The sequence below is a fragment of the Gopherus flavomarginatus genome, chromosome 19 (genome assembly GCF_025201925.1).
Source record: "Gopherus flavomarginatus isolate rGopFla2 chromosome 19, rGopFla2.mat.asm, whole genome shotgun sequence".
Taxonomy (NCBI): domain Eukaryota; kingdom Metazoa; phylum Chordata; order Testudines; family Testudinidae; genus Gopherus; species Gopherus flavomarginatus.
The window spans coordinates 5,766,413-5,977,555 of NC_066635.1; the positions used below are offsets into that span (position 1 = coordinate 5,766,413).

General features: G+C 48.2%; 6 protein-coding genes across 17 annotated transcripts; 3 read left to right on the plus strand and 3 right to left on the minus strand.

Moving 5' to 3' along the window:
- The first annotated feature begins 6,046 nt into the window (after positions 1-6,046).
- RASL10B (RAS like family 10 member B) lies at positions 6,047-29,834 on the plus strand. Of its 5 annotated transcripts, none has more exons than XM_050928966.1 (5): positions 6,047-6,223; positions 11,798-11,862; positions 14,660-15,031; positions 27,773-27,897; positions 28,676-29,834. In XM_050928966.1, the coding sequence occupies exons 3-5, from the start codon at positions 14,816-14,818 to the stop codon at positions 28,944-28,946; spliced, it is 612 nt and encodes a 203-aa protein (XP_050784923.1). In that variant the 5' UTR covers positions 6,047-6,223; positions 11,798-11,862; positions 14,660-14,815; the 3' UTR covers positions 28,947-29,834. The 5 variants fall into 5 exon arrangements, with proteins under 5 accessions (XP_050784923.1, XP_050784927.1, XP_050784925.1 ...); XM_050928970.1 differs by having other exon boundaries at positions 14,666-15,031; XM_050928969.1 differs by lacking the exon at positions 6,047-6,223 and adding an exon at positions 8,650-8,668.
- An 11,840-nt stretch (positions 29,835-41,674) lies between these two features.
- GAS2L2 (growth arrest specific 2 like 2) lies at positions 41,675-68,204 on the minus strand. 4 transcript variants are annotated; one of them, XM_050929637.1, is made up of 10 exons: positions 68,163-68,204; positions 61,525-61,573; positions 60,332-60,641; positions 53,432-53,548; positions 52,972-53,348; positions 49,997-50,235; positions 49,059-49,166; positions 46,694-46,790; positions 45,441-45,741; positions 41,675-44,496 (listed from the first exon to the last, which is right to left on the minus strand). In XM_050929637.1, the coding sequence occupies exons 5-10, from the start codon at positions 53,327-53,329 to the stop codon at positions 42,477-42,479; spliced, it is 3,123 nt and encodes a 1,040-aa protein (XP_050785594.1). In that variant the 5' UTR covers positions 53,330-53,348; positions 53,432-53,548; positions 60,332-60,641; positions 61,525-61,573; positions 68,163-68,204; the 3' UTR covers positions 41,675-42,476. The 4 variants fall into 4 exon arrangements, with proteins under 4 accessions (XP_050785594.1, XP_050785595.1, XP_050785593.1 ...); XM_050929638.1 differs by lacking the exons at positions 60,332-60,641; positions 61,525-61,573 and having other exon boundaries at positions 68,167-68,200; XM_050929636.1 differs by lacking the exons at positions 60,332-60,641; positions 61,525-61,573; positions 68,163-68,204 and adding an exon at positions 53,861-54,045.
- Positions 57,140-60,882, plus strand: C19H17orf50 (chromosome 19 C17orf50 homolog). Its single transcript, XM_050929646.1, is given in 3 exon segments — positions 57,140-57,378; positions 59,820-60,028; positions 60,815-60,882. Coding segments are annotated over 3 exon segments (510 nt in total). The 3' UTR covers positions 60,877-60,882.
- A 1,984-nt stretch (positions 68,205-70,188) lies between the features above and the next one.
- On the minus strand, positions 70,189-116,142 carry MMP28 (matrix metallopeptidase 28). Its single transcript, XM_050929639.1, has 8 exons — positions 116,047-116,142; positions 102,971-103,050; positions 100,180-100,367; positions 83,567-83,788; positions 80,234-80,479; positions 78,568-78,717; positions 77,159-77,326; positions 70,189-73,682 (listed from the first exon to the last, which is right to left on the minus strand). Exons 1-8 carry the CDS (start codon positions 116,140-116,142, stop codon positions 73,288-73,290), a joined length of 1,545 nt encoding a protein of 514 aa, XP_050785596.1. The 3' UTR covers positions 70,189-73,287.
- An 11,709-nt stretch (positions 116,143-127,851) lies between these two features.
- On the minus strand, positions 127,852-162,342 carry TAF15 (TATA-box binding protein associated factor 15). Of its 5 annotated transcripts, none has more exons than XM_050929643.1 (16): positions 162,125-162,342; positions 151,767-151,806; positions 149,602-149,644; positions 149,296-149,386; positions 149,095-149,215; positions 146,055-146,251; positions 144,215-144,329; positions 135,544-135,578; positions 134,947-134,979; positions 133,067-133,176; positions 132,343-132,472; positions 130,431-130,526; positions 128,982-129,066; positions 128,803-128,891; positions 128,588-128,690; positions 127,852-128,234 (listed from the first exon to the last, which is right to left on the minus strand). In XM_050929643.1, exons 1-16 carry the CDS (start codon positions 162,129-162,131, stop codon positions 128,195-128,197), a joined length of 1,335 nt encoding a protein of 444 aa, XP_050785600.1. In that variant the 5' UTR covers positions 162,132-162,342; the 3' UTR covers positions 127,852-128,194. The 5 variants fall into 5 exon arrangements, with proteins under 5 accessions (XP_050785600.1, XP_050785602.1, XP_050785601.1 ...); XM_050929645.1 differs by lacking the exon at positions 162,125-162,342 and adding an exon at positions 156,835-156,950 and having other exon boundaries at positions 130,434-130,526; positions 149,095-149,191; XM_050929644.1 differs by lacking the exon at positions 162,125-162,342 and adding an exon at positions 156,835-156,950 and having other exon boundaries at positions 149,095-149,191.
- A 4,720-nt stretch (positions 162,343-167,062) lies between these two features.
- RHBDD2 (rhomboid domain containing 2) lies at positions 167,063-174,097 on the plus strand. Its single transcript, XM_050929728.1, has 4 exons — positions 167,063-167,280; positions 168,778-169,179; positions 169,833-169,983; positions 172,182-174,097. Exons 1-4 carry the CDS (start codon positions 167,094-167,096, stop codon positions 172,546-172,548), a joined length of 1,107 nt encoding a protein of 368 aa, XP_050785685.1. The 5' UTR covers positions 167,063-167,093; the 3' UTR covers positions 172,549-174,097.
- The last annotated feature ends 37,046 nt before the right edge of the window (positions 174,098-211,143 follow it).

Here is a 211,143-nt window from a genome sequence, read left to right on the forward strand (position 1 = left end):
TAGTAAGACTTTTGATACGGTCTCACATGATCTTCTCATACGCAAACTAGGGAATTACAACCTAGATGGAGCTACTATCAGGTGCGTATATAACTGATAGGAAAACTGTTCCCAGAGAGTAATCATCAGTGGGTCACAATCATGCTGGAAGGGCATAACGAGTGGGGTCCCACAGGGATCAGTTCTGAGTCCGGTGCTGTCCAATATCTTCATCAGTGATTTAGATAACGGCATAGAAAGTTCACTTACAAAGTTTGCAGACAATACCAAGCTGGGAGAGTTTGCAAGTGCTTTGGAGGATAGGATTAAAATTCAAAATGATCTGGACAAACTGGAGAAATGGTCTGAAGTAACGAGGATGAAATTCAATAAGGACAAATACAAAGTACTTCACTTAGGCAGGAACAATCAGTTGCACACATACAAAATGAGAATTGACTGCCTAGGAAGGAGTATGGCAGAAATAGAGTTGGGGGTCATAGTGGACCACAAGCTAAATATGAGTCAACAGTGTAACGCTTGCCAAAAAAAGCAAACATCATTCTGGGCTGTATTAGCAGGAGTGTTGTAAGCAAGACACGAGAAGTCATTCTTCTACTCAGCACTAATTAGGCCTCAACTGGAGTATTGTGTCTGGTTCTGGGCACCACATTTCAGGAAAGATGTGGACAAATTGGAGCCAGTCCAGAGGAGAGCAACAAAAATGATTAAAGGTCTAGAAAACATGAGGAAAGATTGGAAAAACTGGGTTTATTTAGCCTTGGGAAGAGAAGACTGAGAGGGGACATAAATCTTCAGGTACGTAAAAGGTTGTTATAAAGAGGAAGGTGACAAATTGTTCTCCACTGAGGACAGGACAAGAAGTAATGAGTTTAAATTGCAGCAAAGGAGATTTAAGTTAGACATTAGGGTAGTTAAGCAAGTTAACCAAGGGAGGCTGTGGATTCTTCATCACTGGACGTTTTTAAGAGCAGGTTAGACAAACACCTGTCAGGGGTGGTCTAGAAGATAATGCTTCATCTTGACTCAGTGCAGGGGGCTGGTCTAGATGACCTCTCAAGGTCCCTTCCAGTCCTACATTTCTATGATTCTATAATTCCACCCTTCTGCACTGGCTGCCAGCTGCACCCAGATGTACAAGCTGAAGGGAAAACGAAAGAGAAGCAGAAATCCAAGCCAGCCCATCTGTTGGCTCCTTCCCCACCGCCTGGCACCGAAGGCTGGCTTTTGCTGCGAGCAGGGGGGAAGCAGGTGTGCGTGGCTGCCCCGCACGGCTGGTTGCTGAGGGACAGTGCTTCTATTTTGAGCTCTGCTGTGAGATGGTGCCTCTGGGTTTTTCAGACACAGACGCAGGAAGTGGGAGGGGCCAGAGAGGCTGATTCCTAGGCAAGGGAGCATTTTAGCTGAACAAAAACAAGCAGCCCAGTTCTTAGAGGGGCCGAGTGGTGGTTGCTCCCACTGAAGTCAATTGGGGCTGCGGCTGCTAGACACTGATAGAGATGACCCTCCCATAAAGTTTTAGCACTTATGCAAGTCTCTATGCCTCAGCTCCTTCTCTATCCCCTACCTCACAGGGACGCTGGGTGTGTGATGCGCACTAGGGGTCCCATACCTGCCTAGATGGATAAAAGGAAAGACTTTTATACACAGCATGTGTTTAGCCGGTGGAACTCACTGCTCCAAGATGTCCTAGAAGCAAGGCATAGCAGGATTGTAAAAAAAAGGCTTGGACATTTCTCTGGAGAACACAAAGGCCCACGGTGACGAGACAAATGAAAAGGTGTATAAGAGATGTAAATCCTCACACTTCAACCTCTAACTGCCTGGGGTTAGGGAGAGACTGGCCAGGTGACCCCATAACTGTCCAAAGGGTTTCTGGCACTGTTCCCTGAAGCCACTGGCACTGCCTAGTGTCTGAGAGGGGAGGGTGGACTAGATGAGCCGGTCTGGTAGTACCTGTGTGCCATTCCCTCTCTGAGGCCATGCACCATGCAAGCTCCCTCTCCCTCAGATCCCAGCTTGATCCAAACAGTGAGTTAGCCTGTCCCAGCCTGGTGACTCGATTCTGTGACTTCCTTCCTGTAGCTGCCTGGCCTGACCTCCCCAGTGTGTCAGAGCAGATTGTAAGCTCCCGGGGGCAGGGACTGTATCTTTACTTGCAGTGCCAAGGGCTACACGCACGCTGTACACAGGCTAATTGTTTTTGGGATGCTCTCAAACGATGGAAAATACGCAGCACACTTGCAAAAAGACACCGGCAGGCCTGGAGGAAGCTCAGGACTCTGGGGGCTGCGTTTTTAGGCACCACTGGGACTGAACTTCCCTTAGAAGAGAGTTTAGAGCAGTGTTCAGTGCAGGTCTAGCACTGATTGTTGCAGACCTCTGTGCTTCCTTCTCACGGGCTGGGTTTCCAGAAAGGCTCGGAGAAGGGAGCTGGCAATGGGATGGGGAGTCCCCGTGCTGACCCTGCTTAGAATTCCAGCGGCCACAGGCAGCGCGTGGTAGGAAAGCAGAGCCTGAGTACGCCAGATGATCGCGGGAGAAAGACAAACTGTTTCCTTGTGCAGAAGCCCTCAGGGAAGCATGATGGAAAATCAGAAGGCTGGTGTCTGGAGCTTGCATCCCTGCTTCGCTCACACGCCACAACAAAGCGAACGTGGCTGTGCGGGACGGGATTTACAGTGGTGAAGCACTGCGGGGAGGAAATTGGCAATGGATGCTGATGAGATAAAGCTCCAGGTGCTAATCAGGGCGCTCGCAAGGGGAGAGTCTGAGCCCTAAGGCAAGTGTGATGTGCCACCCCTGGCTCTGGGAAAGGCTTTTCTATCCTGGCTAGCTGGGCTGCTCTCACTTGGTTTGCAGAGGGTGGACCCAAAGGCAGCTCTGACTCTCCATAGGCCTATCGCAAGCTTGTCCCTGTGGGGAGGAAGAGACCTTCTGCATGGGACAGGCAGCTTCACAGTAATTCCCACCTAGCTGCTGCTTCCCTCATGGTCCTGTTCCCGTTTGACTCATCCGCTCGGAAGGCCAATTCTTCCCGCCTCCGTCTTCCTCCGCCCCAAAGTTACGGGGCTCGGGGCAGGGCCAGCGCGATGACTGACTAGCAAGTTCATGGGGTAAACTGGCCCCATGCTAGGCAAGACAAGGGTCTCCTTGCCATGGGGCTGGGGCAGATCATCCCATTGCTGAAGAAACAGCTGGTTTCCAGAGGTGCTGAGCACCAGAACTCTCACTCCTCTGTGCCTGGAAGGAAGAGGAGCCTTGGGGCGAGGAAGGGGCAAGGTGAGGCCATGTAGGTCCATTGCAGTTGGGTGGCCTATGACCAGGCCTCCCCCTTTCCAGCTGGCAGCCCTAACAGAGCATGCTCCGAGAGGTGGGCACATGCCAGCTCTGTGGAGCAAGGCCCAGCTGTTAGTTCTGTTTGTACAGCAGCTAGCACAGCAGGGTCCTGGCCCACAGCTGAGGCTCTGAGGTGCTGTGATATTACTAAGGCCCAGTGCCTCTGTCCCCAGGGGGGCATGAAGAGCTGTCACCCACATGGCAAGCGTGACACAGCTGGGTAAGGGCTCTGCTGGCCATGGTGGGCGGTGGGGAGGGGCGGTGACACACTAATGGCAGGTGCAGGCAGCATGGGCCTGTGGGTGGGGTATGGGGCTGGAGGTCAGGAGACCTGGGGGTCTAAGCAGCTCTGCTGGTGACCTGGGACAAGACACCTCCCTTCCCTGTACCTCTGTTCCTCCTCCCACCCTTTATTCAGAGGGTGTGTTCTTCAGGGCAGGGCCCATCTCTTGCTACGTGTGTGTACAGCACCAAGCACACTAATCCCTCGTTCTGCTTCGGAGCCTCCTGGAGCTACAGCAACACACACTGAAATGAAAGCACCAGGCCCACGATAGGGCCCTTAATGCAACTGCTTTCCTGCTGTGCTTCTGCGAAGCTATTTCATGTAGGCAGGAAATGAGCTTAGAGGAGTCTGTCTGGCACCTGGCAGTGGGTGTGAGATGCCCTTGCAGCTGTTAAAGTCAGCACTCTCCCTTCCTTTCCATCCCTTGTGCTCAGGCAGCAACTTCTAGCTCTGCCCCATCTCTCCCTCTTGTTCCCTCCTTCTCGTGGAATCTAACTTTTCTAGCCAAGCTTTTATAACCTCCCTTGAAATTTTGCCCTGTGCCCACAATAGAAACAGGAATCTGGGCAGAGTACCAGCCCCCTGCTGAAATGGTCGGGTCTGATGCAGAGAGATTAAATGACTTGCCCAAGGAGTCTGTGGCAAAGCCAAAAGCTGAGTCCAAGGCCAGGGCCATCCCTTTTCTTTCTGGAGAAGACCCGGCACCAGGAGTTCCTGAGATCCTTGTTTGTAAGTGTCTTGTTTTAGTGGGGTTAGGAAGAGGATTCCCAAGCAACTGGAAATAAGGGGAATCCGAGTCTTTTCTCCCCTGTGTTAAAATTTCTTTTATAAAGAAAACTGCTGCAAGTGGCCAACCTCTCTGTGGGTATTATTAAAGCCTCCAGAAATAGACACGGATCCCCAGTGCAAACACGAATGGAGCCTGAATTTTCCTGGAAAGCATCAGAAAGGTTTATACGAGCTAGCATGCAAAGATAGTCACTGACTGGCCGCGTCCCACTCATACTGCAGGGCACTGACACCGGGGACGGTGTTTGATTTACTGTGGAAGCTGTGCTTAGGCAATATATAAGAATAACAGAGTATACAAGATGCAGGAGAACGGCTACTGTACGCGGCTAGGGCCAGGCCAGCCCCTACACATGTCAGCCAGCACTGGATTAGACCTCTCCAGAGCTGTCAGCTGAGGAACTTGCCCTGATTAATTAAGCTTCATAACAGCTTTGGGAATTAGCCAAATGTTAACTCAGAGTCTCTGACAGTCTAGATATGATGTGGGACAAAGGTGCCTTTTCCATCACCTTTCACAGCTCCGATCCCAGGATGAGTGCCGCCTGGTCCCAGCCGTAACGTTAAGCAACATGATTCTGCTCTATGTTCCACAAAGGCTGTGGGCAGCTGGGCACAGGGAGGTCCCAACCCCACCCCCTTTCCCTGGCTACACCCCAATGCAGAAGACAGGCTGGGATAGCAATTACCGGAGGTTTGGATGTACACATGTAGTTGTGAAATTGTGTGATTCACCTGGTGCGTTGGCTCCGCACTCCTTTGAAAATGTGGCTTTCAAGGCCTGATTTCGAGCCCTCCCTCCTCACGACTCCATATGTGCACCCACAACTTTGCACCTGTGCCCCTCATTGGATACGCACGCCTTCGGGGCATTAACCCCCTCACCCGCTCGTCCTACCGCTTGTCAGCGCCAAATGTATTTGTGTACAGATGCAAACACCTGCAGCATTGCATGCGCCATAGCGCGTGCCGTGCACAGCACGCACCAGCAAAGCCCGGCGTGAGCCCTTCCCCGAAAATCAGGCCCAAACCATCTCATGCCACTAAGAAATAAATGAAGGGTCCCGGTTCTTTCCCCAGAACCATGCCCAATTCAGCATCAGGGAGAAACAGTGATCCATGGCACGGCCGGGATTGTACGGGGGGAGAACCGAGGCACAACTTCTCCAAAGGTATTGAATTCAATGGACGTGAGGACGCTAAGTCCCTTGGAGGATCTGGCCCTGAGACATTACGTGATTTGCCTGTGGTCACACAGACTGGCACTCAGTGCCCCCCAGGCCCGAGAGGGGCCAGGCTCCAGCAGCTCCATCCCTGTTGCTGGTGCTCGGGGAGCCAAAGGCAGCAGGGTGGGCCATGCAGCTGGGCCTGGTGGGGCCCCGCTGGCTGCTTGTGGGGGCTCCTCGTGGCCATCCGTCCCCAGAGCCCAGCGAAGAGCTGAGCAGGCCCCTCTCCCCGGCTGCAGGCTCCTGGCGCTGCTGACGCGCGTGCCCGGCCTGGAGCAGCTGCAGCTGCTGCTAAAAATCCCCCCGTGACTGCGGGAACATGGCAGGCGCTGTGACCCAGCGGATCAGCTGCAAGCCGAGGCGGGGGCCCTGCACGCAGGGAGCCCGGAGGAGCGAGCCAGCGAGCTCCCCCCGCCGGCCCCCCGGCAGCCCCAGCTGCCTGGCCGGAGCGGAGTCCCCGGGAGCTGGGGCTGCTGGATGGAAAAGCGACCCTCCCCCGCCGCAGCCCCGCTTCCAGGGGATCCGGGCAGAGCAGGTGCCTGGGCTGGGGGCAGCGCGCCCTTGGGATTCGCACCGCGGCGAGGTAAGGACCCCGGGGACGAGCTCCGGTCCCATAGACACCTTGGGGCAAGGCAGAAAGCCGGGGGGGGGCTCCGGGGCTGCTGCGCCCAGCCCGATGCAATAAAGTTCCAGGTGGCTTGCGGGGGGGATTGTGTTTTTCCAGGTAAGGAACAAATCAGGAACCAAAGTTGACATTGGGCAGCCTAGGCACCTGGGGGGCAGAAGCAGCCGGGCCGGCTGAGTCCAGGATCCCACCAGGACAGGGGCAGGGGAAGAATTCAGCACGTCCCCCCCCCCCCCCGCCCGGCACAGCTCTGCTCTGGGAGGGCTACAGGGCAAACCACTGCCAGTGCAGCGCTCCCCCCAAGTGGTGGGGTTGGGCCGCTGCAGCCAGAAGTGGGGCAGACAGCCGGGGGGAGAGGGATCGGCCTGGCAGCAAAGGGCTGGGTCCAGGGAAAAGCTTGCTGGAGCCTGTCGAACCGTTTCAGGGGGTCCAGGGGTGCTGGCAGGAAAGGGGCAGACAGGATGGATTGGGAAGGTCCTGGAAAGAGCAGGTGAGATTCCCACGCTGGGGAGAAGGGAAGGGATGCTGCCTCTGTGCTGAGGAAGAAGTTTAACCTCGGTCTGAGTCCCTGGGCCCCATCCGGCTCCCCAGACACTGGACTGCTGAGCCCCCCAGCACCCACTCCCTCCTGCTGAGCCCCGCACCCCCAGCAGTGCACCCTCTCCCTCCTGCCGCTGATTGGTCTGTAATTCAAGAGAGAGCTTGTCAGCTTGGAACTGGGGAGATGCTGAAATCTGAACCGGGAGCTTCTCCCAGACCCTGTCCCTGACACACTGGGGAATCCTCCCTCCAGGCTTCAGGGCTGGTCAGTTTCACAGGAGACCCAGGGTCCATCCAGGCTCTCCCTGGCCTCCATATTACACTGAGCTAGTTGCTAAGGTTCCATCTGGGTGGCACTGACTTTCCCTACAGCATATTGTGGTGTGTGCAGGTGGGCGTAGCAGCTTATTTTTCTTCCAGCACCGCCATACAAACTCTCATGCATATTCCCACGCCGACACCCTGACACATGCTCCCCGGCTACGTGCTGAAGGGGACACGCGGTCTGCCTGTGCTCCCCTGCGCATGTGTGCGTGCGCTCGCTCCATGGGCACTGGGCACACGCTAAAGTGCACGCGCTCTCTGCACAGGCCCAGGCGCTCACTTGCATGTGCCTGATGTGCACGTGCTCGCTGCAAAGGCTGACCCGCTGATGTCACCGTGCCCATCCCTCTGCGGATGCGCCCATGGGCCGATGTGCACAAGTTCACTGCATACATGCACTATTTATGTGCAAGTTCTAACTGCCAAACTACCCGGGGATGTGGTACTTTCACTCGGAGTGTGAACCTGTAGCCAAAACCTTTGGCTACAAGGGGCAGTAAGAGGGTATCCAACTATGGTGGGAATTTGGCTGATATAAAAGTCTCGGCTGGATTGAGCTAGTCGCTACTTTAGCTCAGGGCACGGCAGTCTTTGAGGTCCCACCTTAGAGTGCACTGTTAGGGACACTGTGAAGAGGAGGGAGCTTTGCCTAGTGGTTAAAGCCACAGGGTAGTCAGGAGACCTACATTCTGTTCTCAGCTCTGCCATTGGCCTGCTGGGTGACCTTGGACAAGACACTTCCCCTCCATGCCTCAGTTTCCTCCTCTGTTGGGCAGGGCTAACAGTCAAAGGAGACTGGTGAGCCTTGACTGGTTACGAAGCACTGGAGGAATGGAAGGCCCCATGGAAATGTAGGGGGCTAGGAGAGTTCAGGTTATTTCATTACAATTCCAGTTTCGCTCTGCCTGTAGAAATGCTCTTGTTTCACAGCAATAACCTGGCTGTTTCCTTTGCTGGGAGAGCAGGAGATTGGCCTAGTAATGAGAGTGAGAGCTGATTTCACCTTGTTGCCGCTGTGAAGGGAGAAGGAGAGGTATGCTTTGGGCCTTTCAGATTCCCAGAGCTCAGAAACTGCTGGCCTTGTCCTTGTCGGCAACTCAGGGCCCAGTCTCCCTCTTGAGACAGGGACCAACTGGGGAAGGAATCACCCCACTGCCAAGCTCCCTTGCCATCTCCGAAAGCAGAACCTCAAGGGAAGGCAATTCCTGGCATGGTCCTCCATCCCCCACTCCTTCCTCCAACAGCCTGGGGACCCATCCCAAACTCTGGCCAGGGGGGCTACATATCTGGGAAGGAGGAGCAAAGGAGGCTGGGCCTGGCATTGCCACACATCCTCTGCCATTCTCCCCACCCGCAAACACATCAAAGGCCCCTCTCAGAAGCGAGTGGGACATTGTCTGAGGAGAAACCACACAATGGAACGCGGTTACCAGTGCTGGCCAGAACCATGGCCCTCCAGCCCAGCTCCCTAGAAGAGGATCTCCCTGCCTCTCGTATGGAATTGGCTTGGTGGCTCGTGAGCTGCCTGCTCATGAACTGGTGATTATGTTGCCCTCTTGTGGGAGAGACCTACAAAAAGGATAAAAGCTTTAATACTGCTGCTAGCTAAGGGAGATTCTCCTGCAGCATTAAAAGCCACAGGCCTGTGGTTTTGAGTGGGGGAGAAATCCAGCGGAGCAGGTGTGCTACCAATGCTGAGGCCTGGTCTACACATAAAACTGAGGCTGATGTACCTTCATCGCTCAGGGGAGTGAAAAGTCTGACCTAGTGTAGACACAGCCAGGGCAGCAGAAGAACCTTTCCATTGACCTGGGGAAATGGCGTTCCTACAGTGAGGGAAAACCCCCTTCTCTCTGCATCTACACACCGTATACCAGCATAGCTCCAGTTGCTTGGACTCTGGAGTCCCAGCCAGCTCCCCATTCCAAGCCCCCCTGATTCTCCTGTTAACATAAAGCCCCCTATTTTCTCTGCTTCCCCTCCATTAGTCCTGCATCTCAACCACACCTTTGCAGCAAAGGAAGAGAGTGAGCCTGTTGATAGGGTTGCTGTCGGGCCAAGTGAGACTCAACCTTCCCAGGGGTTCAGCGCCCTGTCTTCCATCCAGCCCGAGTCCGGGCTAGCCTCTGTTGTTCTGGCTATTGCTAAGCTGCCTCCCTGGTCACAGGCTTACAGCAGTGTTGTAAAAGATACAGTCTTGGCTTAGAGAGAGGAAAGAGAAGATGTAAGGTGGGGAGGGACAAGGACACACACTTGGAAAGGTGATGTGACAGTTTCACATCCCAAGCAGTGGTAGGGATTTATCTGGTGGAGCTGCTGCAGGTGGCAGTGTCATTGGGCTCCCTGTGTCTGGCCTGGTCTGGTCAGGACGTCTCTCAGGATCAGAGCAACGAAAGCACAGCACTATCGTAGTGTATCTCAGGGTGCCAGGGGATGGTGTGGGTGGCAGCTGTGACATTGGTGAAGTTCGCTCCTTCCCCCTCTCTTGTGTTTCACGCAGCCAGCATTCACATCTGTCCATCTGTTTATTTTCTCTTCTAAGGCTTTTTTATGAGCTGGACAGAACAACCCATCCCCCTCATTGCTTTGTTCACCAGTTAGGCCGAATTTCTGACACACCAATTTTGGTTCATTGATTTCCAGTCCCTCACTTTTCTTGCTTACCAGGTGTGATTTTTAACACTCTTTGAGGAGGCCTTTGTGTTTGGACTAGTTCAATCTGTCTCCCTTTTGCGTTCTTTTTCCCATCAACATTTATTGTTGTAGGCTATTGTGATACTTCATCAACTTTGCTCCACTTTTCCCAGTGGCGCTCACAATCAGGGCAAAGTCATAGACCCATGCGGGTCCCCAGATCTGTACCTCAGAGTGTGGGGCGGGGGGAGCTGACATGATGTCAGCGGTGGGATTTTATGCTACTGCATACATAAAGGTTGCTAACCTTCTCCTATATTCGTGACACAGTTATTACCACATAATTGAAGATGGTGCTGTTAGCCACAGCTGGTCAACACTGCACTGTCACGGGGACTGAGTCAGGGCTTGCCAGCAGGCAGAACTGGGCTCACCCTGAGGTCCCTGTTTATTTCTATTCTGAATCCTCTGCTTCCCCTAGACTTAAAGAAACCCCTTTTCTTTCTTAGCTGCCTGTGCCTGATGGGAAACCTTGGGCTAAAACCAGGCCTCTGCAGACAATGGCCCCATTGAAGTCAATGGAAGTTTGATCATTGACTTCAGAGCAGCCAGGATTTCAGCCATGATGCAGCCACATGAACATATCTCCATATGCATCTGTCTGGTTGTGTGTGCATTGTTGTTTGCCTATCCATGTGAATGTGGCCAGGTGCATTTGTCTGTAGGCAGTGTTGTTGATGCATGTGTTTGGGCTGGCGTGTGTGGATAAACATCTATGTGTGCCACGTTCTGTGTGCGTGAATGTGTTGTGAATGTGTAGCCACGTCTCCATGAGTCCCAGAGTGTGCCTGTGTGTTCACGTGCACATCCCTGAGAGCGCATCCACATTTGTCTCCAGACATGAGCATGCGTCTCTCCATGTGTATCCACATCTGTAGTACTCGGCGGATCTGCCTGCTCAGAAATTAGCCTCCGTCAAGTTAATCACATAACTAATCAAACCCTGAAATGAAACATTAAGCCGTTCATGCAGCAGAGTGATGGCCCCAGCTAAATAAGATTCCACTTGTCCAAGCGAACACAAGATGGATTTCCCAGCTCTGGGAGGTGTCAATTTAGAAATGTCCTAAGCTGTGGCTGGTGAATTCCATCTCTTCATCATCCCCAGTAGCCTGTACTAATTTATCCTAGTCACTTATCTAGAGCTGAGATGATAACTGATTTTGTTTGGTTTGGGTGCCAAACTGAAAACTTTGGGGTGGGGCTAGAGGCAAGAGGAGAGAATAATTTCAGTTCAAACCAAAGCAAAGTATTTTGGTGGGGTTTTTTCCCCCCCCTTGCTGAAACAAACCTAAAAAAACACTTTGTTAGGCGCAAACCAATTTTTTTTGTTTTCCTTCTGGGTTGTTGTTGGGTGTTTTTCACCTTTATTTAGTTTGCTAAATTTCCAAATGAAATGTCAAAATGCTCTAAAATTCTCTCATTCCTGGTCTACGCTTGATTCTCAGGGGGGACTGCTACCAGGTCACTTGGGCCCTGATGGAGAAACAGAGACAGATCCCTCCGGATATGCAGCTATCAAACACTCTCACCTTTGGGCTGCCCCATTTTGGTCTGCTTGCCCCCAGCACAAGGCCCAGGTTCAGCGCTTGTCTACATGGGAACACTCAGGAAGTTAATCAGAATAAATGTTTTAAGTGGATTAGTTAAAAATTGCAGAAAGTAAATGTGAATTAAGCTAAACTGCATTCAGAATAAGAGCATGCAAACAGGGGTTTAATATGGTTAACTAGTCTACTTTATCTTCACACCCTTAGCTAATTCAGATTAATATTGCTGAGTAGTACCTAGCCTCATGTGGACGTGCCCGTACACAGTTTAGTAGGAAGGCCTTGAATTAACTTGCAAGAAATTGATCCAATGACTCAGACATTGGTTTAGGGCTCAGGACACCTGGGTTCTGTTCCTAACTCTGCTGTTGGGTGGTGTTGGGCTAATCATGTCCCCTCTCTTTCCTTTATTTTGGCTGTTTAGATTGTAAGCTATTTGGGGCAGCGACCATCTCTCCCTATTCTTGGACAGGGTTACTGGCTTAGCAGGTAGGTGTAAGCAGTAGATTGGTCTGTTTTGATTTTAGTGAGGCTTTTGACGCACTCCCACATGACGTTCTCATAAGCAAACTAGGGAAATGTGGCCTAGGTGAGCTTACTATAAGGTGGGTGCAAAACTGGTTGAAAGACTCTACTCAGAGAGTCGTTATCAGTGGTTCTCTGTCAGACAGGGAGGGTGTGTCTAGTGGAGTCCTACGCCGATCAGGGTTGGCTCTAGTACTACTCAATATCTTCGTTAATGACTTGGATAATGGGGTTGAGAGGATGCTTATCAAATTTGTGTCTGGCACCAGGCTGGGTGGGGTTGCACTAAAGATAGATACGAAATACTCCGCTTAGGACGGAAAAATCAAAGGCACAGCTACAAAGTGGGGAATAACTGTCTAGGAAGTTGTATTTCTGAAAAGGGATCCAGGGGTGAGAGTGGAGCACAAATTGAATGCGAGATAACGAACGCGATGCAGTTGCAAAAACGCCTAATATCATTCTGAGGTGTATTAACAGGAGTGCCATATACAAGGGGTAACTGTCCTGCTCTGCTCAGCATGGGAGAGCCCTCAGCTGGAGTACTATGTCCAGTTCTGGGCACCACACCAGGAAAGAGGTGAACAAATTGGGGAGACTCCAGAGGAGAGCGACAAACACGATGAAAGGTTTAGAAAGCCTGACTTATGAGGGAAGGTTAAAAACTGTGCATGTTTAGTCTAGAGAAGAGAAGACTGAGGGAGGCCCTGATAAGTCTTCAAATATCTTCAAGGCTGCTATAAGCAGGATGGTGATCAGTTCTCCAAGTCCATTGAAGGCAGGACAAGAAGTAATGGGCTTATTCTACAGCAAGGGAGATTTGGGTTTGATTGTCGGAAAAGCTTTCTAACTATTAGGGTGGTGAAGCTCTGCAACAGCTCTGGAATTCCCCTCGCTGGAGGGTTTTAAGAACAGGTTGGACAAACCCCTGTCAGGCCTGGTCTAGGTTTCCTTGGTCCTGCCTCAGAAGAGTGGGCAGGACTTCATGACTTCTTGAGGTCCCTCCCAGGCCTCCATTTCACTGATCCTATGTATCTATGCACAGCACCTAGCGCAATGGGGCCCTGATCTAGGTTGGAGAGTCTAGATGCTACAGTAATACAAACTCTGTTCCTTCCCTTTGGCTGGAATTGATGTGTGGCAGCCTCTTCTGACTTATCGCCTGTAGCTGGGGAAGGGATAGGTGGAGGGGGAAAGCTGAGGTGAGGTTCCCTCTGGACAGGGGAGGAAGGCCCGGTGAGAGGCGTGATCCTGAGACCTGCTGCTCCTCTTTGTTCCTGTTTTCTGCCTGGTTTTTTGGGGGTCATTTGAGGCTAGATCTGCCTCCCTTCCTTTATCAGGAGCTGTGCATGAGCTATTCTGTCAGGCAAGTCAAGATGCTGCTAACTTAGTGTTGGAAAGGCGCTGTCAGAACATGTGTACTTAGCACCGTTTTGCCCGCCCTGGCCATGACTTCCAGTGCAGCCTTTATGAAGTCAGGCTAATCAAGTCTCATGCTTCATGGCAGAAGCTGGTTGCCTGCAGGGGTCAGGAAGGAATGAGGCCCCCACCATGTGTAGCATTGCGCAATTGGCCATGGGAATAGTGGAGGACCTAGTGGGATAATGTGCCTGCATCCAGAAGCCAAATATTGGACTGGGTAGACCTATGATATCATCCAGTATGGGAACAAGGAGGGCAGGAGTCTGGATTAGATGGGCCTCTGGACTGATCCAGCAGAGGAGGGCGCAGGATAGCAGGCCTCATGGACCTACAGAGTGATCTGGTATGGGAGAGAGGTAGGATACTGGTCTCTGGATCAGTCCAGTATTGTCTGGGTCTGTTACAATCGGCGTGTCTTCTATGTGCAGTACTAGGGTGGTTGCTACATATCTGCTGAGGAGTTGCAGCCTGGCACAAGAGTTGCACTGTTGCCCTTTGATGAAAGTGTTCCATTCTCAGCCCCACCACCCCCAACCTGTTGTGCAATGCATTATGTGCCTGGCTGCTTCCTCCACCCTAGAGGTGGCTGCATTTCCATGCGGCTGAATGTAGTGAGTTTGTCCAGTTGGATCAGTTAAAGCACCTTGCAACGCATCATTACTGTCTCCCTTTTGTTTAAAAAAGGGGGGTTGTGACTTAATTTCCTGTCTCATTTCCCTTCAGTGGAGCCAGTTACTAACTCTCTGGCTCATTCTGCTCCCTTTTGAGCTACTAGGGCTGCAGAAATGTCACTAAGTCCTCTGCTGGGGGTACAGCCAAGCCTGGAGCCCTTTCCTCAACCTCGCTCCCTGCAGCCCCCTGCACCGGGGCAAGGAGAGTGATGGAAACGTGATCCCTAGGGGACCAGGGCCAGCTGGTGTCATTTAAAACAGCCCCCAATGGGGCTGTTAAGAATCTGCTACAGAGGTGGCAGTGATGGGGGAGAGCCGGGCTTTGTCAGCACAGGTGATGGAAAGGGGCAGAGGTAGGAGGAAAGATGGCCCAGTGGTCGGAGCACTTATCTAGCATTTGGGAGACCTGGGTTCCATTCCCTGTTCTGGACCAGTCACTGAGTCTGTGGCTCAGTTTCCCACCTGTAAAATGGGCATAACAGCCCACTGGGGCTGGGATGATGAATACATTAAAAGGCTGTGAGGTGCTCAGATACTGTGGGGCCAGGTACGAGCTGTAGCTAGCTAGGCAGGGCTCTGTTTGTTCGTTTATTTTGTTTGGTGTGAGGCTGCCTGGGACACTTTGGGAGGAGGTGTCTTGTTTGACTGGGTCGCTCTTGGTCTTGCAGTGACAGGCTGGGCGGAGGAGGAAATGCTTCCTGAATGGGGCTGAAACTGCAGCCGCTGGAATATGCAGCCCGGGGGCCTTCCTGGCAGTGCAAACGCAGTGGCCTGCGCCAAGGAGCCGATCGCCACGTCGCGTGGGAGGGCCACGGCCGGGAGGCATGGTGACAACTTTCAAGGTCGCCGTGCTTGGAGCTCAAGGGGTCGGGAAGAGCGCCATCGTCCGCCAGTTCCTCTACAACGAGTTCAGCGAGGCGTGCGCGCCCACCAAGATGCGACGTGTCTACCTGCCAGCCGTGGTCATGAACGGCCACGTGCACGACCTACAGATCATGGACTTCCCACCCATCACATCTTTCCCAGTTAACACGCTGCAGGTATGTGTGCCAGGCGCTGACCCGGTAACACGAGCCAGAAGCAGATGGGCCTGTTGGTAACAAAGGGAGTCAGTTCTGAGTCTCCCCTGAGGTCACATGTGCTCTGACTCATCAACAGAAGAGACCCGATGCCATTTGACTCGGTATATGATGGGTTTCCGTTAAGGACACTAATCCACAGCCCTGCAAAGATGCAGCCCAGGGATATTTTTGCAGTAGTTTTCCTCTTAGGATCAGGTTGTGTCTTACATGTCAGGGGCAAGATTTGCCTGATAAACAAATGTGTTAGAAGGGGGCTGCTCGGGGAAGGTTTGTTCTAGTGTTCTGAGCCTAGGATTGGGAATCAGGACACCTGGGTTCTAATCCCTAAATCGCATCATGGCCTTGGTGAGTCGCCTCCACTCTTGGTGCCTCCGTTTCATGAATTGCTTTGAGACTCTTGACTGGAAGGCGCTAAACCAGGGAAGTTGTCGTCCCTTTGAATGTTAACATATTGCAATCTGGCTGATTCTCATGGTAGTTACAATATACAGCAGGGCACGATCTGCAGTGTCATGGGAACTGACGCCTTTCAGCGCTGGAGAGATTAGGTCTCAGTGAGAATTGCGGTGAACTTTAGGAATCACAAAAACATGCAGAAAATGCATTGTGACCCCCGCATTATCCAAACCCCAAATAACCAACCTGCCCTTCTGCGGCTCCATGCTTAGCCCCTTCTCCTGTCAGGATATGTGCCCCTCTCCCACAGCCCTGAACCCCCATTTAGAGCTGAACGTTTTTGATGGCCCAGGAACGTTTTGGATACTGTACATAGTTCCAGAGGAGAAAGTAGGAAGATAGAGCACTGGCCTGGCTTCTATTCCCGGTTTCGCCACTGGCCTACTGGGTGACCTTGAGCAAGTCACTTCCCCTCTCCATGCCTCAGTTTCCCCATCTGTACATTGATATAATGATACTGACCTCTTTCGGCAAAGCACTTCGAGATCTATATAAGAGCTAAGTATTATTATTATTATTATTATTTATCATTAAAAGGATGGTGTCTTCTTAGCTCAGCCTAGGCATTTGAGTGACCGTAGGAATTGTGGCCCTGTTCAGCGAATCACTGCAGCATGTGCTTTCCGTTAGACACCTGGATATGTCCACCCTGCAGCGTGGAGGTGTAATTTCCAGCATGGGCAGAGGAACACGCACTGGCTTGGATCGAGCTAGCACACTAAAAGTAGCAGTGTAGCCGCAGTGGCATGGGCTAGTACAATCCTGTCTATGAGCCTAGGTACGTACTCCTGTGACTAGCTCCTCCTGCCGCCCCCCAGGCTGTGCTATTGGTTTTACTGTGCTAGCTCGATCAGAGGTCTTGGATATCCACTAGAGCTGGAAATTCCACCTCCAGCTGCAGCGTACATGAAGCCACTGACTTAAATGGGCATTAAGCATGAGCTGAAATGCTTTGCTGACACGGGGCCTAGGAGAGTGACGCCCCTGCACTAAGCGACAAAGAGTCCTGTGACACCTTACAGACTAGCAGGCATATTGGAGCATGAGCTTTCGTGGATGAATACCCACTTTGTCAGATGCATGTAGTGGAAATTTCCAGAGGCAGGTATAAATATGCAGGCCAGAATCAGTCTGGAGATAATAAGTTTAGTTCAATCAGGGAGGATGAGGCCCTCTTCTAGCAGCTGAGGTGTGAACACCAAGGAAGGAAAAACTGCTTTTGTAGTTGGCTAGCCAGTCACAGTCTTTGTTTAATCTTGAGCTGGTGGTGTCAAATTTGCAGATGAACTGAAGCTCAGCAGTTTCTCTTTGAAGTCTGGTCCTGAAATTTTTTTTGCTGCAGGATGGCTCCTGCCCTAGTTCAGATTCCTCCTCGAGTGGAATAAAAACAGCTCAATAACATGTGACGTTTGGCCAGGCTTGGATCTCTGAGGTCAGGCTCCTGAACAAATAGGTTTGATTTTCCCAGGCGCCTAACTCCCTGTGTGAATCTGGACCTGCGGCTCAGTCCCTTGCTGTCCCTTCCTACCTTCCCTAATGATCTGCCGGGTATGGTGCGTTTCTCTTGCCGTTCTTCACATAAAACAAACCTGGCATCTTTTGAGGATGCTTGGCTGCTGTAACAGAAACAGGCAGTTCTGTTGAAAATTAATCCAAAGTGGGATATTCTGCCCTCCAACATCAGCCGGCGAAATCAAAGGCTGTAACGGACGACATCCCAACCCACAGTCTGAGGGAGCGATAGAATTCGTAGTGTACCAGGGCATCGTGCTGAAACAGTGCAGTACAATTTCATTGATCTCCCAGCAGATGCAGAATGTAAAGTCGCCGCTAATGTCTGACTTGTTTGTTGAGACATTAACTTTTATGCCTTCTGTCTGGGGAAGTCAGTACATTTTCTTGGGCGATCAATCAGGGTGCGAGGGTGATTTCAGAATCTGTAGGGGACCGGTGATGGTTATGGAGTTAGTCAGGGTAGTGGCTCCATAGTTAAGGTGGCAGAACAGAATCCATGCTCTGATTCTCATCTCCAATGTAGATACTATGGGGATGGATGCTTTATAATCGGCTAAATGCGTATCGATTACCCAAGGGTATAACTGGCCCAAAAATGCTCTTTGAGGCTGATATTTCATGTGCTTAATTTCAGCCCAAAGCTGAATCCTCACAATGTCCCTTCTTGCAGATTGGTAAAGCATAGTCCCAGAGAAGTGTAATAACATAAAAACAGAACGGCAATACTGGGTCAGACCAATGGTCCGTCTAGCCCAATATCCTCTCTCTGACAGAGGCCAGTGCTAGATACTTCACAGGGAATGAACAGAACAGGGCAATTTTGAAAGATCCATCCCACTGTCCAGTCCTGTATTGACTCTTCCCAACCTATCATGTTCATCTGTGTCTGATAATTTTGTTCTTTACTATAGTTACTACCAATTTGCCTGGTACTGAAGTTAGGTTTACTGGTCTCTAATTGCCAGGATCACCTCAAGAGCCTTTTTAAAAAATCGGCATTACGTTAGCTATCCTCCAGTCATCTGGTACAGAGGCTGATTTACACAATAGATTACGTACCACAGTTATGCAATTTCATCTCTGAGTTCCCTCACAAATGTTGGGAGAATCCAATCTGGTCCTGGTGACTTATTACTGTTTAATTTATCAATTTGTTTCAACACTTCCTCTACTGATACCTCAGTTTGAGACAATTCCTCAGATTTGTCACCTAAAAAGAATGGCTCAGGTGTGGGGAATCTCCCCCACATCCTGTGAAGTGAAGACTGATGCAAAGAATTCATTTAGCCTCTCCACAATCGCCTTGTCTTTCCTGAGTGCTCATTTAGCATCTTGACGATCCAGTGGTTCTGCTGACTATTTGGCAGACTTCCTATTTCTGATGTATTTTAAAAGTTTTGCTGTTAGTTTTTGTGATCTTACCTAGTTGCTCTTCAAATTCATTCTTGGCCTGCCTTATACTTTGACATTTGACTTGCCAGAGTTTGTGTGCCTTTCTATTTTCCTCAGTAGGATTTGACTTCTAGTTTTTAAACTATGCCTTTTTGTCTCTAACTACTTCTCCTAGTCTGTTTTTTAGCCATGGAGGCATTTTTTTGTCCTCTTACTGTTTTTTTTTATTTGGAGTATACATTTAGTTTGAGACTCTATGGTATTTTTAAATAGTCTCCATGCAGTTTGCAGGCATTTCACCCTTATGACTGTTCCTGTTAATTTCTGTTGAACTAGCTTCCTCATTTTAATGTAATTCCCTTTCTTGACGTTAAATGCTACTGTGGTGGTTTTTTTGCCATTCCTTTTCCCCTCTGCCCCCCAGAGGATGTTAAATTGAATTACATTATGGTTGCTATTACTGAGCAGAACAAGCTATATTCACCTCTAGGACCAGATCTTATGCCCCGCTTAGGACTAAATCAAGAATTGCCTTACTCCTTCTAGGTTACAGGACAAGCTTCTCCAAGAAGCATCCATTTATGGTGTCTAGAAATTTTAACTCTGCGTCTCGTCCTGAGGGATACTTGCCCAAGGGAGTGGATAGCAAGGGCCCTGTGTAGGAGGAGGAGCCGTTCTTGACTTAGTTTTGTGTAACACCTCAGAGTTGGTGGAGATCTCTGGCTGTGGGGAGGAAGCATCTCAGCATGAGTGACCAGAATCTCATTCAGGTTGTGAAAGCCACAAAATGGGATCAAAATAGAGATAATTAAAGGCTGCTCAATTTCAGATGAGCTGCTGTTTGAGGATGTGGGCCATGCTGTGCAGAATCTAATGGAGGGGTGGGTATGAAAGGAACATATGCCTAAGGATTCCACACGAGGTTCTCTGCTGTTAAGATACAAGATAGTAATTTTTCATGGGGAAACAGCCAGGGTAGAATCCAAACACTCCCCTCCCCAAACTTGAACTGAATCTGTTCTGAGTTGTGAAAAAACATCATGTGACCCTTTTCTTTATTTCCCACTGGCTCCAGCTCCAGTTAGTCCCAGGATAGGAATTGCTGGCTTTTTATTTATTCCAAGCATTTATCTAGAGCTCATCCCCATAATATCTGCTCATGACGTAGATTAGAGCAAAAACAATTTCCAAATTTAAGGCCTGATATAGTTTTGGACCAGAATAATTGTTTCAAGCAGAAACGTCATGTCTACATTGCAATCACGGGGCATAAGACCATAAGAACGGCTGCACTGGGTCAGACCAAAGGTCCATCTAGCCCAGTATCTGTCTACTGACAGTGGTCAATGCCATGTGCTCCAAAGGGAGTGAACCTAACAGGTAATGATCAAGTGATCTCTCTCCTGCCATCCATCTCCACCCTCTGACAAACACAGGCTAGGGACACCATTCCTTACCCATCCTGGCTAATAGCCATTAATGGATTTAACCTCCATGAATTTATCCAGTTCTCTTTTAAATGCTATTATAGTCCTAGCTTTCACAACCTCCTCAGGTAAGGAGTTCCACGGGTTGACTTTGCGCTGTGTGAAGAAGAACTTCCTTTTATTTGTTTTAAACCTGCTGCCCATGATTCCAGGTCATATAGTCATACCCAAGTTAGCTTTAATCTAGCTAGCTTGAGCACCAGAATGACACAATAGCATGGACTTCAGCAGGGCTAGTCACCTGAGTAAGTATCCAGGGTCCTGGCTTGGGCTTTTACAGCCTATGTTTCTGCAGCTTCCTTGCTATTGTTAGCCCTGGTCTACACTGAGCTGGGGGGGGATCGACCTAAGATACGCAACTTCAGCCACAAGAATAGTGTAGCTGAAGTTGACCTATTTAGGTCTACTTACTGCGGCCTCTTCACTTACTTTCTTACTTACTGCTGCCGCTCCCGTCAACTCCGCTTGCACCTCTCGCGGCAGTGGAGTCGACAGGAGAGTGCTCGGGGATTGATTTATTGCATCTAGTCTAGATGCAATAAATTGACCCCGATAGATAGATCATTACCTGCCGATCTGGTGGGTGGTGTAGACCTGCCCGGGTAGAGCTAGCTCGGGTATGTCTACCCATGCTGCAGCTACACCTCTGATTTCAGTGTAGTACAGGCCTAGATTTTTAAAGGTCTTTATTGCAATGCCTAACTGATTTAGGAGCTCGTCTCATTTCCACCCAAGAGCCCAATTCCCTTTTGAAAATTAGACTTTGGCTCCTAAATCAGTTAGGTGTTGCAATGCTGAGCGCAGCAGCTCCTAAATAGCTTTAAAAATCTGAGGTGGTATGTCTACCTGTAGTGATGCTGGTACAATCCCTGGAGTGAAGGCATTATTGCTTTATACCAGGATAGCTTATATCCCTTCGTACATGAGAATAAGCTGTGTCTGCATGAACACCATTATACAGATAGAATTATGTTCACGCTAGGGAGTTGTTCCACTTTGACTATACCAGCATATTTAAAGAGGTATAAATGTGTATAGATGAGGCTAAGGAGCTAATACACCATGAACAGTCCTACCCCTAGCCAGGGGGAGAGGAAAACAGAGAGCGATCTAACTCGGTGTTTCTCCATGACTGGTCTGTGGAGCAATGCCAGTCCCTGACACAGTAGCAAGCTGGTCCCTGGTTCAAAAGCGTTGAGAAACATTGGCCTAAAGGATGGAAGAGGGAAGAGGTCCTAAAAGGTGCCTTTCACTGCACTGAGAGTGAAACAGCTGGTTGAAAAAATGCCAGTTATTTTTTTAAGGGGCATTTAGGAAAAAAATGAGAGGGGGTGTTTTGTTTTTTGTTTCTCCTCAAATTTCCCACAAAACAGTTTTGGTTTTCAAAATCTGGTTTTGGTTTAAAAAAAATCAGTTCTCACAAAAAGGTTTCTATTTGCGGAAACCTAGTGGCCTCTGCCCCCCCCCCCCCCAATTTTGTAGAGACTAACAAAAGTGTTAACCAAAAATTGTTTGGTTTTTAGTTTCAGTTGGAAAAAACTGGAAAATGTTGACCAACATGGAAAAACTTCTGCTTTAATTGGGTGGTAAAACCATTTTGCTGAAAAATTTGGGGCAGCTCTGAGGAGAAATTGGGAGTGGATGTTTTACTGAAAGAGGGGTTCTAGTTCGAGCAGGAATTAATTGAAGGCAGTTCTCTGGCCTGTGTTATATTGGAGGTCAGAGTAGATGATTACTGTGGTCCCCGCTGACCTTAGACTCTGTGCACTTCAAGCGTATGCCAAGAGACAAGCACAATGCCAGTGCCCCAGTTCAATCCCCTTTGAGCCCTAAATCAACCCTCGGTGCCCTGCACCCAGCCAGATATAAAGGGGGTTCAGCTGGGTGGTTCTGGGGGAGTTGCATTCAGCCCCCCTCAGCTGGACAGGTTCAGAGAGGAGCATTGCTGTGATGCAAGGAGGTCAATAGAGTAAAGGAATAAAAATGGAAGGATTTCCCCAGAGCTGCATAAGAGAACAAAAGGTCAGTGCAAGAGACAGACAGAAAAAGCAATGGGTAATTTATTGACATGACGGATGATGCCTAACGTACTCCCTGTCTTGGCGTGCACCACAGAGGGCGGATGGTGCAAACGGATGGAGATTTCTGGGGAAGGAAGAATGGGCCCTGGAGTGATCTCAAAGGAGTGAAGGGAGGTGGGAAACACAGGGGCTTGGCTCACCCTAGCTGCACTACAGCCGATGCTGTGGAGGAGGGATCAATGTAGAGAGGGGTAGGAGTGCATCACCTGAATGGGAAAAAGAGGAGGCCTGGCTGTTGGAAGGGGAATGGATGGCTCAGAAGATTGGTCATTGGTTACAAAGGCTTTTCCTTCTAGATCACCCTGTTGGTCCAGTTCGGTACTGACTTGCTTGGGGACTATCAGTAGAATGTGGTGTGGGTTAGAACCGTTCCAGAGGAACAGATGCCCCCATCAGAACTGGCACCTTTCCTGGTAGTCTCAGAAGAGAGGCAGAGGACTAAGTGAGGTGGGGTCCCTCCAGGGCAGGGTTGAGGGGCATGAATAGCTTGGTGTGGGTTCTGGGGATAAAGAATACATGCTTTTCAGCAGGCCGTGTCCATCGGCCCAGAGAGCTCTGATTATGTGTGCTTCTGAAATGGGTTGCTCCAGCCCTCCAGGAACTGTGGGAAAGTTTAGACCTGGAGACAAATGTCATGGCTTGGGCTCATCTCTGGTCAGAGGCTGAAATGCCAAAACGTGGAGCGAGGGGCTCTGCCCTGTATTCCTCTGACTGAAAAGACCAAGTCCTGGAGAGGCCATGAGAGAGGCTGTCCTTCAGGGATTCCTAGCCCAGCTAGGCAGACTCCTTATCTCCCATGGTGGCCGCTTTTTCATATCACAACCCACCACCACATTCCCATCGTGCCACCAGGGCCTGTGTGGTTGCCGCTAGTGCAAAAGGTTATTTGTGTAGTGCGGAGCCAATGGATTGGCAAGTGAATCTGAACCTTCTCTGGAGGCCAGGCCTTTCTAAGAGAGGTACCCTTAGATCACAGCACCATAGGCAGCCACATAAGGGCTTGCTTTTCCATCAGTCCCATGTCATGCTCTCCTATCTGCTGGTGAGACCAGCATCCCTGCCTATGGTCCCATGTGGCCTTCCTGGCTCCTTGCTTGGAACACTGCACTTCAGCTTCACCTCCTAGCTTCCCAGTCTGCGCTGGGGTTAGCTAGACATTACAGATGTTTATATACAGGTGAAGGAGGGGGTCACCCCAGCTGTAGGAAGCACATAGGCAGGAGATTGCCCAGGATTCATTTGGGGCATAAAGGGGGCAAACCTCAATCCCAAGAAAGGAGGACAGTGGATGGGCTCCACACACAGTACCTCACATGGGGGCCAGCACTGCAAATAGAATTAGCTCCAAGCCACCGTACACCAGGCATGGATCCTGTCACCCTCTCCTGGTTGCTTTAAATAGCTTCACTTGCCTCTCTGAAGCAGAACTTGGGAGCACCAGGGCCAAGGCTGCTACATCACCAAGCGGAAAGCGATGCTCAGCAGTCTATAAATATGCCGTGTTTATAATCACACAAAATATAGGGCTTCTGGCAATGCATAATTCAGCAGGGCTGAGGCTGCATGGGGAGCAAGCAAGCAGGAGATAAGCACCTCTCACTGGGCATCCTCCGACAAAAGGAACAGCCTCTTATCCACTAATGCCCTAGGCAGGGGATGGCAACGGCTTCTCCCAGAACGGCCTTATTGTTGCATGAACAAGGCACAATTGTGAGAAGAATGTACCCCCCCCCCTCTCTCTCTCTTGCTCTCTCTGTGTTGGAGGAACATGGATTCAGCAGCTGAGAGCACACAGCTCTGCGCTGCCTTCTGGCTGATCAATCCCCGCCCCTTTGGAATGCTCGCTGATGGATTCCCACCTCTTTGGAATGCTGAGCAGCCTATCAGGATGATTCCATCCATCCACTAGGCTTTATAGCCTTGGGTGACACTTCACTTGGAGGTAGCGAGGAAGGGATGGCCTGCATGCTCCTCTTTCACAGGCGTTTCGTGAAGGGACTGACAGGCAGCCAGTCCTGACAGTCGCACACTTTTTGGGAGGTGCTTTTGAACAGAGCAGCGTGGAGCTAATTCATAGCAAACTTTCTTACACTCATGCCACAAGGGAAAACAACAGGAAAGCAGCAGCCTGACCCATCGAGGTGTCCAGACTCAGTTTCACATGTGCGTCATAAGGGGAGCACAATCTGGACACTAATGCTCTGACAATTGGTGAGAACCTACTTTCTGGAATATCCTCTTGGGGAGAAAGAACTGGCCAGCCTGGCACCTGCACTGACAGACCCTTGCTCCGAGTTCACTCAGCTCCCTTTCAGAAACAAGGACCCTTCCAACGGTCAAGATACTAAGAATATGTAACGGCCTAGTCCTCCTGTCACTTACACCAGAGTAAATCCATTGTCTTCAGTGGCGTTACTTATAGAAATTGTCCTGCTGGCTCAGACCCAAGTCCATCCACTCCAGTGTCCTATCTCCAGTAATGGTCAGTACCAGATGTTTCAGAGGAACCCTGTAGCAGGCAGGTTTACTCTACGGTAGTGGAGAATCAAGCTCAAAGATTCAAGTTTATCCTTAGTAGGACCTAACTGACAGAAGTGAAGTTACACCATTTATATATTTGACTCCCCTGTCAGAGAAACCAGTTTAACCTTTAGAAACTGGCATCAACTTTGCATAATCCACATCAGCCCAACTGCTCCTGTGTCCTGAGTGTTTTCTCTAGTTCTTTGTCTCTGAGAGTTGGAGCTTTTAACTTCCCTGCCAGCATTCCCTTTTCTAGTGTCATGAGGCAAAGCAACTTTAAGTGAAATCTAGATAAGATAATAACACCCTAGTGAAATCATGATGGACAATGCTGAAAATGACTCGAGTGATGGCATTCAAGCAAATTGCATTCCAGTCTCAATGTAATAAGCTGTAATATACTGATCTCCCAGACATATTGGAACTCTTCCATAAAGATATTAACCCACAGATAATAAGCTGCCACTATAATAGTCTTTATCGCTTTGGTAACAGTCACTGAAAAGTCACCCTGTCATTTTCATGCACTGACCAGAGGGCATGGGGGTGGCACCATGAATGAATAGGTTTCTTTCATCACTAATTCCAGTGATTCATTCAAACCTTTGTGGCCTGCAAGCAGCGATCCAAAAAAAGTGTCCTTTGCCATTTCTTCCATTCCTAGCTCCTTTTGTTTGCTTTATTCCCAAATATCATCACCGTGAGAGGGGATGATTCATTGTTCGAAAATGTCTCACTACAGGAAGAATTACAATAGTTTCTTCTAACTGTATTTTTATACTCTACAGTCAAGATTTTGCAATTTCTCCTGCATAGAGTGCTGTCCCAATCTATCAGTCATAACAGAGTCCATATTGTATGGAATCCTAAATCTCTACCCATTTCCATAGTGTCCGGGACTCCTCAGTCCATTAGAGCAGCTGCCATGTAAAGATGGGTGATCCCTGTTTTGTTAAGAATTGTGGGTTGCAGCCATGTGCAGTGAGAAAGGTGCCCGATGGTGCCAGTTTGTATGGCTCACAAGAGGAGCCCAGGCTGCCAGTGATCAGAGCGCTATAGCTTTGTGGTTCTGCCATGGATTGGATTCTTGTGTACTGCACAAGGTCAGCAGGCACAGATGGAATGTCTCCTATGTTTGTTTCCTGGGACTTGCGTCTTTCTGATCCTTTGACAGCAATTGTATTTCTAGAGTCACCTTTGAGCTGCGCTTGTGTACAGTATAACAGCAGTCTGGAAGCCCCGATGCAACCTTTACACGGGGTTGGATTGGGCACTGGGAATTAGTATTTCTTTCTGTTTTTTTTCTTGAACAAATGCAGTGTTAGCGGCTTCTGAATGGTGGCATTTAAGGAGGTAAAAGCAGGGCATATTTTCACTCGTGCATCATGCACAAAACACTGACTGTTCTGTATGGGAAGCTCTTGAAAAGCCCCAGCTGTTCAACAAATGTCTTTTTTTTATTAACATTTTCTAGCCCTAAACTGTATATGTAGCATGCCTCACCCCCCCGAACTAGTCCCCTGCAGCCCTAGGCAATGCAGGGAGGAGCACAAAGCCATGGAATGAGGGCCTGACTTTGTGGGGGCTGCCGTTGTGCTAGGTTTGCCAGCATGGCTGTGCCAGGGCATCTCAATCCTAACTTGCAGCATCCCCTTCTGTTAGCATCCTGGGCCACCCCCAGCTCTGCCAATGCATCCAATGCTGATCTATGGCATGCCCTGCTACTCTAGGCTTGGGAGCACCCCACAACAACCACCACCAGCTCCTTCTGCCATTGCAGTCCTGACCTCTGCACCCTGCACAAACTCAGCTCGGCCAATGACTCTCAGTTCTAACGTGAAATACCACTGGATCTTTCAGTTCTGAGCTCTTCTGACCTCGGGCCTTTTGGTTAGCAAAACCTAGTATCCTAGTCTTTGCCTTTCCTGAGCAAAGAGCTGTCCTGGCCCAGCCATTCTGTGATGTGGATGAATGGCCACTCCAGACCAGAAAAGGAAATGTACTTGATCTCTCTCTAATTCAAACAAAATGTGTACAGTCTAGATTGCCAGAGGTGAACACTTAATATGTTCACTGACAATAACATTCAGTGAGTTCATTAGGCTGAGGCAAGCTCTATAAATCTAGCAACAAGCTAATTCAGAACCATGGACAGATCATGCGCTCATAGTGCCATCAAGTATCTAGCAATGAACATGAAATTAGTGCTGTTGGAAAGTACCTAATTAACAGACCTGGAGACCGGGGTCCTTCACGTGCATGCTTTCCCTACATTGCCCTGCCAATGTGGATATAAAGGGGAACAAACTTTTAGGAACTAGGCTTCTCCCCTCCAACATCAGTCGCCAATCATATAGCCCATCAAACAGCCCATGAACATAAGTAACGTTGAGTGCTTTTCCCCGAGTCAGCTTTGAACCCATCCTCTAAGGGGGAAAGAGAACTTAACCCCGCGCTGGTTCCTGATCCTGAACTTTACCCAGGGTGAGGTAGCTGGAGATGCTGGTGAGAGGAGCTTTGTTGATGTGATTAGTCTGACCTCGTGCATAAGAACAGGCCATAGAACTTCCTGGAATTAATTCCTGTTTATTTGCCAGGGAGCAAGCCAGAGAAGACCAAGAGGTAAAGAAGGAGAGGAGAGGAGGGCTGTGGTGGGGGGTGTTGAGGAAGGTTAGTAACCAGAATGGGATGAGCTTGAGGGGGCAGGTGGAGGAGAAACACTGTCACAGAGCAGGGAGATGACTACCCCTTGTCACACTGTGAGTCAGCAGCAGAACCAGGAATAAATCCCAGATCGCTTGAGTCCCAGTCCTGGGCATTAATGCTAGAGCATGTGCCTGCTATAATTATCTGCTACTTATTCCACCAGGGTGCAGTGAGGCTGCTATTGGGAAAACCTCCATTATGCCTGTAATATCACCCATCCCAAAGCAACGGTAACCGCAGCTTTGGACTCGCGTTAACTTGTACAGCTGGTCCTAGGGAGGCTCGAAATAGAAGAGTACGATGGTGCTTGGGTTTTGTGCCACCAGCCGCGTTTGCAGAAGCAGGCGTGGTATTGCGTTAGGAGCAGTGCCCAAGTCCAGCAAAGCATAGGCATAGACCCCAGTAGCAGAAGGCCTGGCATGGTCCCAGTAGTGCCCTTGCACATGAGATGGCACAAAGGCTGGAGAGATACCCCTAGGGCCGTGCCAAGGGGGACGTCTGTGCCTGAGCTTTGACCGATTCCTGTGTGCCTGTTGCAGGAGTGGGCGGACACGTGCTGCAGGGGGCTCCGGAGCGTCCACGCCTACATCCTAGTCTATGACATCTGTTGCTTTGACAGCTTTGAGTACATCAAAACTATTCGACAACAGATCCTAGAAACGAGGTAAGTGCCTGCTTGCCTTACTCCTGGAAAGGGCCCAGTTCACAAAGCTAAAGTCACCTCTCAACTGTGCATCCTCTCCAGGACTATACTGGGGGCAGGGAGAAGGATGGAGGGTAAGCAGGAGCTCCCTGGCTGAGCCCAGCACTCTCAACGAGTCTCCTGGTTCCCTTCACTGCTGATAGCCCTAGGGACTGAAATCTTCTAACAGGTGCAGGCTAGATCCAGACACCTTCCACCTGCACTAAATTCACTCAAGCATCAAACAGCTCAGAAGGGAGCTCTCCAAGCTGCCAATGAGATATTAAGAGCCACAGCGGGCCAAGTCTAGTCATTGGCAAAGCAGCTTTGAGTTTCTTACCAGTATTTGTAAGCTGCGCTTGCTGTGACAAGAGAGGTGAGTGACTTGGCAGTTTGCTACAGCAAGATCTGCCATACCCCTCCATGCAGAACAAAGTTCCCTGCTGACAGCAGCCCCCAGTCTGTTCCTCCCTTCCCCCCACATTGCACAAGGGAGGCTCCGGATTGCCATCCTCTGCCACTGGGACAGGCCCAGCCAGGACCTGGGGATGGGAAGGGATCCCCAGGGGACAGAAATGTTAGTAGGAAGATAAAATAGCAAGCAGCAGAAGCACTATCGTAGGAAATTGGAAGGGGGTAACAGGTTGGAGGTTAAGGGACTGTGGCCTTCATCCCAATAAAAAAAAATTGATGTGTTTCTTCTCTTCTGTTACCAATTCCCCCCACTACTCTACTCTGTGTCTGCCCTGCCTCTCTGCAGGGTCATCGGCACCACCGAGACCCCCATCATCATTGTGGGCAACAAGCGGGATCTGCAGAGGGGCCGGGTGATTCCCCGCTGGAACGTCTCCAACCTGGTGAAGAAGACGTGGAAGTGCGGCTACATCGAGTGCTCGGCCAAGTACAACTGGCACATCCTGCTGCTCTTCAGCGAGCTGCTCAAGAGCGTGGGCTGCGCCCGCTGCAAGCACGTCCACACCACCATCCGCTTCCAGGGGGCCCTGCGCAGGAACCGATGCACCATCATGTGAAGCCCTGCTCACCACCCCCTGCTCCCATGACCGTCCCCAGAGACCTTTTTGTAAAACGGAGGGGTGGGCGCAGGAGGACATGACAAAGGAAGCAGTGTCAGGGAAGGTGCCCAGGTCTCCTGGATGAAGCCTTGGAGTGAGCCACCCTCAGCCCTTCCCGTCCCCAGCGCATAGATGGCACAGCCTGTCAATTCAGGGAGGCGGCGTCATGCTCCAAAGTGCAAAAGGCTGTTAGACGCCTTCCTCTCCTCCCGCCTCTGCATTGGATCATGGACTGGATGATGCGGTGTCCAGCGAAGAAGGGAGAGGGGCACCTTGGAGAGAGCAGGGATGGGTGAAGTATCGCTGGTTATCGCGCAGTTAGGGGCAGGGCCGGTCTCCTGCTGTCCCAGAGCAAGGCAAGGCTGCTATAAAGCTGCCGCTTGGTTATTACCTGAGGATGACCTTGTCTTGACAAGTGGCAGATTTGTATGGCTACACATCTGTAATGCCAGCGGCCTACCACGAGGCATAGCGTGGCATCTCCTGGTAACCAGAGATGTTTTCACTGCAAACAGGGATACAAAGACCCAGTCAGCCTTAAGTCAACAGGTCCTTCACCCTTGTGCCAAGAGAGTAGCATGGCATCAGGGAAGCTGAATCCTCCCTTCTTTTGCCCATTGGATCTGGAGCTTCTTCTCTCCAGGGACAGAGCAGCCTGACAGCAAGAGGCATGGCTGAAATGGATTTTTTTATTTCGGGACAGAATTTTCAGATGGTTCAACACCCCCTACCCACCCCCCTACACACACACAAATCTCCCTCCAAAACTGATCCATCCTGTTTCCTTCCTGTGTTGAGTTTCTACAAGCGCCAAACCTTTTTTTAAATATCTCAACAGCGTGAGCGCATGTCTGAGGCTTGCCTTTCTTGGCATGTGCATGTTGGGGTGTTCATTCTCACGTGTGTGCACGAATAGCCCCTTCCCACTGACAAGACACCCAGGTTTGGCAGTTAGCTCTAACATTTTTCTTTCCTTTACATGAATTTTTTGCCCCCAGCTGGCATTTTGGCACTAGGTTTAAAGCAAAATGATCCTGAAATTCTAGCGTTAGTTCCCCTGTCCCTGCCAGACTCCTGTCTGACTGTACCAGATGTGCTGGATGGGTGCTGGAGTTCTACCTCTTGTTGCTGGAGCTGACCACTGTCAGTTTTGTACAGATTTAAAAATCATCAACATAATGAAACCAAACTAGACAATGATCTCCTTGAAGGATGATAAAAGTACTCTGTAGACACATAGCTAGTGTTTGAGAAACATCCTATAGCTAATATAAACACGCTGGTTTTAATGCTCATTTACATCAAGGATCTTTTGTGCTCCTCTGTGTAAAGGGGCATAAGCATAAATAAGTATCAGGACTGATCGTTTATAAACTGAGCGGACTCAAACCCACCTACATCTTACTGTCATGGCAGGAGAGATCAATGAAAACTGAACTTCAGTTAGAAACGCCTGTTTTCCCACAGTTGTTTTACCATAATTGACCTGCTAAATTCACCCCAACTTAAGGCTACTTTGCAAAGATTGACTGACATTTCAGATGTCAACATCTCAGTTTATATGCAAGTATATACAGTTTCCTAATAGGCAAGGCTATCTCCTTAAACTGTTTAAAAGGGCTGATCAGTAGCTGCAGTGGATCTCAGCTTCATTCCTTCCCACTGAAAGCAGCTTAGTTCTCATACACACAGACACACATACATACGTCTCCCCCAGGATAGCCAGGGGCTGTTGTAATAGAATAAATGAAACCTGAGAGGGAAAGTTCTGTGTTCAGGCTTTACTAGAAGGAGATGCTATGATACTTTATACGCTGTTACACTTTCTGGATTTCTATTATTTTTATCCTAGACAATCTTTTCCCTAAACATGACCCTTGCCAGAAGCCCTGGTGCCATCCAATGTCAGACTCCTGAATTACATTATAGCAAGGCAGTCAAGTTGTTTAAAGATGACCTACAAAGAAATGAAAAATTGGATTTGTGCCTCCCCTCACTCACATTTATCAATCATAAATTAGTCAAAAAGAGGTCTGCCTTTTTTTAAAAAAAATTTCTGCTTGTATTTTATATTTTAGAAATATAGGTCTTGTCTACCCTGTTTTTCCCCTCTTTAACTTGCTCAAACACACGAGAAACACTTGGGAGAAAAGATTTCTTGGTTAAAGTTTAAGGGAGGAGGAGGAAGCTCCCACTCCATACCTGAGACAAACAAGTTCTCCAGTAAAATCAGACCTGCAGTTTCTAAGATAAAAAAAAATGTTTAAGACTTCCTTTTCTATAATAAAACAAAAAGCCCAATATTTTCCCATTGGTAGGTCCCATTTCACAATGATGCTATTACTATCTTGGTAACACTTTTTATTAAGACAACATTTCTAAAAAAAATGAACTCTAACTAAAGTTTAATTTTTATGACCAAATCCCTGGAATCTTGCTGTCATGATCACCAAAGTCACTTGCTGGAATACAAACTATATTGAGAGCACTTTTGCAATGTGATAGGCTGTGATTTAGCTGTCTAATTACCATTACCACTAAAGAGAGGAGCATTGCTAAGTCATTATCCGCTGTGCTGAAATTGTATGCCATGTACAGTTAGGTTTGCAAAATGGAATGCCATGTAACATGTAGAGAGAGAACGGAAACAAATCTACAGCTACCTAGGTACTTACACCATAGCCACTTGGAACTTCACAGTAACAATGGGTAATAGATCCTCCTGCTCCAAAAACACAGGCCTCCATCACTTGAGCTAAAGGCAAATCTCTAGTATCAATATGGAGTCTAGGGGACACAGCTGAGTCCAGCCAGTAAAGAGCAGGAGTACATATTCACAGCAATCAATACATTACTCTATGAATAGTCAGTTGTAAATTCTAGGCTTATGATTCTACTGAGACTTTGGAGGACTTGGTCATGGTTTGTGACATCAGCAGAACCTTCTGCTGGAATTGTAATTCTAGAATTAACTTGCGTGTTATTTATCCTGTACGCTGCATGTACTACAATGTAATAACATGCTTTGCTACAGGTGGTTCTAATGTCATCTGTTTGGTACATCGTACTTATTAACACATTATGTCCCTTAGCCAGCTTTATCCCTTAAACTTTTTTAATAAGACTCATTTGTAAGTGCTAATAATAAAGCATTTATAAATATGCTGTCATGTAAAAATATCACGTATTAAACCAATACATAGATTACTATAACCCTGTATCCTGCAGTTGATAACAGAAATTGGGCTAATAAAAGATATTACCCCATCCTCCTTATTTTTCTAATAACCTGAGACCAACACAGCTACAACAAGACTGCAAACAGTTTATAACACACTTAGTTATAGGTTTTATAGCACTGATTAAGTATTTTGAAAAATGTTATAAATGTAATTATTATATTCTACAATGACTCAGAGAAAATTATATTAGTAATAATAATACTTAGCATTTATATAGCATTTTTCAGCTTCAGAGTGAACTGGAGTTACAAACACTGAATCCTCACAATAGTCCGGTGGGGTGTAGTTATTTTACAGGTGGGGAAATCAGGTAGAAAGCTCAAGTGATTTGCCTAAAGCAACAGAAAGAGCTAGTGTCAGAGCTGGAACATGAATTGAGGAATTCCAGGCTTCCAAGCCCATGCTCAGACCCCCAGGTAATATTGGTTGGTGTCAGTGTTGGGCTGTGAAGCCACAAAACAGGAGGGAGAAGATGACAAGCGCAATAGCATTTTTAACGACGCTCTTAATAAATATTGTAATAACTAATCACATAATTATTTATGAATTAACCTATTTCTAAAAATACCCTTAATACAAAGTGTTACCGTTCCCTCTCTTTAAACAAGGTTTAAAGAAGGAACATTTCACCATATACATTCTTACACACACAATTGTGCTTCCTTGGCAGGAAAATTGTTCCCAAATTTTCCTGGTGAGTGTCTTCCCTGGGAGGTCTCAGGTGAGAGCCACATTTCTCTCTGCACTGTGCATCTATTATTTGGTCTACATTGGAGGAAATGTACAGATGATGTGATGTGATGTGAAAGCCTCTAATTAGGAGTATCTCTCTCTCTCTCTATTCCCTCCCATCCCTGCCCCCAGATGTTCTTCATCTGACCTGTTAGGTTGAAGGTTTCTTGGATTTGGTTTTCCACTTCCCTTTGGGTTTCTTGTTGGAGATTCCCAATGTGTCTGTAAAGCCTGCAACACACTACACCCGTTATGGGAAATCAGATTAAAATCAGGTGCATTTCCCCTTCTTCTGTACCTATGTCTCTGTCATTTTCCTGCAATGTCTGATTGGTTCTGATCGAGTCTGGCAATTCCTATCCTTCTAGAAGCAGAGCTGTTCATGCTGGTCACTTGGTGATGGTGAGGAGTGTGGCTATAAGAACAAAGTCCAGCTTTTCTAGTATCCTGTCTCTTGCATGGCCAGCACCAGTTGTTTCAGCAGAAGAGGCAAAACCCCGCAGTAGCAGATGTGGGAAAATCTGCCTCTCCTCCCACTTTGCATTAGATCTGCTCCTGGTCTCTACTGGTTGAGGTTGGCTTAAGCCCTGATACATGAGGTTTAATATCCCTCTCCACATTTTTTGTGTCATTAATTACATTAATTCTGCTAGTTTGATACCCTATCAAATTCTCATGAGCTTTCCAAAACCCAGCAACTTCCTACAGTTTTGTTTTTCTTTTAAAGAATCTCATTCCAGCTCCTCAATCTCAGCAAATTTCTTACTAAGGCAAATTAAGTATATTGGTTTTTTTTCCCCTTTGACCAGAAATCAATCTAATGTTGAATCCACCAGGTTACATTTAAAGCATAGATCTTTCAGCTGGTTACATTGAAACTGCAGTGGTTTGAAATCCAACCAAAAGGCATTGCAATTTACAGCTAACACGCGGCTTTTAACTCAGGTTGGCAGCTCCGATTCAACCACAGACACGCCTACAGCCTTTAAACGTGTACTGTTAACCTGAGTTTGAAGCCATGCTGCCATATCATCACTGCTACTTTAACATGAACTAGCTAACCCAAGTTAAGAACAGTTCTTTTTTTTTTTTTTTTTTTTTTTGTACTGTAGACATACCCTGTGTGGAGGAGGAACTGATTTTAAAGAATAGTTTTACATTGAATGAAGACTGTACCTTTTTTTACTCAGCAGAAATTATTTCTGTCTGGTTTCGGTCATACCCAAGAGGAAGGCTAGTGGGGGTTTGCCTGGTAAAGCACAGCTGGCTTGACACCCTGACATTTATCTCATGCTCGCTCGCTCTCTTAAAAAGGTCAGTTTTACAAAGCTGAAAACAATTATGAGCCAGATCAGCTAGGGGGACGAATTCAATCAGAAAAATGTGAATGATAATTGGGCTTTAAGAACACTTTACGAGCTGCCCCAAAAGACATAAACCTAAAATCAAATAAGGTGGCGGTATAGGCTGTGAGGGTCATGTTGAGATGTGCAGCACTAAAATCACACCTTGTATGTAAAGGCAGAAGCACTGGCTGAGCCTGATTCTCCATTGCTACAGCCAGCCAGGACCACCCAAAGGATTCAGCTGGGCCTGAGGCAAAGCAATTTCAGGGGGCCCCTTCCATTAAAAAAAAAATTGCAATACTAGAGAATACTATATCTCGTGGGGGCCCCTGCGGGGCCTGGGGCAAATTGCCCCACTTGCTCCCCCCACCCCACCCCACCCCACCCCAACCAGGCAGCCCTGCAGCCAGCTTGGATGCTCATTTGCAGCCAGATAAGGAGATGTTGGTGTTTTACAGCAACTCTGCAGAGCTGCAAATGGGATGAGACGGGAGAAATCAGACCCACTGGTTTTTGTCTTGAACTGATTTCCAGCTGGCTGTGAAGGGACCTTTGCCGTGTGATGGCCCCTCCACACCACAGGGCGTGACCTTGCGAGAATTTGAAAACACTAGCTATGTAACAACCCCCAGCCTGGTGTCAATGATCCCATAGGCCTAAGTGAGCACACAGCTCAGCTCTGGAGAATTGAGAGCAGATGGTTCCTGAAGAGAATTTTAAAATGAGGCTAGGGAACCCTAAGGGGACAAAATTTCCCAGGTTCAGGCTGCAGTCTGGCTGATCTCCTTAACCCAACCAGGAGCCTGGAGCCTGTGACTGACAGCCTGGTTAATAGTAGCAGTTGTTAGATGCATTACAAATTGGGTATAACTAGCGCTAATTGAGGCAGAGGTTCCCTGGGCCATTGCCAGCCCAGCCTTTCACCTACATGAAACACGCACTCACCATCTGAGCTGACTGAAGACCCTGTTGTATTGAAGACTCCATTGTGAGGCCCTTACAAGCTTGGAACACTAGCGTAGGGTGACGGCACATCAATGATGTCTCTGTAATCCCTCCCGTGTTGCTAGTTAGGGACGAGTCCTCTAGAATGTAAAATAAAATGAGTGTCTTTCTGTAGGTTTTTAATGAACCATCCCATAGAATTTAATAGAGAATTCTATCCTCCAGTGTTCAGAAAAAAATTGCATTTGGTTTTAGATTTTTTTTTAAGAGTACTTTCTGAAGGATCTTCTTAATTTTCTGGGTGATGTAAGGCCTAGTTGCCAATTTAGGAAAGGCCAATTTAGGAGAGTCCACTATGGCTCTGCTCCAAAGGCAATGGAAAGACTTCCATCCACTTTATTGGGTTTTGGCTCAAGCTGTAGATGCTGGAGCTCAGAACACAGTGATGCCCAATCCCTTTCCTACTCACTCTAATCACCTCACTTAATTGAACTGCTCAACTGTCATTCCTAACTGCCATGGAACCTTCAGGGGCCCCACATTCCACCTAACAACTTCTCCCCCATCTCCCCAGCGTCACTGCCACCAACTGCCATGGAACCTTCAGGGGTCCCACATTCCACCTGACAACTTCTCCTTCACCTCCCCATTGTCACTACCACCAACTGCCATGGAACCTTCAGGGGCCCCACATTCCAGCTGACAACTTCTCCCCCACCTCCCCAGCGTCACTGCCACCAACTGCCATGGAACCTTCAAGGGTCCCACATTCCACCTGACAACTTCTCCCCCACCACCAACTGCCATGGAACCTTCAAGGGTCCCACATTCCACCTGACAACATCTCCCCCACCTCCACAGCGTCACTGCCACCAACTGTCATGGAACCTTCAGGGGTCCCACATTCCACCTGACAACTTCTCCCCCACCTCCCGAGCGTCTCTGCCACCAACTGCCACGGAACCTTCAGGGGCCCCACATTCCACCTGACAACTTCTCCTTCACCTCCCCAGCGTCTCTGCCACCAACTGCCATGGAACCTTCAGGGGCCCCACATTCCACCTGACAATTTCTCCCCCACCTCCCCAGCGTCACTACCACCAACTGCCACAGAACCTTCAGGGGCCCCACATTCCACCTGACAACTTCTCCCCCGCTACCATTGCCAGATGTCTGGTTTCAACCAGAACAGCTGGTCTAGAAGGGAACCTGGCAGTCTTCAGTCAGAAAAGTCCAGTTGGCCACAGCAGGCAGCAGTGCCCACCCTTTGGCAGGGGATTGCACCAGGGCCAGGGTACCCCTCCTTGGCAGGGCAGGAGGAATAATCATGTATCCCCTGCAGCGGGAGGTACCCTGGGGTGGGGATTCCCCATGGCACATGGATGGCTGGGGAGCCTGGAGCAACGCCAAGCACCCAGCGTCTTGTTCTGGCTAACTTGGGTGGCACTGCCACTGGAGTGAGGGGAGGAGAGAGGTTCTGGGCCACAGTAGGGGGGGGCAGAATGGGGCAGGGCCACAGGGGAAAGGGGCAGAACAGTGTGGGGCCATGGATGGGGCTGTAGGTAGAAGGGGTGGAATGGGAGGTGGGATCGCAGGCGGAAGGTGTGGCCCAGGGCCCCATGAAACCTTTATCCATCTCTGCTTCCATTCATGTCATTGCCCAGTGCAGTGCTGCATGCACCATGGCTATGCCTGCAAGTAGGAAAAATACCCAGCATGATGTTGGGGGAGGCCGCCATTCTGTCCTTGTTAACACTCATGGCCTCTGCGTCCAGGGGGTGGGAAGAGCAGCAGCTGCGGTTGGAGCCACATGGAGGAGCTGTTTTCTGCTCAGCTGCTGATGCCTGACAGAGAGCAGTGGCTGGCTTCCAGACCAGGCTCTGAGAGGCAGGTGCCGCCACCCGGGGGGGAATCCTGCCTGCCCCCCACTTCTGCCCTGATTACCATGGCCCCTCACTACGGGGACTGACCCCCCCCCTGGTTCTGGGGACCAACCTCCACTATGCCCCGATTGCCCCAGTCCTAGCTCCTTGCTATGGGGACAATCCCTCCCTGCCCTGGCCCCTTGCTCCGGGGACTGATCCCTGCTGTACCCTAATTGGCAGGTGGGAAGGTTCCGTGTCAGCTCCACCCAGCCTGGCTCTGCAGGTAGCAGGTGAGTCCCGGGAGAAAGGGGAGTGAGCGGGATGGGGGGAGTGGAGAGCGAAGAGGAGTGAGCAGGGGGCGGGACCTTGGGGGCGGGGCAGAGTTGTATGGTTTTCAGCAATTACAAAATTGGCAATCCTATCTCTCCCTCTCCCCCCTCCATCATCACTACCACCAACTGCCACGGAAATGTCAGAGCCATCAGGCTCCACCTGACAACTTATCCTCTGCCCTCCCCTCATCACTACCACCAACTGCAATGGAAACTTCAGGGCCATCAGGTACCACCTGATAGCTCGGTTACCTCCCCCTCAACGGCCACGGGACCATCAGGGCAAGAACATTCCTGCAGGCAGCTCACCATCTCTTTCTAGCAGCACCTGAGCAGATGAGAGAACATGGCAAAGAATTGTCATCTCATGTTTGTCTATTCGTCCTTTCAGGTTTTGCACTTACCTGGCCCTCCCTATTCACAGATGGCCTTCCTGCTGTATAGAGGGCTATATCTCTGTTCATAAGGGTCTCTTTAGCTGCACACAGCCGCCACTGAATGCATGGAGGCTTATGAACACAGAGCAGGTCTGAGCTCCTTTAAGGCTCTCTTCAGCTGGGAACAAGTGGGACCTGACAATGGTGCTGTGTATTTCCTGATAACTGCCACATTAACCCACCTTCCCGGATCCATGCCCCCTCCAGCTAGCCTGTCAGATACAGAGCCCTGAAGAAGGACTCTCCTCATATCATGGGAAGCTTGTCTTCAAGCTTTAAATCCAGAAAAATGAGTTTCCAACAGGTATAAGACATAAATCTCCAACCCTTTCTCCAGACATCTGCTTCCAACTCGGTTCCTAATCTCCGACTGCCTCATTCTCATGCCACTTGAAACAATCACTAAATTGCCTCCTGATAATGAACCCTGCAGAGAGAACTGTTTTACCCTTCCTGAAAGAGGAGGAGGGACGTGACTGGTGATGAGTCATGGAGGAGAATTACTGTTAAAAGTTTCAAACCCATGTTTCTAAAGACATTACAGAAGCTACAGCAACACTAAGAAAAGGCCCTTTCAGAGAGGGTTGCGTGAAAAATTTCCACAAACTGTTTTTCAACAGAAAATTGGCTTTTCAACTAAATGAAATTGTTTGCAGAGAGTATTGGCTTTCCACAGAAAATTTTGATTTGCCCAAATGCCCCAAAACTGGAATATTTAATCTAAAAGCCGAAATATGCCATGCCATGGTGCCTGTGGGAGTTGTAATTCAGGTGTCTAAAATGCCTATTCTCTAGAGGCCAGGCTCCCCAGTCAGACTCATGTCCCATGATGCATCTCCAACATGTGACTTCCAGGATGTGCCAACTACCCTCTCCAAGAAGGGAGACTGTGGTGTCTCATGGGAGATGCATTTCGCAATCAAAATGTCTTGGGTCTCAGCAGAAATATTTTACCAAAGCCTCAACATTTTCTGTTAAAACAACTCTGACTTTTCCACCCAGCTCTACTTTCAGACCATTTATCAAGGAACTTGCAGTTCTGAACAAAGGAAATTAAGCTGTATCCAATACATTTAAATTAAATACAAGTCTGTGATGGCTCTTCTCCATTTTTGTTGGTTCTGTATATTTACAAGACTGATCCAACATGGTTATGTTTGTGAAGGTATTCAACTGACCTATCTGGTGAGGCCTGGTCATAAACTAACAGAACCACTCCAAGTGAATGTTTAGCTGATCAGATAAATAATTTCATTTCATTCTTAAAAGATTCTTCTTGCCAAGTAGTCTTGTTCCATGAAAACAATGAGTAGCCCAGTGGCACCTTAAAGACTAACTGATTTATTTGGGCATAAGCTTTTGTGGGTAAAAAACCCCCACTTCTTCAGATGCGTGGAGTGAAAATTACTCAGTTCCTATCCCAGGGACAAATATAGCCCTGGCATTAAGCTGATACAATTCTCAGTGCCTTCCCATTGTACCTGCTCACACCAGGACTTAATCTGGTTCTTGTCTCCATTATTACACTTTAAAGTGGGAGGGGCTTGGTTTTAGCTGTAGGTTGCTAAGGGGTGACATACGCTTGATGAGATATGCAGTGAAAACACTGATCCTGCAAATTCATCCTATTTCCTGACGGTTGGGGAAAGAACATTTTCATGGGCCTGGTAGCATTTTTCATGTTCAGAGAGATCACCTCCGTGATGCCTTTTCCTCTCTTCCATATTCTTTGTTTTCACTAGGCTGCCACCCATATTCCTTCCCCTTGTTCTGAGACCCACCATCTAGCGGGGAACCGATGAGTTGGGCAATCAAGCAACATAACCTAGGGCTGTAATTCTCAGAATCAGCGATCTCGTACCACATCTCATACCCACAATGGGGTTGTTAATGTGTTTCTAATGACAGCAACGGAACATAATGAAAACGGAACACGTGGCAACTGTGTGGGAAATGGAAAGTGTAAAATATCCCAATGCCGACTCATTGCACTTAGGGTGGAAGACGGTGCCCCCGACACATGTCTCAAGTCAGTATCAGCCCTGCAGCCTTAAGACTCTTGTAGAGGGTGTATTGAAATTCTCACTGAATCGCTAGTCCATTTAGATTAGGGCGACCAGACAGCAAGTGTGAAAAATTGAGATGGGGGTAGGGGTAATAGGAGCCTATATAAGAAAAAGACCCAAAAATCAGGACTGTCCCTATAAAATCCAGACATCTGGTCACCCTAGTTGACATGGAAGCATTGCTCCACCTAGTATTACCTGCACAAAGGGTATGTTCCTTTCACCCTCACTGAATACAGTTCAGATCTAGATCTTGCTGAGGCCACCTGAAAAAACAACATGGGTGAGCTGTCCAATCAAATCACTCAGCACATGGTTGTACAGCGTCCCTGGCCTCATTTGCCATTCTTCCCCCGCACCCCCACATCCACAATCTTAAATATGGAGCAGGCCACATCTGGACCTGACTTGTCCTACTGCCTGGACCTGACTGTCCTATTTCCTGCTGCCTCCATTAATGAACAGACATTTAAAAATCCAGAACATTTTTTTTTGCAAAAAAAATCCAAATTTTTGTAAATCAGCATTCTAAAAATGGGAAAAATTCCCACCTGCTCTAATTAACAGAGCCCATGCAAACGCTTGTCTTTATGAACTCATGTTTCTTATTTAATCCTCTCATGGAAGACCTTTAGCCATAAGTCCAAAGTTAGGGATTTCTAATGACCCAAAGGAAAAATAGATTGTTTGGAAAAAATTTATCCCATGTAAAGCGCAACAAAGGGTTCACCTAGTAAGCTATATGATACCTGGGTTATAGGCATCATTGCTATCAATGGGTCAATCTTTGCATATCCCCATTGAAACAGAAGATAGTGAACCAGAAGAAGAGTTTTAGGAATGTCTCTATCGCACAAACACTGAGAGTTATACAGTGATCAAAGGTTTAGGAATACAATGGCTAACTGGAACAAGCAGCATTACTAATAATCACCTCAAATACTATTTCCAAGAGTTATAACAATAAAAGACAATTCACACATAAATTACACAGAACATTCATGGGTATCAAGACACTATGAGTGGTCTCTATAGGTCTCTGTCCTGATATCACAGGGCATCTCTAGCGCCGGCATGTTGGTTAAAAACAAGCCCACCATCTGAATCTATTATTATATTTCTTTCAATTCTTGTCATTTCAAGTAATTTCCTATTTCAAATGCATTGATGGCTATTGGTTTAACAATAATAATGACAAGCTTAAAATACGTGCAGGCAACTATGGCCCAGATCCTGAGCTGAAATCAATCAAATTTACATCAGCTGAGTGTTTGGCCTCGGTAACTTCATGAAAAAAGGGGGAAATGGTCTGATTAGGGACTTTGACACAATTCATGATCTATGCCACTTCCAGCGTTTTAGCAAACTCCCTTTGAATTCAACAAGAATTTTGTGAACAGAATGAGGGTGGCATGTTGCCCATTGCATATAAAAGGTAGCGCAATCTTGGGGGAACAGTTCCAAAAGCAGTGCTCTATACTTCCTTACAAGTGCACTTGGGATTTCCACTGGGATCAATACAAGATTCACCCACGGATCTAGGACAATAATAATAATATTTTGCCTTCCTCTTGTGCCTTTCACCTGAGGATCTCAAAGTGCTTTACAAATATTCACTAAAATTCTTGGCACCTTAAGAGGTAAGCATTATTGGCCCCATTTTACAGATGGGGAAACTGAGGCACGGACAGGTTTTTTGTTTGTTTGTTTGTTTGTTTTAATTATTTGAACCCAATAGTCCTGCTCTAACAATGAGACCATGCTCTTTCTCCTCTTTGCATGCCTAAATTGGCCTCTGTATTTGCAATTTATGGGCCAAATTCTCCTCTCAATTGCACAAATACACCATCCCTGGAATTCCACCAGATTAACTGAGATGGGAATTTGGAAGTACATCTGTCAAAGAAAAATATTACAATGGATTTGGGGTGGGTCTCAGGGGCAAGGAGAAAATGATCGCACATATCACTGGCATCTCCCCCTGCTGATAGTACTTTCACAATAAAAGTATTTACATTTCCATCTGCTGGTAAAATAACAAAATTAGCTTTCGTTGTACCACACTAATAGAGCTTTTCTTTGGTTAGCAGTTTCTGCCCTTTGTTCTAAGTTCTGTTCTTAGTTCCAGACTTGGGACCAAGTTTTCAAAAGATGCCTCATGCCAAATTGCAGGCTCAATTTTCCACTTTGAAGTGTTAGTGCATGTTCAAACCCAGGAGAGAGCACAAAATTGTACCTGCAGTTTTTGAGGGTCATGTCAAGGCCTTTCTGAAAATCTGCCTTCTCATCCTTCAAAATAAATGTCAAATTTCTTTGGCCCAAATGATCAGGTCACTTTTTTGAGCCACTCAGCTGAGAACTTGGGAGAACTTCAACTTCATCAGTTCACTGGCTTCGCATCTGTTGGGCCAGAGTCTCCTCTCTAACCCTGTTTCTCCAATGGTGTTGGAGGAGAATGTGACTCCCTGTATAGCTACAAACCCTGACAACTGGGAGGCAAAATTGACGCCAGCAGGCAAGACATCAGACCCAGGATTCCTCATCTTCTTCTGTGAGCCACACTTTGGTATCTGCTAGGACTGTCTTCTTCCCAGCTTGTGGGGAGTCACTGTGTTCCGAAAGCCAAGCCTCTTCCTCGGACCCAGCATTTCCTGTGCTGTTCTGCCTTGTGCTATCCAGGCTGTCCTGAGTTGGCTGGGTCTGATGCTTTGAGCTGTGGGCCTTCTCCTGGGCTTTGATGCTGGCCGCTTTCTGTGCCTGTCGATACGTCACTGGAGTGGGGATTTTGGATGGTCGTTTCTCAGGTCTGTTGTCCCTGCGTGGACGGATTTTGGGGCGTAGCTTTAACTTGTAGATGGATGGCACCCGTTCGGGCTTCTTCAGGGACCTTTTGGGCTTACCTTGAGGCAGTTTGGACTTTTCAAGGTGATCTGCAGAGGTTGGAGAATTGATAGATGCCTTGGGGGCATCAGAGGCTGCCTGAGGAGCTTTCCTATTTCTACTGACTGCAGCAGACCCTGCATGGCTTGTGTGAGATGGCTGCCTCCTTGACCAGTTGCCTTTGGTTTCATTGGACACGTTCTCCTGGAGCAAAGCCCCTTCTGGCTCCAGAAGCTTCTTTTTCACCTGGTTTCCATTCACCAGAGGCGAACTTGGCTGAGAGGAAACCCTCACAGCCCCCTTGGGTGGGATCTTGGTGATCCAGTTCTCCATGTCCACTGGGAGGAGCGTCTTGTGCCCCTGGGAGAGTTCGTCGATCACATCACCATAGCGGAATCCAGCCGGATGCCATTTTGCCTTTCCACTGGGCACATAGACACCACTCCGAGGCACACCCTCACCACATGGCAAGGTCTGCCTGGCACTTGTAAAGGAAGACAGGGAGGGAGTGGAGGACCTGAGCCCACTTATGTCACTGGCAGCGGTGACGCTCGCTGTGCTGCAGTCCAGAGTGAAGTCGTTCAGCTGGTTCCCCTCAAGGCAGTGGTTTTCATCAGAATCAGCCTCTAGAACTTTTATGTTGGATAAGATCTCATCTTCTAGGCTCCTGTACAGCGCCTGCTCCTGGGCTGGGTTGATGGGCAAAGGTGTATACACCCGTTCCCTCTCCTCTGTGCAGCCTATTGGATCTCCACCACTCTTGCTGATGTCTTTGGTGTTTTCTGGCTCTACCTCCTGCACCAGTCTGGTGTTTGGACCCTTGTCCTTCCCTGCTGGAGCTGACTGGCCAAGTCTGTCTTTTGGGCTAGTAGGAAGGTTGGTCATCAATGTCTCTTGCTTGACTGCCCCATCGCACTGTCTGTGCCCCTGAGAGTCAGCCTCGGCCCTGGACACGACTTTGCTCTTTGAGAGAGCTGGGGCTTTTGCCATTTCACCAGCAGGGACTTTCCACCCATTTCGGAGGCGGGGCTCCCCCTGGTAGCTGTGAACAGGGGTTGGGGGCCTGCTGAATGCGGGGCCGGTTTTGACTGGGATCTTAGTGCTACTTTCCTGTTTTGGAGTCTGGCCTATGTGTTTGACTGGGGAGGATGGCCACCCAACCCCAGCATCCCCCCAGCCATGAGCAGCGTTCTGGCTCTGTGCAGCTCCCTTGGAATCCCGTTGTGGGGAGAGGTGAAGGGGTTTCATGGGGCTGGAGGAACGGACCATCCCAGGAAAGGTCTTGACCCCTGATTCCTGAGGCTTGTGAGCCTGTGGAAAGGGTTTTACTCCATATTGGGCGCTCCTTGGTGGCTGAGCTGTCCTGTCCTTTGGCACTGTCATCTGTGGCCTGGACTCTGTACACCTGGCTTGCACAAACCTAGCTGGGTCCTTCTGATTCATCCCAAGGATTCTACTAGTCTGTCGCCCTCTCTGGGGCTCTGGGAGAGCTTCCGAGGCGACAGAACCATCCTCCTCGCTTCCAGTCAGCTGCGATGTCAGGGAGGACATAGAAACGCACAGCTTATCCCTCCCTCTCTCGGTGGAGGAGTTCTGGTGGGTAGCAGATCTTTCTTCAGCAAACAGCTGCCTCCGTGAAGGAGTAGCAGACCGCTCTGTTGCCCTATAACAGAGACAAAGCATCAGATCGGCGTGTCAGTCGCCTCTAGCCCGAGGGAGGCGGGTACCTGCGTTGCTTTGGGCGTGAAACTGGTTCTGTGCTGACAAGCAGTGGGAGGGCGTATACATCCCACATTAGCAGCTGTAACCATTTGCCTTGTGAGGCACTCACAAGCTGGCACAAAGGCCAGTGCAAGCCACCACCCCTGGGAGGTGCTGACAAGCTCAAAGTCAGCAAAACAGGGCCCTGTAATGTCATCAACTCCACTAAAAAACACAGGCATGGGGGTTTAGCTAGTTACATTTTGGTGCTGCTGAGAGCAAGAGGTTGAGTGTGCTGCCTGAAGTCAGAGTTAGCACAGGCAGCTCTGCCAGCACATCCTTAGCCTGACCTACCACCCACCCTATCAACACGGAGACATCACCCAGACAGCCAATAAACCACCCGCATCTGGAAACAGCCTTCCCTCTACCTCTTCCAGTTCCGGGCCCTGTCCTCCAGCTCTGCCAGTGCCTCTCAATCCTGACCTACAGTACCCTTTGCTGTTCCTAGCACGCACAAGCACTGCCAATGACCCTCAAGCCAGTCCTGGGGCCTCACTTGAGCAGAAACCCTATAGCAGTTAAGTGACTCCCTCCAGCTGATCCTGAGATGACCCTGATGAGCACTGAAGGCAGCCATGGCCAACTATGCTCAAGCTTGAAACAGCTCCTTTGAGGTGGGAACCAAACAGGAACAACGGGGGGACTGGGAATCCTGGAAGGCACCACAAAAGAGGCCTGGCTAGCACTAAAATGCACCATTCACTGTGTAATTCTCCAGCTTTGTCCAATGCCAGCCCCTCTTCAGTGACTGTGTCAGTGACTATACCGACTGCTCAGCACAGCATCCGTGGGAGTCATCCGGGAAACCAAGCCCAAGGCCTTTCACAAACTTCTTTTCATTACCTGGCCGAAGGGACCCTCCTGGGTTCTGACTGCTCCCGCGGGGGCCTGAGCCGGGAATCCTTTTTGGTGGTGCTCTCTGGCGATGCAGATGAACGAAGCTTCCGGCTGGCGCTGAAGCTCTGTGGGGTGTAGGTCCTCCACTCCACTGGGGGCAGTGGGCTTTGGGACCTGCTCACGATCAGGGTGGGCTGAGGCTTCTTTGGGTTGTCCGTCCTGGGTGTCGGGCAGACCTTGATCTCATGCTGCACCTGTACTGCCTGCAGCCTTTGAGGGCTTGTCAGCTTGACAGCCTGTTTGTGAGCTGTGAAGAGATTCAGGGATCTCTGGTCACCGCACGCCGGTGGATTAACCTTTCGGGGTAGCTGTACCGGTGTGCCAGACCTAAGCAGTGCCAGATATTACCAACCACTTCTGCTTCAACTGTGCATGTTCTAACTCACCATGGAGACTGGGGTAGACCAGAATTGATGCCAGTCCTCTCCAAGCCACATGGTGATAATCCCTTGTGAATACTCACAATGGATGGAAAGTTGGCACTGTGGCACACCTAGGAATTTCACATGGGTCTTTAACCTCCAGAAATAATTTATTCAGCTGGAATAGAGCAAGATCTCATTGTCTTATGACATTTCTACCATCCAGGTGCTGAAATGCAGTGAGATCCGATCTCACATTATTCTGCCGCCATAATTGGTTTCCTGAGGCATTTAAAACCTTGTGAAATATACAAAAAAACACCCCCCTAAATACAATAGTCCCAAAGGGCAATTCCTACACACACCCCTAGGCAGGACTGAGGTGTTGTAGGTCCCTCTCCCGTCTGAAGTGCTAGCCTGACCTCTAGTGGTGCTATGTGAGACAAATGGCTTCCCAGGAGCCTTCTCCATGCTGTAAGGAGTCATCTGCCTCCTGCTACAAGAACCTAGAAAGAAATGACTCCTACCAAAAAGTTCATGTGACCCTGTCAGAATAGATAAAGGCTGAACTGCTTTCCACCCAGCACAGCAACCATGGGAGAGCCTAGGGAATTGTTCAGATTGGATGTACTTCTTCTGTCTGTCTATGCTTCTTTGCTGTTCTTCGCTGTGACCCACAGAGTCTTCTACTACTGAGGACCTGTAGCCTGATGACGGCATGGAACACCCACCCACCAGATTTGAACCTCATCCAAGGCAAAGGGTCACCTCCCATAGGGCCCTCTCCAAGGCTGCACACATGGAACCTGCTGACTGAAGCAGAACAAGGAGACTTACACAGCGAGGTGCACCGGCAGGGATCATGCTTATCCAGATAATGTTCCAGCGTGTCCCAGCCACCTCCAACCCGCACCATCACATGATTCCGGAGGATCTGGAACAAACAGAGCACCCATGAACGAAGGGCTCACCTGGGTCTGCAGCGTCCTGGGCTACAAATGAGTGAAAGCTCAACAGATGGATGTCACCATCCTGTTGGTTTTATTCCAGTGAGGTATATACAGTATTTCACATGCACATGACTGTGGGTGCACACAGGGTTACATGCACACATACATGTGATGCATATAATAATACTTCCAGATGCCACAGAATACAGTGGTTTTCATGGTCATAGGTGGGGAGAGAACCCAGGACCTTCGTCTTCCAAAACAGCCTCTACCCCTTGAATGAATGGAGAACCTCATATTCTCTGTGAGCCAGCTAAGAGATAACATCCTCAAACAGATGTGTGGCCAGGTTTTCCAAAGAGATCAGGGCCAGATTTTGCAGTGCTTGGTGCCCCAGATTTTCCAAAGAGCTCAGCACCTGTTGTGTTAATACAGCACAGCCAGTGCACACTCTTCTGGAAATCCCAACGCTATGGAGTGACCCTGATTGGTGCAGAATATCCTAGTCTTCCACTGACTTCATTGCTCAGCCCATCTCAGGAGCAGCGTTTACCTCGTACACTACAATATATGCATGCAAACACATGCACACATTTGGTTTACATGCCTGCCTATGCATGCATACTTAGCCACACATATGGTTGCATACATGTGCATGCACACACCTGCATGTCCGCTCTTACCCGGCTACATGTGACCAATGTGTAAAAAAATCATGTAGTCCAAAGGGGATTTGAATACACTCAGATGAACCGGAAGGGGTGGAGGACCTGCAGCCTGGAGTACAGTAGCATATGCCTCCTGCCATGGAAAAGATGCAGGTTCTCACACACAACACAATACAGAGCTTGCTACTACCATGTCTTACTACAGCAGGATGCCTCAGGGACCCACTGATTATTCAGGTAATTGAGAGATGTACATGCAGGTCACACCATGATGGCATCTCTGACGGCAGGAGAGGGGTTTCAGGGTTAATATGGGTGGCCACCCCAACAAAGAGAAGAAAAATCAAGGGTCCTCTCCAGTCAATCATAACCTACAGGGCACTTGACTTTCACTGAAATCACTGATTTGTAGATTCTAGGACTGGAAGGGTCCTCAAGAGGTCATGGAATTCAGTCCCCTGCTGTCATGGCAGGACCAAATACTGTCTAGACCATTTCTGATAGACATCTATCTAATCTACTCTTAAATATCTCCAGAGATGGAGATTCCACAACCTCCCTAGGCAGTTTATTCCAGTGTTTAACTACCCTGACAGTTAGGAACTTTTTCCTAATGTCCAACCTAAACCTCCCTTGCTGCAGTTTAAGCCCATTGCTTCTTGTTCTATCCTTAGAGGCTAAGGTGAACAAGTTTTCTCCCTCCTCCTTATGACACCCTTTTATATACCTGAAAACTGCTATCATGTCCCCTCTCAGTCTTCTCTTTTCCAAACCAAGGCTATCAGCCAGGGAAGTTAATGAAGGGGCTTAGAGACCTGAAAGATACCCACTGAACAGAATACAGAGGGGGATGGAGATGGGAGGGACAACCCTACGTGCAGCCCATGTTTCCCCCTACAGTGAATGCAGTGCTGGTGAAAGGCACCAGACTGACAGCTCTGGAGATTGGAGCCCTGTACTCATCCACTGGACAGCTGGTATGGCACTGACAGCATCAAGGGGAGCTTCCCTCACGCAGCCCCATTCAGCTCAGACCCAGAAAGAGCACTTCTAGGGAGAAAGGGGAACTCACTTTCCATGGCCCAGCCAGTCCAACCAACAGGCTGGCTGGAGCAGTGGAGTTTTGAGACGTCGTCCCCTGTCCCACTAGGGAACGGAGTGACATCAGAGGGCTTCAGTGTTAGGTCCCCACTGAGCTGTCCCATCCTTCTTAAGGTGAAGACATGCAGATCCCGTTACTAATCCTCACTGCCATTCAGCCACTTTCCCTGAATACGTTTTGCGGTGTGCTAACGCACCATGTTATGAAATCTCTGCCTTGCTAACGGTCACGATGCTGCTACTCTGACTCTGACAGCCTCGCTCGCCATACTGACACATGTCATCTTTTGGGATGGGACCAGGCAGAACCAGAGGTGAAGAGCTTGTGTTTGGTGAGTCCCACCCCAAAGATCCACCATCCCAGCCCCAGGTGGTAGCAGCAGTGCAGGTGCCCCTCCTACCCCCAGAGTAGATTAGAAGTTCCTGGTATTATTATATAGACTAACATAACAGCGCCTGGAAAGCACACCCTCCTGGACTTACCCTGACAAAAATAAGTGTGTTGGAATCGCCTACACGGTATTTTCCTTCAGACACCTTGATCATGGAGAACTGGACTGGGCACGTGCACCGGCTCACCAGGTGCTGGACCTGCAGAGTCCAAGGCAAACCATTCATGGTCAACATGAGGAAAGTGCTACTCCCTGTGCATCCTGGATACCATTGTAGCCTTGGGGAGGGGCGTGCTAGGCTCCTTGGGCCTATTCTCCGTCAGAGAGACTGGGTGCCAGGGCTTATCCAAATCTCATCAATGCCACTCGATCCTGTAAAAACAGCCTGGAAATCCCACATGAAAAGATTTCTGCTGCTGTCTTCTTGTGATTGGGCCCTGAAAAACAGGCTTCTGGCCCTGGCTGTATTTGGAAACTGGAAGCACAGAAGCCACCACAAAATAAAAAAAAAAATCAACAGAGGTCAGGGAGGAAATTAACTGAACATTCTTGAACCTCTAACAAGGTCAGGATCACCTAGCACTCGATGTCGAGATCCAGGAAGTTGAAGCCATGCTAATCTGGGCCTTTGGAGTTCTAACTGGGGCCAGCTGATGACTGAAGAAACCGGTGCCCTTTGCCCTATTCCATTCAGTAATTTCACCCTTATTATCTTCTAACCCCAGTTAGTGCCACTAACCACCAGGGAGTCTGACCGGCTGGAAACAGAGGCGCAGAACTCCTGCTAACTCTGTCAGATTTTAAATACCCAGGTGCACTGAGCAGAGAAGAAGAATCTCTCACATTCAGGTAGCATCTTCCTCCCTGAAAGGTCCCAAAGTAGACTGCATATACAGAGGACCTCCCACAACATTGAGATAGGCCCCCAGTCATGTCTTCCTGAAGTTCATATCTGGACAGAACAATGAGTATCAGAGAACTCAGACCTCCAGTGCCTGCTTGTGCCTTACAGTGTCCCCTCTCCCTTACCATCTGGTCCAGATTCTTGAAGTCACAAGGCTTCCTCTGGGGCTTGGGAAGTGGGGTATCCTCAGGGGGGAGGTCCATCTCCTCTCGGATCTCCTCCTCAATCTCCTCCTCCATTTGGATCAGGGTGGGAGCACTCATCCCAAAGCGAGAGGCCCGGCGGGCCACCTCCAGCAGGCACAGCACAAAGTTCTTTTCGTTCTTCCTCAGTACCAGGTCCTCTGTCTCAAACATCAGCACCTCTGGGGCACAGCGAACGAGCAAAACGTGGGAAGAAGGAATGGAAGGATGGAGAGAAGGAATGAGAGACAAGGGCAGAGCTAGTGAGAGCAGCAGCGCTGCTCTGGCAGGGGTAGTGAATTGTCCCACCGATGCAGCATGTATGCAATGATGTGTGTTCAATCACATGGCCACAGATCTCTGCAACAGGGACTGTCTGACGCAGGAAGAGCTAAGCAAGGCCTGGTGTGGTGAGACAGTATGAGTGAGAGCCAGGGAGCTGACTGTGCAGACATGGGTGCAGATTTACCCTCAGTGTTTAACCTCTTCAGGCCTAAGGGGGTACAGTAAGTGGTGGGACACATATTGGATGTGCCCTGCCCTGAAAGGCCAAGTGAAGGGATGCTTGCATGGAACATTCTTGATATGCCAAGCAAATGTGTAGGTACATATGAGGTGTTAGTATCCTTGCATGAACATACACCAGGAGTTCTTTAGGTATAAATATCCTGCTCATGAGATGCCAGGCAAGTGTGCATTCAGCCCCACCTTACAGTGGGAGAGTGAAGGACCTCACTCTGCTTAGTGTAGCAAAAGGAAGACCCAGAGGTGACTCAAGCATGGTTATAAGTATCTCTGTGGGGAGAGAATGCTGAGTCTTTAATTTCACCTAAGGGAGAAAAGTAGAATAAAAGCCAATGGCTGGTAAAAACAACAAGGAGTCTGGTGGCACCTTAAAGACCAACGGATTTATTTGGGCATAACCTTTGTGGGTAAAAAACCCACTTCTTCAGATACAATTGGCTGTAGTCAGACAAATTCAAGCTAGAAATAAAGCACAATTTTGAATAGGGAGGGTGATTAACCATAGGCGCTAACTCCCAAGAGAAGGGGTGGATTCTCAATCTCTTGACATCTCCAAATAGGCCTTTCTGGAAGAGGTGCTTGGACCAAACACCAACCACTGGGCTCAACTCAGGAGTAACTGGGAGAAGGTCTCTGGCCTGGGTTATACAGGAGGTCAGACTAGAATGATCTAATGGTCCCTTCTGGCCTCCTGATCTATGAATCACTAGCATGCTCAGCTCCTTTCTGGAAGTGGACACTAATGTGATAAATTGAGGTCTTGAGCACAGACACTGCTTTGGCTGGGGAAAGGTTAAACAGAATCTGAGCTCCCCCTGACTTCAGCTGTTCAAGGACCTGAGGACCAGAGGCCGGGTTCTGTGTAAGAGAACCAAGGCCTGGATTACCCCAGCCGTAGCCAGCAGAAATGCTGCCAGTTTGACCAAGAAACTAAAACCACCACGTGGGCACAACCTCAGCCAGTCAATGAGGCAGAGATTCACACGCTGCTAGAGCACCCTCCCTCCCTGACCCTAGCTGCCAGTGCGATCAGAGGGGAAATAAGGAACTACAGAAAGGCAGTGCTGTGTTAAAGACATTCACGGCCACTGCTGCACTGGGCTCTAGCGCAGGCTGCCAAAGATGATGTTCAAGGAGCAATGCAAATAAATCCAACCTACTGGTCGCCTCTGACACACAGCGCTCTTACGTCCCTTTGCCAGCTCCCATCCCTACTGCAGTTTGTTGTTATTGTAGGGTTGCCAGTGCTAACTTTAAATCAGATTTGCAATTCTCTTTTTAGGGGGTGGGGAAAGTGTCCCGACTCCCAATGCGTTGTTATTGTTATTCATTATTTGTAGTGTGGTAGCACCTGGAGGTCCCAGTTGAGAGTGGGGCCCCTTTGCACTGGGTGCTGCACGTACACACAGCGAGAGACCAGCCCTGCTCCAAGGCACTGACAAGCGAAATAGACAAGACACAGAAGAAGGTGGGCAAAACAAAGGATATCAGCCCCCTTTGCAGATGGGGAAGTGAAACCCAAAGAGATTAACTGAATTGCTCGAGCTCATGTGGCTGCTCAGTGGCAGAGTCAGGAACAGAATCCAGGCCAGTGCCTTAGGACAATACTAGACAACATGCCCTCCCTTAAGATGCTTTCACTAGGAGGGTGGTGAAGCACTGGAATGGGTTCCCTAGGGAGGTGGTGGAATCTCCTTCCTTAGAGGTTTTTTAAGGCCTAGCTTGACAAAGCCCTGGCTGGGATGATTTAGTTGGGGTTGGTCCTGCTTTGAGCAGGGGGTTGGCCTAGATGCCCTCCTGAGCTCCCTTCCAACCCTGAGATTCTGTGATTCTGTGATTCATCTCAGAGTTGAAGTCTCAGACAGCTACTCAGTTTGGGCGAAGTTTAATGAGAAGGGAGGAAGAAAGCTCTTGTGATCGAGGCTCAGGATGGGTCAGGACACCTGGGGCCTCCCTAACTGGACCACTTTGTGACCTTGAGCAAGCGGCTTCCCTCCAGTTTTTCCTGTCTATAAATCGAGGATAAAGATGGGGGTGGCAGGGCTAAGTGAATGTTTGCCCAGTGCTTTGAGATCCTCAGTGAGAAGGTGTTAGGAAAGTGCAAAGTATATTAGACTGTCACCTTTTGGGGGGGCAAGAGCCATCTTTTTGTTCTGTGTTTGTACATATCAGGCACAGCAGGGTCTGGTCTATGGCTGGGGCTCCTGCAGGCTACCTTAATACACCTAATAAATAACGCACAACGCCCAGCACAAGGGGGTCCTGGTGCCTGGTCCTAGGCACCAAAGCAAGACAAATAAATAATGAGAAGAAAAAGCATTGCAATGGGGTGAGGGAGCAGGAAATAAAGAGAAATGAAAGAAACTGGAGGGAAAGATCAGAATCCTGTTTACCTTTAATATCCATCTCCTTCCTGCACCACTGGATGAAGTTAGACACGTTATCCCTGGCCTGGAAGGTCCCTGGCTGGGCAGAGTCATTACAAGTCACCCCATATCTGGGCAGCTGGAGCTTGTGGGCCAGGCCCGGATAGTCCCGGGAGAACTCTCTGGCCACGTGGGTGATGTTGTTGGCATGGTAGCACAGCAAGGAGCCCGTCTCCAGCACCTCCAGGAGGGACCCAACGTTGATGTCCAAGTCATAGAGCTCCTTGAGCCACTCGGCCAGGTCCTCCTTCATGGCGTAGAGATACTGCTCGCTGGACTTGTAGGGCCGGATGCTCTGCACCGTGGCCCCCTGAATCCCAGCCATCTTGCCATGAGACGCGGGGCTAAAGGGGGACAGAAAAGGGGCATTGAAGACTTCCATGCAGGACACTGAACCATCAAACCCTTGGTTTGGTTCCAGACTTACCCAGATATGGTGAGTTTCCACGTCTCCGTCACCAAAGAGGGTTCTCACGGGCCTGTCCCTGGGCCCCCCATCACCACGACTCTTGCCAAACTGCAGTGTGCAAAGGACACTCCTGATCTAGACGGAAAAAGTCACAATATTTCTCCCCTCCTGAGCAGCGGCAAGTTCACCGGTGGCAAAGCTCCATTGGTCCCCTAGTCGTGGGTAAGATCTCCCAGCCATTGCAATTGCATTCCTTCAGGGAGAGCAAGTTCCTCCATCCATCCCACATGCAGACGCTCTGCTCCTCCGAGCCCTCCACCGGAAGGTGCTGTCCTCACACCTCATTCCTGCACCCACGGAGCCCTTGCTGTCCCAGCCCCCTGGGGGAACCTGCCTGCAGTCTCGCCCCATTGCAAGGGGACACACATTCCTATGCTGTGAACTGACCTTTCCCACTGAACGCTCTCCCTCTTTCTTCAACAAGGAGCTGGGGTGTTTTGCCTTCACCCAGAGCTCCTGCTGCATGCCCCTTACCCCCCCTGGGAATGTCAGAAGCCTCTCTCCTTCCCCCGAGGGGTTCCTTGGAGCGGGAGTCGATTTAAATGAGAAATCACCCCTCCTGGACAGCCCAGTGTTTTGTTTCCTTTCCCCAAGTGCTGTTCTCTTCTCCTTGGTGACAGAGACTTGCTACAAACACTCCCTGTTAACCCTGTAGGCTCCTGCTTTCCCAACCAATGTGCCTAGTTCCTCTTTTTTTTTTTTTTAAGCAACAATCATCCCAAGCCAGATTTTAATACAAATCTGAACTCCCCCAAACTTTGGGAGCATTTGGGTCTGGAGCATTGGTTTGGGCCAGCTATTCAGCAATAGCATAGGACACTGGGCCATGTTTCCTCCAAGGATCTTAAAGCACTTTACAACCATTAATGAACCGATCCTCAGTTCCTCCTCCCCCCTGCCCAACACCCTTTATGCAGTACTGTAGGTCAGTCCCATCTTCCCCATTTTACAGATTGGCAAACTGAGGCACTGTGAGAGGGAAATGGTTTGGTCAGGGTCATATAGCGAGTCAGTGGGAGAGCCCCAGGAGTCCCAGTCTCCTGCTCGAAATGCTAAACACACCAGGACAAATCCCATTCCACCCATGCAGCCCTGCTGAAGTTAGTCCAAGTGGATAGCCATAACTGAGGTTAAAATGAAAACCAGAGTGCCAGAGCATCAGCTGGGGTGTAAATCAAAACATGTCCACTAGAGCCATGGTTCATTCACACCAGCTGAGGATATGTGCCCAGAGTGAGGCTGCGCTGGCAGAGTAGCCATGTCACCATCAGACCCCAAGTGCAGCCACTTCTTGCCACACCTTATGCCTCTCTGAACAGAAATGCTGCAAATGTGGCAGCCCACGTCATTCCCTGCACCAGTCTGGGCCCTGTACCAATGAGCTCCTAAGTGCCCGGATGAAACTGGGCACCTCTCTAGAGGTTTACATGAATGATTCCTGGGCAGCAGCAAAACACATGGGGACAGCGCTACCCCACCCTCCTGTGGAGTGCGTGTGTCAGTGGACATTCAAAGAGAAGAGCTGAGGAGAGGATGCAGATATATTGATGAGGCCCGTCCAAGTAAATGAACTACATTTCCCTGACTGAGGCCTGAAGAAATATGTGGTCACACCACAGGGGGGGAGGGAGGGGGAGAGGGGTCACAGAACCAGAGAAGAGGAGGGAACGCTGCTGTAGGGTGTGGTTAGAGATTATATCAACGAGAGGTTCTTCAGCGGGAGCTATGGGAGGTAGAACGGATCCCAGCAGGGACAAAGAGAGCTGGGAGTATGCACAGGTGGGTGGACAGATATTCTTGGCCTGCTGCTCCCACTGAAATCCACTCTCGCTGGTTTCAAAAGAAGCAAGGCCAGGCCCTTAGGGTTAGACCTGCTGCAAAGCTGGGCCCTCATGCCCAATGACACAGCATGGGATGACCCACCAAGGCACTCCTTTCCACTGGCCCGTGTGTAGAACCTGCCTGGAGAACCCCCAGGTGTCACAATGAGCCACGGCCCAGCGGCTGGCAGCTAGGGAGCTGACAGTGGCTTCGCAGCGAGTGGCAGGGAGGCCTTGGCAGGTGAGACTCGGCTAAGAGGCTTTCTCCTGAAATCCCTTGAAAGTTAATCTACAGGAGGAATTAAAAATGTTAAAGCTGAGTGAGCAGGAGGACAGCTGGGGGCTTGTGATACTTAATCCTGCCTCAGCATAGGGGGCTAGATTAGGTGACCTCTCGAGGTCCCTTCCACCCCTCCATCACCCTGGTGTAATATGACAAGGGCCCAGACAAGGAGGGCAGGTCTTTTGTGATCTTATTTAAAACCCAGCAATAGATTCCGTCTAATTCCCTAACCCTGCCCAATATTGGGAAAAACTATTTTATATTCCCCTGGGAGTGTATTACCTTAACGAGGACTCCCTGGGCTGCTTGATGCCAGGGAGATCAGATGGACAGACCCAGCAGACGCATGGGCTGCCTTGGCTCCAGCCATCATGGATTTCATAGGAGCACAGGGCTAAAAGGCACTTCTTGGATCACTGTGGCTGGTCCCCTTAATGCCTCATACAATCCCATGCTCCATTCCTCTTGGACCTGTGCACTGGCAGTGATGTCAGTATGCAGGACGCTGTCACACTGCCCCCGGGCTCAGCGATGGTTCCCGCATGAGTTTGGTTTCAAAGACTGAACTGTATCAGGCTTTATCTGGGGTGTCTCATAGTTACCGGCACTCTAGCTGCATTCACACAAGGCAAATGCTGCAAGACATGATTTTGCACCATTCCGAAGTTCAGTGCTCCCTCTGGGAGTGTGGCATTGCCACGTGCATGGAGAGAAGGGCCAGTTCCTGTGGTCCTCTTTCCCATACCCTGCTGGAAGGAAGGGGGCGGCTCCAGGCAATGGTTTGATCACTCATTGCTCCCTGCATTGATTGGCCATCTCCAGGCAGTATTCTGAGATTGGCATGCCACTCACTCAGACTAGAGCAAGGTGGGCGGAGCCCTGATAAGACCCACCAAGTCCAGACCCACACGGCTTGAGCGGCAGAGGTGGAGCGTGGCTGGATTTTGGTGGCACACACATATGTGTTAATGTGATTTGTTGCATTGTCCCTGGTGCTGGGCAATACCACATAACATTATGCAAAGACCAATCAGCTAATGACAAACTCCCCCACAGTGGTTTGTTTGATGGCTTAGAGAGCACTGCAAGGATTTTACTTCAAAGCTTATAGACACAACAGGTCCCTCCCCAAACCACACCCACCATTAACTATGGCCTAGCACAGCTGGTTACAGCTTGAGAGATGAGATGAGCCCCACATCATGCTTTGGAAGGCAACAGGCTGTGGGACCAGATAACTGAGTCCAGAGCTGGGGGCTTCTCACTGGTAATGCCCAGTCCCAAGGCATCTGGATCCAGCAACCACCAGCCAAAGCACCCCTCGTGCTATGGAGGCAAAAGGCAATTTTGTTCTGTGGTTTCACATAAGTGCCCAGAGACCTTTGGCCACATGGTCAACCCAGAGAATGACCATCACATGAGTCAGGCAAGAGAGGGCCTTGGCTGGTCAGCAGGGTCCCTGGTCATAGCAGCAGGTAAAGGATATAAACATACCAGGAGCCTTGGCCCGAACTTCATTTTATGCTGCTGTTTTCCCCTCCCCCAACATTTTGATAGCTTACCATGTCTTAGTGGAGAAAAGAAGAGGAGGAGGAGAAGGAGATGGCAGAGGAGGAGGCTGAAGAGCTGAAAGTGGTAGAAGAGGACACAGAGAAAGAGAGCATAGTCTCCTACTCCCCCCTTTCTCCTCAGACATCAAGCACAGAGCAGGTCCAAGAGCTGAACAATGCAGAGCAGAACTGGTTCTGGGGCTGGTTCTCGCCTTTCTCCCTCTTCTCTGGGTTGACCACGCTGGCAGACAGGTACGGCACTGGGAACCTGGGAGCAGGCCATGCTCTGCAGAGGGCGACTATCTGGCGGTAACATCCCCCATACCATAGGTGTGAGGGCCTCACACCTATGGTATGGGGGATGTTACTACAATGGCATGACAGCATGGGAGGTGTCCCTCCAAGTCCTCTAGTGAACCCGGAAGGTCACTCCAATCTGCCACCATTTTCTTCCTAATTTCTAAATTCCTTGGAGGCTGAAGCCCTCTTGTCTCCAGCTCATGTGCAGTTAACCAGTGGAAGCATCCCACACACTGGGCCATCAGTTGTGGCCAGGTTGGTCTAGAGGAACTGTTTGCGTGACCTACTCCATCCTTGGCCTCTCCACTGGGACAGAGCATTATCAATGCCTGTTCTCTGAAACGACAGGGAGCTCTATGTGGATGAACTAGAGCTCTGCAAAGAACTGATTTTTCAGTTCAGTGGCTGAACCAAAACACTGGAAACCAGTTTGTTTTAGGGCAACCCAAAAAAGTAGTTTCATTTCATTTTGGGGCTTTTTAAAAAGAACTTGTTAAAAATAAAATTGCAGTAAAATGTTTTTAAAAAGGCATTTTGCATTAAAAAAATCTAACTGTTCTAGCTCAAAAATGTCAAAATAAAATGTTTTGATTTGGGGGGAATTTTTCTCCCTTTTTTTCTTTTCTTTTTTTAATTGAAACAATTTGACAAATGTAACCCAAATTCATAGAATGTTTTGACTGTCCCAAATCTGCATTTTTTGACAAAGAAATTTTGGGCAGAAAAATGGTGTCGAACTGTTGTTACTTTGGAATACCGGGGTGATAGTTTTCATGTTATGGACAATTATCCACTACAAGTGGGCCTGAGACTGGCAATAACTCATTTCATTTAGACCATATCACGACCATCACATGGGTAATGACTTTCAATCACTGCTAGCATGGACTGGATTGAAAATGGTGACCTAGAGATGAAACAGGCAACCTCCAGTTACCTCAATACTGATCCCTAAAGCCTTCCAGTGTTATGTGTGCACTAATGTATATAAAGAGCAACACTATACTTTCAGCCTGAATTAGTTATCTTAAAGGAAACAACAAATCAAGAAAGAATAAAAGAAAAGTCTCCATATGAGAGCACCATCTGTGCATCTCCTCTGGAATCTGCTGCTTCATTTCTGGCTCCCAAAATGTCAGCAGAAAGAATCAGTGCACAGAAAACCAAGTCCGAGCTGGATTCCAAACTGGCACTGGTGCGACTGCTGCTGGAATACCGTGTCCAGTTCTGGTGGCCACAATTCAGAAAGGATGTTGATAAATTGGAGATGGTTCAGAGAAGAGCTATGAGAATGATTAAAGGATGAGCAAACATGCCCTACAGTGATAGACTCAAAGAGCTCAATCTATTTAGCATAGCAAAGAGAAAGTTAAGGAGAGACTTGATTCCGGTCTATTAGTAGCTACGTGGGGAGCTGATATTTAATAGTGGGCTCTTCAGTGTAGCAGAGAAAGGTCTGACATGACTGGAAGTTGAAGCTAGATAGTGAGGGTAATTTATGACTGGAACAATTTAACAAGGATCCTCCTGGTGGATTCTCCATCACTGACAATTTTTAAATCGAGAGGGGATGGTTTTCTGAAAGCTCTGCTCTAGGAATTATTTCGGGCAGCTCTCTCGCTTGTGTCATACAGGAGGTCAGACTAGGTGATCACAATGGCCCCTTTTGGCCTTTGAATCTATGTACCAAAGCCAGTCCCCTAGTTTGTCCCCCAGTTACTCCTATGCCCCTCCAGACACAATTCTTCCTGAGGAGAAAGGATGGGTAGGACCTCCTTCCCAGCTTATCAATGGCATTCCTTCATCAGCAGACAGGGTTAGCTGTTGGGCTGGCGAGGCTTGTTATGAAGGCATCTGTTTCTTAACATCAGAGCAGGAGCTTGGTTCAGAGGGTAAGAATTTAGCAAGCAGGTCAAAATGTGGGTTCAGAAACCTAACCTAGGAACATGAGAATTGCCAGATCCCTGTCCCAGATAGCTCTGCTTTTCTGCTGGATTGATTAGACACTTGATCTATCTCCACCTAATCTAGTACCCTGTCCCCAAGTGTCCACTACCGGCTGCTTCAAAGGAAGGTGATCATCTGTACCATGCTGTCCAAAGGAGACATTTCTTCCTTAGTCTTGTAGGTCAGCAGCTGTCACCCCTGAAGTAGGAGATTTGATGTTTTATTTTCTTAGCTTGCATAATGAATGTGATTAGTCATCTGAAAACTAGCCAGCCATTTAAACACCTGTCATTTCATCACCTTGAAATTGACGTCTCCTAAACTTGCCACACAAGAAACACATGGTCTGCTGCTATAATCAGTGTCATCCCACAGGGCTGGGGAAAGAGACTTGTCACAGAGCAGAAGCCATGATGACTTCCTCTCATCTCCCTTTTCCTTCCTAGGAAGAGCTCTCTGCAGGAGCCCATCTGTTGCCTGCTGGACAAGAAGAGGCCCCCAGGCAACACATGCTCCGAGTGCGAGATCCTGTTCTGCAGGAAGTGTGAGGGGCTGCACTACAACCCGGGTTTCATAGAGCACTGCATCCTGGGCCATGGCAAGGAGGAGCCAGTGGGCAGGGGCTCGGGCCTTATCAGCCCCATTCTGAGCGCAGGTGGGTTCAACAAACAGCCGATAGGCTGGGATTTGACAGTTGTGAACCACCAGGTGCATGGGCTCCAACCTGCCTCTTGTGCCACAGGCATGGCACCGGGCGGGGCCAGCCTTAGGTATGTCAGGGCCTTGTGCAGAGGATCCTTGTGCTTCCCCTTCACCCCCATCTCAAAGCAGATCCCCCTCTCCTGCACTCCCCACTTCCCGTCCCTTTGCCCCCATTCTCCCCTTCCTCTTGCTAAGGAGTGGAACCCATGCCAGCCTCCATGTGCAGAATCCGAGAAACTCAGTATGAATTGCATACCCTTCTCTGGGGCTGCCTCCGAACCAGCCTGTCTCTTCCTGCTCCCAGAGCCCTGCACTCTTCCAGCCGGCTGGCTTCCTCCTGCAGTAGAGCTCTTCCCAGAATCATGGCATCCCTCAAACGGTAAAGCCCTCGCTAGCCACCTCTCCAGCGCCAGTGCTGGTTGGAAGCTCAGCCTGCATGGGGCGTAACATCAGCACCGAGGACACACAGCTGATGCCAGCATTGCACAGGGTTAGGGCCACAGTAGATTCCCAAGCTGGTGCAGCTGGCTGGGGGTTGGCACCTGCCCTGTGGCAGGGAGCAGCGTCTAGAGAAGAGGCAAAAGGAGATGGGATATTATGAGAAAGCGAGAGGCCACTAGACCACTGACAATTAAACACCGAGAGGTGATTGAAAGTCAGAGCATTCATCATTCAGGCTGTCAAACCCTTCCAACCCCACCCCTCTGCAATCATAACGTGTGATCGTCCCTTATTCCAGATTCCATCAACCTGGCTGTCGCTCCAGGGGGAACAGAAGATGAAGAAATAAAGAGAAAATGAAGTGGCGACTGTAATCGTTCTCCTTTATTCCCCCATAAATCGCCTGACACCACAGACAGGCAGAGGCTGCATTGGCATCAGTATACTTGCTCCTAAAAGAAGGTGAGGGGCTGCCTGCATGACGACTTCTCTACCTGGCCCGTGTGCTCATGGTTCTTCTCTGAACCATCTCCCTGATTTCCACAGCACACAAGAGACTTTCCAATAGGACTGGTTGAAAATTAGCCATTGGGACTTTTTCCTTCATGGAAAATGGCGGGTTTTCAATTAAACAAAAATTTCTGAAGAAAGCGTCTGTTTTTACTCAAAACAATTTGGTGTGTCACTGCAAACATGAAAATCTGAACACTTGGGGCCAACCAACAATTTATTTATTTTTAATTTCTACAGGCTATGGTAAAAAAAAAAAAAAAAGTTTGGTTTGCAGCATTTTCAGCCAAAAGTTTATGGGGTTTGGTTGCCAAAAATTGAGAATTTTTTCAGTGTGGGGCTTTTTGTCAAAAATTAAATAAAATAAAATAAAGGGCAAAAATTTCCACCCAAAAACTCTCCCAACAAACCCAAACATTTCCCAACCAGCTCTCCCCTTGCCCGCCCCCGCCCCCCACCAATGGAAGAGAAAAACAATACAGAAGGTTTCTTACACACCTCAGACCAATATCTCCACCGTCTCCTCTTCCATGCTGGCATCTGAGTGCTACACATAAAAATAAGGGTGTTATACAGATTGCATTAGCAACCCAAAAAAGTGACTGGCACTTTCCAACCAGAGACAGAGACAGTCCCTGGACGGGAAGCATGTTAAAAAAATCCCAAGGATGCAGAAGGATTAGTTAGGGTGATAAAAAGGGCTACACCTAAGAGTAATGGGTTGCAAGAGGCTATGGTAGAGTCTGTTGGCGGAGGAAGGCATTTGACAGTGGCCGGAGATATAGACATCCTGCACAGTCAGCGCTGGGAATGGAAAAGAGCTTTGGAGCCGAACAAGCGTCTTTCCATTGGCTGCAGTGGACTTTGGATCTCGCTCCAGGGCTTGATCATGCCTGTCTTCTGTGATTGTCACCTCTTCAACTGCCACTCGCTGATAATTCCCCCTCATCAGTCCCGTTTCCACTGACCGGCCACCAGCATGGGTCATGTCTATACGGGGAAGCTGCTGAAATTCTCCCACCATGAGTCTAGTGCTGATGCAAGCTCTCCCAGGGCTAGCAGGGAGGGGAGCATAGCCTTTGTTGCCTGTTGGTGTTCCAGACAGTGCTGACACCAGTGCTGGCAGGCAATAGCTCGGCCACCGTTGCTAACACAGGTAGCACTGCACTGCTGACAGATCATTGGCGGAAGATTTCAGAACATTCTTTGCATAGAAGCACCCTGACTTGGAGAGGGGAGCTTCATTAGAGCCACTCATCAGCAGGTCAGGGAGGCTGAAATTCGCCCGTGGAGAAGGCCTACACACCCCTTAAATCACAGCTAAGCCCTCAAAACAGGGTAGTGCATAGGCCTTGTGCTTGTTGTGACAGATGCTATTTTGTCAGTGTTCAGGGATTGAAACAATTGTCACGCAGTCCCCAGGCGATGCCCTGGAACTGCTCCCCACAAAGCCAGTCAGGACTTTGGGGAGCCTCCTCTCCCTCGGAGTAGACTGTCTTCAGGGCAAGATGCTCACACAGCTTCACCTCCTGGGTCTCTCCTTGGAGCATTAAGCATGTGCCCCTCCATGCGTTTCCCACAGCGAGTCTGCCCAGGCGGGGTCCTGGTGAAGCCACAGGGTCCTGCACCCCCATTTCACAGCCAGTGGTGACTCTGAGCCAGCCAGTAAAACAGAGGCTTATTAGATGACAAACAACACAAACAACACAGGAATGCAGGGGCAAGATTAGAAAGGCAAAGGCACAAAATGAGCTCAAACTAGCTATGGGAATAAAGGGAAACAAGAAGACTTTTTATCAATACATTAGAAGCAAGACAAAGACCAAGGACAGGTTAGGCCCACTGCTCAGTGAGGAGGGAGAAACAGTAACAGGAAACTTGGAAATGGCAGAGATGCTTAATGACTTCTTTGTTTCAGTCTTCACTGAGAAGTCTGAAGGAATGTCTAACAAAGTGAATGCTTATGGGAAGGGGGTAGGTTTAGAAGATAAAATAAAAAAAGAGCAAGTTAAAAATCACTTAGAAAAGTTAGATGCCTGCAAGTCACCAGGGCCTGATGAAATGCATCCTAGAATACTCAAGGAGTTAATAGAGGAGGTATCTGAGCCTCTAGCTATTATCTTTGTAAAGTCATGGGAGACGGGAGAGATTCCAGAAGACTGGAAAAGGGCAAATATAATGCCCATATATAAAAAGGGAAATAAAAACAACCCAGGAAACTACAGACCAGTTAGTTTAACTTCTGTGCCAGGGAAGATAATGGAGCAAGTAATTAAAGAAATCATCTGCAAACACTCGGAAGGTGGTAAGGTGATAGGGAATAGCCAGCATGGATTTGTAAAGAACAAATCGTGTCAAACCAATCTGATAGCTTTCTTTGATAGGATAACGAGTCTTGTGGATAAGGGAGAAGCGGTGGATGTGGTATACCTAGACTTTAGTAAGGCACTTGGTATGGTCTCGCATGATATCCTTATCAATAAACTAGGCAAATACAATTTAGATGGGGCTACTATAAGGTGGGTGCATAACTGGCTGGATAACCGTACTCAGAGAGTAGTTATTAATGGTTCCCAATCCTGCTGGAAAGGTATAACAAGTGGGGTTGCGCAGGGGTCTGTTTTGGGACCGGCTCTGTTCAATATCTTCATCAACAACTTAGATGTTGGCATAGAAAGGACGCTTATTAAGTTTGCAGACGATACCAAACTGGGAGGGATTGCAACTGCTTTGGAGGACAGGGTCAAAATTCAAAATGATCTGGACAAATTGGAGAAATGGTCTGAGGTAAACTGGATGAAGTTCAATAAAGACAAATGCAAAGTGCTCCACTTAGGAAGGAACAATCAGTTTCACACATACAGAATGGGAAGAGACTGTCTAGGAAGGAGTATGGCAGAAAGAGATATAGGGGTCATAGTGGGCCACAAGCTAAATATGAGTCAACAGTGTGATACTGTTGCAAAAAAAGCAAACGTGATTCTGGGATGCATTAACAGGTATGTTGTAAAAAGACACAAGAAGTCATTCTTCCGCTCTACTCTGCACTGGTTAGGCCTCAGCTGGAGTATTGTGTCCAGTTCTGGGCACCGCATTTCAAGAAAGATGTGGAGAAATTGGAGAGGGTCCAGAGAAGAGCAACAAGAATGATTAAAGGTCTTGAGAACATGACCTATGAAGGAAGGCTGAAAGAATTGGGTTTATTTAGTTTGGAAAAGAGAAGACTGAGAGGGGACATGATAGCAGTTTTCAGGTATCTAAAAGGGTGTCATCAGGAGGAGGGAGAAAACTTGTTCACCTTAGCCTCTAAGGATAGAACAAGAAGCAATGGGCTTAAACTGCAGCAAGGGAGATTTAGGTTGGACATTAGGAAAAAGTTCCTAACTGTCAGGGTAGTTAAACACTGGAATAGATTGCCTAGGGAGATTGTGGAATCTCCATCTCTGGAGATATTTAAGAGTAGGTTAGAGAAATGTCTATTAGGGATGGTCTAGACAGTATTTGGTCCTGCCATGAGGGCAGGGGACTGGACTTGATGACCTCTCGAGGTCCCTTCCAGTCCTAGAGTCCTAGAGTCTATGACAGGAACACGGAGCTTGTAGGTACAGAGAACTGGACCCCTCAGCCGGGTCCATTCTGGGGCCCAGCGAGCCAGACAACCCCATCTGCACTCACCCCTCGTCCCCAGCCAGCTCCAAACTGAAACCCCCTCCAGCCCCTCCTTTCTGGCCTTTGTCTCTTTGTTTGCCTTCTGGTGTTTGAGCCTCTAGGATGCACTTGCTTCATCTCTTTAAGCTTTTCTCTGCCATCACAAGGACTAGACACTTAATTTCTTTTAATTTCTTCTGACCTTTTTCTATAAAAGACATGGCTCCAGGAGAACACCATTAATTGTGAAAGTTGGCAACACCAGAACATGAATAGTTCCCCAGACACTTGCTTTCCTTCCCTGTAACAAAGGCTTGCAGGATTACAGCGTCTAGTTTGGATCATTTGTTCAAAACCTCCAGAGAGAGAGAGAGAGAGAGAGAGAGAATGGACATTTTATGGGCCAGAGATTTAGCCTCGCATATTTTGGCTGCATCAGTGTAACCCCGCCCCCAAGAGCAAGCGCGCAAGGAGTTTGTGACTTGACACAGAATTGAACTCTGCCGGCCAACACCACATTGCGGAAGGAGGTCCAAGTGGCCCAAGAATCTCAAATATTCCCGCAGGCTTAGGAATGCTGCATGCCTGGCATACTCTGAGAAGCAAGGTCGCAGAGGAGAAAAGACCCATTGTAAAACGGGATCTGAGACAGGGCTGCCTCGTGGCTTGGACCTTGCCGTATTACATGAAGTAGGAACTCCATCACACCCAGCCCAAGAAGCTAAGATGGGAGGATCTCAGCATAGACAGCTGGGGCAGTGCTAATTAGCCCGTGCCCTGGGTCTATTTGTTCTGGCCTGTCCCAGAAGGGAGGTCAGGAGAAGCAGCTCCTTCTATTTTCCCTACTACTTCTTGGACTTCGTTGGAGAATCCTCCTCGTTCCATTTCTGCTTCCCCAGCTCACGTGATCCACTTACTGCTCAGGATCAACCCTACAATAACAAACCAGCCTGCTGCTTTTGCGTAGCCCTACAATAACAAATCAACGTGTGCTGCCCTGCACTCCAGCAATAACAAACCAGTCAGCATGCAGCCCAGCGCTTCTGAGCAACCCTACGATAACAAAGCAGGGTGTGTAACCCAGCACTCTTGCATAACCATACAACAACAAATCATTACATGCAATGGAGAAAAAATATTTCAGCTCGGGAAGAGATTTCCATTTTAAGCTCCAGGAAGTTATTGTGACACTGAGTAGAAAAATGGGATTTAACATATTCTGACCAAACAGCTCAGCTGTGTCTTTTGTGGCTCATCCTGCACTGCCAGAAACCCTGCTTTCATCAGAGTCACATACTCTGAATTAGAGCCCCCCCCCCCCACATCCCCCAGCAATCTCTTAATTCCTCAGCAACTGTTCGGGGCATTTCACAATGCTTGTTCTTGAGATGATTTTACAAATAAGGATGTGTATAGCTGCAAACAACGTGCTGCCATGAGAACAATCCCAGAATGCACTAAGCCTGATGACTGACCATTGCACCATGGGATGCCTTCCCAGAAAGCGGTCTGGTCTGTAACCGGGCCCAGTCCTATTCAACATATTCATAAATAATCTGGAAAAAGGGTAAACAGTGAGGTGGCAAAATTTGCAGATGATACAAAACTACTCAAGATAGTTAAGTCCCAAGCAGACTGCGAAGAGCTACAAAAGGATCTCACAAAACTGGGTGACTGGGCAACAAAATGGTAGATGAAATTCAATGTTGATAAGTGCAAAGTAATGCACATTGGAAAACATAATCCCAACTATACATATAAAATGATGGGGTCTAAATTAGCTGTTACCACGCAAGAAAGAGGTCTGGGAGTCATTGTGGATAGTTCTCTGAAAACATCCACTCAATGTGCAGCGGCTGTCAAAAAAGTTAACAATGTTGGGAATCATTAAGAAAGGGATAGATAATAAAACAGAAAATATCATGTTGCCTCTGTATAAATCCATGATACACCCACATCTTGAATATTGCGTGCAGATGTGGTTGCCCCAGCTCAAAAAAATTATATTGGAATTGGAAAAGGTTCAGAAAAGGGCAACAAAAATGATTAGGGGTATGGAACAGCTTCTGTATGAGGAGAGATTAATAAGACCGAGACTTTTCAGCTTGGAAAAGAGACGACTACAGGGGGGATATGACAGAGGTCTAGAAAATCATGACTGGTGTGGAGAAAGTAAATAAGGAAGTGTTATTTACTCCGTCTCATAACACAAGAACTAGGGGTCACCAAATGAAATTAATAGGCAGCAGGTTTAAAACCAACGAGAGGAAGTATTTTTCCACACAACACCCAGTCAGCCTGTGGAACTCCTTGCCACAGGATGTTGTGAAGGCCAAGACTATAACAGGGTTCAAAAAAGAACTAGATAAATTCATGGAGAATAGGTCCATCAATAGCTATTAGCCAGGATGGGCAGGGATGGTGTCCCTAGCCTCTGTTTGCCAGAAGCTGGGAAAGGGCAATGGAATAGATCACTTGATGATTCCCTGCTCTGTTTATTCCCTCTGGGGCACCTGGCATTGGCCACTGTCGGAAGACAGGACACTGGGCTAGATGGACCTTTGTTCTGACCCAGTGTGGCCACTCTTATGGTTATCTGGAAAAGCACAGTGCTTTGTGGATGCCTGATTCACAGGGAAGTGCCTTAAACCAGCATCACCAAAGCATGTGGCAGAACCCTTTGGCTGTGGTTATTCTGCTTTAGTTATAGTGGAAGAACATGCTCTGAAACATTTTCCCCATGTAGAGAAGATCTTATATAGCTCAGCAGCTAGTGAGATCCGATTCAGCCTTGACCCTGGATGTTTATCTAGCACCATCTTGCTCGAATTCCAACACCCTGAAGCGCGCCCTGGCAAAGGAATTGGTCCAGGCTGTAAAAGCAAGTGACAGGTGAGAAACAGCGAGTTCTACTCATTGGACCTCCTGCATTAACGCAATTGGAGCCCATCTATGGAAAAGGATAAGCACGTTTCTCACTAGACAGCGGGACCTGCATGGAGGTGAATGGCAGAGCCTGAGCACAGGGTCATAGATACAGTCACAGATCTAGTTCTAGGAAAAACCCCTTCACAAACGACCCCCCCCTCCTCCAAGTGTCAGCCCTTATAGAAGCGGTTAAGAGCCTGGCAGTGCCTTGCATTTGTACAGCGCCTTGCACAAAGGGGTTGTGGTCCATGATGGAGGCTCCCAGGTGCTAAGATAATACAAATAAATCATCAGAACTCCTGAAACATACAGCAAGGGGCAGGCTCACCTCTGACTGGGGCTGCAGTCAGCACCCTTTACCATCAACATCTTGTCTCCGGCCACGCGAAGCACCTCCCACGACCGGAGAAGAGGCCACATTGTTCAGTCGTTAGCGCAGGGCTTGGGTTTTGGTTCTACTCCCGGTTCTGCCACGGACTTGCTGCGTGGCCTTGGTCAGGCCCCATTACCTTTGGGTGCTCTTGTTTCCCCGTTTGTAGAATGCGCCAAGTGATACCCACCAACCTCATGGGATTGGGGTGCGTTGGTGAGTTCAGTCACTTAGATAAGGAGGGTGCTCTGCGACGGGGAATGTAACTATTAGCAAACTATAGTTCAAGCTTTGGCCTAATTCCAACACTGCGTGAGATCCTCTTTGTCCTTCATCAAATGAGGCGCTTCTGTGCCGCCTCCAGGAACATGCCCGTTCATTAGCAATTCCACGTCCGATTTCCCTGAAGTCCAGGGAGCTGCCATCCTTTCTGATTAACATGCTTGGCCTTTCTTCCCAGCCCCTTATCTGAAGAAGAAATTCCTTCCCAGCCCTTTCATAGACCTGTGTTTCTGTCCCTTCCCCCTACCTATCTCCCCCCACTGCCACTGAACACTGGGAGCTGGTGGAGGTTGGGCTAGGGGGCCAGATCCCTAAGTGGGGTAAGTTGTTTGAGGGCTGTGGAGTTGGAGCAGGGATGAATTCGGCCCGTCCTGCCCTCCGCACGTATTGCGACACCTTCCACATTGTTCTGCGCTTTATATGGCCAACATACCTGGGTGTCAATAGGCAGCAAACAAAAAACACCCCTGGCCTGTTACAACATGAAGAAAAACAAACAGGGAAAATGCCCCTTTGTCTTTTCAGAAAGGGAGGAGGAGTAACTCCTCAGCCAGAGCTGGTGTGGGCTAGGAAGTGGTCAATATCGTGTCTCACCGGCTCATCCCCAAACAGAACCGGCATCACCGGTGCTCTGCTGCTAGGGACGGCCATGAGTTAATCCTCCATGCTCCTCATTTCAGCTCCGGAGGAAAATGAAATTAACAAATCACAATGCCAGAAAAAATCCTCACTAATCAGGGGCCTGCTCCTGTGAGGTGAGGCCCTTTAATCCCCACTGATGGATCGCATCCCAAGGCAGGACCAGGCCCTTACGTAGTATAATGCCCTTCATACACACTGTAGCCCTAAATACTTTGCAGAGTTAAACCAGCTCTTCACTGCAGGAACTGGGGTTTAGTACAGGGAAGAGGCAGCTGAGCAGGCAGTGGCTAGGGCAAAAAAGAGCCCTTGGGAAATCTGCATGTGCTGTTGTTGTGCCAGTTGCAATTTGAACAATCAAAGCTGTTGTGGACAGGTACAGATGAAAAGCTTCTGACAGGTGCCTGCGACAATCAGATCAGAAGGAAACTTTTCCCTGGCCCTGGAAAATAACCCACTTAGTGCCTTTATTGTGAAAACTGAATTTCACTATTTTGGTCCAAAACAATATGTCTCCAGGATTCCACTAACAAAGCCAGACCACTCCACTCCCTTGCTGGCAGCTAAACTGCCAAAATAAACTCAGCAATGCCAACCACAAACATTCAAAAGAAACCAACAACCCAGACGCCTCCCCCCAAAAATCTCGAGAATGGCTTAAAAATCATGAGATTCCTTTTATTTGCATTCTGGGTTTTAAGCCTTTTAGAGTTGACTGCGGTCACATGCTCAAGCTTTTCTCTGCAGCAAGGAAGGCTAGAAACTTGCAGTTGTTTTAAATGAAAGCTGAATTTCTCACAAAAATCACATGCCTCCAGGAGCAGGGGGTTTTAAGAAAAAACAGCAGCTGTCGTGAGAGCTGGCAATATTGTGAGCTAAGGGTGAGATGCCCAGAGCTGCTTAAGGGGTTGGATACCCAGATCCCATTCATTGCAATAGTCCCTCTGATTGAGGGAGTACAGTCATTATCAGTTAGCAGGGTTTGCAACAGAGGATCTACCTGAGGTATCATCTTGTTCCCTACGCTTCAGCAGAGGGCTCAAGCTGGTATGATAAACATGAAGGAGCAGCTGGTACAGCCAGGGCTGGCTTTACGCAGATTCCCTGGAATTGGGCCCCATGCCAAAGAGGGCCCCGCGCCTAAGGGGGCCCTGCTCCGGGGTCTTTGGCAGCATTTCAGTGGCAGGGAGACCGCTTCGGGGGTCTCTGGCAGCATTTCGGTGTGTGGGGGGGTGTCCTTCAGTGCCGCGGAAGACCCAGAGCAGATACCCCTGCCGCTGTAGGCTTATTGGAAACCCGGGGGGGCGGGCGGGCAGAAGCCTGCCCACTTCTAGAGGCCCCTCCCCCAGCCTAGCGGCAAGGACCACTGGATCCAGGGACCAAAGGAATGCAGGGAACAACAAATGAGGAAAACAGGGACTGAGGCGAAGGTCATAGGTTCAAAACGAGGGTTCCGGATGGGGACACCGAGCAGAGAACCCCGGACAGCACCCGCTGCTCCTCAAAGGTGTCGAGGGAGCCAGCGGACGCTGCCCAGTGGAACTCTGCCCAGACGCGTGAAACTAGGGAGGAACGGCAATAGGCCCCACAGTGCAAAGCACCCACTCGTCCAGCATACTCCTCCTGGCAGTGTAGATGGAGAGTTTGGCCAGGGCCAGGAGAAGATCGACAAGGTCTCAAGACTTTGTGGGGCCACAGATGGGGTGTGCAAAAAGGAACAGGTGAGGGGAAAAGTGCAGCCAGAACCTCTACAAGAGGTTCTGGAGAAGCCGGAATAGGGGCTGCAACCTGGCGCATTCAAGATAGGCATGTGCCAGGTTCTCTCTCACGCCTCAAAAGGGGCAGGCCTCGGGTACGGGTGTGAACCGCGCGAGGTACACGCCTGTGCTCACGGCTCCGTGAAGGAGCCGCCAACCAATGTCCCCGGTGGGCTGTGGGACCAGGTGGAATAAAGGCTGCCCCACCGGGGCTCCTCACCCTCTTTAAGTGGAAGACAGTCCTGCCATTTGGTGTCGGGGCGGGATGCGAGGGTGAGGAAATGCAGTGTGTGGAGCACGAGCGTGTACAGTTGGTACCTAGGCGCGGTTTGGAACTGGACCGGCTCCAAGGTGTGCAGCTGGCTCGGGGTGTTGGAATGGGGAGGCCAGGGGCGATCACACAACAGGGGCCGAATAAAAATGTCTGGAGGGCCTGGGGTGAGGGGTGGGTGGGGAGCGCCTCTCGCAGGGCCCGCTGCAGGAAGACGAGAGAAACAGGTGACAAAGCAGCCTCCGCCTCCTGGAGTACACGTAGGGGAGTCGAAAGGATGGAGAGCCCCATGCACCGACCGAGCTTGTGGGGATCTACCCAGTCCCCCCGTCGTAGTCCAGGAGGTCTCTGACCCTAGTGGTGCCACCAAAGCCCCGAACCGCTGCCGAGGATTCCAATCGGGCCCCGCAGGTCATAAAGCCGGCCCTGGGTACAGCATTCTCTGCGAAGGCTAGAGGACTCTGGAAATTGCTCTTCTACCAGAGTCAAACCAGCCCAATTCGGTGACCTTTTGGGCATGCTGTGGTTTGATAAGCTTTGGGGAGAGGGCCAAGGAACTGGGATTTGGTTTTTATATGGGAAAGGCTGCCTTACCCTACATTGTTATAAAATCCCTTAATTCCTGCCCAGGAGTGCCCTCTGCTGGATCAAACCAGGATGCCAGGCAAACCCAGAGAGGCTTAAATCAACAAAACTGGAGAGCCACAAACTGCAAGTGAAAACTGGAGAGGCTGGAAGCCAGGTCACCTCCAAAGAGGGTGTGAGCCAGGACAGCCGCTGGTGAGGAGGCAGCTTTAGACAAGAATTGAAATGCTTTTGATGGCAGACTCCAGCAAAACATGTGTCCCCCTCTGCCTCCTCTGAGACATTCACTCCCCCTCCCGGGGGCTTAGGAGTTGAGAGTCCAAAGTCTTCTTGAAAGAAAACAGGGCAACATCTCGGCAGGCCCCTCTCCCAGCACAGGAACAAACCCTGCTGTGCAACTTCTGCAGCGTGCGCAGGATGCAAGCCTAGGGTTACCATTCTGTTTCTTGATTTCCTGGGCTACCCGGGCCAGCTCCCGCTTAGGCATCCAGAAGTGACACATCTCCAAGAAGATGGAGAGAATGTCATCAATACAACCCCCAGAGACCAGGCAGAGAAATTCCCTAGCTGAGTCATCTGTGTAATGTGGCCCCACCACTGAGCACCACATCCCAGCGTTACTTGGGAAATCGCTGAATCAGCCAGGAGCCAGAGATGGAGCAGACCTATTATGTTCCACGTAATCCAAACCTCCCTCAACCCCCGCCATTATGTCTATTTTCCCAGTCTAGATTTTGGTTTCCAGGAGCGTAACTTTCACCGGTGCCCTCAGGAGACGATTCTTCTCTTTGGATGCTCCCAGCTAATTCAGAAGCACAAGCTGATGCCATTTCAAAGGGTTTTAATAGGCATGTACAGTGCTTTGTGTTTACATAGGATACTCTCACAGCTATGCAGACGACCTTCTCCACTAAGCAAATGGATGCCAGTCTAAACTGCTGTAATTTACAACTTCTTCCGGATCGCGCAGAGAGTTACACTAGCTTATGTTAACCCCTGAATTTGGCCCAGAGAATTATCAGAGTTGTTCTCATGTGTCACCCAATGAACATGGCAAGATTGGAGCCGCTGGAAAAACGGAAGAAAAAAAAATCACCAATCATTCGGAAATTCTGTTCTGTTTCGCAGGTTCAACATGGGCCCATTTATCCGATCAACGGTCTAGTGAAAAACCCAGTTTGGGGTAAACGAAAAATGTCAATAGTGGTTTTGATAAAAATTCCCATTAAAAATATTGTGAAAAACAACATGAAAAAAACCAAAAAGATATGGAAAAAGTCAACAGGGTTTTATTTTGTACGGTCTCCCTCTCCCTCGCCAGGCTAAAGGGCCAGTCTCCTCCTGTTCGCAAGCGGAGATGTCTTTGAACTGAGAAGCTGGTCTCGTCTTCTCTAGAGCTCTGTAAAATACCCATTTTAGCCCTTCTGTTTAGGGGGGACATTGACTAAACCACTGAAGAACAGTCTGGCCAGAGAGATCTGTCCACTGTTCACCTCAAGGCCGGGACTATCCCTGCTCGCCTGTGGCAGTCATTGGGATGGCTCCTGAGATGGGAGTTCAAGTAGATCATTGACAAGAGGTACCTGGGTGAAGGACCAACGTGGGAAGCGAAAGGTTTATCTGAATAAAAGCCCTCCTGGTAAAGAGCAGGGCAGGAGATGGGGATCAGCCGCCATCTTTTCGATGCCAAGTTCAGGGCTGGATTGTGCCCTTGTCATCAATGCGTGGAGGGGGGTGGAAGGCACAGCATGGCCCCTGGTTACATCCAAGTGTGTGGGAGATCAGAAGAGAGTCTGACTGGAATTCCTGCCCCAGCAGCCAATCCATGGCAGCTGGGCAGCCCACTTCCCCGTCGCCAACACCTGTAGCTTGGCCTGGTCGAACTTCCAGTACTGGTCCTCCCTGAAGAAGTACACGAAGCCATCCTGCTGTGTCAGGGCCCCATCCACCCCGGCCGGGACTCCGTTCCAGTCCCTCAGGCTCCGGGGGTAGTAGGGCTCCACCTGCAGGGACTCCTCGCTCACCACGTAGTACTTGGGGCCCTTGAAGAGCACCAGGTGGCGGAGCTGCTGGAAATAGAGGGCCGCGTCGGGGTGGCGAGGAAGGTTGCTGGTGCTGCACTTCTGGGGGAATCCCGCCTCCAAGGCAGACCCTTTGTATCGCCAGCATCGGCCGCCTGGGGAGAAGCCAGAGACAAAGCTGGTTAGGATCGCTGAGGGGGGAGGCTGTGTAGGGGCCAGGACACACGGCATGGAAGTCAGGCCATGATCTATCAACAGCATTTTGACAATGGGAGCCTGTTTCTCAAAGGTGTGTAGTTAATAAATAATAGAGAGCCCGTTTCATCAGTAGATCTCAAAGCGCTTTACAAAGGAGCGTAGCACCATTCCTGATGGGGAAACTGAGGCACAGAAAGGCAATGTGATTTGCTCACAGTCACCTAGCATGCCAGTAGCAGAGCTGGGTCTAGAACCCAGATCTCCGAAGCCCAAGTCCAGTGCTCCAGGCACTAGGCCACATGGGCAGGTCAAACAGGCATTTGGAGGAGGACAGATGATGTTGTAGTTCAAATGTAACACTGCACCCCAAGTGGGCTTCTGGCAGGAGGGGCCTCTGGATCTAAAAGCAGGAGCCTTTCCTGTCAAGCTAAATGACCCAAGGCTCCATGAAGCAGGCTCATCTCTGGCCCAGCACCACGATGTGGGGGGTCCCACGCCTTGGGCTGGGATTCAGATCTGGGGCCGGCTCCCCCGTGGTGAACTGCACAGAACCCAGATAATCTGCCTCGAAAGGATGAACACCTTGTGGGTGGTGCCCACATCCAGCACTGCCCACCTTCTCTTGCAAACAATAGCTACGAGAGGTCAGACCTGCCTGCCCTCATTCACCTCCGTGGGCATGGACCCTGAATCCTAACGCCTGCATTTGGTAGTGGACTAGTTCCGAGGACAAACCCAGCCGCTCTGAGATCATGGGCAGGGCTGGGGAAGATGCTTTCCACGGGAATATTATTAGTTCCCGTAGCCAGCTGCTGCAGAGTCCCTGTGTCCTGGGACCATCAATCTATACATGCCCCGCAGTGCACACATGCCGGCTGCACCGTTGATGGCTGTCAATCAAATGAAAACAAACGAGGGGAAGGAGGAATCAAGGGCATGGCTACAAGAGACTGACGCAAAGGGAGGAAGGAGGTGGGTGTAGATTTCTTAATGACAAACAACCAGCAGGTGTCAGTGCTGTCCAATTTATGACAGGTTGCTCAGTCCTTCATCAGAATACCTGAGCGATTCCCTGCGCTCACAAAACCTGTGATCAAACCCAGCTCTGGGCTCACAAGGAAGAATGCACCTGCTCAGGATATCCTACCCAAAGTGACCAGCACAGTAATACCTGAGCGCCTCACAATTTATTTCATGTGTTTCTCCTCCCAACACCCTGGTGAGGCAGGGCAGAGTAGGGCTGTTATCTCCATGGTACAGCTGGGGAACTGAGGTGCAGAGAGGCTAACTGACTTGCCCAAGGTCTCTCAGGAAGTCTGTAGCAGAGCAGAGTATTGAATCCAGGTCTCTCAAGTCTGAGGCTACAAACACCTGTCTTATTCCCATTATATTCACTTGGTGCCAAAGTACGCGTGTCACTTGCCAGACACACAGCAGATAGGGCAGCCATCCTGACAGGCCAACCAGCTCAATAAACTCTAGGTCTTCCATTCCCATGGCCCTATTCCTGAACAGAAGGGGGCAGAGAGGCTGGCTGAAGAGGCTGGCAATGGGATACAGGGCCATTCACCTCTTCCAGGGCACGGCCCGAAACCCATGTGAGAAAAGCCTGCAGTTTGTGCTACCCAGCAGACAGAGGAGTGCAAAGTCCCTCTCCCAAAGGGCATGCCGCCTAAATGAGGCAGGCACTAATGGACGAATGCAGCGAAACTGGCCTCCTTAGAGATGGACTGAATGGGCTGCTGGCTAATCTCCTCTCTCAGCCACTGTGAGGAGATCCCTCCAGGGCAGGGGTGAGGCAAGATCACCCTGTTCTTCCTGTTCCTGCTGCCAGAGGCCCCAGGCCTGCCATGTTGTGCAAAAACCAACACAATACACAATCAGGTGGGCATTTGCTATTCCCACTGCTTCCCGTAGGGGCCGCTGGTGCACAGCAGCTCAATGCCAAACCAATCACTCCAGAGCAAAACCAAGGATCTCAGGGATGGTCGGACTGATGCAACCAGCGAGCCCTTCCTGGGATCCTCCACCCAGAGTGAACCCTCCATTGCCACTTAAGTGCACCTCCGGCTAAGGAGCCCCGAGCGGTGCCGTGCACTGAAATCCCGGGGATTCTGGAGATCAAAGAGAAATGGCCCCCGTCGGCGTTTTGGCTGTAAACTGAGATCTCTGCACCTGTTGGCTAAAGGCACTGGACTCTGACTGTCTACTATGGACCCGTTACCAGAGCGTCCAAGCGCCCCACAATCTCCAATGCATTTCCCCTCCCCACACCTCTCTGAGGTCAGGCTGGGACAGGCTGTTAGCCTCATGGTACAGATAAGGATCTAGGCACAGAGAGGTTAAGTGATTTGTCCTGGGTCATGAAAGAAATCTGTGGCAGAGCAGGAATTGAACGCAGCTCTTCCACCACCCGCTCTAACCGCTAGACCATCCTTCCTTGCCAGGGTGCTCATGCACAGGGAGAACCTCCCGCACAATCCTTGTAGCCAGGGCCTGCCTGCAAAGCGCTATCAGCTGCCAGCGGCTGGTGGGTTATCGTTATTCATTTGTATTATGGTTGGGGCCCCTTGTGCTCAGCACGGTACAGCTACATCGGCAGACAGAGGTGGGGTCTTGATCCCTCCCTGGTGGTTACGGTAATGCAAATAAACAGTAAGAACCGCAGCAACTGCAACCGCAGGCTGATTTCCCACTGTCCCATCCCATCAGCCTCAGCGCCGGCTGGCTGGCTGGGCACTCGGTTATTGGACTATGGGTTATGGCAAGGGAAGAAAAACAAAAACTCTTTTCAAAGAGACTGCCCTGCTCCCAGGCTCTTTCTGATCCTAGCCCTGCAAGGAACGGAGGGAAGGAAGAGGGACTGCTGGGCCCCACCCTGCAGTAGGAACAAAGCCCCCATTCTGAAAAGCCTCCAAGCTATTACAATTACAAGCCAATGTCACACTGGCATCCATTCTCCTTTGCAGCCGAGTGCCTGGGCCAGCACTAACGACCCTGAGCTGCCCCTTTAAATGTCCAGTAAGTCAGCTTGCTGCAGCAGTTCACAGTCAGATGGGGGACTACATTGTCTTAGCCACTTGGGTCCCTAACACCATGGCCAGAGCCCCTGTAACACTCGGGGCTCAGAGCTCTGCACTGGCCTCTTCCTAATCAACAATGCCTAGCGCTGGCAAAGTGCTTTCCACCCCTACATCTCAAAGAGTTTCACAAATGAGGGTGTCATTCTCCCCATTTTACAGATGGGGAAACTGAGGTGCAACAAAGCAAAGGGGACTTGCCCAAGGTCAGCGGTGAAGGCAAGAACAGAGCCCAGAGTGCCGACTTCCAGTCTAGAGCCCCGTGCACCAGGCCATGCTCTGGACGGACAGACAGATCAAGGACACAGCCACAAAGGGGAGATTTTTGCTCCTCCTCCTCTGGGTCTGGCTACCTTTGAAGAAGTAGAATTTCCCGTCTGCCTCTGACACAGCAGCCGCGTCAATGCCAGCTGGAAGCTCTGCCCACCGGGTCCGGAGCAGCTGTGGTTCGGTGGCATTGCCTCCCTTCGACACAACCCAGTAGTGGTGGCCTTTGAAGATGTAAAGGTTGTGATCTGCGTCTGTGCAGAAGAGGGAAGCAAGTTAGAGGGAGTGTGGCCTTGCGAACCTGAGCGGAGGGTCCTATCTCTGCAAGCCAACGGGCCCCGCTTTGTGCCCCACCCAGAACAGAAAGCAGCATGTGCAAAGCCACTACAGCAAAGGCCTCTCTCCTGCCTTTCCAACGTATCTGCCTCTTCTCCCAGAGATCCACACTCAGGCTCCTCACTCACCCTGGGGAAGCTCATCTTCTCCAGGGCCAGCCCATCCCCATATGTGCCAGCTCCACCTCTCTGCTCTGACGTCTCCACCTGGGTGCCCTGCAGGCACCTTGAACATGCTATGGCAAACCCACCACTTCCTCCCAAGCCCTCTGCTCCCCGGTCACCTGCCCATCTCCTCACCTCTCCTCTCCCTGCATTCAGGCTCTGAGCAAGGCCTGCTGGCTCCTCTGCTACGTCATTCTAACCCCCATCCCTACCCAACAGCACCGACCCTTCGGTCTTCTCTCCCCCTGATCCCTGCAGCCACCCGCCCCTCCATGGCCCCCAGCTTCTGCTCTCAATCCACAGACACTGCTACTGGGGAAGGTGTCCTCCCCTCCTGTCGCTCCGTCTAGGCTACTCCCCTTCCTCGCCTGCCTTTCACCAACAGAAGTCAGCCCAATAAAAGATACCACCTCTCCCACCTCGTCTCTCTCCTCCTGCATAAAGTTCATTCTTCTGGCCCTCACCATCAAGGCTCTGCATCACTGAGATAATTTCCTACTACATCCGCTCTGCCGTCCCTCTGTACTCCTCCCTCATGCCTCCTCGCACCTTCTTCCTTGCTACCACGTGTACTTAGGTACCCCACTGGGGAGCATGCTGCAGGGCTACCCCTCTGTGCCTGATCTGCAGAGGATCGGAGTCTGTCACAGTCCCACCCTTGGCTCCTGCTTTTAGTTCTGGAGGTCCCCGGTTCGACCCTTGGTGTGTTGGCTAACACAGCAGCTCTCCCACTTGGCACATCTCTCTCTTTCCCTGCGCACCTCTCCTCAGGACACACATGTGCTACGTCCTCAACCCTTTCAGTGGGACCCTAGACTTGATCCCCCCAGGGGGTTACTAACACTGCCTCCTCCAGCACCAGCTGGAGGGGAAACAGGCCAGTGGGTCTAATAAGTTTGTCTGTTCCATCTCAAACACCTACAACAAGGGAGGGCGGGCTGGACGGAGCAGCAGGGAGAGGGCTCCAGCTGCGTGTCGGCGTCCGAGAGACTCACCGATGGTGATAGCATCGAAGAAGGACTGGCAGTAATAAGAGCCGAGGCTCCCCTGCAGCTGATCATTGCCTGGAAAATCAGGGCTCCAGTCCTGGAAATGAGCAAATAACTTCCCAGGAAGCCGCACAGCTGAGCCCTTGGAAGGCTTTCCTGCAATTGAAAGAGAAACCTTGAGATGTGTAGAGTGGCTGCACAGGGGATGCTTCCATAAAAGTGGCCACACTGGGTCAGACCAAAGGTCCATCTAGTCCTGTATCCTGTCTACCGACAGTGGCAAATGCCAGGTGCCCCAGAGGGAATGAACAGATTATCATCAAGTGATCCATCCCCTGTCGCCCATTCCCAGCTTCTGGCAAACAGAGGCTAGGGACAGCATCCCTGCCCATCATGGCTAATAGCCATTGATGGACCTGTCCTCCATGAACTTATCTAGTTCTTTTTGAACCCTGTTATGGTTTTGGCCTTCACAACATCCTCTGGCAAAGAGTTCCCCCAGGGCTTCGGCAAACCCAGAAAAAGGGGTGGTCTTCAGATGCACTTAGACATCACACAAGCCTTTTATCTGGATGTGAGGTTACGAACAAGGAACTAGACCAAGGAGCTAGAGCTGGGTAAACCTTTTCAGCTGAAACATTTTTTTTGGCTAAAGATGCAAATATGACTATCCTGAAACAGTTTGGAAATTCACGTCAATTTCATTTAATTGTTTAAAAACAAAGTCCACAAATCCTGAAACATTTTGATTTTCCAGTTTGAAGCAACTTTTTGTTCCAAAATTTCCTTTAACTTTGTTTTCTTTTTTTTAAATGATCACAAATGTTTTCAAGTGGTCAAAATCTAAATGAAACTTTTCAATGTTGCTGAAACAATTTTTTTTGTTACTTTTCAATTCACCTGAAATTCTGACAGTTTTTGTTTTTGATCAGACGACAATTCCCAGCTCCCATCCGTCCCTGACTTTTCAGAATTGCCAGAGAACCAGAAGATCCATCATTCACCCGGTTCTAGCTGAAACAAGAGGGTGTAACAGAGAGCGAGTCTGGTGCAAGATCTGAGGCCTGAACCAGAGACTGTGAACCAAAGTCAGGCCATGTATTAAACCAGATGCTCACAAGTTCATTGTGCAGCACGTGCACTTGGCAAAGTTGTTGTTAGTTTACTAGGCAATAGATATTTACATAAAGATATTCCAGCTGGTACAGATACACCCCAGTCTAGTACAAGAGAAGTTGCTTTGACAAAACAATTAATAGGGATGTTTTGTCCAAGATATAAGGAACAAGAGGCGGTAACAAATAGATGTCATGAAACACGTCAGGTGGTATGTAAATTGTTAATCTCAGTCTACTGACGTCAGAGTACCTTGTCTTAACCCTTTCTACTGCCCCCTAGGCTGGACAAAGTCCTGCTGCTGACTGAGCCGGTCGATTGTAATGGGCATACATGTGTCAGTGTACCTGCAGAATCTAGAGGGCACTAGTACCGTACTTTGTTGAAAAGAAACCTGGCTGAGCGCCTTCGCCACCAAATCGCATCTGTGGTCTTTCTGGGTAGCACTATCGATGCCTGAGGGGTCAGCTACCCGTGCAGAGCTTGGGCGGCACATGGAGAGGACACACACGCAAGCCAAAAGATGACAGAGGGGATCCAGGAGATCCAGGCTCACCGTACAGGTTCTGGACAGCAAGGATGTCATCCCAGCTCAGCACAAAGTCCTTGCCCAGCTTCTTATAATAGGGAGACATCAGGGCGCTCCTGACGGGCGAGTGCTCCAGCCCCAGCGTGTGCCCGATCTCGTGTGCTACCACCACAAACAGGTTGCGACCCTTGCCGCTGTGCAGGGACCACCGCTCATCGCTGTCGAAGTGCGCCTCCCCACGGCGGGGGAAGAACGCGTGCGCCAGGGCGCCCCCTGGTGGAAAGAGGAGCGGAGGCGGTTACAACTGATGCACAGGTCACATGCATGTGCTGAGCCTGTTCTACAATTGGCCAGGGATGTCTGGGCACAAAAGAGCAAAGGATGCAGTCCGTGGTGGCACTAGGAATACGTAGACAATATCAATCATCCTATTTAACATGGACTTTTTAACATGTATATTAGTACAGGCTCTGCTGGTAAACTTTCTGGGTTGTGGAAATAACGCAATTAGTATTTTTAGGGGGTGAGCGAGGTATAAGGGGGACAAAAACTTTCCTGTTTGGGGCCCTCCAATGGGCTAACACCACCTCTGGATACAGTGGCAGCTAGTGAGAGAACACTGGTGGGAGACAGACAGCCCCAAAGGTAGAAGTCCTGTAGCTATTCCCAGATCAGGGAGTGTATGAGGCAGGGAAAATTTGCATTCTCGGTGATGGGGAGAAGCTACCTATAGAAGCAATTCACGCCAAACCTCCTGTTCTGTCCTTGACCTCTCCACTGAGTCTGCCAGCAAGAGTCAATTGTGGGTTTGGGAAATGGAAATCAGCCCAAGAGGAACTGGCATCCAATCCCAGCTAACGTGACATTTTGGTTACAGCTGGATTTGAACCATTCACCTTTGGGTAAATCCTCGCTGTCTCCCTTTCACTAGCTAGTCATTTCCTTTCATGCGCCGCAAACATTCCTGGGGGAATCACTACAAAACTAAATTTCCCCCTGCTGATCCTCACACCTTCACGCCAGCTGTTTGAAATGGGCCACCTTGATTACATTGGCCTCGTTTGCACTACAAACGTGATTTCCACCCCTTCTTGTCAACTGTTGAGGATACCCCACTTTCACTGAAATGGCTCGTTAGCACTGACCCCCTACTTGGTGAGGCAACTCCCAGCTTTTCCTGGGCTGTGTATTTATACCTGCTCCTGTATTTTCCACTCCACGCACCTGATGAAGTGGGTTTCAGTCCATGAAAGCTTATGCCCAAATACATTTGTTAGTCTCTAGGGTGCCACAAGGCCTCCTCGCTGGTTTTGCAGATACAGACTAACACGGCTGCAGGGCCGGCTTTATGACCCGCGGGGCCCAATTAAAATACTCGGCGGTGGGGCGTCCACTCCAGGTTTTCCGTGGCACTGAAGGACCTCCACTGTTGAAATGCCGCCAAAGACCCCCGGAGAAGACCCCCAGCCGCCAAAGACCCCCACCGCTGAAATGCCACCGAAGAAGCCCAGAGCAGAGCCCCCTTAGGCGCCGGCGCAGGGCCCTCTTCGGCACGGGGCCCAATTCCAGGGAATCGGGTGAATCGGCTTAAAGCCGGCCCTGCACGGCTGTTAGTCTGAAACGTGGAATCTAAGGCACCAAGAAGTGATGTCTGTATCAGGGTCATTACGGGTCTGACAGCATTTAAATCGAATCCCTTATTTGCAGGCATAATAAAAGAAAGGGCTCAGCCCAAAAGCAGCCGTTCTTTTAAAACCAAATTCACTGGTCATTTGGATAGTTTGAATTAATTGTCCCCAAAATACATTTTAAAATGCAAATTAAAACCAGGCCTTTAAAAAAAGGCTGATGGTTGGATATTGTGGACTAATCTCTTTAGCATTAGTGAGATAAAAATTATTTCTGTTATTCACTTCTAAATACAGGCCATTTTATCTGTAGAATGTGTAGTTCCATCGAAATCGGCATGAAGATCTTTATCACATGGGTTAATCACTTGGGCGTGGGAGCAGGCATGCTCCAGTCACTCCGAACGAGCTATTCTGCTGCATTGGCTGAAGGCTACGGGGGTTGAAATGCCCCTGACATAGCAGAGCGGAATGGCTTAGCAAGGGATGTGATGGACTTGGGAGGAAATAGCCCAAGCTGTGAAAAGTCTGTGGTCCCGGATTTGAATGAAAGTCCACAGTACAGTTTAATAACTGACATCGCAAATTCATCACACAAGAACATAAGAACAGTCATAGTAGGTCAGATCGATGGCCCATTTAGCCCAGTATTCTGGCTCTGAGAGAGGCCGGTGTCAGATGCTTAAAGCAGTTGGAGGTTTAGGGACACCCAGAGCATGGGGTTGCATCCCTAACCATCTTGGCTAATAGCCATTCATGGACCTATCCTCCAGGAATTTAGCTAATCCTTTTTTGAATCTTGTTATACTTTTGGCCTTCACAACATACCCTGGCAAGGAGTTCCACAGGTTGATGGTGCATTGCATGAAGAAGTACTTCCTTGTGTTTGTTTTAAACCTGCTGCCTGTTAATAACAAATTCTAAGGAATCACTAATTCCTTAAAGCCAGGACATTAGGAATAAATACCTGCGGCTAACCTCATGTTTCGAAGGCATGGAATTTGTAGCCATCACCCCGGAAATGAGAGGCCCACACCTTACCACTAACTAGCTTTGGAGAAGAAATAAAAAGTAGGGCACAGATCTATGCCTGGGGTATATTAACCTAGATCCGTCAAAGTCAAGGGAGCTACATTGATTTACACCATTTGAGGATCTGTCCCAAGTCTTTGAGAGCCTGCGTCCATGAAAGATCTCACAGCATGCTTTGCAGGACAAATGTTGTTCAGTACTTAGACAGGAGTGAGACAGAAGCATTTGCGTAGTTAGTCCCAGTTTCTCAGCCAAACTCTAGCTAAATAAAGATAACATTCTCCCGCACTAAATCCCTGTCTCCGTTTCCACTGGACAACATGACCCCAATTCTGCTCTCACTCCTATGTAAACCAGGAGGAACTCCATCCAAGCCAGTGGAGCATGCACCAGAGTGAGATCAGAGACACAGAATCATAAACGCTCCAGCTGAGGCCTCACCAGTGCCAAGCAGAGAAGAACAATGACACCCCCGCCAATATCTTACATAGGACAGCCAGAATGATATGTGTCAGGCCCATCCTTCTCCTTCAGCCATCGCACGCTAGTCCTGGCCAGAGACACTAAGCCGATCTTCTCATAGGGGAGGCACTGGAGGATCACAACCCTCTTCCCCTTCCCACCCCTCCCTCCCTCACTTGCTGCCTCGTAAGAGCCCCCGGTGTAAAAGAGAAGCTTACGATGAGGGAGCGATTAGCACCTGGCCCATCGAAGGCGTTGCTGAGTCCATCGTTGTGGTCGCCGTGGAAGAAAGCCAGGCGGATGTCAGCAGGGCTGTCCAGCACCTCCCAGAACGCCAAGGATGAGACATTGCTCCAGAGATCGAAAGCCGCTTTCACCGCCAGCCGCACCTGGTGCTGGGGCAGATACCAAGGCCAGTTCACAATCCGGTAGGTTAAGTGCCGCTTGTACCACTTTCCACCTGCAAGAAGGAGAGTTTTCTTTTATGTCTCCATCGTGCTTCCCATCCACAGATCTCACTGCATCTTCCAAAGGAAGAGTGGGATCATTATACCCATTTTACACATGGGAAAATTGAGGCACTGAGAAGAAAAGTGATCTGCCCATGTTAGAGCTAGGAATAGAAGCAAGTGTCCTGTCTCCTGACCCTGCACCCTATCCACCCTAACCCACCCTATACTTGACCTCCACTGAACAGTGCATTCAAGAAACCTACAGATCCTGATCTCAGGTACAACAGACTTAATCTGGAGTAGGTTCCTTTAATGGAGTGACTCTGGTTTTGCATTGGTGTAAATGAGATCACAAGCCAGCTCTGTTGATCTGAAGTTTCTTTCAGCTCAACACACCTCCTCCAGTTCACACACCAGGCAAAATTCAGATCTCAAGGACGAGAGGCTACATCTGGAATAATTCCACTGCCTTGAATGAGGTTACTTTGAATTTACACCAGTAAAACTGACAGCAGGATTTGGCCCCACTGAATCTCTTCTCAGCAGCAAGGATCTCCATTGCCTACAATCCCCAAAGGTTTGCCAGACAAGAGAACAATCCTGGGAAATGCAATGGAGCACCCCAGGGCAGCGAGGAGATGAAAAGGACCATGCACTTCAATCTCATACCTAGTCTGTCCCTTAGCCAGCGTATTGTAAACATAATGGAGCAGATCATCCCTGCAATGGGACTCCAACCAAAGGATAAAGGAGCCCAAGTAAGGGATGATGCCTGTGACACTACTTGGCCTAGACATGAGTGTTAGTGGGCGTGATTTTCCTCTCACCAATCAGGAGCAGCTCCACCAGCGAGAGGAGCAGTCTGATACTTTGACTGCAAGCTCTGTGGGGCAGGGACCTTCTCCTGGTGATGTGTTGGCAGAGAGTCTAGCACCATGAGCCTCCCAGGTGCTACCGTAATACAAACAACAATAAAGAGAAAGATAAAGCCCAAGAGTATGTAGAGCCCATGGAGTCCACTAGGGGCTTTGCAGTTGCTACTAATTTTACGTGCAAGGCGGGCAAATACCACAGCGTAGGGAGGCAGTCTGGACAAAACAGCTGACAGAAGGGCATGAGATAAAGCCACCAGCTCAGTCTGGGCCATATGCTGAATCCCGTTGCATTGAGGCACATCCAGAAGAACTCCACTGGCTTTAACAGAGTGACTCCAGATTTACACCAAGATCAGAATCTGTCTCTGTCACACGCCCTCTTCTTGCTTTTCTAGCCGGCTGGTCACCCTTCTTCTGAGAGCCCAAGAATTGGAGCAAGTCACATCACCACTGGCACATGCGCATCCCAATGTGTAACGCTCACCTCCATTTATACTACCCCTGACTCAGACCCCGGGCTCTCTCACCAGGGAGCTGCGCTCCTGGATTGCTGAGCATTTTGAAGCCAAGGGGTGTTTTGATCAAGTTAGGAAAGGAAGTGGGACACCCAGCCAGAACGAGAGCATTTGCCCCCCAAAGCCAAGCATAGTAAGTGCACGTAGAGGGCCAGATCCTCAGCTGGTGTGGATGAGTGCAGATCTATTGAAGTCAATGGATCTATACCGGTTCACACGAGCTGCCGATCTCACCCAATAACTAGCTTTACCACCTGTGGGTTTCAGTGAATGAAAACAAGGCTGCTGTTGAAAACAGCTGCCCTGCAGGTGGAACGAAATAGCAATGATGCGGGAAGGGGAATGACCTCAAACACATGGGAGAGGCTGGGGGTGTGGCCGGTAAGGCAGCCCAAAAGGAATGCAAGATTTCAGGCACATGTCACTTACCTGTACACATGGAAAGTCAGGTTTCGGTCACAAAGCTCCGACTCCTGGACAACATATGGGTGGGTCTGAAATGTGTTCCCAGGAAGGAACAGGATTAAAATGTGTAACAGAGGCCACTGAGCTAAGGTCACGCAGGCGGCAGCACCGGGTATGGGAGTGGCAGCTCTTGGTATTGGCCAGTAGAGGTGAAACCCAATTCTGCAGAGCAGGTTTCTCCTTGCACACCCTGCTTGGCCAAGGGGCTAAAATCAGCTATGGTGTCATTAGGCAACAAGGCTGCTTTTCAAACCCAGCAGGCTGGCGAGGCTGAGAAGCAACACCAGAGCGTTTACACTCATCCACCACCAGTGCACTAGCACTTGTGTAACATGTTTTTAATCCACGGATCCAACAGCGCTTTCCAAGACAGGTAAGAATCACTGCCCGGACCCTTTTCAAATGGGGAAACCAGGCAGAGAGTGGTCTGACCACTGCCCTGTTATATCAAACAGGATCCTTTCACTGTCCCCTGGCCTTCCCCATCTCTTCTGTCTTTACCTTTTGTCCCTTGATACATGCTTAGATTGTAAACTCCTTGTTGCAGAGACTATCTTTTCATTATACGCCTGTGTCATAACTTTAGTCCCAGATTTGGACCTTAGCGTCCAAAATATGGGGGTTAGCATGAAAACCTCCAAGCTTAGTTACCAGCTTGGACCTGGTACTTGCTGCCACCACCCAAAAAATTAGAGTGTTTTGGGGCACTCTGGTCCCCCTGAAAAACCTTCCCTGGGGACCCCCAAGACCCAAATCCCTTGAGTCTCACAACAAAGGGAAATAATCCTTTTTCCCTTCCCCCCTCCAGGTGCTCCTGGAGAGATACACAGACACAAGCTCTGTGAATCCAAACAGAGTGACTCCCCCTCTCCGTTCCCAGTCCTGGAAACAAAAGCACTTTCCTCTTCACCCAGAGGGAATGCAAAATCAGGCTAGCAAATCCAACACACACAGATCTCTCCCTGATTTCTTCCTCCCACCAATTCCCTGGTGAGTACAGACTCAATTTCCCTGAAATTTCCCAGAAAAAAAACTTCAACAGGTTTTAAAAAGAAAGCTTTATATAAAAAAGAAAGAAAAATACATACAAATGGTCTCTCTGTATTAAGGTGACAAATACAGGGTTAATTGCTTAAAAGAAAATGAATAAACAGCCTTATTCAAAAAGAATACAAATCAAAGCACTCCAGAACTTATATTCATGCAAATACCAAAGAAAAGAAACCATATAACTTACTATCTGATCTCTTTGTCCTTACACTTAGAAACAGAAGATTAGAAAGCAGAAACTACTTCTCCAAAGCTCAGAGAAAGCAGGCAGACAGACAAAAGACTCAGACACAAACTTCCCTCCACCCAGAGTTGAAAAAATCCGGTTTCCCGATTGGTCCTCTGGTCAGGTGCTTCAGGTGAAAGAGACATTAACCCTTAGCTATCTGTTTATGACAGCCTGTGCAGCACACTTGGGCCCTGATCCCTGACCAAGACCTCCCCGAGCTGCCCTCGTACAAATGATAAGTTACAGCTGGTATCTGTACTGTGGGAACAATGAGACTCACCTCCTTGGTGAAGCCCTTTGAGATCTACTGGTGCAAAGCACTCAATAAGAGCTACGGATTGCTATTCTTTCAAAAGTCAACGGGCTTTGGTTTCTAGGTGTCCAACTTAAAGCACTCGGCCACTTCCGTGCTTCCACTCAATTGTGAGGAAAGCTGAGCCGTTTCCAAGAGACTTTCTCCATTGGATCATATGAACTGGAACCATAAACTCCCTGAACATTAAATCTCACCAAATGAGGGTCCATCCATCCTCATCATCATATCCATTCATTATACTACACACCTGAACATAGCCATTATACGAACATCATACCCTCATATCTCAACGTCTGTACTTCGCCCCATCAACCCTTTACCCCCAATCGGGGATACTGCAGATTATGTATTCCTTACGCCACCCGATCTTAAACCGAACTTCGCACCCCTCAATAATCTGTACGTTATTCCCTGATAACCAGAAACTTCTATGCTTAAGTTCTGTACCGCTCACTTTTTTTTAAAAAACATCATCTTAATAAAATGTTTAAATCTGAACCACCAGCTGTAGAGACCAGAATATCTGGGGGGAAATTTGCATTGGAGAGGGGGAGTCCTACCAGGGTTCAGACTGCCTGATGTTTTGTTCAGTCTCATGAACATTCCTCAGTCCTCCCACTCTGAGTTTCAACCTTTGTTTTTCTAAAGGATTTTTTTTTTAATTACTTTTCTAACATAGTGAAACTGTGCTAAGTAAACTAGATTGTAGAGGAGCTGCACTGATTTACAGCAACAGAGGATCTGCCCCAAAGAGGCCTAGGTGAATGCATTTTCCTTGCCCTATTACAATACTAGGATGGCAGGGATAAGAACTAGCTAAAACATTCAGTAGTATCAAACTTGCATTTTGCCGGCACCAAGTGGACCTGGAACCTCAGAGGTTTCACGTTCTCATTATACTTAGAACTACACTTCTTGAGCTTGTCAACCGAGCAGAGAAAGGTACAAAACTATCCAACGGCTGGAAGTTGAAGCTAGACAAATTTGGACTGGAAATAAGGCGTACATTTTTAACAGTGAGGTGAATTAACCACAGGATCAATTTACCCAAGGTTGTGGTGGATTCTCCATCATGGCCATTTTTAAATCAAGATTGGACATTTTTCTAGGAGATCTGCTCTAGGAATAATTCTGGGGCCGTTTTCTGGCTTGAGCTAGACAGGAAGTCAGACTAGATGATCACAATGATCCTTTCTGGCCTGGGAATCTATGAGCATGTTCTAAATTTGGCATCATGAGTTCTTTCGGTTCTATTACAAGACACTTTGCGTTATCCATTGCAACGTAGTTTCATAGCGTTTTAGCCACATACTTAGCTACATCCTCAGCTAGTGTCCATCTAGCCAGCCACCCCTTACTGTGGTAGCTGAGCATCTCACAATACATTTATCTTCACAACCCCCCATGAGGGAAAGCAGTGCTAGAATCTCCATTTTATCCATGGGGAACTGACACAGAGAGGCTAAATGTTCGACCCAAGGCCACACAGGAAGTCTGTAGCAGGGTAGGGAACTGAACCTATGTCTCCCAAATTCTAGGTAGTTCCCTAACCACTAAGCCATCCTTCCTCTCAGAAGCACAGTGTAGCGCCATTGAGTAAATGGATCTATGAACATCAATGGACTGAATCTGTTCTGCACCAGCTGTGGGGCTGCCTCATGACTCCCAAGCAACCGAGGAATTCTATACAGACACATGCAAAAGCCAAAGGACGAGAAGCACTTACTGTCAGTTATGGTGGGGGGGAGGGAATTCCTAGTTCCACATGTGATTTACATAAGGGCTGAGTGGCCTAGGCTATGACATGTGCCAGCATTAATAACCAGCTGGATGCAGGACGTGGGAACTGCGCATTCGGAAATGCTTCACATAACTCTGCCTTATGGGGCATCGCCCAGGAGAATGTCTGCACCTCTACTGGTTGGAAAGCGGCCACAGGCGCGAAGCATTCCACACCTGGTATAAACTGTCAGATGAAATTGAGAGCAAGGGATTTTTAAACACCGAAGTGGACTTTCCTGAGCCTTCTGATGCCAGCATCACTTGGGCTGAGAACAAACATAATGCATGACCCCGACGGCACGGGGTCTCTTTAAGATTCCGAGTCCAACTGTTCACTCCCCAGCCCTGCAGGGTGGAGGCAGCTGGTTCAGGCTGCGGTGGGGGAATACGTCCCTCTCATCCCTTAGCATCAGCCCCTTCCAACCGAGCAGACACCAGGCACATCACTGCGGCCACCGCTTGCCCCTAAAGGCTGCCGGCAGGATTTGGATCTCACGTGTGCTGGTGCGAATCTGGAGTATCTCCAGTGAAGCCAGTGGGTTCCAGTGGAATAAAACCTGGACCAGGCCCTGCATCTGCGCTTTCCGGGAAAGCCAGGCCAGAGCAGCCCGCAGCTAAAGCAGAGCGAGCAATGGGGTCTAGGAAAAGGCAACTGCAGCCTGCACAGATGGGTTTTCCGCTGGTGGGATGCCCATTTCCTCCTGTTTATCTCAGCTGGGCTTGTGCAGGGCTTTTTCGCAGCTAATCCCCTTTGACGGGCCAGCACTTCCAAAGCCTGCCTATGCAGTTTCAGAGCTTCATTGCAGATACCTCCAGACACACTCTTCTCCTGTCACGGGCACAGCCAAATAAACGTCTGGGGCTGGCACCGAGGCGATTAAAGCGGGTGACAGGATGCGCTTTTCTAACAAGCCCAGTCCCCTATTGCAAAGGCAAACCAGGGCTGGGGCTTAAAACATCAGCGAACACTATGGGGAGGTGCCCAGAAGATGGGGCCCTGTTCTCACTCCAGCAGCCAAGCCAGGACCTCCAGATGCTGCTGTGTGAAGTGAACAGTGGCTCAGTTACACGTTTCCCCCACTCGGTAGGGTAGGATTCTATAGGGATGGAGGGAGGGCGGATAAAGGCAGGGAAGGATTCAGGGAGCGGGTGCAGTCTGCGGTGTGCTCTCCTTTATGGGCGTCCGGTGCCTAAATTAGCATGGCCACAGACTTGTCCCCTGCCAGGCCAAACATGGCTCTATCTTGCTGCATAGAACCAGCCCCGGTCTGACCACAGTTTGGAATGGGGTAAAAAACATGGTTAGGTCCAGTCTACACTACATGATGCAACAGCGTTTTATCCACAGCATGTTGTAATCGGGAGCTGGCATTGCAGAGCACACGGGTGAGACCGTCACCTAACAGAAGATCCCATCCCTACTGTTCCCCTTTCTCCAACAAACCTCACCCCAGGCTCAGACAGACTGCTTCCTGTTGAAAGCAGGATAAACAATGAGCTCCGCAGAACGCTTCTGGAGGGTCTGGCTTCCCAGCCACCCGGCCTAATCACTCTTTGTCCTGCCACAGCCACTCTCTGCAGTTCCCCCGGGAGGATCACATGGCAGGGCTGTGCGGCTTCTCTTCCCCTTCCCTGCCCACACATCAGCACAATTCATAGATTCTAACACCAGAAGGGACCACTTGACCATCGGGTCTGACCTCCAGTATAACACAGGCCAGGAGAATTGCCCCAAACTAATTCCTGTTGGAACTAGAGCAGATCTTTTCGAAAGACAGCTGATCTCGATTTAAAAATTGCCAGTGATGGAGAATGAACCGAGCAATCAGCTGTCCGCGCACGCAGAAGAACTGGTTGTGAGGGGAGGAGTGGGGAGAAACACCAGTTTATGTGCTGCCGAGTACCAATGCAGCTAGCAGTAAGACTACTTATGGTTTCAACAGGCTTGGAAAATGCAGCTGGACTGGCCAGGAGAGTCAGTCAAAATTTTTATGTCTAGAGTTTTCCTTAGGGAAAAGCCATTTCCTCTCAGTTGTAAGGACATTCAGTGGGAGGTGGGAGGGGAAACATGGGGAAAATGTTTTAAGAATGTCCAAAAGGGACATTGTATGAATGGAACCATTTTGGTTTTTCGTTCCAGCGGTGTAGCGAGGACTGTGATGGAATTGCAAGCTATCCCTTTAAGGACACATCTATGCAGCACATGTAGACAGCCGCGCTAGCTCTGCTCAAGCTAGAAATAGCAGCGTAGCTGGGGTAGCGCAGACAGCAGCTCAGGCTTCCTGCCTGAGTGCAAATCCAGCCGGCCCACTTTGGTATGTACGCGGGCAGCTAGCCAGAGCTGCCACTGCTGCTACCCCGGCTACGCGGCTATTTTTAATGCACTAGCTCAAACAAATTGAGCATATCTCTGTCTACCCACAACTGGCAAACATGCTCCCAGCAATCCCTTAGGACAGGGGTCACCAAACTTTTTACTTCGTGCCCCTCCTTACCCCTGTCCGCACCCTCCCCAACCCCAGAGCTGGGGCCGGGGAGTGGGGCCACGGCTTTGGGAGGGGGGATGTGGACAGGGGTAAGGAGGGCGAAGCTGGGGCCACAGCTGGGGATGAGTGCGGAGCCCCGGGCACAGGGCCAGCAGCAGAGCCCTGGGCACAGAGCCAGCAGCTGGGGCCAGGAGCAGAGCTGGGTGGCACTCCCTGCCCACCTCACCATGGGGGCTGTCTCTGGCCCCATCTGTGCCCCCCTGAATGGTTCTCTGTGACCTCCTAGCGGAGCACACTCCACAGACTGGGAACTCTGCCCTAGGAGTGCTTGGGGAGGTTGTTCCTGACCCTGCTACAGGTTAGGGTGCTTGGGAGAGACGCATGCAACCAGATAGTCTGGTCAGAGCCAGCAGAAAGCAAGGTAGCGTGAGCAGTGCCACTGTTTCTGGGCCCAGCCTGCTCTCTCTCTCTAGGTTCTGGGGATCTTGTGTGTCATGGTTCTGAATTCTGAGAAATAAAGTGGTGTCAGGTTGCAAGCTTCCAGCACAAGTGTTTCTGTTTGTGCATGTGCTGTGAACTTTGCCCTGAGTGCCACCCTGGTGCATCAGTTCACCTCTGTCACCAGCCTCCAGTACACACCAGTCTCCAACAACCCTGCCACGTTCCTTGGCAGGGGACAAAGTTTGCCATTTCTGCCTCTATTTCCTCCTGCCCGTCGCCCCACATACTTCCTGGGACGCTCTGTCCAGACTCACTGAACGCAGACTCCCTGTCCACTCGATACATTGGTACTCAAATGAGAACCCTCCTAGGTTCAGAAAGCAATAACCCCAACCCACTTAAGAGCAGCCACACTGGGTTAGACTAAAGGTCCATCTAGCCCAGTGTCCTGTCTTCTGACAGTGGCCAATGCCAGGTGCCCCAGAGGGAATGAACAGAACAGGGAATCATCAAGTCATCTATCCCCTGTCGCCCATTCCCAGTTCTGGTAAACAGAGGCCAGGGACACCATCCCTGCCCATCCTGGCTAATAGCCATTGATGGACCTGTCCTCCATGAACTTATCTAGTTCTTTTTTGAACCCTGTTATAGTCTTTGCCTTCACAACATCCCCTAACAGGCTGGAAAGGCTCAGCAGAGGCTTGCAGTTGTAATGGGATTAGACTGTAAGATCTATGGGGCAGGGATCCTCTCTTTGCTGTGTCTGTACAGCACCTAACACAATGGGGCCCAAGGCACAATCACAACAGAAATAAATAATGGCGATAACAAAGGAAGAGGAAAAGGAAGGATCACCAGGGATCAGACAGGGAACATCTGGCAGGGCTTCCTTGATGGTTCTGTTTTCTACTCTGATCCCTTAGCATCCTCCCTGGCTTTGGTCCATTCCACCCGCGAGGAAGCTGGTCTGATAGGACGTGAAGAGCCAGCTGAGGAATCCGTGTCTTCCCTCGCCCACTTTCTCCACTCTAGCCATGCTGGAAGCTTCGCCCCCTCACTTGGGTTTCCCTGCTTAGGGACTCTTCCTCCCCAGCTCCCTCCCCTTGGAATGACTCATACAGGGGTGGGAAGGGAAGACTGTTTATGGCTCTAGAGAGATGATTTCTCCCGCGCTGCATTTCTCTTCTCTTGTGGGTTTAGTCTCAGTTGTGCCCTTAGACGTCCATGGGCAAGTCCATCCCCGAGTGATGCCACTGGCTTCAGTGGACGGATTGGACCCAGCGGTCAGACTCTGGTCTCAGATGCACACAACCATTGATTCCATGTGCATCACCAAGGGCAGAATTTGATCCTCGGGGCCACCACTAAAGCAGGGGTTAGATTAAGTGGGAGCAGGGGGAGGCCCAGCTAACAGCAGTGGCCTCTCCCCGGCTTGGGGTTAGCAGTGACCCCCTCCTCTTTCCTTCTGCTTTCACCACTGCAAAGTCCCTGGGGTGGCCAGCATCAGGCAGGATCAGGCCCCAAGTTTCTGGGGGCACTCAGGGAACCCAGCAGGATACGTGGTGTTTGCACAATTCACCCCCCGGCCTGCTGGCATCGCCCAGCTGTCCCCAGACACCAAGAAACACAGCTCCCAGTGACCAAAAAGCCTCTTCATTTACATTGCCACCGCCAGGCTAACCAGGTTCACACACCCTTTGGCAAGGGAAGAACACGCCTCTCTGTGCCAGGTTTTCCTCTCAAGGCGCCATGGATTCCACAGCATTCCAATTCCCGATCCACCTCGGGGCTTAGCGCCAAATATGAAATGCCTAGAGCCCTGCAAGGCAGACACACTGGGAATCCCTGCAGCTCCCTGCGCATGGGTCTGTCAGATAAGGGCCTCTCTAGTCTCCATGTACACTGAAGATCTCATACGTGTAAGGGTTCCCTGCCAATCCTTCCTCTCCCTCCACACCATGATGGCTGCTGCCCTCCACCCCAGAGGTGGCTGCATTTCAGTGAAGAATGGAAAGATTGTTATACATGATCTGTAAAGTGTCCCAAGACTCGATTTAAAGGGCCCGGGGATTTAAAGTCCCCATCTGTTCCAGTCAAGGCCCCGCTCCTTTCAACTGAGGCCCCGCCCCTTCTCAGGACCCCAGCCCTGCGTATCAGTAAGTCCTTTAAGTTACTTTCACCCCTGCCCGTGGATCTCGATTCATTCCAGGATCCTGTTCCAAATCACCCCCCTTGACTGCATGGACCTGCTCTTGTCCATCTCCTGGTCTCTCTTCTTTAGTGTTCTCTGCCCAGCACCTTCTCCTCTGCAGCCCACTCCCTCTCCGTGTCCCTGCCTGCCTCGGTCTCCTCTGCAAACCTGCCTTGCCTAAATCCTGTTCGCTTCCCCGCCCCCTGCCTACAAATGCTTTGTCCTATCTCCATGGAGCCCTGCCAAGATAGTTCGTAGGAAAGATGAGAAGAAGAGTCACGATTTATTGTAGGGAAACCAGCTGCGTGTAACAATCCTGCCCGGCCGGGAGGGAAAGTGCTGCCTCTGGGGAACATTCCCCACCTCACCATCAACATCAGCCACTAAAACAGATGCAGACATGTCACTGGCACTTATCTAATCTCTCATTAACTTTTCCCATGTCCCAGGCACAGCTGCGCCCAGCCTGCTCTCCCCACAAAGCATGTTACTGACGGGCGTATTTGGAAGGCAGCTGACGGGAGATGAGGGGCCGGGTAAATGGGTGTGACGGTGCTGACTCGCCTGGCGCTAGGCGTGCCCAGCTCAGAGGCAAATCCGGCCCTGTAGCCACGAATCTATGACCAGATGGTCTGATGCCATTAACTCAGCAGACAGACATACACCCAGACTGCTAACAGTGCTTTCCTCCTCGCAAGGCACTTTGAGAGTCTCCGATGGAAGCACAAACCCCTGTGTTCAAACACAGGCACTCGGGCAAAGCATCCTGATTTTCAGAGGCAATGCAAATCTGGAACGCCCGCTGATTTCAATGGGAGCTGCAGTTGCTCAGGGACTTTGAAAATCGAGGCACTCTGATTTAGGTACCCTTAAGCATCCCCCTTTGCCAATTGTGCCCATTGTTATTACTGGTAGGGGCACAGGTCCAGTTTTAAGGACTGTGGTTTTGTTGGAAGCCGCCCTAAAAGACAGCCTCCAAACCTGGCCTAAGCAGCCATCAGTCCCAGAGATGTGCCAAGCCTGCCTTAATTTCCCCTCCTCCAGGCAGTCTTCCCTGAGTGAGCTAGAAACAATGAGAGGTCTTGGTCCTTATCTTCAAGGCACTCAATGGCCTGGATCCAGGAGCGGTGTCTTCCCTGACAGAAAAGATGTTTATTTTATAGTGAGATAAATAGGCTGCCATAATCCTAATGCAGATAAGGCCATTGTGATGTAGCCCAGCAAGGTCACCTCTGGGTGGGAGAACCGTGTTGATCTCAAACAGCTACACTGTAGGAAAATCTACCTGTGCCTTATCTCCACTTGGATTTCACAATGAGATGGCATGAGTGCATTAGTTATCTTGCTTAAAAGAAAAAAAGAATCATCAGACTTCAGAATGGGGTCCAGAGTTGACCTCATGCCTCAGGCACTGAGGAACTTTCTGTTATAAGGGTCACACTCATCTGTGCAGGAGACAGAGCATCCTCAGGGGCCAGTCTGAGACTATATCCCCAGAACCGACAGTCAACTGCGACCGGACATCATCGTCACCAACGCAGACCGGAAGAAGATCATCATGGTGGATGTCAGAGTGCCCTTCGAGAACAGGACCCCGGCCTTCCACCATGCCCGAGCTCAAAAGGTAGAGAAATATGCCCCGCTGGCCGACACCTTGAGAGCTAAGGGCAGGGCCGGCTCTAGCAATTTTGCCGCCCCAAGCACGGCGGCACGCCGCGAGGGGCACTCTGCTGCTCGCCGGTCCCGCGGCTCCGGTGGACCTCCCGCAGGCTTCCCTCCACCGGAGCCGCGGGACCAGCGGACCCTCCGCAGCGAAGCCTGCGGGAAGTCCACTGGAGCCGCCTGCCGCCCTCCCGACAACCGCCAGAGCGGCCCCCCACGGCATGCCGCCCCAAGCATGCGCTTGTCACGCTGTGGCCTGGAGCCGGCCCTGGCTAAGGGTTACCAGGTCCAGACACATGGACTGATTGTTGGAGCCTAAGGCGCATGGAACCCCAGTAACAAGCAAGTGCTGAGAGAATGCGGAATAGTTCAACGCTACGCTCAGCTGACGCAGCAACTCGTGGTGTTGGGTGCCATCAGGTGGTCGAGGGAGATCTACATAGAACACATCACCGGACATCGACAATACCAGGAGGGACGAGGGCAGTCAGGAAAGTAACAAATACTTTCCTTGTGGATTGTATTTTCTAAATGGACAACCAACCTAATTCTCATATTACTGAGGGACAATCTCCACTCATTGATATATTTTGCTTTGCACAACCAAATCTCCATACAACTTTTCATGAGTCATGTACCCGAGTATTCGGATTCTAATATCCAAACTGTATTGTTAAATCTAGTCAGCTAAATTTGGGTTATTGTTCATTATGTAGCATATGACATTTAAAAAACTGACTTTGAATTCGTGGATAATCTAAGCACTACACCCAGATGTACAGACACTCTTTTCCCAACCTATGTACTATATCATTTTTTTAACATTAGCTTTAATAAAAATTTTAAATCTTAACTCCCACCGGACCCTCACAAACTTTACCCGCTTCCACTCCAAGTGCCGGAGGCATTTCTCTGACCTGCCTTCTCAGATACAAACACATTTGCTTGGACATTTAAAGCAAAACCAAACCCTATCCAAACAAGCCACTCCACAGCACACACACCGCTCCCCCCAGGCAGGAATGAACTACGCATGCCAGAGGTTATCCATGTTACTTAATGCACAGCTGGAAGATGCTCAGATACGACAGTAAAAGAGATCGAACAGAACCTGCCCGACATGAACTTGCAATATGGAGAACAATGCCAAATAAGAGTCATTTACAGCAGTGTCTTTGTAAGCTATTGTCTATGGAGAGAAACTTGGGACAATTTTCAGAATGAATGTTTAGTGCAATTCCTTCCAAACAATCCTAGTGACGGGATCAACTCAGCACTGGCTCAGTCATTAACCTCCAAAAGGCTGGAACAGGCAGATACATGTTTTCCAAAAGTTCTTCTCACTAACAAGCCTGGATCTCAGTCGCACAATTTTAATTTTGGGCAGCTATTTCCTTGATGTTGATCAGGGATTTTATGGTCCAATAGGTGTAATTATACTTAGCAGACAGATGTGTTCAAATGTCCTTGAAAGGGAGAAAAGATCATTCTATCTTCTTGCCCCCTCTTCTCCAAGTGTTAAATTACGGCAGTACAGCCAGGATAAGAATCAAATAAAAGATACATCCAACTACCTCAGCCAAGCCTAGAGCTGGACGCTTGTAGAGGCTGCCAGAGTAATTTAAAACAGACATCGCGGGACGTGCGGAGATGATAAATAACAAGATCTCAGGGTTTGCTAGACCTGCTCAAAAATTTTCCGAGAGGAGAATTTTCTATTGGAAAATGCAACTTTGTCAAAATCAAAATATTTCATGGGACCACGTCAATTTCAATAAGGAATATGTTGAAACAAATCGCCATGGGCTTTCATTTCGAGAAAGTCAAAATGTTGCATTTTGATAAGATGCAAATGTTTCATTTCAGATTTATCATTTCGATTTGTTTAGACATTTATATTGCATTAAATATTCTTTTAGTATTATAATATATATTATATTTATTATAATACTTTTAATTACATTCTAATGTTTTGACATTACCAAAATGAAGTGTTTCAACATCAGCAAAACGGAACAATTTGATGCTCTCAAACAGAGTTTTTTTGGAATTTTTGTTCCACGGGGAAGTTTGGCTTTTCCTTATGATTCAGGACAAGGAAAAAAAAAGAATTAGGGCTGTTGATTAATCGCAGTTAAGGCACATGATTAACTCAAAAAAGTTAATCGTGATTACAAAATCAATTGCGATTAATCACACTGTTAAACAATAGAATACCAATTAAAATTTAGTAAATATTTTGGATGTTTTTCTACATTTTCAAATATATTGATTTCTATTACAACACAGAATACAAAGTGTACAGTGCTCATTTTACATGAGTTTTATTATAAATATTTGAACTGGAAAAATGATGAACAAAAGAAATAGTATTTTTCAATTCACCTCATACAAGTACCGTAGTGCAATCTCTTTATCTTTAAACTCAAAAACAAAATAAAGTCCACTCAGGTCTACTTCCTGTTCAGCTAATCACTAAGGCCATGTCCAGACTAGGGTATTAAAATCGATTTTAGATACGCAACTTCAGCTACGTGAATAACGTAGCTGAAGTTGAATTTCTAAAATCGAGGTACTCACCGGTCTGGACGGCGCGGCATCGATGTCCGCGGCTCTCCGTGTCGATTCCGGAACTCCGTTCGGGTTGATGGAGTTCCGGAATCGATGTAAGCGCGCTCGGGGATCGATACATCGCGTCCAGACTAGACGCGATATATCGATCCCCGAGCAATCGATTTTAACCCGCCGATGCTGCGGGTTAGTCTGGACGTGGACTAAGACAAACAAGTTAGTTTACATTTACAGGAGATACTGCTGCCTGCTTCTTATTTACATTGTCACCTGAAAGTGAGAACAGGCATTCGCACAGCACTTTTGTAGCTGGCGTTGCAAGGTATTTACGTGCCAGATCTGCTAAACATTCATATGCCCCTCCATGCTTCAGGACCATTCCAGAGGACATGCTTCCACGCTGATGATGCTCATTAAAAAAAAAATGTGTTAATTAAATTTGTGACTGAACTCCTTGGGGGAGACTTGTATGTTCCCTGCTCTGTTTTATCTGCATTCTGCCATATATTTCACGTTAGAGCAGTCTCAGATGATGACCCAGCCCATGTTCGTTTTAAGAATACTTTCACAGCAGATTTGACAAAATGCAAAGAAGGTACCACTGTGAGATTTCTAAAAACAGCTACAGCTCTCAATCCAAGGTTTAAGAATCTGAAGTGCGGTCCAAAATCTGAGAGGGACGAGATGTAGACCATGCTTCCAGAAGTCTTAAAAGAGCAACACTCAGATGCGGAAACTGCAGAACCCGAATCACCAAAGAAGAAAATTAACCTTCTGCTGGTGGCATCTGACTCAGATGATAAAAATGAACATGTGTCGGTCGGCACTGCTTTGGATCGTTATCGAGAAGAACCTACCATCAGCATGGATGCATGTCCTCTGGAATGGTGATTGAAGCATGAAGAGACATATGAATCTTTAGCATGTCTGGCATGTAAATATCTTGCGATGCCAGCTACAACAGTGCCGTGTGAACACCTGTTCTCACTTTCAGGTGACATTGTAAACAAGAAGTGGGAAGCATTATCTTCTGCAAATTGTAACCAACCTTGTTTGTCTGAGCGACTGTCTGAAGTAGGACTGAATGGACTTGTAGGTTCTAAAGTTTTACGTTGTTTTATTTTTGAATGCAGTTTTTTTTGTACATAATTCTACATTTGTAAGTTCAACTTTCATAATAAAGAGATTACAGTACTTGTACACGACAGTACTTGTATGAGATGAACTGAAAAACACTATTTCTTTTGTTTTTTACGATGCAAATATTTGTAATAAAAAATAAATATAGTGAGCTCTGTACACTTTCTATTCTGTGTTGTAATTGAAATCAATATATTTGTAAATGTAGAAAACATTCAAAAATATTTAAACAAATGCTATTCTGTTATTGTTTAACAGCGCGATTAATCACGATTACTTTTTTTAATTGCTTGACAGCCCTAAAAAGAATCTAAATTTCAGAATTTCCCATGGAACAGAAATTTCAGTTTCCAATCAGCTCTAATTGTTGCTGAAGTCAGATGTGCAAAAGAATGGGTAAAATTCAGCAGAAAGGCCCATCTTCAGGCAGCTTCTAGGAACAACCCATACTAGGCAGCAGCAGGACGAGGTAACTTACTAGGTCTTCTCCTGCTCTTGTTTTGCTAGGAGAGGCTACCAGCACCTCAGCCAAGTTACAGGTGCTCTGGGAATCAAGTCACAGTATGTAAAAGTTCAATCACATGTAGCTTGGGCAAGCACCCAGGTTTTATTGGCCAGCAGCCTGCATTATTGCACTTGGCCCATGACAATCTCAGTGAACAGCGAAAGCACCTACCCTGCTGCGCATAGCGCTTCCCGCGTCTCGTCTTGGCCCATCTGCCAGAAAGCAGAGCGCGCACCCGCTCGGCCCAGGCAGCGTGGCTTTCTGCATCACTCACACCACATCGTGGCAGGTTCATCTGGTGGAGCGTGGAAGTATCCAGGACCCCGCTGAGCGGCAGGTGGGTCACCCACTGGAACTCCCTGAGAAAGAAGGGGAAGACATGTCAGAGACAGCAGGGAACTGAAGGGCCACACAGAATGATAGCAAGACCTGGAGCCGCCCAGCCCTCAATCACTGGTTCACACAGGGAGCCGCTGGCATTGGTGCATGATGGGAAATGATAGTGCTCGACACCTATAGGACCAGATCCCAGGCCCACTGAGTCCTATGGCAAAGCTTTCATTGTGCTGGGAGCAGGATGCAGCACTTGTCATCCACATATCTGAAAGCTGTTTATACATGTGGTTACCCACACTGCACAGAGGGGAAACTGAGGCACAGAGCAGGGACTACGACAGCAGAGCCTGGGCTAAAACCCAGGCCTCCTGATGCTCAGGCCTTTGCTCTAACCACTGCACCACACTGCCTGCCATGCTAAAATGAGTCGACGCATCCCAGTTCCATTTCTCACAGGCAGATATCCACATTCAGCTCCTAGCAGACAGGTGAGAAGCACAGTTGGCTCCGGCTGGCAGACTTAGCAGGGGAGGCCCAGGATTGAATGGATTTTAATCAGACTGGGGCATATGCACTGAAGTCAATGCAATAACCCGAGGGCACACAGGCATCTCTGAGATCAGAGCATGGCCCAGGAGAGCTGGAAGAGGAGTCAGCACACACTGATGCTTGCCACGTGACAGCATATTAACCTTTGGTAACCCTGTCCCCGGCCTGTCAGGGGATTGAGCCCAGGCAAATAAAATCAGCCAGCTCCCAGCACTCCTGGGTGCCACATGTTTCTTGCTGCATCTGCTGCACTACAGGCTCCTGGGGCTGTTAACGCAATACAGCCAGAGTTCGGTACAGCTTTTGCATTGGCAGCTGGTGCCATTTTACAAGCGTGAAACTCCCCTCTCGCTCACGTTCATATGCTTGGCACCTGGGGAAGGGAGGGAAAACTCTCTGGAGCCAGGCTCTCTCGGAAAGGGCAATCTCCTCCATGGCACCTAACACAATCCACAAGGATGTGCTGAGGTGGGAGGCCCGCCCCTGGCATTAATCAGCTAACGAAAGCCCCAGGAAGAGCACAGCTCCCAGGAGACAACCTGTCCTGCAATCACAATGGACCCTTCTGGCCTCGGAATCTATGGCCCCTCTACGCCAGCATATGAGAGAACAGAGAAAGTGCGTCCTAGCGAACACAGCACCTGACTAGAGCTCAGGAGATGTGGGTTCTACTCCTGGCCCGCTGGGTGACCTTGGGAAACTCATGTCTTGTGCCTCAGTTTATCCATCTGCAAAATGGGGGAGATGATACTGGCCTCCTTTGTAATGTGCTTTGAGATCTATTGCTGAAAAGCACCATTAACAGACCAGGTGGTGGTGTTGTTATAAGTGCACCTGTCATCCCAGACAGTCATGAAATCTTCCAGCCACTCACGAACTGCAGCATTGCTGCAGATATTATTCTAACCAGGCCATAAAAGGCAAACAAATCTGTGCAGTAAGATACTGGGCTGAATGGTGCAGGTCAGCGCATCGCTGCTGGGAGCTGGGCATGCGGCTGTGTATTTTACAACAACCAGCTTGCTTTTGCCTGCTTAGAAGATAGACAGGGCACAGGAAAAGACCTTTGCTGGGAAGAGACTTTAAGGTTAAGGTGCCCAGGTGTCCGGTTTTCAACCAGAATGCCCGGTCGAAAAGGGATCCCGGCAGCTCCGGTCAGCGCCACTGACTGTCCGGTTGGCGGTGCTGCGCAGCGGGGCTGACAGGCTCCCTGCTAGCCTCTACGCCACGCAGCTCCTGGGAAGCAGCTGCCATGTCGTCTCCCGAATGGGAGCTGCAGGGGTGGCACCTGCGGACGGGTAGGAGCCGGGAGTGGGGGGACGTGGTGGCTGCTTGAGGTAAGCGGCGCCTGGAGCCTGCATGCCTGACACATGCATCCCCGTGCCCCAATCCTCTGCCCCGGCCCTCTTCCCCCTCCTGCCCTCTGAACCCCCCAGCTCCATTTCAGAGCTCCTCCCTGCACTCCAAACTCTTCATCCCCAGCCCCATCCCAGAGTCTGCACCCCCAGCTGGAGCCCACACCCCCCACACAAATCCCAGCCCCCTGCTCCAGCCCAGAGTCCCCTCCCACCCTCTGAACCTCTCAGCCCCAGCCCGGAGCCTGAACCCCCAGCCGGAGCCCTCAACCCCTCCCTGCACCCCAAACCCCTCATCCGCAGCCCCACCCCAGAGTCTGCACCCCCAGCTGGAGCCCTCTCACCCCCTGCCCATGTCCCAAGCCCCTGCCTCAGCCTGGAGCCCCCTCCCTCACTCTGAACTCATTTCTGGCTCCACCCCGGAGCCTGCACCCCAGCGGGAGCCTGCACTCCCTCCCACACCCCAGCCCCCTGAGCCAGCCCAGTGAAAATGAGCAAGTGAGGGAGGGTGGGGAGAGTGAGCGACAGGAGGGCAGGGGTGTTGAGTGGGCGGGGTGGGGCCTTGGCAAAGGGGCGGGGCAAGGGTGTTCAGTTTTCTGTGAGTAGAAAGTTAACAACCCTACCTAAAGTTAGGGTACAGCTCACACAACCCAGAAGCCAGGGACTGGATGGGGATTTTGGTTTGTTGCATTTGAAATTTCTACAGAAAGGAAGATTCTTACCTCACTGCTTCTGCGAACTGCTCAGAAGTGGGTCCATTAGGAGCTGGCTCATCAAAGTAGCCATACTTCTCCAGGAACATCTGCCATCAAAGGAAAAATAGGAATACAGAAAAGTAAGTTGTAGCTGAAGCACAACTGGGGGAAAAAAAGCCTGAGAATATTAACAGTCATTCATCTGCACTTGATTGCTTGGGATACAATGTTCACGTCTGGAAATAGTGCAGCAAAACCAGGCCCACCTAGGAGCACACAGATGTGTGGATGTTGCTTACTGTGGGGATAGAAGTCACAGAACTGATCTTCCTGTCCCAAAAGCACCAGCCCCACTACTTGAGCTAAAAGGGACTCTTCTTTCTCTGCTGGCAGTATAGGGCGTATGACATTATTGGGCCATTCTGATTCCAGCCAGCAGAGGGAGGTAGTTTGGAAATACTGAAACATGCCTCTCAAACAGAGAGCTCTGGGCACAACCTGCCGACCACACAGCCCGTAGCCAAAGTTCATCATGCGTACTGAAATGGTTCTAAACCATTGAGGGACGAGGAAGGTGCCGGATGTTGATTAGCTCCATCCTGCTCCCTACAAAGTCAATGGCAAGACTCCCATGGACTTCAGTGCGGGAAAGGATTGAGCCCAGGTGAGATCTGTGGCCACAGTAAAGCTGTGTGCACTGTCTTCTGCTGCAAAGAAACCAGATGTATCCCTGGAGAGGGAACATGCTCTCATGGCATTCTCTGCCCTGCAACCAGGGAGTTCTGTTTTCACGGTTGTTCTTTAATTATTCATTATTTTAAATAAAGGGATCTTGTCAGTTCAGACTTGGTCCAACATATAATATGCATAGAAAAGTTCCTAGGAAATTGTCTCCCATCCCAGTGGAAACAGTTTCATTAGACAACCAACCTTCCCTGCTAGCAGGTGAGAACCAGAGAGCATAACTGATGGGAAACCAAAGTGAGACTGACTGGCTGTTTTCATGATCCGAGGCAAGAGAAATGTCAAAAAAGTGTAAACTGCACCAATGACGAGGAGAACATTTGAGGCCAAATCATCACCTGGTGTAAATCAGTGCAGCTCCTTTGACTTCAATGGCGCTACAACGACTATGCTTACTGAGAGGCCCTTGGTCTTTAAAACCCCTTCAGCTATAATCAGCCCTGGTGTCAGCAATACATTTGTGTGGGTGGGTGAATCAGGGTGGATGTGGATATTTTCATTTAAACTATATATTTGTGGTGTCCTGAGGACCATGTCGGATTTGCAAGCTATCATTTTAAGGGGAGAAGGGGCTCCTGGTCTTGCTGGCAGGCTAGAGGGCTCTGGAGCGAAGCTTGTGATGAGAGTCAGGCTGGAAAATTATGCCTCCCTGCCCCTAGGGAGCAGCCTGTTTTGTCTCTCCTGTTTTGGGGTTCTTGTGTCAAAGAGTATTTATGTTTTTATCTAACTTCTTTGTGTGTGTGTTGTAAGACATAACAAGGGCCTTCTAAATACTATTTACCTTACACCTCCCCAGTTCCTGGACACGTAAGTTACACTCTGTCACATTAACATCCCATCCTCTTTGGTGTCTGCCATGACAGGCCGTAACCCTGCACCCATGGGGGACAATGGGAGCTTTGTCACTGAATTCAGCGTGAGCAGGATCAGGGCCCAGCTGTCTCAACTCCCTTTGGCAAGTCCATCCCAACCTCCAGTTGCTATGGCTACGAGCATTAGTCTTGCTATCATCTCAGATTTCTCCCTCCATCACATTTAGCCTGCTGCTCCTACTATTCTGTGAGACGAACGGTTCCCTTCCGTCACTCCTTGGAAGTGTTTATAGCTGCCTTCCTTCAATCTTCTCCTTCCCAGGCTATAATCTCAGCTCTCTCAGACTCTCTCTTCTGAGGCCTTCTTCTCCAACACTGTCCTTCGCTACAGCTTGTCTAAGACAGGCTAAAGCCTTCGCCACAAGATCTGGGTCCAATTTCTAGCTCCGCCACCGACTTCCAGGGTGGCCTTGGACAAGTCACTTAGGCCCAGTTGACACTCAAAGCTTTAGCAGCACAGCCATGTTGATTGCGGAGGTGATTTTTGCAGACAGAGTTACATTCCTAAAAGTCTTTGCACAGACCCAGTTATACCAGTATTGCTCATTTTGCTCCGCTGAATCAGAAAAAGCTATACTGATACAAATGCTTTTATACCACAACTGCATCTACACTGGGGGGTTTTGCCCCTTTAACTATACCAACATAGTCAAAACAGCAACCTTTTTTTCAGTGGAGACAAGACTATGATGTCTCTGTGCCTCAATTCCCCATCTGTGCAATGGGGATCCTGCCCTGCCTCCCAGGGAGGTGGTGAGGATGAATCTATCAATGGTAGCGAGGAGCACAGGTCCTAAGGTTTCCAATGATTGTTCCTAGATGCTTGATTTTAAATTCGTTAGCACTGAAGCTCATCTCACTGCATGCAGCCCTCATGTTTCTGACCCGTTGGGTGACTTTGCGGTTTGGCTCGGTCTTTGTGAGCAATCGGTCTCAGGGAAAGCCAAACCATTTCCATTACACGCTATCCTAGCATGCTACAGAGACAGCACATTTCTCATTAATCCAGCTTCTAGCCAAGACTCAGCAGAGACCAGAAGACCCTCAGAGGCACTGCGCTGTTCCATCTCTGTTCTCTCCAGTACTCCCCTTTCCTTATCAGCATTCTGGGGTGGGGGAAGCAGGCAGACCACAGTTTTCATCATATAGCCCTGCCAGAGACTGGTCTTAAATCAGAAAAGCCAATGTCTTTCTAGCTGTGATATACAGCACCTGGTATAGCCAACACACACAAAACGTTAGAGACACCGGGGGGTGGAGGGGGGAGGTAATATCTTTTATTGGCCCAACTTCTGTTGGTGAGAGAGACAAGCTACCAGAAGAGTTCTGTGTAGCTTGAAAGCTTCTCTCTCTCAGCAACAGAAATTGGTCCAATGAAAAGTATCACCTCGCTGACCTTGTCTCTCTAAGATCCTAGGACTGACAACGGCTACAACCACACACCGTGGAAAAAAAAATGTCTGAGGAATAGATGGTTTCTTGCACACACTCCTTTTCTTTTCTTTTTTTTTTTCTTTTCTTTTTTTTTTTAACACCTATACCTTTGTGTTTGTTATTCTGCAGATTCATTGCAAAATTGTTTCATTGCATAAAAAGGCACTATGCAGCACAAATGGAAAACTAATGTCCCTGATACAAAAAGCGTATGGTCTTATTACAGTCCTGTTTTGCCACAGCATATTTTTAATCAGAGAGTCTAAAAGCCCTTTATAAACATTAAAAGGGATACTTGTGCTTAAAACATGACTTTTAAAAAAACCAAACATTTCCACACGTGTGTTTTAATAATACCTCAAATTCTTAAAACACGGGCAAATCTAATTTATTTCTCTCTACAGAGAAAGCTGTCTGCATGTCTATAATTGAAAGTTAACTATGATTTAAGCAGGGTGTGAATTTAAAGCACAGTAGCGATTCTGGAGTAATTTTTGTGTGTCAACAAGGTCTCATGCTGTTTGTGAGGCTCTTGTCTACATGGAGGGTTACTCCGGAATAGCTATTTCTGATTAACTCTCCATTTGGAGGCTTTTATTCCAGAGTGCCATATTCCAAATCAGTTTAATCCACACAGTGGGGTGAATCAGGAATGGCTATGCTGCTTCAAATTCACACCAGGCCTACTCTGAATTAACTTCCCAGCATATACAAGCCCTTAAAACTTCCTGGATTTCACTCAGCTTTGAATGATACAAAATGATTATTCCTTGTGGGCAGGGCTGGTGCTACCATTAAGGTGAACTAGGCGGTTGCCTAGGGCTCCAAGATTTGGGGGCGCCAAAAAGCAGTGCCCCCAATTTTTTTACAGCATTCCTCCCCGAGCGCGTTGTCGCTACTCCACTTCTCCCACCTCCCAGGCTTGCAGCACCAATCAGCTGTTTGGCGCCGCAAGCCTGGGGGGAGAATTAGAGTGGGGGCGGCATGCTCGGGGAGGAGGCGGAGCAGAGGTGAGCTGGGATGAGGAAGTGCCGCACTGCTCCCCAGAGCGGGGGCAGGAACTGCCGCAGGGGGACACCTCAGGGCAGGGGAGGAGCTGCCACAGGGGGGGCGCTTCAGGGTGGAGGGGGGGCAGGGAGCTGCCGCAGGGCTGGGGGGGGCGCAGGGCGCAAAACTTCCTTGCACCAGCCCTGCTTGTGGGTGACATTAACTCCTGCACTGAGAGGTAGTGAACAGAGCCCTGCGAATCCACAGATATCCACGGACCTTTTTTGCTGCTCACGGATTGGATGCAGATACAAACTTCTAGTAGTGAAGTGGATGCACAGGTTTCATGCTGGCCTATGAACAAAGGGGTGAGTTCTGCTCTGTGTGTGTGCAGTTCTCTGGTTCTCTGATAATGGCAATTATCAGACACTGAACTCGACAAAGGTCCAGGTCCTCAAAGGTATTTAGGCACCTAATTCCTACTGACATCAGTGGAAGGCAGGTGCCTAAATACCTTTGAGGATCAGAGCCTAGGTCCCTCCACCAGAGACCTTTGACTATAACAGTGCAACCCAGGAGTCCTGACTCTCAGCCAACTCTGCTCTAATCAATAGACAACACAGCCTCTAGAATTGTAACAGCTCTGAACCCCCACCCCGGAAAATACAAATAAGGGGATTTTATGTAATTTGATCAAAACAAGACGATTAAATATCATTTGAACTATAGTTTAAAGTTACTGTGCAGAGCTGGAAGATGCTAGGCAAGTTTTAGCTCCCTCCCCCTGCCTTCTCTTCTTCGCCACCGCAGAAGGGGAAAATCTATTTTCCATGCAATATAAAAAGCAGCAGGAAATGAATAGCTGAGCATTAAAGGAAAATATGCCCAGCACTCCCTCCGCACTGGAGAACAGAGCAAAACAAGAGGGAAATTCTTCTGGGTGGTTGGAAGCCAGCAGGCGCCCCAGGGAGCAGGTCATGCCAGGTCAGGAGGGACTTGCTATGCACAGGGTTGAGGATGCTGCAGGGGAGGGGATTTATGGGGTGAAAGTGGCGAAGGTATTTGAACCCTTTCGGGCCCTGACGTGGATGCTCACTGACAAAGGAGCACAGCCCCTAAAAGGTGGCGTATTGACCCATTTTGCAGACAGGGAAACTGAGGCAGGGAAGTGACATGGTGTAGCCTCTCTGTGCCTCGGTTCCTTATCTGTATGACAAGAACAACTCTGCCCTGCCCTACAGGGGTGCTGTGAAGATAAATACAGCAAAGAGCCTGGATCCTCGAAGGTACATAGGCACCTAACGTCCATTGATTTCAACGGGAGCTCAGCAGTCGGCACCTTCATGCCTTTGAGGATCTGGGGACTCAGATACTAAGACAATGGAGGCCTTGTAAGTACCTATGATACAGATCCTGCTTTCCTGGTCAGGGCCTGACCCACAGCCCACTGAACCCAATTAGGGTTCAGCCCTGAAGCATACAGCCCAGCCACCGCTGTTCCCATGAATGACTTGCATGAAGCTTGGCCCTGGGTGCCTGTAGCTGGAAGGGAACACAAAGCTGCAACATCCTGGCCTCGCCTCGGATAACACTCCACGGGAGCAAGAGTTACCGCCGGAGAAAACATCCCTATGGACACTTCAGGACGAGGGCAAGGTGTTTCCTCACTTTAAAGTGTCCATAAGCAAGAAGCAAATACAATTCGAATTTCCTCCCCTTGGAAATCACAATTAGAAGCAGCAGATTTTAGTTGCAGGTTGAATCCTTAACCCCAAGACAGCGGGATTTCAGGCAGATTGTAAATGTCTTAGATCAGAAACTCTCTGAAAGCCCTCCTCCCTCGTCTGAATGGCTGCCACCTCCTTTGGCCCTGAGCCTCTCCTTGGCTATCGGTCCCAGAAATCTCCAAGGAACCCTTTTTTGTATTTCCCTTTTTTCCAAATTCAGGTATCAGCATTGGAATCAAGTCAATTCTATGAGCCCCTGATAAGTAGTTGTGTTGGGGGTTATACATTTTGGAACAGGAAGTGCCTCAGTTTCCCCAGATTTAAAATGGGGATAATGCCCCTGAGCTCCTTTGCAAAGTGCTCTGAGATCTACTAATGCAAAGCGCTGTCAAAGAGCCAGCTGTTGTTATATGGATAAAATGATTGCCATGCAAGTGAAAACATGTGCCGTCCAATTTGGTAGTTAAACCAATGAGTTCCTTACTGCAAGATCAGCATTACCAATGGTCAGCACAATACACAGCACCCTGACTTCCAGCACCTATGCTTAGGGGCAGCTAAGACATGCAGAGGGCCAATAGCTTCACTGAAAGTCAACGGGAGCTGCAGGTCCTCAGCACCTCTGAAAAGAAGGCCCTTAACTCCCGTGCCTCAGTTTCCCTCCAACAGGGACAACGGTACTTACCTACTTCAGAGGACGGATAAGGATTGAATTAGCATTGACAAAGCATGGTGAGAGGCTTGGGTGAAAAGTGCTACAGGAGGATAAGCGCTACGGTAGTAGGATCCATGCTAACCGCATCACCCTAATTTGTTCACTGCTTTGTAAACATGTGGTTTAGATGGCTGAGAAGACTTCTTGTTTGTTTACTTCCCACACTCCAAAGCTGCATTCCTGATGGCTTGGAGTGAGTCCTCAGGGATCTTTTTTTAAACACACATTCGATACTTCAAGTACAGCTCCAGTGTCCTCCATCGTCGAACAGGTACACAAACCAAGTTCAGCAGAAAACGAGGACTGAGACTGGTTAAACCAACACCCTGCTTTACTCTTCCACCCCTGCACGTGAAATTCCTCCGCTCTCTCCTGCATGTCCCTCAAGACCCACTCCAACATGAAATTAACCAACAGGCAGAGAACGGTTGGAATGAAGACAGAACACATAAGCTGTGTATGTTTTGACTGTATATTTTAAGCCTTTCCCAAGCTCTTCATACTTTGTCTTCTTGACCTGCCTTTTCTGGGGCAGGGACTTTGGGCTGGATCTTCAGCTGGTGTAAATCGAGTATCTTCATCAATGTCAATGGACCGGACCTGCAACGGCTCTATACCAACCTGGCCCACTGGCTTCCGGCCTGTTTGGAAAACATCAAGCAGATCACAGATGGTACTGGAACAGTAATAATAGTATAACCCTATACATTTTTTTTTTAAATATAGCCACCACGAGGAGGTTAAAATGTGCACAGTTTCAGGCCTTTGGGTCATCTGTGACGTGTTATTTTCCGCTGAGCTATCAAAGATTCTTCTCAGTTGTTTTAATATTAAATAAATAAATTTCACATCAGCGTGAACAAGAATTTCCCCTTTGCTCGTGAACTATATGCCTCCCCCCTCCTTTCATCTTCCGGCCTCCATGCTCTGGCTACTGTGCACTCCCCTCACTCAGCACGGACCCTGGGAACATAACAGCCATTGTCAGTGAAAGCAGCCTTCTCAGCTTTGCACCAAGCGACTGCAACTACTTGGGACAGAGCCTGCATTCCCCACTCGGGGGCCCAATGGTCATCTCAAACGCAGGAGAGGCAGAAGTTATTGTGGTGCAAGTGACATCAGATGATGCTTTAAGACGCTTGGGGGAGTTTTGCCAGAGTGCAGAATAAGGCCCTGACCCTACAAACACCCAAATATCTGCCAAACCAGTTTGCACAGGTTGCTCTTTTTTAAAAAAAATTAATCTTTGCGGGGAGGGGGTTGTTTTTGTTTTTAAAGGTATATCAAGAGAGGGGAAAATAGAATCTGTCACCATTCATCAATATAAAAGTAAAAGTAAATATAAAGCGGAAATCTGACTGGTCCCAGAAGCTTTCAAACATTTGACTCCAGGGTGTTATTTTCAGGAACAAGCAAGGATTGTTTTATGAACCAGCTGTAAAGAAAGTTTGATTGTTCGCACTGCACAGTCACATCTGTGACTCACATAATTATGCCACAATTATTTGTGTGGAGGTTCACGTTGAAATTTTTGAACTGTTTGACAGCTTGGTGCTGTCACTAGCCATTGTTAGCAGCTATGATCTAATGAGCCTTTTATTCCTCCTTAGATTACTGGATCAATTAAATGATGACTGTTATTCCTCACAGGAAATTGACTAATTACCACTCCCTCCACGCCCAGGCTACTTTTCCTACTGTTAAGGTAGGAAATATACTGCTGCCAAATTGAAAGAATTATTCCAGCAGCAGAATTTTTTTAAAACATTTGAATTTAAATCCTTCACAAAGAAAGTTTGTGGGGGTGTCACTCTTAGTAGAAATACAATAGCACCTACAGACCAGCCTCCCATTGGGCGAGACACTGCATAGATGCTTGGCAAGAGATAGTCCCTGTCCCAGAGAGTTCAGGCTACGTCTATGGGCATGTCTACGCTACAGCTGCCATAGCAGGACAGTTACGGCGCTGCAGCTGGGCTGCCATGGCGTAGATGCCTCCTACAGTGACAGAAGGGGGTTTTCCGTCGAGGTAGTTAATCCACCACTACAAAGCGGCAGCTAGGTTTACGGAAGAATTCTTCCATTGACCTAGTTGTGTCTTCCCTGTGGGTTAGGACTCAGGGTGTGGAATTTCTCACAGACCTGAGCCACGCAGCTAAATGGATCTAATTTTTAAATGGAGAGCAGGCCTAAGTGATCTGCACATGGACTGTCTGTGGCCAAGCTGGGTGTGTAGACTAATCGATCCAAGTCCAGTGCTTTCCTCATAAGGTCTGTTCTATATAGCAGGGGTAGGCAACCTATGGCACGGGGTGCCGAAGACGGCACACGAGCTGATTTTCAGCGGCACTCACGCTGCCCGGGTCCAGGGGGCTCTGCATTTTAATTTAATTTTAAATGACGCTTCTTAAACATTTTAAAAACCTTATTTACTTTACATCCAACAATAGTTTAGTTATATATTATAGACTTATAGAAAGAGACCTTCTAAAAAGGTTAAAATGTATCACTGGCACACGAAACCTTAAATTAGAGTGAATCAATGAAGACTCGGCACACCACGTCTGAAAGGTTGCCGACCCCTGCAATATAGGTTCTTATATCACACTCATCACCATCTCTGAGTCGCCGTTATTCACAACATTGGCGGAATTTGATTTTTTTTAAAACTTCAACAGATAATAGGGATATTTATTTTTAAGCATTTTTCTCAAGTTATCACAGTTGTGCAAAAGTATGCACTTTAAGCACTTTTCCTCCAATTTAAATGTTCACAGTTGCATGAAATTATGAGCAGGTCTCACAGTGGAGGGGTCAGCCAATAATTATTTAATGACAGTAGACTTTGAAATTCAAAAAGTCAAAGCTTTACAGCCATTCCCACACAAATTGTCACCATCACCCATCAAAAAGAGAAAGCAAACAGCCTTAAATCAACCTGGAATTAAGTTTTCAAGCAGCATTTTTCTCTCTTTGCCTATCTGTAAATTTTAATTATTATCCAAACACTTTTTCCTCCCTTTGTGTATATATGCTGAAATTGACATTTATCGGCATGTGCTGATAAAACCTAATCCTTCCAAGGCTTGCTCTGACGAAAAGCCTGTGATGTGGCCAATGTGATAGATACACGGTTCAGTAAAGCGAAACATATTTGGTTTCTGCCACTCTAGCATCCTCTGTTTCCTACGGTGGTAGGAGTACGAGGTTACCCCCACAAGAGTGAGGTTTTTGGTAGGGTTGCCAAATGATTAAAAAAAATAAGCACAATTAATGCTGAGTTTAAAAAAATAGACATGATTAATTGCAGTTTTAAACAACAACAGAATACCAATTTCAATTTATTGGATGCTTTTCTACATTTTCAAATAAATTGATTACAACGCAGAATGCAAAGTGTGCAGTGTTCACTTTATATTATTATTATTGATTACAAATATTTGCACTGTAAAAAAAGAAACTAAAGAAATAATATTTTTCAATTCACCTCATATAAGCACTGTAGTGCAATCTCTTTACCACGAAAGTGCAACTTACCAATGTATTGTTTTACATAACTGCACTCAAAAACAAAACAATGTAAAACTTTAGAGCCTACCAGTCCACTCAGTCCTACTTCTTGTTCAGCCAATCGCTCAGACAAACAAGTTTGTTTACATTTATGGGAGATACAGCCTGCTTCTTATTTACAATGTCATCTGAAAAAGAGAACAGGCATTCACATGGCACTATGGTAGCCAGCACTGCAAGGTGATATGCTAAACATTCACATGCCCCTTCATGCTTCAACCACCATTTCAGAGGACATGCTTCCATGCTGATGACTCTGGTTAAAAAATAATGAGTTAATTTATGTTGGTGGCATCTGAGTCAGATGATGAAAATGAAGGCGTGTCGGTTCACAGTGAAAATATTTGTAATAAAAAATAATAATATATAGTTAGGGTGACCAGATGTCCCGTTTTTAAAGAGACAGTCCAGGTTTTTGGGACTTTTTCTTATATAAGCGTCTATTACCCGTTTTTTCACAGTTGCTGTCTGGTCACCCTATATAAAGTGAACACTGTCCACTTTTATTCTGTGTTGTAACTGAAATCAATATATTTGAAAAGGTAGAAAAACATCCAAACACTTATAATACACATAAACTGGTATTCTATTACTCTTTAACAGTGTGATTAAAACTGTGATTAATCGCGACTTTTTTTTTAATCTAGTTAATTTGTTTTGCGTTAATCACTGGCGTTAACTGCGATTAATCGACAGCCCCAGCGTTTAGTTCCTTTAAAAGCAGCACCAGTTGCACTGAAGCCGCAGGATACAACAAGGGAGGGGAATGCACACCGCAGCACAACAGGCTAATCCCAACACTCAATAACAAACAAAAACACGAAATCCACTCCTGCCCGTGCTGGCACGATCAGTTTTACACACACGGACAAAGCGGCTACGTTGCAGAAGCTACTATACCAAGTGAAGGCAGATTTAGGAATATTTTGGAGGATTTCTCAGCCCATATAAATACACCTCGGGAAGTACATTCAATTTGTGCTCAAGTCTGCGCACGTGAAGGGGGAGAGAAATGGGAGCCAGACAACACAGCGATATTGGGGGAGGAGGTATAAAAAATTCCTCAGTGAGAAGATTTCAGCTGTGCCTTACATTCCTTCTCACTTCTCCGCCAACCTTTTCTCTGTCTTTCTTTTCTAAACCATCTTTCTGTCTATTTCCAATGGTGTTTCCTTCGTCAAGCTTCAGGGATTTTGTCCTTTATTGCATTGTTCATAGAGAGCCAGATTACGAAAAACACTTCCACATGTGCTTAACTTTAAGCATGTGATTAACTTTAATTGATGCCTATAGGACCAAAGCACACATACCACGGTTTTAAGAAAGTCCCGCTGACTGCAAGGAGAATTGGCAAAGAGCGTTCCTGAATCAGCTAAATATTGGCATGGGACGGGGACCGAACTCTCCCAAATTCAAATCCGATCTGAATCCACACCCTCCTTTTCTCCATGTGCATACAGGGGATAATAATGGTTCAACATTCAGATATTTCAGATGTAGCTTTTAACTTTATTTTTTATTGTCATTGCAGTCACTACTGACACAAATTAAAACAAAGGCCAAGCCAGGAAATAAAGCGATTAACAATTTGCACACAAACTTGCGCGCCTAGTTTATATAGTCCAGTGTTACCAACTCCTGTGGTTTTAATGGCAAATCTGGCCAGATTAGATGTTTTTTCTTAAAGCCTCAGCTTCTGGAGTCATGTGATTAACTGAGGATTATTATTAACACCACCACCACCACCACACTCTTAGATAACACATTCATCAGCAGATCTCAGAGCACTCCTCTCCGCTTTCATGTAGAAACAAAAATAAACGTTGGAGGTACTTACGTGGCCTGCAGGACTGTAGTATCTGAGCATGTCACACTCTAATGGATTCATCCTTCCAACCCGCTGTGACGCAGTGCTATTGTCCTCATTTTACAGATGCGGAACTGAGACAGACTATGTGCCCAAGGCCACATAGGAAGTCAGTGGCAGAGCAGGGATTTGAATATAGGATTCCCAAGTCCCAGGCCCTAAACACTGGCCCATCCTTTCTGTTTTCTAACCTTCAGGACTGAGGAGAGGTGCTTAAAAATGTGACACACACACACAAGCTCAAAACCCAGATGGGAATAAAAATAATTCCTTAAAAAAAAAAATCTCATGCTTTTATGCCAGTCTCACAGTTCTAGGAGCTGGGCTCATGGTTCTGGAGCAGTTGGGGGTTGGCAATGCCGATAATCACCCCCGGGCGCAGGGGGCGAGAGCTTCTCCCAGATCTTGTAGGTTATACATTAAAACCAGGATCCTGCATGATTGTATGCACGTGCCTAACTTTAAGAAGATGCTTAATTTTAAACCCATGAGCAACCCCAGTTAATCCAATAGGGCTACCCACGGTTTTAAAAATTAAGCATCTGTGTCAATCTTCGCTGAATCAGAGCCCAGACGTGAAGAACCTCAAATCCCTAAAGGCTCTCTCTGTTCTGTGCCAAAATCTGACACCTAAATTCTCCACAACGACCAGGCGAGGACACACTCAGTGACATAAAGACAAAAAATAAACTTAAACCCAAATACAATTGCAAATGGACCCAGATAAAGGAATTCCCCGATTTGCTTCGAGCCAGTTTCAGTTTGTCTCTCAAGTAGCCCAGTTTTGATAGCAGGATATCCCCATGACTCCCCATGACTCCCCAGGATCCCCACAGCCCCTCAGATCCCTCTGCCCCCTCCCCTGGCTCCGCAGGATCCCCACAGCCCCCCCAGATCCCTCTGCCCCCTCCCCTGGCTCTGCAGGATCCCTAGAGCCCTCTGGTCCCACCCCTTTCCCCCCAGGATACCCACAGCCCCCCAGATCCCTTTGGCCCCTCCCCATCCCCCCGGGATCCCTACAGCCCTCTGGCCCCTCCCCACAGCCCCCCGGGATCCCCTTACCCCCTGGGATCCCCACAGCCCTCTGGCCCCTCCCCACAGCCCCCCGGGATCCCCTTACCCCCTGGGATCCCCACAGCCCTCTGGCCCCTCCCCTTGCCCCCCGGGATCCCCCCCGCGCCCCTCACCTTGGCGGCCCCCCGCCCCACGCTGGCCCCCGGGCCGGGCCGCGCCAGCAGCAGGACCCCCAGCGCCAGGGCTGCCAGAGCCGCAGCCGCCTCCATCCCCGTGCGCTCCGCCGGCCGCTCTGGCGCCTCGCCCGGCTCGCCGGCTGGGGCAGGGCTCGGCACGCCCGGCGGAGGCTCGCTGCCCGGGCGGGGCGGGGCTCGCTTCGCCGCCCCCTGGGGCTGGTCCCGGCCCGGCGCCCAGCGCCCGCCGGGGCTCCGGCAGCTCCAGCAGCAGCAGCGTGCGGGGAACAGCTGGGAACCGCCGCTGGCCGCGATCGTGCTGGGTCTGGGACCAGACAGCAAGTGTGAAAAATCAGGACAGGGAGGGGGGGGCGAGAGGCGCCTGTATAAGACAAAGCCCCGACTAGCTGGACGGTCCCTGTAAAACTGGGACATCTGGTCACCCTCATCTGTGACCCCACAAACAAACTTTGGCCAAGTTCCCCTCTGGCTCCAGCCGTCACTCTGCTGTGGGTGCCCCAAGATGCCACCTCGCTAAGGACCTGTCCTGGCTGCCCTGTGCTCCTCAGGGCTACCACAGTAGTTAGCTCCGGGCAGGCGCGGCCCTGCTGAGCTCAACTGGACTGAAGGGGATGAGATGCACCCTTTGGAAAGTGGCAGGGCCCCACATGGCCCCCACTGGCCAATGCACCCAGCTCCTCTGTAAAGGACTCGCCCTCAAGCAGCCGGTTAGTTCGGGCAACCCAGATTCCCAGTCTTTTCTAGACCCGAAGAAGAGCTCTGTGTACTAGGATGACCAGACAGCAAGTGTGAAAAATCAGGATGGGGTGTGGGGGGGAATAGGAGCCTATATAAGGAAAAGACCCCAAAATCAGGACTGTCTCTGTAAAATCAGGACATCTGGTCACCCTACAGTGTACGCTGGCAAGCTTGTCCCTGTCTCACCCCAGGTCCAATCAAAGATGTTACCTCACCCGCCTGGTCTCTGGGGGAGCAACGGAGATGTGATGGGCTGAGAACAATGGTTTGGGGTCAAGTCCAAGCGGGGATATTTTTTAATCAAAAAGTTGAAACATGTTGTTTGAGATCAACTGGGCTGTTGCTGGTGACTTTTGATCATGATCCTTTCACAAATTTAAAGGAAATTTTGAAACAGCAGGTCATTTTGAATGGCAAAAATCACCCCCTTAAGGCAGTTTTCTTTTCTGTTCATCATTTATTTATTTTAAAGATTCAGGGGAGGCGGCTCCCAAAACAATTGGGCACCGTGGACACAGATTCACAACACACTGTGGGACAGGTGAATCTGCAAAAAGCTTTGGCTAAAAATGTGGGCCCGCTCTACTCTGGTGAAACAGGGCCCTGCCACGGCACTGCAGACAGCCATGGGCTTTAGTATCTCGGCTGCAGACGTGTTCATTTAAGCCAGGCTTGGCTCCAACCCCTTCCATCTTATTAATGAAGACGTTACATAAGACCAGCCCAATCCCGGCCCCTCTGCACCTGGCGGCACTGCAGAGAGTTAGCAGCAAGCCACCAGAATTCGCACCACACTCCAGCCTTACATTATTGTTTATGTGTTTTTATTACTACAGCAGCTAGAATCTCTGAATTTGAGCCCCCTTTGCTGCACACACATATAGTAGGAGACAATCCTGATGAGTTTACAGTATGAGGAAGTTTTATCAGCCCCTTTTACAGGTGGGGAAACTGAGGCACAGGGAGATTTTTTTTTTTTTTAAATGGCCAGTCCAAGGAGGTCAGAGCTGAGAGTTGAGTGTAGTCCATTGAGTCCCTTACCCATGAGACCATCCTTCATCTCAACGAATTCCTAACCTGCCTTCATGACTTCACCCACCTTTTATCCACCATGGCCTAGTAACCCGGGAACAACAGCGACAGGGGATTAAGAAGCCCTGATCAAAAATCTGACTCTGTGTGTCTTTTGCAATTCAGGGTATGTCTACACTGCAGCTGAAGGTGTCACTTCCCCCTTGGGGAGACATACCAGCATTAGGTCTGATTGAGCCAGCATGCTAAAAATCACAGTGTAGCAACAGCTAACCACAGAGGGGCTAACCACCCCGGGGTTGAAACCCTAGGTCTGTCCTGGGAGCAGTTTACTTATTCGTCCCCCTGTGCCCAGCTGCAGTGTGGATGTACTGACTCAATTGAATTTCTCCCTTTTCCCCCTGCTCTAGGCCTCTCCTCTATGACTCCCTCTGAACCTGTCCTGCTCCCATCTACCCATCCCTCCCTGCAGCCGGTGGGCTCTCTTGCCAAGCATTCTGCCCAACTGCAGCTCCTAGAAATCTCAGGTGGATGGAGAATACACAGACATCTAGCTCAGTTTAATCAGTCTGCCTCAGGAGTATTCAGAGTGTTGGGCCACCGAGGGTTGATGCCACAGTAGCACCGGTTGATAATGGCCACATCAATGCCCATCCCAATTGTAAACAATAGCCAGCCTCTGATTCTCCCAGTGCGCCTCGTCTGATGTTTATCTGTCGTACAGACGGCAGACTTGCAGGCCACAGAAGTGATTTAAAGGAAGATAAAGGGGAGACCCAGGTGCTGTGGGATAGAGGGATGTTTTTCCAGCCAGAAGAGGCTGAGTGATATCTGGCCCAAAGACAAGAAATGAAGGGAGTGTTGAGGCTGGAATTCGGGTAGATGCACAGATACTGTGGCAATGAGCCTAGAGGGGTGATATCATCAGGCACAAGGGCTGAGATGTGGGTGTACAATGGGAATATTTGGTGTCAGTTTAGAATCACAGAACATCAGGGTTGGAAGGGACCTCAGGAGGTATCTAGTCCAACCCCCTGCTCAAAGCAGGACTAATCCCCAGACAGATTTTTGCCCCAGATCCCTAAATGGCCTCGCTTAAGGACTGAACTCACAACCTTGAGTTTAGCAGGCCAATGCTGAAACCACTGAGCAACCCCTCTCCCCAAGTACAGCCAAGCAGATACAAGATCCGAATGTTCCTCAGAGCAATTCTAAGGCACAGGCCCTGGGGGGAGGGATAGCTCAGTGGTTTGAGCATTGGCCTGCTAATCCCTGGGTTGTGAGTTTCAATCCTGGAGGGGGCCACTTAAGGATCTGGGGCAAAATTAGTACTTGGTCCTGCTAGTGAAGGCAGGGGGCTGGAGGAGCAGCAGCAAGAAGAGAGTCTAGTCTGCCTGCATATGCATCCACGTTTGAGACAGCTCAAGGAAGTAACTGTCCATCTGCTGTTTTGCTTGGGAATACAACTACGGGAAAGTGACTGGCTTAGATCCAAACAAAGCAGGAAACTCCATCCTCACATTACCCCACTGCACAGAGGTGTCTGGAAAAGCACCTGCACCAGGGCCCCCTAATGACTCAAGAAATGTTTGAACCTTCTAACTGAATTTCCTGGGTTTCCTTTTTGTGATTTTGAGGAAGCTGGTGTCTGACCCAGGCCAGAGCTGGGTCAAGGAGCCAGCCTTGAGCTCAAGGCTGAGTCAGGGGCCCGCGTTCTAGTCTGGACTCTAGAAAGCCCAGGTCTGAAAAGCTGCTGCTCAAGAGATTTTGGCTCCTAAAAACAGAAATGTGAGTTCAGGTGCTCCTGTGAGAGCAATTGTTCTTTCGATAATTTGGACACAGCTGAACCTGCCCTAAAGGATCAAACTCAGAACTGCAGTGCAGGGTGGGAGTTTACATCCAGGAATTTGAACTTCTCCCCCAAACTTAAAGAGACTCGGGTTCAAAGCTTCAAACAGTTTTGCAATATTCTTTGGGATCGTGTATGATGAAATTACCTACACCCAGGAATCATTTAACCTAGAATGGAAATGCAGCCACCTCTTGGAACAGCAGCTAGGCAACCAACACACTATACAGCAGCAGTGGGAGGGGAAGTTTGGCTACAGACAGCAGTACAGCAGCACCACGGCTTCTTGAACATCCATACAGGGCCTTGTTTCTGTAAGATGTTAACTGCAGGGAATTCAAATTCTCTTCTTCTCCCCCCAACAAGTGATGGGACTTCCAGGATTTGAACCTCTGATTCTAAGGTGACTCACATCCCAATGCTTAGTCTGAACCACGGCCTCTAGCATTGTAATTGTAGCCTAAAAATATAATGGAGGGTAAAATACATTGCTACAGCAGCAGCTCTGCAGCCATGAAGGTTTATGAAACTATAGGGCGTGTGATGGAGCAGCAGTTTAGCGATGCAGACCCGCAAATAAATCGTCGTCTGTTTCCGGTGGAGGTGAGTGCAGGAAAAGTTTATAAACCAACATTATGAATCACTGTTGGCCAAACATTCCAGTCTCCCTGAATGGCCTCTGTTTGTTATCTCGATAACAAAACAACAACAAGAATTACTCTTTGCTGTGCCTTCTGGCTGCCGGAATTGATGCACAGGGATTAGATACATAACTTCCCATTGCATTGCGATAACGTTTTTTCCATCGGTCTCAGGCAACTAAGAAAAATTATATGAAAAGTAGCTCCTCCAAGCTTTTCAAAGTTGGCCTTTCTCCCATCCACCAATAGAACGGCTAACAGCAGTTTAGCAATAGGAAGGGTAAAATGCATGCCAAATTTAATGCAGTGTAAGAAAATATCAAGTGGAAGGTGTTGCTTTGACAGACTGAAATCTACTGCGCAAAGCTCCACTGGCAGTGGAAATGTTAATTTCTCCCAGGCCGCCCCATAAATACGCCTCACTCCTGAACTGGAGGGATAAGTAGCAGGCATAAGAAGAGTGGGGAAATCTGGTCTGTGCAGGAGACAGCTTTCTCAGGGGTCTGTCCTAGACTGGAAATAAGGACCATCCATCCCAAGCGCCAGGCACGCTTCTCTGAGCTGCTTTCACTGACACATATACAGAGCCGCACGTGCCCTTTTAAAATCAACCCAAAAACGAAACCTCTCCACTATGTGCACAAGTCCTCCCATGGTGGAGGGGAAGACATGGGAGAGGACAAACCACACATGAGAGAGGTTTGTCATGTCACTTAATGCCTGCCTGGAAGGTGCCTTGGTGGTGATGGAGGTATATAGAATAGTATTTGGTCCTTGATCACTGAGCTGAGCTACCAAATTAGGATGGGAGGTGATGGGCATTGGGTTTTATCAGATCACCCCCACCTAGCTCTTAGCTAGAGCTTTTCATCAGTCGATTTTGAAGCCGTTTGCAAAAGAGGTCCGCCTCATTTATCTCCATTTTGCAGATGGAGAAACTGAGGCAAAGAGCAGGGAAGTAACTTGCCCAAGGCCACCCAGCAGGTCAGTGGCAGAGCCAGGAGTAGAATATAAGCCAAGACTCCTGAGTCCCAGTCCAATGCTTTATCCACTAGACAACTCTGCCTCCCTACTAGGAACTGGACTGAGAACCCCCAGCTCATTTCCCAGAGGCAAGGCCCTTCAATTTTCAGATGGGTTTTTTGCTTAAAATTTCCCAGGAATTTATCAGTGTTTATTATAAAAAAAAATTTTAAAAGGCCAAAATTAACTGCACAGTTCTCAGGATAAATATCAGGATTAACACTGGGGGCTTGGAGGACAGAAGAAAAACAACAACAAATAGAGAAAAGTGGGCCCAGAGGCAGAAAAACTGGAGGAGGCGAAGGTGTCATCTCCACATGCTACCTCCTCCGCCTCTTCCGTTACTGAGCTGCCATCTCTCCCTCCACAGCGGGGAGCTGGCTCTGGGGAGTTACAGAACGTCTGTTTTTAACACTCAAGTACTCATCTGCATACGTGCGTATCTTCCACTACCGTGCCTTTCTTTAACAGACCACCTCACATTTGCCCTTCGACTAATTTACTAACAGAAACACACCTACCTAATGTCATGGGTTGGATTTCCTTAATGTGAGCAATATTTTCATGTACTTGAGTGGCCAACATTCAGGGGGCAACCAGTACGACCGAATAGCAGGATTTGTAAAACTCGAGGTAAAAATTGGTAACACAAAAACAAGGGGCCTTAGCCATAACTCAATGTTGTCACCATTGGGTATTACTGACACGGTTTGATTTGAACCATCAAGCGGAGTGGGAAAGGCCGTGTATCTTCCATCTCCTGAACCTCCCAGTTCCCAGAAGACTATTTTTAAATTAAAGCTATTTGAGTTCTGGGTGCGTAAAGACAACTAGAACACATCGCAAGCTTAGGCCTCCAATCCTGCAAGGGTTTATACACAGGCTTCACTTTATGCGCTGTAAGTCACTTCATTGGAGCCAAAGGGACTTGTCAGCGGGCCTACAGTTAAGCAGGCACACAACCTCTTTGCAGGGTCAGGGCCCCATTTGAATTACCGACCGTCAGAACTAAAAACCGATGAGTTGTTTTGTGAAGAAGAAAAAAAAAAAACCCTCACACCCGAGAGTGAATTTGGACAGTTGTGTTACTGCCAAGTTTGCATAAGGAAACTGAGGGAACCAGAATTAGAGCAGGAGCAGATGCCATCTGCTGGTGGAAACTTGATAGATACCTGTGTCTTGTCTAATCTAGGTGTTTCTAATGCAAGGATTCTCAAACTTTTGTACTGGTGACCCCTTTCACATAGCAAGCCTGTGAGTGCGACCCCCCCCCATAAATTAAACACACTTTTAAATATATTTAACCCATTATAGATGCTGGAGGCAAAGCGGGGTTTGGGATGGAGGCTGACAGCTGGTGACTCCCTATGTAATAACCTCACAACCTCCTGAGGGGTCCCAACCCCCAGTTTGAGAACCCCTGTTCTAATGGATGCAATCCTAGCTACACTGGAGTCAAAATAGTTTTGTCATTAACTTCAGTGAGTCCAGGATTTCACCCAGTGAAATCACAACAGTACAAGAGGTGCTGGGATGGTGTGCGACTGGCCCCTTATATAGACAGCACTGAAATGGCTTGGCCTTATGTTGAATTCTTAGCTATTTTTGTGGCATTACAAGTTCTGCAATGACTGCACCCCCACTTTCTGTGCTGGCATCTCTCCGCGGTATGTAGTTATTTTATAAACTTGTTATTTCTCCTGGCAAGCGCCAGATGCATTTTTATAAATAAACTGTCACTGTTTCATAACAAGGCATTCTGAAACCACACCACCACTGGCCTTTTAAAGAATGGCAAAGGGTTTATATCTATTGTGTTAGGTGCTGTATATGTAAGGATTGGGGGGCGGGAGACTAGTAGTCCTTGCCCCGCAGCCCTCAAACCCATTTATTTGGTCAATCTTTCCCAGCTGTTGGCCTGTTTCTCTGTTTGGTTGCATTAATTATAAACTCGTCAGGACAGAGCGCTTTCCATCTTACAGCAGGGTGGCCTAATGGACAGCACATCCAACTAGAACTGAGGAGACCTGTGCTCTGTTCCTGGCTCAGCCATTGACTTGCTGGGTAACTTTGGCCAAGTCACTTCTCCTCTTGTCTCGGTACGTCAGTTTTCTCAGCTGTAAAATGGGGATAATACACTAATCTCCTTTGTAAAGTTGCTTCGAGGTCTACTGATGAAAATGGCTATAGGAGGACCGAATATTATAAAAGCATCTGATTTTGCTTTACATAAGTCGATATAAAACCACAACTCTATGCTGAGCCCTTTAGAAGTTGCACTGACTTAGATTTGCAACTGCTCTGTAATTCTGGGTATAAAATAAAATGGCTTAACAGTCAAAAAAAAAATTCTGGGAGTAAATGCAGACAGTTTTCTAGCCTAGGTGCAAGACACTATAGTTTAAAAGAGCAGTAACCCGCTTAATTGGAATGCAAAGAGTCAGCAGCAGTCATTACCTTGTCTGCAAAGCACAAGTCTGGACACAGCTCCTTGGTAACTACCAGCTTTTCATTTTCCTTTTAGCTTGACAACCAGATGCCAATTCCTGCCTCATTAAATCTTGTTCCACTGATCTTCATCCAGTATCCGCTGACAGACCTGGTAGGAGCAGAGTAAGGTGCTGACATACTTAAACTTTTTATCTAGGCTTGCACTGGTTACAAGATCTCAAAACCCACCACAACAAAAAATGAGCATGCCCTTCTATTTAATGCTGTATCTAAGCAAGAACCAGTTAAGAGAGTGGATCTGTCATTAGGGATAATGCTACCTTTCCCTGGCTGGCTGGCAAGTTTCTCACCAGACAAAGCCTTTGGCAAAAAGCGTCCTTCATTTCCTGAGAAAGGCGCAAAACATTGGTAACAAAATTAGTGGTGCAGCCGACAACGCTAAACCCAAGTGACATGATGTTTTCATTGCAAGAGTGGGAAGAAACAAGAGGGGCTCAGCTCCAGTGGTTGGCCAGGCCAGTTTAATTGGTCATTTACCTGCTTAGTAAGTCAGATGGACTTCAGGCACCCAAGGCAGCATTAAGATTTATCATCCTGCATACAAAGCATCAGGGCATTTGGCAGCACCGATGCTCTTAACTAAGGCAAAGCCCATGGGTTGGAAGCTGCTTAGGTCTCAGTGGGAGCTGTTGGGACTGCACCTGATTTGAACTGAAAAAGGCAGGGAGAAGTGGTTTTAAATCTCCAAAGGTGGGGCGGGGAAGGGGAGCTATTAAGATACACTGACGCAATTTGGAATTGTTTTTATGCCCAAAGAACTAACCCTGTTCAGTTTCCCCTCTTAAGTGACCAAGGCCCTTTGTGCCACCTCCCTGTCCTTCCTTTGGTTCTTTCAAGGCAGCACTTTACCTGAGCGAGGAGGTGCTGGTGCAGAGATCAATCTTCCTCCATCATCTTAGTCAGCCCTGATTTTCCATCTTCCTTCCCACTGCTCCCCCTTGGCCAGGTGTGCTGCTTGCCCCTAAACTAGCCCAAGGGGCAAACAGCACTGCCTAGCCAGGTGAGCCATGGCTCAGTGCGAAGGAGAGGAAGAGTTAAGTTTTATACTTGCTGGTGGTGTATTTGACTTGATTCAAGCCATTCTATACCAAAGAGGTTTTCATTTGACTTGACAAGCTTCTGCCCAATCTCTAGATATGTGAATTCACCTTTCACATGACTTTATAATTATGTTGTCCTCTCACTAACCCAGCCGCTCATCAGCATCGGCTCTTGCTCATTTTAGGCCCCAGTCCTGCATGGAGAATCGTGCAGGTGGATCCACGCAGAGCCCAGGGGCTTGAGATGGTAAGCTCTCTGGGACCAGGATTACAGCTCTTAGGAAGGCAAAAGCACAATGCACAGCTATGGAGCTCTGTAGGTAATACACAACTCTGCCTGGTTATTTTGGACTGGCTCTAGCCAGTCAAACCCAAGGCAATTTACAAACTAGGAAACCTCAGTTGGTTCAGGGTATTTTTTTTAAGGGGGTGGATTAGGTTAGCACATATGCTGGAGCAAGACTGCAATCATATTAGCATAGGAATTTACAACACCGACTGCCTAGCTCAATGGTGTTGCATACTTAAGGCCTAAACCAAAAAAGGAAAAATCGACAAGCCATACAGCAAACTTCTGTTTGACTAACAGGGCAACAGCCTGTACAGGAACACCAAAGCAGATTGGTGCTAACAGGCTCGAGTCTTGATGTATTTTAGGGGAAATACACAACACCTAAAGGTGTGAAAATGGGAAGTGCCCATTTAGTAGTTTTACTTTACCTCCTCCTCCATGTCACACATTTTTGGGCAGTCATTTCTTAGAATATGCAGGGTTTTATATGAGGCAGTTAAGATACAGTAGAACATAATAGCCACACTGGGTCAGACCAAAGGTCCATCTAGCCCAGTTTCCTGTCTGCCAACAGTGGCCAATGCCAGGTGCCCCCGAGGGAATGAACAGAACAGCTAAACATCAAGTGATCCATCCTGTCGTCCATTCCCAGCTTTTGGCAACAGAGGATAGGGACACCATCCCTTGTGGACACAGAAAACGCCCAGCAATCATTCTGCTCTAAAAACAGACACTGGAAAGGCATCGGTTAGACCATGCCTTGATTTCACTTCCCTTAGCACTCATGGTTGTTGGCCTTACGTTACTTTATCTAAGTTTCTAGGTGGTTGGAAAGACTCCAGTATATAGATAGCATCCCCTCCACCCCATTGAGAACAGGTCAGAAAGAATTTTACTTAAGGTTGGTTCAAATTCTACAAGATGCTTGTTTTGCTCACGTTAAGCTATTTTATATAGAAAAGCTGTGGAGATTAAAGTCCATCAGCACTACCCCAGTATTATGCTGAATTTTCATTTGATAGCAAGACACACCATGGCCAGGTCTACAAACTTTTGACAGCATAGTTACGTCCATTGGGGTGTGACCTCTGACACAGCTACACTGGCAAAACTCCACGTTTTTCCACCACATGTGGTCATTTACATGTGACAAAGAGGAGTTCAAGCACCAAGTCAGAATGGTAGCTTTGATTTGTTATAGCCACTTTGCACAGGTGGAAGTGAACACACATGGTACAAGGCATGGGAGAATTAGGCCCTAGATCTTGAGTTTAAGATTAAGTCCTAGATACTATACGTGATGTTTTAATTTTTTCTGCTCCTTACCGTTACATGGCTCCTTTAATCTCAAAGCTATTTATAACGTTCTATATCCAGCAGCATTGAAACGCAGCCACTTTTTGGACGTCAGGTGCCAGCAGCCTGCACTAAACAGGGAAGTGTGACAAAATTTTGGCCAAATACCTTGAGGCAAATGCTTGATCTAAGAGCTGTGGTAGCTTTAGTGCCCATGCAGAATTGACAAGAGTTCTGTTTTTGATGCCTCAAAAATCCTCACACAGCGAACTGCATCATACCCAAATTGATCTACAAGATGAGGCAGCTGATCCTGTCAATATTCTACTCTGTTACTGGGAGGTTAGCTTAGACATTACAAACACAGAATGTACACCAAGCCATATGTCAGCGTTTGCTAAACTAAAAGCCCTTGGTTGTTTTTCCCAAGTCCATGCAGCATTGAACAAGGCAAACCGATTACAGATAGGCCACCCATCCAGTTATCAGGATCAAAGCCCTCAAAGCCAAAGTGATAATATTTTGCCCTGCAGGAGGCCTTAGACTATCAGCTGTCCTACCTTTATTTTAGGAAAGTAAATGCAATGCTGGCGTAAGATTGACAGCACTAAAGACCGGGGATGTTATCCACAAAGCAGTAGTGCAAGACTATCACAGCACCCCACCAATCCACCTCAGCCTTGATTTGGAGTGACCACCTTTAGGAGGCTTTGTCTTCCTTGCTCCTTCAAACGTTGGCTTCCCTGCGGAGTGCCCGCTGTGGCTTGTACTATGCGAGTTACCCCACTACTAGGTGAGCTGAGAGCCTAACTCATCCTGGAAGATGCTATGGAATATCTGACTCTACACTTTTGTTCACCACTGCATGAGTTTCAACAGCAGTGACTCAGAGGTGAAGTGATACGTAGCTAGTTACTTCTCCTTTGAGCCATCCTGTCCCATCTTCTGACTTAACATTCCCTTGGTTTGATCCAGTCCCAAACGGCATGGGAACACATTGGCACCTTTGGGTTTCCCAGAATGACAACAGTGAATTCCGGAAAGAGTAGCTGACACCCCCAGGTGAGGGCTGACTTGAGTTTCTGCTCAGCAAGGAGGGAAGGAAAGTGCAAAGTAGGAGGGGAGTTGTGGAGCTACCAGTGAGCTATACTGCTCTCTCTGGGACCAAAGATATGGATAGCAAGTAGCTTCTCTGGGGACTAAACCACAGCGGTTCTCAGGGCACTTCTTGGAGCTAGAGACAAGTGTAATGCCATGTGTAAGCAATGCCCTTATTTGTTATACAGATTGCACCATAGAAAGATAGGGAATGTGGAGGGAAAGGCTGGGGCTTGAAGTTATGAAGTAACTGGAAAAGCAATGTAAGATTTCACAAATAAAACAATCAGCTTTTATTGTTGTATTACAAAACACTTCTGATTTTGGCAATATTTTACAATTCATTCTGTTCCTTCTTATAGCCGGTTGAAGAGCTTAGGGGTGAAAACAGAAGAATGTTGGAAATTAAAGATGAAATTTCAATGGACTTGCTAAAAAAAACCCGAAGAAACAAAGAAAAAACTGCCCCAGTCCCTCCCACCAAAATGAAAACCCAATTTCGGGTATTCGCCATCCAAAAGCAGCCATGGGTAAAGCAGCAGGCAAAACTCTGGCAATTTCACTACTGACTGTGTCAAAGAGACAAATGGAACATTGACAAGGGTCTCTAGTATGGCCTGTTGCGCTGGTCATTTCTGAAGTCATTTCTGAAAGAAAAAAAAAGTGTCTAGCGAGTCACAGTGCAATTCCATCCTCCCCCACACCAACCTGTGCAAGTCCCTTCTGTATACTCCCCTTCTACTCTGAAGGGTGCCAACTGCCGATACTAGATGTCTGGCTAGCAGATATTATTATTAGTGACCTGTGTTTTCATGTCCTTTAGCAAAAGGAATCTACACTTACACTATGAAAAATACACACGCTTAATACTGTTACTCCATGATTCATGATTCCCCTGGACTATTCCAGCCAGCCAACTGTTCTATTAGTCAAAGAAAAGCCCACATTCCTAAAATCTACATCCCACACATACTGACAAAGCAGCAAAGATAATGCTCACCTTCCTCCCATTTTACCACCATAGCCACCACCTCGGTCACCCCCTCTGCTACCGCGCCCTCTGTATCCTCTTTCACCTCCAAAACCGCCTCTCCCACGAAAGTCTAAAGAGAAAAATGCAAAATCAAAAACTCAAGAACGTGTTGTTAAAAGGCCACAAATGTAAATAAAACAGTCAGAAGGAATTCATTACACTTGTGCTGATCTCTTACACACCTCCTCCCGATGGACGTGAATCTTCTGGTCTGGGTTCATTACACTGATTGCAGGAATTCCTGCGAGCAAAATTCATATTACCACAGCTCCTGAAAGAGAGAAAGATGCTTCAGACAGAGTTTTCTCAACAACTGAATGAACATACTTGAAACACTGCTACCAACTAAAACAACACTTACGGGTTAGGACAAATCCAATCACCATTTTTGGGATCCCCACTTCTACCCTGGAAGCCCCCACCTCTTCCAAATCCACCTCGTGAACCTGTGGATAGAATTATAACCAGAAAAAAGCAAGGTAAGTTCTCCTGTAATTTACATACGAGACATTTATTTGCAGACTATCACCAGCTTCAAACCCCAAGTGACAGATTCAGTTTCTTGGTACAGCAATAAGCAGCTAGTTGATTTAATCAGCCACCTTCTAAGATTATAGTTTCAGTGAATTAGGAACTCTGGAAAAAGGATGACAGCCTGACAACAACAAAAGTGTAATGTACAAACTGATCATTTCAGAATTTCTTCTGAAATGCTAAAATTTAAATTAGCCAAAAGAGAAAACATGTAATATACAAAAGGCATAGCAAATGCCCTACAGGAGTTTAAACATCTGTCAAACCTCTGAACTACAGGACTCGAGTCCCCCAGGGAATGTATTTGGGCAGCTGTATGAATGTGCTTATTTCAGCTCATGCAGAAGGGGAAATATTGTGCAGGAGCAGCACCTAGTGGCCAGAGAAGTCCGCTCCATGTATTTTCTATTTATTCCCTTTTCAGCACTACAAGTACTTTAACAGCTAATAGATTTATAGTTAATCAGCTTGAACTCTGTCACATGCATTACTGAAGTTTCATTGAAATTTTAGTACACATCCAACGCCAATCACACATGAACTGATCAAATCACAGAATAAACTAAATATATGCTCTGAGACCATATACACCAAGATTCTTCCAATACAGGCATCTTATTTTTGGCATCAGAGTCCTGACCTTGTACATAAAATGGAGTTATTAAAAATGATCCATTTATCAGCCACCTAAAATTTCTCGGCCTAAAAACTAGTGTTTGCTCACAACAGTCAATGTGTAAATGTAGTAAGACCAATATCCTGCAGAGTCATTTGATAAGGCTGTACATGCAAAGAGTCTGGGATTTTCAAAGACGGCTATGGGAGCTGAGCACCCAATCCCTGCTCAAAGTGAATGGAAGATGGGTGCCCAACTCCCTGCACCCAAATTGCAAACTCCAGACAATGCATCCTAAGATAATCGCTGAGAACGCAGTGTTGTGTACTTATGCACGCCCAGCCTTAAAGTTGTTACTTCACCATTTCTTTATAAGCCTGGATGAGCATTGAACTAGAGAGCATCTCCACATCGGGAACGTACAGAACTAGATATAGTCCAGTCCAGAAGAATGGACTACAGAATTCAGTTTTCCTTAACTCCCATATGCTGGTGCCATCCCTACTAACCCCTTAAGCGCCAGAAATCTCTTCCACTATGCCTTCCCAAAGCCCACACTTAATTATTTAACAAATTACTGCCATGAGGGTACCCCTCCAAAAAAAATCAAAAGCTAAAGCAGTTAACATGCAAAAGGAAAGACCCTCTAAGTTTTACTACCACCTCGACGTCCGCCACCACCGCCACCTCCTCTCAGAAATTCAGGCCTCCTGGTTGCAAAAGAAACTTTGATAACACTGCCATGGAATTCCTTTCCTAGAGGGGGACAGAGAAACAGGAACAACAATTATTGAACAGGAGCTCAATAATTAAAACCAAGATCCAAAGTGACTGTAACTTGCATTGTTAAATTCAACACCAGTAGTACTAGAAAACACATCCTGGTAAATCAAAATGCTTTTGAAAATATGAGTCATAGCATCAATGCACAGATGGAAAACAGTAAGGAGGTACATATTTGTATTTATGTCTATTCTTGATATAATATGCTATCACAAAGATGCTTATTTAAATCAAAGTATGATCTACAAGTTTTAATTTAAATTAAGGACACATGATGCAAGCATATAACACATTTCTCTGCTATGCTTGTCATCAGTATAGTTTATGGTAGGGCAGTTTAAATACATAAGAATCTTGATCCTGCCAATCAGACAGCAAGTTTCCATACCAATATATAGTATGGAACCAATATATCCCCATGTGGGTAAAAGATATGCACGTGTTTATTATCAAGTTGCAATCAGCACGTATTAGAAAATTAAAGTTTTATCACAGCACACTTTGGGGCCAATCGCTGTTAAGGTGCATCATACAGCAACCATAGTAATGTCCTTAAGATCAATTTGAAATATATGAGCAAAAAATAAGGCATAAAAACAATTTGCTAGTCAATTTCTTTTTGCTTACCATTATATGAACGCCAAACCTGAGCAGATCCCTCCCTCTTTGATGCTTAGGTCTATGAATGCCAAGTGTCAGTGGAAATACAAAGCCATTAGAATGGGCATTAACATCGTTTAACCTTCTGTTACCATAAAGCAGTATAACTGTCCTTTTTTCTGCAGTGGAACTATTCAAGACTGACAGCAGCATGTTTTCAGAATCTGATCCCCTTCTCCATTACAGACGTTTTTCAGAGCTTCAGGTCACAGTACAAAGCTTCTGACCAAGCTTTCAACTGGCCATGCAATAATTTCTAGCTATGGAGCAAAACACTGTTTTTAAAAGTCTTCTTTTGAAGGACTTGTTTTGCTAATATGTGGTTTTAATTGTAAGATGCAATTAACACTGTTATAAAGCATTTAAGGAATAATAAGCTAGCACCATACACTATATGCTCAAACTAGCTATGTACATTGGTTACTGCAGTGCCCAAGTTTATGTTCACACAGATAAATGTTAAAGAAAATATCCACAAGGGAAAGACAGGCACATAAATGAAAGGAAGATGTTACAAGAGGAATCACGATAGGGCTTAATTTAATTTGGTTTGAAGTACTTTTGGAGGCAGCGTGGTCTAGTGGACAGGGCAACAAAACTGGAAGCCATGAGACCTGGGTTCCATTTCCAGTTCTGCCACTGACAGATTGTGTTGCCCTGGGCAGATCACGGTTCTGTGCCTCTGTTTTCCCGCCTGCTCTTTGTCCATCTAGATTGTCAGTTCTTTAGGGCACAGGACTTTTCACTGTGTTTGTAGAGTGCCAACCATAATGAGCTCTTAACCTTTGCTGGGGTTTCTAGGCACTACCACCAACACTATGGTACTGCCCAGACCACACATCAGTTTGCATTCTCCTGCTTACTGCAATATTCTCGTTTTAATGGGCTGCATACGAAGTCTTGAATCATATCAGAAAAACCCATCCTCACACTGACTAAACTGGATACAGGGACAACTGACATGCAGCAGCATAAATAACGGTTTTCGTGTCAACTAGCACATCAGAGAAAAACAAACAGGAGTCTGTTTGAAATAAAAAAGTAGCATGTGGTCCACATGTGGACATTAATATGCAGTGTCTACTGATTGCAAAGTTTCATGCACAAAAAAAAGAACAGGCAATCTTACCATCAAACCAGTCAATAGCTGCTTTAGCAGAAGGAGGGTCATCAAAAGATACTGTTGCTTCTCCCTTTGGTTTGCCTGTATCCTTATCTGTATATAGATTTATCATAAGTTTGCCAGTCTTTTTGTTAGTCTGGGGGGCGAGAGGGAGAGAAGAAAAAAAAATGTTATTTCCTCAACATTCAGTTAATGGAGAAAACTGCTTGAGCCAGTTAACAATGAGAGCAGTTATAATTAATTAGTGTTCGCAGAGGAGATTCCTGGGGCTAGCTTACAGAAACAAATACTGACTGCCCTGCAGCTCACAGCATGAACCTTAATATGAAGTGGCCCCAGGCCTTGTCTGGACATTAGCTGAAGTCAAGTACAGTGAATGAGAGCCCTGATTTGGATTCTGGGGATAGGATGAAAAGCCATGAGTGAGTGGGTCATGGAGGCATAATTACTGACTGAAGCATTAGAGATTTACTGCTGATAGGGACATGTGGTAAGGGAAAACGACTAGAGAATTAGGAGTAGAAAAGAGAAACGGCAGCTGAAATCTGTGCTAATAAGTTGGTAGTACCACCAATTTCTTTTTCTGTGACCCAGTAGGATAAAAAAAAAAGATCTACAATTGCTGGGAAATAAAAGGGAGGAAATGTGCTGCTATTCAAGACACTTCCAACATATTTGATCTACAGGTTTCCTAAGCCAACACAACCTAATGATTTGTCACCACACACACCTTTATAATACCTATTTGCTTGAAATAGTCAGCCACTTGATCTGTCGAAATACCTTCTCCAAGTCCTTGCACAAAGATGGTGTTGTTATCAGAGTTGTCAGATTCTGTATCTATTAAAGAAAGTAAGTTATTTTTACCAAATGTTTTTATATGGATTAGCCAGAAGCAGATGTTGCATACTGCAGTAGTTGAAAATGCTACTTCATCTGAGGTCAGAGAAAACCTCCATCATTTTAGACTCATCTATGGTTGTGCAACATCTCCTTGGATACCTGGCAGATTGGGAGCTCTCATATTAATAAACTGAGAAAAGTCTGAGGTCATGCTGTTAGAGCTAACAGCAACAGCTTCAGAAGTACAGTACAGGAAGATAGCCGTAGGGATGCTGCAGTATGCCACAGAATGATTACATTGAATATCTGACTGCATGGCAGCCATTCACAACTTTTCTCTGCAGCTAGGACATTCAAGTAGAATAGGCCCAAAACGCATAGATTTTAAATAAAAAAGGGGCCTATAAAATTTACCAAAATACCACAGAAGACACAAAAGCACTGTATCAGCATAAAAGAATCAGAAAAATGAAACCAAAAATAGGAGTGAAACAGATTAGTCTACTTTCATATCCAAGACAGAGTGCAAGAAGTAAACAGCAATCTTAAAGAGTAATTCATCTTTCGAAAAGTCCTTCAGGTTTTAGAATCTATGGTGAAACAAGTATAAAAATTAAAAGAACATTGCCCAAAACGATCTAAGTCAGAAAAACTATCTTCAAGGAAAACAAGATCATCAGCTACTTGACTCAAATCAACACAGAATTCACTAGACAAAACCTGATTTCTACTTGCTGAGCAATGTGTTATTTAAACATTAAAAGAATTTCTTGTAGTCACATGCACTGTTATTTAACGGAGCTGATCGATCGCAGAAGAGAGCCCACCTTGTTAAACTACATTTGAATCACACAAAATCCCAGCCATCCCACCTCTTTCCAGGCATGCATTTTAAAGTACATAAAATCATAGAAATGCAGGGTTGCAAGGGACCTAGAAAGCTCATCGGGTCCAGCCCCCATGTGCTGAGGAAGGACCAAGTAAGCCTAGATCATCCTGACAGGTGTTTGTCCAACCTGTTCTTAAAAACCTCCAATGAGGAGGATTCCGCAACCTCCCTTGGAAGCCCATTCTAGAGCCTAACTACTCTGACAGTTAAAAGGTTTTTTCTAATATCTAACCAAAATCTCCCTTGCTGCAAATTAAGCCTGTTACTTCTTATCCTACATTCAGTGAACATGAGCAACAATTGATTACCATCCTCTTTATAACATCCCTTAACATATTTGAAGACTTAGCAGTTCCCCCCGTTTTGTTTTTTTAAACTTTCTTCATAGGTCAGATTTCCCAAACTTTTTATTGTTTTTGTTGCTCTCCTCTGCATTATTTCCAATTTGTCCATATCTTTCCTAAAATGTGTCACCCAGAACTGGACACAGTTCTCCAGCTGAAGCCTCACGAGTGCCAAATCAAGCGGGACAATTACCTCTCATGTCTTACATTCGGCACTCCTGTTAATATACTCAAGAATGATCTTTAGGCTTTTTCACAATGGCATCATATTGATAACTCATGTTCAATTTGTGATCCATGATCACACCCAGTTCCTTTTTAGCAATACCACCACATAGCCAGTTATTCCCCATTTTGTACTCGAGCATTTGATTTTTCCTTCCTAAGTGTAGTACTTTGCACTTGTCTTTATTGAATGTTATCTTGATTTCAGACCAGTTCTCTAATTGGCCAAGATCCTCCAAAGTGCTTGCACATGTTACAAATGCTATGAAGAATCAACAGCTGCAATCCAAACACTGCTTGTTTTCTTACCAGCATCTGATTTCTGTCCATAATCCCTTTGACCTGTAGAATGGGTAAAAAGATGAAAGAAAGGCTACTTTAGCAAGGAAAGCCTTCTTAAAAATCTTGTTAAATAAGACAAGAAGATACTCAAGCTACATATGCAATGTATCTAAAAATCTAAGTCATTAACCAAAGATCTGGAGAATATTTAGATTAAAATGTTCAATAGCAGGCATCTGTAGAATGTTAACATGTTTTTTTAACTTGCAGTATGTGGCATCTGCCACATTAGCATTATGCTGGTGTTTATCTCGCAAATGCTGTTGTCAGACGACCAAGCAGTTTACAACAATTATTTTGTCACTAGTACCTTTCCAAGCAGTATTTGTAACAAAAAAACCCAAAATCCGGTGAAGGTCGTAAATCTCCACAATTTCTTTCATGCAATTTGACAAAGTAGAAATCCAGTTTATTGTTAAAAGATTGACTTTTAAAGCACACAAACACACCAGCCCCAGCAAAACAGAAATGCTAGAATGCTTCTACTGGATAGTAATAAGATATTGGTGGCGTTTAGATTTATACAGGATTTCCACTGAAACATTTTGGATACTCGGCACTTACCACCAAAATTTTTGAAGCCACCACGGTCACCACCACTGCAGAGGAAAAATTGAAGAAATGATTTCTTCCTCAAGTCTCTATGTGCTGAGCCTAAGGCTCAATCTACACTTATCTGATCAAAAATTACTGTCTAGTGGCTCAGTCATCACCTCTATGTTTTGCACACTATTTGTGTTCAAAGATTCTTCTTTCAGATAGCTAATCCCAGAAACTAACCTCCAAAAGAACTGCTGAACCAAAAGGTGGGAGTACACTAATTTAAAAACCCTTTTCCAGCCCACGTACCAAATGAATGCAATTTAAAACAGGGATTTAAAACAGAGGCATACTTTTGATAAAAATTAGTAGGCTTTATTCCAATCTAGCAGCTGCATGGATAGTTAATTACCACTTGTGAACAGAAATTAACCTCTCTTCTTATGCATTCAAGTAAATTTGGATAAATTAGTATTACTAAGCACACACTGAAGTAGGATGTGTGAGGATCTGGGAATCTGTGCTACAGTGTACTACTAGCACTTGACATTAATGATAAAGTGTGTGTCTGAAAATTAGCTTCAATAGCAGAGGTCATGAACTTTTAATTAATTCATTCTGAAACCCGTGGCACAAAAGGTAGACCAAGTTAATAGATTACACACAGATTGCCAGTGAATGAGGGGAGTTTAGTTGTTGTGACATCCCATTCCAAATTTAATGGAAGTAAAAGCTTGCTATCGCCCACACTTATTCTATTTAATGTGTGGTTCATGGTATTGATTATTTCCCACATTTAACATTAACAACTAAATCCAGGTGCAGGGATTAAAACACTCAATATTCAAGGCCTTTAGAAAAAGATCAAACGGCATTTTAAGTTAACAGCCAAGCCTTTCAAAGGTTATAAGACTGCCTGCTTGCAAACAATAGAAGCGTGTGTGGGAGTGCAGGGTCTCCACAGCAGTTACCAGCAGTAAACTGGCAAATTCATTTTGGGAACTTTTATGCAGAGTAACGAAGATAAAGAGAGTACAAATAAACATCCTTAACTAGCACTCCTTGCCTAACCCTTGGAGGTTCTGCCCTACAGCTAATGGCAGACTTACTCATATGCAATTATATTCAGCTGCATGAAAGATAAAAATGTATGAGTTCCAAATACTATTTACAGTAGCCTCTACTAAAGGATGGATAATGTTAAAGACTGATGATAAAAAGAAGAACGGTGATCACAAAAATTATATTGCAAACACATTTCTACCACCTACAATTTACTCTAATCAATCCCCTAAGAACCGACCAACAGGTTTCCTTATACCCTTCTTATTAAATGTCAATTAAAAACTTCGCCCCACTGGTATATTAGCTCAGAACTAAGTACACTGATTTATAATGAATGAATCAGTCACACAACTTTTGTCTTCAAGATTTCAAACTCTGGATTCCTTCCCCGGTTCACCAGGACTGCACGATTCAGAACGTGCATTTTTTCTGGTTTGTAAATATACAACATGAAAGATGTAGATAGAGAAATAAAAGACACTTATGTACAGTAAACAATCAGGATGTTATGGTAAATGAATACTGACCGAGCTGGATACATAATGCCTGAAGCCACAGGCTGAAGGCATTACTACCCAACAGAGATCACTTTTTGCAACTTATAAACTGTTTACATTTTTACTATATTCTGTAAAAGTGTATTGTTGTCTTAATATGCTTCAGTGTTGATTATTCGCCATTATGTCTCATGTGACCAACTGAACTACTGTTTCTGTGTTAGTCAGATGGCAGACCTCTTGGATGAATGTAAATGACAAATTTTCCTCTTTCACATGTACTTTAGTGTTATATTTTTCCACTCCTGAGACTGTTGCGAATAGCTGCTGGGGACCCAGGGACTTAAACATCTTATTTCTCACCTTCTCAACAGGAATTCAGGTTTTGGTTTCTTAAGAAACAGAAGAGGTGCCTGGATATAGACCCAAAATCTGCACTACGAGGGGGAAAAGTCACAGACATGTTTGCTCTAAATAGCTGATGCTGTGCAGCCTCAGATTTACCACGAAGACCTAAGAAGACAGTTGTTTGGCAATACATGGATGCAATAGAATACAGACACACGAGGACAGGGTTGTGTGTAACATATAACTAGTATCACACTGTATACTGCCTTTTATAAGCTTTATATATAGACTGAATATGACAGATAATCAGCTAGAGTTCTGGTTTGTAAAACATCCTTTAGTCAGTCAGAAAATTAGGAAAAATTCAGCCATATCACCAATACAAAAATTGAAATTCAGGCAGCCAAAGTGAATCCTAATCACCATTCACAATAATTAACCCTAAGGCCACAAACATGCTGTCACTGTAAACTGGTATCCACCCATCTTCATTTATTTTCAAACCTATTGGCATAGTCCGGTGTGGACGTTGCACTCCATATGTTTTATGGAAATATGCTTATGAGTGTGAATATGATGCAACTGGAATATGCTTTATGCAAAAGGTCTCTTGTAAGGTATAACGAAAGTTATAAACTACTAAATATACTCCTATTTGTATGCATGTACCATTCTTGTACCTGAAGCTAGAAATATGAAGTATAACTCTGAAGTCCTATTGTAATTATGCAAAGGGTGAGCCATTAATGGTGGTTTAGAACCTTGATGGCTCCCATTGACTAAGGACAATTGGTTGTAAATGGTTTATCTATCTGCAAGCCTTCCTGTGTAAGTGTGAGCCAAACCAAGAAGAATGAAGACTAAGGGTCTTGCAGTGACATGTGACCATGTCACCTGATAATGAAATCCATCTTAAATCTGGTATTTTTCCATTTAGAAGGAGGGGTGGGGACCCAGAGACACAAAAGATTCCCACTGTGTTCCAAAGCTATAAAAGGGGGTGGTGCCGGACAACGGGGCTGCCAGTCATGAGAAAACCCCATACCACCTGAGATGTGTGTTGGAATGAACAAGGACTGTACCAGGGGAAAAGGACTGGCCCCAGACTAGGAAGGAGTCTATTCTGTGAAAAAAAGCTTATTGGAACATCTCTGAGGGTGAGCTATTACCTGTAATCAGTTTCTTAATGTATTAGGCTTAAACTTGCGTGTTTTATTTTTCTTTGTGACTTACTTTGTTGTCTGTTATTACTTGAAACCACTTAAATCCTACTTTTTATACTTAATAAAATCACTTGTTTATTAATAAACTCACAGTAAGTGATTACTGATGGGGGAGCAAACAGCTGTGCATCTCTCTCTATCAATGATATAGAGGGTGAACAATTTACAAATTTACCCTGTATAACCTTTCTATAGAGTCAAACGGATTTATTTGGGGTTTGGATCCTATTGGGAACTGGGTGCTGGAGACAGGTAGCCTGCTGAGCTGTTTTCAGTTAAGTCTGCAGTTTTGGGGGCATGGCCCAGATCCTGGGTCTATGTTGCAGCAGGCTGGAGTGTCTGGCTCAACAAGGCAGAGTTCTGGAAGTCCCAGGCTGGCAGGGAAACCAGGCTCAGAAGTAATTTCAGCACATCAGGTAACAGTCCCAAGGGGATCTCTATGACCAAACCTGTCACATCTGGAATAAAAACTGCTAGAATCTTAGGAGTACAGGTATCACCAGTGTTCCCAAGATCACAAAGGTTACAAAGGAAAGAGATGCCTCAACTGAGCATTAATCATGGCTGAAGTAAGCAGCATCTTTCAGCTAAAGTTGTTCAAATAGCTTTACTACTCCCTTTTTATCAACGTTGCACACTTGTAATGACTTTAGAGGGCTTCAAGCCATAAATGTTCCTTCCAAAGAGAAAAGAGCTGCAGATACTGGAACAAATGGCATTAAAAGCCAAAGGCCAAATTCTGCCCTCTGATATGCACCTACACTTCTCAGTGAGCACAATGGGAGTCACGTGCAAGGACGTATCTTTCTAAATAGAACTGAAATGAGAACGGACTATTTAGCACAGCAATAAAGCCATAGATTCTACTTCTATCAAGGTATTTTAAATCTGTGCTACTATAAAGGAACAGCTTCAGGAGGTGATCTACTTGAAAGTGTAATATGGACACAAAGAGATGAGAAATCACTACTGTTATCTAATGAAGTTCCACACAAAGAGTTAAAAAGCTAGTTTATCATTTATTCACTGAATTCCATAAAGCTGTGTCCCTGTTCATCTTCTTCCAAACTCTAAAGCCAGAACAAGAATGTACAGAAAGCGAATAATGTGACAATAACTCTGAACACTAATGGCATGATAGTATAAGACACTTTGGCTATACTACAATTTCTTGGTACTAGATTAGGCCAAGTCCCCACACAAAGGAACCAAATATAACACACAAGCAGCAATGCATAATTTTCACTTGTAATACAATAAACTTAAAATCAAGTTTAGATTTAATCACACACAACCAAGAAAATCCTATGTCTAGCTGTGTGACAACTCAATGACTGAGTGGAACAAATTCTGTTTTACACTAAACAAGAAGCTGTGTGGGTGTAGCCCAAATTTCAGTATAATCTGAAGGCAGAACTTCACCCACTGAGTCCAGATTCTGATACAAGGGGACAGAACAATTAAGGTTGTTCTATTGACACTGCACTGATTTGAGTGACTTTTTCGGGATTTTAGGTAGCCCCCTTTCCCCCCTCCCCCACACTTCCATAGCACCTTTCATCTAATGCGCTCAAGACACTTTGTAGAAAAGGATTAAGCACCATAATACCCATTGAGACAAGTTCTGTTCTCCAGAGAGAAAAAGCAATTTGCTCAAAGGCAAAAAAACCTGGAGGCAGAGCCAAGAACAGAACTCAGGAGTCCTCAGTCCTAGTGTTCTAACTATAAGAGTACAGAATGGGGGGGAGAGGGGAGAGGCATATAGAATAGTTACTGGGTAAGTGCCAGTATGACCCTGCCCTCAAGTCAGTGCATCTCAAGCTATATCTGATGGTTTTGTTTGATTTCAGTTGTAAACTTTTTTTAAAAATGGGTTTATAGTACAGATTTAACATTTGTTCTTAGCTACAAAGTGTGGCACACAGTCTCAGCAGCCCGTTTTAAAAAAAAAAACGCAACAAAAATGGAAGTTTGGATGGATTTTTATTTGGCATCTAAAGTTCCAAGAGATCCAGCACAAAACCATTTAAAAAAAAAAAAAAAAAAGGCAATTCTGAGGCCACTGGTACTTACCATGATGCGAGCATTTGGGGCAGAAGAAAGTTAAGAACTACTGAATTTGATTGTGGGTTACTGGATTTGAGCAGCAATTTTCTCATATATATTAGCTCTTTCCCTCAAAGCTGCATGACTCTGCACACGTACAGGAAGTGAACTGAATGCTGTAGGCCCTAAGGTAGGTACATTTTTGGGAATCCCTGCAAATTATCTTGAAAGCAATTAATTCATTCATTTAGTGTCAGGACAAAAACATTTTAAGAAGCATCTATTTTCAGCTACTTTTGTCCAAAATGCTTATGGAAACAATTTTTGAGAGCTTATTGTTTGAGAATAATAATTTGGTTTTGTCCCACACAAAAGCCTGGAATTGCACAAATACAGATATGACTCCACACCTAGCAATCCTCCCTTGTTAAGAAAAAGCGCTAGCAAAGGAAATCAGGGCAGTGCCAGCATAGGCACTAACTGCTGCTGGCATTTTAATGATGCTGTTGCTCATCATGGCTCACAGTAGGGTTAGACTAAGTCAGGGGAGTCAACAGGTGGACCATGGGCCAAATCTGGACCATAAGACGCTTTTGAACAGATCCCCAAATTTTTGTTTATCATCATTATCATCATCTCTGAAGTCTGGACCTTGACTACACACTGACCAAGAAATTTGGACCTGGGGACCTGGCCTAAGTGGTAAGAACACCTGTGGCTGGACCACCCTCCTGTCACTATTACCATCAGGGGAGCTAGAACATTTTTATGAACAGCTGATATGCAAAGGACATTAATCCACTGTAGTCTCAGATTAGCTAATGATTTCATGCACCATCCAGGAAAAGTGCAAAGAAGGTACTTCAGACAAATGTTCCAGCATCGTTAAAAATAATTTAAATACGTTTCTTTAAGTTGGAAATGTTTAGTGCAACCTAAGGACTGGTCTAACTTTTTTTAAAACCACTAACTGCAAATGTTCAAGCCTATATAGTTATAGCAGTACAAAAACTGTGTTCAGACAAGACTTTAGGAGTTAAATACTTCCTGATATTACTGGAAATATCACATTTTAGTGTTACCATGCAAAACGCTATCACAGTCAAACACTGTAACAAATAATTATCAGAAGTAGCCTCAGCATATGTGCATAAGTTGCTTTTAGGTTTGGGCTGCCTTTTTTTTTGGGCAAATATTGTTCTCCGTACTAAAAGTGGGGATCTGTTACATTATTAAAGTTGTTCTTCCACCACATTATTTTATGACGGCAAACAACTCAAGCTTTTGCTAGAACTTGGTCAAGAAGTGTTTGAATGTGGAGTAAAAACTGACTTTTTAGGAGTAGAAACCTTAATCAAAATAGAAGACAACCACATCTAGGCTGAAAAATTCTAGGACAAATTTCAGTTTGAGTCATTAAGTTTAAACACCATCAGTGTGCTGTGCTGAACAGAGGAAGACGGTCATTAAAAATGGCTCCATTCCCCCTCCCACTGATACATTCCTTCAAGTTTTTCAACCCCCTTCCACACTTTTCCTTTCCTGAAAGTGCGCGTCAAGCAATGGGATCAACCATATTTACATATCAACATGATTATTTATACATCTGTTGAAACAACCGTAATGAAGGAGTGGTTATTTTCCTAGCTTCTGTTCCCACCACCTTGCAAAACACAAGTTTGTTTTGAATGGACACTGTCTAGCAGTTGTATGTCTTTTGAAGCTTACTTTAAAATTTCTTCATTAAGAGAGGCCCAACTTCAAAGCCAAAAAAAACCCCAAAACACTATTTTTATCATGGGAATTATAAGAAACCCTTACCCGCAATGAAGCGGCTACAATAGTCTTAAAAACCTCAATTCTAAGTGAAATTGAACATCTGAAGAGGTTTTGCTGCCTGTGAAGCTTACACTGTACAAAAGCTGCCAATTATAAAGGGACAGAATTCGCTCACTTCTAAGATCCATCTAAAATGCGCCTCTAGTAACTCTGATACCATATACCAAGTCAAAATATTCAGGATCCATATACACTATCAAATTGGTTACAATGAAGAATAATGTAGGACCAACCTAGTTACAACATGATTTGGACATTCCTATATGGATGGGATCAGAGTAAACCATGTTATAACCAGGTTAAATGACATGATCTCACTTTTATTTCAACTATGAGAAACACTGACAATTATTTTCATAGTATAAGTGAGCCCTAACAGTCTAATATTACAAGAAAACCTACAGAAAGCTTTCAACAAGACGTCCATTCAGAGAAATACCATATTTACATGTGAAAGGCAGTCCTACAACATTATGAGACATGGTTATTTTACTTAAACCTCGACTGCTCCCCCCAAACAATGATATCTACTTCTCATTACACCTCAACGGATCTAGCACTAACCCAAAGCAGCCCAATGGGGCAGTGGAATGATGATGTTAATAAGGACCAGTTCATAGGTTACTGGTAGCTTTAATTTCTAGTTCACACTGTCCTGCACTATAGCCACAGAATTGCAACTCAGAACTGTAGATAGCAGGTATAAATTAACAGTTTCTTTGTATCTTTGCTAACTTTATATGTAGTCTGGGCAGTTTAAATGAATTTTAAAACAAAGACCCCCCCAATCCTGCAAATTTATGCACAAGCATGAACGCTATACATATATATAGTTATGCATGTTCATAAGTCTGTCTTTGTAGGATCAGGGCCTAAGTATAAAAACCTGACATCTAGTAAAGGCAAATAAACTGAATTAGGAGGCCATTATTGTTTTAGTTTTATAGCTAGAACAGTCAAAAAAAATGTAGCTAAGCTGTTGAATTCCATCAGGTTCATGTTTGTTTATTCAGTCACTATCTCAAAAGGAAATATTGGGGGAGGGAGGGAGAAGTAGTCAAGATCAAGTAATCTTGTCTAGTTAACCTTCTTTAATAAAGCAGAAAGACTATTAGCCAAACCTTGCATATCATCTATAATAATACTGGTCTTCTTTGTAAAGCACACTGAAATCTATTGATATAAAGCACTATACAAGACCTAGGTGATATTACTATAATAAGTCACCATATACAGAACATACTTTCCTGCCAGAGGGTTATCGGCCACTAGGCTACAGAACCCTGGCTCTAAATTCTATTTCTGAGCCTCTCTCTCTCTCTTTTTTTTTTTTTAAAAGGCATCTAGAAAGAATCTTGGTTTATAGCATGTAAAATACTTTACTTCAAAGAGTGGTCTCTTTGAGAAGCCTTGTATCACATCTATCAGATATAAAACATACCAAGTGTCTTTATGATCATCATTCTAAGTCTTGTCCTATTCCAATATAAGTAATGTTCCCTGGGCTAAATCTTTAGTATCTCAGTGCAGGCTGATCAGTGTAATTTTAGAAAGCAACTACCTTCAGCCTTCTGTGCTCAAAGATCTGAATTGTGTTAGCTTAAACACGGAAACCAAAGCAGTTAAATAGCAAGATATTACAAATACATTTGCAGGTATTGGGATTAAATCACTTACGTTAATCCAGACATATGACCTCTTCCATCCATTTCATATCCCCCTCTACCTCCTCCCTGTGAACCGCCGTATCCTCTATTATCTTCTCCATACCTACTCTTTTCACGTCGACCATCTAGAGAACCACAAAGTATGTGTAAATTGCACTGCAAGATTATATTAAACCCATTGCTTAAATTTGCTAGTTAAAAATAAATAAAAGACTTCCATGTTTTAAACTCTTCTTGCATCTGTTCCGCGCAATCACAAGGCCTAAACCAAGTCCTGGTTTATCTCCCTCGATTACTATGGGACGGGATATTCCTTAGAATGTGGATACTACCATATTCTGGTACATCACATTTTGCAAAAAAATCAATCCATAGTGCCTACAATCTCAACTGAGTTTCTCCTACCCTGAAAAAGACAGACGCAGTTTGGTTAAAGGCTATGTTTTAACCTTCACATCACTTGTTTGTCAAGACAGAAGCTGAGACATTGGTGCTGTGATAAGTAAAGCAGATCACACCACTGTCCAGAGAGGTAAAGACAGACTCCAAGGTGCCTAGCATGCTATGCATAAGGAGATATTTCTACCCTCCACTTCCCAGTAACCCTCCAATACAGGCAGGCAAATAAGAGCACAAAGTACTGAAATATGGAACCAGTGATAGTCAGCTCTGGCCCTGCAGTTTTCACGATACCAGTGAACGAACGAGAAAGCCTTCCCCCCGCCCCCCCAAGTCTCCCACTAGTTCTGCCTTTACTCCACCTGCAAAGTTTCTTATTCTCCTCCTCCCCCCATGGTGCTTCAGACTCACCATCTTGCTTCACTCCCCACTTGTGTCTAGTCTGGAAAAAAAAAGAGTGAAACAAAGAAGAGACCCTGCCGTGACAGCCACCAGGGCAGAAGGATGTAGCTAAACTGCTGCAAGCTGATGGGAGAGCATAAACAGAGGGAGCAAAAACCTCAAGAAACTACAGGCTCCTTTTCCTTAGCAGCTTTGACAAAGTGGCAGAACTTGAACAAGTGCAGCTTCCTTCTCCTGGATTCTGCCCACAGGACTCAGCTCCCTTTCAGAGCCCCTCTCTTCTTTTCAAAACACACTTTAAGGAGGGGAGGGACAAGAAAAATTCCTTACATGCAGGGAAAGTCATTTCATCTGCCTGTCAACTCCCTGTAGACAGTTTTCATCTCCTATGAACACAGCCAGACCTCCACAAGGAAGTGACACAGGCAGCAAATTTATAATCTCTCTAAATATCTTCATTTTTTTCCTCAAAAGGCGACTGTGCTCCTAGACACTGGAAAGGATGGAAAGCCCTTTTGGTGGGCCTCATCCTTATAGACATTCACTTCCCTCCCTCCTCTTAAAAATATAAACACTCCCAGTGAAAGAAACAACAGGGGGGCTGAAAAGGGCTTGCCAATCACCTGTTATTGTTTAATGTAACTAAGAAAGGCAGCTGCCGGCTTGGGATGAAGATCCTTATAACATTAGTGTTGATCAGGGCATCCACCCTCCAACCCAAAATGAAAACCTCTCTTCCCCCACATAAGGAAGAACAAGGTGAAAAAAAGTTTCAGGAATCAGAAAATAATCATCAAAAGGTGCAGAAAAATCACACACACTTGTGGACACAATTTTTGACCCCACCAAGTCATGTGTAGTTAGTAAGAGTTCTCCATCGTGCTACAAGAAACACTCACCACTTTGGAGAAAAAGGCTTTCACTGCTTTCCACTTCCACCCAAATAATAATCTGTATGCAGCAACCCAGAACGTTTCATATCACAAAACAGAACAAAGTTCTTCAATTTAACTTGGCTAAAGATGCTACACTCATTCTGCATGCTCTACCTTGCGTGTTGTGACTGAAGCTTTCCTTTTGCTGTGACTGATAGGATTTCTGATGCTGACCATATGAACCTTGTTGCTGGTCATAGCTTGACTGCTGGTCATATGAGCCCTGCTGCTGGCCGTAGTCTGACTGTTGGTCATATGATCCTTGCTGCTGACCATAGCTTGACTTGGGTTCATATGAAGAGGCTCTTCCACTGAAAATAAAGAGGAATAATTATTAGACAGTAAACAGAGTTTATATTCCCAGTATAGAGAGAGTAGAATAATGGCTACAAATGCAATGATTCTGGTCAGACTTCCTAGTCGTGATTTCCTTCAGGACTCAAAAAACAGAACAAAAAGAAAAAAAAATAATCACCTTTATTTATATAGAAATACTACACTGTTTGACCTGGCTAAGTGTGGCTTCAAATACAAGGGAGCAGAAACGTGTGTATCATCATCACTATCAGCACCAACATCTGTTTAACAGCAGAAACAAATCAACAGAAAATGCTAACACGATAGGAAACATGGGTTTTATTTTATTGTTTTCTATTGATAATTTTAGCAATCATAGTGAAAATCCAGACAGCTAGTGCAAGGACTGTTCCTCCTGGTTTATACGTACTTGCACAAAGATCCTGGACCAAATTCAGCCACAGAGTAATTGAGTCAACAGTGTGCCCCTGTTGCTAAGAAGGCTAACAGCATTTTGGGCTGTATAAGTAGGAGCATTGCCAGCAGATCGAGGAATGTGATCATTCCCCTCTATTTGGCATTAGTGAGGCCTCATCTGGAGTACTGTGTCCAGTTTTGGGCTCCACACTACAAGAAGGATGTGGAAAAATTGGGAAGAGTTCAGTGGAGGAGGACAACAAAAATTATTAGGGGGCTAGAGCACATGACTTACGAGGAGAGGCTGAAGGAACTGGGATTATTTAGTCTGCAGAACAGAAGAATGAGGGGGGATTTGATAGCTGTTTTCAACTACTTGAAAGGGAGTTCCAAAGAGGATGGATCTAGACTGTTCTCAGTGGTGGCAGATGACAGAACAAGGAGCAATGGTCTCAAGTTGCAGTGGGGGAGGTTTAGGTTGGATATTAGGAAAAACTTTTTCACTAGGAGGGTGGTGAAGCACTGGAATGGGTTCCCTAGGGAGGTGGTGAAATCTCCTTCCTTAGAGGTTTTTAAGGTCAGGCTTGACAAAGCCCTGGCTGGGATGATTTAGTTGGAGACTGGTCCTGCTTTGAGCAGGGGGTTGGACTAAATGAGCTCCTGAGGTCTCTTCCAACCCTGATATTCTATGATTCTAAGAGTTACACTAAGGATGAATTTGGTCCTCCATGCTCTTCAGGATAAGAAAATTGTCTCTCTTTGGGAAACCATCTGGATTCAAAGTAAATTATATCAAATATGAAGTTCTAACTATATATTTCTCAAACTCTGAAAAGCCATTCTTCCAGAAAACATCTGGGTACAAATGGGCAATTGTATATGATACCTGGGAATTCAAATCTAAAAATACCCTAGAAGAGCTCTATGATTTAAATGTGAAACCACTATTTCAGCAAATTAAAGAAGAAGAGCCACAGTCAAATAAGTATTTTGCAAAGGATATCTTTCTTCTTTCAACATCTTCGTGTAGTCATGCCAGATAAAACTGTAGCAGAAACACCATGGATGACGATAGAAATTTATACGGAATAAGAAAAGACCAAGAGTGAGTGCAGACACTGTGTACAGATCCATTAAGCAGCCAGCTCAAAGCAGTAGCAGATTAGAGGTGCCCTAACCCAGACAGCAGTGAGTCTTTACTGAAGAAGAAAATTGTGGCAGTGTAAATACCGCTAGGCTACCATGGATTAATAAAAAATTCACACCCTCCAGAAATGTACACACATCCTTTAGCAAAGGCTACTCTATGAGTTTGGAATAGAACTAGAGAGAAGTTCTTTTCCCTTGCCAACTATACCCATCACAAATAATCCAGCTCTTAACCCACATTATGAACCAGAGAATGTTAAAGACTGGGAGAGCCATTGAAATACGTACAGTTGACCAGCTATTCAATACAGAACACAGCACACTTGTCCAATTTTGGGGGGAAAATTAATATTTGACAGACATAGTTAAAAGACTAGATACGTGTAATCAGAGATTTCAATTGCTTTAATTAAAGAAAAATCACTAGAAACAACATGTTCAAACAGGCTTGAATGGCCGTGTTATGATGCTCACAAATATGGGAACATCCTGGTAACCAGAGAGCTCTGAGGATTATATTATTTGTATAGTGCCTCCTTAAACAAAAGGTCAGCTTTAATAGTTTTGTTTCTGATATTTACATATGAAAGATTTGTAAACCTGTTAAAACTTCCTAAATAAACAAACAGTAGTTAAACAACAAAAAGAGTCTTAATCCACTGCATGATTCCTAAAGCTTCCTGCTGTTGAGACAAACATCAGACCCCTACTGTAGTTTGCTTTCCCCATCTTATTTCCTAAATCAAGACTGGCTGAACAAGAAAAAACAGCAGGCAATTGGCATTTAAAGTCTTTAGTTGTCAAATATCTAGACTGTCCTACGGTGTCCTGGCACCAAATTGGTTTACACACAATTCTGTAGTCAAGCATTTGTATCTGTGACTATAAGACTAGTGACTCCTTCCACTTCTAGAGGAGTCATGCAAAGTATCTTACAGTGAAAGTAGGTGGCCTTTAAGAAAGTCAAATACCTCAAATATCTATTGATGTTCTATTTAGATCATATTGTATTAGTAAATAACTTTTAAATAAAACATTATCCATGGTGTCAACAATATAAGCAATAAGGAAGCCACAGAAATCAGGACTAAGAATTGTTAGTACAGACAATTGCTAGTATGACTGTTTAATCCATTTATCAGAAAATTACATTTCCATTTAAAGTTTCCAGAGCTGGGAGCTGGAGGATGTTCTTAAAGGCTGCTCTAATAAGTTTCCTAATAAAGCTATCTAACAAGGTGTCTCTGGCAGACAATGCTTGAAATGTACGTGGTTAACTTTCTTTCCTTACCCTCCAGATGATTCTTTTTGTTGTTCCTGATTGCCGTAAGACGGTTGGCCATATGAGCTCTGATTCTTATTTTCATAACCAGATCCTCCACTATATCCTTGTTGTGAAGTTTGTCCATAACCTGAAAATTGAACAGGGGAATTTTTTATGTAATCAAACCATGAATATTTACTAGACAGTAAATTTGGCAAGCTAGCCAACCTGTTTGACTTTGTCCATAGTTTCCTTGATAACTTCCATAGTTCTGTCCATAAGAGGAACTCTCTCCACCCTGCCCATAGCCAGAATAACCCTGTAATTTAGAGAAAGATTTCAAGCAGAGGTAAGATCCACTAAAGGAAACAATGTCTTTCCTTGTCTAGACTAGGGGTTTGCATCAGTGCAGCTTTATTCCACTGATGACTGATATTGGGCTATATCTTAATGCAGACAAGTCAACCCAACAATCATCATCTCTTACTCAGAAAAAAAAAAAATTTGAGTAGCACAAACTGTATTTCAACCTACCTGTGGTGCTTGTCCATAATTTTGATTGCCATATGATGAATAGCTGTAAAATACAGACACTGTCAAATAAACTTCAATCAAGTATTAGATTAAAAAAAAACACACAGTATAAGTATATAGTAAACTATGCTATGTAAACTGCAAGTTTCTTGTAATTACTGTGATTTGGGACTATTTCTAATTTAAGTTTTATCATCTATGTATTTAACCTATGTGCCTACTGTGATAAGCAGATTAGAAATGCAGAGATAAAATAATAGTTGACTAAGATGAAAGATTAGGTAAACAAAAGCTGGAGAATTTAAACTCAGATTCTGTTTCAAGTATAGATTTTAGGGTATAGGCACTGAGCCTTGTTATAATTTTCCAGAATACCCTATAATGAAAATGCAGCAAAGAATCCTGTGGCACCTTATAGACTAACAGACGTTTTGGAGCATGAGCTTTCGTGGGTGAATACCCACTTCCTCAGATGCATGTCTATAAGGTGCCACAGGATTCTTTGCTGCTTTTACAGATCCAGACTAACACGGCTACCCTCTGATACTATAATGAAAATGGATCTTATATGAATCCAAATTATTCAAAATTAAAGAACACTTAAAAAGGTCAAGTACCAAAACACACAAAGCATACTAACAGATTAAGTCAGTTGCCTTTTAATCAGGGCCGGCTCCAGCTTTTGTGCCGCCCCACGCAGTGAAGCGAGAAAAGCTCTACTGTGCTGCTTCATTCTTCGGCAGTAATTTAGTGGCAGGTCCTTCGCTCTGAGAGGGACTGAGGGACCTGCCACCAAAGACCCGGATGTGCTGCCCCTTTCCATTGGCTGCCCCAAGCACCTGCTTCCTTCGCTGGTGCCTGGAGCCGGCCCTGCTTTTACTCAAGTACTGTGCCTATGATAATCTGCTGAGGAGTCCAACAATATTGTAGCTCATCCTCATGAAAAACTGCACCAGCTTCAGACTACAGTTAGGTGATATTGTCCCATTTTCCTGAATCCATCATGAACGTCACAGAAAAGTTATGAACTAAAATAAGGTATGTTCAGCTGTGTAAAACATACATCACTATGACCTATTTAACCATATGTTAATGTACACAGATATATTGTAGACACTTTCACTAAAACACTCAGGTGTATCCAGGATTTTAATACTTTTGTAAAGGGATACTATTATCTAGAATATCTTTTTCACAATTCAGATTATTATAATACTGCACAAATTCCAGAATCAAGTTAAATTCTGCAAACGTGCACAAACTTAGTTGTAGTCCATTTTTCCAATTTCAATGCAACACTTTTAAATATCAACTTCACATGGTGAAACCCAGATTTAGGCCGATATCCTGCTATTGGATCTACCTGGGGAGAGCCCCAGCAAATTCACTGAAACTGTGTATGGGCATAAAGGTCTGCCCGTGTAGATCCAATTGTAAAACTGGGGTATTAGTGTTATAACACAAGCCAGCTATTGTATTTACATTTTATGTGCAGCTGAGAGCCAACTCCCTACAATTGGTTATAAGAGGCATTCTGGGAATGAAAGAGCTTAAGAGAGCCACTTGTCCAATAACAAACACATACAAGTGATTGTGAAGCAGCCCTGTAATTTTAAAAGCATGGGAAAGATTGGCACATGGAAAACACCAGTGGCTATTTTATGAATCAGTTTTTAAATTTCTTATCTATGAATTTATTAATTTCAGAAAGCACAAAGGTAGGTTAAGTTAAGTTATTTCAACTAGTTTTGGGAAGAAAATTTACCTTACTTGCTACTTCTGACTACCTATTTTGCCCAATGTCTTACTACTTACCATGTCTGACTGCACCTTAAGAAAGTAACAAAAAGAAAAAAATACTTGTGTATATTTATGGAATCATCCACACACACATTCAAAAGTACTTATTATGTTAGCCACTCTCACTTTGACCTAAACCTATTTACTTTCTTTCCCTCATGAATATTTGTAACCAAATGTAAATTCTTGTAGGATATCTTAATAAGGGAGCTTGTGGGTCGAACTCTGTGCCTAAAGCTCGCTGAGAATGTGGGCCTGATATGGTGGTACAAGGTATCAAATCTCATGAGGGGAATCTTGAATTCACCCACTATTTTTTGCAGACCCACACAACAACTGACAGCATTAAAAAAAGGCACACATACCTCTGCTGCTGGCCCTCAGACTGACTGTAACTTCCAGAATCTATTAAAAAATATATATATATTTTTTTAGTAAGCAGCACTGAACACTTCCAATTCACCCAAATGAGACCTCAATTCTAGAGCACCTAGGTAAGGACTAACAAGAAAAAGTCTCATAAATAGAGTGAAGACAGTAAGAACCAAAGGCAGAAGTAAACGGTTAATCCAGAATTTCTTCTGAGTCGTTTATAGATTTTCAATGAATTCAAAGAAATGAGTTCTGCATAAAAAAAGTCAACCTATGCATGCATGCATGCACTATATGTTTATTACACAGTTTTTAGAGAAGTCAAAAGGGACAGTTACCAAAACAGCACTGTGTCAAAAAGTCATTAAAGGACATCAACTTAAAAAAAAAAAAAAAAAAAAGACATTTCTTTGAAAGTCTTATCTATTACTTTCAGAAGTAGCTCCTAAAATTATTGTAAATGAAACAGAGAAAAAAATTATTTTCTCAGGTTACTTTGTGCATTTGACAGCATTTATCAGTTTAGCTATTTTCCTTGTATAGTCAGACAGTTTCCCCTTTCATCTGCAAGAGAAAATCATTTTTTTAAATCTGTTTGTAAAACAACAAAACTATTAGTGGAACTCAGGCAAGTGCAGTACTTGTAACTACTCTCACCATGCTTTTTGAAATACAGATTTTACTTTGATGACATCACTTCAAGTCTCAAGAATTGCATGACTGATGAATGGGCACCCTCTGATGGCTAGAGAATGCAATACCATTATAGATTAAGAGTACACCATAAATATCTTAAAATAAAGAAATCAGGCAAAGCCAAATCTGTCAGTTTTATCTGATGTCCATTTTAAGACAATGGGTTATGTTAAAGAGCTCTTCTTGGCAAAGGAGCTGAGGGTACGGTGGAATTTGGGGGAGTATTAATGGAAAGAAAGGCCTTCCTCCACTCCATGACATTCTCTGCCTTTTGGCAGTGGCAGGAAAATTATAATCACCAGCACAAGCCAGACAGAAACCCCAGTTTTGGTTGTTCATTTACAAAGGATGCAAGTTGTCCGAACAAAGGTCAAGACTTTACTACTCTACTTCCAAATGATGGAATCTTTCTGATAGCGGGCAAACAGATTCAAACACTGCAAGTACATTAAAACAATATGGATTTTGAGAGAGAAATCTCAGAACTACAGCAATTAAGCTCAAGTTAAACCTGTACTTTGTAAAACATCTTAATAAGGGCCCTAAGCAGCAAACTCTGCACCTGAAGCTCCCCGTGAATATACTATTACCACATCAGGTCTACGAATCTAGACTTTAAAAGCTATCAGAGCAACATTAGGGTGAGCATGCCCATTGCCTGGTATCAGGGATTTAATATTTTGGAACTGTGAATTGCCTTTCCCTTATAGATTAGGCCTACCATATCCCTCCCTCTACAACAGTTATGAATAAAGGCAGATTTCCTTGGCTTTTTACATTTTAATGGCTGATACCATTTACAATGGGTAATGTCAAAAACTCTTGATAGAGCTGGTGAAATGGTATCGGTTAGAGCAGTGGTGGGTAACCTGCAGCCCACCGGGGTAATCTGATTGCGAACTGTGAGACATTTTGCTGATGTTGACCGTGCGCAGGCATGGTCCTCCGCAGCTCCCAGTGGCCGCGGTTCATCACTTCTGGCCAATGGGAGCTACGGGCAGCAGCGCACAGCAGGGACATGATGGCCGCCACTTCCCGCAGGTCCCTTTGGCTGGGAACAGCAAAACGCAGCCACTGGGAGCTGTGGGGGGCCAAGCCTGTGCATGGTCAACATCAGCAAAATATCTCACAGCCCACCATCAGATTCCCCTGACAGGTCACATGCGGCCCGCAGGCTGCCCATCACTGTGTTAGAGACTGAACTTTACAAGTCATCTACATATGTCACTTACCCATTCCCATGCCAGCTTTGGTCCCTTTAGAACCTACACTACCAGTCACAACCAAAATTTTAACAATTTGTGTAATTACTTTTTACAAGTACTTCCTCAATTCACCTGCAATCCAATCCAAATTTAAGTCTCCAGAGATGAGAAATCTGAACATAACTATGGTTTCTATTTATATCACTCTACACAGCCAAGCCTACTTTCACAGTCCACTATTAACTTTTGGTGATCTCACTCCACCTCTCTCCTTCATCTACCCAGGCTCACACCTCTCTCTCTTCTCTTACATGGCCTGTCTCTGCAAACTTAGTATGTCAAAAACTGAATTCATCTGACCACTCTAACCATCTCAACTATCCTTGACTCTCAAGATCACAAGCTTGTTTTTAATTTTTGACTTTGTTTTCCTTGACTCACATCGGATCTTGACAAATATTGTTGTTTCTCACTCTAAAAAGTTGCTAAAATCTCTTATCTGTCACCATTAGTGAAACTGTGGGTTCATTCCATGATTCTTTCACCTGGAATACTGTGGCCTCTTCTTTTCCAGCCTCCCTCACTCTCACCACTTCAATCGCGCCAACACATTGGAGATAAAATTATATCCATTCCTGCTGCTCTAACCATGTTTCCCCCTTCCATCCAACAAAAGTCTTCCCTGCACTTTCCACTGTCCTCACTTTCAAGAGGAAGATGCAACACAATCCCTCCCAGCAGCCTACATCTCAGCTCACTTCTCCTGGCTCTCCTCACGTGACACACACCATGCATACTCTTTTCTCTTTTGTCACTCCTTCTCTACTCCACTCCCACCTTCCTGTCATTATTCATACTGCTGCCTACACTATTTTTCCAAATCCATTTTTTTTAACTAGTTCTCCACTGCTGACCTCTCAGTGATGTCTATTCCTTCTCTTTTACCCTCCCTTATTCTCAATTTCAAAAAAGTTAAACATTAGCACTTAAATTATTAAGTTTTCCATGAAAAATATATCTACATGTTATAAACCTAGCCCCTCCCTTCACCTTGTCTAATTAAGGACTCAATCCTGCCTATATTTACATAAGTGCTTAAATGGAAGGCCACATGTAAGTCTTAGCAAGATCAGGGCCTTACCCGGTAAGCTACTCAGGGCCGGAACTTCTAAAAAACACCACACAAAGGCAATAACTATTTTAAGATGGTAGTATCACATTTCCAGCTTTGTAAAAACAATATTTACTAAAACCTGAGATCAACAGAGAGATTTTACAGGTTCTTAAATTGAAACAAAGTTTAGATGGTTATTTTGGGAGTTATTGTATATGCTATTTTTTAAAAACCTGTAAGAAGTCCCCAGAGGCCTTGGCTGGGACAGCGCCTATCAGTAAATCAGCCTCCTCGGCAGTTTTTCTGGAATTCAAGTTCCTTGATTTATTAGCATCTGAGACAACTCTGCCTCTAAATTTTATCTTTTATGAGGAGTATTGCGAGTTTGAGCAACACAGTGAGGAAAAAATGGAAAAACCTATTCTCAAATTGCAAACTGTTAAACTCTTTGGGATGTGGGGAGAAAATGTCTACAATTTTGCTGCCAAGTCTCACTCAGTGGGAAAGAGACCAATCTCATTCTCAATTTTTAAGCCACTTTTGAAATCTTTTCTTTATGGTGAAAGACTGTCCTCTGTGCATTTCCACAAGACACTTAACATCTCATGCCTTTCTTATCCATTCTCTATCATCCAAATCAGCCTGAGACAGCACTGTAATAACCCAACCCTGACAAAATAAGGCTGACCCTCGGAAGCACCTGCAACCACAGGACTTCTATCTTCTCCCTCAACTGCCATTGCTGCAGAGCTTAAAATAGATTTTGTTTTTATAATCAAGCAGAAACAGCAATGTTTTATTTTTATATTGTCTCCCCACCCCCACAGCCCTCCATCTACAATCCATTCTAGGTATCATGGATCCTGTGAATACAGGACACTTTCCCAAGGTATCAGCACCAGAAGCCAGACACATTTTTGCATGTTGACGGATGCAAAGGGACTGGTGCGTTCTCAAGGAAGCCCCATGGAGATTATGGAGCAGTTAATGCTGTGACAGGGCAGCCTCTACTCCCCACCCCATCTATGAAGAGCCTCAATCCATTGAGGCAGGTGCTCTTTTTAAATCAGGGGGTAGAGGATGTACAGGCCCCTCTCTCAGCTTTCTGCTAGGGATGAGGAAAAGGCGACAGCCCCTTGGGCTATGTAGATGTGCTTGCAGGCCCACAGGCCCATGGAAAGTGAGATGCCACGGTCACCCGGCGCAATCACAGCTAGAAGCGGGAGCAGTGTTCACCCTGATCCGGTGGGTGCCAGGAACCACACAACCCCCAGGGTCACCCTCACAGCCACTGACAGGGGACATACGCCTTCAAGTGCTGCGTTGTCACTCCCCAAAAGGCGCCCAGAGCCTAGCCCAACGAGGACACGTAAGAGGGCCCCTGCTCACCCCACAGGAGCCCCCATGAGCAGGGAGCCACCCCACGTCCATGCTCCTAGGAGAGAAGGCACCCCCCCCCCCGACACAGGGGGCGGAGCTGCCCCAACGCTCCCCCCCCCAGGGGAGAGACACCCCTCCCCGACACAGGGGGGCGGGGCTGCCCCAACGCTCCCCCCCCCGAGGGGAGAGACACCCCTCCCCGACACAGGGGGGGCAGGGCTGCCCCAACGCTCCCCCCCCCCGAGGGGAGAGACACCCCTCCCCGACACAGGGGGGGCAGGGCTGCCCCAACGCTCCCCCCCCCCGAGGGGAGAGACACCCCTCCCCGACACAGGGGGCAGGGCTGCCCCAACGCTCCCCCCCGCAGGGGAGAGACACCCCTCCCCGACACGGGGGGGCGGGGCTGCCCCAACGCTCCCCCCCCCAGGGGAGAGACACCCCTCCCCGACACGGGGGGGCGGGGCTGCCCCAACGCTCCCCCCCAGGGGAGAGACACCCCTCCCCGACACAGGGGGGCGGGGCTGCCCCCACGCTCCCCCCCCAGGGGAAGACGAGGCCAGGGGAGGGAAGCGGGAGAAACAGTGAGTCCAACATGGCGGCGGCCAGGCCCGTTTCCACCTGGCTGCGGCACACGCCGCCCCGCCCCGCCCGGAGCGAGGCACTCACCGGAAGCCATCCTGGCCGCCGCCGCTGGCGCGAGAGGGAAGGAGGCCGAAGCCGAGGCCTGAGCGCCGCGCCGGCCCCACGCGCCCCGAACAGCGCTCGCGCCGACTGCGGGCCCGCGCCGCCAATCCGCGAGCGCGGCGCCTACCACCCGGCTGCAAAGGGGAGGAAGGGGTGGAGCGTACCATTTAGTTGCAATTCGGGGGGTGGAGCTGTACCAATGTGCAAAGGAGGGGGCGCGGAGTCTACCATATCTAGCTTGATTTTATTTAAGGCGACACAGCCTCCGGCTGAAGCAAGGCCATTTGGCACGGCCCCACTCCGTGCATGGGATGTTGGAGTGCACCCCCACCAGCAGGGCTTGCGTCCCCTCCCAGAGCGCTGCCCTGTGGCTCCCTGCCTGCCGGGCTCCACAGGAACCTGCAGCATGTTCCTCCAGCTCCTAGGCTTAGGGGCAGCCAGGGGGCTCCGCACACTGCCCCCACCCCAAGCGTCGGCTCTCCAGCTCAGAGCCCACTCCTGCACCCTGAACGCATTGCTGGCCCCACTCTGGAGCCCTCATCCCCTCCTGCACCCAGAGCCTCTGAGCAACGGGGGGCAGGGGGGAGAGTGGAGTGAGCGGGGGGACTCAAAGGAGGGGCAGGGTAAGGCTGTTCGGTTTTGTGCGAGTCCAAAGTTGGCAGCCCTACCTAAGCCTGGCTTACCCACGCCGACGCCATGGCCTAGCAAGCGTGGACCCTGCTCTGCTGTACACTGTTGCTGTGAGCATTACAACCACCTCGTGCCTTATCCTGCCGTATTTGCTCAGCTGAAGCAGGAGCCGCCGCGCAGAACAATGTGATGCCACGCAAGCAGCATGAGGCCACTTTCATAGACTAGTGCAAAGAGCTTTCCCCAGCCCTGAGGCACAGCAATACTAAAATAAGAGCTGCTCTGACAGCGGAGAAGCGAGGGGCGCTAGCTTTGTGGAACCTTGCAACGCCAGATTGCTACCGGTCAGGGGAGAATCACTTCGGAGTGGGTAAATCTACCATGGGGTCTGCTCTGAACCTAATTTGCCAGGGCAATAAATAGATTTCTGCTAAGCAGGGTAGTGACCCTGGGCAACGTGCAGGACATAGTGGATGGTTTTGCTGTGATGCGGTTCCCTAACTGCGGTGGGGCAATAGGCAGAACGCATATCCCTATCTTGGCACCAAACCACCTTGCCAAAGAGTACATAAAGCAAAAGGGGTACTTCTCAATGGTGTTGCAAGCACTGGTGGATCACGGGATGGTCGGGAAAGATGCATCTTTAGGAACGCACCCATCTTTAGGAACACAGATCTATTCAGAAAGCTGCAAGCAGGGACTGCTTTTCCAGACTCCAAAATAACCAATGGTGAGGTTGAAATGCCGGTAGTGATGCTGGGAGACCCAGCCTACCCCTTCCTCCCACAGCTCATGAAGCCATACACAGACAGCCTGGACATCAGTCAGGAGTGGTTCAGCCATAGACTGAGCAAGTGGAATGTGCCTTTGGATGTTTAAAAGCCCGCTGGCGTAGTTTGCTTACTAGGTTAGACCTAGCGAGAGCAATATCCCCATTGTTGTTGCTGCAGGCTGTGTGCTCCATTAATATCTGTGAAACAAACGGAGAAAAGTTTCCGGCGGGGTAGGGGTGTTGAGGAAGATAGCCTGGCAGCCAGCATTGAGCAGCCAAACACCAGGGCAATAAGAAGAGCACATCAAGGCATACTGCGTCTCCATGAGGCTTTGAAAACTAGTTTTATCAATGTCCCACAGGGATGTGACCCTTATGTGTGTTGTTCCTTACCAAGCTGTCCCCCAGGTACTCCCCTGTAAACTACAGCCCTGCTAACCCCCGTGTGCTGAATGAATAAAGAGCCTTTTCTCCTCAATCTATTAATTTTTATTATCCTCACGAACACTGAGAGACAGCAAAGAAAAGTAAGATAACCTGGGGCTAAGGGACTGATAACACTGGGAAGGGGAGAGAGAGACAAGGACAGCTTGTTTACAGTTACACTGCAATAGCAATCAAAGGTGTGAGAATGGGTACCTTCTGGTCTTCCCCCTCAGGAGCCCAAAGCATCCCCACCGCAGACCCCCAGCCCCACCGCTGGATGACCGGGGGCAGAGGGGCAAGGCCCCAGCCCTGGTCCACCGCAGCCTCAGGCCCAGAGCCCCTGGAGAGCGCAGCGACAGCACCCCCAGTTCCAGGGCTCCAGGTGTCTGGGCAGCATGGCCGGCGCACCCTCAGCCCTGGGGCTCCAGGTATCTGGACAGCGCGGTCGCTGCGCCCCTGCCCCGGGGCGCACCCAGTCCTGGTGCTCGGGCAGCTGGGTGACACAGTTGTCGCACCCCCCACCCCAGTGGTCAGGTGGCCGATCAGCACGGTCACTGCACCCCCAGCCCCAGGGCTCCGGGTGGCCCCCAGTCCTGGCACTTGGGTGGCCAGCCCCGGAGTGCTGTGCAGGCAGCGCGACCCAGCACCAGTTGCTCCAGCGGCCCTGAGTCCCTGCAGGAGGCATGCTGGCCTGGGGGAGGGGCCACAATAGGCTGTCCCCTTGCCTATACCCACTGCCCATGCTCAATGCACTTCCCTGCAAGCCACAACGTAAGCAGAACCCCTGGCTACTGCAAGAGTCGATTTGCTGCTGCAGCCATGGTGAGTAAGGCTACGAGCCAGGGGCAGGAGATCTTGTGCTGCAGCTTTTATTCAGACATCCTTGGGATCAGTGGTTCCAACCTCAGCACAGCCCTCTTTCCCATAGCAACCGGGATGGTGCTTGAGGACAGGCAAAGCCCCGCAAATAGTTTGATTGTTACAAAAGCAGCACCGGGTTGGGGTTGAAGGGAGACAAACAGCTGAGGCCACATCAGTGTTGAGTGGAGCGGGATAGTTACTTCCCATGTCTTAAACGACACTCCTGCTAATACAGCCTGGAATTATAGTTGCCTTTTTCATAACTGCATCACACTGTTGACTCAAGTTCAATTTGTGATCCATTATCACCCCCAGGTCCTTTTCAGCACTACCACATCTAGCCAGTTAGTCCCCATTTTGTAGTTGTGCATTTGCCTTGTTTCCCCAGTGTGTAGTATTTTGTACTTGTCTTTATTGAATTTCATCTTCTTTATTTTAGACCAATTTTCCAATTTGTCAAGATTGGTTTGAATTCTAATACTGTCCTCCAAAGTGCTTGCAACCCCTCTCAGCTTGATGTCACCTGCAAATGTTATAAGCATACCCTCCACTCCATTATCCAAGTCATCCATGAAAATATTGAATAGTAACAGCCACAGGACAGATCCCTGCATGACTCTGTTAGGTACATCCCCCCAGTTTGACAGCAAACCATTGATAACATCTCTTTGAGTAGTTTGCACTTGTAAACTTGTGGGCAAAGAAATGAAAGCCCAGTTAAGGCTGGGTCAAAATGTGGCCATTGCTCTATTTGTATATTATAAATTGGATCTGGATTCTTGGTCCTAGATTGATCTTTGTAGATTTTAGAATAGAGATATTCAGGCCTGCCTGCACAGGCCTAGACTTTAACAACTTCGGTGTATTTTTATCACTTAGCTAGTTACCAGGGGTATAAAACAAAGAATCAAAATCACAAGTCTGCCTGTGTCTGGGCCTTCTCTCCCTGTGGCAGTCTGAGGCCTTGTTCTTAGGTTAAGGCCTTTGGCTAGGGTGACCAGATGTCCCGATTTTATAAGGACAGTCCTGATATTTGGTTTTTTTTATATATGGGCTTCTATTACCCCCCCACCCCCATCCCGATTTTTCACAGTTGCTATCTGGTCAGCCTACTTTTGGCTAAGCAACAGGTGCAGCCATAAGCTTGGAAGCGTAGGTCTCATCCTCACCTCCCAAACCAGTCACATTGAAATAAGGTGCTATTGGGCTGTTAGGAAAATGATCCTGTGCTGATAGTGCCCCTCACCACCAGATAAAGATGGTTAAAGAAAACTTAGTTTGACAGCATCCTGTCTGGCAAGAAATCACTTATCAAAGTGGTTGTGGTTGTGAAACCCTCATTTCTGTATGTTTTAGCTTTATGGCCCCCACTTTTCTATTGTCAATCTGTCTGGTTCTCTAATTGTTTCTGTCGGCTGTATAATTAATTTTGCTGGGTGTAAGTTAATTAGGGTAGTGGGATATAACTGGTTAGAGAATTATGTTACAATATGTTAGGATTGGTTAGATAGATTTCAGTAAAATGATCGGTTAAGGGATAGCTGAGAATATTACTGTGTAAACTGGGGTCAAGCAGGAAGTGGGAGGAAAGCGAAATTGGAATGATGTTTGCTAAGGGAGGGGAATGGGGAACAGGGACATGGGGTAAACACTCTGCGGTGTCAGAGCTGGGAAGGGGGACATGGGGTAAACGTTCTGTGGGCGTCAGAGCTGGGAAGGGGGACACTGGGGAACAGACTCCATGGGTGTATAGAGATAAGCCCGACTGGTGTGAAGGGCTTCGGAATATGGTTGCTTGCAAACTAACCCCAATAAACATCGTATTGTCTGCACTTTGGACTTCTAGTCTTTTGCTGCTTGTTGTCTGCGTGACAAGACCCAGGGAAATGGGAGGGTTGAGGGAAATCCCTCTAACAGCAGATTTAACTTTATATTCCCTCTTCCTCCCTCCCAAAGTCTGCACTTTAAATTCAGATCCCGTTGACTGTGAGTGAACTATAAAAAAGACTGAGGATCTGATTCAGGAAAGCTTTGGAACAGTAACGTTCTTCCACTGCTGGAGAAAGAGAAAATATAGTCCTTTAAGTATGCTTCTGTAGCAGAGGACGCAGGAATATCTGTGCCAATTAACTGACTCACTTTGCAAAACAGCATTTCAGCAGAGGACGCAGAAGCTTGAGTGACGCGACAGACAAAAGCCTGTCAATCCATTTCAAGTCCCATTTCAAAGCCGGTAAGAGAACCTGAAAAGAAAAACTGAGCAAAGAAGTTTAATCTGTACCCAAGGTGTTTTAATAAATTAAAGGTTAGGACAATATTGATTCAGAGTGCAAACCCCACTCCACTGGGAATAAGGGTTTCTGATTTTCTTTTAAATCACTATGAATATATTAACCTAAGGGTTAGATCTCTTCAAAATATTTCAAAAATTAAGTTTAAGACTATGTAAGACCAGAGCAAAATCAAAGCAAGTTCAAAAATAACGAGTTGGAGGAAACATAAGCCATTTGTACAATTTTCTTCTAAATCCTAAGGTGTTTGTTATTTCAGATAACCATCAGCAGCTGGAGAAGAACAACATACCTTGCATGTAACTTGAGTTTCTGTCTGTTCTTTAAATGGAGAAAGAGGAGAGTTTTCTGACTGAGCAGATCTGATTGAGGAGACTGGTAAACAAGTTGGGTTGTTTCTTTCCTTGAGGCATAATAGCAGGAGGCAGATCCTATGGCGGCAGCCCATAAGAAGAAAGTGAAAGCATTTCTGCAGAACAAGCAGTGACTGGAATATTTAATTAAAGTGAGGTTTGTGTTGTCTCTCTGTCTGGACAACTTCCTCTCCCCTCTGTGAACTGTATTTTCTTCTGTGCTCCCAGCCCTACTATGTAAACCTGGGACCTAAGCACTGCACAAAGAATTGGCCATGTCTGTTGGGAGTTCTCCGTGTGACATGCTTTTGGGATTGGGAGAGATTTTTCAAACCGCTCAACTCCCATTTAGGCACTTAAGTAAGGACCAGATTTTAAACAGCACTCAGCAGCGGAGAGACAGAGATCAAAATCAGCAGTATATGGAGTTCTCAGATAGCTCCCTGAGTCCAGCACCACTCAGAATCCCTGCACCCGTTAGAGAATCCTGCACTTTTACCAGGGCAAAAGAATTCTAGTTCGGATACAGGCGCACAATCAGATACACGTCTTTGCGCTTTAAACAACCCCAGGTGCTTCTAGCCAATAGAACGGACTCAGGAGGCCTGATTCATTCATGCTTTCTGGCCCCTGGGTGCCAAAGCTAAAATTGCTTTTTTTTTAAAGCTAATTTTGAAGAAGAAGAAGAATTCGAAACTTCTGAAAATCTGTTCCCCGTGCTCCCCTCATCTCCCACCAAGCTCTAAAAGTCTAAAATAGTTAAAACTATTTCTACCTTTTCCTGCTAAACATTGCATCCTGGGAAGTTATATACTGTATTTCTTTCAGCTAAATCCCATTTAAATATGAGACCAATTATCCTTTTAACTTTCATACAACACAGAGCTCCTGGATATGAGTGTGTCTAGCTCCGACTGGGTAAGGTGACCAGATGTCCCGATTTTATAGGGAAAGTGCTGATTTTTGGGTCTTTTTCTTATATAGGCTCCTATTACCCCCCACTCCCATCCCGATTTTTCACACTTGCTGTCTGGGCACCCTACGGCTGGGTGGCATGGCTGCCAGACATGCTGCTCTGAGCGGCATGGTAAGGGGGCCGGGGTGTTGGATAAGGGGCGGGGGATCCCAGGGTGCAGTCAGGGGACAGGGAGCAGAGGGCGGTTGGATGGGGCAGAGGGGTTCTGGGGGGGTGTCAGGGGACGGGGAACAGGGGGGGTTGGATAAGTGTGGGAGTCCCGGGGGGCCTGTCAGGTGGCGGGGGTGTGGATAGGGGTTGGGGCAGTCAGGGGACAGGGAGCGGGGGGGGGGGTTGGATAGGGGATGGGATCCTGGGGGGGCAGTTAGGGAACAAGGAGTAGGGGGGGTTGGATGGGTCAGGAGTTCTGAGGGGGGCAGTCAAGGGGCAGGAAGTGGGAGGGGGCAGATAGAGGGCAGGGGCCAGGCTGTTTGGGGAGGCACAGCCTTCCCTACCCGGATCTCCATACAGTTTTGCAACCCCAGTGTGGCCCTGGGGCCAAAAGATTTGCCCACCGCTGATCTAACAGATACTTTTCCCCATGAGTTAGGAATCCCCAGCCTCCATCGCTGTTTTTGCTCTGTATTATGTCTGTCTATTTAGGCACTGACATGGCCAGCAATACTGTATGAGCAACGTCAATCTTAGACTGTAAGCAACTTGGAGCACGGACAGCCTCCTGTGTTTGTACAGCACCAAGCACAGGTGCTCTGCAAATAAGATTCTGCAGCTATCTCAACCCTTGGCTTTTTAGCCATAGAATTTCCTACTATTTCAGGTAGCAGTGGTAGCAATGATGGATGGGAGCCTGAGAGTGAACAAGGTGCTGGCAATTTTGCCACGCTATCATCTAACTTTGCTGACAGCAATACTAGACAACACCATGGTAAAATTGCCTGTGGCTGTCAAGGCCTTGTCTACTGCCCTTGCTGTTGCCCGTGAAGCCGCACTGGTGTAGCAGCAGCGAGACATTTTAAGGCGAGTGGGAAGTCAAAGGGGACATGTTTAATGGAGGGTAATTAACCTTTGGGACAAGCTATCAAAGGATGTGGTAGATTCTGTATCACTTAAGATCTTTACATGAAGATCGGGTCTCCAAAAGATAAGCTCTTAGTTTGACCGGAAGTTAAATGCTTGATGCAAAAATCCACTGGGTGAAATTTTATGGCCTCTGCAATGCAGGAAGTCAGACTAGATGACAGATAGCCTCATCTGGCCTTAAAATCTGTAAATCCATGAAGTTCTTCCTTGGGTCTCCACCCCTTGGTGTCTTTATTTTTAATGTAGGTCCATCTAAGCAACATGGCTCTGAAGGGAATGTCTCTGATATGTCTGTTATTCATTGCTACGTCTGTCATCAGCATCTCTCGTGCTCAGAACCCCATGGCCTTCAGACGGAAACATCTGACCGTGCTGGACACCACAGACCACAACAGATGTACTAGTGAAATGAGAAACAAACGGATCGCGATGACTAGAGATGGCTGTAAAAAACTCAACACCTTCATTCGTGCTCGCGAGGAGGTTATCGATGCCACATGCACCATGGGGAAAGTGCATGTCATAAAGGGCCAAGAGTATACAAAAAGTATCAGTAAATTCAGGGTCACTAATTGCAGGCTTTCTGGGGAATACCCTAATGACTGCGAGTACATGGCGGAAAAGAGCGCCTGGAAATATATAGTCATCTCTTGTGACCAGAACGATCGCCCAGTGCATTTTGCAGGGACGCTGAACTGGTAGGAATCAGGAAGTGGGGGAGGGGTTTATTCCTAATGCTTTGGGGGTGCTGCTGCCTCTTCTGCTGCAAATCACACCATTTAACCTGTCACCTAAACATACTATTTTGAGAATGATTTGAAATGCTGGAGGCCTCAGCAACAAGGGGACACTGCTCTCTGATGGGTCTGGCAGTGGGAGAGCAGCAGAGAGATGGAGGAAGGAATAATAATGATGCTTAGCACTTTTATAGCCCTTTACATTTCCAAAGCATTGCACCAACATTATGGAAATGAAGGGGAGTGGCTGAAAGAGAGGAGTGGGGGGATTAGAGTGGGGGGACAGGACTGTTGAGAATGGTAAGTGAGATGGTTATAGGGTCTGATCCCAAACTCACTGAAGTCAATGGACTTTAGATCAGCTCCATAGTGAGAGACGGAAGTAGGGGGATCTGGAATGGGAATTAGTAAGGAAGGCATGGAGGATGGTCCAATGGTTAGCATGTTAGCCTGGGAGACCCAGTGAAAATTCCCATTCTGCCACAGACTTCCTGTGTGACCCTGGGCAAGTCTTTTAGGGTCAGATTTGTAAAGGTGCGTCGGTGCCTACAGATGCAGAGAGGCCACTGGTGCGATTCTCAAAAGAGCCTAGCCCCATAAGGCCCGCCAGGAGTGATGATTTTCAAGATCCTTTCACTTCCCTGTGAAAAAGCCACTGAATTTGCTGGGTTTGGGATCAGACCCTATAACCTTCTCATTTCCCATCCTCAACACTCTCCTCCCCTACTTCCCTCTCTTAGCCATTCCTTTTTATTTCTGTAGGTAGCTAAAGACCTTTACAATTCGAGCCCTTAGTCTCTTTGTGTCCACGTTCCCCATCTGTACAAAAGGGATAATAGCACCAGTCTGTCTCACAGGGGTGCGGTGAGGATGAATATCTGAAAGATTGTGTGGTGTTCAGATTGTACTGTTATGGGGGGCCACATAAGGTAGATAGGAGAGTATAGATTACGGGGTGGGAGACTGGTGAGGAAGAGGCAAGACACGAGGGGGAACAGATGCAAGGGTGAGGGGTTGGTGAGGAAGAAGACAGATTTGAAGGGGAAGTTGGTGAGGGAGGGACATGCTACTGCGACACATTCTGTTGTAAACGTAAACAGCCGTGTTAGTCTGTATCCGCAAAAAGAACAGGCGTCCTTGTGGCACCTTAGAGACTAACAGGGGAGCCGCGGAGGGGCAGATTGCTGGGCAGAGCGGGCAGGGGGAGCCATTGAGTGTGTACGGCTGCCCATGGAGCGTGTGGGGAAGAGGCTGGGCCGCCCCCGGGAGATCTACAACTTGCTGCGGTTTAAGATGGGCAGTGGCGTGGTGGTGATGCCCCCGCTGGACCAGGACACGCTCAGCGACGGCCTCAAGACCTGCTACCGGTACCTGAACCAGACCAGCTGGAGCTTCAACGCCGTCATCCAGGCCCTGGATGGGGAGCTGCATCCTGTTGTGTGCAAATTCTATCTGGTTCTGTGAGCTGTAGCCCAGGAAAGCTCATGCTGAAATAAATTTCTTAGTCTCTTAAGACGCCACAAGTACCCTTGTTCTTTTTGAAAAGTCTTTGGTTGCTTAAGACCTGGAAATGCGCTTTTGCTCTCGTCAAATACCAGCAATCTGCAGGCTCCTCTCCGCACTGACTCCCTGCCGCGTGCCTGGTGTTCGGGGCAAAGGCGGGACCCTCGAGGTCACGGGACAGTCTCCGCTGTCGGCGGGGTGGCTGTGGGGCCACGCTGGGAAGCAGGGCCCCCGCCAGCTCCGAGCGGGGACAGGGACCAGACCCCGACTCCTGGGGCCTGGCTCCTGGGTCTGAGCCGCTTGGGCTTGGCGCAGCCAGTGGGTGGGCGCAGGGCACCGGGTGGGGGTCAGACAATCACTTGCAGCCCAGGCCAGGGGAAGGGGCCTGTGCCACGTGCTCCCACCCCACTAGGGGGCGGGCCAGGGCGCTGGGCTGATCCAGGCAAGGAGAGAGCGCCCCGCGCAGGGCATTGCGGAAGAGGGCGGGGCCTAAGGGGCACTGTGGGCGGTGCCCCGTTGCTATGGTAACCGCATGACCCAGCCCGCCTCACCCGGAAGCGGAAGCGGAAGGGGGCCTGAACCCGGAAGAAGCCGGGCGGCGGAGGGAGGAGGATGCGGGCCGTGCCGGGGCAGAGCCACTGGGCGGGGGCCTGGCCGTGTCTCCCCACCGCCGCCTTCCTCACCGCGCTGCTGTCCCTGCTGGTGTCCGGGCCCGGCCTGCTGCACAGGGCTGGGGCCGCCGAGCCGCCTCCCCCCTCCGCTGGCTCGCTGCGGCCCGGGCCGGTGCGGGCCGGGGAAGGTGAGGAGAGGAGACCCCCCGGCTCCATGGGGTGCGCCCGGGACCCACCTCTCCGGGCCCCCCGGGAGCTGCTCCCCAAAGACTCCCCACCTCGCGTGTATCCCCCCCATCCTGGGCCCTCCTCGCCTGCTGCGCCCCTCGCTTCTCTTGGGACCCCACCCCCTAGGGCTCCTCGCCCAGGAGAGCCAACCTCCAGCACACCCCTCCCTCCTGGTCCTGTCTGCTGGAAACCTCCTTCTCCTTCCTGGATCCACCTCCCTCTTCACCAGCTGTAGAAATCCACCAGCCCTGGGGTGCCTTTCCAGGCACGCCCCTGTGCACCCCCGTCTTCTCCAGAGGCCTCCCCATCGCCAGGAGCAGTCTCTCTCCACCCAAAGCTGCTGAACAGTTGCATAATACTATTGGTATTTTCTGTCCTACACCTTTTCTGTCGCACACCTCTCCCCAAGGTCCTCTCTCATGCTGGAACCCTGTAGCCTCAATGGAGAACTCTCCTCATGTGGGGACTGTCCTTCTAGGCTGCAATGTTAACACCATAGATGCTGGTACATGTCTGGTGAAGGGAGAGTTCCTGAGTTCCACGATGTTCTGGTAGGAGGATGAGGTTAAGATCTCAGGAGCTTAAAGGATCTGCCCTTCTATTCGTCATTCTTTTTCCCCATACCCTTTTTTTCATGCCCCAGTCCCCATGTTCTCCACCCCTCAGTAGTGAATGACTTTTGTGTTTCTGCTCTGGTTAACTGAATCTGTCATGTACTCTTCTTACCTTCTCTTTGGTCCTAACTAGTTATATCAGACAATATTCTCTTTCATTTTACATATTATAAGAATCTCAGAAGTTAGGGTGGGAGGAGGACTTGTTGGGGCACCAAATCCTACCCACAGATTGAAAGTTGTATTGGTTTGACGTCTGTGACTTACTATGTTCAGTCGCAGCCCAGTGCTGAAGAAAGAATGGATAGTCTGAGGGCCCGGTGGCACTTCTAAGGTATGATATCTTACAAACCTGTCAATATCCTTCTGATGGGCCAGAGAAGAAATATCAGCTACTAATGTGTTACAGTTGAAGCAAAAGAAATAAGACTATGATTAGATTGATGTGATTTTAAGGTCTGGCGCACCTCTTATCCTGATGGGGCTAAACACTTTTTGGCAAGACCAATTCAGGTATTTCCAGACCATTACACTTTCCAGACCATTACGCTGGTGCTGGGCCAAAGAGCAGAAAGAAAATGTCCCCGGGGCTAGCACAGCACTAATCCTGACTGTAGTTGGTGCTTTATCCAGGCTAGATTTAAATGCCCCAAGCTGTCTGTCTTCCACCCCTTTCTGTGGAAGATTCTTCTCCAGCCTGATAGAATTAAAACAATAAAATAAAATAAAAGTCCTGTGGTTTCCTACTTTATTTTCTCTTCTTCTGATCAAACTTAACGTAGTAAATGGCCTAAAGCAAAACTCACTGCTATCTGTACCTCTCTAAAAGGACTGTCTGCTCAGTTCACAGACTGGTGACCTATATCTTTGTCTATGAAGATCTGATATCCCTGGTATGCAGTGGTGTTATCATCTGGTACTTTGCTGGCAGCTTTGAGAAGAACGTAGGCACGGTGAAGCAATGCTTCCTCACCTTTGCCTTTGCCATTTCTTCGGCCCTGTTGTATCTCTTATTTGAGGCTGTCGTCTCTGGGGTGTCGGAGGTGGAAGATGCCAAAGGATTTACACCAGTTGCTTTTGCGATGTTGGCAGTGTCCACCACGCGTTCACGGATGAGAAGGGCACCACTCTTTGGGGTTAACATTCCCATGGTGCTGGTGCCCTGGTTAATGCTCTGCGTGGTCTGGTTTATTCCCCACTCCTCTCTCCTGAGTAACATATGTGGCCTCATAGTTGGGAAAGCCTGTATCCTTTCCAAATGCAATGACTTGTTTAACCAGTGAAAAGAGCATGTGGGGAGCTTGACTTGTGATGGGGAAGGAGTAGGAAAAAATGCTGAATTCTGATTGCTTAGGCTCACTGACTTTTTGTTGTGCTGGTTCATGGCTTTCTGTCAGCTGCTAATATATATGGAGATATACCTAGCTCATAGAGCTGGAAGGGACCCTGAAAGGTCATTGAGTCCAGCCCCCTGCCTTCACTAGCAGGACCAAGTACTGATTTTGCCCCAGATTCCTAAGTGGCCCCCTCAAGGATTGAGCTCACAACCCTGGGCTTAGCAGGCCAATGCTCAAACCAGTGAGCTATCCCTCCTGCTTAGTGGCTCTTAGGTTTATTGTTGCTCAGATGGGCCTGATCCTGCACCCCTCACTTCCATTGCAGTCCGTGAGGCTTTTGTGTACACAAGGAATGCGCTCTGGAAAGTCATGGTGCTCAGTGGGTCTGAAAACTCAGGGGGGGTAGAAGAAGCTTTTTCCAGCCATTCTGCCTTGAGAGAAACCTTGGTTTGGTGGTACAAAGGAGGTGTATTTAGAGTGGTTGCATGTAGAAAGTTAATTCTGTTCTGCCCCTCCATTTGGAACCTTCCGCAGTCTTCCTTAACATGCTGCTAAACTCAGATGGTCTTGGCTATTGCTTCTGTTTGGATCTCCCAGAGTCGGTGGTATCTAAGCTGGATCAGAAGTTCCCTTTCAGCCTGCTGAAGAGAATACCAGGGCTGAAGTATATTCCAGGGTCTGTTGCAGAGAGAAGAGCCTCCCAGACTAGGAAGTAAGTACATGAACTCCAATAACACTCCTTATAATCCCAAAGGGAGGCAGCAGCTGGGATGTGTAGGGAGTGTGCTCTGACAAGTGCTGGTGTGAAATGACCTTGCAAAGCTATATCATGATCTCCACTGTATAGTCTCCCCTGTTAGAGGAGAGAGTGGAATCTAATGATTAAAGCATTACACAGGGAACCAGGACGTGTGGCTTTCATTCCTGGCTATGCTACTTGACTGGTGACCTTTGGCAAATCACTTATCCTCGCAGGAATGTTGGGATACTGGGCTTACACAGCACTTTGAGAGTCCTCTGATGAAGGGCTTGATATAAGAACATGGTATCAGTTATTAAGTTGTCATTGCCTTCATTCCAGAGCACATTTCCAGTGTGGAGGAACAATTTATCTGCAGAAATAGAGTTCAGGGCCTTCCAATCCCTTTATGTCCTGTAGCCATGAATGCTTACTTGTCTTCTGATAGGTTTAGAAATTAGATGGAACTTTATCCAATTCCAAAGCACTTTTACTACCAACATTCCAATCTCAATGGACAGAGGAGGGTTAAACTGCCTTGTAGCTGAAGAACTGTAGTGAGTTCTCTAACACAAGTATTTCCTTATGGTTACACCTGTTCCCTTATGACCAAAGGGGGAAATCTGAGGTATAAACACATGCCTGTAACAATACGACCTCAGGTGGTGTGACTGGATCTCCTAGGCTAATCTGGAACATGCCCTGACAATGCTTGCAAGGGAGACAAAGCGTTTGTGTATGTGAAAAGTTGATAGGTGGCGAGCTAGGGTGTGGATCTACGGTGCTGTAGCCTGCTGTGCACCTGCCATGTCCTAAAAGTTCCGTAGTGGGCTTTGATCTACAGCAGCATGGAACTTCTAGTGCCTGGTAGCCGGGTCCACGTGGATAGATAGCGCATGGCAGGTTACAGCACTGTAGAGTTGCACCCCAGCGTATCATGCACTCCCTCTCCATAGAGACGAGCCCAAGGAAAGCAGGGAAGCAGGAGGAAGTTTGTACCTCAGGGGGTTATACTGACCCAGTGCCTTTAAGCTCTTTGGGGCAGGGACTGTCTTGTGCTGTGCATACGTACTGTGCCCAGCTCAGTGGGGCCAGGACTTCTGCTGGAGCCATGAAGCTACTGTACAGTTACTAATAATGTCTTTGGTGAAAGCCTTTGCTGTGCTTCTGAAGGCTCTGTGTCTTGAGTGAGATGAGATGCAGACTCTTTTGGGTGAAAGGTGTTATAAACGTTAGCTATCAATAAATGTCTGTGTGGGAAGGTGTTTCTAGGACTTTCCAGATTAACTGAGCTACGCTTGCATGTAACTATTTACCAAACACAAATCCTGTTCTTATTTCTGTAGCTTAAGTTTATCCCAGCGTAAAGAACCAAAGCAATTGTAAGATTTTTTGCTATATGTTGTTCCACTTGTCTGCTGGGATTCAGGTTAGAATATACAGTTCAAGACCAGACAGAACAGATTTCTACAGAGTTGTATGCTTTTGCATAATGCTTTGTGGCCCATAAATGCAAGAACCAACATTGAAGTAATAAAGGAACAATCCTTCTGGGTATTTGTCTTTGTGATTCCGCCTTCTTCCGATTTGATCAGTACTCGCCTTGGAGAATAGGAAGTCGCGAAGACCACAACTGCCAAATACCCAGCAGGATTGTTCCTTGATTACCTGTTGGGCAGAGCATCTCCTGGTTTGATTCATCCTGCTGAGTTACACCTTCTGTTGGCAGCTGCTGTTTCTGGATCCCCTCACTCCTGAATTATTCATTATACTAATAACTGCCCCTGTAGCTCAGAACTGCCTATTCTTCTCTTCTCCAAAGGCCTTTGAGGCTCAGCAGGTGAATAGTTAAAGGACACACACCTTAAATGGAGGAACAGGAGATGCATACAGAATTCTTACCTTGCACAGGGTTCCATGCATGCTTGTTCCACAAGACTCTGGCCGTCATCATTGAGGGATGTGGAAATGTCTCTAGTGGTGGCTGACCAGTCTACTTTTATTTAACTGCTAAGATGGCAGCTGAGCTCAGCCTGTCATGATGGGGATTGACTGTAATGACCGTTCTGAGTAGTGGAGTCCGAGGGAGGCCTGCCCGACAGGCGCTTGTAGATATTTGGAAATGCCAGATGTGAACACACTGTAATTTTTCTTTCCCCTTTTCTCTTCAGGATTAATCCAGTGCCCGGTTCATACCCCACCCAGAGATCTTCACCTCCAGCCCTTCCTGTGGTTCAGCTGCAGCACCCTAGTGCCCAGAGCCTGGGATCCTGGCACAACTGCACACCAGCGCACATCCATGGTTCCCCCCCATACCAAACTAACCCTGCCTTTGGGAAATTCTATGTGCAGAGTCACTTCGGTGCCTCACCTAGACACTGCTGCCAACCAGCTGATCCCCACTCCCCCCAAGGTGCATGTCTACCTGATTCTCAGATACCCACAGGGACGGAGAACTTGGAGGCCAAGTTTCAGTACGCATCAGGTTCCCCTGCAGAGAAAGTGCCAGCTGAGCTTTCAGGAGTCCAAATACACTGATCATTCAAAGATGAGCCAGGGCCCTTCTCCTCTCGCCGGCCATTGTGTGACCAGCTTGCAGTGGAGTGCTGCTGAGGAAGGAGACTGCTTCAAAAGGATTCTTCTGATTTTAACTGATGGTGCCTGGGATGACTGGGGTCAAATCAGGCATTCGACCACAGCCCCTGAGTTTTCTGTCCCACTGCAGACTGCTCATAGACCTTTTTTCCTGGGTTCTGGTTCTTTATTTTATTTATTTTCCTTTTTAATTTTGATACATTTTTTTATCTTGGCTGAAGGCTGTGACCATTACCTACCTGTCTCTCATTCTCATGTGGAGTCCTCACTACACATTGTGGCTATGACCTCATCTCTCTCTACTACAGCTAGGGTCCTGGTTACAACATACTTGTCCCATGATTCAATTATGCTGTAGTGTAGATGGGTGCTAACGGTCAAAACACTGGACTAGTTGGGTTTTAACCTGACTACAGGGACTAAGGTAGGACCCTGTCTCATTTACAGTTGCAGTTTAGCCAGGACCCATATGCTGGGTTTCCGGTCGCCTACCTGCTGTATAACTGACATGGGTTTAATTTAACAGCAGTGTTCAAATGGAGATGGGGAAGAGAGAGAGATCTGGTTTATAGTTATGCCTTGGAAAGGGTTGATGCTGGCATTGTTGCAGGCGGTGTGTCTGAACGGGGTTGTGTTTCCATGTGCATCCATGGGGAAGTTCTGTGCGCTGTGTTACATAGGAGGACAGATAAGATGATCACAATGGTCCTTTCTGGCCTTGGAATCTAAGCTGAGACTGTGGGGACGGTGGAGTGAACTATATGGTGGCGTTTTCTGCCATGCAGAATAGCTGCTGTTCCATCTGCTAGAGTCTCTAATTAGCATCAGCCATGCGGGCTGCCTTCCCCAATTATGTTGCTGTCACGTAGTCTCCATGGCAGGCACCTACAGTAATTCTGCAAGCTGCCCACAATGCCAGCTTTGATTCATGAGGCTGTCCTAGATACTTGCAAAAGGGGTGGGTGAATCTTATTTAAGGGATTCAGGATATTCACAGGGAGTATGAGGGTAGACTTAAGCTACTGTATATAAATTAATAAATTCCAAGGCTTGAGAAGGGCTATTAAAATGAGCAGGGATGAATCAAATGGAATTTAGCTGTGACCCTTCTGTACAGCATTTGATGAGCTTTTAAAATGGTCTTTGGTGCCAAAGTTAGTATTGGAGACAATTAACATAAGTAGGGGGTTGTGGGAGGTGTCCGCTAGTTAGATCAGCGTGCTGGGACTCAAAAGATCTGTGTTCTAGTCCCAGCTCTGTCACTTCTCACTGTATTATCCTGGATGGAAAGTTTATTAATCTGTTTGTTTCCTCATCTCTAAAATGGGGATAACTTCTGGTTCCTAGAGGGAGGTGAAATTTGCTTCTTATTTTAATGTGTGTTGAAGTACTTAGTTTTCACTTAATTCAACATCTTTTCTGTCATCGTAATTCACAGTGCCTAACATTGCTATAGGCACCAAAGTAAAAGAAAACTGCCTATCAGGGACAATATGATGGTTTCTATTCTGTTCCGCATCAGGATTCTTGGGTCAGGCGAGAAGGGCTAGATTAGGCGCTAACATCAATATTTATAGATCACCTACTCCTAAATTTTCATCCTGTCAGTGTCTGAAAGGCAGAAGTAGTGACAGAAACAACGCTGTTCATGGCCAGCTGGAATCTTGACTTTTGGTACATCATGAGCCTTGCTCGTTACTGGTGTAACTCCACTGGCTTCAGAGGAGTTACAGCAGCAATGAATTTGGCCCTACTGTGCTAAAACCATCTGATTTATCTGCCTTAGAGGTTCTCATGTACGGAGGTGCAAGCCATGGAGGATCAATCTTAAGAGTGATGGCATCCAGGTCAGTCCATTCATGGGAGTAATAACACACATGTAAGCTGCATCTTTGCATAACTAGACCCTTTCTGCCAGGAGCTAGGAAATGACGTCTTATGAATAAGCCTGTAGCGTCTTTGGTACACACTGCATATTCAAAGGAGCATGCAGGGCGAGTGAGTGCCTCTGAAAATGTATTCTCCCATGCCTGTAGGAACATGCACCCAATGTAGCTCCATCAGTTAGACTGAGGAGCAGAGCACGAGGGACTACAAACTTCAATCCAACAAGCACCCGTGCACGTGGTCAGGTGAGAAGGTAGGGATGCATCCATGGAACAAAAGGAGCAACCTTAGTGAATGCAGCATAAGGCTGCCGGGTTTAGGTTTTTATCGTGGATGGAATGATTCTTTCAATGAAAAGCAGCTCATTCCTTCCTGGGCACACAAAGGCTCCTCCAGCTGCCATCTGTGGAGACGGACAGAAAGATAAGCTACCATCCACAGAAACTGAGTAGGGGAGAGGGAGTTCTTGTAGTGCTTCCCCTACTCCAGTGCAGTTGCTGCCGGGATCAACAGCAGCCAAGTGGGCCATGACACTGCCAATCGTAGTGATGGTGTTCAGGGTGCTAATCACCAGCCTAACCTATCGGCAGCAATGGCTGGTCCCATCCACTCGCGAATGTAACAGCAGCACAGTCCCAGGGGAGGGCAGAGGATGGGGGTTGAGGAAGACTTGCTTCTATTGGCAGTGATGGATGGTAATGTCGGAGGCAGAAGGACAAATACCTCGTGCACCGGCTTTGCAGATGAAGAATTGGAGGCACATGTTGCTAGGTCCCTGGTCCGATGAGGACAGCTAGCAGCAGATGCTACACTCCAGTCAAGGACTGGAAGAAATCCACAAAGCTCTGAAGTGATGTCTGACCATTCTAGCCCCAGAGCAGAACCTGCGTTCTTAAGGCTTCGAATGGTTTTTCAGACTTAATCATGTGGTCTCTGCAGTCTCTGCCTGAGCGTTTTCACTTATACTAATCCAACCAGTTCTCTCTGAGGGAGCACTACATTGCTGCTCCTGATGGAAAAGCATACACTAAGGTCATTCACTCCCAAGCAAATCCTTACGGGAGTGCATTCTTCTCAGGGATCTAGCAGAAGAATTCACATAGGGGTCTAGGCACTGTTGGGGGTTAGTTTATGCCCATAAAGTACCCAAAACTCCCTGTGAGACAATTGGAAGTTTTACTCTTATAGTTCTTATCTGCAACATCACTAACATCTACTTTTAAAAAACCATATTTCTTATCCTGGCAACCAGTGTCTCTCATTTCTCCATAATTTGGACAGATCCTGCGCCCCCCGCCCCACCATTCCAGTCACTAGGACATATTCAGCTATATAAAATGTGTAAACCACATCTAGCCAAGCCATCGTTTCTACAGAGCACCTTTCCTCTAAGCAGCCATTCACTAACATTAGAATTCGTCTAGCCATTTTGATGCACTGGCTCAACGGGGGACTTTAATCCAGATCCTCAAAGACATGGAAGTTAGGAGCCTACATACCTTTGCAGTTCTGGCCTTTCTTGTGAGGTAACTCCCCTCTCTTCATGTGTCGCTATATAATGCCTGCATCTGTCATTTTCACTCCATGCATCTGAAGAAGTGGGTTTTTCACCCACGAAAGCTTATGCCCAAATAAATCTGTTAGTCTTTAAGGTGCCACTGGACTCCTGGTTGTTTCTTCTGCTGTCACTATAAAGGGAAAGTCACTAAATCTAAATTCCCCAGGACTGGGTTCAGTGCTTCTTTCCAAATTCCTTACAGCAAAGGGGAGGAGGGACAGAGAATAGGGTCACATGAAGGAAAGAGTGTAAGGCTCAAGGGAGGAGTGAAAGGAATCTGCTGCACTGCAACCACAAGGAAAAGAGGGTAAAAAAAAATCATGGGCCGTGGTATATTTCCGCCTTGCCACCCCCCCCAGCAGCATTGCTGATTGAAAGCTGCACTGCACCGTTTTTCCCCATGGGGGAGCCGGAGAATTAAAAAAAAATAAACTAATTACTTTAAAAAATAATCTATCCCTGAGATCTGTGGTAGCTCAGTGCTTGTCCCTGTCTGTGCGTAAGTGTTGGACTGCGGCAGGGTAATCGCCTCAGTTTCTGCTCTCCCTAAAGGGAGTTTTGTCCCTCCGAGGTGATCCTGCTGGATTTTCCACTCTTCCAAAGGGGACACCTTCCAGCACACGCTCCTGGACAGCAAACGCAGCTTTGAACAGCTCTATTGTGCCTGCGACTTTCCGAGCCCCCTTTGTCAGAGTAAAAAGCGACAAAGAGTCCTGTGGCACCTTATAGACTAACACGTATTGGAGCACGAGCTTTTGTGGGTGAATACCCACTTCGTCAGACGCATGACAGAGTCTGCTTTGTCAGAGTGACCTTGGCTGGTGGAGGACAGCTGACCTTAGTGTCTCTAGCTTCCTCCCCTAGGGCCTGAGCATTAGGGGAGCCCTTCGGGGAGCGGGTGGAACTGGGAACCCAGCCCAAGTTTCTCACCTGATAGCACTGTGTGCACTGATCACATTTACAGGTGTCCCAGGTAGCCAGGGAGATCAGGTTTGCAATTGTGGGGTCCTGGAGGTGGGTGATTCATTGTATCACCAGTGCACTGAACCCCACAGGCCACCTGTTCAGGTACTTGCATGGCCCTTGTCTCTCTAGTATCTGAGGACCAGCTTCTCTAGGCCTTTAGTGCTTCCCAAGTAATAGAAGTAACCACAGCAGTGTCCCCACTACCACACTCCGTGCACTCTCTCCCCCTTTCCCCTGCTGGAGGAGTGAACTCCAAATAGGATTTTTCCACCTTCACATCCAGCCTGAAACCTGTCCCGACACTTGTTCAAAGCCCTAGGGTCAGGATGCTCCTCCCTTACAGCCACTGGTTTTGGACCCCATTGTCCAGCACCTGGTCCCGGATGGCACAAGGTGAAGGAGACGGGTTGAATGGCAGAGGTGAACAGCACTGATTCTGCCAGCTGGATCAAGGCAATACCATGGGTGCTGGGGGAGCGAGCATAGGGTGATGCATGATCCTTACCACCAAGCACTGCCCCTCTGGGGAGCTGGTCCCACCCCCTGCTTGTGTGCCCAGCTTCACGGCATACGCCAAGGATTTGCTGACAAAAGAAAAGGTTGGGGGGTATGCAGGGCAGCAACCCGATGCATCATTGCTAGAGGACTGCTGACTTCTAGGTTTAGCCAGGTAGCACAACTTCCATGGGCCAAAGACAGACCAGATCAGACAAGACAAGATGGGATGGGCTTGCGGAGAAGATGCTGGACTGAGACCCAAGAGATCTGGGTTGGATTCCTGGCTCTGCCACAGACACTCTTTGTCATCCTGGACAAGTCACTTAGGGCCAGATTTCCAAAGATATTTAGGTGCCTATTAATGGGAGCTGGGCACTTTTGAAACAGCAGTAGGCACCTAGATGCATCTTTAGACATTTCAACACCTTGGAAAATCTGGCCTTTAAGACTCTCTGGCCCAGATCCTCAAAGACTCCTAATTGCCACTGAAATGAAAGGGCCATAGGAGCCTAAATCTCTTTTTCAGGATCTGCCTTTTGTCTATTTCGACTGTAAACACCTCAGGGAAGAGACTGCAATCACTGTATGTACTATGCCCAGCGGAATGAGCCCGCATCTCTGCTCAAACCTCTAGGTCCCAAACAAACTGCAAGGATCTTTGTGCACAAAAAGCACATCGACGTAACTAGGGCCTGACCTAATCCAGCAGGAAATACAGGGCAAAGACCTAAGACTGGTGGACGAGACAAAGCTGATGACCATGTGTGCTCATTGAAACAGGATGGGGTGGTACATGCAGTGCCCTGGTTACAGTTCTGTCTGGGTAATTAGCACCTTCCCTCCCTGTAATGCCTTGCAGTATCAGTAAGAAATGGCATTCTTTGCTTTGCTTCCTAGCCTACGTGCAGATAAACAGCTGCCGCCTTCCATTATAAAACTGGCAGTGGCGTGCAACATGCTTCCTGTCTATGTACAGTATGTAAATGATCTGAGAGCCTTCAAGATAAATGGCGCTACATCAAGGTACAATATTATCTATCATCTGCCTGGCCTAGAGCAACGATGTGGCTTATTTGCACATTTATCACATGAGCTCTCCCTGTCTCATCTCCACAGCTGGGTCCATGTGTTGGTTTTCAGAGTGAGGGTACCCGTGTTCTCTCACTCCCTTGCCCTTCTGTTGCGCGAGCGGCATCCATACAACTTCCTTTCCCTGATTAAAATGAGCCAGGCTGATGGATCTCACCAACATGCACTTGGTTGTGACACAACTTGCCATGCTCAATGCCCAGCCCTCTGAGATCAGGCGTCCTGCACATGCTGGGTCTCCATTCTTCCGCTCTGCAGCTTGCCATGGCCACAGTGCATCGGTGTCACCCCCATGCGTCAATGAGCAAGTGCCATAATCTACTGGGAATCAGGTGGAAACCAGTGTCAATGGTCCTATATATTACAGTAGCACTTGTATTATATACATATACGAATTGAGATAAGACCCCCATTGCGCCAGGTGCTGTATACACACACAATGAGCCTTTGTCTACACACCCAAGTGGCACTGGTTTATCAAGTTGTTAAACTGGTTTAGTTAAAGTGGCTCACAGCCCCGTGTGGACACATTTTGGTTTAACTTCATGCAATTTTTTTTGACTGGATGAAGTCAAATCAGAATGAGCCACTCAAGCTGAAATGCAGGCCTTCTCTACATACTAATTTAGATCAAATTAGAGCAACCCCCTGTGTCGACACTCCTGTTTCAGAGTGGCTTATTTCAGTTCAGCTCAAATCTGTTCGTACCTCGATTTTGGGGCGTGTCTGCACGACAGAGCCTTTGCTTTGCTGGCAAGGCTCCCTAGTGGAAATGCAGGATAGGCCCACAAAAGTAGTTCTGCCGGCATAGCCACACCACCTCCCTGAACATTAGCTATACTCCCAAAACACACTTATCTTAATAGTGTTGTGTCTACACAGGGGTTTTGATAACACAGCTATGTAGGCTAGGGAGGGTGATTTTCCCCCACACTTGTAGCCAACATAGCTATGTTGGCAAAACTTTGTAGAGTAGACCAAGGGTAAACTAACTCACCACAAGCCTGGTTTAAATCAAAATACAAGTGTCTATGTAATCTTTTGCCCTAATGTAATAAAAGTGGTTTCAAATCACACCTGAAGTTAAAACAGGTAGAACACTGCAAGGCCTCAAATTGGTGCTAGTTTGTGGGCAGACCAGGCCTGAGAGACCATTCCTACCCCAATGAGCTTCCAGACAAAGGGGGAGAGAGAGGAAATGAACATAAACAAGAAACCGTCTGATTCTTCTACGCTAGGCAGGACTGAAAGGAGTATGGGGGTCATCTCGTCAGAGGAGGCCAAAGCTTTCTCATGCGCTCTGTGGCGTTGATGGGAAATAGGGTCCTTTTGTTTATCAAGATGGTAAAAGTGGTTTTAGACTCTGGAATGTGCTAGGAACTGGCCTGGGGCCAGCCACGCTAGCGGCTGGAAGAATGTATTTGGGTGATGGCAGGGAGATTAATATGGAGAATTTGCCATGGAGGAAAGGGGGTGGCTTTCATCTAAAGCCATGGGATTAGCTGTAGCTGCTGGGTGTGGTGCATGGATGGGTGATTTTAGGGAGGGGGAACACTGTTTGGGAGAAAAGCATGAGCCAGTGGGTGAAGCACTAGTCTGGCACTTGGGAGAGCCTGGTTCAAGTCCCTGCTTTACCACAAACTTCCTGTGTGACTGTGAGCAGGTCAGCATTTCTGGGCCTCAGTTCCACTTCTGGACAATGGGATACCAGCCGAGCCCTGCCTCACAGGGGGCTGTGAGGAGAAATCCATGAAAGACAGTGAGGCTGGTGATGGGCCATATGAGAATCTGAGACAGATACTTGTCACTCAGGAAGCAAGCATCTCCTTGCTCCTCAGCTAGTTCTTATTTACCCTCCTAGGGATCCCTCATCTCACATTGCCAGGGCTTGCTGGTGATGTGTGCTCTCCTGAGCTTCATAGCCAGACAGGGGCTCTCTCTCCTGGGTGAGGGGGAGCAGTTCTCTCTTCTGCAGCCGCCTGATCCTGTACCACCGCAAGCAAAGGGCATTTGCACACTGACTTTAATAGGATCAGGATCAGGTCCTGGTGCATTCGTCAGCCAGAGGCACATTCCACAGCAGCTAGTCATGGGCCAAGCCCTGCTTTTCACACTGATGCTTAGTGTGTTAAAGGTTCACAGTAACCCGGAAAAAACACTGAACTCTGGTGCCTGCTGTTGAACCAAGGGCTTGGTCTCTGTTTCCTATCCCACTTGCATGCTGCATTCCAGGCCAGGTTAAACAACACAGGCCTCATGACGGCAGAGGGACAGGGCTATAATCCACCCGGAATGCATCAGAGGCAGGAAAATCACTGTGGTACCTGCCAGACCAGTCTGTGCGACCCCGGCACGCTGCATTCCAAACGTCAGGGGAAATCGAGCTGGAAGGTTCCAGATGTTCCGTTCTCAGAACTTGGTTGAGATGTTTCCAGACATTCCCCCGACAGCACCGTGAAATGCAAACTGCGAACCGGGCCGCCGGAGTGCTGAGTGCTCACAACACCGGCAGCACTCAGCACCTCTCAGCCCCAGGCCCGTCAGAGCACTGGACAGATAGCGACAGACAACGGCACCCACAGGACCTCTCAGAGCCGGTTTGAATGAGCCAGGCCAATAAAGGGGGAGGAGGGGAGGTGGTGTGTGGGGAGGCTATGGTGATTTTTATCCCTTTCGTCACCTTCTCCTGTAATGTACCATATGGCTCTGGCCTTCTATTCCGATCCCTCTGGCAGATAAATGCCTCAAAATATACTGCTAGAGTGTGAGTGGCCTAAGTCACTTAGGGCCTGTTACGTCCCATTGACTTTTACTGAGACTTTGGCTTCTTAGGGCCAGATTGCATTGTTGGGTGCCTAAATACCTCTGTCAAATAGGCACCTAGTAGAATTTTCAAAAGTGCCTAAGCACCTGGGCTTGAAATCAATGAGGGTTTTGAACACCTTGCTAGGTGCCTATCTCCATCTTTAGGTGCCTAATTACCTTTAAAAATCTGGCCCCTGGTGTCTGTCACTTTGCACATAGGAGTCTAAGTCTTGGTGAAATTCTCCTATGTCATTTAGGCGCCTCTGAAAGTTTTATCCTGTAGCAAAATCTAAGGCATCACTAATATGAGTTAATTTATATGGTCATTTTTTATTTATCGGTACAGTACTTTTAATCATAATCAAGCTATGAAATGTACTCAGTCCTAGGAGGGGTAATAGTTTGCCTTGTCATTTCTTTGCGGTGTGCGCTGAGGGTGCAGAGAGTGACAGTGAATTTGCTAGGAGTGCTAAGTGTGTTGATGGTTGTGGGCAGACGCTCTGGGTCTGGCATTGTGCTGGGTGAGACAGCTGCTCTGGGATTTCCTTGTTTTTTTAGTGACTGTGGTGTTCTGAGGTAATAGACTTGCAATTCCTTAACTCTATGCGAATGAGGTTCCTGGTGGGACGGGGGATATTTTCCAGCGAAGGGCACTAACCAAAGCCCTGGACCCAGGTTTTGCCCTGTGACCTGGGGAAAGTTTAGATCAGGCTCCAGCCTTCACAGCTTTCGTCAATAATCAGCCAAATCAAAGCCTTGGCCCAAACTCTGGGAAAGTCCAGATGTGACCTTTGTGATGCAGCGTTACTACTTTTTAATCCATTTAAGTCACATGGCTAAATCTCAGATCCATGCAGCTGGTTAAGAGGAAGGGGAGTAGGAAAGGAGAGAGAGGAATACACACCACGTTATTCCCACCTCTAATTTTCCTAGCGTAGCCTGTCTTCTGTTTGCCAGTATAAGGCCTTCAGGGCAGAGGCTGGCTGACCCGTGTGTATGCATTGTCAGTGCAGATCACAAGAGAAAGAGAGCTTGCGCAGAACCAGACCATGCCTGCAGACTTCAGTGATGGTGAAACTTTGTGGAGATGAATGTCCGTACATTGTGTGTTCAGGAAAGGTGGCTGTGTCCACTAAGGATGTTGCACTGGTTCTGATCAAATACGAACCTGACTGGACACTGGATCAAAGAAGCTTGTTTGAGCTTTGGGTTTGTTTGGGTCATTTTCCTGCCTTTCTGCACCTTACAAAGTAGAAGCCCTGGGATTCTTTCCAGATCACCACTCCTACAGCATTTCTGAGCCTGGGACTCTCAGAAGATTTGCGGCCAAATTGATTGAGCTTCCCAAAATTGGACAATCTGCCCGCCACTACTGTCAGCACAGCGGCGGGACTGCGGTTGTGTGATGAGCCAGCATTATGAAATACACCAGGCTACTACCTACCTCAGTGCCAGCACAGCCAAGCCCTGGTAGCTCTTGCTCGGTGCACTCCTACGAAACGCACCGGTGATCTGCAACAGAAAGGGAACAGAATGAGTTCCAGACTGGTCCTCCCTCTGGTGGGTTGGGGGTGGATTTCCCCTGCGCTCAGAACAAGGTTGGGCTTTATCTTAAAAATAAAATGTATTTTGATGCTGCCTCAACAGCCCTGGAAACCAACGTCCTTGATTTATCCAAAGCGTGGGCAGCAGCAAGGCTACCTTTCCACATGGTGTCCCCGCTGATGTGCCAGGACTACATGGCAACTTGTGGTAAGAGTTCATTCACCACAGCCCATCAGTTCGTGACCTCTCCGCTAAGCCACCAACGGGAATCCCAGTGAGAGCCAATAGGGAGGCTGGGTTTTGTGATGTGGACATGCAGGTCCATTCGGAACTGGGGGTGGGAGCACATCTGAAAGCCAATCCCTGCCAACTGGTCTTTCCAGCCAGATCTCTGTATGACTCTACACCTCCATGACTTTTCTTCTCCTTATCACTCTTGGTTTGTGCTCTGCTGAGCTCTAAACCGCCTCCTCCCACTCAGCAATTGAGAACTTTAACCCGAGCAACTGCTGAACTCTGGTGAACCGAGACAGCAGAATTTCACTCTTGTCCATGCTGACTCCTGATCAGAATCTAACACACTTTGTACTTTCCGCAAGAACTTTATTGACTTTGCAGTGAATGTCAACTGAGTTTAGAAACCACGCAACAGTTTAAGGTCATCTGGCTAGCTGAGGTCAGCCCTACAAGCCCCCTCCCGCTACACAGTCAATCTAGTGTTGACCTCAACTAGCTGCACGGAGTAAAATGCCCTGTGCCATGCCTCTGGGATTTCACAGCAAGACAGCTATCTTCATGCACAACCACCCATTTTGTGCTGGGAAGATATCGCCCAAGACTTGTATCAACACTTAACCCCAGTTTGTGAACCGCCTGGAAGGACTCAATCCTTTTCCCTTTCCTCACTCTGGAACTTGGAGGCCCGAAGGAGCTTTACCCCACTCCACATCCCAGCACCTCCATCGGGGCTGCGTGTTTAGCTGTAACCAGCGATGAGCTGCCGAAATCTTAGGAACCAGTTCCCTACCGGGTCTTCGGCAGCACAGCTCTGGCGAGTGAAGGACCCGCCACCGAAGACCCGGTAGGGTACCGCCCAGTGAGCACACCTCCCACCCATGTCCTGCCCCCGACTGTCCTCCTCAGAAACCGCAACCCATAACCGCCCCCCCACTCCTTGTCCCCTGACCATTCCTTCCCAAGACCCCCAACCCTAACTGTCCCCCAGGACTCCACCCCCTGCCCAACTTGCCCTGATCCCTGTCCCCTGACTGCCCCGACCCCATCCACCAACACCCCAACAGACCCCCAGAACTCCCACGCGGCACCTAGCCAACTCCCCCCTTCCTCATCCCCTGACCGCCCCCCAAGAGCCTCTGCCCCATCCAACAACCCCACTCCCTGTCCCTGTCCCTGCCTTATCCAACCCCCCCAACCCCGGCCTCTTATCCTCACTGGGGCCGGGCCGGAGCCATGCCACATGGCTGGAGTCAGGGCCTGGGATGGGGCCCGGGCCGGTGCCACGCCGTGTGCCAGCAGTCGGGGCCTGGCCCGAGCCAGAGCCGCACGGCCGGAGTCAGGCCTGGGGCCCAGCCCGGAGCCAGAGTCGGGGCCTGGCCCGGAGCTGTGCCGCGCGACCAGAGTCGGGCCGCGCAGCGCCTGGAGCTCTCCTCGTGCCCTATCCCCGCCCCAGTTCACCTGCAGGAAGTCCTGCTTTTGCGGGAAGCATGGGAGGGGGAGGAGGTGGAGCTAGGTGAGCTGGGGAAAGAGGCAGGGCAGGGAGCTACCACAGATTTTATTAAATTTTAAAGCCTTTTTAGAACTGGGACAACCAGTTCTAAAAGGGCTTCTAAATTGAACAACCGGTTCCTGCGAATCGGTGGGAACCGGCTCCAGTTCATCACTGTCTGTAACCCCTCTTGCCTCGCTGGGTCTGCTCTCCAGACAGCAACCTGACAGTCCCTTTTGGAGGGCAGCACTCACCCACCTTGCCGTGGATTAGCTGGTGGTAGGGAGAGGAGTGTTTCCGTCCATGCTGCCCTAAGGCCAGACATCCATCTCCCCCGGCCCCAGCTACAAGTTGTGTCATTCATTTCAGACCCTGTTTATTACTGCCACTTGCAGGCATCACCTATGCTGGCTGCAGAACTGAGCTTATAGAGAACTTAACAAGAAATTAATCCTGCTCGGTGCCTTCGCTGGCCCTGCAATCTGAGGGTTGCAAAGCCAGGGCTGCCTGGAGGGGGGGTGAGCAAGTGGGGCAATTTGCCTCAGGCCCCAGGCCCTGCAGGGGCTCCGCGAGCCCTGGCTCGGCGGCAGTCCGGGTCTTCAGCAGCATTTTGGTGGCGGGGGACCCTTCAGTGCTGCTGAAGACACGGAGTGTCTGAAGGGCTCCCCTCCACCGAAATGCCACCGAAGACCCAGACCGCCGTCGGGTGAGTACAAGCGCTGCAGCTCCCCAGCTTTGCCCCAGGCCCCCTGAATCCTCTGAGCAGCCCTGTGCAAAGCCATCTACAAACACAGCGGAGCTGAGCCTCACAACCCCCGATGGGGAGGGCAGAAGTGTCCTTATTCCCATCTTTAGTGATGGGCCCAAACTGGATCCAAACCTCCCCGCTTTTGAGGGGCTACTACTCTGGAGCTGAGCTTTGCTGCTCAGACTCAGGTCTGCTCTCTGACAGCGGCCAGGTTTGGGTGCTGGAGGGGAAGATGTAAAACACGCACAAGTCACCTAATTCTGCGACATGCCAGAGGGGAAGTTCTGTCTGCACCCCACCTCATGCCCTGACACACGAGGTGTGAGAGACTCGGTCACCTGAGCCCACCTACGTTCAGTGGAGAATCCAATGTTTGGCTTTATACCCCCTGTCCTTTCAACGGGACTAGAAAGCTGTCTCTTGCCTTCAATCCTTGCCATGTTCAGACGCTATGAACAGGTATGTAACGGAGGATTTCTGCTGATGCTCCTCCCAGCATCAGTGGGATCAGCGAAGGATCAGTGTTCTTGGGAAATGAAGCTGAGACTTAGTACTGACTTTTCCTGTCTCTTATTAGCCTTTATTTACTGACAAAGCCCTGGAAGATTAGTCAGAATTTTCAAACCCGCTGCCTGTCAGGCTGACCAATGTTTCCCTATATTCCTCCTTCTGTCTGTATCCATTTGTTGGCTCTTATACTCAGATTGCCAGCTCTTTGGGGCAGAGACTGCCTTTTTGCTGTATGTTTGGACAGCACCATGGGGTCTTTGTCCAGGAAGGGGGCTCCTCGGCTCTCCAATAATGCAAATAAACAACAATAATTCATTCACAATAAATCAGAGTGAGCTAAAATGGTGCTAGCTTTGACCTCTGCTCCGAGCCATGTTATCGCTCAGAGATTATCTCGGACAAGTCATTCTGAAAAATTAGGAACAGCGAAATGACTGGTTCCTAGAACTACCGTTCTGCTTTCCCTTGGCAGATTCTTCTGCCATGGCACATGTCAGGCAGACCTTGTACCATAACGCTGACATGGGAATTACCGTAACTGGCGGGTTCTCCTTGACATTCATGTGTGCAACGCCCATTTGTTATGTTCCTCTTTTATGTCAGTGGGAAGAGTGGGGTACTTCTCTCTGCATTCAAAGCTCAGATGAATGAACAGATAGAGAAATGCAGTGTTGCCAACTCTTGCGGTTTGATCACAAGTTTTGCAATGTTTGGTGTTTTTAACTACGTCCTCTCCCCCCGCCCCCAGCTGCTGGATTTAAGAGATTGCAGGGGAATCTGTTTTTATTTACTCACCCCCCCCCACCAGCAAACAGCAGTAGGTCAAAGTGCGCTAGGGAACTTTTAGTGTGCAGCAACAGGGTCCACCCAGACAGTTAGCGTATGGCACCCTCGTGTGCTGTAGAGTTACAGCTCAGCTTGCCATATTCTGTGCCGTAAGCACGTGTTTAACCCCCATGGCTGCAAAGAGAAGGTTGGAAGTGTGAAGCAAGTGGATGCTAGAAGACTGAGAATCCAGAAGGCAAATAAGAGACCCCAAAATTTACTATTTAAAAAAAAAATCTCACGAATTTTAGGTCAATCTCGTGATTTTCTGGGGCCTGGCTCCAGATTTTGGCACTCCTGAGTTTGGCAGTATTCCAGTGCTCCAATAGAAGTGCATCCACTTTCTGACCAAAGAGAAATCATGATGTGTAGACACATTAAGGGTCCCCTTCTCTTCATGGGATGCACAGCTGGGGCTCCCACTGATTTAGGAGACTCTTGCTCAGAATGTGTTAATGACAGTTAGCATTTCTGAGCTGGTGGTGGCCTGCTAGACTTCATCGTGGCACACCTGGAGCAAGGCGTAGAACTCCTGTGATAACGATTTAATGATTGTAAAAGGAGCTTTTCTACCCTGGGCATGTGCAACGGCGCATGAGATTTGCACGTGCATCTGCCCCAGTTGTGCATGCAAATCTTGCAATGCCAGGCATGGCCCTTGCCAGTTAGACACACAACCTGCCATCTGCGTGTGAAACTGCCTAAGCCCCATGCAGCATCCCTGCTCCAGACGCCCGATCCCCTGATATGCATGTCCCTAACATCCCCTCATCAGTCCTCCAACATCCCGCCACGCATCCTATTCTCAGCCACCCCCCGTATCACAATAAATAAAACTCTTGGCAAGGAACCCAAATGAACACTTACCAAGACTAAACACCATTATCATAACTAATGATTACAACAACTTTGGCAGGGATATTAAATCTTAATACCATCTATGGTGTCTATAGCACTTTTGAGCCATAGATCTCAAAGGAGGTGGGTATCATTATCTCCATTTTACAGGTGGGGAAACAGATACAAGGAGGAAAGTGACTTGCCCAAGGTCACCCAGCATAGCAGTGTCAGAGCTGGGAACTGAACCAAGTTCTCCTGAGTCCCACTAGGCAGCATAAGAATATAGGAATGGCCATACTGGGTCAGACCAAAGGTCCATCTAGTCCAGTATCCTGTCTTCTCACAGTCACCAATGCCAGGTGTCCCAGACGGAATGAACAGAACAGGCAATCGCCAAGTGATTAATTAATTAACTTCTAACTATTAGAGACCAGGGTGAGAGCTAATGTAGGGGGCAGATTCTCCCCCATCTGCTGCCGTGTGGGGAGGGGTTCTTACACCATCCTCTGAAGCATCTGGTGCTACCACTGTCAGAGACAGGCCACTGGAAAGGATGGTCCTCGATTCTAAGCCAGTCTGGCAACTCTTGTGTTCACCCCCAAAGCTTTCTGAGCCTCCTCTAGAAGGATGTCCCCAATGAGCGTGCAAGGGAGAAGCCTTCTGCATCTGCACCAGCAGGAGTGAGAGGAGAGTCAGGTACCCCGAGCTCTGCTGGCAGCAGGAAAAACAAAGTACTATACATTTGATGTATCACGAGGTACAATGGAGTTTGGACTGTAGGAGTGACATGGCACTGAAATGACATCTTGGGATTTATCTGCTATCAAATCACCCCATGCGCCGGTCTCACTGGCACCTATAGACTCCATGAAGGGAGGGTTTCTCATCCCATCCCAGACTGAATTTGTGAATGTTCCATTTAAAAGCACTCCCCTCCCCCAGTCTCTGCCCAGACACAGGCATAACCCCACTCCCTGGTGATCATCTGAACCTAGTGGTCAGGTGGCTGGCACCCAGAAGAGTGAGCATGGACTTTGGTGCTGAATGGGGAGGTTAAAACCTCTCCCCAGGCGTGAGCTAAACACATTTCACACAAAGAAAAGGGAGAGTGATTTGCTGACCTCATGGAACAGTGGGAACGCCAGAAAACACACAGAGGATTCTGTCAGGGTGAGAGCCAGAGAGGATATTAAGTCATTGCCTAATGGTTTGCAGCTCATAATCCAAACTGGGGTCTGGAGGAGCAATGGTGCAGTTGCTTGGCCACTCCCTGCCTGGGGGAGTTGACTAGTGGCAGAGCACAGGGAAGCAGGACTCCTGAGTTCTCACTCTGACTCTGTCTAAGCCTCACTGATGGACCCTCTGTCACAGTTAACTAGTGAAGTGCTTTGAGATCACTAGATGGAAGGTCTTTCCCAGCTCCCCCAACACTTGCTGGATCTCGCCAGACCTTGCACCTCATTCTCTCCTCAACACAGTGTTCCCTTTGCTAACAACTTGGATGAATGTTTGCTCCCCCCCCGACACACACCATGCACTGGAATGACCGGCCGTGCTGAGACAGCCACAGTTGTCACGGGCACAGAGGGGAGAAGGGAGCCCGCCCAAGAGCGTAAGTGCTCAGTCACGCACATGCAGCCTGGGCAGGCCTCCCAGCCCTTGGGAACGAACGCAGCTGAACCGAGCTTCGCAGCCAGAGGGAGAAGGAGAGATGGGGCCTGGGAAATATCATTCCTGCCTAAAGTTGAGGGAGAGTTTGGGCAAGAAGCTTGCATTCCGCTGCTGGGTTCATGGGAATTGCTGCCCAGCCCATTGCATGGGCACATGGTTGGGGGATCAGCACTACCATGAGTGTTGCAATGGCACATGCAAGCCCCAGAATGAACATGTGACCCCAGCCCCTGCCCAAATTGCTGGGTGTGGCAGGTCAGTCCTGCTGGAAGGTGAAGTGAGAGACACCAGCTGCTCCAAAGCCCCTCTCAGGCTAGATCTGTGAGGTCCCGAGTTGGCCAGGGCAGCGAGTGGTTGACACACGGGGCGTACAAAGCTATACTAATGCCAGCAGCCCTGCTATGGACTAAAGGAGGAAGGCAGAGTTAGAGGGACTGTGGGGAACTGGGTTTGGCCACTGAGCCCAGACATCCGCCTGGCATGTGCCCAGCGGGAGGCACTGCATTGGTGCTGGAGGGAGCCGAGCTGAACCCAGATGGTTCAGGGCAGGAATCTGATACCACTTCTCCACCCAACTCTGGAAATAGCCCTGTGGGCTAGCACTGGAGAAGGGAGGTGCTGGACGTGCCTTGTCCTTGCTGATGTCAGGGCCCGTGCGTATATGCCTGGGGCACAGGCTGAGATGGATATCTGTGTTCAGAGGCCTTCACTCCTCAAGGTTCCTGCTGGCAGCCAGATTTATCCCCCTGGTGGTTCCGGTGCCCTTCACCCCGACCCCCGCCCGCTGGCAGGGAGTCAGCAGCACAGAACAGCCCTTGAGGGTGATTCCCTCCTCCCCAAGCTACACCTCGTGGTCTGGAAACAAGATGGTTATTCAGCCAATTAACCCAGGTCTGTCCCTTCCCTCGGTCCCATGGGCCATGTTTCTGCAGGGATCTCTCTTCTCCCCAGTGCATTATGGGAGGCCTCCAAAGGTCTTTGTCCCTCCCCTCTATGCATTATGGGAAATGTTTTCCTGGGGGCTCTCTGTTCCCCTAATGCATTATGGGAAACATTCCCCCAGCCTCAGGGGTCTCTTTTCCCCCCAATGCATTGTGGGAAATGTTTCCCCAGCCTTCAGGGGCTCTCTATTCCCCCCAGTGCAATGTGGGGAACAGTGTCCTTAGCCCAGGAGCATTTGTGCCCTCACATTACACTGTAGGAAATGTCCCCCCAGGCTCCTGTGGCTTCTGACAATCCCAGCTCTCTGTGCTGTCACCACAACAGTAAGAGGAAGGTAGCAAGGGAGCCAATTAGTGCCAACTGAGGTGACTGCCATCACTGTTGGTCTCCCTGGGGTCTGGATTGAGGCCTCCCCTCTCAACCCACATTTACGCTGGGCTAGCTAGTGTTTAGGAGAGAATTGTTCAAGGAGTTGTGCTGCTCCTCTTGAACAGTGCAAAGCTCAATGGTAACAGCATGAAACTCAGCCCCAAGGAAGGCTCTAGTGCAGAAGGGACTGGGGACAGGGCCGGTGCTACCATTAAGGCAAACTAGGCAGTTGCCTAGGGCACCAAGATTTGGGGGCACCAAAAAGCAGTGCCCCCAATTTTTTTACAGCGGTTCCTCCCAGAGCGCGGTCGCTGCTCCACTTCTCCAGCCTCCCAGGCTTGCAGTGCCAATCAGCTGTTTGGCGCCGCAAGCCTGGGAGGCAGGAGAATTAGAGAGGGGGCGGCGTGCTCAGGGAGGATGCGGAGCAGAGGGGTGAGGGGGGCGCCTCAGGGCAGGGAGGGAGCTACCGCGGGGGGGCATCTCAGGGCAGGGGGGGGGCAGGGAGCTGCCACAGGGCTGGGGAGGGGGGGGTGCAAGGTGGAAGTTTTGCCTAGGGCGCCAAACTTCCTTGCACCGGCCCTGACTGGGGACCCCAAATCTCTGCTTGGTAATGATCAGACGCATTGCCAAGGTGATACAAGATGCAGCTGAGGGTCAGGACTACTCCTTCGCTAGAGCACCCCTGCTGGCCCACAGAGGGAGCCACTGATGGAGGCACATGAGGGAAATGTGCCTATTGCACAGCTAGTTACAAGTGGGAGGGAAAGAGCCATTTGGATAGTCAAGTGGGCATGTAGGAGACCCAGGTTTGAACCATCATCCCACTCTTCTGTCCACAAGTGATGAGGAGCTGTGAGTGCAAAGGCTGGGGACGGCACTGAGCCCTGGGACGAAAAGCCACATGGTCCTCAGCAATGACTGGTTGAGGGGTGGGTTTAGAAGGGAGCCTGTTGCATCTTCAGCCAGTGGGGAGGAGTAACGGGGTGAGGGGAAGCCATCAAGGCACTGATGAGGGTGCAATGGGATCCCCTCTCCCCCACTCGGGGAAGGAAGAAAGGCAAGGTGCTCATGATCACAAGGAGGTTCTCAGATATTCCCGCCCCTCACACCTTCCCCCGTGTGCTATTCCAGGGCTGGCCTGAGGTGCACAAGGAGACAGAGCCATGGTGACATAACTGTGGCCCCAGGGGCAGATTTAGCTCAGCGTATTCCATTCCCATCCTGGTCCCCACGTGAGTGGGTGCTGCACAGCCCCCGTACGCTGTTAACTGGCCAGGTAGGAAATCCGAGAACCCTCTCAACATGCATACTCAATCCATCCTTTATCTGCACAGGCACGTGACTGGCCTTGGTGCCCTGCTTCATTCCAGTGCCTCCTCTGGCAGAGCTCACATAGCCCACGCATCCTGTTGAGTGGCAAAGTTAGCCTCCACCCCCGCAGATTTAATGTGTTGCTTGAACTGCAGGCCCAATAACCCAGCTCAGTCAACGTGCCATGTGTAAGCCTGGGCCTCGGAGCAGGAAGTCTGCACAGAGCGAGGATTAGGAAAAGCAGTAATTTAGATAAATGCTGTGTCAATTACCCAGCAGAGCTGCCAAGTTCTCAGCCAGAGGCCTGGGAGAGGTCTGAGCAGGGGCAGAAGACAGAGGTAGGTACGATAGGACTAGGGTTGCCACTTCTGAGAGGCAAAAAAATGGAACATAGCAGGGATGATGCTGAGTCTATCAACTGGACAGCTGGCAGGGTGTTCTGAGCCCCCTGACAGATTTCCTAGGACAGCTACCTCAAAGAGGGATGATCCTGAGAAAATCTGGACAGGTGGCAACCCTAACTAGGAGTGCAGGGATTTTGAGGGAGTCTGGGAGGTCTGTGTGCGGTGGGCAGGGGGCATCTGTATGAGGTGCTGAAGATAAGTCTTGCAAGATCCTGGGGTGACTTCTCTAGATGGGAGGGAAGGAGAAAATCTTTGTAACGGGTGGAGTGAAGAGGTCAGTGGGGGGAGACAAGGCCCAGGAAGGTCTGTAGAGGGGCTGAGGCTGGAGAGGTATATGGATTGGGACATCCTTATGATAACCCTTTGTAACTATTCCTGCTACGGCTGGTCATCAAACTACCGTGCCACGCTCACTGAACGTCTGGCTCCTTTATTTGTAATGGACTTAACCCAAACCTGAGCTTTGGTGTGCTCTGACTTTGGATCTGGTTTTGGCTTGAGCCCATTTCTGCTCTGCATCTGTTTCACTGCCCAGGTTACACCTGTTTAAGTTACTGCAGGCACACGTGGTGGTGTGGGCCGAGAAGCAGCCTGCCTGTGGCTCTTTCACTGCCTCAGCCAGGCTGTTCCCAACTCTGCAGCATCTCTCCCCAAGACTGTTTCCTCAAATTTCTTCAAGTGGTAGATGTTTGTAACTTTTGCCTTTCAGTTTTGCTCCCAATCTCCAGGGCCTGATTCTTCTCTCCCTTCACCCAGTTTGACACGGGGGTAACTCCATTCACTTCACTGGAGTCAGTCCTGATTTATATCAGTGTAACAGAGAGGGGAATCGGGGCTTTTGGACATGATTCTGCTCTCACAGCAGCTTTGTACTAGCTTAGCTCAACTGATATAAACAGAGTTAGATCTGATTCACACTGCTCCCCCCCCATGCTTCATTACACAATGTAGCCCTTGAATTAAAGCTACTCTAAACTCCTGAAAAGCTTTACTATATACTCCAAGGGAAGAGACTTCATTAATTGTCATGTATCACTTACATCATCATTGAATAGTATTCTTATAGACAATCTGGCCTGCTCTTCTGCACAGCCATTTCTTATTTTAAATATATAGGAATGGAGCTTCATCCGTTTACACTACCTGAGGATCTGGCGCCTAATTAATGAAATTTCCTTATTGTTATTATTTAAGCACTGACGATGTGCTCAACACCAGGTTAGGATCTGTCTTCACTGCAGAGTTAACGTGGGTTCTTACTCGTGTGTTGTCCTTCGCCCCATCCTGTGCACACATGAACCCCTCTCTCCTGAGTTTAGTGGTGCTTTTCAACCCAGGTTGGCTGACCCATCCTGGGGTACAGGCTAAAATCCGAGTGAGGCTTTCACTTGGGCTTGTAACCCGTTCACTAGGCAGTGAGGATGCAGGCTAAACCACTCAAGTGCTGACAGTCCTGCACCGCCTTCCCACAATTTTCCCAGTGTGCCCAGAAGGACAGACAGAATATCCCACAATTCACTGGGACTGGGCTAACTGCAGTGCAGACATATAGATAAAGACAGTCTTTGCTCTGAGGAGCTTACATAACCTAAGGGCTTTACTCCCGTTGGGTAATACCATACTCTGCTCAAAAGGCCAAATCTCCCAGCAGGTACACCCCCAGGTAGTGGAACGATGCCATTTTACTTCAGCTGAAGCATCTGTTCCACTGGTGTCAGTGGGCTCCTATTCAACTGGTGTAAGGGCATCAGCATCTAGCCCAAAGTGGTGAGACTGGGAGCCCGAGAGGAGGGTTTGGCATATTTTTGTCTGACTGACCTTATTCTCTTCTCTCTTTCCATAGGAGCGGTTGGGTGGAGAAGGCTTTTGACATGGGCGAGGGTCTGTGGGTGTTGCAGAAGAAAGGAAACAAATAGGCTACTGAAGTGGCATTGCTGGCAGCACGGTGAGCAAGGGGCACGACAAGAGAGGAGAGCCGAGAGGCAGACTAGAATGGAGGCATGCAGTGCCGTGAGGGCAAGGATATGGGGCTGGAGGAGTGCCACTGACATCAGTGGGGCTATGGACCAGTTTAAACTTGATACGATGGTGAAGGGAATGGAGAGCAAGAAAACACTATGATACCCTCATGAAGATGAGGTCCTAGTTCAAGGCTATACAAACTATGGGTCTGATCCTGTAAGCCAGACTCAAGTGAGCAATCCCATTGGCCAATTTCCAGATGTGACTGGTGATTTGGGGGGGGGGCGGTTGGGGCTCTGTTTTCAGGTGACCAAAGTGAGATGCCTCAAAGTGTCCTGATTTTCTGAAAATCCCCTTCTAGGGGTCTTAGGCAATGCCCGAAAACCTGACCTGAACCCGTCAGGACTCCACTGCAAGTGTCCGACCTGGCTTGGGAGGCCCTCAAATCGCTGGTCACCTTTGGAAATCCTGATTCACTGCTTCTCTGTGGAGTGAGGCCTTACCTAGAAAATACCACAGCACCGTGAAGACTGATGCTATCAGGATGAGCAGGATGAATCCACCGACCACCTTGATGCAGTAGTAGCAGCAAAGCGTGGACCTCCTCTTGGACTATGGAAATAATCACCAGAACAATCTGGTTTGTTCATGCTCCAGATAAGAACCTTGCCCCAGACACTGATGGAGAAAACATCACAGCCAGGCTGGATGCCCACCCACTGCTAGCTAAGTAACACAACAGCATGTCTGAGCATGCACTGGGCTTCACAAACTAGCTGGGAAAACTGGCTCAGGAGGGTGAGCTGGTGCTTAGAGCTTGGGGTTGAGACTTGGCCAATCTGGGTTCAAAGTCTGGCTTTGCCACCGCATTCCTGTGTGACCTTGCCTAAGTCACTGCCTTTTGCTCTGTGCCTCAATTTCCCTGTGCCCAAAATGGGGATAACTCTACTCATTTAAAAGTACAATGAAAAGGTGGGAAATGTCTTGGGGATGTATAAATAAAGGCAGGTACAGCAGTTAAGGTAATCTACATACATATGCTGTTACTACTTTTACTTTTACAGTTCAAATGTTTGCTCAGTGACAATATTGACATAACTTGCTGGACACCTCTCTGACCATGAAAATTCATCTTAAACATGCTAATAACAACCTCAACCAGAAGAAGAGCTCTGTGGGACTCAAAAGCTCATCTCTCACCAAAAGAAGTTGGTCCAATACAGGATATTACCTCCCTGACCTTGTCTGGTCTCAACCTTACCTCTGACCAACAAGGTGAATTTCTGAATTCTTTCAACTATGTGTCATCAATATGTGTGTGTATTTGAATATGTAAAGGATGTAATTAGTAACATATGTCCTGTAAGAGTTCGTAAGTATCTCTGCTAATGGGTATTATTAGCAGGTGTAAGTTGGATTTTCACATGCCAGTAGTGGCATTGAATGACTGTATCTACTACAAAGATAATGGTATACTTAACAAGTCAAAGTCATTGCCTATCCTTTCAAGTACTGAAGATTTTTTTGAATGGTAATGATGCAGAATGTTTTGCCTAAGGGTTACATTTATCACCTAACTTTAAGTTATTGTATGTTTAATAAAATACAAATCCTTCATGTTACTATGAATCACAGCACTAAAGTACAACTGACAAGTGTTGTGATTGATATTAAAGTCATGGCTAGTGTCTCCCATTGTGCGACAGGCACTGTCCTAAAGAGTGTACAGTCTAAATCAGGGGTCAGCAACCTTTCAGAAGTTGTGTGCTGAGTCTTCATTTATTCACTCTGATTTAAGGTTTCGCGTGCCAGTAATACATTTTAATGTTTTTAGAAGATCTTTCTATAAGTCTATAATGTATAACTAAACTATTGTTGTATGTAAAGTAAATAAGTTTTTTAAAATGTTTAAGAAACTTCACTTAAAATTAAATTAAAATGCAGAGCCCACTGGACTGATGGCAGTGCGAGTACCACTGAAAATCAGCGGTGCCATAGGTTGCCTACCCCTGGTCTAAATGGACAAAACAGAAAAAGGAAGTATCATTATCCCCATTTTACAGACTGAGGGTATGTCCGCCCACAAATCAGTCTGACTTGAGTCAGCAAACGCTCAGGAACTGGGTCCTATCGACCCTGCTGGGAGATGGGTCAGAACCTGAGTCTCACTGTAACTCGGGTCCAAGCCCTGTCATTTTGCAGGGTGAATGCAAGTCAAGCCACAGACCTCAGTCAGAAGGTCTGCATAGTGCAATGTGGGCGTGTTAGTCCATCAACTGTAAGCCCAGGTTTACAATGCAGTGTGAACGCGCAAGTGTGAGCTTGGAAACACTGAGTCCACAAACCTAGGTCCCCCAGACCTGGGTTTACAATCAGTGCAGACATAGCCGTAGAGACTTGCCCAAAATCGCACATCGAGTCTGTGGTAGGCTAAGGAATTGGAGCCAGATCTCTGTCCTGAGTCCTGGTCCAGGGCTTTAACCACAAGACTGTTCTTCCTCTAGAACTCATTGAAGAGTATAAGATCCCAAGAGGGTAGGGATAGATTGCAAGGGGCACAATCTGGTCCCGTGTATGTTACACCGACTTAGATTGCTTTGTCTCTAAAAGCTTCCTTGTCTAGACTTACACCCCCACATTGCTACCTGTAGGGCATATCTGCACTACAAGCACTAAACCCCAGTGCACCCACGCTGCCGTCATGTAAACACTTGCTACAGGCACAGAAGGAGTTCTTCTTTGCTGTGGGAAACACACCCCATCAAAAGGCAGGTAGCTAGGTCAAGGGAAGAATTCTCTGATACAGTGACAACGGCAGAGAAGGAGGAGGTCTGATTTAACTAAGCGTCTCAGAGGGGGGAGGATGTGTAGACTGAGGGTTCTATCCGGTCGCATCAGCCTAGCATTGTCTGCAGTGGAGTTGAGGTCAGCTTAACTGAGTCTCACGGGGGGGGGGAGAGGGGGGTGAATTTTTCACAGCCCTCAGTGACAAATTTAGGTCGACCAACGTTTTAGGCGCAGAACAGGCCTTAATTTACACTCCATTATTACGCAATCCCTCGGAACGTGGCCCAGAGTCTAGCTGAATATAAAGAAAGTGAAGTAGGTGTAAGAAAAGCAACTACAAAGAGGTGAGACCAGGTGCAAGGTAAAGTAGCTCCCACACTGCTTAAACTTCTACCTCCTCTGGCTTCTCAGCAGGTATATTACACTCTTACTCATCTGGAAGCAGGTGGAAGCAGGTTTAAGGGAATCTGATTATGAGTGTAATTTACCCAGCCTTACACAATCCCTCTGGATTTGGCTGCTTCCCCAGGAGCGAGTGGCTCCTGCAGTCCAAAACTGTGAGTGGCGTAAAAAGATAGACAAGCAAAATTGCAAATTTGCCCAGAGGCCCCGATCCCATAGCTGGGTCTCGTGCATGGACCATTGCTCCCGTGTGGATCCAGCTACTAGATTGGGACCTTAAAACAGAGAAGTTGCTTTCCTGGCATGTGTGGGAGGCAGATAACCCACTGACCTTGGCATCGTGAGCGGGGCGGATGTTTGGAAGGATGGCACAGCCCCTTGACAGCTGGAATGCAGGTGAGCCTCTTCCCTGCCTTTTCATTTGGAATATACATCATTACCAGCCCCAGAACTACTCCCTCACTGCTGACTCCACTCAGCCTGCACCCCACACAAGGGATTTTTTCCTCTTACAGTAAACTATTTGTACTAGGAATTCTGAGTAATGAAGCTGAGGTCAGAAACAATGGGGTTTATTTCACTGCAGACACCCCTGAGCTCCAGCTCTGAAACTTTGCATGTGTCCCACATTTGTATTCCAACACCTGGAGGGCTGTAGGCTCTCATCTGCCCCAGGCTATCTGATCTGACATGTCTCAGAGTCCTCTAGCTTATCTGGCTGCTGTTACTCATTCCCATGCAGCTTCAGAGCCCACGTCTTCTTTACCTCTTCTCCTGAACCAAGGACGCACCAGCAAAACTTATTTTTTGGCTCGGTGGCTGAAGTAAAAACTAAACTAAAAAAAAAAAATAATTTCGTTTCAGATTGACCCAAAATGAAAACAAAATCTGTTTTTTTGGCACACTGCAAGGGTCAAAAAATGTGGTTTGTTTGACCTGAAACGACACGATTCATTTCATTTTCGAGGGTTATTTTTTTAAAACTTTTTTTGTTTTAATGAAACTGAAGTCAAATTTGAAATGAAAAGTTGTTGCCAACAAAAAATTCAAAATGTTGCATTTGGAAAAGGTCGAAACAAACCATTCCCATTTTGGTTTGGGGTGGGGGTTTTTTTCTCACTGAAATAATTTGGTGGATTCAACCCCAATTCTTGACCCGAATCTGCATCGTTCAGCGGAAAAAGTTTAATCTGAAAAATGTCACCCGGCTCTGCTTGGCAGGGAGGAAATAGAGGCTGGATGAATGGTGGGGAAATACAGGAGTCAGCAGGGTAAAGCTTCAGCCCCCAAATCAGCATGTAACCAGGGGAGCTGTGGAGCCCTGCTTCATGGGGGTAGGGGTGGAACGCACAGCTCGGAGCCCAGGAGTCAGCATGAGGGAAGGGGAACATGTGGTGAAATCCAGAGCCCGCTGAAGCCAATGGGAGTTTTGCCGTGGACTTCAGTGGGGCTAGGATTCCCCCCTCGCCTCTGGGCTCAGTAGGGGTGGGCAGCAGGACAGGGAACTCTGACCTCCGGACTCATCAGCAGGGAAGCACAGAGCCATAAAGCTTTATTACGAAAGCTTTGCCATCCACGTCTATCGCTTTGTGCTTCTTGGCCACTTTTCCCTTATCCCCACAGCCCCTTTCCCCTTCCCTCCAGCCTTGCCAGACCTTCCCTGACCAGACTCCCAGCCAGCTCATTACATAAGAGGCTTAGGAACTGCTTGTTTGTGTCTTGGCATGTATACAGGCACACACTGAAATGTTGAGAACGCCAAGGCAGGCCAAAAATGGTAGCAAGCCAGGAGGTGAAAACTGTGCAATGCGCCCAGCACAGCACGGAGAGCGGATCCCTGATCTAATCATGGTTCCACACCCCAGGGCATGGGGCACATGACCATACGCTGGTGTAGGGGGCGAAGGGCCATTCCTCAGTGCATGGGGTACAGATCTGCGCTGGAGCATATAATCCCATACAGCTGGGTATTGGAGGCCGAGAACTGACAGGGCTCTGCTGCGGTTGATGCACACTAGCAGGGAGTGCCATGGGCAAAGCCTGCACTGCTGCGGCCTGCGTTGTACCTATGCTGTGACTAGTGAGAGGATGACAGTTTCCACCAGAGCTGTTAAGCAGGCACGTTTCCTCAGCGTGACATTCACTTACCCATGCAATGCAGACAATCCTGCCCTGAACTGGGGACTTAACCACAGCAAACAGCCTGCAAAGAGTTAACAGTCATTGGGTAGCAAGTTTCTTACACAGAAGCGAGATCATAGGGTGGGAGGCACGTGGTCTATATCAGGCTCCATCTGGTCCATCCCCTAGAGTCCTATAGAGTCTTTTCTCCAGAGTATTGTCCTGTGGCACTCAGGGTATGTCTACACAGCAATGTAAACCCAGGGTTTGAACTCAGGCTCAAGCCTAATCCCACTTCTGTCTATACATAAATCTCAGGGCTTTGACCCAGGCTACCAAGACCCCATGGGGGTGAAGGGTCCAAGCCTGAATAAAGCCAGGACCCAGGGTTCAATCCCTATTGCACTGCAGTATAGACTCATGCTCTGAGAGTCCTCCAAAAGTATCTCACAATCCCATGGGCTGACTTCCTTTGTCCTCTGGACAGTCAAGTTTGGTGGATAGTCAAGTTTTCCCAAACTGCACCATGAACAAAAGGCTAGAGTGGCCCCCTTCTGGGAGGGTGTGTGATGCAGTAGGGACTGTCTGTGTGGGGAGTGGGAGAGCAGGGGAGGACTTTAGGAGATGGACGAGGCCAGAGCCTGTAACCTGAGCTAGGTAAGGGAGGGGAAAGGTCAACACCTTTGCCCGGGAAGGGGACAAAGGAAGGGAGTGGCAGGAGGGAAGCAGTTGGAGTTTGGGGCTTGGGGCTGTGTGGGTGGAATTCAGGGTATCCTAGCTAGGATCCAAGCACCCTGAAAGCCCAGAAGGACTCGGTGGAGGGGTCCTGACTGTGCCTGCAAGCTCTGCTGTAACCTGTGTTCCTGTTGTCCAATAAACCTTCTGTTTTACTGGCTGGCTGAGAGTCACTGTGGGTCCCAGGAAGAGGGGTGCAGGGCCGGACTCCCCCACACTCCGTGACAACTGGTGGCAGCGGCGGGAGATACTGCACCCCGTGGACGGCGCTTCCTGCAGTAAGTGACTGGGGAGCAGTAAAACGAAGGGGTGGTTAACCCCTGGGAGTGTGTGCCCAGTGAGAAGGACTTTGCAGTAACAGGGTCCCCCGGGGGATTGCAGCGAGCGGTCCCAAGGGCGGAGGAGTCTGCAGCTCGACCCTGGCAGAGAGGTGGTGACCTCAAGAAGGGCTGGTGCACTAGGGGTCCCCCTGGAAACCGTGGGGAGCGGCGAGCACCCCGGCCTGTGAGTGGTCAGCAGGAAGATGTATGCCAAGCGGCGCAAGTGCGACCTGCTGGAGCTGTGCAAGCAGAGGGGGCTGCACCCAGGGAGACGCACCAAGGACCAGCTGATTGCCCAGCTGGAGCAGGGAGACCGCATGAATGAACGGAGCCCTGTCTCTGAGGGAAGCACCCGGGCAAATGCAGCGCAGGCACCAGTGTCTGTCCCCGCTGGGAGTGGTCAGCCGGCGGACGAGGGCTTCCCGAGACCCCCCCTTCCTAGGCGTAGAGGAAGGGCGGGGAGGAGCCCAGTGTATACCGAGGGCACCGTGACACCCCCGGCCAGCAGGGGATCCTGCCAGCGAAGCTCACTCCCCAGCAGGGGATCCTCCCGGCGACGCTCGGCATCCGTGCAGCGGATGCGGCTGGAATATGAAAGGGAGCTGAGACGGGAGGAGCTCGAGTTAAAGAGGTGAGAGCTGGAGGAGAAGGCGAAACAGCGTGAACATGAGGAGAACCAGCGCCAGCGTGAGTGGGAGGAGAAGGAGAAACAGCGTAAACATGAGCTGGACCTGGCCCGGCTGAGGAGCAGTGAGGCTCCGGCTGCGGTGAGTGAGGGGGGACCCAAGCCTACAAAGAGCTTTGATAAGCACTTGCTGCCCCGGCGTAAGGAGGGGGAGGACATAGATACCTTCTTGACGGCCTTTGAGAATGCCTGCGAGCTGCACAGGGTTGACCCTGCAGACAGGATCGCAGTTCTCACCCCCTTACTGGACTCCACAGCCGTGGAGGTGTACAGCCGACTGAAAGGGGCGGAGGCAGGGGACTACGAACTGTTCAAACAGGCCCTGCTCCGCGAGTTTGGGCTGACTCCTGAGATGTACCGGAAAAAGTTCCGGAGCCAGCGTAAAACCCGTGAGGTCACATACCTACAACTGGTCAACCGGGCGCAGGGGTATGCCCGCAAGTGGACAGCTGGGGCCCAAACTAAAGAGGACCTGCTTGACCTATTCATACTGGAGCACCTGTACGAGCAGTGCCCGTCCGACCTGAGGCTGTGGTTGATGGACCAGAAGCCGGAGAACCCGCAGCATGCAGGCCAGCTGGCCGACCAATTTGTGGACAGTCGGGCAGGGGATGGCAGGGAGGAGTCTCGAAGGAGCAGGCCTGCCTCAACGCAGAGAGAGAGTCAACATGGGACCTCCCAAAGGGGGCCTATGGAGAACCCCCCCAAAAGGGGAACATCCAGCGGCAGGTCCCTCCGACCCACTCAAGGGGACCCACGAGATATGGGCTGCTATCGCTGTGGCCAACGAGGTCACATACGGGCCCAGTGCCCCAAGCTCAGGGACAGACCAAGCAGACCCAACCCGCAGAGGGTGGACTGGGTAAAAACCCAATCGGAGGAGGGGCTACATTCCCAGGAAAGGGGGGTTGGCAACATACCACCTGTGGATGCTCCCGGTTCCGGGTTTTTGGTTTACCGGGTGGGCGCGGGGCTGCCCCTCCGGAAAGAGTGCATTGTTTCCCTGGAAGTGGATGGGAGGAAGGTCACTGGGTACTGGGACACGGGCGCAGAGGTGACGCTGGCCCGGCCCGAGGTGGTGGCCTCAGATCGGATGGTGCCCGACACTGATGGGCGTGGGCGGGATCCCATTCAAGGTACCCGTGGCAAGGGTACACCTGAAATGGGGGGCCAAGGAGGGCCCCAAAGATGTGGGGGTACACCAATATTTGCCCACTGACGTGTTAATGGGAGGGGACCTTGAGGACTGGCCTAGTAACACCCAGAGTGCCCTGGTCGTGACTCGTAGTCAGAGTCGGCAAATGGCACTGCACCCCGAAAACGGGGAAGGTACTCGACCTGAGGTGCAGGACCCTAACTCAGGGAGCGGGGAACGCCCAGGGGCACGGTGCAGAGAGGCTGCGGCCTCAGACCCAGCCAGCAAGAGAGAGCCGGTCCCCATTCCTGTCCCAGCTGCTGAGTTCCAGGCCGAGTTGCAGAAAGATCCCTCCTTGCGGAAGCACAGGGACCGGGCTGACCTTAGTGCGGTACAGACCATGAGGAGAGGTTGCAAGGAGAGGTTCCTGTGGGAGAAGGGGTTCCTGTACCGAGAATGGGCTCCCCCAGGGGAAGTAGAGTCATGGGGGATCAGGAGGCAGCTGGTGGTTCCCCAGAAGTTCCGTCACAAGCTGTTGTACCTGGCCCATGACATCCCTCTCGCAGGGCACCAGGGAATCCGGCGCACCAGGCAGAGGCTGCTACAGAACTTTTACTGGCCTGGGGTCTTTACCCATGTCCGACAGTACTGCCAATCCTGTGACCCCTGCCAGAGGGTGGGGAAGGCCCGGGACAAGGGGAAAGCGGCTTTGAGGCCTTTACCCATCATAGAAGAACCTTTCCAGAAGGTGGCCATGGACATAGTGGGACCTCTCAGCAAGATGACCCGGTCAGGGAAGAAATACATCCTGGTGGTGGTGGATTTTGCCACTCGCTACCCCGAGGCGGTGGCCTTGTCCTCTATCGAAGCAGACACAGTGGCAGATGCGCTGCTGACAATTTTCAGCCGGGTGGGGTTCCCCAAGGAGGTCTTAACGGACCAGGGGTCCAACTTCATGTCGGCCCTGCTCCGGTCCTTATGGCAGAAATGTGGGGTCCAGCACAACTGGGCCTCAGCGTATCACCCCCAGTCCAACGGGCTGGTAGAAAGGTTCAACGGGACGCTGAAGAGGATGCTAAAAACATTTATGAACCAGCATCCGCAAGATTGGGACAAGTACTTACCTCACCTGCTGTTTGCGTACAGGGAGGTACCCCAGGAATCTACCGGGTTTTCACCTTTCGAACTGTTGTATGGAAGGCGGGTGAGGGGGGCCCCTAGACCTGATGAGGGACGAATGGGAGGGGAAGGCCTCTCCCGAGGGAGAGTCAGTGGTGGAGTATGTCCTGACCTTCCGGGAAAGACTGGCCGAGCTCATGGGCCTGGCCAGGGAGAATCTGGCCCGAGCCCAGAGGAGGCAGAAGGTCTGGTATGACCGCACGGCACGGGCCCGTGCCTTCGCCACCGGGGATCAGGTGATGGTTCTTATCCCCGTGAGGAGAAACAAACTCCAGGCCGCCTGGGAAGGGCCCTTCAAGGTTATCAAGCAACTGAATGAGGTAAACTATGTGGTGGAGCTGTCAAACCGGGCACATCACCGTCGGGTGTACCATGTGAACATGATGAAACCATACTATGACAGGGGGAATGTGGTGTTGGCCGTGTGTGGACATTGGGAGGGGCAGGGAGATGACCCCTTAGTGGATCTATTCCCTGGGACAAAAGCTGGTTCCCCCCTGGAGGCGATTCCCCTCTCTGAGCAACTGACCCCGGGCCAGCACGCTGAGATCAGAGGGGTGCTGCATCTGTACCGACAGCTGTTTTCCAACCAGCCTGGACGCACTAATTTGACTGTCCACCGGGTGGAGACGGGGTCACACCCCCCTATAAGATGCTCCCCTTTTCGGGTCACTGGTAAAACTGCCCAGGATCTTGAAAGAGAGGTCAGGGACATGCTGGCTTTGGGGGTGATCCAGCCGTCTTCCAGCCCTTGGGCCTCGCCAGTGGTGCTAGTTCCCAAGAAGGATGGGTCAATCCGGTTCTGTGTGGACTATCGAAAGCTCAATGCCATCACCGTATCTGATGCCTACCCTATGCCCAGGCCTGACGAGCTCCTAGACAAGCTGGGAGGTGCACGGTACCTCACCACTATGGATCTTACCAAAGGCTACTGGCAAGTGCCGCTGGACGCAGATGCCAGGCTGAAATCGGCCTTTATCACCCCTCTGGGGCTCTATGAGTTTTTGACCCTGCCCTTCGGCCTCAAGGGAGCGCCGGCCACCTTCCAGCGCCTTGTGGATCAGCTACTGAGGGGGATGGAGAGTTTTGCCGTGGCGTATATTGACGACATCTGCGTCTTCAGCCAGACCTGGGAGGACCACGTGTCCCAGGTTAAACAAGTCCTGGACCGACTCCGAAAGGCTGGGTTAACAGTAAAGGCTGAGAAGTGCAAGGTGGGGATGGCTGAAGTATCTTACCTGGGCCATCGGGTGGGGAGCGGCTGCCTGAAGCCGGAACCAGCCAAGGTGGAGGTGATCAGAGACTGGCCTGCTCCCCAAACCAAAAAGCAGGTCCAGGCCTTTATTGGGATGGCGGGGTACTATCGAAGGTTCGTGCCCCACTTCAGTGCCATAGCCGGCCCCATCACTGAACTGTGCAAAAAGGGGAAGCCAGACAAGGTGATCTGGACTGAGCAGTGCCAGGAGGCTTTCCGGGCGCTGAAGGAGGCTCTGGTTAGCGACCCAGTTCTGGCAAACCCAGATTTTGACAAACCCTTTATGGTGTTCACCGATGCCTCAGACACGGGACTGGGGGCGGTGTTAATGCAGGAGGATGAAAAGGGGGAGAGACACCCCATCGTGTACCTGAGTAAGAAGCTGCTACCCCGGGAACAAAGCTACGCGGCCATCGAGAAGGAATGCCTGGCCATGGTGTGGGCCCTTAAGAAGCTAGAGCCATATCTCTTTGGGCGACACTTCACCGTGTACACCGACCACTCTCCCCTGACCTGGCTGCACCAGATGAAAGGAGCCAACGCCAAGCTCCTGAGGTGGAGCCTGCTCCTGCAGGACTATGACATGGACGTGGTCCATGTGAAGGGAAGTGCCAACCTGACAGCGGATGCGTTGTCCCGGAGAGGGGACCCTGAACTTCCCCAGGTCACTGGGCAGAGTGACCCCGCTCAGTTCAGTCTCGAAGGGGGGAGAGATGTGATGCAGTAGGGACTGTCTGTGTGGGGAGTGGGAGAGCAGGGGAGGACTTTAGGAGATGGACGAGGCCAGAGCCTGTAACCTGAGCTAGGTAAGGGAGGGGAAAGGTCAACACCTTTGCCCGGGAAGGGGACAAAGGAAGGGAGTGGCAGGAGGGAAGCAGTTTGAGTTTGGGCTTGGGGTTGTGTGGGCGGAATTCAGGGTATCCTAGCTAGGATCCAAGCACCCTGAAAGCCCAGAAGGACTCGGTGGAGGGGTCCTGACTGTGCCTGCAAGCTCTGCTGTAACCTGTGTTCCTGTTGTCCAATAAACCTTCTGTTTTACTGGCTGGCTGAGAGTCACTGTGGGTCCCAGGAAGAGGGGTGCAGGGCTGGACTCCCCCACACTCCGTGACAGGGTGCTAGGAAGTCTGGGAGATGGGTGGCTGGACACGGGGCCACATTATGCAATGCAGATGCTGGAGCCCCAGGCTGGGACCCAGGGTTCAACAATTCCTAACCTGAGGTTACAAATGAGTGTAGATGCTCCAGTCCTGGGTTAACAACCCCAGGGTTTGCTAACTCAAGATCTACTAACTCTGGGCTTACACTGCAGTGTAGACACCTTGAGATACCTTGGTGATGAGTCTGGCCCTTTATCATTCAAATCAATGGGAATGTTGTCTTTGACTTCAATGGGTGCATAAACATCTGAACAGAGGGATAGATTTGGCCAGTCTAATTTTAGATGCATCATTCAGTGCTTTCTTTCTATCTCAGTCATTGGTGGCTTCCGGTTTCTCCCCTGGGTAGTTTATTGTCTCTTGTGTAAGATGACCTATTGTGCATCTTCACTAGTTATTTATCATCATCATCACAGCCGCCACTAGCATGTTTCATTCTGTGGAGCTTCTGGTCCAGGAAAGCAGCTGATCTTCCCAGACAAACAGCTGCACCCCATGTGAAAGGGGGACTGCCAGGGAGAAGCTGGCATGGGCAACTGAGTCAGACTAGAGTCTGCTCTTGATCTTTGTTTAAAATACCCATTGACAGCCAGATTAGATTATAGGGCATACACTGTAGTCACTGACCAGAGACAGTTTCTACTGCCTGTAGGCAAACTCCTGTTGAAATCAATGGAAGAGTACCTGTTTGTCTATGGAATTTCTAGAATCAGAGAATATCAGGGTTGGAAGGGACCTCAGGAGGTCATCTAGTCCAACCCCCTGCTTAAAGCAGGACTAATCCCCAGACAGATTTTTGCCCTAGAGCCCTAAATGGCCCCCTCAAAGATTGAACTCACAACTCTGGGTTTATCAGGCCCCCTGTGCAAACCACTGAGATATCCGTTCCCCCTCTCCTGAGCTATCCCTTGCCCATCATCTTGATGTTCAAGCACTTGACTAAGGACCACAGCAGGTTCTGGGCCTGTATATAGAGGAAAGTAGTAGTACATGAATATGGACTTATAATATAGACCCACCATAGGTGCATGGATTCATGCCCATGTTGCCAGTACTTTTGGGTTCTATTATCAACCCTAATGCTGACATTTTCCAAAGTGGCCACTAGTTTGGGGTGCCCAGTTTTAGAAGCCTGGAGTTTGGGGAGTTCAGCCTCTCTGGAAATCAGGACCACAGTTTCTACAACTGGACGCCCGGAAACGGTGGTGCTCAGAACGAGGGTCTGGGTTAGGAAGCGTGAGCTTCAGGACTGAGCTTGCAGAAGCTTTGCGTTCGACATTCCTTAGTCTGTCTGTAACATGATAACTTTGGAATGCCACATATGATCAGTTCCAAAATTTCTGGGAATGTTCTAGGCATCGGTGGCCAGAACCCTACTGATCGGGGGGGGAGGGGACTGGAAAACCAAAAGGGGGAAAACTGGGGTGGCAGGAACATGAATCCTCTGCCATCTATTTAACACAGCCACAGCTTCAAGCAAGTGTCTATGCATCAAACAACTGGCTGGTGGCACCTGTTTATGCCTCCCAGCATAACAATCCCAGTATCTCTTTCCTGCATGCCCTGCCAATAGAATTCAGCATGCTGACACCCTGAAGGACTAACCTCAAAGTAGGGTGACCAGATGTCCCGATTTTATAGGGACAGTCCTGATTTTTGGGTCTTTTTCTTATATAGGCTCCTATTAACCCCCACGTCCTGTCCTGATTTTTCACACTTGCTGCCTGGTCACCCTACCTCTAAGGCAAACAATAATGGTGGTGGAGGGAGAGGGAATGGGAATGTGTTGAAAGCCCCTGGCATGGGAGGAGAAGGGGGGGACCATAGTATGGAGGGAGGGGGCCACACCGAATGCCTAGCATGGAGGGGAAGGTAGAAATGGCTGGAGAACCCTAAAAGATTTCCCCTAAGGCGTCTGGGAGCTCCTCCCTGAACCAGGTAGCCCTTTGCTGCATCAGTTCTCCCCACCTTATCCTCCCCCTTGCTGTTACCTCTCAGACAACCCTGCTGCTGGGCTGGGAACCCGCAGTCACTAAAGGATTCCCAGATCCTCCTGTAGCAAGATTGAAGGGCTTTCGGCCTCCGCAGCTTCGCTTCCTCCAGCTGCATGGCAGGGATGTTTACCCTGCTTCAGTACCATCCTAGGACAATGCCCAGGGATGGTTCTAACCCTGTCACTGGAGAACTGGCCCTGCCCATCCACCCTCTACAGATGGCAGCCTGACACATCACCGGTGCTAGCAAGGACAGCTGCTTTGCGTAGCCTTATCAGCCCAGCAAGTGCAGGCTGCCTCAGTGAATGCACCATGCAATATGCAATTATTGACATTGGAGATGGGCCCAAGTCAACCTGCCAGCCCAATCAAACTCAGGTGAAGGTCAATCCAGATTTCAAAGCTGTCTCCTATCTATATAATAGGCCAAACCAAGCCTCTGGATTTAAATGCCGTGCACTCTGGGGAAAGGCAGCTCTGGTTTGTCTCTGAATGGTGCATCTCGGGCCCAGCCCTGAGGGCATATTGTATGACGCAGGCTGCAGCCCTCTGTTACACAGTGTAACTTCAAAATGATCGGGGTGTGGAGAGGAGGCTAAAAAGCTTCCCCTGTCTAGCTTGGCAAAGCGGAGGCCATGAGGTGATCTGATTGTTCTCTATGAATACCTGGTGAGGAGGGCAAACACCAGAGTGGAGAAGAGCTATTGAAGCTATGGGACAATGGAAACAGGGATACACTGGCCCTGAACAAGTTTAGGGTGGAAATGAAAAGATTTCTAACCATCAGTGGCAGGAGATTCTGAAACAGGCTCCCTGTAGGAGCTGGGGGAAGTAAACAGCCTAACTAGCTTTAAGATGGAGCCTGGTAAATTGATGAACGGGATTGCGTGATGGGGCTGCCTGGGCGAGCAGGGGACTGGACTCAATGACCCAGAAGTCCCTTATAGTCCTGTGCTCCTACAATAAGGCTGGAGGGGGGGAGGAAAATGAGAAGAGCCAGTTTGCTGCATGACATCAGCCTGCAAAGCAACCAGCCAAAGATAGCTGGGCTCTGCCCTGGAGGTGCCATTCTCCAGCATGTCCTGCACTCACTGGTAGGGCTGGTTCGAGGGTGGGTGAGCGGGGCCGCTTCCCTGGGTGTCAACTTCTAAAGGGTGCCATGCTACTCTGCTTTTTTTGCTCCTCTCTGATTGGCCAACTAGTCCACTTGAGGGGTGGGGAGGGGCATGTGCATTGAAAACGTTTTCCGCCCTGGCTGGCAAAACAGTGAGGGCTTCTCTTTTTCACAGGCCTTTCCTAGTGCGCAAGAGAGGCAGCACGATACGGAGATCTACTGCAGTGTTTCCCAAGCTGGGAAAAATCAAAATTTTTCACACCTCTCCTCCCCCACATTTACTACAAGAGTGAAAAACAAATGCATCAATGATAATAACATTAAGTGGGTATCACTTATTTGTGCCTGTGTTCCGAGAGACTGATGTGTCTCTAAAGGGTCAGGGTATGCAGGGAGGAGAGTGTGGAGCAACATTTTCTTTTCTTTAGTTTGTAACAAAATGTTCAGTGCTTCACGATCTCCTGCCCCGATTGTCTTTTGTAACCAGCGCCCCCCACCCCTCGGGGTTGTGTCCCACTGGTTGAGAAACATTAGTCTAAACAGCAGATTGGCAGCCAGAAGCTGCTGATTTCTAGTCTTGGCCCCGCTACTGACTCCTTTTGTCAACTCAGTTGACCTCTTTCTACAGTCACACTGAGCTGATGGTAACAGTACTAGCACTTCCCAAATAGGTCCAATAGTTTCTGCAGAATTTAAGCTTCTGCTTTAAACCAAATATGCGTCTGGCTTAGCATTCCCATTTGAGGTGGCAGATCAACACTCTGCCATATGGCAAAGGTGGGAGGGATAGCTCAGTGGTTTGAGTATTGGCCTCCTAAACCCGCAGTTGTGAGTTTAATCCTTGAGGGGGCCCCCCAGGGATCTGGGGCAAAAATCAGTACTTGGTCCTGCTAGTGAAGGCAGGGGGCGGGACTCAATGACTTTTGAAGGTCCCTTCCAGCTCTACGAGATAGGTATATCTCCTGTTATTATTTCAGGATTGCCCAAGCTGTCTGGGTGAATCACTATCACCTGCTTACTGTAGGAGGGAGCCCTGTCTGCGTTCACCAGGGACTTTCCCCAGCTGATGGCCTTTCGCTCCAGGCTCTGCAAGCCCCCCACTTTTCCCCTGCAGGCTAGCAATTTATATTCTGCATTTTGTTACACTCAAGTGCCAGTGCCTTAAAATGCAATCCATAGTCTAGACTTATTAACAGGCTACTTTTTCCTGGCTAATAATGTATTCCTCATCCAAACATGATCGCTTGCAGCCCTAACCCTGTCCAATGAGCTGGGATCTGCTTTTCACAAGATATCCCCGCTGGCAAAGGGTGTCCTCCTGTAATGGATCACAACTTGGGCCATTTCTCCTGCTCTTATATAGCTACAGGCCACTGTTTCTTAGCTCAGGGCACTCCCCTCTTCAGAGCACCCTCCCAGGCTTCCTTTGTCTTTGTGAATGTTCAAATCTCCACCTGGCCCAGACAGTAAACAAGGGGCTGTCTCCATGGATGTCCACTGTTCCCGAAGTTGATTGAAGTAGTCCTGAGACCGCCTCTCACTTCAGGAGACAAGACGTCTGACGGCAACAGTTTTGCAACCTAAACATTCTATCGTTTTACATTCGTTATCTGTTCTTTCCCATAAAACATTTTGCAACACCCATGACAATCAGCTAGTTTTCAGCTCTCAGCAGAGACACCACACAATCCCTTTTCGTGTAACATCAGAACGACGTCCGGACGCAGGTGTAATATACCCACCTAGGCATATTTTGGGCATGTCTGCATCACAGAAGGGTACTTTGTTGGTGCTAATGGCACAACTGCTGGAATGTGAAGTGGTTGGGGTCACCCAGGAGGAACGTTGAGGTATTTGCACCTGGCTTGGGCGTGGCTCTGACGTGTTGATGTGACTGATTTATTAAACATTATTATTACTACAGGTGGAGCCGGTAGCCGTGGAATAATATAGTATGTGAGCATGAGCACGTAGTTAAAAACTGTATCATAATGCAGA

Excerpts from the sequence above, each read along its gene's own strand:
- MMP28 (XM_050929639.1), bottom strand. The coding sequence starts at position 116,142 with ATGGAGGCGGCTGCGGCTCTGGCAGCCCTGGCGCTGGGGGTCCTGCTG. Across the intron at positions 78,718-80,233 it reads TGCTGTCCAGAACCTGTACG|GAAAGCCTTCCAAGGGCTCA; the intron begins GTGAGCCTGGAT and ends TTTCAATTGCAG. Across the intron at positions 73,683-77,158 it reads GAAATTCTACTTCTTCAAAG|GCGGCCGATGCTGGCGATAC; the intron begins GTAGCCAGACCC and ends GCTTCTCCCCAG.
- GAS2L2 (XM_050929635.1), bottom strand. The coding sequence starts at position 53,386 with ATGGAAGTCTTCAATGCCCCTTTTCTGTCCCCCTTTAGCCCCGCGTCT. Across the intron at positions 49,167-49,996 it reads TCAAGAATCTGGACCAGATG|GTCCAGCACCTGGTGAGCCG; the intron begins GTAAGGGAGAGG and ends TGGACTCTGCAG. Across the intron at positions 44,497-45,440 it reads AGGAGGGTCCCTTCGGCCAG|GGCAACAGAGCGGTCTGCTA; the intron begins GTAATGAAAAGA and ends TCTCTGTTATAG.
- TAF15 (XM_050929640.1), bottom strand. Across the intron at positions 144,330-146,054 it reads CTTCAGTCACAACACGCAAG|ATGGTCGACGTGAAAAGAGT; the intron begins GTAGAGCATGCA and ends GTGGTTCTCTAG. Across the intron at positions 129,067-130,430 it reads TGGTGGCGGACGTCGAGGTG|GTTCACGAGGTGGATTTGGA; the intron begins GTAGTAAAACTT and ends TTCTATCCACAG.
- RASL10B (XM_050928966.1), top strand. The coding sequence starts at position 14,816 with ATGGTGACAACTTTCAAGGTCGCCGTGCTTGGAGCTCAAGGGGTCGGG. Across the intron at positions 15,032-27,772 it reads TCCCAGTTAACACGCTGCAG|GAGTGGGCGGACACGTGCTG; the intron begins GTATGTGTGCCA and ends TGCCTGTTGCAG. Across the intron at positions 27,898-28,675 it reads CAACAGATCCTAGAAACGAG|GGTCATCGGCACCACCGAGA; the intron begins GTAAGTGCCTGC and ends GCCTCTCTGCAG.
- RHBDD2 (XM_050929728.1), top strand. The coding sequence starts at position 167,094 with ATGCGGGCCGTGCCGGGGCAGAGCCACTGGGCGGGGGCCTGGCCGTGT. Across the intron at positions 167,281-168,777 it reads GCCGGTGCGGGCCGGGGAAG|TTCACAGACTGGTGACCTAT; the intron begins GTGAGGAGAGGA and ends CTGTCTGCTCAG. Across the intron at positions 169,180-169,832 it reads CCTCATAGTTGGGAAAGCCT|ATGGTCTTGGCTATTGCTTC; the intron begins GTATCCTTTCCA and ends TGCTAAACTCAG.